At 58.2% G+C, this 228,176-nt stretch overlaps 10 protein-coding genes and 1 long non-coding RNA gene across 25 annotated transcripts; 7 read left to right on the forward strand and 4 right to left on the reverse strand.

The window, feature by feature from the left end:
• Positions 1–5,439: 5,439 nt before the first annotated feature.
• Positions 5,440–10,609, forward strand: CRABP2 (cellular retinoic acid binding protein 2). Its single transcript, XM_081025402.1, has 4 exons — positions 5,440–6,173; positions 9,282–9,460; positions 9,665–9,781; positions 10,188–10,609. Exons 1-4 carry the CDS (start codon positions 6,104–6,106, stop codon positions 10,236–10,238), a joined length of 417 nt encoding a protein of 138 aa, XP_080881528.1. The 5' UTR covers positions 5,440–6,103; the 3' UTR covers positions 10,239–10,609.
• A 13,185-nt stretch (positions 10,610–23,794) lies between these two features.
• Positions 23,795–31,881, forward strand: NES (nestin). Its single transcript, XM_081025969.1, has 4 exons — positions 23,795–24,606; positions 25,643–25,767; positions 27,467–27,540; positions 27,798–31,881. Exons 1-4 carry the CDS (start codon positions 23,824–23,826, stop codon positions 31,400–31,402), a joined length of 4,587 nt encoding a protein of 1,528 aa, XP_080882095.1. The 5' UTR covers positions 23,795–23,823; the 3' UTR covers positions 31,403–31,881.
• A 7,093-nt stretch (positions 31,882–38,974) lies between these two features.
• Positions 38,975–55,728, reverse strand: BCAN (brevican). Of its 2 annotated transcripts, none has more exons than XM_081025173.1 (14): positions 55,520–55,728; positions 51,902–52,000; positions 50,876–51,250; positions 50,393–50,567; positions 50,085–50,212; positions 49,329–49,622; positions 46,564–46,788; positions 45,410–46,054; positions 41,929–42,036; positions 41,194–41,352; positions 40,577–40,659; positions 40,186–40,330; positions 39,757–39,947; positions 38,975–39,439 (listed from the first exon to the last, which is right to left on the reverse strand). In XM_081025173.1, the coding sequence occupies exons 2-14, from the start codon at positions 51,990–51,992 to the stop codon at positions 39,332–39,334; spliced, it is 2,727 nt and encodes a 908-aa protein (XP_080881299.1). In that variant the 5' UTR covers positions 51,993–52,000; positions 55,520–55,728; the 3' UTR covers positions 38,975–39,331. The 2 variants fall into 2 exon arrangements, with proteins under 2 accessions (XP_080881299.1, XP_080881300.1); XM_081025174.1 differs by having other exon boundaries at positions 55,516–55,705.
• A 374-nt stretch (positions 55,729–56,102) lies between these two features.
• On the forward strand, positions 56,103–59,645 carry LOC308487179. The gene is made up of 3 exons (XR_013991681.1): positions 56,103–57,729; positions 57,816–57,939; positions 59,352–59,645. It is a non-coding gene; the product is annotated as an uncharacterized lncRNA (long non-coding RNA).
• A 3,904-nt stretch (positions 59,646–63,549) lies between these two features.
• HAPLN2 (hyaluronan and proteoglycan link protein 2) lies at positions 63,550–68,282 on the reverse strand. Of its 6 annotated transcripts, none has more exons than XM_081080341.1 (7): positions 68,155–68,282; positions 67,569–67,758; positions 65,729–65,839; positions 65,156–65,509; positions 64,869–64,985; positions 64,571–64,780; positions 63,550–64,187 (listed from the first exon to the last, which is right to left on the reverse strand). In XM_081080341.1, exons 3-7 carry the CDS (start codon positions 65,814–65,816, stop codon positions 63,907–63,909), a joined length of 1,050 nt encoding a protein of 349 aa, XP_080936467.1. In that variant the 5' UTR covers positions 65,817–65,839; positions 67,569–67,758; positions 68,155–68,282; the 3' UTR covers positions 63,550–63,906. The 6 variants fall into 6 exon arrangements, with proteins under 6 accessions (XP_080936467.1, XP_080936468.1, XP_080936469.1 ...); XM_081080342.1 differs by having other exon boundaries at positions 65,729–65,950; XM_081080343.1 differs by having other exon boundaries at positions 65,729–65,950; positions 67,569–67,627; positions 68,155–68,273.
• Positions 68,283–72,999: 4,717 nt separating this feature from the next.
• Positions 73,000–79,209, forward strand: GPATCH4 (G-patch domain containing 4; the record flags this gene model as incomplete). Of its 2 annotated transcripts, XM_081026430.1 has the most annotated exons (8): positions 73,000–73,078; positions 75,224–75,348; positions 75,805–75,878; positions 75,972–76,064; positions 76,147–76,233; positions 77,477–77,568; positions 77,780–77,830; positions 78,054–79,209. In XM_081026430.1, 7 exons carry the CDS (start codon positions 75,270–75,272, stop codon positions 78,865–78,867), a joined length of 1,290 nt encoding a protein of 429 aa, XP_080882556.1. In that variant the 3' UTR covers positions 78,868–79,209. The 2 variants fall into 2 exon arrangements, with proteins under 2 accessions (XP_080882556.1, XP_080882555.1); XM_081026429.1 differs by lacking the exon at positions 73,000–73,078 and having other exon boundaries at positions 75,213–75,348.
• On the reverse strand, positions 77,534–82,460 carry NAXE (NAD(P)HX epimerase). Of its 2 annotated transcripts, XM_081026432.1 has the most exons (7): positions 82,214–82,442; positions 82,023–82,131; positions 81,312–81,422; positions 81,119–81,232; positions 80,056–80,203; positions 79,609–79,791; positions 77,534–77,806 (listed from the first exon to the last, which is right to left on the reverse strand). In XM_081026432.1, the coding sequence occupies exons 1-7, from the start codon at positions 82,393–82,395 to the stop codon at positions 77,751–77,753; spliced, it is 903 nt and encodes a 300-aa protein (XP_080882558.1). In that variant the 5' UTR covers positions 82,396–82,442; the 3' UTR covers positions 77,534–77,750. The 2 variants fall into 2 exon arrangements, with proteins under 2 accessions (XP_080882558.1, XP_080882557.1); XM_081026431.1 differs by lacking the exon at positions 77,534–77,806 and having other exon boundaries at positions 79,449–79,791; positions 82,214–82,460.
• Positions 82,461–85,107: 2,647 nt separating this feature from the next.
• TTC24 (tetratricopeptide repeat domain 24) lies at positions 85,108–91,755 on the reverse strand. Its single transcript, XM_081025727.1, has 10 exons — positions 91,706–91,755; positions 90,830–90,900; positions 89,851–90,560; positions 89,447–89,650; positions 88,921–89,049; positions 88,678–88,790; positions 88,283–88,381; positions 87,202–87,296; positions 86,935–87,044; positions 85,108–85,973 (listed from the first exon to the last, which is right to left on the reverse strand). Exons 3-10 carry the CDS (start codon positions 90,554–90,556, stop codon positions 85,855–85,857), a joined length of 1,575 nt encoding a protein of 524 aa, XP_080881853.1. The 5' UTR covers positions 90,557–90,560; positions 90,830–90,900; positions 91,706–91,755; the 3' UTR covers positions 85,108–85,854.
• Positions 91,756–93,049: 1,294 nt separating this feature from the next.
• Positions 93,050–128,037, forward strand: IQGAP3 (IQ motif containing GTPase activating protein 3; the record flags this gene model as incomplete). Its single annotated transcript, XM_081025447.1, has 38 exons — positions 93,050–93,086; positions 95,960–96,047; positions 99,515–99,671; positions 100,223–100,300; positions 101,466–101,542; positions 102,239–102,306; positions 102,392–102,505; positions 102,685–102,863; positions 103,286–103,364; positions 103,896–104,059; positions 104,539–104,626; positions 106,116–106,279; positions 107,554–107,711; positions 108,920–109,041; positions 109,135–109,298; positions 110,456–110,546; positions 111,347–111,514; positions 111,601–111,740; positions 111,842–112,012; positions 114,737–114,820; positions 114,948–115,019; positions 115,121–115,190; positions 117,613–117,821; positions 118,491–118,643; positions 118,892–119,055; positions 119,397–119,621; positions 120,248–120,388; positions 121,664–121,748; positions 122,044–122,276; positions 122,509–122,641; positions 122,758–122,860; positions 123,357–123,483; positions 124,340–124,427; positions 125,059–125,271; positions 125,678–125,844; positions 126,005–126,106; positions 126,428–126,536; positions 127,102–128,037. 38 exons carry the CDS (start codon positions 93,050–93,052, stop codon positions 127,213–127,215), a joined length of 4,899 nt encoding a protein of 1,632 aa, XP_080881573.1. The 3' UTR covers positions 127,216–128,037.
• A 16,291-nt stretch (positions 128,038–144,328) lies between these two features.
• MEF2D (myocyte enhancer factor 2D) lies at positions 144,329–174,984 on the forward strand. 2 transcript variants are annotated; one of them, XM_081024618.1, is made up of 12 exons: positions 144,338–144,856; positions 159,599–159,790; positions 160,355–160,558; positions 161,757–161,894; positions 162,840–163,050; positions 163,237–163,293; positions 164,925–165,115; positions 165,570–165,590; positions 166,672–166,801; positions 170,250–170,463; positions 170,853–171,159; positions 171,458–174,984. In XM_081024618.1, exons 2-12 carry the CDS (start codon positions 159,737–159,739, stop codon positions 171,467–171,469), a joined length of 1,539 nt encoding a protein of 512 aa, XP_080880744.1. In that variant the 5' UTR covers positions 144,338–144,856; positions 159,599–159,736; the 3' UTR covers positions 171,470–174,984. The 2 variants fall into 2 exon arrangements, with proteins under 2 accessions (XP_080880745.1, XP_080880744.1); XM_081024619.1 differs by lacking the exon at positions 165,570–165,590 and having other exon boundaries at positions 144,329–144,856.
• Positions 174,985–197,426: 22,442 nt separating this feature from the next.
• On the forward strand, positions 197,427–220,174 carry LOC308487692 (uncharacterized protein). 6 transcript variants are annotated; one of them, XM_081026215.1, is made up of 7 exons: positions 197,427–197,606; positions 198,954–199,107; positions 201,311–201,380; positions 212,379–212,485; positions 212,841–213,042; positions 217,841–217,957; positions 219,874–220,174. In XM_081026215.1, the coding sequence occupies exons 1-5, from the start codon at positions 197,593–197,595 to the stop codon at positions 212,862–212,864; spliced, it is 369 nt and encodes a 122-aa protein (XP_080882341.1). In that variant the 5' UTR covers positions 197,427–197,592; the 3' UTR covers positions 212,865–213,042; positions 217,841–217,957; positions 219,874–220,174. The 6 variants fall into 6 exon arrangements, 3 of the variants coding, with proteins under 3 accessions (XP_080882341.1, XP_080882340.1, XP_080882342.1); XM_081026214.1 differs by having other exon boundaries at positions 212,841–212,983; XR_013991739.1 differs by lacking the exons at positions 197,427–197,606; positions 198,954–199,107 and adding an exon at positions 201,198–201,218 and having other exon boundaries at positions 212,841–212,983.
• The last annotated feature ends 8,002 nt before the right edge of the window (positions 220,175–228,176 follow it).

Genomic DNA, 228,176 nt, shown 5'->3' on the forward strand with positions numbered 1-228,176 from the left:
TGAGACCGTGGCCTGTAGGCTGGCAGCTGTGGAATCTAAGAGCTGCTGGCTCCTTTGATCCCCAGGGACATGTCCCTGCGGATCCCCAAGTGCCAAACCTCCCGCCTGGATGTGTTCCGCAGGCTGGTGGAGGAGATGCGGGCCAGGGGGGCTGGGGGCTGCTCAGGGCAGTGGGCGTGCCCACCTGGCTCACTGAGACAGGCCCTAGCCTGGTGCCCTCTGGGAATGACAGCAGGTTGGGGGACCCTGGCGGATGGGACGGGGTCGGGGGTGCTGGGCAGGGGGAGGCAGGGAGACTGTTCAGTCTCTTTCTTTGACAGCTAACATTTTCCAGAGCTGGCGCCTGCAGGGGAAAGGAAATCAGAGCTTCCCACCTCACACATCTTTTTCCCATTTTGTTCGGGCTGCCCAGAGAAAGCCATTAGGGCTAGGTCAGGGGGGCCTGCTGGAGGAGGGGTGGCGCAGGTCACAGGGAGGACAGGCCCTAGCCTGGTGAGGGGGCCAGACCCCCTTCTTAATGCCCTACCCACTCATGATAGGCGGCTGGGGCCTCCCACTCTGCTCAAATCCTTCTGCACCTCTCATTCTGTCTCCAGGGAGTCTGGCCGCCTCTGCCGGGGCTGCAGCAGGAAGGGCCCCAGGGTGGTGAAGCTGTTCCTGATTACCTGCGTCTTGGGGCCCCAGCTTCCTTCCCTGAGCTGCTAGCACAGCTGGTTTCTATAGGCCCCTAGGAGCCAGGCTGGAGCCAACTACTGTGTCTGGGGACAGTTGCTGCATGGGGGCCAGAGAGGAGGGGAGTGGAAGCACTCAGGAGTCCTAAAGACTTCTCCCCAAGCCAGCTGACCCCCTCCCTGAAGCTGACCCTGAGCCCCTCGTACCCTGACCCCCGGCAGAACCTCAGAGCCCACACCTGGGAACCCTCCATCTCCTCTCTGGGACCTTGCCCTTCCTCTTTCAGTGCCCACCTCTGCCGTTCGGGCTACAGGAGGAACATAGCACCCACCTCGTCTGCAGCCCTGCTGATTTATTTCCTCCTCCAGAAACTCCAGCTCATCTCAATGGGGAGGGCTTCCCTGGACCCCTGCTCTTCCTCCATTCCCCAGTTGCAAAGGGTGGGAGAGGTGGCAGCTGGAAGAGGGCTTGGGCTCCCAGGCCCAGCACCCTGGGCAACAAGACAGAGGTCAAGGCTAGACTGCCGCTCTTCACCACTGTCCCCAGTTGCCATGCAAAACTGGGTGTCCAGTCTGCCAAACTTGTCACAGCTACAGCCTTCTCCCCCCTGCCCTGGGCTGCCAGGGGTTCAGGGATTTGTGCAGGGCAAGGGGTGGGAGTGGCAGAGGCCCCAGTCACTGGATCATAAAAACCAAGGGGAGTTTAACTGCAGCTTGTGTTGCTGCTCTGGGCAGTCCTTCAGGAGGGGGAGAAAGAGCCCAGGCTGTCCAGCTTCAGGTGTTGGCAGCTTCCCCCAATAGTCCAGACACAATGGACCCCCATCTCATGCTGGAGGTTCTCCAAGAAGTAGGGAGGCTCAGAAGAAGGGGAGTCGAACTGGCGCCTTTCGCTGTAGTAGAGAGAACACTGAGTGGGGAAAGAGGTGAACCCCCCACCACCGCCTCTGTGTTCAGCTGGTGAGAAGCCCCAGTGCAGGTGGTGGGGGCAGGAGAGGGACAGAGAAGCAGAGACCCCAAGGACAGAGAACAAGGTCCCTGCGGCAGCTGCAGACCCTATGCGGGTCTCCAGGCTCTTCAATGACTACTGGTGACCCCCGCCCCCAAGAGGCCAGCAGAGCAGGGCTCTCTCAGGAGACAGATTCGGTTGCCACATGTGCTCCCTCTCCTTTGCTCCTTCCTCCGCTCAGCCTGCCTCCTCGGTGCCCGGGCCCAGCCCTAGGAGAACACTGGCAGCTGGAGCTGGGAACCAGGTGCCAGAGCCAAGAACAGAGCAGGCCCTGGCAGTCTGGGTGCTGTGCGGTCCTCTCCTGGTCCTACAGCGCCTGGCGTTGCAGCCAGCCCCTCCTCCCACGCTGTGGTTCTGACCCTACTGGTCCCCCTATGCCAGGGCTGGAACTGGCCCTTTTCCCCTGGTCACCCAGACTCTGGCCATACCTCCCCTAGTGCCCAGGGTCTCTCCCTAGTGCCTCCTTTCTGGCTCTCTGGCCCTGGTTCCCAGCTCGCACTGCGGCTTGCAGGAAACTCTCCTCTAAGGCCTACCCATCCTGCTGCAAGAGCAGAGTTATTTGGGGAGAATTGGAGCCAGGCCTTACCAGATTTGAAAAGGGCTGGGAGACGGGAATGGAACCTTCCCACTGGGTCGAGGCTGCACTCATCCACACTCTGTACGAGTGGAATACTAACAGGCGCAGGGAGGCCAGGACACACCACCGTGTGGCCCAGACATTCCCAACTCCTTTCTTCAACTCTGACTTCCCACCCCTGTCCAAGTCCTGCCTTCTTTGCTGCCCCTACACGGAGTGGCAGAGACCCAGGGTCCAGCTCCACCTGGGTTTCATTTCTCCATGACTCCCAGCCAACAAATTCTCCGACCCAGCAGATGCAATAACACAGCTCGGGGTGAGGCCTTGCCACAATGCTGAATTTGGCCAGAGCTTTTCCTTGGTCCCAGCTGGGGGTGAAGGTGAGGGGTTCACGACAGTCCCGTTCTTCCCATCCCTCCTCCCCAACCCAGCCTCAAGGGAGTGATGGACGGGGTGGAGGTGTCTCCTCTTACCAAGCCAGACCCCTCAATCAAGCACATTCTACACCCTCTCAGTCACTCCTCCAGCCACTCAGAAGCCTGCTCATCTCCGTTCCTTCTGCTGTAAACCCAGCTACTTTCCTCTCAGACACACTGCAATGGGAACAAAGCCCCAGAAAGTTCCTTTCCTAACTCTGTGGCCAGTTTCCTCTTCACCCCACCCCCATCCTGCCTCTGTTCCCCCTCCAGCCCCCGTTTTTCTCACCAACTTTGCACCCTCCCCCACTTGAGTCTCCAAATTCCTGGGGGAGCCCCAAGAGGGGTATGACCGGCTCCTAGAAAAGGGGGAATGGGTTGCCCCGAGCAGATCTGTAGCAGATTTGGTCATAATTAAATGGCCAGCGACACTGGGAAATTCCTTCTCCTTATTGATCCCGGCGGGAAATTAAAGCCAGTTGTTTTTCACTGAGCGGCTGATGCAGGCTAAGCTCCTCCCCGGGCCCTCTCCCCTACCCCCTGCTCCTGGGCTCCAGGTTCTCCCATTCTCCTCGGTCATCCCCTTTTGCCCATCCCCCCAGCCCACTCCTCCCACCTCCTCTTCCTATCCCCCAGACCGCTTCCCCAGCATCTTCCCTAAGCTCTGAGCCCCCTGCATGCTCCTGTGGGATAACAGGGCTGCTGGAGACCGAGACCCCCAGCCCAGCTGCTCAGCACCCTGCCCCAGACCCTGGGGCCACCTCCCTCAGCCGGGGTTGGGGTGTAGGGGCTGGAGTTCAGGCCCAGAGCTGCCAAACCACAAACACTCACATCTGGAAAAAATTCCCCTCCCAGCCGGACTTCCCTTTGTCTTACTTCTGTCTTTTTGGAAATTCTGGCTGGCTGGCCAGTGGGGGGAGTGCGGAAGTAAAGGGAGGAGAGTGGGCCCGGGCCTCCCTGCCCCTACCCCAGGGAGCCCCCGTCCAGCCTCCCAAGTACCCTCAGACAGACCATGTCCATCCTCATGCTCCTGTAGGTCTGGTGTCCCTCATCCTGGTGACCATCTTCTGAGTGAGGTTTGAACCTCCTTAGTCACCAGGCTTGTGGGGGCAAGGGCCTACTCTTTGCAGTAGGGTGCCTATTGAGCGGGACACTGGACTCTTCTGGCTGGGAGCTCAAGAGGGCTGGAGTGGAGACAACACAGTGACCTGGGTGGAAGAGGTAGCAGGCGTCGGGGCGGAGGAGGGGCGGCGGGAGTCTGGTTTCCGCCATGTTCCCTCCCCCAGCCTCTCCTGATCCCTTCGGCTGGGAGCGGATTTCACTGTCAGAACCTAATACCCCTCCGTTTACCTACAGCACTGCCGGAGCCGGCGGGTGGGGGAGGAGCACAGGCGGAGCCCGCACCACCAGGCCCTAAACACCACCCCTGCTTCTGTCAGTCTGGCCTCAGAGAGCTCCCTGGCCTGCTGCCCTCTTACTTCCAGAAGCCCAGGTCCCCCACCCCCAAATAAGCTCTCCCACACGAAACCTGGACCCCTCGAACCAGGCAGAAGTATCCAGCTCCCTTCAAATCTGGCTTTATGGGTTACTGCTGGGTGGGGCCCCCATCACGAAGTCCTTCCTACAGCCTAACCTGCATCCCTGCAGCTGCACTCACCCTAGGGGCTTTATTGTTCTACACATACATTATTCAGAGTTTCCTCCCTTACAGCACAAGCTCGACCCCCAGTGCGCTCTCGTCTTTGGCAAACCCTCCAGCCCCCGTCCTTTGGCTCCAGGCCTCCGGCCTCCTCCCCAGCTAAGGCCCCCAACCCCCTAGACCCGGTTCAAGACTATAAGTGACAGCTCAGAATCTCAGAGTCTGTCCTCTGCTCCACCCATGGCCACGCTGGCAGGGAGGGGCCAGGGCAGAGACCCAGGGCTGGGGCCAGATGTGGGGTTTCTCGTCCCGGCCTCGTGGGGAGCTGGGAGGATGGAGGGGCGCACCGGCAGCAGGGCCACGTGCGCGGAGTCGCCGAGGGCACCTGAGCCGTAGCGTCCCAACGCGCGGGACCCGCCGGGACGGCTCGGCCGACTCAGAGCGCCGCACCCCGGCCCGCTCCACTGCTCTGCAGTGGGCGGCCTCGGGGCTCCCGCCTGTCTCCCAGGCTCCCCGCCAGGCCTCCATTTCTACTTCTCGGGACCCCGGCCCTCTCCGCGAGGGGCTCCGCGGGAAGCAGTGCCCTGCCCCCTCCTTTGATCTCCCACTTCAAAGCCTCTCACCGAGGGGCGGCCCTCCTTCCGCCTGTTTTATGGCTGAGAAGGGTGACACCTGAGACCCTGCCCCGCCCCTTCCCCGGGCACCCAGCCTCCCTCCATCCTCCGTGGCAACGCGGCGCGCCGGGGCTCCGCGCCTGTCGCGGCCTCCCCTCCCTGCCGCTACTGAGATCCCCTCGGGGGTCTACGGAGCAGCGCGGCTGAGAAAGCGCTTTAATAAAGAGCTCGTGTCAAGTGATTGGCTGCGACCTCTGCCCTCCCCAGCCTCGCGCCCCGGGCTCCTGCTTAACCCTTCGATGCCCGCCCTGCACTTTAAGAGGACCCAGTCTCCCTGAGCCAACTTCCAGTGTCCGCAGACACTACGGGAGCCCGAGACCCGGCGGGGAGTCGGGGCTGGGGGCTGGGTGGGGGGCCGCCCCCTCCCAGCCCCTTCGAGTTGTTCCAGCAGGGGGCGCCCTTGCCTCACTTAGGTGCCAGGTCCCGAACCCCCGGGCTCCCGTGGGTCCCTGAGTTCGGAGGGGTCACACTGGATCCAGTTGAGGCTTCAGAGGAGCCGCAGTTCGGCCGCCCATTCTCTTCCCCAGCTCCGGCTTGCGGACAGGGGTTCACCCGCTGGTGGTGTCGCCGGGCGTCCGGCGCCAAGGAGTCGAGTGCACCCGGTCAGGTTGGGAAGGGGTGGACACTTGCATGACCTGACTCTGGGGTTCGGACAGCAGGACCTGAGACTCCGGCTTGTGCGCCCCGGGCCTGGCGCCCCCCCGTCCTGAGAGCCCAATCCTAGCGCTAGCGCTCTGTCCACCTCCCCATCCTCCCGCTGGCGCGGGGCAAGCTATCTGGGCGCCCAGCGAACCCCGGACCCGCCCACGGGGCCAGATCCTGAGGCCGGGGGGCGGAGGGTGGCGATGGGAATGCAGGGCCCGAGCTCGGGGCCCCCCAGGTGGGGTGGGAGGCGGGGCGGGAGGCGGGGCCACCTCTTTCTTGGGCAGGGGCGGGACCGCGCAGGGTATAAAAGCTGCCCGCGCGGGAGACCAGGCCAGCTTCGGGGTTGTCCTGGGACGTGTCCTGTTTTCTGAGCTTCACGATCGGGCGAAGGCGGCCACATCTCTTTCGACTAAAAGACTCGGCGTCCAGTGCTCCAGCCGAAGGATCTAAGGAAACCGCCACCAGCGCCGCCACCATGCCCAACTTCTCTGGCAACTGGAAGATCATTCGATCGGAAAACTTCGAGGATTTGCTCAAAGTGCTGGGTAAGATTTTCCAGCGCCGGGGAGAGGAGTGGGGACGCCGGAGTCCTCAGAGGTGGGTACGAGAAAGAAAGGGGGGCTGGAAGCAGGGCGTGGGAGGCTGGGCGCCTGCATCCTCGGGAAAAGGAACCGCACACCTAGGTCCCGGGCGCTGGGCCGGGACGCCCAAATGCTGCCTTCTCCGGCGGGGCGCCCACCGATGCCAGCTGTGACTCAGCCTGTGAATCAAGCAGAAACCAGAGCCCGAGGTCGGTACCCCTTAGGGTGGGGCTGAGGGCTCTCGGTAGTTCAGAAGCTGCAAACCCTGCATCCGGGCAGGGAGCCTGGGTCCCCACCCCCCCACACACACCCCGGGCCCCCTCGGACACATCCCAGCCTCCTTCCCCTGTCTCTGCCCGTAACCCAGTTCCCAGGGCAGGTTCATTACCTCTCTTCTCCCCTCCATCCATCAGGTGATCCGGTACCCCAGCACCGTCTTGGTCCCCTTTCTTTCCCCCTTCAGCACTTTCCACTCTGCTCCTCCCACCCCATCTGTGAGACAAATATTTTCCTACAGCGAGCAGCTCCAAAGTCCTAAAATCGCTCTGGATAATTATCACTTTCTTCAATTTCAACAAATGGCTTCGTGTGTAAACCCCCCATCCCACCCCCTTTCTGAATCCGAGTTCTCTTTTCCCTCCCTCCCTGGAGACACACTGCAGCCCAGCTGGGTGTGCTGGTTAAGGGTGGGGGAAGTTGAACCCACCCAGAAGGCCCTTCCCAACTGTGCCCTCTGGGGTCTGGGGAAGGGGCGAAAGCAGAAAAGGACTGAAGAGGGGCTCTGGGAAGAGACAGAGATTAGCTAAGCAATTGGGAGGCCCCCTGGGAGCCCTGGACTGAACAGGGAGACTCCAGGTGGGCCGTGAGGCAGGGGCGCGCTGAGTGGGCTGGGAGCTGTAGGAGTGAATCTGGACCTAGGAAGGGTCTGAAATGTTATGGGGGAAGCAGCCATTTCCATCCTTCCTTGCTGTTAGTTCTTCTTGCACTCTAACCACTGTACTTGCAATCATGGCAGTCTTTCTTGCTCCGCCCTTGAAGAAATTAAAGACTGAAAGGACAGAAATTTTCCTTTCAGAAAGCCTAGATACCATTCCCTCCCCCTTCTTCTCTGGGTTCTGGCCCCTCCCCACAGTGGATGAGGCAGTGGCCTGCCCTCCACCCGCCCCAACCCCAGCTGGAGAATAAGATGCAAAGCCCAACCCTGTTGTCTGTCTGTCTTCGTCTGTTTGTCCTCCCTGCAGGGTCTCTCAGAGCCACGTGCCCTCTTCAGGTCCTGCTGGGGGACAGATTGAAAACAGACCCGTTAGACAAACAGTCCTGAGTCAGCCAAGGTCTGCTGAGCCCGGCCCCTGCTCCACAGGCCACAGAGGCTAGCTGGAGGGGCGTCTCCTCGGAGCCCAGCAGCCTTGCCTCAACGCAAATCCTAGTCCCTTCTCACCCCTTTGCCCTAGTCACGGGTCCCTCTCCTGGTGACGAATGCACAGATATTTGGAGGGTTAGCAGCCCATCCAGTATGATGGCCATGGCACGGAGCAGCTTCTGCCTCTGCCACAGGATAGGTAGATGTTAGCAGGATGGACCTACCAGGTGGTCACAGAGAGGGATGGAGTGGCTCGTGTCTCCTCTACCAAGTCAGTCGGACCTGGAACCAGTCATTTCTACCTGGGCCTGAGCCAGAAGCGGGCTCCTGGGCCTCCCTCCCTCCCACTCCCTCTGGACCACAGTGGGTCTGCTGTGGCGGCTGAGGGGAAAGAGGATTTGTTTCTAGGAACCCAGGTCTGGAGAAGGGCCAGGAAGTCTGGGCCAGATCAGGGAGAGGACTCCCGCTCACCTGGCCCAGCCCAGCTTGCCCCCATGTCCCCACCCATTGCTTCTCTGAGGGGTTCTGCTCCAGTACAGGGCCGGAGGCTGGAACAGGCCAAGGGGTGTGGAGCTTAGATTGGGCTTTGGCCAGAGGTGCCTCCCTGCCTGCTTTTCTTCCTATAACAGGGGGGCTCCTGGTTCCCCCACCCTTCTTAGCAGAGAGAAAGGGTCCAATCTAGGAAAGGAGATGGGGGACAGGCTCAGGTACTCTGAATGAGAAGGCCCCAGCTGGGTGATCCTGGAGTCAGGGACACATCAGGGGAGGGGAGGGCCGTGTCCCTTTCTGTTCCTTGAGGGGAAAGGGGCATGGGAGCCTTTCAGGGGGGCAGGTGAGCAGGAGTCTGATGCAGGGAAATTTCAGACCAGGCTCTGGTTTTTCCTTTGCCTTCCTTCGATCAGTAAAAATAACAGCAACCGTAAACGTAAGAATAGCTACCGTTGCCTAGAAATTTAAAGGTATGCCTGGCAGTGTGCCTCAGGTCCTAAACACGCCTCATCCCGTTTGCTGGGCTTTGGAAGAAGCTTTTGTTTCCACTTGACAATTGAGGGATCTAAGGCTAAGAGAGGTTAAGCCATTGCCCAGGGTCACCCAGCCTACAAAGGAGGCAGAGCCAGGTGGAAGCCGGGCCTAGTGCATCTTCTGCAGAGCCTCTGGCTTCCCCAGGCTTTGGGCCACCTCTTCCCCTGCTGAAATTCCCTGCTCCTTCTCACTCTGGGGAAGGACAGAGATTGGGCAAATGAAGGCCCACCTAGCTAGCACCAGCCGGGGCAGGTGGATAGGGCAGAGAGGGAAGTGGCCCTTACTATCAGGACACAAATGATGAGGGCTGCCTGGGGAGGGGTGAACACAGTGGCTCTGGTGAGCGCTCCCCAGCAGAAGGGCTCAAGCAGGGTAGACCAAGGGCCAAAGGAGAGGTGGACAGAGCCATGCTGAGGGTGTCTGCTGGGCGAGGGGAAGGGGAAACACTGCTCTGGGAACTGGAGAATGGAAGCTGCGATGGGCCTGCTGACTCATCAGGTGGGATGTGGCTAGGAGCAGGTTCCTGGGGAGGGGTACAGCCTTGCTGCCCCTCATCCCTGACCCCCACCGCCTGTACCATCTGCCCTCCTTTCAGGGTGCTTTCTGGGAAACCCAGGCAGACTGTCCCCTGCCCCGGCTGTCCCACTGGGGGTGTGACAGGTGCCGGGGGCCTCTGTCGTCCCCTGCAGGGGTCAATGTCATGCTGAGGAAGATCGCTGTGGCTGCAGCCTCCAAGCCAGCAGTAGAGATCAAACAGGAGGGGGACACCTTCTACATCAAAACCTCCACCACCGTGCGGACCACAGAGATTAACTTCAAGATCGGAGAAGAATTCGAGGAGCAGACTGTGGATGGCAGACCCTGCAAGGTGAGGCCCCGCGGACATGGCGTCTGTTGTCCCTGCCTGTCAGCGTGCCACTCTGGGTCTTTTCCTGGACTCCGTCCGCTCTCCATTTCCAGGGGAGAAAGTCCCTAGGCAGTGGTGGCACATACAAAGGGGGTACCTCCCCAGCCCTTTCGCTGCATTGTCCCTGCTGTGGGCCCAGCCCACGTGGCCATCCCTCTCTTGCAGAGCCTGGTGAAATGGGAGAGTGAGAACAAAATGGTCTGTGAGCAGAGGCTTTTGAAGGGAGAGGGTCCCAAGACCTCATGGACCAGAGAGCTGACCAATGATGGGGAGCTGATCCTGGTAAGGCCCGTCTCCTCCCTGGTAAGAGACAGCCCGCGGCTCCCTGCAGAGATTTTCTGGGTGCAGGGGGTTCAAAGACAATTCTGGTGCCCCCCCCCCCCCCGCCGTGGGGCTGCCATCCCTGCCCTGTAAGGTGTCCTTCTCAGGGGAACAATGGACACACACTGAGGGGCCCCCTCGCAGTTCTCCAGGGGCTGTCCCTGGTGGGCGGAGGAGGATGTAGGATGGACCCCTGGGCTTTGTTGCCATCCTCCCTCCCAGGCATTTGGGGACCAGTTCTTACCTGTCGGTCCTGAGCCCAGAAGCAGGTTTGGGTCTGGAGACCAAGCAGAGTAGCTCTGGTCAGCTCTCTTCCTCCCCTCAAGCCCGGGGGCCTCCCAGGCTGACACCAACTCTGTCCTTCCAGACCATGACGGCGGACGATATTGTGTGTACCAGAGTGTACGTCCGAGAGTGAGTGGCAGTGGGTGCAGAGACGCCCGCACACACCCCCAGCCCACGCTCCTGCTCCGCTGCCCCATTCCTTCCTTGTAGGCTAGCATTCCCCTCACCCCATCACATCCCCAGGGTGCTGGGAGCTTCCTCAGGGGCTCTGCTCCTTCGGCCCCTCCTGCCCTCCCTGTACCAACGAAGGGATGGATTGCAAGAGCCCAGATCGCCCATTCCGGAATCACTCCCCGTCCCCCACTCCCCATCACCGTCAGCCCCAACGCAGCCCAGAGCACAGCCCCTCTCTCTGAGGGGACCTGAGGGCCCTCTGGCTTCTACACTTTGTTCCTGTAGCCTGCACCGTGTAGGATATTTATTGGATAATTTTATTAAAATGTTTTAAAAAATATAACCTGTCCTTGGCTCGTTGGCAAGTTCAACCTTGGCTCTGAACTGCAGTGTGGGAGCTGAGGTCCCAGCAGCAGGGATGAGTTCCAACCCTTCCCCTCCCCCTTCTCACCACCACCCCTTCATTTGCTGCGGAATCCATGAGCATCCTTCCTTGGTCCCCCCCTGGCTTCCAAGGTCACCAGAGCCTCCTCCCCCTGACCTCTCAGGGAGCGCTAGCCACCCCGGAGCTGAGTCCCACCTCCTCCCACATTCTCCATGATGGTGACACAGCTTCCTCCTCCAATTGTTCTCCTCTCTCCTCTGGCCTCAGTCTGGTGGCGACCCAGGCCTGGCCTCGGCCTCCCACGTGTCCCAGATGAGCTCATCCACACCCCAGCTGGCCTTGCCCCTGCCCAGGTCTCTGCCGCATCTCCCACACACCTTCTGCCTGGCTCCTCCATCTTCCAGGCCCTGGGGCCTCCTCCCACCTGTGTCCCTGAACCTCCATACACAGGTCTACACCACGTGTTCCCAGATTCCATCCTGGCCTTAAATGCCTGCCCTCCTTGCCCGGGCCCACTGCCCTCGGCCAGGTTTTGTCATTGCCCACCACGTTTTACACACCAGCAGCCTTTGACTGGTGTTCTGTCCTGTTCTTTCCTTTATGTGGCGGGATCGAGTGAAATGGACAGTGTTGGAACAAGAATTCCGAATTCTGGTTCTGCCACTTGCTATTTGTGTCACCTCAGACAAGTCACTTACCTTCTCTGAGCCTTAATTGTTTGTTGTTTGTGTGTGTGTTGTTTTTTTTAAAACACAAAATAATGTGATTTCATGGCCGATCTACTGAGAAGTTTCAGTTTAGTTGGGTGTGGCTTCGGGGTTGGTGAAGTCCAGGGCCTCGATGAAGGTTGTCAACCTCTCCCTCTGGCTCAATCCTGCTCATCTGTTTCTTCTGTGCGTTGGCCATAGCCAGTCCTGTGACACAGACGTTTCCTCTAAGTCATGGGAAATTGGCTTCAGTTGCCCCAGGCTTACATGGTACGCATAAGTTCAAAGGAAGAAGGACTCTCTCCCAGGGTCCAAAGGAACTCAGTTTGGTTCTGCTTGGAACACATGACCATCCCTTGGACTAGTTCCTCCTGGCAGGGCAAGGGTCCGAGTGACTGGCCAGGCCTGGACCTCATGCCACAGCCGTGGCCACGGCACAGAAGGGGCACTGACTGGCAGCCCAGCCAAGCCCCACCAGGGGAAAGCAGCGCTGTTCCAATGAAGAGGGCTGCCATGAGTCAGGTTTCTAATCTATAAAATAGCAGTTCTGTCTAACAACTACCTCACGAGGGTGATGTAAGTTAAACATCACTAGGTACCTGGCACTTAGCAATAGAGAACCCTCCAAAAATGACGGTCGTACTTCTCTGACGCACCCTCCACCGTGCGGCCTGTGTGTATGTGTGGGGGGGGTACTCCAAAACAAGTTTTCTGATGTCAGTGCCGCATTCAAAAGTAAAAAGTCCTTTTTGCTGCAGCCCCCCTTTGTCCAGAACAAGTCCAAACTGGCCCTAGTGGCCCCTACCCCTTCCTGCATGGCCTCACTCCGCCCCAGCCTGCTCTGCCTGCAATCCACCCTCTGGCCACTGGCACCCAGGCTTCTGCAAAGCTTAGCTCCCCTCACAGCCTGCAGCGGCCTCTCCCTGACAGGCCTCTCCCTGTCAGCTTTGGGCTGACAGTCAGTGGTCATGCTTCACAGCCTGTGTTAGCGGGTGAGCTTTCTGCCTGCAAGACGGGTGCCCGTGGGGTCAGGGCCAAAGAGTTGGGGAGACAGCGTCCAGAGTCATTGGGCAACTGAGAGCCCTCTGAGTGTGGGTGGGGGAGGTGAGGGGCCCTTTCACGTATTCGTCTCGCTATAGAAGCTGAGCACCATGCTAGGTGCTGGGAACAGAAATAAATAAAATGGACAAGATCTCTGCCCTCATGGGGCCTATGGGGGAGACAGACTTTGAATGGGGCAAGATAGACAATTAAAAAATAAGTGCACCGGGGCCGGCCCGGTGGCTGAGGTGGTTAGAGCTCCAAGCTCCTAACTCCAAAGGCTGCCGGTTCGATTCCCACATGGGCCAGTGGGCTCTCAACCACAAGGTTGTCAGTTCGGTTCCTCGAGTCGCGAGTCCCACAAGGGATGGTGGGCTGTGCCCCCTGCAACTAGCAACAGCAACTGGACCTGGAGCTGAGCTGCGCCCTCCACAACTAAGATTGAAAGGTTGAAAGGACAACAACTTGACTTGGAAAAAAGTCCTGGAAGTACACACTGTTCCCCAATAAAGTCCTGTTCCCCTTCCCCAATAAAATCTTGGAAAAAAAATAAGTGCATCAATAAATGATTGCACACTGGGTGCTGTGAGGGAGAGGGAGAACATGATAGAGGGGACCTATTTAGATTGGGGGTGGTAGGAAGAGGGGTGCCAGAGCAGGTGTTCTGGAGGAAGAAGCACTCAGGGATCCTGAAGCAGCTGGAGGGTGCAGCAGAGGGGAAGGTGCTCTGGGCAGAGGAACCCCAGGAGAGCCTGAGGAGTGCAGGGCGGCTGGTGCCACCGTCAGCAGCCAGACTGACCCGAGGCCCACAGTATTTCTTACTTTATCCTAAGCAATGAGAAACCATCGCAGGATTTTAAAAACGGGCTGGCAACCCATTGTGTTTTTAGGTCTCTGGTGGAGATGGGTGGGAGAAACGGGGGAGAGAAGAGAGAGCCAGCAGGAGGCTGGTGAGGTGCTCAGCAGAGGGGAGAAGGGCAGTGGGGGGCATGGCTGGGGGAGGAGGTGAGGAGAGTGAGAGACAGGGAGGTGCTGAGATGGCTCTCAGGCTTCTGGCCTGCCCGGGCTTTCTGGATGTGAGTTTTCTGTTCGTTTTAATCCTGAAGACCCCTCACTCCTGGGCCTGAGCCCCCACTCAGTCCTTTGTGTTTCCCTCCTCCCCTGTAGCCCTCTCCGTGACTCCAGCTCCATCTGACCTCCATCCAGGCTGCCGATCCCAGGCTCCCCCTTCCTACCTTAGCTTGACCTTCCCCTTCCAGCCAGTAGAACTTCTTCAGGCCCGCCCCTTCCCAGGCCCAGGGGGCTGCAGCTGTCTGCCAGTGTGCTCGGAGTTCCCGCTCTTGTTTGTCTGCTTAGCTTGTCTCTTTCTGGACCAAAGATGCTGAGAAGGGCAGAGACAAGAGGTGGATTGCTCTTTTCAGGGAGATCCCAGAAGGCAGGGACTGGGTCTCCCTATCAGAGTGGGGGTTACCTGAGGGCAGTGGCTGTAGGGCCCATCTGAGACGGGTTCCCTGCTTGGCTCTAGTTCTCCAGCACTTCCCCGCTCCCCAAGAAGACAGGGAAGTGACTGTCCTGGCCCAGAGATTGGATCAGGGTGGGGCCACCTCACCCTTCTGGCCCAGCCCGTGAGAAAGGCCCTCCAGCTTCCCCACCCACCCCCAAGGCCCTCTTGGACTTCTCTTCCGTTACCTGGACCTGAATTGCTCAGGGGTGCGTTTGTGAGAACACATGCAGGAAACTCCACCCCCAGCCTACACCCCCCAAATTGTGAGATCTCCGTGGGCAATCTTCTCTAAAGTCCTAACTTCTCAGAGCCCAACACCAAGAGACTGAGTCCCAGGCAGCAGGGAGGCCTGGGCACTGAGCCCAGGGAAAGGGGGCAAAGACTGGGGCATGTGTGATTCTCCCCCGGGGTTGGGGGCTCACGAACATGAGAGGGGCACGGACAGGCCCTGGGAGAGTCTGACCAACATCTTATAGAAACTGAGGTGCACGTGTGGGCACACACACCCAGGACAGGAGCACGGTGCTGAGGGAAAGGCCGAGCAATGCCACAACCAAGGGATTCAGGGCACCACTGAGACCAGACAGGAGAAAGCCTGAGGGGAGCCCCAGGCCCAGGGTGCCTCTTGATGAGACGGGATTGTAATGGTGGCACTAAGTCTTCTATTTTGATCATTCTAATTATACCAGAGATCGAAATCTCAAAATAGAGGATTTAGTGCCACCATTACATTCCTGTCTCATCATCTCTGAGGCCCCCAGAACCCAAGGACAAGTCCATGCTTATATGTGGCAGGAAAAACCAAGTTACAGGAACCCACTAGGGAGGGACTGGCAGAAGTGGGGCCAGAGACAGGGGGTGGGGAGAAAAGGAGAGACTGAAAAAGAGAGGGAGAGAGGGAGAGAGAGAGAGGGGGGAGGACAGAGAGAAACAGGGAGAGAAGGAGAGGGAGAGGGAAAGGAGGAGAGAGGGAAAGAGAGAAAGAAGGAGAGACAGGGACAGAGGGAGAGGACAGAGGGAGAGAGAAACAGGGAGGATGAGAGAGCGAGACAGGTAGAGAGACAGGGGAGAGGGGGAGAGACAGGGGAGAGGGGGAGAGACAGGGAAGGGGGAGAGAGAGGGAGGGAGAGACAGGCTGGGAGGAGAGGAAGTGAGGAGGCTGGGAGATGGGGACACAGGAGACTGCAGGGGGCAGGGAGGGGGAGGAGGTCCAGACCAGCCTGGGGGAGAGGAGGGCCCCAGGGGTGGGGTCAGAGGAGGGGGCGTACTGGTCAGGCCCTCTGACCCTAGGTCTCACAAAGGGCTGCCTCAGGCCCAAGATGGATGGGACTGGGGCCACACTGCCCTTTGTGGCGGGCGATGAAAGGGAGCAGGCTCTGAGCAGGGCCCCCCACCTCTGGATGGCTCCCCTTCCCCTCCCTGCGGTGACTTCAGGAGGCTTCAAGTGTTAGTGGGGGTGGGGGAGAGGCTGAGGGGACAGGGAGGAGCCAAGTCCAGCCAGGTATTTCTCCTGGCTGGGCCAGTCATGCCTGAGAAAGATGGGGGACAGAGTAAAGAGGGGGACCTGGAGTCCCCTCCGTCGTCCGTATAGGAAGTGAATCAGTCGTGTGCAAATAAGATGCAAACACAGTGCCTACAGAGCCCAGCAGAGGTGCCTGAGACTTCGGAGTGAGGCCCGCGTCCCCTGCTCAGGCCGTGTTACCGCTCCTTTGGGCCTGCCATTGCCCTCCTGACCTCTTGGCTGCTTCCTGCCCCTGGCCCCTTGGCGCTGCCAGTCGAGAAACCAGTTCTGTTCCTGCCCTGGATAAGGATCTCTGGGCTGGGCTGGTCCCAGGCAGCGGCAGAAACCTGGCAGGCTGACAGCGCCCCCGCCCCCCGCCAGGCTGCCAAGACTCCCCACTCCAGGCCCACCGAGGGGGCCCCCTCCCTCACCATCTCCCCCGTCCAGTACCACCTTCCTCCAGTCCCTGGGCAGACTCCCTGGGTGTCTATTCTTAGTCTGCCCTGCTTCAGGCAGAGCTTTGCAGCTCCTCCAGAAGGAGGGTACCTAGAGGAACCCCTCCTCCAGCTCTGGCTCCAGCCCCCAGGAAGTGTCCAAGCCCGTCTCCACCAGTGGCACTTGGACCCTCCAGAAAGCCTTGCCAGCCCCATTCTCACTGGAGAAGTTCTCCTCAGAGAACTTCTTGTAGGAGGTAGGGTCTTGTAGGAGGAGCCTTGTAGAAGGTAGGGTCTGTCCCCTGGCTTTTTCCCTGGGTGTCCCAGGAGCCAGGTCCCCTTCCTCCCCCCCCCACTCCCGTTTCCCTGCATAGCCTGAACCATCTCTGCCCCTCCCCCTCCCCGGGCTCCCCACAGCACCGGGACAATTGCTCACTGCCCTCTGCCCAGTCACTGGCACTGAAGCGGGTCGGGTGAGAGGGGGTTGACCCCACTTAACCCCAGCCCATGGTCTCCCCTGGAATGACCATTCATTTACCAGGACATTCTGGTCCCTTTCTCATCCCTTGGAGGTGTAGCTTCCCACTCATCCAACTAGAGGGACTCGAAAAGGTCATCTCCATTCCTCCTCATCTCACGTCTACCTGACCTCTGCCCCTACCCAGCGTCCCAGAAACTTCACTGCTCCCAGCCAGCCATAGGGTTGGCCAGCCTCTCCCAACTTCCCCCAGGGATCCAGCCACTTACAAAGGGCAGGGGGCATCCAAAAGCAGAGAGGAGGGGCGCTCTGGGGGCGGCAGGAGGAGACTGCAGCTCCCACCCCTGCCCTGGAGGTGAGCAGGTGTGTCAGGCCAGGCTGGGATTCAAGCTGGTGACTCAAGCTGGAGCAGCCTGACAGCTGCCGTCGTCCTCCGCCTCAGGCCCTCCCTTCCGGACACCGAGGTCGAACCTTAGAAGCTGGGAATTCTAGAACCAGAGAACAGAGCCCCAGAAGGAGGGGCCCTCGGGGATCATGCCTGGAGAAGAAACTGAGAACCAGAACCAGAAAAGGGTGTGGCGCACCTGGGGAAATCCCTGGTAGCCCGGGGGGAGGGGGGGTCTGCTTGGGGTCCCTACAGAGCAGCATGGACCTCCCACATCCTCACCCTCTCCTTCAGTGTGGAGAGAATGTTAGTCCCAGAGTCTGTCTTCCAGTTCTCACGCTGCACTGCCCCTCGCTGGGCCTCTCTCCTCCTTCTGGGCTGCAGATTAGAAAGCCAGGCCAGGTGTGGGGCCCTCAGGCTCAGGTGGGCGATTAGGGGCTAAGGTTTCAGCAGGAGCCTGACAGCCCGGGGATCCTGGGCCCAGCCTGGGGGAGGGACCCTGGAGGAGATTCCTCAGGGCCGGACCCAGCCCCCAACCCACCTCAGCCCACCAGAGACAGGGATTTGCCTGAGTCTAAGGAGACCCAAGGCCAGCTCGTCCACTACAGGTGTCATCACTGATTTCAGGGTCCTTCAAAGGCAGGACCCAGGCCCAGACCTGGGCTCGGGCAGGGCTCGGGCAGGCGGGCAGCATTTATTCTCCACTACCATTTATGGAGCCAGACATGCTGGTGAGCGGGGCCCACACATCCATCGCTGACACAGAGCTCGCTCCCCTCCATCCTTCCATCCATTGAGGGGGTGTTTCCTGAGCTCCTACTGGGTGCCAAGCATGTCGTCCCACACTGTCCCCAGTCTCAGAGCCAGGCTGGGAACTCCACGACAAGCTCTGTGGAACATGGAGGCCAGGAAGGCCCTCTCTTTCCATGGCCAGACTCTGCCACCCTCTGCCAGCCTCAGGCTGCTCAGGCCTTAGCCCCAGCCCCTTTCCTCACAGCTGTGTATAGAGGCTAAATCTTTCAGTGAAACTTTCCTGTGATTGTCCTTCTGTCATCACAGCCTGACTGAGCAGCCAGCCAAGGACCTGTGGAAACACAGAGGCAGAAAGGCGAGGTCACCGTGTCTGGCAGAGTCTCACGATAACCCAGCTGCATCCCACAGCTTAACAGAGAAGCCAGTCCACCCTCCACAGCCTCTCCATTGCCCCCATTCCTCCAGGGAAGTCCTTCTTGAGGGCTAACTCAAGTACCCTCTTGCTGTAGCTTCAGCTCCCTCGGGGATGGAACCCAGAAGACAGGCTCCTTTCCTCTAGGGGTTTCAGGGACGAGGAAGGGAGGCCTGTGGACGCACCCAGGTGGGGACACTTCTCCACTGCTCTTGCTCTCACCATTCTCTTTTCCTCTCCTCCACCCCCCATTCTCTCCCCTTCCCTCCTCTCCCCTCAGTCCCCACTGCAGCTCCTGGCTGGGAGCCAGCATTGTTCCTGCCTGGCTCCGGGCCCCTCCCCCGCCCCCAGCCCACGGGGTACCACCAGGCCAGGCGCTGCTGCTGTAGCCCAGGCTGGGGGTGGGGGCCTGTTTCGCCCCATCCGCTGCTTCCTCATCTCTCCGCCCTTCTAGCCCCCACTGATGGCCCCCACCCCGCCATAGATGGCTGGGGAGCTTGGATTACTCAGGGCCCCCGGTTATTTTTAATGCCACCAGCTCAGAAGATAAATATACCTCCCCTCCCCCAGCTGCCCTGCACAGACCAACCTCCCCCCCCACTCCCACAGATTCCTTCCTTCTCCCAACATTCATCCATCCTCCTCAGACCTGACTCGGCTCCAATCCTTCTCCTCACATGCCCTCCTTGTGGGTCCCCCTTTGACCCTAGACCCCCAAATCCCACAGATGAGGTGGGAGGTGTCCTGCTGTCCTGGCTCCACCTCGTGCCTTCCTGCGACTTTACATCCAGCAAAGGGCATCCCTGGGGGGCTTGGGCGGGGCAGCACTCAGCTCTGGGAGGAGGCGCTGGACAAGCTCCTCGCCTGCAGGGTGGGGTGGGGTGGGGGCTGCTGCCTCTTCCTCTCCTTTGCCCCACTCCACTTCACTTCGACCCAGGGACGCAGGCAAGTTCTTGGCGGACTGAACTGGCCAGGCCTCTTGCTCTGGCCCTCTGGCAATGGCTCCGAGCAGGACCGCAGCTCTCCAGGAAGCACAGAGAGGTACCTTGGGATCGAGACGGATTGTTCATCCTGCATTGTTGGAGTCCCTGGGATTGAAGAAGCCAGCAAGATCCACTAGGACAGCCCCTAAGATGAATCACCGAGTGGTTAGCGGGTCCGTGCTCCAGTAACAGGGCGAGTGCTCCCTCTGGTGGCAGCCTGCGCAGTGCGGCAACGAATCTGCTTTGGCTGGCACCTGGGCCGGGTACCATCCACCGCGCAGGCCTGTTCTGCTTCCTGGGTCCACATAAGAGAAGCCTGGGCCCTTTCCCCAAGGGCCGTTCAGACACTTAAGATGCCTCACGCTATGTATTTATTTTGGAACATTTCACGTTCTCTATCAATAAAGAATTATATTACACACAGGGGCTACCTCTACTACCTGCGTCTCCTTCCACCTCCCCAGACCACTGTACTCTCCTTTACTTTCATCATTATTTCGCCTTTCAGAAATGTTTTTACTACACCTGTACGTATCTCCAAACAGCACGTTCTGTTGCAGCGTTCAGGCCAACCGGCGTCTGCTGTGCCTATTTGCTGTGGCTGCCTCCCTTCTCAGCACCACTCCTCCAGCCTCATCTGATGCGTCTCCACACTTACGCTGAATAAACGCACCTCAGATCGTGAAAAATTAAAAACCCTGACAGTGCCAAGACCATGTGCAGCAGTGGGGATGCTTTCCTACCAGGTTCTCGGCGACCTGTCCTCCTCCTGCCATCATCACCTTCTTTCCCAGGCTCACTCTGAATTCTGAGTTCAAGGTCCTCGCTGTGTGATCTTGGACAGGTTACTTAACCTCTCTGAGTTGTTTCCTCAGGTAGACAACCATGGAAGCCAATGATGACAACACCTGCCTCCCTATTTTAAATCTTTTGAAGTTAAAAAAAACTCCCGTTCTCCAGGGAACGTAGCTTTTTCTTGGGGCAATAGCGACCCCTGGTGGCCATGCCCCGCTGCAGCCCCTTCTATTTACTGCAGCGTGAAAGGACCTAAACTGAGGCAGGACGAGGCAGCTTGCTACTTTGCAGGTTGCTCATCCAAACCACAGACCCAGAGGGACATCTCCTCCTTCTGAACAACCTCGTCCATGTTCAAGGTCCTCCCTTATCCACCTACGCGTGCATCATCCTTCTAAATTGTGGCTCCAGCCCTCACATCTCCCCATGCTACCCGGTTACCCTTCAATTCAGGCTAAAACCTCAACTGCCTTGCTGTGAACATGGGAGAAAGGAGAAGGCAGCAAGACCAGCCCTACCATCTCTCCAGTTGGGAAAGAGAAAATGAAGAGAGAAGTAGCACTTCGGTCCTCGAGGACCAGCTCCAAGCCTCCTTCCTGGGGATGGGGAAAAGCAGCAGGGAAAGGCAGGGTGCAGCCCCTACCCAGAGTTCTCAGGGAAAGCCGGACTTCTGGGGGGGCAAGGACTGACTTCTGTCTGCTAGGCTGACCACTCCCTCTCTGCCTCTCCACACCCCAGCTGCCTTCTCTCACCTAGAACGGGACAGAGGTAAGGCCTTCAGGGTGGGTCCGGAGACTTTGTTTGGGACATGCTGGCATCAGAAGCTGCTATGTTTAGTTTTGGTGCTTAGCTGCAATCCTGAGACTTAAATAGATTCCAAAAGTCTTCATCGAAAATCATTACAAGTTCCCTTACCATCCGGTTACCCTCCTCTGGGGTCAATTCCAACCCGCGAAGGTCTCTCTTTAAATACAGTGTCCAGAACAACATTCCAGGTGTGGCGGGCAGTGGGACTGTCACCGCCTCTGATCTGGACACCGTCCAACTATTGGTCCCTTATGTCCTTTTCACTTTTTTAAAAAGATTTTATTGGGGAAGGTGAACAGGACTTTATTGGGGAACAGTGTGTACTTCCAGGACTTTTTCCAAGTCAAGTTGTTGTCCTTTCAGTCTTAGTTGTGGAGAACGCAGCTCAGCTCCAGGTCCAGTTGCCATTGCTAGTTGCAGGGGGTGCAGCCCACGATCCCTTGCGGGACTTGAGGAATCGAACTGGCAACCTTGTGGTTGAGAGCCCACTGGCCCATGTGGGAATCGAACCAGCAGCCTTCGGAGTGAGGAGCACGGAGCTCTAACCGCTTGAGCCACCAGGCTGGCCCTCCTTTTCACTTTTTAGGCAGCCACTTCCTGTGCCAGTTCATAACAAGCTTGTGGGCTGCTAACTCCCCAGGTTTTCTTCACTAGAAAAGCTCTACTCTTTACTCTTCCTTTTTATGCTTTTTTTAAAGCCAAAAGTAAAAATTTCCATTTATCCCTATTAAATGTCATCTGGTTATTTTTTTCCTATTCTGTCAAAATCTAAGCCTCAGTTCTTGCATAATCTATGGATTTGATAAATACAGCTTCTATGTTTTCATTCCAGTCTTGAATAAAAACTCGTGACAGTCAGGACCAAGGACAGAACCTGGGGGGGGCAGTCCACAGAGCTCTCCTCGGCTGGCTCATGGACACCTCTGGGGACATCTCTGGCACCCGCCAGTGTAGTGTCACTTAGCCCAGGGACACAGGATGTGCAGTCAAACACCTCAAGAGTCCCTGTAGCCTGGTGCAAGCGTGGGGGAGCGAGGCCACCGGGGCCGCCTGTGCCTGTGGAGTGCCGCCAGCCAGCCCCCTACAAGGCCTCGTTTTCCTCATTCCTCCTCGCCTCAAATGCCCTCACAGGTTATCCACTCCGAATCTGCTAAGCACTGAGGCAGTGTTTGCTGGAACCCACCTTCTCCTGCCTCGGGACAACCAACTCTTCTCTCTCATTCTGGACAGTTGCTGCCCCCCATGGGATCCAAACCTCGCCCACAGTGGCTCACGGGAGGCGCATTTGGGTTTGCTCCAGCTTCACGGCGTTCGTGGTGATGATCCTAGAAGGCTTTGTGCAAAGACTGCCACAACTGGTCTTGTTTGATTCGCAGAACAAACTTATGGGCATGGGTAAGTAGTGACCTCCTTGACCAAGCCGGTACGCTGAGGCTCGCTTCGAGAAGTTCCGTGACTTGCCCAAGGTCATTCAGGGGGAAGGTTCAAAAGTCAGACCCACTGCTCTGTGCACGACACACAGGTGTCCCTCCTCTGCGTGAGACTGAGGAGCCCAGGAGAGAATTTCACCCCCATGTCACCCCACCTCTCCACGGGACCCCCTTGAGGACCCCAGGGATCCCAAGTATTCAGCCTCTCTCTTCCCATAGTGAGGAGCTGAAAGAGGAGGGAGGGACCCCAGTCAGCTCTCCTGGACACAACTCTTGGGGAGCCCCTAGCCCAAACATAACGGCAGGGTTTGTGAGGTGACGTGAAGCTGGAGAAGCCTCGGCCACCCCCCACTCCGCCCCCACGGGCCCTCCTGGCCTCCATTCCACATACCTGTAAAGAATTCCGAAGCCCAGCTGGCCTGGGGATGAGGCATTGACCTTGCTGTAGGCGCCCCCACCTCCCCACCCAAAAGCCGTCTCCGTTCTCTGTGCTCCCCCAGCTCGCTGACGACACCCTGGTAGCTGACTAAGTGGTACAATCATCTTATTACATCTACCCCACCCCCAGACTATGAGCGCCCATTATTGTTGCCCTCACATCACCAAAATGTGAGCTCCTCCAGGGCTGGGGCACAGAGCTGACACATAGTAGGTGCTCAATGAACACCTGTAGTGCTGTAGTGGATTTATGTGAGCAGAAATTCCTTCCCCAAGATCCCCTCGGTCTCATTATCTCTGACTCTCTCCCTCTGGCCCTGCTTCCCCTTTACATGCCCCAAACCTTACCTGTCCCTCACCATCCAGCTCAAGGACCCCTCCTTCTCCAGAAGGTCTTCCCAGGTACTTCTATCCTCAGCGAGCTGTCCGCTTCCTGAAAGTGTAGAGCCATCAAAGGGATGTTTTGAGGATGTAGTCAGATAATGTAAGTAGAATGGTACAAGGTGATGTGGTCCATCACAGAGGGTCAACGAATCTGGGCTAGTTGTGATAAAGGAAAGAGGTGCTTCTTTCTGCTTCCTCTTGTTGGCCTGCCTGCTAGCCACCAGGGGGCGTCCTCTGCCCAAAAGTCCTGGACACCCAGGACAGGATGAGGTGCCATTCCCTGAGAACTGGCGGAGGCCTTGTACTACCTGAGGTGTGTGTGTGAAGCTCAGGCAACGTGGAAGAACTGCAGGAAGGATGGAGGTGAGTAATGGGGAAAGTATCCTTTTGTCCGATCTCTAAATTTCCTGATGGAGACTGAGGCCATTGGGCGATCGTGCCGCGTCTCCCAGTATGCCTATCTGTTCTGGTTTTTTCCAGGCAGTGTCTTTTACCTCTCGCTTCAACGTTGCCTTCTGCCAGTATTTCAGGAGGGTATTTGCTATTTGCAAAACACATGGCTACATCTATCCTTTTACAGTCCGTGAGATTTCCATCATTGCTCCCATTCTGTGGATGAAGAAACTGAGTCTTAGAGGAATTCAGCAAGTGATACTCTCTTGGGTGTGCTGAGTAACTGATACTCGCGTCCTCTCCCAGCCTGAATCCCCTGGCCCCCCACCCCCACCCCGCTCAGTTCTGTGCATAATCTGCTTTTACCCGGGGTTATGACCCGTCCTCTCCGCGCCCTCACTCAGAAAGCCACCACCATCGGATCAGATTCTCCCTCAGTTCCACTCTCCATCCGGCACACCCTGTGGCAGGAACAGGCTGCCGCTGTTCCTCCAACCTCTAAGGGGTTAAGGCCTGGGTCCCGCCCCTCCCCCCCGCCAGGCTGGCGGGGGTATGAATAGCCTCGCTCCCACGCCCGACTCTGGGTCGCTAGGGCTGCTCCTTGCCCCTCCTTCTCATTGTCCCCATCGGTCCCTTTTCCCTTTCGTCCTAAAAGCTTTGAGAACCGCTGGCTTCTCCCGGTATCCCACGTCTCTCCACCTTCGGTGGGTCAGGATGGAGGGCTGCCTGGGGGAGGAATCTTTTCAGATGTGGGGGCTCAACCGGCGCCTGGAGGCCTACCTGGCCCGGGTCAAGGCGCTGGAGGAGCATTATGAGCTGCTCAGCACGGAGCTCGTCGGTCTCCGGGCACAGTCCGGGGACGCCTCCTGGCGGGCCCGTGCCGACGACGAGCTGGCCGCCCTGCGTGCTCTCGTCGACCAGCGCTGGCGGGAGAAGCACGCGGCCGAGGTGGCGCGCGACAACCTGGAGGAAGAGGTGCAGAGCGTGGCGGGCCGGTGCCAGCAGCAGCGGCTGGCGCGCGAGCGGACGGCGGAGGAGGTGGCCCGCAGCCGGCGCGCGGTCGAGGCGGAGAAGTGCGCCCAGGCCTGGCTGAGCCGCCGGGCGACGGAGCTGGAGCGCGAGCTAGAGGAGCTGCGCGCCGCGCACGAGCAGGAGCGCATCGACCTGACCGCGCCCGCCGCCGGGGCCCCCCGCTTGCCGGTGCCGCCCCGCGGGTCGCCCGCGCCGGGGCCCCACGTGGAGGAGCTGGCGCTGCGGCTGGGCGAGGCGTGGCGCGGGGCGGTGCGCGGCTACCAGGAGCGCGTCGCGCGCATGGAAACCGCGCTGGGCCAGGCCCGCCAGCGGCTGGGCCGCGTGGTGCAGGGCGCCCGCGAGGGGCGCCTGGAGCTGCAGCAGCTGCAGGCCGAGCGCGGCGGCCTCCAGGAGCGCAGGGCAGCCCTGGAGCAGCGGTTGGAGGGCCGCTGGCAGGAGCGGCTGCAGGCCACTGAGAAGTTCCAGGTGAGGAGGTGGGGGGCCGGCGAGACTAGGCTTGGAAAAGTCCCTACAGGGGCTCAGAGACCTTCTGGGGTAGAGAGTGGAGGGTGCCTGGCCATTCAGGGACCACTTCTTAGGAAACTCAGGGCCGGTGCCAGAGGCCCTAGACTTGCACAACTCCCTGTAGAGTAGGGTGGGAATGATGGGGTTCAGAGCCTTCTCCAATCACACCCCCCTGGAAGGTGCAGTAGTCTCCCACTGTCCAGACGGCCCCTTCAGACGCCCCTGGGGCCTTCCCTAGGCCCTGCTGTCACTCGCAAAGATGCCCAGATTCCGTCTCAGCTCTGAGTCTCAATCTCTGAGTTCCAAACCGGCCTCCTTCCCCTGACAGGTGGGGCTGTGGGGCCCTGCGTGAGGGGCCACCCGCTCTTGTCCATGTCATGGCTTCTGGACTCCCTGAGCACATTCCAGAAGCCTGGGACAGCTGCACACACACACACACACACACACACACACTGCGCAGATGTGACCAGCAGCTGAGAAAACAGCCCCCTGCCTGGGCCAGACAGATCTCTCCTTGGCCACCTCCCCACCCCTCCTCTCAGAAGAGACAGATTCCAGAACATGTGGGAAGTGGTGGGGGTGGGGGCCTGGTGTGAGGAGCAAAGGACAGTGATTGGGACCAGGGCAGTTTGGCTTCCAGTGCTGCCGGCTCCAAGCCTCTTGATTAATCACTTTTCCTTCTGCCTCCACTTTTTTTCCTCTCCTGCTCTCTGTAACCCATCTCCTCTCCTCCCTCACGCCCTCCCTTCCTGTGGGAGCTGAATTCTGAGAGCATGTGCAGCCACTTAATCTGCATCCTCAGAGGAGCCTGGTCGTGGGAGAGGCTGAGAGGGGCCCCTGCTCCTCTGGGAGGCTGCGAGGGGCTTCTCGAATCTGCTGGGCTGACAAATCCCTAAGGTGCAGCAGCCCCAGGGCAGGCGGGGGAGGGGAGCGCAGGTTAGTCAGCAGGCAGCCCCTCCCCCCCACCCTCACTGACTGCCTCTGGCTTGCTCTGCAGCTGGCCGTGGGGGCCCTGGAGCAGGAGAAACAGGGCCTCCAGAGTCAGATTGCCCAGATCCTGGAAGGTCGGCAGCAGCTGGCACATCTCAAGATGTCCCTCAGCCTGGAGGTGGCCACGTACAGGTACGGGCTGACCCCAACCCGCCCAGTACACAGGTGCACACACATGTGGGGCCAGAGGCTCCTTTGCGACTGGGCGCAGAGTCACAGGGGCAGCGGCTCTGCCACCACTAGGTTCTCTGACTCCAGGCTGATCCCTTCCACACCAAGACAGGTCCCACCTGAGCCCACCAGCTCCCCCATGGGGTCAGGTCCAGGGAAGTACCCTGTGCCCAGGAAATCCCCCAAGGAGAGGTGATGTTGGGCCGAGGAGGGGGGGGCACGTGTGGGCCATCCGCATCTAGACCCTTACCCCAAGGGACTGAAAAGCCCCGTGTGTGTGTGTGTGTGTGTGTGTGTGTGCTCTCGCACCAACCCGGTACCGCCTTGGGCAACCTCAGAAGGGAGGAACTGCAGGTGTGAGGCAGTGGCACTGGCTTGCACTGACAGAAGATGGGCTGGGTGACGACCTTCCATCCTGAATGTCTTGGGTCCTGACTCCTCTCGAGCCCTGTCCAGTCCCTTGGCCCTGCCCAGCTCTACTGGCCACATCCGCATTGGCTCAGGAAAGGCTACGACTGAGCAGGTGCTGCTTCTTTAGCTGTGTGGCTTTGCGCAAACTCACAGCCTCTTCTGGGAAACTGGTCTGGTTGGCTGACGTTCCAGTGAAGGAGACCGAGGAAGGGGCCTTGCCACTCTGAAGGGCTGCATGTGCCAAGCCCCCGGGGCGAGGCCTAGGCCTGGATGTGCTATGTGGAAATGCCCCCAGAATCCACTGGCAAACAAAGGCAGGCATCCTGGGATGGGGAGGCGAGGCAGGGCCCAGAGAGGAAGGTCAGTAAGGACCCAGAGAGGAGGAAGGAGCAGCTGCAGGAGCTCAGGGCAGGGTGCTACACGGAAGGAGGGAGGTGAGCCCGCAGACAATTCCAATCAGACTTGGTCATGAAGAAGAGCTGAGAGCTGCTGCTGAGTGGAACCTGCCGAATTGATTGGTTCCCCCTCTGCCTCTTGGTCCCTTCCTCCTCAGTCCCCGTGGGGCACTGAGGCAGGGGCATGGACATAAAGACCTCCATTGCGCTGGAAGGCTTGGGATCCAGAGCACTTAGAGGTCCCCAAGATGAGGGCCTTGACCCCAATCAAACCACTGAGGGGAGGGGTCTGGGCAGCTTAACCTCTGAGTTTTGAGGCATGAAAAGGATTTGGAGAGAGGGAGCTGAATTCTTTTGCTTTTGTCTGTGACTAGCTCTGGGGGCCCTGGGGAAGAGGAGGGAGCCTATCCCATGGGAACAGCTTGAGAATTCCCACTTCCCCTGGGAAGCCCCCTCCTCAGACCCTCCAGATGGCTTGTGGACAATGGCAGCCATTAGCATGAGAATGGCCCCCCCACACCGAGGATGAGGTCATTGGCCTGGGGTGGGGAGGGGGGGACAAGCCTAAGCAATATGTGGGGGTGTGTGTACACTGTGTCTGCTGTGTGGGAATCTGCTTGTGTGTCTGAGCCCAGCTGTGTGTCCCAAATATGTGTGACGCTGTGTGACCAAATGTGTGATGTCTGGGTATGTGACCCTGTGGTTTCGTGTACACAGCCCTTAGAGCCCCCTCTGTGGCTTTTGTGCGGTGGTGTGAAAATGACGGAGGCTGCCTTGCCAGGGTTTTCCCTGGTGGGCTTGCCCACAGGCCTGTCGGTAGAGAGCTGATCCAGCTTTCCCTCCCTCACCCCCAGGACCCTCCTAGAGGCTGAGAACTCCCGGCTGCAGACACCAGGTGGTAGTTCCAAGGCTTTCTTCAGCTTCCAGGGTAAGAGTTGGGGCCAGGTTCCCCCTCCCCGAAACTCTACCCTCCTTTGCTATTTACACCCCAGAGTCATGCCTTTCCTTAGAGGTATCAGTCCAAGTCTCGAGTCCTTGGCCCCCAACAACAGCTCAGGCTGACTCAGCCCAGACAGAGGGGGGCGAGGGCAGGGCCCATGGGCATTCTTGCCAGAAGTAGTCACTCATCTGTGACCCCATGCCCCCTGCCAGGACATACTGACTCTGTTTCTTCTGCCTTTCCAGACCCCAAGCTGGAGCTGCATTTCCCTGGGACCCCAGAGGGTCGGCGTCTGGGTCCTTTGCTCTCTGTCCTGAGCCCTACTCCCCTGTCCTCACCCTTACCTGATACCTTTGAGATACCTGTGCCAACCTTTCTGAAGAAGCGGGAAACCCTCCAGGCCCGTACCCCCACCTTGGCCAGCACTCCCATCCCACCCACACATCAGGCTCCCTTCCCTGCTATAGATGGAGAGATCAGAGCCCAGGATGGCCCTCCCTCTGTGTTCCACCCACAGGCTGGGGGTCAACAGGTTGCACAGGCCATGCCCGCCAGCATCCTGCCGGGACCAGAGGAGCCTGGGGGCAAGCAGCGAGAGGCCAGTACAGGCCAGTCCCCTGAGGATCATGCTTCCTTGGCCCAACCCCTTGGTCCTGACCACCCCAGTTTAGAGGCCAAAGATGGAGAACCCAGTGAGTCTAGAGTATGCAGCAGATTCCAGGAGGAAGGTGAAGGGCAAATCTGGGAGCTGGCAGAGAAAGAAACAGCCATAGAGGTCAAAGTGGTAAGCAGCTTGCAACAGGAAACACCGCAAGAGGGGGATCTGGACATAAAGGAAATCCAGGATGCCCAGGGTCTTTTGAAAAAAGAAACTCTGAAGTCTCTGGAAGAGGAGATTCAAGAACCATTGATGTCTCTGGAAAAACAGAGCCATGAGACACTGAGATCTCTAGACAAGGAGAATCAAGAATCTCTGAGGTTTTTTGAAGAAGAGAACTTAGAAACACTACGGAGTCTAGGAAAGGAGAATCAAGAGCAATTGAAGTCTTTAGAAGAAAAGGATATGGAGATAGTGAGCACTCTAGAAAAAGAGACTCTAGAACTACTTAAGCCGATAGGAAAAGAGGACACACAGACATTGCAGTCTCTAGAAAAGGAGAACCAAGAATTTAAGATGTCTCCTGAAGACAATCTAGAGACATTTTTATATCCAGGAAAGGAGAACCAAGAATTAGTGAGGTCTCTAGAAAAGGAGAACTTTGAGTCATTGACAGCTCTAGAAAAACAGAATCAAGAGCCATTGCGGTCTCTAGAAGAAGAGGACAAAGAGACAATGAGACCTCTAGAAAAAGAGAACCAGGAACCACTGAGGTCGCTAGAAGATGAGAACCAGGAGATAATGGGACCTGTAGAAAAGGAGATCCAACAGCCACCGAGGTCTCTAGGAGAAGACCAGACAACATTAAGACCTCTGGAAAAGGTGAAACCAGAGCCACTGAAGTCTCCTGGAAAAGACCAGGAGATAGTTAGACCTCTTGAAAAAGAGAATCAAGAGCTATTAAAAGAAGAGAGTGTAGAGGAAGTAAGATGTTTAGAAACAGAGAATCTAGAATCACTAAAGTCTGCAGGAGAAGATCTGGAAATATTGAAATCTATAGATGCTCAAGAGCCATTGTGGTCTCTAGAAGACGTGAATCGGGAGACAGCAAAACCTCTAGAAAAGGAAATTCAGGAACGACTGGAATCTGTGGAAGAGAGCCAAGAGTCCCTGAGGGCCCTAGAAGAGGAGAATCCAGAATCACTGAGATCTCTGGGAGAGGAAGGACAGGAGCTGCCGCTGTCTGCGAACCAGCAGAGGTGGGAAGGTGTGGTGGTGGGGGATCAAGAACTGGGCCAGGAAATGCCCCCTGGGAGGGCTGGAGTGGACAAGGAGAATGGCGCAGAGCTGGGCCTGAGGGAGCATGGTGGCTTTGCTGCAGAGGCGGCCTGTGTGGATGAGGGAGAGCTGCAGCTGACTGCTGCAGGGGGGGCATGGTGTGCAGCTGAGGAGCACCCAGGGAGCCCTGAGCCCAAGGAGAAGAGGGACCCAGCTGAGGGAGCCAGCGGGGAGGGAGACTTTGAGGGCCTCCAGGACCCTGAAGGGCAGCCAGAGCAGGTGGGGGACCCAGGTCTCCAAGCTCCCTGGGGAATGTCAGAGGTGACGGAGTCTGTGTTGGAAGGTGAGGATGAGGCCCCAGGGGGTGGCCGAGCCTCCCCAGAGGTCACCTTGGGGTTGGAGACAGCTGTGGGTGAGTCTGCTGCAGGAGCTGAGCAGGGACCTGAGCAGGAGGCGGTGGGGCTGGAGGACCCAGGCCACCTGGGCAGAGAGCAGGTGACAGAGCCACTCCTGGGGGAGGAAGGTTTGGAGGCACAGGAGGTACAGGGCTTGGAAGGGCCCAGAAAGGACCTAGCGGAGGAAGCTGCTCTGGAACCAGAACTTTCCATGCTGCCCATGCAGAGCGGATCCCCTCTGAAGTCCCCCGGGGCTGGGCAGGGGTTGGAGCCCGAAGTCCCCTGGGGAGCAGAGACGGTGTTCCCTGCTGAGACCTTGTGCCACGATGGAGGTGATGCCCCTCTACCCAGGCCCCCGGGGTCAGAGGGAACTGAGGGGGGTGCAGAACCAGTGCTGGGGCCGCCCACCCCCATCCCCAAAGATGCCCCTGGGTCCCAGCCCCCCACTGAGGGGAGCCAGGAGGCTAGCTGGGGGCTGGAGGGCAGGGCGGAAGCCCTGGGAAAGGTGGAGGACGAGCAGGAGGAGCTGGGTTCTGGGGAGTTCCCTGAGGGCCTCCAGGAGGAGGAGGAGGACGAGGACAGCAGAGAGGAGAGTGAGGCTGATGGGCTGGGGGAGACCCTTCCTGATTCAACTCCCCTGGGCCTCTACCTCCAGTCCCCTGCCTCACCCCAGTGGGACCCGGCTGGAGAGCAGAGGCCCTCCCCTCAAGGGGAGACCAGGAAGGAAGGCTGGGGTCCTGCTGTCCTGGCCTCTGAGGGCCAAGGGGCCCACCTGGAGGAGGAGGAGGGGAGGGGAGATGACGATGAGGAACGCGGCCAGGACTCCGACCTGTTGGAAGAATTTGAGGATCTGGGCACTGAGGCTTCTCTCCTTCCTGGGGTCCCCCGGGAGGTGATGGGACCTCTAGGCCAGGTGTCCCAGCTGCTACTGCAGCCTGCAGCCTGGGGTCAGGATGGGGAGTCTGATGGGTTTGCTGATGAGGAAGCCAGTGGGGAGGAGGGAGAGGAGGATGAGGGGCGGGAGCCTGGGGCTGGGCAGTGGGGGCCCAGTTCCTCTGCCCGCGGCCTCCAGGCCCTGAGCAGCCCTCAGAGAGGGAAGCTCCTGGGCTCTGAGACGGTGGATGTCAGCATCCCCTGGGACGATAGCTTGAGGGGCGCAGCGGCCTGTCCCCCCGTGACTGCCCTGGGGGCTGAGTCCCAGGACAGCACTGAACCCTCGGGCTCAGAGGAGGAGTCTGAGGCTGCTCCGTTGGAAAGGGAGGACCCAGTCCCTGGCCCTCTGGGGACCCTCAGTGGGACCATGGATACCCCTGGTGTCAATGGCCAGGGCCCCAGCTTGAAGGATGAGTTGGAGCACGTGAATGGGGGCGTGGTGAGCTGGCTAGAGCAGCCTGACGCAGCAGAGCAGGGGAAACTGGGGGCCCCTGGGGGGGACCGAGGGAGCCCTTTGGAGGAGGAGGAAGGGGGTGCCCTGAAGACCCCCTGGGCAGGGGCTCCTCTTCACCTGGGCCCTGGCCAGTTCCTGCAGTTCACCCAGAGGGAAGGAGACACAGATTCCTGGTCCTCAGGGGAGGACTAGGGACTGTGCAGATGGATGTGCATGGGGACATGTCCTCAGGCCCCCGCACCCTTGCTCGGGGCGAGCACTTCACAAATGATCTCACTTGTGGTCTCTGAAAGGCCTGGGTGGCCAGGGTGAGAGGGTGTGACAAAGGGACCCATCCCGAGAATGGAGCCTCCAGGAATAAAAGCAGCCCCTCAGCCCATGCAAACGGGGACACCTTGCCTGCAGTGTCCCATGACGTTGAAGCCAGCTGAGCCCTATAGCATGAGGCCCCTTTCCTTGCACCCCCTCTCCTCCCCATCCTTTCAGCAGGAAAAGGCCGGGGCCAGTGGCTCCTCCAAGGCAAGGGGGCTGTGATGATGTTTGGCAGGGGCTCACCAGCTCTGCCCCACCTCACCGCACCCTCATGGGGGTGCTCCTATGGCCTGAGTCCCCATATTCCTGCCCTGATGGCCCTGTCTGGCTCGGCCCTGCCTGAATAAAGTAATGCCTCCACCTGCAAAGTCTGGACTCTTCCTTTCTCAATTCAGGGGGTCCTCAGGAGAACAGGAGCTGGGGAGGCAGGAGAAGCTGGTGTCAGGGAGGGGCTGCTTCCTGAGGGGAGAGTCCCCTGGGGACTCCTGGGTGGGACAAAGGCAGACAGACTCAGGCTGCAGGCAGCGGGGCTGGGGCTCCCGGGAGGGCTCAGGCTTCCAATCCAGGTGACCTCAGGGCCTGAGATAGCCCTGCCATTATCATCATGTCTGCCACAGGCCTGATTACAGGGGGTAGGGCTTGTGCCACCCCCAGCCTGGCCCCTCAGTGCCGCCAGCATAATAAGCCCCTTTGCCCCAAACCCAAACAGTTGTCTGGGGTGTGACGTGTGCTCCGACTGGCTGGGGCCAAGCAGGCGGGGTGAAGAGGGAGGCTTGTTCTGTCTTTACCTGGCTGTGTGGCCTCAGGTCAGCCTTGAGCCTCTCTGGATCTCAGCCAGCCACACAGTGAGGGACGCTGGGCCGGGTAATGTGGGGGCCTCCCAGGGCAGGGAGAGCAGGAGGAAGGCTGGCGGACTGAGGCTTTCATCCTCAGTGGGGCTTTCCTTTCAGGCTGAAGCTGGGAAAGTGGAAGTGGGGGGGATAGACTGAAGCAGCAGGGGTGGGAGAAGAGCTGGGGGTGTGCTAGCTGTGCCGTGTGGATAACGGGTCAGATGGGGGAGGGGCCCCCAGCCACAGCTCTCCACCCCCCTCCCCAGGAGTTTTCTGGGTTCTTGGATTGGAGGGGCTGAAGGCTTTGAAGTCAGGATACCCAAATGGAAACCACTCCCCAGTTCAGCTCAGCCAGGAAGGAAGGTCTGGCGACACCTCTGAACATCCCGGGTGGGGCGGATCAGGACTGCCAAACGAATGTTCCACATTTAGGGACAATCACAAGGCTGAGAGTAGGCTCCTCCTCGCCCTCAGGCCTAAGGCTGAGAGCAGGGGGAAGATGACAGGATGAGGTCCCAGCCGCTCTGGCCCCCCTTTGTCATCTGGACAAAGAGGGGTGGACAGGAGGCCCCTGACAGAGTCTTGCTGTCTGCCTCTGGCAGTGCCTTTCTCCTTCCTTTCTCCATGGAGCACTCAGGCCCCACTTCACCCACACCCCTGCCCTGGGCGGCCAGGATCCTGTGTCTCTGAGCCTGCACTGTCCTTCCTGGGCCCGCTGCTAACAAGGCCCCGTGTCAGCCCGTCAGGCTGCCGGACTGGGGGCCAGCCCATTGGCAACCCTCCCTGGCCCTGTGTCGGACACAGGAGGCCATGGGCACCCCTGCCTGGGCAAGGGACTAAGGACAGAGGCCGAGCCAAGCAGTCCTCCCTGTGCAGTGTGCCCATCTTGTCCCCTACACTCGGGCCCCTGACCCCTACAGTTACCCAAACCAGCTGATTCTGCTACCTAGCCCCAGCGGCTGGGGTGTGAGCGGGACAGGTCTGAGGACTCTCCCGGGGGCTGGGGGTGGAGAGGGAGGTGTGTCCTCTCTGAAAATGGTCATCTGTCTACACAGCGAGAGAAATGCAGGCTGGGCAGGGACAGAAACATTCCCGGTGGTGATTACAGGAGTTACTCTCATTTTCCAGCAAATACGGACTAAGCGTCCACCACAGGCCATGGAGCGTGCACATAGGGCCCAGGGCCCCCCCCCTCGGGGAGCTTTACCTCCTGACTGAACAAGGGCCTATTGGAAACAGAGAAGTGTAGGAGGTTAGGGGAGCAAAGAGCAGAAGACCTCAGGACGGGGCTGGGGGAGGATGGGAGGAGTGGGCCAGTGGGGGAGGCAAGGCGGGAAGAAAAAGGCTTCTAGTCAGAGGAAACAGCATGTGCAGAATCCTGGGGCAAGAGGAGAGTGTGGGCATTTGAGGAACAGCAAGAAGGCTCACTCCCGTGGCCAGAGGGTGGAGAGGAGAGAAGGCTGACAGTGAGATTGGAGACACAGTGGGGTCAGGCGTCGAGGGAATAGGGACTACTTTCTGAAGGATATGAGGTGACAGGACCAGGTATGCTTTTCAAACACAACCTGGCTGCTGCGAGCTGGCCTGGGGTAGATGGGAGTGCTTCAGGCAGATTACTGCAGGGGTCCGGGCAGGGGCCGGGGGTCGGCCTGGGGGAGGCATGTTAGGGCGGCAGTGTCAGGACCTGTGATCCTCTGCGGCATGGCAGCCAGGAGACCCCAGTTCCATCTTCTGAGCTGGAGAACCCCGCAGCAAACCTTGAGCTCCAAGAGGGGCTGCCCTCGGGAGGGTGAAGCTCAGGGGACAAGAACTGGAGGCTCATTGGCTTAGATATCACCCAGACAGAGTCCCCAGGGAACTCTGGGCAGAAAGGAGACACTTGGGCTGCTGGTGAAGGAGAGGCCAGAAAGCAGGAGGACCCAGGGCTGTGGCATCTGGGAAGACCCTGTCATTGTAGAAAGCTCTGGAAAGCAAGGCCTTTGTCAGCCCAGTGCCTGGGGGCCAGAGAGTGCTCAGTAAACATGGACCGGATAAATGAATGAAGTCTGGCAACAGGAAGCACTTTGGAGGGTGGAGTCCCCCCCACCCCAGGGAATAAGGAGGCAGCACCCTCCCCCCACCAGCAGGAGCACAAGTGGGAGGTTATTCTGGGGCCTCCTCTGCATAAATATAGCCTCTGAGAGGGGTGGGGGCAGGGTGGGGGGCCGGAGGTGGCTCCCTCGTTTGTTTGGGGCACTTCCTTATAAGGCTGTCAGGCTGATGGCCGTGGATGGTGAGGTCAGGGCTGAGCTTCCATCCAGCCCAGCCTGATGCTGTCACTGCTGCCAGAGTGGCTGCGAGTCTCAGAGGAAACCAAAGGCCCAAGCTTTGGGCTCCAGCCAAGAGAGCACCGAGTGGGGCCTCTTAAAGGGCCCCAGAGCCTCATGTCCACTGTGGGAGCCCAGTCCAGGGGTGGGGAGAGGATGTCTTTCCAGAGTCCTCTTCGGAGGTGGTGTTGGGAGCACTGCTTTTCCCATCTGCCTGAGTGCCTCCCACTGCAGGCTCTGTCCCCTCGCTCTGGCCTCTTGAGAGCAAAGCCTCAGAACTCATTCATCGCTTCCACAGGCCCTGGTTCCCCGGCTGCCCTCAGCTCCCCCTTCTCAGACCCTCCTTGGGGAACCAGCTGCTGCCACTTGACCTTGGGTGTCACAGCTGCTGTCAGCAATGCCATCCTTGCCAGGCAGGGAAGGAGGAATGTGATTTAATTTCAGCTGGAATGTGCCCTCTGGGGGTGCCCGTTGAGGGGGAGGGAATGCAGACCAAGCCCACCCCAGCCCAGGAAACCCAAGAGGACTCCGCTTGGGACAGGCTCAGGGGTCACTAGTGGGCCCCACCCTCGGCCCACAGGGGAGGCTGTTCCAGCACGGGCCGTGCAGCAGGACGGAGCTTCATGGTAGGTGGGAAAAGAGAAGGCTTCTTTGAATAAAGAAAGGACCCCACGCCTGAGTCCACAGGCCCACCTTAGAAAGCTAGGAGGAGAGCCTCAAGGGACAAAAGCGGAAGGGACTGCTTGGCTCAAGGGCAGGAAAGAGGCAGGTTGGCCTCAGGTGAGGGCCGCAGAGCCTGCGACAAGGTAGAGGAAATGGGGTCCTCTGCTTCCTCTCAGGGTTCTGAGATCCAGCATCCCCCTCTCTGCTTCCGTCTACCCTGGGGGCCCATAACCCAGCACCCCCAACACCCAGCTCAGGCTTGTCTCTTCTCCCACCATTCAGGAGACCCTTCCCCAAGCCCACTATGCCAGGCTCTCCAATGTGGACTTCGCTCCTGTCACCTCACACCTGTCCGTCTTGCTCCAAAGGGAAGGACCCCACTAGCGCCCTATCCCCCCATCGCTTCTCCTCTCCCAGCCCCATTCCCTCTCCCCACCCCCATGAATCAGCTGTGACTCCAGAAATAAACGGAGGCAGGTGTGGGGGCCTCTGTCAAGGAACCACTTTCCAGCAGCTGTGGACTCAGCTGCTGATAAGGGTCCCGGGAGGGGTGGCTGGAAGATTTTGGGGGTGACTCTGGCTCCGTCCTGGGTCCTCTGGGACTCCATCCTCCCTGATAAAGGGAACACCGTCCCTGTCACCCTCTCTCTCCTCTCCCCCTCCTTCCCTATCACTCGCTTTCACCTCTCCTCTGTCTCCCACCTATTTTTCCTCTTCCTGGGCCCCTCCAACTCCTGAATCACTTGGTGTCTCCCAGATTCTTTCCTTTTCTGTTCATCCCGTTTGCCAGGAAGTTATATGTGTATGTTAGAGAGAAATTCAGCTCACCTTGATGGGGAAACTGAGGCACAATGATACTGAGTCCCTAGATGCCACTTGGGGTCCAGGGCGCTGTGGGCTGCTCCCCTGAAGAGCTCCAGTCTAAAGTGGTCAACAGCCTTCCATCTAAAGACTGAGGAAGAACCACCGGGAAAGAAACACAGAGGCCACACATGCAGCCACCAGACGACTGATTAACAAGCCAGTCAAGTCTCTCAGAGGGGGCTTCCCTCACATCCTCCCCCTTCTCCCTCTTGCCTTTTCCTCCTCCCTTTCCCAGCCCTTCCTGTGCACCTCCCTGACTCTCCCATTTCTTCCTTCGCAGGAGGAAGGCATTTGCTTTGCAGCAGGCAGGCCGGAAATTAGGTGGCAGGATGGCCCTCTATCTAGGGAACAGGAGAGAGGAATCTGATGGGGGTAAGGGGCCCTCAGGGAAAGCCTTCCCCACCACGGGGGCTGACAGGCGCCTTTGGGAGGGCTGTGGCCGCAGACAGGCCGGACAATGGGGCTCTTTCTCTCCCTGGCAGGAGCAGGCTCACAGACAGGGCCTCAGGGTTGGGACAAAGCCCTCAGTGAGGTCAGGGCAGTGTGTAGGAGTCGGAGGTGGGGAGGAGGGGTATGGGTCAGAGCAGCCTGGGGGGCAGCCGGGGCTCCCGGGGCTCTCAGGTCTCCTGCCTTTCACCCAGGCTGGCCCTCCCACCCCAATTATACCCATAGACTCTGACCTCCCTCATCTCCAGGGAATAGGAAACCCTGTGGGGGACCCCATTTTAGACTTGTGGGGAAGGTTGAGAGTTGAATCGCATATCCAGGACCTTGGCAGGGTGGGCACATGGTCACGTGTGTCCTGGGCCAAGGAGGCAGAAGTGGATATAGGTGTACCTACTCCAGCTTTCCAAAGAGACAGGCCGACCCTCCATGAGGACCATGCCCCTCCCCAGGCCAAGGTCAAGACCACACACACACACACACACACTCCCTGGATAGAGTTGGATTCTGGGCAGCGTGCTGAGTCACCCCTAGACCAGCTCCCCCTTCACCAGGAAGCCCAACAAAGCCAGAGGGCTTCCGGTTCCGGCAGTCCTGCCCAAACAGACCAGCAGGTGTCGGAGCGGGAAATGATTCTAGTTCCAGCCCTGTACCACCCTCTGGAACACTCCTCATCCCCAGACCAGAGAAGATGGTAACCCCTGCCTACCGCTGTGGGGCAGATGCAGCGAGAAAGCGTTGACTACGGGGCTGGGAAACCAAAGCACCTTCCAGGGTCTCTCTGGGAAGTCCAACCTGCTATCTAAACTCCGTCCCCATGTGGATGTTTCTCAGAGAACCGCGCTTAAGAACCCAAGGTCAGACAGTGCTTCTCCTCAGCCTTCTCTTCTTCAGGCGCTACCTTCAGAGGCCCACCTTGTCTTGACCCACTCAAATTCCAGCTAAATTCCCTGACATCCCTAAAAATGCAATTAGTGGGCAATCGCAAGGTGCTTCGGGATACAGTGGGGGTCTATCCTGGCTCCAGGATGACCCTCTTCTCTGCAGTTCCTTAAGAAACAGCCCGGCTTTCTAGCTATGTAGGCTGGATTGGTGGAGAGGGCAGAAGGTGGGGTGTGTGAGCCCTGGGGTGAGTGGAGGAGTGTGGTGGTAGGTGGTCAGGACTGGTTCTCAGAGACCAGCTGATTTGGGGTTTGCATAGAGTGGAGAAGGCTCTGGAGCTGGGCAGGGATGACCTGGGAGAGCCCCTGTCTTGCCTCGCTGTCTCTGGGTCTCTCCCTGTTGCTCTCAGCCTTTTGCTCCTCCGGATTTGTCTCTGTCTCCAAGTCTTACCAGGGTCTACCAACTCCTAGGAAAAGGAGTAAGAATCGGGCACGTGGGCATAAGCAGGAACGTGTGCACATGACAGTATGCACGCGTGTGGTGAAGTGTGAGGATATGCAGCAAGAAGATTCACCCCCATCGCGGAGACAGATGGCATCCTGACACACGCTTTGCCACAGGGCACCATAAGGCACAATGTGTGCGCTGGGATGAGATACACACATGCTCACACTCACACTCACACAGCCGGTCATTCTCTTCAGTTCTCAGAGTGACCTCATCATCTCAAGCTCCGCTGACTCACAGCCGGCTGGCCAGCTCAGCCTGGCCGGAAGTCTTACCCCCCCTCCCCAGGCCAGCTGCCCCATGTCCCCGCCTTGGGCAACTCAGAAAACAGGACCGCGGCGCCCCCTGGCGGCACCCTGGGACTCCTCCCGCCAGGCCCCACGCGCGCACACATGGCACCTTCCGGACGACGTGCCTGCAGCCGCGGCGCCCTCTGCAGACCACAGCCTATGAGACCTACAGGGCATACCCCAGAGCTCTTCCCAGAGCAGGGCGGGGACCACTCCTCTGCCCTTGTCTTGTATCCCTACTCCTGCATTTCTGCCTCCTCTGCTGGAAGTAAGCTTTCCTGCAGTCTAACCCCCAGACCCCTTCATCCTCACCCTCACCAACGCCCCGCGCAACCCCCCCCAGGAACCTCAGAACTGGGGTGCCAAGTACCCCCTCTCTGGGCCCTCAGCCCCTCCTCAGTCTGAACTGGCCTGGGTCTGGTTGACTGGGCACTCTGGGCACTCCAGCTCCTTCCAAACATCCAGGTGCTGTCCTCCAACCCCTGCGGGCTCTTCCATCCCATAAATACTTACTGGGCAGCTGTTCTGTGTCAGGCACTGTTCTATCCCCTGACATCCTGGGGACTCCTCTGACCTTCAGAAACCAATAAACCCAGGAGTGAGGCCCGGCCCAACCCCATCTCTCTCTCTCTCTCTCTCTCTCTCTCTCTCAGAAGCATCAAACTTGCTTGGGCTCAAACGCAGCTTTATTTCCTGCTGGATTTACAGGCACACCATCCGCAAACTCATTCCCTTGGAGAATTGAGAACGAGTGGGCAGAGTCCCTCAGGGAATGGAGGAAACAGGACAGCTGGCAAGGAGAGGGCAGTGGAGGCACTTAGGGATTGCTCGAGGCCCTGGGGGGAAAACCTGATGCCCAGGGCAGGGTTGAAAGGGCCGAGGCTGGGCTGGAGCTATCCAGGTATTTCCCAGAAGCCCCTCAGGCACTGTCACCTGGACTCCAGCTCCAGCCCTCTCATGTGGTCACTGCCCATGGTGGGGCATGAGGGCAGTGCTGGGGCAGCAGTATTCAAGGTCTTGCCCCTAGGGACCCGGAACAGGACTGGAAGGAGGGGTCAGCAGCGCCTTCCAGCGCCCGAGTAGCCTCGCCTGACGTCCTTCTGGGGCCTTCACTGGGCGCAGAGCTCGAGACTGGGGAAGACACAGACACTCACCCTCCACCCTGGGCTCCTCCTCTCTTCTCTGCCCTCTGGTGGTCTTGCTCCTTAATTCCTGACCTCATCAAAACCCTTGCCCTGGCTCAGCCCTTAAGGGCCCAGAGCTTGGACGAATGTTCCAACACCAGCACTGAGGGGGATCCTAGGGCACCAGGCCTGCCTCCTCCCCTTGGCCCCAGAGAGGGACAGTGATTACTCCAAGGTGACACAGCCAGTGGCTGGCCAAACTAGGATGGGAGCCCAGGGCTACTGTTGGCTAGTTTCCCCCACACGCCTCCTCCCGGCACTCACAGGCCTGCGGGGCACACAGGAGATCTGGGGGGGCTCCCAGCGGCCATTCTCCTGGCAGCGGATCAGTGGCAGGTTTCGCTGGGCCAGCCCCTCCCGGCACTGGTAACGAAGCACTGTGTCCACCTCATAGCGCAGCCGCGGGCGGCCAAACACTTGAGCCAGGGGCAGCTCCGGAGGGGACCCACAGGACACTGTAGGGGGGACACAATCAGTAACTGGGAGCCTGGCTCTATGGGTGACGGTTCCCAGAGGAGTGGCTCACAATCTGACACAGAAAAGAGCAGGGATTCCTAGTGGACCCATCTGCTCTGTTGTCCCTCCCCGCCACAGCCTGGACACAGTTCTGCCTCCTCCGTGCAGCTTTGCACCCTCCTTTTGCCCACACTCAGCGGAACCGAGCCCTGCCCCGTCTTCCTGGCCCGCCCTCACCCAGCCCCATCTTGCACGTGTAGGACAGATGGTAGTTGCAGGGCACATCGCTCCATTGTCCCTGGTCGTGCCACACCATGACCACGCAGTTCTCTCCGGACAGGAAGTAGCTGTCAGGTTGCCCAGGGTTCCAGTTCTCATAGAGCTGGGGGGTGGGGATAGAGGAGGTAGTGAGGCGCTCCAGCACAGGAGCCTGCGAGGAATGGACCTGGAGGGACTTTGGGGTGACGGATAATGGGAACCGGGGCACAAGGAAGGGGGGCAGGGAGAGGAAAAGGGCACAGGAAAAGGACGGAGCCAGAAAAAGGGGGAGAGGGAGGGTCGGGCCACTGGGGTTGGAGGCAGAAGTGCTTAGACCTAGACAGGCTGAGGGGCGGCGGGAGCCTCTCACCAGGGGGACGCCGTCTGACCACAGGAAATCGCCTTCGATGGTCCTGTCATTGAGCCCAATCCACTGGTACTCCCGGTATCTATCTGGGGAAGAACCGCAGGGGAGGCCGTATGCAGTGAGCGCCGCGGCCAGCAGATGGCGGCCCTCCCCCGGCAGCCGGCGGCCGGGGGGGGGGGGGGTGGCCGCCAGGGAAGTCTTCCCGCCACCCAAACCTCCGTGCTTCCCTCCCTCCTGCACGCGGGCCGGTGGGAGGCCGGGATGTGGTGGGTGAGGGAAGGAGAACTCTAGAAAAAGAGGGAAAACGTTCGACGAGCTCAGGCTCGGCGAAAACAGACAGGAGCCCCGGGCGGTGGGAGCGACTGCAGGTGGCCCTGAGCCACCGCCAGGCGGATGCAGGTGTATTTCCTGCGCGGACCTCGGCCTCCCCTGCCTGACGCCCCGTCGCCCACGTGTGCAGTGGGAAGGTGGGAGAGAGAAAGGGGAAGTGAACGAGGGAATGAGGTAACCCAAGTAATGAGTACCGGCATTAATGCGCAAGCGGTTAATTCCTTAACACATTCAGGCCAACTAGTGAGTGGGTGAGTGTGGGGGTCCCCTCCCGCCCGTCCCCAGCCCACTGTTGATGAAGTCCTGTTCCTCGGGGGTGCTGATGCTGGCCAGGTGCGCGCCGTACATCCGGCACTGGGTCTCCGCCTCCTCCCAGCTCCTCCGGGTAGAAAAGTGCTTGTAGCAGGCGCCCTGGAAGGCGTCCCAGCCGGGGCTGCAGAAGCGGAGGCCTGGGGCGCAGAAGGGCGGGCATCTTAGGCCGGAGGACCGCAGAAGCCCGGGGCCAGGTACCCTGCAGGGCACTTGACCCCTCCCACACGGCAGCCCGAGGGGCGGGGCTGAGGGCAGGAGGGCGGTGCCGAAGAGCTAGTGGGGAAGGGGGGGGAGAAGACCCTGGAAGGGCCCTGGGCTGGGGGGGCCTCGATGCCTTCCTCCTCGGAGCGTCGGGGACCAGGGTGAAGGCTGGAGTCCCAGCCTGGGTCTTTGCAATCCTCTGCCCTAAAGAAGAGCTCTACGCTCCTCTCTTCCCAGCAGAATGGAGACTGACATGTATTGACTCCAAATGTGGAGTGTGCTAAGCACCAAACCCCTGACACAGGCGTTTTTTGGTTCCACTTAACAGATGAGGAAATTAAGGGTAGGGCTCAGAGAGGTTATGTGATTTGCCTAAAATGGGGATTCATTAATGACAAGGCCCAAACCAGTGCCCTCTCTCCCTCCTCTGGAACCAGCCTGCTGTGGCAGGGTCCAGGCTTCAGGTCACCCCCCCACCCCCCTCCGTCCCTCCCACCCCTCAACACACTCACCGACATCGCACAGGTGTCCCCCATAGCCAGGCAAACATAGGCAGCGGACCCCTTCCTCTTCCTCCAAGCACGTCCCACCATTGTGGCAGGGGCTGGGGACACAGTCACCTGAGGGGGAGAGAAGTGAGGTGGGAGGGAGCAGGGGAGCACAGCTCTGCTGCCTGAGTCCCTCAGCCCTAACCCCTTGTCCTGGGAGCTATCACAGCACCCTAAACTTGCTCCCTGGACCCTACCTCTGGCCTGAGCCCAGCCCTCAGTTCTGGGTTTCTCCCCATCCCTGGGCCCCCTCGCCACCCCCACTTCAGCACTGGCTCAGCCCTGGGCTGGCCATTGTCATGTCCACCAGTGTGAGCCCAGTCTAACAGGGGCAGGGGTGGGGGAAGGGAGTGGCCAGGAATGCCCTCAGGACCCAACCCCACTAAGGGGAAGGCTACTGGGCTGTTGATCATGAGACCTGGACTCTGGTCTGGCTCCTAGCTCTACTGGGTGACACTGGGCAGGTCACATTACCTGTCTGGGAGTTGAGTGCCCAGCCCCGTGTCTCTGTGCCAGGTCCCAGCACAGTTCTGTAGACTCAGGGTGGGCTGTGTGGAAGTGGGGGAGAGACCCCACGGCATCAGGGGGTGTGGCTGGCCCTTTATCGCGCCTGGGACCTGATACTGGGGGGTGCAGATGGGAGCTACCCATTACTCCTGGTGTCCACTGGGCAGAGTCAGGCCCAGAAGCTGTGAGTGAAGATCCAGCATGCCTCGCTCACTCTACGCCCTATTCCTCTCGCTGTGCTCAGGAACGAAGCTGCAGGCCCCACACTCTCTCTCAAGACCATCCAACCTCTGTGCTCCCCTTCTTATCTCTGCAGACTCTTTCTCCTTACCAGGCTCCCCTTTGCCCCTCCACTTTGGGCCTTCTGCAGGTTCCTCAGCCTAGAAACCCCGCTGATCCGTCTCACTCCCTCCTCCTGGCTGGCGCCCTCCTCCAGGCAGTCTTCTTAGGCTAACACATTACCCTGAAGCTGGGTGCAATCTGCTGGGTGGATTCAGCACCATCTGGTTGGCCATCTGCCTCCTCCTCTGTACTCTCTCTAGATCAGGGTGGGAGGGGCTGGCTGCTCTTAGGCCAGGCCTGGGTGCTGGAGGGGTTCAGATTCTACTCCTTCCTGGTCCTGACCACCCAGGGGAAGAAAGCCCCACAGACTGACCGCACAGACCAGAGCTCTCAGACCTGGGCAGTGAAACCATCTTGGGGGCCATAGGGGGGGCGGGCCTTCAGACCTAGCCATCCATCCCCAGCAGCCAAGGCCAAAGCCCACAATGCTTCACTCTGGCCCAGGATCCCACTGCCTGGTGGTGATAGGAGCAGAGGTGGGGGAGGAGAAGCTGGAGTCCATTCAAAGAATTTTGCTGGGATGACCTAGCTGTTTTGGGTAAAGTGAATCAGCTGTTCCAGCACCACTCCCCCTGTCATTTCCTCTTCTGCCAATAGTTTCTTCCAACCTGGTAGAGCTTAGCCAGGGCTAAGTGGGGAGGGGAGGTGTTTTGTTTAACCCTTTAAGCACCAGGCCCCTCCAGGAGTGAGGGAGTCCTGACCCCCCAGCCATTCCTCACACTTTCCTCTTATTCCTGTTGTCCCCTCTCCAACTCTCCAACTCTCCAACCCCGGGGGACAGAAACTCTCAAACTTGGTCCCTGAGGCCCCATCCTAGCCACAGGTCCTTCCCCCTGGCTATGGGAGGCAGAGTGGGGTAGGGAAGTCCTCTTGAGATTTTCTGGTCCTTCTTCCTCCCCCTCTTCGGGTCAACTACTGCAAGCAACCAGGAAGTCCGCCCTTCCAGCCTCTGCCGTAGCAGGCCAGAGGGCTGCTCCTTGTCCTCCAGGTGGGGCAACTTAGACCCTGCGGGCCCTGGCGAGGGGCTCCTCTTCACCCCAAACCCCTCCCACCAGCGCTGCACTCCAAGGCCAGCCGGGAGGGAGCCAACAGTTGAAATGGGTGAGCCTGGATGTGGTGCAAGGGTCCCTAGCTCACGCTGGACCATCTAGGAGACGCGGTCCTGGGACTGAGGGCGTCCCAGCTTTCTCTGGTTTCTACTGGCTTCTCTGAGCAGGTAGAGCTTCTCTCAGAGCCTGGAACCCATCTCCCTGTTCCTCCTCCCTCCACACTGACTCTCTCCCTGGCCTCCTGATCTGTGTCTTCTCCTGCTTTAGGGAGATCCTTTGGGTTTAGAAAGGGTGAAACCATTCTTCCTCGGAGGTGGGGTCGTCATTAGTGCAGGGGTTAGTGGAGGAGGTGGAGGTGATGGGCAGTGGGATGAAAGTTAGATACCGCTCCCTTGCTGAGATGTGGGGTGGGCATGGGCCCTAGGGCACTGGGTGCCAGGGAACTGCCTCCATGCCAAAAGGGACTTTCTCGGCCATTCCTCTGTATGTGTGGCGCTATGTGGGAGCCATGGAGATGGACCAGAACTGAATACAAAGGCACACACACGCTAAGGAGGTTTCTCCCTCCAGGAGCGAGGGACCACACTTCCCAGCACTCGGCAGGCTGATGGAGATCTCTGGGGTGTGTATAGTCAGATTTGGGACCTCAGCAGTCAGGAAGGAAAGTGGAGACAGGCCTGAGAAGGACAGGATGAGGGGACAGCCCGGGGCTGTTAGACCGCTAGGACAGGACAGGGTGCAGGCTGAAGATGAAAAAGGAAGTGAGGCAAAGAGACAGAGAGAGAGAGAGAGGGAGAAAGAAAGTGAAGGAGAGACATAGCGCCAAAGAGAAGCATCCAAGAGCTACCCAGGACGTGAATCTGTGGAATGCAAAGGGCAGACAGCTGGGGGTGGAGACAGAGGGTGCCAGAGTTTTGGTTATAAAGCAGTTTAATAGAGACTTATTTCCAAGACTTGTTTTCCATGAAACAATAAAAAAAAAATACTTCACAGAAGTAGTCGCTTAAGGCTCTGTGGGGATAAGGGCTCTCCCGGACCCTAGAAGTTGAGGGGTTGGGATGGGGTCCCAGGCTTCCCTGATATTAGTGGGAGGCAGCTGAAGGGGATGGCACACAGGAAGGGGGAAGGGAGCAGTGGGGGACTGGCCTGGGCCCTGAAGAGGGCGACAGGCACTGAGAGCTCCCTCGTGCACGAGGCCTGAGGCTGCTCTGTCGAGTGGGTGAGGTGTGAGACACAGCTGGAGAGCCCAAGGTGGTCAGTGGTGGGGCTGGGGTCACAGGGTGGGGATTTCAGAAACAGGGAGAGGGTCACAGGGTGGGGGTCATGGAGTTGAGGCCACAGGGTGAGGAATCAGAGCTGGATGGGAGTCACATGGTGGGATATCCAAGCCTGGAAACCACAGTTGGAGGTGGTAGGAGAATGAAGGCAAAGGACAGGAGAGTCTGGGGCAAGGGTGGGTTAGAGGCCTACCGGTCAGGTGGCCCAGAGCTGCAGGGGGAGAAAAAGGGGCAGGAGAAACAGGGAGGCTGAGCCTTGGGCAAAGTTACCTGCTGAGGGGGCCACGGCCACTCCACCGCGGCTGGCGCTGTCAGTGGGCAGCGCCGGCTGGGCCCGCACTGAGGTCCCTGCTGGGACAGTTCTTCCAGAATCCTCTTCGGAGGGGGCCTCCAGCTCCCTGGTTCCCTCTGGGGCCCGTGTGGCTGGGAGCAGAGCATGGGTGTCCTCAGAGCTCCCTGTCTCCTCACTCTCTCCTCGAGGGACCCCAGATAGCTCAGGGCCCCCAGTCTCCTCCCCCACCTCTCTCGCCCCAAGTGGAGTGGAAGGTCGTGGGGACGCCAGCTTCCCCTCCCTGGGAGTGGGCAGAGTCTCAGTGGGTGGTCCCAGGACCCTTGGAGGCCTGGGAGCCTCTGGCTTTCCACTGGGAGGTGAGGATGTGCCAGGCCGTAGGGCTGCCCTCGCAGATGGGGGTGCCGGGGAGAGCGAGTCCTCTAGGCCCAGCTCAGTGGGAAGAGACGCCTCCGGGTCCAGGCTGCTGAGCTCGCTGGGCCAGGCCCACAGGGCCTCATCCTCCCCCTCCTCGTCTTCCTCCTCTTCTTCATCCTTGTATTTGTTTTCTTCTTCCAGAGCCTGGCCTTCTTCTGACGACTCCACGGGAGGTACAACGGACTGGGTTTCGGACTGGGTTTCGAGTCCTAGGCAAAGCACAGATGGTTCAGCACCAGGGACAGCGCCCTCCAGAAGAGAGAAGGGGAAAGGAGAGAAAGGGCTGGGAATGGTGAGGCCTGGGGGACAGGGAAGAGCCTGCCCTGGGCAGGGGCTGTCTGTGCTCCACGCTGGGAGAGTTTCACCTGGAGGTGCGATGTGGAGAAGGCTCTGTGAGCTGTCATTAGCCCAGGAAAATATGGTCCTTACATCTCCCTCTCCTAGTCTGTTAACATTCTCTAATCTGTTTTGGGTATGTGAGGGGAAGGAGAAACCAAAGAAAGGAGGCCCCTACTTCACAGAGGGCAGCTACTTATTCCAAGCACCTCCAGGCCCAGAGTTGGGAGTGGAATTTGCCGGAAAGGCAAAGGTAGGGAGAGAAGCCTTGGACCACTAAACTGCCAATGAAAGGACAGGGCAGTTGTGCTGCCATAACCCCACCATCGAGCTGGGCTTCTGCACCAATCTCTCAGGTGCAGACTTGAGGGATTTGAGTTACCTAGGAGGGTCCTCGGGGCCTCTGCTGGATCTTCTGGAGTGGAGCTTCCACCACCTCCATCCTCCATGATGGGGATGGAGTAGATGGCCCCTCGGGACTCACTCTCCTCCGCAGCTTCCTGAGGCAGCTGCAGCTCCTCCAGGGTCTCTGTCACTGTGACAATGGCCTCCAGTCCATCAGGGGCTGAATTGGAGTCCTCAGGGATGGCAGAGGGCCGGGCAGAGTCTGCGGCAGGAGGAAAGTGCCAGTGGGGATCAGACAGGTGGCTCTGCCCTCCCAGGTTATGGCCAGCATGTGAGGGTGCTGGGTGAGACTCGGAGACCATGGGATTCTCTCAGTTCTCTCTTGTCCTCCCTGTGGAGCACCCATAGCCCTGAGAGCACCCTGGAACTTCATCAGTCGTTCCTCAAGCATTAATCAAGTGCCCACTATGTGTCATGTCAAGCACTCTGCAGGGCACTGAGGACACCGTGGAGAGCAAAACAGCAAGCTTCTTGCCCTCCAGAGAGTTTGTATTCTAGATACAGGTAATCAACAAATAAACATATAACGCTGTTACCATATAAAGAACAATTAGGCAGAGTAAGAAGATGGGATGGAAAGTACTGCTTTGGATAGAATGGTAAGGAAAGGTTCCAGGGAGAGATCTTCCCTTGAGGAAGGACATGGAGGCAGTAGGATACACAGAATGGCCTCGGCACCTTGGGCTTGCAGAGAGGTGCCAGGTGGCTCAGTCATCCCAAGACTTTTGAAATGGAAGGAGACAGACTGCCATCACCACAGGAGAGCTGAAGGGCACACAGTCACCACCTGAGGACATCAGTGCTGAGGCAAGAGGTCCAAGGAAGTGGCCACCCTATCTTTCTGGGGTCTGCTCCCTTCAAGTGACCAGAGTTTTTGAATGGATTACCTCGTCTCTAGGGAAGTAAACCAAGAGCAGAAAAGCAATCAAGTGAAGGTGGAACTGGGCTAAGAAAAGCCCTGAGGGCCATCTGTGTTCAGCCAGATGAGACAGGACAGCCTGTCCTGCTCTCGTCACCTGCTCAGTGAGCCTTGCTAATGCCAGACAAGCAAACCTTGCCCTTGCCTGCCTCTGTCCTCTACTTGCTCCCAACCATAGTCATCCTCTCCTATCCCCTCTCCTCCTGATTCAATTCCCCTTCCATTTCTCCCCAGAACAGTGGTTGGCACATAATCATAATCAGCACATGGAAGTATTAGCTATGATGGTGATGATGGCGATAATGATGATGGTGATGATGGTGGTGATGGTGATGATGGTGGTGGTGATGGTGGTGATGATGATGGTGGTGATGATGGTGATGATGGTGATGGTGGTGATGGTGGTGATGGTGATGGTGGTGATGATGGTGATGATGATGATGATGGTGGTGGTGATGGTGGTGATGATGATGGTGGTGGTGATGGTGATGATGGTGATGGTGGTGATGGTGGTGATGGTGATGGTGGTGATGATGGTGATGATGATGATGATGGTGGTGGTGATGATGATGATGATGGTGATGGTGATGATGGTGGTGGTGATGATGATGATGATGGTGGTGGTGATGATGATGATGATGGTGGTGGTGATGATGATGGTGGTGATGATGGTGGTGGTGATGATGGTGATGATGGTGATGATGATGATGATGGTGGTGGTGATGATGATGGTGGTGATGATGGTGATGATGGTGATGGTGGTGATGGTGGTGATGGTGATGGTGGTGATGATGGTGATGATGATGATGATGGTGGTGGTGATGATGATGATGGTGATGATGATGATGATGGTGATGGTGGTAATGGTGGTGATGATGGTGATGATGGTGATGGTGATGGTGGTGATGATGATCTCTGTTCCTGGAAACCTTTACAGAGGGACCTGTCTTCCTATAATTTACTTCTCCATTCCCCCTAGTTCCAGGCCAAAGATGCCTGGAGTTCTGTCCCAGTGGAAGTAATGCTTTTCACTCAGTCTCTGCTCATGCTGGGAGCAAAGTGTCTTGTCGTCCCTCAGATTGAGCCCCGTGTCTTCCCCCTTCAGACTAAGGGCTCCCCGAGGGTAAAGGCTGATTCTTCTCCTCCCATTTCTTCCTCCAGCCCTTGTATTGGTACTACAGGCTCACAATAGGGGCACGGACCCGATACTCCATGACAATGCCTCCCTGATTGTCAGTCACCCTGGCCTGGGCCCTGTGTCTCTGGGGAGGTCTCAGGCACTGCCCCCTGCTGCAGTCCCCAATATAAGATATGGGCAGGAAGCCACCTCTATACCCAACTGTCCTTGAGGGCCTGCTCCCTGTGGGGGACTTGCATCTTTCCATCGGTATTTGGTGATTAAAAATCTGACACTTTCAAGATGAAGAGTCTGGAAAGTCCTCTGAGGGCTCTTGAGGCATTTGGTTAACCGGAGGAGATCCTCTGCTGCATTCAGAGAACATTGCTCATCTCTGCTCTGTTAATGAGCTGACCAGAAAGGGAAACATACTTGGCAGCCCAACATGGAGAGAGGCAGCTTTAAAACTGGAAGAGACGAGGCACGGAGCCCTGTTGTGGAAGCAGGTGAGGAGACGTGAGCACTCCTTGAGGCCACACAGCCAAGCCAGTGGACCTGACCAGAGCTGGAACTGTAGTGAGTGTCCCTCTCGCCTCCTAACTTCAGGCATGTGGCAATGACCTGGCAGGAACTGCTCAGAGGTAGGACCTCAGGACTGCCTTGCCTCCGTGAGGTGGGTCTCAGCCTCTGCAGGGAGGCAGCTCACCTCGGAAGCAGTAGACATTGAAGCGGCTGTGCTTGTTGGGGAAGCCGGTCTGGTTGGGGAAGAGGAAGAGAGTCTTGACACCTGGCAGGCCCCCACCACAGCGCTGGCTGGGTGTGACAATGGGATAGCGCACGCTGCCATCAGCCAGCCAGCCTGGGCTGCAGCGGTCCAATCCGCCATCCCAGGCGGCATACAGCTGGCCCGTGGTGGCAATCTCTGCACCCCGCTCCCGGCAGTACGCCTGGGCCTCCTCCAACGTCAGCTTGTCTTGGGGGGCACCCAGGAACAGCTCTCCTGGTGGGGAAGAGGACGCTGGGTTACCAGAAAGTTGGTAGCCTCTGCTACTCTGGGCTCCCACAGGGACCCTCCAAGCCACAGTGTCGTCTGTGACATGGAGACAACTACGCTGTTTCATAGGATTAAAGCCTGGATAGGACCTCAGGATGGGTAATATTGCTCAGAGGAACCTGGTCCAACTTCCTCACACTGCAAAGAAGGAAACGGAGGCCCAGAGATGTAAGAGGAGAGAGACGCCCAGGAGGACGCAGTAAGAGTCCCACCGCGAACTCAGTGTCCTACCACCTTTCTGCGGCTACGGCCATGAACTTCCCTCTATGACAGCGTTTAGAGAGACGGGCACTGGTGGTTTCCTTACACCTGGCTGCACTCTTAAACCCATGAGGGGCCCCAGGAGGACCCGTGGGCAGCAGTGTCCCCTGGAAGCTTGTCCCCTGGGAGCCCCTCACCCCCAATCACCATTCAGGTCTTCAGCATAGCAGTACACATCATAGAGGTCATCTGGGTCCACGATTCCGTAGTTTCGGACCCCAGGGAAGCCGTCCATGTCCCCATAACAGGCCTCTCGTGGTGTCTGGATGGGATACCTGGGGACGCAGCACATACACCTTCACTAGGGAGCCATCCTGGGGTGACCCTCCCGAATCACATTGCCTTTCCCTGCAGCCAGTGGTCCTCCCAGCCCTGCATGGCCAGTTCCAGGCAGCACCAGAGGCCACGGCCACCTCAGAGGCAGCTAGAAGCTCCTGTCCACAGCCTCAGCCCACCTCACGGTCTGGTCGGACAGCCAGCCAGCGTCGCACTGCTCATAGCCTCCCAGGTAGGCGGCATAGAGCTGCTCCGGGGTGGCGATGCGGGCTCCGATGCGGGCGCAGGCCTCCTGGGCCCCGGAGAAGGAGAAGGCATAGCGGGCAGAGCCCTTGCGGTAGAGGAAGACGACCCCTGAGGGGAAGGGAGGGGAAGGTAGCATGAGGCCCTGCATGCTACCCTATCCTCCCCCTCCTCGCCACTCCTCTGGCCACAAAGGGTACAGTCCAAATTGCAGTCACTCTACAGCATGAGGGGCTTCAGTTAGACTCTAGGTAGACTTCCCTCCACCCAGGGAAAGGAGGTAACAAGGCCTGTATGTCTGCCACTCCTTTCCCAACTCAGTCTGTGTGTTTGCTTTCGCCTCAGCCTGTGGGGTCCCTGAGGACTGGAGCCCTCCACGCCCCCTCTCGGGGAACTTGTCTCTTTCCCTGCCCTCTCACCTTTGACTTTGACCTCCACAGCGTCGCTGCTGTCATCTATGCCGTGCTGGACCTCGCAGCGGTAGATGCCTGAGTCATTGGGCCGTAGCTCGCTCAGCACCAGGGAGACATCGGTGAGTGACGCCGGGTAGGCGGGCAGCGCCACGCGGAACCGGTAGGCCTCGCTCACCTTGACACGGAGCCCCCGCGCAACCAGCACCTCAGCCTCCCGGCCCCCGGACAGGAAGGTCCACTTGACCCGTGGAGAGCCCAGCGCCGCCCGCCTGCTCGGTGGTGGCCGCAGGTAGTGAACGTGGCACGGGATGGTGAGGGCGCCGCCCAGCACGCCTTGCAGCGGCGCTGTGCCCGGGATGCGCACACGGAAGGCCCGGTCCTCTGTGGGCGGAGGGGGGCGCAGGAGTTTCAGTCGGGTGCGCCAGGTCCCACCCCGGGGTTCCCAGCCCTGTCCCAGGGCCCCTCCGGCCCCACCCCAGGATTCTCTGGGCCCTTGGGTTTTCCTAACCCTGTCCCAAGAACCTGGGCCCAACTCCCAGGGTCCTGCAAACCCACCTCTAGGTCCCCAGACCCGTCCCCAAAATTTCCCAGTCAATTCCATCCCCAGAGTCGCCCAGTACCACCCCAGGGTTCCTGGGCCTCAACCAGGATCTTCTAATCCCATTCTCCACGTCCTAAGCCCAGTGCTCAACATTTCTCAGGATTTCTCCCAACTCCACCTCTGTTCTGCCTCCCAGCCCCTCATCCTGTCCCCAGGGTCTCCCATCCTCCACATGAGAGGCTGGCAACGTTGCATCTCGTTTCTCCCCAGGGGACCCCAAGTTTCCACACCCTTCCAGAGGCCCACAACTCATTCCTTATTTCCAAGTGTCCCAACCCAGACACTCCCCGCAGGCCTCCCAATTCTATCTCCTCCTCTCTGGGTCCCCCAAGGCTAGGCAATAAGAGGTTGGTTAGGGCCCAACAAGAGGCCACTCCCTATGGTAAGGGAGATGCAGGAGACAGAGGAAGTGACCCTGGGGAGCTGCTTACCTGAGCTGTCCCTTTCCAGAGCATCAGCTGAGGCCTCAGGGACCTGGGCCAGGACCAGAGCTACCAGCAGAGGCAAGAACAGAGGGGCCATGCTGCTGACTGAGGGGGGACATGAGGAGGAAAGACAGGGTTAGACCTCAGGAGGGCCTTCCCGTGGCTCGTGACCACATCCACGTGGACTTACACATATCCTGGCCCCAGAAGCCCACTGCCCCACCTCACCATTAACCCTCCATTTCTGATCCCTGTCTCCCCACCAAAGGATTCTTCAGAGCCAAGCCCTTGTCAACTCGCTGTGTGACTTAAGGCAAGTTCCTTACCCTCTCTGGGCCTTTGTTTTCTTACTTGTAAAAGAGCACATGATTACCACCTCACAGGCTGTGATGAGGCTATGTGCTTTGAGAGTGCTTTAGATCCTAAAAAATCCTGTACATATGCACAGCACCCAGCACGCAGTAGGAGTTGGATAAACACTAATAACATACAGCACGAATGGTGGATTCCATTACACTGAGAGTTCCCTCTGCCCCTCCCAGAGCCTCCTCCTCCCACAGTAACCGCCCAACTTTCCCTTCTTGTCCCTTCTTCCCTGAGTACCACACCGACCTGGCCTCCTCCAGGAGGGTCTCCTAGACTGCACCTGGGCAATTCACAACTTCTCTCCAGCCCAACCCCTTCCCACCATTACTTATAAGGAAACTCTTCTCTTTACTCCCCAGCATCCTGCACCCCCTCCTTGGCTGCCTTCTCCTTTCTTCCTCCCAGCCTTTCCTTTCTGCCTGGCACGGGTTTTCCCACCGGATCTCCTGGCTCAGAAACCAGTTGGGACAAAGCCCCTGTCTCTGCCAGTCTGGCCCGCATCCAGCCTCTCCCTCCCCCAACCCCAGCCCTGTGCTGGGGGATGGGCTAAGGGGGGCTGAGAATAAATGGGAGTGACCATCTCCCTCCTACCCTCGGCTATCAGAAGCGCTGTGAGAATCCAGAATATTCCTCTGAAGATCTCAAAGCACTTATACTCTCCTAATGGAGAGATGGGGGTGTGACATCAAGAAATGGGGCCCAGAGGGCCTTCTGTGAGTCCCCAGCAAAGCCAAGTCAGGCACCAGGCCAGTATGCCCCAGGAGGGAAGGCTGCAGAGCTAGTGCCCAACATCATCTTTAAGGGTCAGGCTAGACTTAGAAGACCATAGAGACCCAAATGTGCCATGGAACAGACCAGTGGTGCAGCAGGAGAAATGAAGATTAGACTACAGGCAAGACTTCCTAGAAATCAGGCTTATTCCCACTAGCTACTCATCGCCACTTCAGGCTCATTGCGTAACCTCCATCTTCCCTGCCCTCTCAGGCTCAGCCTTCGTTCATGTCCCCCTTTTCCTGAGTCTGAGCTGATAGGAAATTCCCCTCTTCTCCCAGATCCTCCTGGGGACTCCCCCTCACATTGCGACTGCTTCCCCCGCTGTGGCTGGGATTGTTTCCTCAGGGTCAGAGTTGGGGGAGGAGTGGCAGGGACCAGATGCCCAGGGCGTCTCTCTGACCTTTGATGGGACCAGATCAGGTTCCAAGACCAACTCTGGGCATGGGGGCACCTGGGAGGGCTGTTTTCTGGGGCTGAGGGGACCATTGGCCTGAGCAGCTAGTGTTTGTGGGTGCTGGGGGGGACTTCTGCCCATTTGAGCTGTGCTAGCTCCAGGGGCAGCCCCTCCCTGGGGCCCTCCCTCCCCTCTCTCTGGGCTGGAGCTGGAGCTGCTCACAACTTGGCTCCCAGCTCTCTGACCGGTGGCCCAGAAACCCATATAGTCAGAGCCACTCTGGGACCAACACCCTGGACCCCGCTTTCACCTCTGTTCTGAAGGTGGGGGAATGAAGGCAGGAGGTGTGAGGCTGAAGACCTGGCCACCCAGGAACATGGAGGGTATGCTACCCCCACCTCCAGGAATGGGAGTCACCAACCAGGCCAACAGGGTGGCCCTGAGTGTATGGTTCTCACAGTCAGAGAGCTCTGCCAGCCCCACCCTGCCCGCCAATCACACCAGGCTTGGGCCTTAGTCACCTCCTGGTATAGGTAGGAGTCCTGAGAAGACTTAGGCATCTCTCATCTGGCCCCAGACTCAGACCCAGGGGTCCATCCCACACACACGCCCACCCCCACTCCACCTTCTCGTCCTCCATCCCTACCCTCGAGAGCTCAGCAGTCTTCCTGTCCTTTTCCCTGATGCCATTGCTCTCTCCAGCTCTCTCCTTCCTGCTCTAGAGTCTGGGTTTCTGCCCTTGTCTTGAGTTTCCTGAGCTGTTCAGGAAACTTCTCCCTTGTTCCATTGTCACTCCTGTCCGACCATGGCCGTCCATGAGCCTCTCTCACAGGCTTCATGGACCCAATCCACACAGAGACCAGGCCGTGGGTGTGGTCACCCAACATCCACCATCTCCATGCTGAATGCCCACCGGCTAGCATCCATGGTGAGCCTGGTAGGAACAAAGCTCCAGCGCTCAGCAGGGTCAGCAGGCCAGAGCGCAGGTCCCAACGGGAGGGAAGCTCTCTCAGGGACTTTCTGTCCCCGAATGGCTGTGAGGAGCAGCAAGAAGCCACACAAGGCAGCCAGGCCTTCGCAGGGCCTGCAGGAGCGACTGCAGGGGTGGTATAAATGGTCCTATTTACTGGCAGCACAACTGCTGATACTACTAGCAACATCACCAGGGAGCTATTGTAGCTGCTCTGACTATACCATCTGCAGTGGGAAGGCTGCTGCTCCCAATGGCAGTTAGCGGTGACAACGTGGGCACTGGTAATACCGTGAGGGGTCGATGGGTCTTGACATGGCTGGTATTGTCAGGAAGAGAAGGAATGCAGATATTAATGTGATAACAAAATTGATGGCAATTCTCCGGTCCTGCTAGGACCATGTGGGCAGAGCTATTCTGACAGGAAGAGGAGGGTATGGAAGTACCAGGGGGAGGGGCTTCCCAGCCCAGGGCAGTTCTAGGAAGGAAGGCAGGAGCGGTACCTGACTGAGCCAGGCTCCTTTTGGAATGCCTCCCGGCTATAACCTCAACCCTGAGAAAAATGCTGTTTCGGCGTTACACGGTCAAGGAACCCAGTGTTCAGAGAGGTCAACTAACTTGGCCAAGGTCACACAGCAGGTAAGTGGCGAGTGGGATTCCAGCTCCCGTGGGCGCCAGGACCACCCGCTCCAGTGGCTCCTACCGGCTGTCCTGTGGGCAACGCGAGGTGCCCCCAGAGGACGGGGTGCTGTCCGCACCCACCGCGCCCGGAGTCCAGGGCTGACTCGGACCGCCGCCACCCTGCCCCTGCCGAGCGCGGAGATGCAGCAGGAGGACACAAGGACCTAGGGGGGCGTTCCCATTAGCTCGGGGACTCCGAGGGGGCTGCTGGCAGCAGCGGGGTGCCGGCCGCAGAGAAGGATGTGGAGTAGGGGCCGTGGGCGCCCCGGGCTGGCCCAACGCAGACCTCACCAGGCGTCAGGGGTCGGCGGGTTGGGTGCGCCGGAGCCCGGGAGGCAGGGCTGCGGGTGGGGGGCGCGGACCACGCGGAGGCCGGGGGGCGCTCCCTTCTCGCTCCCTCCCAGGTCCCGGTGGCCGGGCTGCGGTGGCGCTCACCTACCGGCTGGCGGCCGGGGACTGGGGTGGGGGTGCCGCACCGCGAAGTTTGTCGCCTCCTCCGCGGGTCTCCGCCGGGTCCACGGCTTGGTCCTGCAGCTGTAGCCGAGACTGCGGCGGGGACTGCGCGGACGCCAGGAGAGGTTGGGCCCGCAGGACGCTCGGAAGAGGGCGCCGGCCCGGCGCCGCACAAAACCCCCTTTCTTCACCCCCGCCCCCGCCCCGCCCTTCCCCGGGGCTGCCCCCGCCCCCTGTCCCGGAACGCGGGGGGCTCGGGAAGGTCACGAGACCCGCTGCCTCCTCTGCGTCGGTTCCCGGCGGCAGTTGCGAGAGCAAGGACGAGCGAAGTAGGACATCCTTCTGGGGATGAGAAGCCGAGGGCTTGGAGTAGGAGGGAGGGCAGGAGGGGCGGGGAGGGAGAGCTCGCCAAGCTGGAGGATGGTGTTGCAGCTGGAGGGATGCAAGTTAGACAGTCGGAGGGACTTCCCGTTGGCCAAGGGGAGAGGAGGAGGCACTGAGACTTAGACAGTAGGGGAAAAGGACGCAGAGAGAATAGGAAGCTTTGCTCCTGGAAAGACACTGCACACACATAAAAATGGGGGAGGGAAACTCTTCTGGAGGCAGGATGAGGTGGAAATGACCCTACCAACCTCCCTGGAGGAAGCTCCGGTTGGCTTTTGTCCCCTGCCAGCACTGACTCTGCAGGGATGAGCTTAGACAGCAGCCTCGGGGGTTAGGCAAAGCAAGTCAGGAGCTCTGCAGACATGGTCAGGGGACGAGTGGCACTGGGAATGGACAGTACTGCTCATGCAAACCAATGTGCAAACGCAGGCGTTGCTGGGAGCCCGGAGGGCCCCTTGGCCAGGGCTGTGGAAGATGAATGTGCAGCCTGGTGCCAGGGGGTGGGCCTCGAGTACTGCCCAGCCGTTGGGGCGCCTCAGTGCCCAGAATACCAATGACACCCCCTCCCCAGCTCCAGAGTCTTGCTTCCCTCTTCTTTCCCAGGCTCTCTTTCCCCTCTCTCCTCCTCCTTCCCTCCTCCCCCCAGGACTCCAGGCAAAACCCCTGGCACAGACTGTGAACAGGCCAGCGAGACGCCTGGATTCTGTCCCCTGTATACCAGTGGTGGCATCAAGGAGAGCTCGTCCGAGGCTTGGAGCCCCATCACCTCCAGCAGCAAGCCCCAAATACCCCAAGTAAAGCGAGGTGCCTGCAATACAAATGCAGCCTCAGGAAAGGCCCCTGTCCTCCCATCTCCAGGCAGCCAAGTCCCTCCTGGATGGGAATTCTGGACTGCCCTCTGCTGGCTGCCCCAACCGCTCCCCTCCCTCTGCCTGGGCTCCCACTCCCAGTGCAGCAGACTTGGCTCCAAAGAGCTTTGAGAAGCTCACAGAAAAACTCCTCCCCCAATCTTTGAGCATCTAAAGGTGGGAGTCTGGCTCCTCCCCAGGGACCCATCTCGGTAGACACAGGCCAGGAAGAAGGGGTGGTAAGTGGGAGGTGGGGGGCGTGGAGGGTGGTATAGTCAGTCCCTCAGTAAGAGAAATGCCCAGGCAGGGATGAGAGACTGAAGGGGACAGAGCAAGGTGCCTGGGACAGTGTGGGGAAGAAGAGACCCCAGTTTATTCATCTCATTAAACAAATATTAACTGGGTTCCACTAAGGACCAGGCACTATTTCAGGTCTTGGGAATGCTGGCCCAAGTCCTCTAGTGGAGAAAAGGACCTGAGAAGGCCTTTGGGGACAGATGTCCCTTTGCTCCACTCAGACCTGGCATCCCCTGGCTGAAAGAGAAGCCCCCTCCCCCAGGACAGGTTCAGCCTGGGTCCGTGCATGCAACCTGCCCCCACACAGCTCTTCTCCATTAGGGCTCAATGGGGCCAGGCAACCAAGTGGCTGAAATTCAATCCCAGTGGGGCTCACACGTAACCACAGTTCTTGCCTCCGGAAAAGCTGGCTGTGACCTGGGAAGACAGAGCAAGTGACCTTCCTTGCCACCTTCCCCCGTGACTAGAAGTGTGGCACACATCTTGGTACCCTGGGGGAGTCCAACCTTGATCAAGGCCAGCAGCACCTGGAGCTGGACAAGGGCTGGCGGCAGACAGTCTGTTCCAAGAGGTAGACCCCTGGTGGGAAAGCAGACACGGTGACAGAACAGACGGCGGCTGCTGTGAAGATGGAGCTGAGAGCCAGGACTCAGTCATGGGCACGGAGGTCAGACTCCTGTTTTGCTGTTTGCAGTGGGAAAGCCTTGGGGAGGTCTTAGTTTCTCTGACACTATTTCTTCTTCTGTACAACAGGCTGAGGAGCAGAGGCTGATGCCCTGGGTGGCGTCTACCACACTGGGGGACATTTACTGCACTGGGTGTCATCTGCTGCCCTTGGGTAACACCTACCGCCCTGGGTGACGTCTCCTACACTTGGGTAAGGGAAGCACCTGGCCCATGGCACGGACTCAGCAAAATCTAGTTCTTTTTCTTTGACACACACACACACACACACACACACGCACACACGCGCACACACACGCACACGCACACAAACACGACCCACCAGGTCTGCTGGCTGAGGGTCAGTGGCCCACGCCCCTGGGGACGGGACGGAGGGCTTGGGTACTCCAGAGGAGCATTCCCCAGTGGAGGGATGGGTCCTTCCCAGCCGACCAGAGTGAAAACTCACCCTGACATCCAACACACTGCACAGGCAGCGGCGGCTCAGGGACTTCCCTTACTGTCTTCTTCACTGGCTTTTTGACCCGTGGTCATACGACACCCCCCCCCCATTTCTATTCACTTTCTGAGTAGAGGCGAGAAACAAGAACTTCTCTGTAGGTCTCAGAAAGGAACCCTCGGGCCGAGCTGAAAGCAGACAGGATCAATAGAAGCAGGGAAAAGAAACGTCAGATTTCAAGTAGGACCGCCTGCCCCAGTAACAGGAGGAGAATGTCTCAGGTAACCTTAGGTACCTGAGACAAAGAAACGGACCCAAAGAGGTGAAGTGACTGTCTAGGGTCACACAGTAGGTAATTGACTGGCCATGACCAACACCAAGTCTCCTGCTACCAAGGCCAGGGGCTTGCCAGGGCACCCAGCTGTCTCTCTCAGGGGACAGGATGTTGGGGAGGTAGAGAGAAGGCAGAGAGGAGGGAGAGTGGAGGTTTCGCTCCTCCCACCCCACGTGCAGCCCAGCTGGCTTGGCTCCCAGTCTCCTGGGCGCTGGGGAGTTTTCCAGTCTCTCTGGAGGAGGACAATCCATCTGCCTCTTCCCCTCGGGCTGAGGTCATGAACCAAACTGAGGAAGCAGGAGCTCCCCTTCAAGTTCTCGCCTCCCAAGTGCCCCCACCTCCAGTGTTAGTCCTGGGACTTCCTCAACTACAGTGGCCACTGGGAGAGCCTGTCCTTCCAGCCCCTGAACACCTGCCCCCACTGTCCCAGACTTGGGGGTGGGGGCTGAGGCAGCTTGGTTCCTCTCTGAGGCCCTGCACGCCCCCAAGGTCCTATGCCATGGGGACGTGCAAGCGGGGCTGCAGGGGCTGGAGGCGGTGCTGAACGCTGGCACAGCTGTGTTCAGAGAATGGGGCTTTGATAGCTTCTGAAAGGGGCCAGGAAGCAGCGCCCCCCAGCCCAGGCGGGGGAGAGGCCAGGAATGGCCGGTATAGCTCTGAGGGCTCCTGCAGCTGAGCACGGGGGTGGGTGGGAGGGGCAGTGGGGGGGCAGACAGTGGGGGGGCCTACAGGCTGAGGACATGTAGGAGAATCCCTGTTACACAAACAAGAGCCAGCGGTCCCCAAGCTGACAGACCCCTGCATTGAGGGGTGCAAACTCTTGTGTTCCTAGGAGACCACCAGTCTGTTACACAAAGAACAGCTGAAGGTACTGAGTACAACCAAACCGACTTCTTGAAAACAGAAGTCCGTCCCCTGAGGCTCCCTGCAGCCTCGTTCCTCCTCCTGATGGGGTCGACACTCGCTCGCTCTTCGGTGACGCTAGGACCAGCCACTGACCCCTGTGAGCCTGTGTCCTCACCTGTAAAATGGTCCTAACGTGGTCTATGGATTTGACCTTGGAGCCACGCGAATGTTTTAGGGAAAACACAAAATTAAATTGGAAAGAATTAAATGAATTTTAAATTAAAAAGAAGAAAAGTGCTTCGTTCCCTAAAAACCTAAAACAAATGTAAGCAAATGCACGTCACTGCATATGAAGTTGGAGACAAAGCCACACAGAAGAATTTTCTTTCAAGTGATTGTAAAATTCAGTATTTTGACTAGACATTTCTAAGAGCAAAAGATTCACGGAGAAATCTTAATGTTGGTGTTACTGTTTTGAAAGCGCTACTTATTGTGATAAAGCAAATAAATAATGATAGTAACAGTAATAGGAACTAAGATTTTCAGTGTACAGAAAGGAAAGTCAAGCAAAAACTGCTAACCTGTCATCTGACTGAGACATAGTAGCATGAACTCATGATTTGTAGCCGTATCTTCATGCCCAGTTTGCAGAACGGCTTAGAAGCGGTGACAATGCAGTAACAATGGGTACTCCTTGTGTCCCCATTGTAGTCTCTATACAGTACTTTCCCTTCAAAGGAACCAGGGTTCTGGAGAAATTCCAGGCCTGGGGCAGGATAGCTTTTCATACTTGAGAAGAAGAAAGTTATGACAATCAGGTCAAGTTCATGTCAAAAGGACCCAGCAGCCAACTTGAAAAGACTCCCACTGGCCAAACAACTTCAGCATTAAAATGAATAACGACTGTAAGGGATGGAAGCGCATCAGATATATACATAAAGTCCATGAGTTCCTAATGCTACTAAAAGATAAAGTCACTGGTGACCTTTGGACATTGACAGGGCACCCACCCACGACTGAGATAATCAATAGGCTGGAGCAGAACCGGTTGGCGCCCCCGCCCACGTCCCCTTAGCAGTCAGAAGCCGAAGGCGAAGGCGGCCGGCTGCCCTAGGAAGGATGCTTGGCCTAATGCATGGCGAGTCAGAGGGACCCGAGCGTTAGTGTCCCTGGAGCAGCCCTCAACCGGAGGGGGAGTTGGTAAACCAAAACCACAGGCCCCTCCCCTCTCAGGCGGGGGACACACAGAAGCAGGTTCTCCAATTTCCCCGAGCTCCCAGCCGCTTACAGCCCCAGCTGCTGGCAGTCGTAACCTCTCAGATCTGTATTGGATTCTTTCTCTTCCCTGTCTCACTTTCCAGATCTATTAAGATCTGGGAATTTTCAGACCCATCAAGTCACGAGCACACGTGGGTGGGCACGGAGCAATCCAAACGGCACATTTGTGACTGGGTGTGGGCACTTTCAGAGGCCGCGAGGAAGCGAGGTGAGCTGGAAGCCCCCACGCCTCTCTCAGCTCACCCTATAGCTCTGTGGGGCTTCTCTGCGATTTACCCGCAGAGGAAAAGGCCCAGGCCTGGTTCATGAGTGGGTGTCTTTCACACACTGATGGGAGCCGAGCATGGACTGCTACATGTGACAGCCCCACTCAGGGGTGGCCCCGAAGAACAGTGTGTGGGAGGAGCCTCCCAGCGGGCCACCCACTTGCCAGTGAGAGGGGACCTGAGCGAAGCGCATACAAGGACTCGTGAACAGTGGCAAATGGCTTGGTTGGTTGGTCAGGGGCCAGGCAAGGGCAAGACTGCAAGGCTGTATGTAAGGAAGTTCTGGGGAAGAGCTGAATGGCTGGAGTCACAGCCGTGGGCATTGTGTCTTGGGGACACTCACTGCAGAGGGGGCACTGAACAGCCAGGGGGACAGAAGGACTCCAGCGGGTAACAGCCAGCCTTTGTCCTCTGCCATGCCAGGCTGGCACAATGAGCCCAGGACTGGTGCAGCTGTGGCAGTAGACATGAGACCGGCAAGGGCTCCTGTCACCAAGGCTGATCTGGCTACCGCCACTGCTGGATGGTTGCCCTGTCAGCAGCAGAGACAGACACTGAGCCCTTGACATGGTCCCCATGGTCCCATGCCTCAAGGAGCCGAGCCAGCCACTGGGCTGCATGGAGATCACCATGTACCTCTTTCAGGCTGGAGGGCAGGGCAGTGTCTCCTTCGTGGGGTTTATATTCCGGATGTGGATTTACCTTCTGGCCCAAGTGCCTTGGACAGCACCAGAATCGAAGGACATGAAGGAAATGGTTTATCCTTATGCAATGCCACATAGGATCTCCTTCATCCATGGGAATGCATGTGACAGTGAGGAAATATGACAGTGGGCATATGACACAGGCTCCTCTGGCCCTACCATACACACCACCCAGAAGCTGCCAGCCTGCCAGTCTATTGGCACGGCCTCCTTACAGCACATCTAAATACCAGCTTGGAGAAACACCCTCTGGGACTGGGCTATTTGCCTTTAAAATGCAGCGTATATTTTAAACCAATGGACACTGTACAGTGCTGCATTCTGGACCACTAGAAATCATCGGTCAGGAACCAGGGTTGGAAGTGGAATACCCCTTACCATCAGTCTCCATGGCCCTTGGGGGAACATGTGCTTCCTGTCCCTATAAATTTAGGCCCTGCTGGATTAGAAGCCCTAGATCCCAGGCAGGGAGATGTGTCTACAGGAGTCCCAGTAAGGGTACCCCTAAAGCTAAGAGTACAGCATCTTCTGGGTCATTTGGGGTGCCTCATGCCAACCGGCCAGTAGACAAAGAAAACAATTACCCTGGCAAATGACATTTGACCTTGATTATCCCACGTCCAATGGGACTCATGGAAAGGCAGCTGCAGCAATGGCGGCCTGTCAAGGGCATGGCAATGAAAGGCTGAGGGCTTCAAGGATGCGGGTGTGGGTTTTTCCACTGGGAAGCCCCAGAGATCAACAGAATGCATTGCAGAGGAGGGAGGTATTGAATACTAATTACAGCCTTGGAACCAACTGCAGGAATGGTTACGGTAGTTTGTCCCACTAGCCCTCCTAGTTGTAAGACTTCTAAAGAATTAGAAATGGCCATCAGTGACCACTTTGAAGAATCAGTAATGGGACAAAGTGAACTTAGCATGGGGCCACCAATGGGTCTGAGTACTGCACAGGTGGGTGTACCTGTGACCCATATCCTTCAGCCGTCACCTCCACAAGGAGAAGGCTCTCCCTGAGAGCTTTTCCTCTGACTGTGGGAGCATGTTTGCGCTCAGGCCTAGCCAGGAGCTCTAGAGGGTTAATGCTTCCAGAAGCAGCCCTCAACCTCCCCACAGGAAGTTGACCCGTAACACCCTAGTTCCTTTGCCCCACGCCCCACGGTGGGATTCTCTGAGATGGGTTGGCTACTGTCTCGTAGAACCCCAGGCGGGACTGAGCCCAGTACTCCACCAGCTGTTACACACCTTCCCTTTCCTGTCTCACTTCTCCACCCTCTGCCTCTGAGCATGACCTTCCAAACAAACTACTTGTATTCAAGGTCAACTCAACATCTGCTCTCAGGGAACCCGTTGTCTTAGTTAGTTCGGGCTACTGTAGCTGATTCCCACAGACGGCGTGTCTTAAACAACACACATGTGCTTCTCACAGTTCTGGAGGCCGGCAGATCTGGTGTCTGGAGAGCAGTCTTCTCATTGTGTGCTCACCTGGTGGGGAGCAGACAGGAAGCAAGCCCCCCCGAGCCTCTTTTTTCTTTAAAGGTAGTCTTGCAAAGCCTTCTGGGAGACTGGCAGGGTACAAACACGTTTTGAAATATGTTTAGGCTCCTTTTACGTTTGCTCTGTGGCGCCCAGGGTACCGTAGGCCTGCGGGTTGCAGCGCTTGGGCTTAGGCGAGTGTGTGGCGCCCCCGCGTGGTGGCCGGCGCAACACCCTGGGTTCTCCGCTCTGTCCGCGTCCCGGCCGCGCACGGTGCCTCCAACTCTCCTCCGCCCTTTTGGTGCCTTCTGCTCGCCACCCCCCTCTCCTGCAGGCTCACCCCTCCGCGGCAGTGGCCCCTCCTCTATTCTGTCTTCCCAGGCGCGCGTTCCGCACGCTGAGTCCGAGGTCAACCCCCTCCCCTCCCACGCCTCGTCGCGCTTCCAGTTTCGCCCAACACAAACACTCCCCCAGTTATTTTATTGCTGTATACAGAAGTCAGTTAATGCCCCCTGAGCGCCCTCCCACCCCCTAGCAGTGGCTGAGGCGCCTGCTGGGGGCACCGGCGCAGGGCCTTGATCCGCGGGTGTGAGGGTAGTCGTCGCACCCCGCCATCGGGGGCCCAACTACCTCCAGTGCCGACGCCCGGCCAGCGGGTATCCGCGCCCGCAGCCCCACGCTCTGGGCACCGGGAAGTGGGCCAGAAGCGGCTGCTCCTCATTTGGTGGGAGGCGAGGCTCGCGGGCACAGGGCGGCGAGACCCCCGCCACGCCTCCCAGGCTTCGTCGCGCGCCCTGCAGGGGTGCTGCGCTGGGCCCCTACTCCGAGTAGCAGTAGGTCCCGTAGGCCGCCTGCTGGGGCTGCGGGAAGCCGAAGCTGCGCACTCCGGGATCGGGGAGGCCCCCGCAGCGCGGCCGCGGCGACGTGATGGGGAAGCGCACGCTGCCGTCTGCCAGCCAGCCGCCGTCGCATTGGTCCAACCCCGAGAACTTCCAGGCGGCGTAGAGGTGCCCGACCTTGGCCACCAGGGCCCCGCGCCGCCGGCACGCCGCGTGGGCTTCAGACAGCGTCAGCCGCCCGGGCACGAAGAACACTCGGCCTGGGGACCGGAGGAGTCACTGACTGGCCGAGGGCAGGGCGGGTGTGGCGAGGATTCGGGCTCCCGCGGAGCCGAGCGGACGGCCAGGCGGAGGAGCGGGGCGCCGGGCTGGCTGGGAGGAGGGGAAGTCCCCAGGCGGGGGTGCAGGTCGGGTTGCGGGAGGTGGGAGGCAGCGGGTAGGCGGAGGGGTGCAGGCCCCGGGCTCCAAGAGACTGCAGAGCCGGCGGTGATCTCAAGCCTCCCGCCTTCCATTTCCCCGCCCCGTTCTCCAGCCCCCGCCCCGAATCCCGGGCTCAGCCGCGGTCGCCCGGCCCCGCCCCCTCCGCCGCCCGTCAGGCCCCGCCCCTCGGCCCCGGGCGCTCGCCCCGCCTCCCCCTGCTCACCTGCCAGCGCCGAGGTGAAGCAGAAGGCGTCGTAGCGGTCGCGCTTCCGGTCGCGGGGCCCGTAGCTACGGATACCAGGCCGACCGTGACCGCCGCACGGAGCGCGCGCGGTGAGCACCGGGTAGCGCACGGAGCCCTCGAGCAGCCAGCCCGCGTTACACCAGTCCAGTCCCTCGGTCCACGCTGGCGGGAGATGGGGGTTAGAGGCGTCTGCAGGAAGGAGCCAGGCCCGGAGGTCGCCTCGGCCCCTGCGACAGCCTGGAGGGGACCTCGGCGGTGCCGGGGCTCGGCGGCTCACCCTCGTACAGCTGGGCGTAGGTGGCCAGGCGTCCGTCCTGCTCCTCGCACGCCTGCTTCGCCTCGTAGTAATTAAACTGGTACCGGCCGCGGCTGGGCTGGTACGGAAACACCACACCTGGGAGGGGGAAGGGCGGACAGCCTGGGGACGGCCGGCAGACCAGGGAGGGGGAAGGGAAGGCGGCACGACCATGGAGGGGGGACCCCAGGGAGATGCTGGGGGAGGAGCCCTGGGAGACCCTAACACCCCGGCAAGAGAGGAACGCGGTGGGAACCGAGGGGCCTCACCCTCCAGGCGCAGCGTCAGCGCCACGCTCTCGTCCTCCAAGCCGTTGATAAGCTCACAGCGGTACCGGCCCTCGTCCTCCAGGCGGACGCCCGCAATGACCAGGGAGGCGTCTAACCGATGCCCCTTCCGCATCCTGGCTCGCCCCCCCAGGGCCCCGTAGCCCCGGGCGTGCAGTCCGTTGGTGATAAGGATCGGCGTTTCCCGGAGCTCCCCTGGTTCCACTTTGCTCCAGCGTACCTTGTAGCTGGGCGGCGGGGTACCCAGGACGCAGGGCAGCGTGGTCGTGGCCCCACGACGAGAGTGAATGACCTCGTGGATGGGGGGCAGGAGGTAGTGGGGGCCCCGGTAGGGTGCTGAGCAGAGGGGGCCACAGTGGCAGGATCCCCCCGACCCCCACTGCCCCAAGTGCCCATCCAGTCCCTGTTCCCCAGGCTCCCCCATCCTCCCCTCCGTTTCCCACTCAGCAATAACTCACTCCCTGCGTACCTCCAACAATTGCCCTTTCCAACTTTCCCCACAGCTGGAGCCTCTTCCCCCAGGTATCTAGATTCTGGACGGAGCCAAGGTCTTACCTAGGTCCCCCAGGGCTTTGTGGAAGATGGTGAAGGCCCAAGGAAGAAGGAAGTGGCAGAGTGTGGGGAGATTGAGCCAGCCTGGCATGATGGGGAGTCAGCCCGCTCAGTCTGCAGGGCACAAAGGGTGGCCATTCTTTAGGACTAAGGGAATGGACGCAGGGCAGGGAGGCAGGTTGGAGGTGAAATTTCATCAGGGACTCCTCTGAGGGGAGTGTCCAGCTGGAAGCCATGGGGACAGAAAAAGGGGCTTATATTGGTGACAAAAGGAAGGTGATGGGGGAGAGGCTCTTCTTCCTCTCTCCCATCCCTTCTGTCTGCAAGTCCTGATTTAGCACCTCCTCTCCCTAGCCCCTTCCCATCACAGGTGCCATTTCCCAAGTCTTGCCATCTGGATTACCAGCTCCAGTCTCCACCCTCCCAACACCCATTCCCATCCAAAGTCAGAGTAAATATGATCTGGTCACTCTTCTGCTTAAAACAGTGGCTCCCATTTCCCTGGGGGTAAAGCCCAGTCTCCTCACCACTGCTTCCAGGGCTCTCTGGGATCCAGCCTCTCCCTGCACCTCACCACCTGTGCCCTCTGCCCTGCGCTCCAGACATGTTGTACTTGCAGCTCCCGAAAAGCCCAAGTTCACTCTCAGCTCCTTCTCACAGGCCTGGTTGGCTGGGCCTCACCTCCTCTGGGAAGCCCTCCCCCTCCACACTGGTGCAGTGTGGTCTGCTTCCCCTATTGCACTGGACTGGGGCCTTTTTTCCTTAGAAGTAACTTTTATTAGCAAATTGCCAGTGTGAATTTGAAAGCAATACATATGCATTTGTAGACTATGACAGGCAGGTTTCCAGTAATTATAAAGTTATAAAAAAAAATTTCAAACAATTGTCTATTTCAGTAGTTGATTTTTCCCTTTCTTTATTGTTTCTCTTCATCACCTTGACCATTTTTGAAAAACTGAGGACCCCTTGGTTCTATTCATTTTTAAAATCTGGTTCCTCCACTTCCTAGCTGCATGACTTTGAACGAGTTGCTTAACCTCTGTCTGCCTCAACATCCTCAGCAGTCACATGCAGATTATAATACACACCTCCTTCCCTGAGTAGCCATGAGGATTTGATGAAAATAATACATCTAAATTATTTAAAATAGTGCCTGATGCGTAGTAAGTGCCCAGCATGGTTTCTGGCATACAGTCGGCGCTAAATACATGTGTGTGTGTCAGTGCATGAGCTCACATTCAGGACATCTGGGGGGTCTAGCTGGGATATGGGGAGAGGGAGGAAACACCAAGGAGGAGAAAGCTAGGGAGCTGAGTTCCACCTTCTTGCAAACGAAGGCCAAAGATGACCTCGCTGTAGAAGTGGGGGTTGGGCACAGAAAGGACTTCCAGTGGTTAAAAGGGAAAGGAGGTATCTGGGGCAGGGACATGAGCGAGAGAACCATTCTCCTGCACCGAGAACCTGGAAAGCAGGGTGATGGGGCACCGAGACTGACGGAGGGAGCAATGGTAGTGAGAGCTGGCACTAACCAGTTCAACGTTGAAAGTGCCTGAAACGGCTCTAAGTAGTGACACGTGTACTTTTACATTCACTCCCCTCAGTAAGCCCAGGAACGGTTGTGAATTCTATTTCATGTGCTCAAACAAAGGTGCACATGTTTTAGGAAAAGCAGTGTAGAGGTCAAACTGCCTGTAAGAGGAGGGGCTTGCTGGGGTCTGAATCTGAATCTGACAGTGAGGGGAAGCCCCTAACCACTGATCTATACGTCCATATTTCTGAGGCAGGTGCGCACACACCTGCATACCCCTTAAAAGAATGAGAGGCCAACAGCTCCAGTGCCTACCTGTTAGAAGCTGCTGTCTTCACGGAGGTGGAGGGAGCGGTGATTGGCAGCTTTCTGTCCTGCTGGAGGGACAGGTTCCCCGTGAAGGAGTTGCCTGGGCCCCTGGAGGTCGAGGGACCTTAGAATCCAGGACTTGGGCACCTGGTCAGTGCAGCTGCTCCTTTTGCACCTTTGAGGAAAGGCTTCTGCCCTAAGCTCACAGAAGAAACCAGGGTGACAAGAACTCTGCTAGCCGTCAGTCCACTAAGCTAAGCTAAGTGACCGGTGTCCAGCCCTCTGACCAGGCACTATTTCTGTGGGGCTTGGGATGAGGGCTGGGGACCCACGAAGGCGCGGGGAGTAAAGGAGGCAACCAAGAAGGGTCACCTAGAAGAGTGTGGAAATTGGGGTGCAGCTTCTAGATGCTCACTGACCAGGGAAGTGTGGATTGGTTGGTGGGTATGAGGATGTTGGGCCAAGGGGCAGGGGGATGAACTGCAGGTGAGGCTCGAAGACCCATAGCTGTCCAGCTCCAGCTGCCTCCGTTTTTCCACATGGGCCCCATCTAAGGAGCACCCCTTCCCTCCTGCCCCCACGAAGTGCTCACCTCTGCCCTCGGGTGCCTGGCTGTGCATTGCCTATGGGAAGAGGCGCTCAAGGTGGGAACCAGGCTTGTAGGACCTCCAGCTGCTTCAGGAAACCGGAGCCCTCTGTCCAGTCCCCCTGTCTGTCCATCTGTTTGTCCCTTCCTTCTCTGTCTCCACCCCATCGGAAGCACAATTTCCCATTGTCTCTGTCTTTCCCCCTATTGTTGAACAACAGGGGCCCTTTCTTTATCCTGTGGGTAATGACAACGAAATGTCAACAGCTGGGGATGTGGGGTGCAGGACCGGCGGGCACACACCACCGGAAAAAGGACCTGGGTGGGGGTGGGCTTAGCACAGGAACTGACATCCCCCAGGAGCACAGAATGGGGGAGAAGGTTGAAATTGGGTCCCCCTCAATACTCCATGCTTCGAGGCTCTAAAGAAATTTGGGGTGAGGCCAGGGGGAGGGCGGGCTCCATAGAGGGTGGAGTGAGCAGTTGGAATTGCAAAGAGGAGATGGAAATTAGGGAGGGCGACGTTTCTGTTCCTGGGAAGGGACATGGGAATTTCTGAGGCTGGAAGCAAGGTCTCCGAGAGAGAGGTCATCATATTTGTCCCCTAGCTCCCCACCTCCTCCTTCAGCTCAGGTGGATAATCTTCAAGCTCTCCAGAGAAGGGAGCTCCTTCCTCCACGTGCCTGGGTGGGGAGCACTTTTCTCACGCCCTTCTGGTTGGGAACTTCTTTCTGAAGTCTAAGCTCATTGTTGAAACCTCTCTCCTGAGGTATAATTTACAGGTGACAAAGTACACACACCATGTAACTACCCCCCATCAAGATATAGAAACTTGCTACCACCCAGAATAAGCACACTCGTTTTTGTTCACTCTCAATGCAGAGGGAGGACTCCCTCCATAAATAGCCATCTAGAAACGCTCTGAGCGTCCAGTCGCGTCTCTGCCTTTTCTCTCCACCGAGCAACCCCACACCGGGAGGTAGTTTTGTTTTTAGAACCATACAAGTTCAGACCCAGAGGGGCTCAGGATGCCGCCTCAGTTATCAGACCAAGAGGAGATGGGAGGGGAAGGGCCCCGCTGGGTCTGCAGTCAAATCTAGAACTGGCTGGTTTTTTCCCATGACCCCCCCCTTCTGCTCCTCTCCTCGACTCTCCAAGTCAGAAGTGGCAGGCTTTTCTCTGGGACCAGATGGAGCGGGTGCCCACCCCACAGTACTCCTTACGGCCCCAGTCACTGTCTTTTCCCTTGTCCACCCCATCCTTTCCCTCCTCCTCCCAGAGAGGACAAACAGAAGACAAATACCCGCCTGTCTCCTGGGCCAGGACACTGTGATCCACGGCCTCCGACTGGCCTCTGCCCAGCTCAAACAGCCTCCCGCGGTGGGGGGGGGCATAATGGCTCCACAGCAGTCACTGCCACCATTCCCACGCTCACGCAGCACCCTCCAGCACCCGCCACTCCTTTCCCCGAGATCACTCCTGAATTGTGGCTTGGAAGTCTCTGGTATATAAGTCCAGAAAAGGCTGAGTTGGGCATCCAGGGAACCCTAGAACCATTTGATAGATGCAGAAAGAACCCCTGAGGATGGAAGAGAAGGGAAAAGACCAGGAATAAAATACAGTGAATAGCCAAGCTGTGTTTAGTTTGCTCAAGGTCACTTTCATTCTCAGTTTTCCCCAAGATGCTTTGAAATAGGAATGGGGTAAACTGGCTCAGGCTTGAGTTTGGCACCTTTTCACTGAACTAGCATCTTCTGAAGAGAGGCCTCTGCCACTCTTGTCGACCGGGGTGAGGTGGGTTCCTCTAGGACAAGCACGGAGTCCTGCCACCTCTTTCCCTACCACCATAGTCTCAGCTTACAACCCCCGGGGTGCATTTGGCTGATCAATTTTCTGGGCCCCTGGTGAAGGCAACCATGATCCCAGTCTCCTACTGGGACTGTCACGGGAAGGCCTGGAAGAGTTGGCACGACACTTTGGGGGCAGGTGGGGGGGGAGGAGCAGGGAGGGAGAGACTAGGTGTGCACAGTCTGGAGGTCTTGCAGGCAGCTCCAGCTCCTCCTCTGCTGGCTGTCACCTTTATCCTCCTCCCTGGGAGCCCCAAGTCACCTTGTCCTTCAGGGCCAGGCTCAGGCGTCATGGGGCTGGGTCCTGGCTGCCCTGCAGGGCCACAAGGGGGATGGGGCCCAGGGAGTCAGCCTTGACAAAGACACACTTTCAACCCAGGAGGCCCCACTGCACCCTTTGTTCTGTGCATAGAGCTGAGGGTGCAAGGAAGGAAGGGATGGGGTGCTGCCAACCCAAGGCATGGGCATGAGGCCACATGGGTTCTGGGAGGAACACTGGACCATGGTCAGGAATCCCATTCCTGCCAGACGCTAACCCTCTGATTATCAAGCGGGCACCACTTCTGCCCAATGGGACTGGCTGGTGTGGGGGGAGGAAACGGCATTCTGCCAAGTGAAAAGCACACGATGGATTGTTCTGTGGTTGGTTCAAATTGAAGGAAGGCTAGAGTGGGGGAGAACAGGTGGCAAAAGGATGAGACCCACTGGACCCACTCATCCTCACACTAGCCACAACCTCTAAGAACAGGCGTCCCAGAAAGTCAGGCAGCCATAGAGGAGAAGAGGGAAGAAGGAAAGAAAAGGGGATGGAGAAAGGGAGGAAGGGGAGGCCAAAGAGATTTGTCCCTCTCCCTCTTCGAAGTTCCATCTCTAGTGAGAGCAGGAGGGTGTCACCGCTGTGCTTCACATGCCCTTGCAGCCCTGGCAGGAGACTGAGCTTCTCCTGGAGCTGCCCTGCCCAGCCCGGAAGTCCCGGACACAGCTCGGTCCTGTTCATCCTTCCGGCCCCACATCAGGCTGCAGCAGGCGCCCTGCGGCGCCCTGCGGTGTGCGGGGCTCTGCTCCCAGCTCTCCCGCTGTGCACGGTGGGGGCATCACCACGTGTCTGGGGCGAAGGATGTTCCAAGATGAAAATGCAGCAGAAATCCTGCAGCTCCGGGGTGTCCTTCAAACTCTTCTTGCTTCTCGTGCTTAGCTAAGCTCTAGTTCAGAGGTAGGGAGCCCCAGTTTCTCAAAGCATTTTTCTTCCTGTCTGTGGCAGTGCCAAGAGAAAGCACGAGGCTGGGATTCCTAGCTGTTTTTAGCTCCAACGTTGCCCTCTTTCCCACCCCTACTCCCACTAGTAGAGGTGCCTTTTGTGCGGCTCCTTTCGGGACATTTTCCACAGCATTTTAACTCATATACCTGGAATATGCGTATCTCATTAAAAAAAATAATTTAGGGGTGGCTGGTTAGCTCAGTTGGTTAGAGCCAGGTTAGAGAGCTCTTAACAACAGGGTTACCGGTTCGATCCCCAAATGGGCCACTGTGAGCTGCGCCCTCCACGACTAGATTGAAACAACTACTTGCCTTGGAGCTGATGGGTCCTGGAAAAACACACTTAAAAAAATAACTTAAAAAAAGCAACCCAAATGGATATGTTGGCTACCTAGAAGTGGCAGCAAGCACCACAAAGGAAAGGGGGCCACTGTTGTGCCCTGCCGGCGTCCCCCATCCCTTCTCCCCCAGCACAAACAGCATTTACACACACTGGGGTGTTCAAGCCCCTTCAAAGAAGGAAGACAGGAGAACTGAAGGGGCTGTGACACAGGGCTCTGGAGAGAAGGATGGTACCAAGGGTGGCAATGGTGCTTCAAAGAGAAATAAATGTCTGTCAAGCAGAACCCACACTAGACTGCGTCAAAGAACGGCGCCTCGTGGCTGAGATGACAGTTTTCTCGTTCCACTGCCGTTTTCTGTGTCGTCTCGCCCTGGGGTTACTTAGATACTCGTAGGGACAATGACATACAACACGGGATTATGGTGAGAATCAAATATAATATTTGTGAAAGTGTTTTAAACTATAAACCACTGTTTTAAAGAAACCTGTTCTTTTAAAATAGTAAAGCGCTGTGCACAAGGGATTGTAGTATTTTTATTATCATGAACTAAAACGGTTAAGGAAATAGGAAAATTAGCAAGTGCTTAGGTGGAGGGTCGGGAAATAATATCAGAGAAACACCCTGTGAGACACAGGTGCACCTTTTTTTTTCCTCAACAGAAAGAAAAATAAATAACGTTCTATTGGGTAAACATGTGCCAGTATTTGTTATACAGACTTTTAAAAATCCCACATTGTGGCTGCAGCCACGCGCTCGTCTCTTCCCCCAGACTCAGATTTCACTAACAGAAAAAAAAGGACTGAGAAGTGGAGGAAGTGACTTAACATGGATTTAACAGCCCAGAAAAATAACCCCACGCCTTCGTTTTTAGGATTTAATTTTGCTCCAGCAACTTGGAAAGGAATTCAAGGTTTGGCGCCATCAGGGTCGCCCTCCCGCGTTTGTCGTCATCTCTGCGCCAAGGCCCTTCGCACCGAGGACCTCTGGTTGGTGTCCATTTGCTGTTTTAAGATTATTTTTTCCTGATGAAATGTGCTAATTGTAGAAAAACTGAAAAGCAGAGAAAAGCTGTAAAGCAGGGGAACCCCTCATAATCCTTCTACCTAGGCATGAGTGCCTGTGACACGTCGAGTGTTCTTCCCTTGTTATTTTAGCTGTGCCTAGGGATTGTTGGTTTATTTTTTGAGACAGAATTCACATACCACAAAATTCACCCTTCCCCCCTCCCCTTTTTCTTAAGTGCAACACCTCCGGAGCCTCCGGAAATGGGCACGCTCTGGGGCTGTTTCTATGGCAACCAAACCTGCAAGTGGGCCCACCCCCACGCTGTACGTCCTCGGAGGACCGGAACTGTGGTTCCTCCTCACGTCTCTATGGTTTCGACAGCCTAGAAGGACCTAATCGGCACTTCCGGTAAGATGGCGGCGCACGTGGCGACTCTGACTCGTGTTTCCGCGGAGAGGACCCTGCTGTGATACGAAGGTGAGGGGGTACTAGGTCTGGAGTGGTGGCAGTCGGAGCCCAGGCTCAAAAGAGTAGTTTATCCCAAGTAAAACTGCGGCAGGAAGGCTGGAATTTGGATCTCAAGAAGAGGGAGGTCTAGGGAATGGGGAGCCGGCTCTTGGAAGCGCTGTAAGAAGCGTGCTCCTGGGCCACCTCTTCCCGAGAAAACTCAGGTTGAAGGGAGAGGAGACAGTTTCTGAAAGTGTCCCCACAGCCTGCGACCTTGCCGCTGCTGTCCACGGGCCCCCGTTGTAAGTCCGTGACGGCGCTGAGTGCGCGGGGGTCGGGGTGGAGCGCGTCCCGGCGTCGCGGGGCGTGTTGTTTCCAACTACTGCGACCTGGGCTAGGCTGTGCTAGGACTTCCGCGCAAAGCACGGAGACACTGAGGGAAGGACAGGGAAAACCCTGGGAGGTCAGTGTAGTGCTGAGGACGCCCCTCCGGGACTGCCTGAGGCCCTGGACCCACTGCTCTCCAGTTGTTTCTCTGGGGCAAGTGACTAAACCTCTCGGTGCCATTGCTTCGTTGTAAAGTGCAGCACTCTCACCTTCTAACAGGGCTGTTGGGAAGATGAAATGAGGTCATCTGTATGAATCAGTTAACAGGCTGGCAGTGAGTAAATGCGTAAATGTTACTATTGTTGAAATCGGGGGGCTGATAGATCCGAGACTACTTCTGAGAAGAGTTTTGAGGTGGCCTTAAAGGCCTCAGTGTTTGATTTTTACTTCCCTTTAACAGTGTGAAGAAGCAAGGGAGGGCCATTTTCACTCATTGGTTTTCTGTTGGAACTCTCAGGGTATCAGTTAGGTTTTCAGATAATCATCTTTCACGGTGGAAATGCGAATAGAAAGTCGTTCTGAATTTGCTTTCTTCATACCTAACCAGACTGGTCATCATTCTTAAGCCTCATACGTATTGTTTAGGAGAGGTGACAACGCCTTGTCTGACTTTTGTAAAACATACTTACTAGACCTTCTTAAACTCACGTGAAAGTTTCACCCTTCAGAGCTGTCACTTGGGGAGGCTTCAGGATTGTTCCAGTAGTGCCACTAGCCAGCTTTAAATCAGGTCTGCTATGTCTGAAATAGATGATCTTAACACAAGTTGAGTTTAGTGAGGCAAGTCACCACTGGTAATCTCAGTTTTGTTTGAATGTCTTCTGTCACGAGCCATCTGAACCATTTCAGAGGCAAATTTGGTATATAAGTTTGATAATGCCATTTTGGGGTCCAAAAGGAGGGACACTGGAGTGACTATAGAAACATAGCGAGCTGGGATGTGATAGAGGGCCACTTTGGATTCAGGCAGCCTGGGCTCATATGCCAGCTCGCTCTCTTACTAGCTGTGTAACCCCAGGCAAGAAACCCGGGCTCTCTTTTCCTGGCTTGTAAAGTCAGGATAAGTCCTACCTCACAGGACTGGAGGGATAAATGAGATAATATATGTGCAATTCCCCTGTGATGCATTACATTTTCAATAAGCGTGCCCTTCCGAAGTTGGACAGTTTCAAGACGGGCACTCAACAAGATTGAGAGACAGCGCCGTTGGGAAGAGGTGTATAGCCCCCACAGCGAGAGCACAGTGGAAATGCCAGGGCGTGGGTGTAGGACGTGGGCTCCGTTAAGTCCAGTTACACCTCCAGTTAACAGGCATTTCCTCCTTGCTTTGTTTTTTCGTGGTGCTGAGCCATGGGAGGTGTTCTCATAGTCAAGATGAGGCTTCTGCAGATAAGCTGCCCGGGCTTGAGTTCTGTACACGTGAGCTGCGTGACCTTGAGCAAGTCACCTAAGCTCCTCTGGCCTTTGTTTCCTCATTTGGAAAATAGGGCTACTAACACGTTCCTGAATGCCAAGTTCAGGAACTCTTCCTGGACTGGGAAGATTAAATGAAATCCACGGAAAGCCTTACCCAGACTGGCATGTGGTGATCTGTCCATCAGTGTAGGTACATTAATAACTGGGCAGGTTGACGTTGACCTCTCGGTGGTCAGATGGAGCGCTCCGCAAGGACCCGCCTCCTTCCTCTGTCTCTGCCTCAGGTTCAGGAGAGAATTCTTAAGAGAGCAGTCAGGAAGGATTCGATGGGTGATTTGGGCACTTTCTGCTTTCCTCTTAAATGGATGATAGGAACCTCCTCTCTGGCGAGGACCTGAGAACAGTGACTTCTCTCACCATGAGTGTCACCCCGGAGGTCAAGAGCCGGGGGATGAAGTTTGCTGAGGAGCAGCTGCTCAAGCATGGATGGACTCAAGGTGACCCCCATAGGGCCCCCACACCTCCCAATTCCCTGCCTACCCTGTGTCTAGGGGAGAGGCAAGGTGCACGATTACTCCTGTGCAGTCCATTCAGCTGGAGAAGGAAACGCTAGTTTAAAGGGAAATTTGCTGAAGAAAATGTCTGACTTTTCCAGAAAAGGGAAGGAGGAGGAAGAAATTTGACAAGGGATAGTAGGAAGTGTTGGGAGGACGGCGAGAGGGAGGAAGAAGTGTGACCTCTGTTCTGAAAGGATTATGAAGGAAAGATAGCTCGGGCTCAGACACGGGGGGGAGTGCATGGGCAGGTGCTAGAAAGAATGGAACTGGAGGGCGCTTCCAGAGCAATGGACTCTGCCCAATGGTGGGTGTGCGACGGCAGGAGTGGCCTGTGTTGGGGGCAGAGTGAGGGTTCGGGCCAGGCCGAATAAGCCCAGTCATTCACTGTCTCTGCAGGCAAGGGCCTGGGCCGGAAGGAGGACGGCATCACCCAGGCCCTCAGGGTGACGCTAAAGCAGGACACGCGTGGGGTAAGCCTGGGTGGGCTGAGGGGCGTGTGGATGGGAGAGGGGCCCCTTGAGGACAGGGAGGCAGGTCCTCAGAGTTCATACTTCTTGTGGCAGGTGGGACATGACCCTGCCAAGGAGTTCACCAACCACTGGTGGAGTGAGCTCTTCAACCAGACTGCGGCCAGCTTGGTGGTGGAAACTAGCAAGGTATGAACTCTCAGGGAGGGGCACCTGGGATGTGAGGGCCTGGGACGTGGCCTGTCACCCACTCCCTGACACGTGCCCACAGGATGGAGTACAGGTGCGGCGCCTGTCTAAGGGGACCACCCGTCAGAGTCAGCCCAAGCCCAACCTGCTGTATCAGAAGTTTGTGAAGGTATTAGACACTGCGGGCGGGAGGGTCCATCCTTCCTCCCTTCCCTGGTCTCCCCTGCGGCCTGAACCATTGCCTGGGAAGCCCTCCCTGTTCTCAGGATGTCCTAATGGGGATCCTGGGACCAGCCTTGCTGTTGCTTAATCAGACTGCCCAGACCTTTGGCAGGAATTAGGACCTCAAGGTTGCATGGTCCCTGCCATCAGCTGAGGGGGCAGTGACAGGAAGTGGGATTATCCGACCCATCCTCATTATCTAGAAGTGGCCAAAAGGGGGGCAGAGGGACTTCTGGAGAGCCCACAGCTGGCTAGGAGGGGCAGACAGCAAGAGCAGACGGGTAGAAGGGAGCCGACATTTCACGGCCTCCTCGTACGTGCTAAGGGCTCTGCGTGGTACCTAAGGAACTGCCCGTTTCCCATCACCTGCTGCCCAGTCCCAGCTCCCGCCCGGCAGTTTGTCCTGCGTGGAGCACCCAGTGTCCTAGCAGATTGCATCGTGTCACTGACTCCTTGACTTACGGTGACACGATCCAGATGTATCAGACTGGCTCATATGCCCTTCGTGCCTGTCCCTGCGACTTCTCTCGGGAGCTCTGCACTTTAGCCAGATGGAATCGGATTCTTTTCAAGGTACCGTGTTCTTTCACGGTCACGTGGGACACTCTGCTCCCTTTCTTCCTTTACCTGCTGATTTTTTCTTGTCTTCCAGAGCTCAGCTACCTTTAGCAACTTTGCCAAACCCTGCCTTCTGAGCGGGGACTCCTCCCCTACACAGGAAACACTTCATTATAACTGTGTGTTCCGCCATCTTGTCCGTCACCACGTAGATTCCATCTGAGTGGGGCCCCTCTCATTCCACTCTGTCCCCCACCCCTCGGCCCATAGCTATTGGAGGGGGAGAGGTGCCATCCTTACTGGCAGTTACTGGCATCATGGCATGACCGCCAGGGGCAGTTGTCCCCCCTTGAAGACCTGATGGCCCAGAGCACTTCTTCCTCCCTTGTTCTGCCCACTAGCCAGCTGCGAGCAGGGAGCCCAGGACGACTGCCCCTCCTCGCCCTCCCAGCCCACCTCTTGCCAAGTTCAAGTATGCAGCTGGTGGCACCCCTAGATCTGCCAGGAGTGATGTGGGGCTGGCAGATTTGTGCCTAGGGCTGTGAATTCTGGGGCGGGGTGCGTTCCAGGCAGGAAGAAGGGTGGCAGTGGTGTTGAGCCGGCCTTGTCCAGCCCATGGTCCCTCCTTCTAGAAGGCCACCCTGACTGCAGGTGGGGAGAAGCCAAACAAGGACGCGGAAAGCTGCAGTGATGACGACAGCCAGGGGCCCCAGCCTCCAAAGATGTGAGACTTCGTTTTAATGCTGGGGATGGTGGGAGAAGATGCTTCAGATCAAAGGACCGAGTCTAGTGTGTGACTGGCTTCGGGGTGGAACTGTCGCACTAACCCTTGTCCCGCACCTAGAAAAGTGCCAGGTCCTCCCAGGACAGTGTAGAGGGGAGGTCAGGTTTTCCAGCAGGCCTGTCCTAATGCCTTGTCTCTCCACTCCCCACAGCCTGACTGACGAGATGCTGCTCCAAGCCTGTGAGGGGCGCACAGGACACAAGTGAGTGGCGTTCACTCCTGGGCCTCCCTTCTCTTCTGCTGTCACAAGCCCACCCGTGACGGTGGCCTGTGCCACTTGACTCCTTTCCACCCGAGGGAGAGGATTTCTACTGTCTGCCCTTCTCTGTAGCTGCCTGAGGACAGGGCCCCTACCCCCACCTCTCAGTCTTGAGGACCAGGCCTGTTTTTTCCGACCCTCTTGATTTGGGCCCCGTGTATTTTAGGGCTGCCCGTCTTGGGATCACGATGAAGGCTAAGCTGGCTCGGTTAGAGGCCCAGGAGCAGGCCTTCCTGGCTCAGCTCAAAGGCCAGGCCCCTGGGACCCCTCAACGGCCGTCTGAGAACAAGCCACTCAAAACAAAGAAAAAGAAAAGGAAGCAGAAAGAGGAGCAAGAGGCTACAGCAATGGAAAAGAATTCAGACAAGGAGTCCTCAGGACACGCTGCCCAGAGCATCAGGAAAGGCAAGAAGAAAAGCCAACGTCAAGAAAAGGTCACAGAGGAGAGAGATGGAATGGCCGTAGGGAGTGAGGAAGAGGCGGGCAGAGGACAAACTGCTCCGTCGCCCAGGAAAAGGAAGAAAAAGAGACAGCAGCACCGCGAGGCGCTGGGGGTCGCAGAGGAAGGGGCTGAGGTGGCTGGAGGCGACCTGGGGACAGAGGCGGCGGGGAGCCGGGCACACACTGAGCCGTGTGGCAGACGCAGAAGGCAGCATGAGGACATGCACACAGGGCGGGACGTCGAGGCCACTGTAGGTGGTGGGACCCCAGGAGCAGCAGGCGGAGCGTGCCGTGAGGGGGGCGGCAGAGGTAAGATGAGGCGGTGGCATCCGGAGGGCATCGTGGGTGTAAGAGACGGAGCAGGGGACAGCAGGCCTAGGGACGGCTCAGGGAGCGGAGGGAAGAAGAGGCAGCGACAAGCAGAGGAGGAAGGAGCGGAAGTCAGCACCCACCAGAGGGCAAAGAAGAAGAAACAGAAGAGACTGGCGGTGGGGGTGGGGCGGGGCTCCATGGATTTCTTTTCGGGAGTCAAAGCCTGAGACCTGAGTTGAGGCAGGTCTCCTGCACCTTGGGGAGAGGGGTCCCCCCAGGAGGGACCTGCTCCGGAGCGGTAGTGCCATGCCTTACCTGGCTGCGCATCGTCCCCTTTGCAGCTTCTGGCCCCAGGATCATGAACTCAGGAGCCAGGCAGCCAAGGGACAAGGCGTGCCGGGGCTGTGGGCCGCAGTGCAGACCCCGAGGGGCAGCCTTGCTAAAAGGCTGAAAAGGCCGACTCTGAAACGCCCTGACTTTTCATTGCTGTGCAGGCCCAGGGAAACGAACTTAGGTCTGTGGGCCGGAACATATGATCCAAGTGCTTAAATAAACAGCTTGGGCTCTGAGCTTCTGTGTTCTGACTGCAGCCCCATCCCAGCCCGGGAAGGTCCTAGATACAAATCAAGTTTCCTTGGACGGACGTCCTTGAAGAAACTCCTGTGGTCTTGGCGCAATGTTAAGTGGCAGGGGAAGCAGGAAGCTTGGAAAACCACACCTAGCTCCATGTGTGTCCCTAAAGGGCCAGTGCACCCCCTCGCAGCATCTGAAAAGTCAACCTGCACTGCCAAGGGCCGCAGCTAGTGGCCCCCAGAGATGAGACTGTCTCCAGTGTCATCCCCTGGCACCTGTCACCCATGAACCTCTGCCAGAAGAGCTCCCAGGACTCCACGGTTCTGGGAGAGGGGGCATCAAGGCTTTATTGGGAAAAACACCCACTGCCTCCCCTCACTGCAGACGGTACACACACTCAGTGTCCGGGTACGGTGGCAGGTTCAGCTGGTACTTCTTCTCCAGAGCAGGTGGCACGAAACGACCCCCCAGGTAGTGGTAGCGGCCGGTAAAGTGGGTGGCAGCCTTTTTGGGTGCAGTCAGGGAGATGAGCAAGTCTGGCTGGATCCCTGCAGGGTTTCCCTTCTCCACATCCCATCCTGGAGAGAGAGTTGTATTCAGGAAGAAAGGAATGGGAGCCCCTGCATCCCACCGAGAAACTCGCATCCTTGGAGCTTCCTGGGCTTTGGCGCCAGCATGGAAGGAACACTGCTGAGCTCTTTGCTCCCCAGCCCTGTTGTGGGGCCTGTAAAGCCATGTTCTGCACCTCTAGACTCAGGAGCCGTGGGTCAAGAGTCGGGACTCCCAGGTCCCCACCTCAAGGGGGCAGGACTCCAGGCCCCCACCCCCTCTGGACCCAGTACCTGAGGGAATGTCAATGCTGGCGATGGGCACAGTGAGTCCACTCAGGACGTCTAGGATGCTACGGAACGGCTCCCGAACGTCCCCCTTGAAGCTGAAGCCAAAGATGGCATCCACCACCAGCTCATACAGCTCATCAATCAGCACGGGCTGTGGTGGGCGGGAGAAGGAAAGGATGTCAGTCCGCAGCTGCAGCGCCCTTTGCAGGACAAGGCTGTTCCCTGCACCCAGACCAGTCACAGCCACACGCCATTTTCTCATTAAAATGGCAGTCTGAGGCCATGAGTCAGGCCAAGCTGAGTCCAGACAGCTAGCAGCTCTCTGCCTGTCACTGGGGAGGCCACTGTGTCGGGGAGCCTGAGACGGGGTCACGAGTGCCAGGTTCTGGTCTGTGACTTTGGATAAACCATTTCCCTCCATTGCACCTCAGTCTCTTTACCTGTAAAATGGGTTAATTAAAACAACACCCAGGTTCTCAAGTTCCCCACCCGTAAGTCCATGCATCTGCAGAAAGGGTTTAGACCAGGGGTGTCCAAAGTTTTTTCAACATTTTTTACCAAGGACCATGTGTGGTGGAATACGAATAGCTAGGCCACTTACTCGAGGTGGAGTACTATTGCCTAACCTGGTTTGTTTAAGTAAACTAAATATATTTTTGGAATTTGCTGGGGGCCAATTAAAAATGGATTGTGGGCTGCAGTTTGGACACCCCTGGTTTAGGCTTTTGCTTCAGCTCCTCAGAGGGGCGGATGATGTTTACTGGCTGCTTGGGGGGGGAGGAATGGCCAGAGTGAAAGGAGGGACCAGGGCAGGAGTGGACATAACTTCAGGGAAGGTGGTGCTGGGAACTCGGAGGACACCTGAGGGGGAGGCGGCTCCAACACGCGCCTGCGCCAATAGCACTCAGGCGCCCCTGCCCGGCCCCGCCCCCTGCCAGCGGCCCCGCCCCCTGCCCACGGCCCCGCCCCCCGAGTCTGTCCCGCGGACCAGGAGCAGCAGGAGCTCCCCGGGCCGCGGGCCGCACAGGACACAGGGCACTGGGCGCGCTGCGCGGCGGCCGCCTACCTCCGCGGGCATTTCCCCGAGGAAAGGGATGTCCATTTTCTGACACTGGGTCACCAGAGCAGTGAAGAGGGGCTTGGCAGGCCTTTTGGGGTAGTAGACGGTTGGCTGGTAGCCCTGGGAGGAGAGCGGAGGGGGCTCAGGCCCAGCTCCGAGGGCCGCCCCCGCCCGCCCGCCCGCCGCCCCGCGCGCTCACAAAGAGCTTGAGGTGGCGCGCGCAGACCAGGCCGTCGCCTCCGTTGTTCCCGGGGCCGCAGATGACCAGGACAGTCGGGGGGCTCCTGGACAGGGCCGCGGGCGGGTACGCCTGAAGGCAGAGCGGGGCTCAGCGGGCGGGGGCGCTCCCGCCCGTCCTCCCGCCCCGGTCCTCCCGGCCGTCCTCCCGCCGATCCCCCCGCCGGTCCTCCCGCCGGTCCTCCCATCCGTCCTCCCGTCGGTCCTCCCATCCGTCCTCCCATCCGTCCCCCCGCCGGTCCTCCCATCCGTCCCCCCGCAGGTCCTCCCGCCGATCCCCCCGCCGGTCCTCCCGCCGGTCCTCCCATCCGTCCTCCCGTCGGTCCTCCCATCCGTCCTCCCATCCGTCCCCCCGCCGGTCCTCCCATCCGTCCCCCCGCAGGTCCTCCCGCCGATCCCCCCGCCGGTCCTCCCATCCGTCCTCCCGTCGGTCCTCCCATCCATCCTCCCATCCGTCCCCCCGCCGGTCCTCCCATCCGTCCCCCCGCCGGTCCTCCCGCCCGTCCTCCCGCCGGTCCTCCCATCCATCCTCCCATCCGTCCCCCCGCCCGTCCTCCCATCCGTCCCCCCCGTCGGTCCTCCCGCCCGTCCTCCCGCCGGTCCTCCCGCCCGTCCTCCCGCCGATCCCCCCGCCGGTCCTCCCGCGGCGCGAGCGCAGGCCGGGCCCGCTGACCTTGGCCACGGCGGCGGCGCAGCTGAGCCCCGCCAGCTCCATGAGCTGGTCCACGCTGAACCGGTACTCGTTGAACAGCTCCTCGTCCACGGCCTGGGCCTCCTCCTGGCTGAGCAGAGCCGTCGCCTGAGCGCCGCCGCTCCGACCCGGCCCCGCCGCGGGAGCCCCGCGCCCGCCGGAGCCCCGCCTACCTCAGGTGCCTCACCGCCGCGCTCGCCATGACCGCGGGGTCCCCGCCGCCGCCCGACCTCAGCCGCGGGGGTCCCCACCACGTGGGGCCTGCGCGACAGGCGTCAGCCTGGGCTCTGACGCGCGGCAGGCGCGAGCCCGCCACCAGCAGCCCGAGCCCCAGTAGCGACCGCAGCCGGGACATCCACCTCTCGCGGAACGCGCGCCCGGCCGCCCGGCCGCCCCGGCGCATGCGCGGCACTTCGCCCCGCCCCCGAGAGGCCGGCCGGGTGCCCCGCCGGAAGCGCCGTGCGGCTCCTGCCCATTGCTCTTGCGGGGTTCCGCCTCCGTCGGTGCGCCTTCCTGGACAGCCCGGGTCCCAGCCCTTCCCGGAGCATTTCCCTGCTGCGATAGTTCACGTGTCCAGCTGGGCCGACGTGCTTTGCTCCCCACTGCCCCTTAGGGATAGTTCTTCAGGGTTAGCTTAGCAGTGAGCCCGGGTTCCTGCCCTGCTACTAACTAGCTGGGTGAACCTGGGCACTCCTGTCTGGAAAGTGGGACGAGGGGACGTTCCATAGGGTGGTGGCGCGTGCAAGGCGTCCACAGGGCCTGGTCCGTGGGGCTCAATGCATTAAGCCGGTGTTCTCACGCACGCCTGAACTAAGCGTTTGGTGTAACTTAGGACCCCTGTCACTACACCAGCCTGTTTACCAGGATAGTATGCTGTACTTCCCTAATCATACAGTACTTAACCCTTAATCAAGATACTAGTTATGGGAATAGAAAAATTGTAAACGTTACTAGGCTGAGTATGCCATGGTCAAAAATGTAGTTGAAACCATAGACTCCAGGTCACGATAGTATTTCAAGAAAAAGCTGGAGAGGAAAACTACATTTTTTTACCCAAGAGCTTTTAAGAATGCAAACGCACTCTTGCACGGTTAAGGGAGACGCTTGTTGAATAACAAGCCAGTTAGGGCACTAAGAGAATTATTCAGGTGGAATGAAGTTCCTGTGTTTAAGCTAGATTTCTTCTTTTCTGTGTCATGAATGCCTTTCTGGCTAGTTCTCTGCAGAAGGCGAGAGCCCCTCCAGCTTTAACTACTCGTCTGATAGTCTCCGTTTTAGTTGTGAGGTTTGTCACACCTGTGGGGTGTGCCCTTGGCCTCCAGCGCGCTCGTTTCATGTTTGTTGTGGGAAATTGGACTTACCAGACTGTGACTGTGGTGGAAAACTTTTTGTTAGACTGTGTTTACGGTTGGAAATTGGATTTACCCATAATCTTATCCAAGACCTCATTAAATTGATAACTTACTCAGTATATAAATAGCTTTACTTTTACATATTGTCATGTCAAGACCCCTACAGGCATGTTCTAGACATTAATTTGGTAATTCTTGAGATTCATTTCTAAAACACAATGTGCGGCATGTTTCTTTGACAGAGATAACATTTTGCATACTTACATGTGCCAAGTGATAATAGGAATCATCCTATGTCATCTTCACAGCAACCCTGTTATCCCCATTTTACAGATGAAAAAACTGAGGCTCAAAGATGTTGAATGACATCTGATGGTACAGTGATAGCTGTCAGTAGAGCTAGGATCCCAGCAGCTCGTCCTAGAGTCTGCAGTCTTAAGCACCATTCTATACTGGACTGTTCCCCTAAATGCAGATATATATATATATATATATATATATATATAATGAAAGGCTTGTCACTGCTGACTTCATTCTGATGAGATGACTATAAAATCATGACACAAAATACATCCCACCACACACACCCAGAATTTAGAAAACAACCAAATGAGGGCTGTCCCCAGGGAGGCGGTGCCCAAGACCTGGTCCACCATGTTGCTGTCCTTTCAGAGTTTTCTTTGGGAAATGCCTTCAAAACCAATTTAGGAAAGGTCTTGGATTGAGCACCTGCTTTGCATATATTATCTAATATAATCTTGTCAATCCTATGATATACTTTTATCCTCATGTTATCGATGAGGAAATTGAATGGCAGAGAGAAGTAATTTTCCTAAGATGATACAGTTACTAAATGGTAGAGCGTGACAGTTGACACTGAGTTGGCAACACGTGTGCCTGGCAGACACTGCTACTTGTCCCTCAAAATCCATGCTCTTTTTTTCTGTTGGTAACAGAACCCCTGCGTTTCACCTGGCCATGTGGTTGCCCATCTAACATCCACATTTCCCAGTGTCCCTTGCAGCACCTAGGCATGCACATGCCACAGCCCACTCTCTCAGCCCTCCACTGCTTGTAGGAGACAGGAATGAAGTTCTGTCTGGCTAACAGCTCTGTCATAGAGGCCTTTGTTACCTTGGTGACCTGCATCCTAATAAAGACAAGAATGCCTGGCAAGATACCACAGTCCATGAACATAAGGAAGATGAACGGCTGTGTCTCGAGCACTTATTTTCATGCCTAGCACATAGTAGGTCCTCTACAAATATTTTAATGAATTCTCAAAATCTCATTGCGAAGTAGTTCTCAGTACAGTAGAAGCCCTTTTATAGGACATGATCAAGAGGGGATTATCTTATTTCAACTTAAAAAAGACATCTACTTGCCATCTGTCAAAGTGTGGCCAGGCTCTTTTCTTTGAGGATGGGGCCCAGGATTGTAGTTCCCCATCTTCGTTCTTCCATAAACCTCACCAGTTTTTGTATCACCTGCAATTTGCTGTCTGCTTCTTTGAGATGGAAGAAAAACTAGATGGCACATTTGAAGCAATCTGCAAAATTTATCTAGATTTTTTTATGATTTTTCTCCCGATCTGTAATAACCTCCCTGCTCACCTCTAATGCAGGAACAGTTTTTAAAGTGACTCGCCAAGTCTTGTGTCACCAAGTCTTCTAAGTTAGTTTTCACAGAAACAGTGCTTGTTTTCACACTCCTGGCTCATCAGTTCATAGATTTAATTAAATTACAAGTGACAGTAACACGTACACCAGCAGAAACACATTTGGTGTCACGGGTCGCAGAGCTGCACAATGCTGAGGAAGGGTTAGGATCACGGCTTCACCTCTCACCAGCTGCGTGCCCCGGGAGGACAAACTGCCCAACTTTTGTGCCTTCTTTTCCTTCTCTGTGAAAGGGGACTCATCTGCTGTGAGGATTAACCACTGGGAAGCACTTAGAATGTATGTGGCACGTGCTAAGTGTGCAGGAAGCGTTAGGTGATGTGTGTCGCTGCTGGAAGTGACAGCACCAGGGGCCTGCACGCAGCCTCTGCTGTCTCACAGAGGAAGTGGGGTGCATGGGTTGGTTACTACGTTTAGTATTAATATCCCGTTTCCCATATGAGAAGATGGAGGGCTGGGGAGAGTCACTGACGCCAAAGCCTCTTGCCAAGAAGTCATGGTGTTTAGAACTGGCAAGGGCCTTCGTCGTGAAGTTGGATCCAGAGAGAAAGGGGGAAGATTCACCACGCATTCTCCTTTTCTCTCCTGTTGAGTCCAGAAATCCCAGCAGGGAGCAAACAGCCTCAGTGCGGAGGCTGCACATCCCTCGTCCAGCCTGCTTGGAGCCCACCTGCTGTGTTGTCATCGGTGTCTGCACAGCGCAGAGCAACCGGGAAGAGGCTCGGTCCCAGAAACCCCTCGCGTGTGTATGTGGGGGAAGCCAGGGCGGGGCCAGCAGAGCGGTCACATGATCCTGCAGAAGCCCGACGTGGGGGGTCTCCTCTGTGGGCCCCGGCCTGGGGCTGCCTTGGGCTGCGCGGATGACCGGAAGGACGCAGGGCACCGCTTGCCAGTGGGAGTGTCTGTGGAGAGAGCAGAGGCCCCCTCTCTGGCCCTTACCTCTGCAGGTGGGCTCCAGGGCAGCAGGGAGGAGGCGTCAGCGACATGTGCTCCCATGCAGCGGGGACCCTCCCTTTCTCTGAGGCCGACAGGCAGGCAGTGCAGGAGGCAGAGGCCACGCCAGGCCTGCAGAGCTGGCTGAGGGTGCAGATTGCTAAAGGGCTGGGACAGAGGCTCAGAGCACCACATGCCCCCCAGCAGCAGACAGCGCCCCCGGCTCTAACAGTGACCAGGCTCCATCAAAACTGTCGGGAGCTACATCCTCTCCCGCTCCCTTTATCCATTCTCCAGGCCTCCTTCCCTCCCCCAGGGACCCACCTATTGGCTGGGGCCACTGGGTACCAGAAAGCCAGGGTACTCCATTCTGGGGGGGCCTTGGCCTCCACATGGGAGATGGGCCCTGGGTCCTGGGCCTGGACGTACGTACTCATCCAGGCCTCTCTGAACCAAGAACCATCATGGCGGGAGAGAGAACAAGGAGGGTGGGTATCAGAGGGTGCCCCAAGGACAGCGCCCTGTGTGGGGCGGTGCGTGGCATGCCTGGGCCATCGGTGGCTAGATGGGGGAATGGTTTGCCGGTGCCTGGAAGGAAACACTGAAGAGAAGTCAGTGAATTCAAGTCAACCAGCAGCAAGGTGCTCTGCTCCCCGAGTCGGAGGCCTTGGGGGGAAGAGACTCGTCCACTGCCAGCTCCCTGGCGTGTATAGGCTTCCCACCAGCCCTGCTGCTCTGAGACACACAGCTCTGGAAGTGAGGAAGCTTTGGAAGCGAGGACAGGGTGATTCTGGAAAGGCTTTGGGAAAACGGGCCAGGGTCTGGCGAAGAGTAGAAATGGGGCAGCAGACCCGCGGTGGGGAAGGGGGGCAGTAAGGGAAATGCCGGGGAAGAGTGTTCCCTTCAGCCTGACAGCCGGCATCTACTCACACTTCAGTTTCGGTGTAAGCCAGCCCGCCACAGGGATTTTCTCGGAGCCCTCTTCCCCTTCCTCTTCACAGCGCACCTCTAACTCTTCATCTTCCCACCCACCTGAAGATCTGTGGGGGCAGGGACAGGGGCAGAGCCTCACCGGCCAGGTCCCCTCCCCAGTGGGGTTACCTATGAGGTCCCACGCCTGCCACACTGCCCTAACACTACCTCCCAACACCCTCCAGAGGCCACACCCCTCCCCGAAGCTCCGCCCCCGCCCCTCACCTGTGCTGCAGTTGGGCTGGGCCCCTTCCCACCCTGGCTGGGGTCCCTGCTGGGCAGGCTCCACCTGGAACCTGGGGCCTCCTTCGAGCTGAGGTCTGGGGATGAAGGGGAGTAAAGGGACTTGAGAAGAATGGCTGTGGATGTGTGCGTGAGTGTATGTTCCTTCCAGACGCAGGGGCCCCAGAGACAGAGAAGTGCCAGAGACAAACGACTGTGCCACGTGCCTGGGAATGAAATTCCGGGGTGAGGCCCTTTGTTCCGTTAAGGCCCCACTGGTAACTGTCATGTTAGAGCTCAGGCTCACCGCTGTGAGGCGCGGCCAGAGTCTGACCACCACCCCATCCTGCCTGGGACTTCAGGAGCAGCCACAGAAAGTCGGTGGCCAACTTTAGATGGAACCGAGGTCCTCTGACTCCCAATCCAGCCCTCTTCCTGCACCAGGCTAATTTCACTTTGTATGCAAATTGTCAATAGGGTGTCCTAGTCTTTCAAATAAGAGAAGACATAGAACCTATTGAATAAATACTGTAAACACTGAAATATCTCAGCTCCTGGGGTGGGAGGTTTCCTGAGGGTATCTCAAAGGGTGAGGGAGGGAGGGTGGAGAGACGCCAACTTGTAGAGAGAGGCTGGGAACCTGAGAAGGAGGGGCACGGTGGAGAGCCCCAGAGAAGTGTCCCCCAGAAGAGGACACAGGAGAGAGGGACTTCCTTGGAGCACTGCCCCCCTCCTGTGGCCCTTTTGGGAACTGCAGCCAGGGACTTAAAGCACCACCTCCTCCCTGGTGGGGCTCAGGGCCCTGGATTCCACCTGTTGGCCTTCACCCGCTGAGCCGGTCACCACTCAGCCAAGGCCTGGCACAGCCCTAGTGTTGGGCACGTGCCACGACCCCCAGCCCTCCGCCCAGCCCCTAGTGGCCTCAGGAAAGTGATGTGTGTCCCATATGCTGGCCCTGGGGCAGATAAGCTCAGGGGAGCAGTCAGGCGCAGTGTCCCTGACCTGAGAACAGCAGCTCTGCTTACCTCCCCCTCCCCCCCATAGCCTCCCCACCCCCAGCTCCCTGTCTCGGGTGTTTTCTCACCAGGGTGTGAGTTGGGACCAGCCCCCCTTGCGCCAGGTGGGTCCTCATGGCATCCGCCAGCTTGGCCACCAGCCGCTCTCTCACAGAATCTGGCTCCTTCTGGGGAGAGGGAGGGTAATGGGGCCATGGGGAAGGCCTGGGAATCGGAAGAAAGGAACAGGACAGGGAGGAGGGAAGGGGACTTTGTCTTTCTTCTCCTTCATCCCCGTGCCTCTGTCAGGGTCCTGCCCAGACCTGGACAGAGATGGATTCTTCCCCACAACAGTGTCCTGGGACCTAGCACACAAAGTGCCCAGGGCATGTTTGATGAGTGAATGAATGGGGGAGAAGGCACAGCATCGAGGCAGGAGTGTCAGCGGGCTGGCAGGAAGTTGGGCCCTGATGGAGGGTCTCACCTGACACCGGGCCAACGCTGCCTTATAGTACCTCAGGGCCTGCTCATGCTGCCCCAGTCTGGCTGCGGCTGCCCCCAGGCCCTCGCAGGCTTGCCACTGACCCTTCACGTCACCTGGGGAAGACAGCCTGACAGGTCCTTTCATGGCTCCTTACCCCAATGACCCTCCCTCCAGAGGTACTCCCCACCCCCACCCCCACCAGCCCCAAGGACTCTCTGCAACCTGCTACCCCCTGGCCCTCACCTGCATCCTGGGCAGCCTGCAGAGCGTGCAAGTAGTTGTCCCTGGCGGCCTTGTGGTCCCCCAGCTGGCTCAGCGCAAATGCCAGGCTGCCGAAGCTCCGGCCCTGTTCCCACCGCTGCCCCACAGAGCCTGGTGACACAGCCCCCACCATCCCCAGAGGGCCTGGCTGCTGGGGTGTCCACACCGTGCCCCCAGCAACCAAGGGACGGGGGTGGGTGCACACACCCAGCCTCTCCCCAGTCTGAGTTTTGGCCTGAGTGCCTCCCTGGCTAGTCTGAGCCAGGCGGCAGGCCAGGCTGGTGTGAATAGCTGTTCCATCTCCCAGCCCCAGGCTTCTCCGCTGGGCCCACAGCCCTGTGTCCTGCCTGGCTGTCCCACTCCTGCATCCAGCCCTCAGCGCTGGTTCTGGGCTTCCCGGCCCCACGGCTAGTCCTAAAGGTCCACCCACGCTTCAGCCTTGGGGCCCCTGCCGGCACCCCCCCTTAGTCCCTTGGCCCCAATCCCATCCCCCAGCCTAGGTGCTCACCGTGCAGGTCGGCAGCCTTCTGGTGGAATTCCCGGGCCTCCCGATAGCTGCCCAGGGCATTGTGGGCCATCCCCAGGTTTCTCAGCACTGTGGCCTCCTCTCCTGGCCCGGGGCACAGGGGCAGGGCCTGCAGGAAGGCCTCTGCTGCTAGTGGGAACAGCTGGAGCTGGCAGTAGCTCAGGCCTAGGTCGTTATAGAGTTGCCCTAGAGGGCGAGGCCAGGGTCACCGGTGGCCAGGTCAGAGGCAGCTGAGGATGTACTGGTGTAGCCCCTGTCCCACTCTCCCAGGGTCCCCCCGGCCCCTTCCCCAGCCCTCGGAATTGCCTCTGCTTCCACCCCACCTCCCACAGCACCCCAGGTCTGACTGGCCCCAGGTCCCATGCCTCGCTGCCCGAAGGCCTCACCCAGCAGTCCCCGCTCAGCGCTCTTCTCAGCGAGCCGCCGGCTCTCCTCCAGCACCCGCACCACTTCTCCCACACGGTGCTGCCCGCTCTTCAGCAGGCACCCCGCTGCAGCCCCCAGGGCCAGGGCTGCGGCCCGGGGCTGCCCTGCTTGGGCGTAGGCCCGGCTCGCCTCCTGTAGGTAGTGGGCGGCTAGCTCAGGCCGTCCCAGAGCCTGGTAGCAGGCTCCCATTTTGGCCTGGGCTTGCCCCTGGTCACCGAGTGGCTGGTAGTGGCCCAGGGCCCTGTGGTACCAGGCCAACGCTTGAGGCAGGTCCCCCAGGGCATGGTATGCCAAAGCCACGTTGAAACACTGGTCACCATGACACCTGCCCTGTGCCTTCTCAGGCTGGGCTCGCAGGAGCAACTCAAGGCCTCTGGCTGGGTCCCCAGTCTCCACGTAGGCAGCCCCCAGGTTGAAGGCACAGGCCCGGAGAACAGGGGTGTCCCTTTTCCGTGGGGCCTTGGAGGCGAGGAGGAAGGCCCTCTGGAAGTTGGTCAAAGCCTCATGGTTCCGGCCGGCCAGTAGGGCCCCGTGGCCGGCCCTGGTGAGGGCTTGGATGCTGGCCTCATGTGGCCACTTTCTTCTCTTCTCTTTCTTCTTTGAGCTTGAGAGTTCAGGCTCAGGCTCTTGCGGGGTACCGTCAGGGTTGGGGGACGTTCCTGACATGGTGCTGCCAATGACAACAGACAGCACAGGGCCCAGCACGTCACCCTTGGCTTCCTCCAAAGCAGGATCCCCGTGTCCCTGCCCTGCTGGGACCCCAGGGCTTCAGGAATGTCTCTGTGGCACCTACTCCAACTGTCCCACTGGGTACCATGCCAACTCACTCTACTGTCCTGATTAATTCTTAGTCCTCCTTCAAGACTCAGTTCTAGCTGTCCCCCGCACCCCAGCCGGGTCCTTCTGTACGCCCACCCCACCCTCTGTCTTTCATGGCACCTGTCACACGGGAGCAGAGTTGGTAACGTCCTGTCTCTCTCCCCATTCAGATCTGGAGCAACTCGAAGGGCCTGGCACATAGTAGATTCTCAATAAATGTTCATCAAACGAGGAAGGGTTCTGGGGATGGGTGGTCGTATGGTAGCACAACACCGCGAGTACGCTATATGCCACCTAACATGGCTTAAAATGCCCTATTTTATGTTACCTCTGTTTTACCGCAATACGCTGTTTGCTGAATGAATAAATGAATGGACGGATGAACAGAGCAGACCCAGGCCCTCTCCTCCATCATCTCCTCCGTCCTGTGCCTCCACACACACCCATCCACTCATAAGCTAGGTGCTCCTGCTGTCTAACCCCAAGACATTGTTGGGCGTCACTTCAACAAATACTCAGGGAGCTCCTGCCATGTGTTGGAGCCATACAAAGCCCTGGGGGCACAAAGCGGAAAAAGCTATCGAGTTGGCAAGGAGCCAAGGTCCAGGAGTGAGGACATGTCTATTTACTGCCAGCTCTCATCCTCAGGGGGGAACTTTTCCTCCCCTATCCCCTTGGCTTTCTGTCTGCTGGCTAATTTCAGTCCCCCAACACCCTGTCTCCAGGCTACTCTTAAACCCAAGTACACTTCTTGGGTTTAAGCCTTTTCCTGAACTCTCCTCCCAAGAGACAGAAAAAGGGGTGGAGAAGACCCAGGCACTGAGTCCTCAGCCCCACCCATTTTCTTCTCTCCCTCCCCCTCTTTTTAGGAGGAGCAGGCTGAAGTGATACATTTTCCTTTTAAAGAAATTCCCACTGCTCCTAAGAACACCCAGGACTCCTGCTTCTTCAAAGGCCCTCACTCAGTCTTGGGGCTGCAGCCATGAGATGCCTTACCTCCTTCCTTCCTTCCTTCGATCTTCTCCACGGAGGGCTTTCTGGAATGGTCCCTCAGGCTTGGGTTACCTCCCCCAGCTCTCAGCTCGGAGCTGGAGGGTTACCAGACAACCAGGTACCGCCCTCCTGTCCTGGTGAAGTCTTTGATTGACAGAACAGGTGCCCTATCTTAGACATGGATACCTGGATTCCACCGCCCTTCCTGTCCCATCACTCCCCACTCCTGCAGACACACCCCTCAAGTACCTCATCAGGGGCTTGTTGCTAGTTAGAACCTCTAAGCTCATCTATGCAGTACCCCTATTTCACAGAGTGGCGGGGGAGGTTGGGTGGAGGGGGTCCCAGGCTCAGAGAGCAGGTGTGCCTTGCCTGAGGTCACAGAGCAGCCAGGCAGCTGGGATTAGACCCCAGGTTTTCTGATTCGGAGCCGAGGAGCTTAGCAGTACTCTTCACTCACTGTGACTGCAAAGTGTAACGAGGCTTGAGCTGGCGGGGAAGTGAGCCCTTACACGCACACACACGTGAGCACCCACACACACTCACGCGCTTGCACACTGTGCTTTTGTGTGGTGGTCTCACAGTTGGGAACAAGGTGAAAGGCTAATGGTCAGGAGAGGCCTGGGGATCAGAAGAGCCTCCCTGCCCCATTTCCCCAGCTCCACTGCTCTGCAGCCCCCAAGCGGTGCTGCGAACCGCAGGCGCCAGGACAACCAGCGCCTACGGCCCCAACTCACCAAGCCGGCCTTGCACCAAAGCAGATGCCTTCGCTCAGCTGGGGGAGGCCTCTTTAAGTTGACAGGCCTTTGCCCGAGACAGTAAGGCAACAGCGGGGTCAGCGATGGCCTTCTCCCTCTGTGTTTCACTGATCTCTGACTTATTTGACCGTGTGTTTATCACTCATTTCAGAACAGCAAGCTTCTTTCGGGCCCTCACTGTGCTTATTCATCTGTGCACCGCCCTACCACCTAGTTTAGGTAGGACACAGCCCCCAGCAGGCCCTCAAGTCAGCGGGACCAAGGAATACTATAGGAAGAGGGGCGGGCTTAATGGGAATAGTGGGGGAAATGACAGGGGCAACGGCAGGGGCAGGGGCTCCTCGAAATAAGACGGTTTAGCAGCGAAGGAGCCCGGGAGGGACAGCAAGCCAAGGTGCCGCGAGGAGGGCGCGCCCTTCTCCCGCTCGGGCGGTCCTCTCGTGCTCGCCACCTGGCGGCGCGCCTTTGCAGCCTGGAACTACAAATCCCAGGGCCCCCTGCGCGCAGACCGGAAGTGTCCTGTCCGACCTTGGCGACGGTGAGGGGCGGTGGCCGGCGGCGGGAGATTCAAACTTGGAGCAGCAGGAACATGGAGGGGAGAGGAGCGGGCCCCGGCCGGGCTGCCGGTGAGTGTCAGAAGGGGCGGAGGAGGGTCCGGCGGTGGTGCCAGCGGTCGGGGGCGCGGCGGTCGGGGCCTGGGGAGAGGTTGGGGCGCGGGGGCTGGGAGAATGTGGGTGGTCCGCACGGCCCCTTGGCAGGGAGCGGTTACCGACGGCTGCCACGCTTGCCAAGCGCGGCCAGGGGGCAGGACGCCCGGGGCGCCGGCCTGGAGATGGCGGGGAAGCAGAGTTCTGCCACCCCAACGTGTGCCTTTGGGGACATTGACCTGACGCTGGCGGTGACGAGACAAAAGACTCCGAAGGAAGCTGCGACCCTCCCCCTCCCTGCCTGAAGGAAATCGGGTGGAAAGGCCGCCCCAGGAAGGCAGCGCCCCTCGGCCCGGTGCTGTGCACCCGACGTGGCGGGCAGGGAGGGGCCCCGAGGGCTGTTCGCGGAGCCCCCTGCGCGCCGCGCGTGTGCGCGGCCCGGCCAGAAGCCTTCGCCACGTGTGTGCTCCTCCCCGGGCGCCCGGGACCTACCTGCTTCCCTGGGAATCCCAGCGCCCCGCCGGCCTCGCCTTTGTGCAGGAGGGCACGTTAGCCTCAGCTGCCCAGTGCTTTTTGGGGTCTCAGATTCTCAGGGCCCCCCCCACCTCCGTCATCACCTTTGGACCTTTGCGTCTGTTCACCTGTCTCCTGTTAATTTGATTATCGGCCCAGCCAGAAGCACTTAGAAAGGCGAAACTTATTTTTTCGACCCCCCCCCCGGGGCTCCTGGACTTTCGGATGCCTCTTGGAGCCAATGTCTGTTAAACGTCAGGGCGCCAGAATTACCGGGGGGCGTGTTTAAAATGCAGATTCACAGCCCGCCCCCCGCGCGTCAGGTCCCTGGGTCCGGGTGGGGGCCCATCATCGCACGCACGTGTTCCAGCGCTGCTGGGCTCTGTCCTCACCTCAGGTGGTGGGGAGGCAGGGAGTTCCTGGCCCACACTTTCCAAAGCACTGCTCTAGAAAGGGCGAGGAGTCCGAAGGATGGGGCCGCAGAAAGGCTCCCATCCGACCTTTTTGGAAAGAAAGGCAAAATCTCCTCTCCCACCCTTTTCCCTTCCTCTCCATCAGATTTCAGAAAACAAAGTTCACGTTCGGCAAGGTGGTGAAGGAAAGCTAGTTCCAGACCTGAGAAGAGCAGGAAGACTGATTTTTTTTTTTTTTTAGACTGTGTGTGTCTGTCCCAAGCCCCGCCCGGCTCTCAGAGTCCTGAATTCATAACTCTGAGGTGATGTCATTCACTTACTGGTTTATTTTCCATGCTTAGCAACCAGCAACCAGCACTTGTTCCTTGAACACCCCCTCGGAGGAACTGCTGGATTTCCTGCGGTTGGCCAGTACTTTCAAATCTGAGCATGGAGAGCGTGTGTGCATGTGTGTGTGTGTGTGTGAACTGCCAATTCAAACAAGCCCTGCCCCTCCCCCCAAACACTGAAGGATATGTAATAAAAAGAAATAAGATAAAGAGTGGGAATGACATTAAGTGCTGAGGCAAAGACAGATTGGCTACGGTCTGTCTCTTTTCAAGCCCTCCGAGTTTATTTTCTTGGTGTGTGTGTGTGCGTGTGTGTGTATAGGCTTCTCTCATCCTGATTCTGTGTTTGTCTAGAGAGATGGGGGAGAGGAGAAAGAAGGAGAAGGGGAGGCTGTGGCCGAGGCAGGACGTGAATCCCCTCTCGTTTCAGGGGTTCTCTGTTCTTGAGTTTGGGGGTCAGAAGATCGTCTGCATTTTATTTAGCCTGGAGATTATTTTCCTTCTCCGGTGACCAATACCAAAATGGAGAGTAAGATACCAGCTTTGTGATCTTTGAAAGTTCTTTGTCCTTCCGTTTAATCCCAAGTGACTGGCCTTTTTCACGCAGGGCTCTCTGTTGAACTGCCTTTTTCCCCTTTCCACCTGTTCATTCTTTAAGATTCTTTAAGGTTCATTTCATCGGCAGAATCCTTTGCTTTCCCTGCTGCTGGTATGGGCATGGACTGTTCATGGGCAGTAATCACCGCACATGAGGTTGGAGTTTTTACCTACATGCTGTCCTATTCTAATAATTACCTCTGTATTTGTCGAGAGCAGGGGTCCACCTGTCGTGTGGAGGTACTGGGTGAACGGACGGCTGTTGAATGATGAGTCCTAGTCGGTTCTGCTCACCTAGCCCCTGGGACAGTACCTGAGGACACAAGCCCTGTTCTTGGAGAACTCAGTCTAATTAGGGATAAAATAAGGGGTGAAGTTCCCAGCCAAGGAGCTATGTGGACATCCCTGCTGGGAGGCACTCGGGGAGGGTCCGTGACGTAGATTTGGGAAGGAGGAGGAAGGAGGTCAGGAAGATGGCTGGGGACGATGGGGAGGGATGCGTCTGAGACAGAAGGGTCCCCTGTTCATGGGTGGAGAGCCCCCTCGCACAGGGTGCTGACTAGGGCAGCTTTACTGGAGGGGGCAGAAGAGCAGAGCCAGGCTGTCCTGGGAGGAGGGAGGGAGATTTGGGAGATGCGTCCGGTCTTCGAGCAGTTGCCAAGGACTGTCTGTTAAGAAGAAGCTTCAGGGAGGAGTGGCCAAATGGCTCAGGTGGTTAGAGCGCAAGCTCTTAATGATAGGGTTGCTGGTTTGATTCCCGCACGGGATGGTGGGCTGTGCCCCCTGCAACTAAGATTGAAAACGACATCTGGACCTGGAGCTGAGCTGCGCCCTCCACAACTAGATTGAAGGACGACTTGACTTGGAGCTGATGGGCCCTGGAGAAGCACAGTGTTCCCCAATATTCTCCAATAAAAAAATTAAAAAAAAAAAAGCTTCAGTGCTATGACCGAGCCTCTGCTGAACGCACCTTCTTGGGCCTTACCCCCTCGCTCCTCAGGTGACCGCCTCACAGCTGAGGAGATGGACGAGCAGCGGCGGCAGAACGTGGCCTACCAGTACCTGTGCCGGCTGGAGGAAGCCAAGCGGTGAGCGGAAGCACTGCCTCCTGTGGGCTCCCCTCCCACGCTGCCCACCCCAGGCACCTGCCCCCAGGGCAGATGCCGGAGCACAGGCGTCCATTCTGTGGGAAAGGGAGACTGGCTATAGCATCTTTCTTTTTTTCAAGGCTTTCGTTTTTTTAGAGCAGTTTTAAGTTCCCAGCAAAATTCAGAGGAAGATACAGAGATTTTCCCCCAGGCCCCTTGCTGCCCCCCACACACACACACATCCTCCCCCATTATAAACATCCCCAGCAGAGGGGACATTTGTTATGATGGATGGACCAACACTGATACATCACTGTCACCCAGAGTCCGTAGTTGACATTAGGGTGACTTGGTGTTGTACGTTCTGTGGATTTGGACACATGTGCAGTGACATGTCCACCCTATAGGCTCACACAGAATTCTTTCACTGCCCTAAATTCCTCTGAGCTCTGTTCATCCCTCCCTCCCCTCAGGCCCCTGGCAACCCCTGATCCTTGTACTGTCTCCATAGTTTTGCCTTTTCCAGAGTGTCCTGTAGTTGGAATCATACAGCAGCCTCTTCAGGTGGGCTTCTTTGACTTAGTAATGTGTATTTAAGGTTTCCTCCATGTCTTTTCATGACTTAATAGTACATTTCTTTTTTGCTGAGTAATATTCCATGGTCTGGACGGACCACAGTTTACTAGTTCAGTCACCAAGGACATCTTGGCGGCCATCCAGGTTTTGACAATTACGAACAAAGCTGCTGTAAATATCTGTGTGCAGGCTTCTGCGTGGATATAAGTTTTCAGCTCCTTTGGGTAAATACCAAGGAGCACGACTGCTGGATTGTAAGGTGAGAGCGCGCTGGTTTTATAAGAAACCTCCAAACTGCCTGCCAAAGTGGCTGCACCATTTGCGTCCCCACCACAGTGACTGAGAGTTCCTGGGGCTCCATGTCCTTGCTATCATTTGGTGTCGTCAGCATTCCAGATTTTGGCTCTTCTAATGGCCGTGTATTGGGATCTCATCGCTGTTTTAATTTGCAGTCTCCTGATATAAAAGGGGGAAGTATCTTCTTGTGCTTATTTGTCATCTGCGTGTCTTTGGTGAGGTGTCTGTTAAGGTATTTGGCTCATTTTTAATCGAGTTGTTTGTTTTCTTACGGTTGAGTTTTGACAATTGCTTGTATGTCTTGGATAACAATCCTTTATCAGATTTGTCTTTTGCAAATATTTTCTCCCGGTCTGGATTATCTTCTCATTCTCTTGACACTGTCTTTCGTAGAAGTTTTTAATTTTAGTGAAGTCCAGCTTATCAATTCTTTCTTTCAAGAATGGTGCCTTTGTTGTGTCTAAAAAGTCACTGCCATACCCGAGCTCATCTAGGTTTTCTCCTATGTCTTCGTCTAGGAGTTTAATAGTTTGCGTTTTACTTGTAGGTTGATGCTCCATTTTGAGTTGATTTTTGTGAAGGGTGTAAGGTCTGTGTTTAGATTCAGGTTTTGCCTGTGGATGTCCTGTTGTGCCAGCTCCATTTTTTTGAAGAGACTTACTTTTCTCCATTGTGTTGCCTTTGCTCCTTCGTTACAGATCGGTTGCCTATGTGTATGTGGGTCTATTTCTGGGCTCTCTGTTCTGTTCCATTGGTCTACTTGTCTTCTCTTTCACCAGCCCCACCGTGTCTTGATTATTGTGGCTAAGTCGGGTAGTATCAGTCGTCTAGCTTGGTTCTACACCTTCACTATTGGGTTGGCTATTCTGGGCTGGTTGCCTCTCCACATAAACTCTAGAATCGGTTTGTCAATACCCACAAAGTAACTACCTGGGATTCTGGTTGGGACTGCATTGAATCTATAGGTCAAGTTGGGAAGAACTGATATCTTGAAGTATTGAGTCTTCCTATCCATGAGCGGGAATATCTCTCTGTTTATCCAGTTCTCTGATTTCGTTCATCAGAGTTCTACAGTTTTCCTTGTATAGGTCTTGTACGTATTTTCTTAGATGTATCCTAAGTATGTGATTTTCGGGGTGCTGAGGTGAATGGTACTGTGTGTAATTTCAAATCCCACTTGTTTGTCACTGGTGGACAGGAAAGCCACTGACTTTTGTCTATTAACCTTGTGTCCTGCAGTCTTGCTGTGATCGTTTTTTGATCCCAGGAGTTTTTTGGTCAGTTCTTGCAGATTTCCTACGTAGACCGTCTTGCCATCTGTGAACAAAGACATAATCACATCCATTTGCTGCCCACACACCTCAGTGCGTGTCTCTCAAATAGATGGACAGCTGCTTACCTAACCACAAGCCATTCTTCTCCAACGAAGTTATCTGCTAATCCTTGGGAGATCAATACCCAGGCCATTTTCAAATTTTCCTGATTGTCTTAAGAAAAAAAAAAATCAATTTTTACAATTGACTTATTCAAATAAGGGTCTCAAGAAGTTCACATATTACATTTGGTCGTGATGCCTCTTAAGTCCCCTCTAATGTAGAACAGCCCACCTTGTCGTGCTTTGTGTCACCGGCTTGTGGAAACCGGGTCATTGCTGTGGAACATACCGCTTTCTGGCTGTGTCTCTTCACTTTCCTGGCTCCCTCCACTTGTCCCTCCCTCTCCACATTTCCTGTAAATGGATGTTGGCTCCAGAGGCAGGATAAGAGCTTCATTCTTTCCTTGTAGTCAATAGTGTATTTTTAACGTTCTTCAAAAAAGTAGGTAGGGTGGCTGGACAGGAAATCAGGTGTCTGCGACAGGGATGGCGTGAGGTGACTTAGGACTGGCTGTCTTTCCCATCGACCCTGACCTGCCGAGAAGTTCGCAGGGCCCCTCTGAGGAGCCCTTTGTCTCCCTCAGACAACTGTCAGCATTTATACTCAGTGTTTTCACGTCCGTGAGCTCATGAGCCCTGCCTGGCAGCTGCCCCTGACGCAGGCAGTGAGGTGCTGAGCTTTCATTGTGCGGACTCTGCACTGAGGTTCAGGTGAGGTGGGGGGATGGGTGGAGAGCAGGTCTCCTGGTCCTCAGGCCGCCCCCTCCCGTCCACCGGGGCTCCCACACCCCCGCCCTCACCACCATCAGAGCTGGTTTAGGGGCTGACGAGGCCATTCAGCCCGGCGTGATCTTTCTGCACCTGGGCTCTCCGAGCGCGTGACAGTGACAAGTGAGCACCCTCCCTTTGGTCCAGCAGTCAGTGCATAGCAGACTGCGTGAGGGGTTGTGTCGTGTAGCGGATGAGCCTGTGTAATCCCCCTGAACGTGGGCCGTTCAGGAGCTGCGGGGGAGGACTTCCGGGGGTGCGGGCTGACAACTGGCCATCCAGGTGTCTGGGGCAGCTCGGGAGAAGGTAGCAGGAGCCAGGCAGGTAGGGGAGCTGGGAGTGGGCTGCCGAGGGGGTGAGGGGCGGGGCGGGCCTGTTGTTAGGGCGAGCTGAGCTGTGGTGGCCTGGTGGCCAGAGCGGTGACAGGGCGCCCCTGTGTCCGTGCTCACAGCTGGATGGAGGCCTGCCTGAAGGAGGAGCTTCCGCCCCCAGTGGAGCTGGAGGAGAGCCTCCGGAACGGAGTGCTGCTGGCCAAGCTGGGTCACTGTTTTGCGCCTTCTGTGGTTCCCCTGAAGAAGATCTATGACATGGGGCAGCTGCGGTACCAGGTGGGAGCACAGGTCCCCTTCTCCCTCTTCCTCTCACACCGCGCCTCTCGCGGCTGTGAGTAGGGTGGCCGTATCGTCACTGCGAGCCTGGGTACTTGGGAGGACGGCCAGTATCGTTGGGTGTCTCCCAGCCAGGCGTCGGCGTTAGCCTTAGCGAGGGACGCCCATGAAGGGGCTTTGAGACCTGCTGTGAGGCCCCCAGCAGATTTGTCTGCCCCAGCCTACACTCAGGCTTGAGGGCTTCGCCACCCTGAAGGTGCCCTGGGCACCCAGCCTGTCCCTGTGTCCCTTATAGCCCAAGCTCCGCACCTGGCTCTGTGCTCCCCTTTTTGTAGGAGCCTTACCAGCTTGCTAACCCATCCCTGTGCCACCCTCCCCACACATCCCGCTGGGTCGTCCGTTCCCTCTGGTTTCTGTCCTGGGGGGTGGGAAGTCCACGGGGCAGGGTCCTCTGGCCCCCCAGCTCCTTGGATCTCCAAGCTGTGGTCTGGGCTGCGCTTGCAGGGAACCCTGGGAACGATGGGAATGGAGTCTCTTTCTTTCCCGTTCAGGCAACCGGCTTGCATTTCCGCCACACAGACAACATCAACTTCTGGCTGTCCGCGATTGCCCACGTCGGTCTGCCTGCGGTAATGCCGGCTCGGGTGGGCTTCGTCTCGCTCCTCCCCTCCCCCAGTCCTTACCACACACTCGATCTGCCTGGCGCCCGGTAGCCCTCACCTCCATGTGTCTTCTAAACTAACTTAGTCAGAGGGTTTAAGTCCCTTGGGGCCGTGTCCTCGACCCCGGCTACTGGGTCCCCGCCTCCACTTTCTTCTGGGTGAAAGGAGGTGAAGGCTCCCTGGCCCACGCGGCTCCGTTCCCACTCGGCAGTGGGCCCCTGTGTGAGGCAGGGGGTGGAGTTCATGCTGGGCAGCCGTCTTCCCACCGGACTTTCATAGCGGGAAGCCGGCCGCACCACGCCCGGGTGAGGCACCCCCGCCACCTGGCTGCAGGCTGCGTGTCTGTCCCGCGGGAGCTCACCTGGCTCCTCGACTGCAAAACAAGTGTCAAAACCCTGGCCCTGTGCACCTCACAGGCTGTCAGGAGGCTGACACGGGAGCACGTTCCCTTTGTGAGTCTACGCTCAGGCACGAGCGGATTCTACCCTGGTTTCTTTCTGCTTTGTCTCTCTTCACTGCAGAAGAGAATTATAAGACAAGGGAGTAGAAAGAAAGGAAGACGCTGTAGGCAGAGGCAGGAGTGGTCGAGGCCATGTGTCCTCAGTGGGTGGTAGCACTCGTCTCTGGGTTTGCTCCTTATGACTCTAATGTACCAACAGGTACTGAGGTTAGACCTCACTGCAGTCGCCAGGCGGCCTGGCAAGCTGTGCCCGCAATGACTCAGTTCCTGAGCAGAGGCCTCTGGTTGCAGGCGGGTGACATGGCCCGACCCCTCTGGGGTCCTTGACAGAGTATCCCCCACGGGGCCCTCTAAGAGCGTGGTCAGCCCCCCCGTAGGCCACCTTTCTGACGAGTCCCAGGAGGGGGCACAGGCTGGCTGTGTGTGCTGGAGGCCAGGCCTGCTTCCTGTCGCCCTGACGGCCTTGCCTGCTGTTTGGTTAACCTGGGGCTGAGGCTAGGCTGGGTCCCAGCCTATTATGTGTCCCCACTGCCCTTCTTTCACCTGTGCCGTCTGTAAGCGGTTGGAGGAACTGACTAGAAGCCCCAGGCCACAGAGGAGGGCCCATGGCTCAGCGTCCTGTCCAGACCTGGCACAGTCTCCAGTGGCAGTAACCGGCTGCTTTCCCCGCAGACCTTCTTCCCGGAGACCACGGACATCTATGACAAGAAGAACATGCCCCGCGTGGTCTACTGCATCCACGCACTCAGGTGACGACCCCAAGCTTCTGTCATCCTGGCTCCTGTGGGTGGACGCAGTCAACAGTTGTCAGCGAGAAACGCGGCAGCGGGAGGGCAGAGGGCAGACCCACCCTGGGGCACACATCTCAGGGGGGGTGCCAGGGTTGTGCGGTTATGGCCACACTACGTGCATGTTTGTGGGACCTCTGTGCGTGCCTGTGGGTGCAGGACAAGAGCAGAGGGAGGCGGCTGCGCCACACAGGACCCATCGAGAGCGCCACATGCCCGTCACGTAGTGTGAGTGGCGAGGGCTGTTGGGTTTTCCCAGCCAGCCATCGGCCCCCACGTGGCTGAACCACAGAGAGTGGTGGAGCAGCTCCTGTGTCCTCCACGCCATGTCTTCCTGACCTGGTTTCCCGTGTCCTTTCAAGCCTCTGTGCCGTGGCTCAGTGGGTCCCTCCCTGCCCTCCGTGCCCATTGGTGACCTGCTGGTGCCCCGTGCCCTTCTCTGAGGCTTTGCTGACCCCCCTGCCTCCCACAGCAGCCTGTCTTCTGTAGCACTTGCCCAGCAGTGCCTTCCAATCACTTCTCTCCCTGTGGCTTGGGGGTGACTGAGGGTGGGAGCTGCTGAGTGGGTCCCTCTGCAGGTCCCCACAGTATTTCCTACAAACCCGTATGGGCAGCGTGTCCAAACGAATAGGCCCCACTGCCTCCTTCCTTCCCCAGCCTCTTCCTCTTCCGACTGGGACTGGCTCCTCAGATCCATGACCTGTACGGGAAGGTGAAATTCACAGGTAAGCCTGGCACCCTCCCTCCCACCGCCGTTCTGGGCAGGCCCCTGGGCTCTGGCTGACGAAGGGTACCTGGGTGTCATTGCAGCTGAGGAGCTCAGCAACATGGCCTCGGAACTGGCCAAGTATGGCCTCCAGCTGCCTACCTTCAGCAAAATCGGGGGCATCCTGGCCAGCGAGCTCTCGGTGGATGAGGCTGCAGGTAGGCATTGGGTGAGCAGGCCTCGGTGGCTTCTGCACGCCTCTCATCCTCAGGCAGGGCCGTCAGGCTACCTGGTTTGCCCGGCCCCTGTGGGTGGAAAAGGGGCTGGTGTCCGAGGGGCCTGCAGCTGGTGTGGGCTGTGCCCCAGTGTCCTGACCTTGTCTCCTTGACCCCTCCAGTCCACGCAGCTGTCCTTGCCATCAATGAGGCGGTGGAGGCTGGGGTGGTCGAGGACACCCTGGCTGCCCTGCAGAACCCCAGCGCTCTGCTGGAGAACCTTCGAGAGCCTCTGGCAGCCATCTACCAGGAGCTGCTGTCCCAAGCCAAGATGGAGAAGGCCGCCAGTGCTAGGAGCCGCGTAAGGAGTCTTGGGACTTGGGCTGAAAGCTGGGGGCTGGGAAACGCGTGAGGGCAGGACTGTGCTCCGTCTCGAGGTTCCAAAGTTGCTTAGAGAAACTAGCTGGTCAGTTATCCAAAGAAATGGGGGAGGAGCTCGGGAGAATACTGGGAATTCGGAAGAGAAGGTGGGAGAAGAGGATCGGGGTGGGGGTCTTTGGTGAGGGCTGTACACCCACATGACATCGGACTGCAGGTTCCAGAGGTTGGTTTGGCTTAACGGTGGCAGTGCCAGGGGGTTGGACCCACTGCTTCCCCAGGCTCCTTCCGACCAGACTGGCCTTTGGCCTTGACAAGGCCCCTAGAGGAAGAAATAGGTATAGATGCGGGCTGAGGGGATTGAGTTGGTTTTCCAGGGTTCCCCTCTCAATGCGGTATTTGCAGGGTGATGGAGAAAGCCAGGACGTCTATGACCGCTACCTGACTCAGGCTGAAATCCAAGGCCACATCAACCAGGTCAATGGTAAGGGAGACACCAGGAGGGCTGGCGGGGACTCTCAGGGTGAGCTCCTGTCTTGCGAGGTTTGGGGATGTCTCTCAGACCTCACTAGGCCAACCCTTATCACGGGGAAAGGTCCGAGTCAAGGCAGTGTGTGCTCTGCCTTTTGGCCAGCAGTGTCTGGAGAAGTCCCTGTGGAGGGGGCTTCTGTTTGGATGGAGGTCCATGGAGAGGACGTGGGGTCCTTCCAGAAGGGGGCGTGGAGAATGGATGAGGGAGGGGGAGGTCAGGGTGGGAGGGGCCGCTCGAAGCCTCAGGACAGAGTGGCTTCTGCCTGTTTGGGCCAGGATGTGCTCAGGGTGTGCAGAGGTGAGATGGGAAGGCTGTGTGGATCAGGCTGAAGAATTTGGGCTGCGGCAGGCGGGCCCCAGAGGCCCAGGGGGCAGGGGTGGGCGTGACTCTGGTCAGCAGGATGAGGGCAGGCTTCTGGGGCTGAGCTGGGGATGTGGTGGGCGGCCCCCCACACTGCCCGTTGTGGGGCCTTGTCTTTTCCAGTCCTTGGGGCTCTAGAGGCTGTGGACGACGCCCTGGAGAGACAGAGCCCCAAGGTCTTGCTGGAGGCCCTTGGGGACCCCGCCCTGGCCCTGCGAGGAGTGAGGAGAGACTTTGCAGACTGGTACCTGGAACAGCTGAGCTCCGACAGAGAGCAGAAAGCGCAGGTCAGGCTCTGAATCATCTGCTCCCTCTGTCTGACCAGGATGGGGGCACCTCTTCCTTAGTCATCGCCTGTTAGTAAGTGCTGACTACGCATTTCAGTGGTTCAATGAACCCAAGGTGTGATGGGCTGGGCCCGTCAGCTTCTTCCCTCCGAGTCAGACGGGCTGGGGCCCAGGGCCAGGGGGCAGGGGGACGTAGGCTCCCCCATTGCTGAACTGGGCCTCATCTTACTGTTCTCATTGCAGTGCTGTTGACGTTCTCCCTGACACTGTCTTTGTTTGTGTTGCCTGTTGTTATTTCAGAGGCTTGCTGGGCAGGAGAGCCAGAGCTTAGACATGGGTTAAGGGGAGGGGCCAGCCCGCCGAGAGGGAACAGTGGGACTGAGGGTGGCTGCCTGGGGGGGCTGGGAGCTCGTGCTGGCAGCTCCTGGCATGTGTGCATGGCCCAGGAGGACTCCTGCTGCTCCTCTTCCCTCTCCCAGGAGCTGGGCCTGGTGGAGCTTCTGGAAAAGGACGAGGTCCAGGCTGCGGTGGCTGTTGCCAACCTGAAGGGTGATCGGGAACAAGCCAGTAAGTCGTCCCCAGGCTGAGCTGGGTGTATCGCTGGCTCTTGGGACAGCATCCAGCCCTTTCCCGGAGTCTGTAGTGCTGTGTGAGCTGCTGCCCGAGAGCCAGCCCGGCAGGGGCCTTCTCCCCCTGCATGTAGTGTAAAAGAGGGACTGCCTGGAGGGACACTGCAGATGGGCCCCTGTGGCCTCGGGCACAATGGCAGTGCTGCACCAGCTCGACTCCTGGGCAGGCAGTTTCCTTCTAGGCACGTCCCCTGCTAGCTAGAGTTCCTCTGCCTTCTGAAGTGTCGTGACCTCTCAGGTGAGAGAGAAACTCATGATCCAACTCCGTTTCCCCTAGAAACCTTATGCACAAGTGTAGTTCTTTCTTAAAAGAGTGAGAGCTGGCGATGTCTCCGTCCAAGGGGATGGGTCTGGGTCATGAATGAAGAGACGGCGGCAGACGAAGCCCACTGCACCTGTGGCGCAGTGCGGTCACGAGCTGCAGTGCTCCCCGCCTGGCTGCTGTCGGGCTCTGAGGTCACTCCATAGCCAGGCACCCCTGTCTGACGCTCGTAGGAGCTGCACAGCCCTGGCCACTCGGCTGCGGCTGGCCTCAGGGCGTGCCTGCTGCCAGGGCGACCTCGCGGGCAGGCATCTGGCCTGGCCCTTGGACCTTCACGAGTCCCCCCATTATCTATCCAGCCTCCAGTTCTGTCTGCTCAGCCTGGCAGATAAGACCTCTCGAGTTCTCCCTCCCCCTTCTCCTCCCATTTCTCCCCGCCAGCGACTAGCTGTTCCCCCTTGACTGTCCCCAGCCTGTCCCAGCGCCAGGCCTCTGGGCCTCTGGATGACATTTCTCCCCTTTTCCCTGCGAAAGCATGTGGAGACATCCTCCAGCTCTGCTTCCACGCTTCGTCCTCTGTGACGTCTTCCTGTGGTCCCACCAGCCTCCTGCGTACCCTGCACAGTACAGCGTCTGGGCAGCAGGGGGGAGAGACACCTCTAACAGTGATGACAGCACTGCTCGGTGGCTGTTTGTGTTCTTACCCCCACAGCTGTGGGCTCCTCCGTGCCATTGCCATGTCCACTGGCCAGTTCATAAGCCTGGTGTTTGGGGCTAAAACTGCATTGATGCCCCAGGTCCTTTGCTTGCTCCCACACTTTTCAGCCCAAAGGGCTGCACCTCAGAGCTGGTCCCTCATTCTGTGCTGTCATCACCATTGGGCCAGCCTGGAACCCTCCTAACCGCACCATGTGCTCACTGCCCCTGCCCCGTGTGCCCACACTATTCAGCCACGCGCCCTCTGGGCCCAACAGACGCCTTCTCTAGGGCCTCTTCCCGGAGTGTCCCAGCCTCTCGTCCTCACCAGTTTCTGAGCCTGGCAGACTAGTCTTCACGAGTAGTGATAGGCCGCTCGGCTCTGAGGTCCCAGCACCTCCCAGGTGGCCAGCAGAGGGAACTGGCTCAGAATGGTCAGCCCATGCAGCCCTCTCCGTCCTCCCTACAGTGCTCCAGGCTGTGGCGAGGATCAACAGAGCCATCCAGAGGGGCGTGGCCGCTGACACCGTGAAGGAGCTGATGAGCTCCGAGGCCCAGCTGCCCCCCGTGCACCCCGAGGCCTCGGCTGTGTACCAGCAGGAGCTGGCTGTGCTCCAGAGGCAGCGACAGGGGGTAAGGCCCAGCACCGCGGGGTCTTGCTCTGGGTTCCCAGTCAGCGGGAGGGGCCAGGCAGTCTGCCCAGGGGACCTGCTGAGGGTCCACTTAGGTGCTGGCAGAGATTAGGGGCCAGGACAGGCACCATCTTTGCCCCCGTGCATAGTGTAATGCCCTGAGCAGAGAGTGCTTTACACTGTCATTTACTCCTTAAAAGAACCCTGTCAGGTAAGTGGTGCTTCCGTTTTAGAGAGGAGCAGACTGAGGCGCAGGGCTGAGTACCCGCCCGATGGGTGTGGCTGGCAGTGCAGAGCATGTGATGCTGAGTGTGCCTGCAGCCCGTGCTCTGAACAGCTCTGCGGCCCACTTCACCCCAGTCCATATGGCCTCTGATGGAGGCGATAGGGACTTCTGGGCTGTTAGCCGACTTAGAATACCCCCAAGGATCCAGGCAGAGACAGGAGGGCAGAGTGATGTAAGTGGAATCCAACTGCAGATCGGGGAATGGAGGGAGCAGAGCTGGGGTCAGTCTGGGAAGGCTTCCTGGAGGAGAGGACGCCCACGCAGGCGTGTATAGAGCGTGGACTCCAGGCTGGCCCCTCAGAAGCGGCGCAGAGCAGTGACCGAGGTTGTGAACTCTGAAGCCACACGCCTGCGTTCAGTCCTGTGCTGCTACTTCCCAGCCAAGTGACCTTGGGCAAATTATGTGCCTCCTCTGCCCCCTAGTTCATATATAAAGTGGGAACAGCAATGCATTTACCTCCTGGGATTGTTGTAAGGCTTAGACGAGTTAACGTACGTGCTTAGAAGAGAGGCAAGTAGGTTCTAGCCATTACTATTATTAATCACTATCATTCACAATGTTCTGTTGGTGGGGGACAGGCAGGGTGCCCCAGACAGGGAGCAGCATACGCAGGTGTCTGAAAGGAGGGGGACGGCCTCTGGGTGTGATGCAGGGGGGCGCGCCCATTTCATCTTTCTGCCGTGGGCCGGGGCCTAGCGCAGTTCTTGGTGCGTGGAAGGTGCCAGAAGGGAGCTGGCAGAGCTCACTGGTTGGATGCGGGCTCTGGACTCAGGCAGCTGGGCTTATCTGGGACATGGGACTCCTAATGGCACTTACCTCACTGGCTTGTTACGAAATTTCAATGACAACGTGTGTGAAATATACATTCTCAAACGTTGAGTGTGATTGTTACTGAATGAATCGGGCTGTTGGGGCTTTGGGACAGATGCTGGGGTACAGGAGCGTGGGGGGCAGGGGGCCCCAGGCCCTTCACCAGCCCCCTTTGCAGGAGCTGGACCAGGAAGAGCTCTTCGTGGCCGTGGAAATGCTCTCAGCTGTGGTCCTGATCAACCGTGCGCTGGAGGCTGGGGATGCCGGCGGCTTCTGGAACAGTCTGGCGAACCCTGCCACAGGCTTGGCCGGGGTGGAAGGCGACCGTGCTCAGCGGTGAGGAGGGTGGAGCCCCATGTCAAGGGGTAGAGGTGGTGGGCATGCAGCCGGCAGAGTTCTGTGCAGAGGTGCGCCTTCTGCTCGCTGCCCCATTCCCAGCCCACTTCTGTTCACCATCCCATGGCCTGCCCTTCCCGGCCATGGGTAAGGTCACTGTCATTCCCTCCCTCCCGTATGCAAAGACTGGAGCACCCGCTCAGGGGCCAGGTACTGTCCTAGGGGCAGAGCGAGCGAGTAAACAAAGCTCTCCTCCAACTCACATGCTTGTGGGGGAGGCAGACCAAAGCCAGCATGTCAGGTGACCAGAAGAGAAGAACTGTGGCCCAAAGTGAAATGGGGCACTGGGGACAGAGGTGGGACGGGGAGGGACAGGTGGTTTGTTGGTTTCGCTCAGTGTGGCTGCAGCAGGCCCCTTGGGTAAGGGGGTCGTTCCAAGAGGGACCTAGTGGGCCTTAGTGGTTGCCACCAGGCTCTCGGGCACAGGCCCTGGGAGGCATGCGGGTGTTCAGAGCTTAGCGGGAAGCCATCTGGTCGAGTGGACGAGGGCGGGAGGTGACGGTGAGGCCCTGGCTTCCACTCCGAATGCGGGAGGGCGAACAGCTGACCTACTTTAGCGGAATCGCTGTGCCACCGTGCTGGGAGCTGGCTGCAGGTTAGAGGGGAGCCAGGGAGGCCTGGCAGGCATCTGGGAGTTGACCGGGCAGAGGTGCTGGCGCTCGGCCCAGGCGCTCAGAGGAGGTGGCAGAAGGAGCCGGGCTGGAGGTCTGCTCTGAAAGCTGCACTGATGGATCTGCTCATGTGCGGGGTGTGGGGTGAGAGGATAGTGCAAGCACGACTTCCGGACCTGGGCTCGGAGCTGGGAGTGAACGTTTACTGGGACGGGAGACGCAGGGTGAGCAGGTAGCCAGGAGGCCTGGTGTGGTGTGAGCTGCAGCTCTGAGGGGCTTATGTACGGTGTCACCCAGACGCTGAGGGGGACGCTGGGCTGGACGTGTGCTGGGGGTTCATTAGCACTGGAGTTTGAGGCCATGAATGTGGGGAGAGAGGGCCTAGGCTGAGCCTAGCGACACCCCGCGTTCCAAGCCAGGGAGGAGCCAGCAGTGGGGCCCAGAGCACAGCCTGGGGGGACAGAGGAGAACCCGAAGGGAGGTGGCTCGGAAGTCCCTGACCTCTGGCTGACGCGTGCGTTGCCCACCTGCCCCCAGTTACTTTGACGCGCTGGTCCGGCTGCGACAGGCATGCGGCCTGGACGGGGCCTTCCTGAGCTGGACCGACCTGCAGGCCACCGTGAGCCAGGTCAACGCGCAGGTCCAGGAAGAGACCGACCGTGAGTGGAGTCTGGGGGCAGGACAGCCCCCCGTGGGCAGCCCTGTGTCGTAGCCATAAGCCTGGGCCCTCTGCCACTCTCTGTCTTTCCCAGAGGTCCTTGCGGTCAGCCTCATCAACGAGGCCTTGGATCAGGGCAGCCCTGAGAAGACCCTGTCCGCCCTGCTGCTGCCTGCAGCTCGCCTGGACGACATTAGCCTCCCCGTCGCCCCTCGCTACCACCACCTCCTGGGGGCAGCCAGAAGGCAGAAGGCCCAGGTGAGGTTTGGGCTGGCTGCGTCGGTCACCAGGGCAAGAACACCCCCTGTGGGTAGAGCTGTGCCCACTGCACCCTGGCAGAGCCCCAACTTCACGGACACCGTCCCTTTGGGGTGGGGGCAGGCGGGGTTCTGAAGTGGCCCTGGGGCTGGACATGGGGCAGAGCTGCACTTCCCATCACCGAGGGTGGGGCCTTGTGTGTGGCAAGACGAGCCTAGGAGCCACAGAGGGCTAGACATGTATTGCTGTCACATTAGTGACATGTGACCTCCAGCCAAGCCCTAATGCCTCTGAGCTCAGCTCGCTCGCCTGTAAAGTACCACAGGCCCTGCCCCTCCCTGACTCCTGGGGTGGGGGTAGAACACACATAAGCCGAAGAACGTGGCAGGGTTTGGGACCTGTGACACCTGGGCATGGGCCGTGCAGAGCGCAGTCGAGGGCCGGGGTCCCAGAGCCAGACAACCTGAGCCTGCATCCTGGCGAGCTGACCCTGCACGTTACTTACCCTCTCTGTGCCTCGGTTTTCTCGCCTACAAACTGTGACAATAGTGAGCTGCCTCGGAGGTGGGGGTGTGAGTGAGATGATGCAGTGTGATACTCGCGTTGGGGTGTGCGCTCTGCCAAGGTTGTCCCCGTGCTGTGTGATGTCAGCTCCTGGGAAAGTTCTTGGGAGCACTGGCTGGCACCTAGGGCAGTCTGTGAGGAGGGGGTTGGCAGGGGGGAGAGTCCGGCTGGGGGAGGGTGAAGCAAGGGGCAAAGCAGCCGCCGGTGAGAGGCACCGGTTCCCCTGGCCTGTAGAGCAGTCTGGAGCAGGACTGGGAAGGAGATGGCCGTGGCCAGGGGCAGGGGCAGGGCTGGCCTGAGGAGCTGGGACGTGAGGCCAAGGGCTTGGGGTGTAGGGCAGAGATGGCGCCCCCGTGTGGGCTCTCCGGACATGGCTGTGGCACAAAGGCGGGGAAGTCAGTCGTTGAGTACTGGGGGGTGTAAGAGCATTCTGGGGGTGCTGTGGCCAAGCCGAGTTGATGCTGGGCCTGAAAGCAGGGCAGGAAGGAGCCTTCTGAGCCCGGCAGCAGTCCCAGCAGGCCACAGGCCATGGCAGGGCTGGGGTGGGGGACAGCGGAAACCAGGGACCCTTCTCCCATCTCTCAATTTTCCAGGGGACGGGCGATCCTGGAGCCATGCTGTGGCTGGAGGAGATCCGCCGGGAAGTGGCTAGAGCCAACCAGGACACGGACACCGCTCAGAGAAGTAAAGGGCCTGGGGACACCGGTGGGGGCAGTCAAGGAGCCCGGGCAGGCCCGTAGCGTCCCCCGCCGCCTCCCTCTGCCCGCCGCCTCGGGGAGGTGGGCAGGAATCAGAACAGCAGGGCTGCTGCTGGACCATGGCGGGTTCCCAGCAGTCACTGGGCAGGGCATCGTCCGCAGCAGGGAGCCCATCATACGTCCACTGCCTCCTAGGAGGCAGTCCTGGGGAAAGTCCTAGGAGGGCACTTTCCCCACCGTGTGTGCGTGTGACAGCACGTGGGGGCCACACGCCCACCCCAGCTGCTGCTGGTGCTTGTTCAGGTTTCACCCGTCAGCCCTAGCTAGAGAATGTGGTCTTAAGGGTGGACAAAAGGGGTTGGTTTTGAGAAGTGGGCAGGGTCCGTGCCAATGGACACAGCGTGGAGTGCTCGGTGCCTGGAGGCCCTGCGTCCACTGTCTGTCTGTGGGCGACTGGAAGGCAGGTGCTGCGTCAGCCACCCCCCTCCTCGGGCTCTTGTCCTACGAAACTGCCCCGAGCTCCGCGCAAACGTCCTGCCTTGAGCTGCACGCGCTGATGTTCCTCTACCCCCGCCCCTCGCCACAACCTCCAGGACACCTTCCTCAGCTGCTGCCTTTTCCTCCCAGCACAGTGCGTGCTGCTGCTTTTCCTGCGTCTGCACCCATCTGGGATGCTCCCTGTTCCCTCCTGCAGATGAGACGCCCTGCACCCCTGCCCCTGGCACAGGGCGGGGCCTGTGGGAGGGGCTCGGGAGGACTGACCACGCCCTCTGATGTCCCTGCCAGTGGCTCTTGGTGTGGCCGCCATCAATCAGGCCATCAAGGAGCGCAAGGCAGCCCAGACGGCACGAGTGCTGAGGAACCCCGCCGTGGGCATCCGAGGGGTGCTGCCTGACTGTGCCCATGGCTACCAGCGAGTTCTGGAAGGTGCCATGGCCAAGAAGCGGTGCTCAGGTAGGGGCCCTGGCCTGGCCACGTCTCCGCCTGCCCCGCTGCCTGGCCGCTGCTGAGCCATCTCTGCTCACTTGGCTTCTGTTTAGGAGACACCGCGCTCTGGGCTCAGCAGGACATGAAGGATGGCACCGCCTACTACTTCCATCTGCAGACCTTCGAGGGCACCTGGGAGCGACCCCCTGGCTTCCGCCTCAACACCTCCCACCTGACTCGGGAGGAGATCCAGGTTGGCACGGCCCTCCCATGGAGGGGTCATGGATGGGGGAACCCCTGAGGGACAGGCTCCCACCCCCAGGGCACCACAGCCTTTCCCTCCTGCCTCCACAGTCAGCCGTCACCAAGGTCACTGCTGCCCACGACCGCCAACAGCTCTGGAAGGCCAACGTGGGCTTCGTCATCCAGTTCCAGGCCCGCCTCCGCGGCTTCCTGGTCCGGCGGGAGTTTGCTGAGCGTTCCCTCTTTCTGAGGACCTGGCTCCCAGCAGTCACCAAGATCCAGGTGGCGCGCTCCGGCTGTCAGTCCTGGGGGCCTGGCCCCCTGAACTGCAGGGCAATTGCAGCCTCTGAACGCTGCAGTTAAGAGTGTGGTTCTGGGCCCGCCCGCCTGGGTTTGCACCCCGGCTCCATCATGTGTCACAGGCCACTCACTGTGCCCATTTCCTGTGCACATTGTGGCACCCACCTTACAGGGTGGTGAAGACCCCACGAGGGGATGTCATTTCTGCACGGTACCCAGCAGACAGGCAAGGGCGTGGCCTCACTGCTGGTGACTGTCTCCACTGTCACTGTCCCGAGGGTCTGAGGGCTGCTCCTTAGCTTCCCCACAAGGAGAGGGGGACAGTTAGTCAGACATAGGGTTCCGACGCCCGGGGGTCTTCCCACCGGAATGGCGGGGCTTAAACACAGAAGGGATGCGGGACACCTTAGGGGAAGGACTTCCACCCTTATTCCTCAGCCAGCCCTGTCCAGTTTTATGCTTGCAACCTGTGGGTGGTCGTGTGGCCTCTGAGACTTCTGCTCACAGGGAACTGGGACATGAGGCCAATGGGAAGGTGGCCCTGAGGCCTGAACACTTTATAAGCCAGAAACGGTGGGAGGAGGGCAAATAGACCTCCCCATGTCGATGTGAGCTGGAGGGCCTCACGGAGGTGGCGGTGGTGTAAAGGTACTTTATTTACAAACATGTCTGAATGCCTGGTGTCTGCAAAGACTGACACTTGGCACGGGTATGAGACACACATGTCCCCTCGCCAGAACTAGAATACAGCCAATGTTAGATGTTGTGACAGGAGAGACACAGAGCCCACCCGGGCACACTGCAGGGAGACACATGCGCAGCTGAGACTGGCCGGTGGCCCTCAGTGACGATAGTGACCAGGGCGTGTGGGTGGTAATGAAGAGCGCAGGCTTTGGAGCAGGCTGGAGTGGGCCTCTGGGTCCTACCGCGTCCGGGTGCTCTGGCCGCGGGCCCCCACCAAGCCCTCTCCAATACAGCCTCCTCGTTCCTCCGACGATGAAGTGGGGAAACTGCAGGTAGCTCTCAGTGCAGCAGGCGCCCCGTTGTTGGCTGCCAGTAGGAGATGGTACGTGTCAGGGCATAGTACAGAGCCCAGTAAGCAGCACTTACTGGTCTGAATCGGGGACCCCTCCATCCTGAGCCCAGGCTGGAAGTGCACGCCCAGTCTAAGGAGTGGAAAAGCCACACCCACAGCGGGAAGACGATGGAGCTGGAGGTGGGTTTGCCACAGGGCCTGGTGCCCTGCGGGGCCTGACCTGGGCCCTGGGAGACAAAGGCCACCTGCTCTCCAGCTGGGGAAGTGAGAGTCAGAAATGCGGCCGCTTGGGTTGCTGAGACTGTGATCTCCTGACAGCTTGGACCTTGGCTGGGACCCCAGCCCATCCAGACTGGGGGGCGCCCTCCTGAAGGAGGAGCCACGTAGGGGTGGGTAGGAGCAAGAGCAGAGAGGAGACCCTGTCTTCTGCTGCAGCAGCTGCCCAGCTGCACAGCGGGCAGTACCTGGAGGAGAGGGAGGCGTGGGAATGGGGCTCTGAGGGGACAGTGTGTCATGGGCCCAAGCTGTCTCTTTTACATCCTGTTCCAACAGAGGGACAGTGTAAGCCTCAGGCCAGGGAAAGCCTGGCCAGGAGAGCTGGCTGTAAGAAGGGCTGGGAGGACCAGTGGCTGAAAGGGGTGCTCTTAACGCACCAAACTGACATGTCAGTGGTGGCGTGTTTTCCAGGGGGGAGCCCCGGGACAGATTTGACGCAGGCCCTAAGAGACAGGAAGCGTTTCAGTGGGAAGACCAGGCTGGGGGGCGAGGGCGGGCATAGGCAAAGACCAGGGCCAGAAAATCCTAAGGCGTGTGTACAAGAGAGTGGACTGTCTGGTGTGGCCAGACTCCTCACGTAGGCAGGACCAGTGGAAAGTCCGACAGGGTGTAGGTCAGGTGGCCGAGAGCTTCAGGAAGTTTGGGGCTGAGAGGGACGGTGCCAGTGATACTTTAGGACAACACATCTCACACAGGGAAGAGGCCCCCGCGAAGGAGGACAACAGAAGGGAACGGGAGGCTGGCAGCTTACAGACCAAAGGGGGTGAGGCTTAGGGAGGAGCTGGTCACTGGCACCCTTTGCAGCAGACCAGTGGGGGGGTGGGGAGAGGCCATCAGACTGACAGCTGAATTCTGGGGACCTTGGAGAGAAGATTTGCTTAGAGCCGGGGTGGGGAGCTGGATGGTGTCGTAAAGAGAAGTGTGAGTTGTGAGAGGTTTCGTGACCCACTGCCCATTGGTAGAGATGATGGACACGCAGCCAGGGCCTGTGCCGTGTGACGGGGTGCGGGTGTCCCTGAGTGTATTTTGGGGGATATGCTGCGTGCTTTGGTGAAGTTGGTGAGTAGGTGAGATGCCTCATTTCTTCTAAGCTTGTATCTTACAGTTGAGTTCTGGGAGGGGGTGTTGGTTAGCGTGGGTGTGTGTGTTTGTGTGGTGCATGTATGTACGTGCGTGTGCTGGGACCAGGGCATGTGGTAGAGGGTATGCTTAGCTCTGTAGGTGTTTGTGCCCCTCATGAAGTTGGGAGTCTTTTGGGATCAGAGCCTGTTTCCCGTCCCCCTCTGCTTGCCTGTCCCCTCCGTTCCCTGGGGAGCCCAGGACGACTCTTCCACAAGGCGCTCAGGCCAGCAGGGACCAGCCAGGCTTCCCACCCTTTCTCTCCTGACGTGCAGGCTCATTGGCGGGGCCACAGACAGCGGAGGATTTACCTGGAACGGTTGCAGTACTTGAAAGCAAACACAGGTGCCATTATCAAGGTAGCCATCCCAGTCTGGGCGGGTCCTGTCTCGTGAAGGAGCCCCTGAGAACAGTCCCCTCACCAGCCTGTGGCCTCTGGAGCTGGCTGACTTGTCCCACGTCCAAGGCCACTGTGTCTTTCCGCAGATTCAGGCGTGGGCTCGGATGTGGGCGGCTCGGAGACGGTACCGAAGGCGTCTGGGCTACTTCCAGAAGAACGTGAGTGTCGCCTGCTCCCGGTCCTCATCCCCGACCTTGCCCCGTGAAACCTGGCCAAGGGCAGCCAGCCACCCTCCTCCTCCCACCCGTGTACATGGCAGGTGAACTCCATTGTGAAGATCCAGGCGTTTTTCCGAGCCAGGAAAGCCCGGGGTGACTACAGGACATTGGGTAAGCTGCCTGGTCCTCCTGCACTGAGTGAACCCCTGGTTTCGCTCCCCTGGCGGAGTGGCTGCTGTGCCGTCTGATGGTTTTCAGCCATTAGCGAGGGAGGAAGTCACACCGCCCCTCAGCTTACAAAGCGGGGCCTTTCGCTCATCCACAGCTGGTGTCCCAACTTCATGTGGACTGGAGTGGGCTGGGCGGTGAGATGTGCCCCTGCCTTTGGGCTCCCCCAGTTTGATGGGAGAGATATGGATCCCCCAAAGCCAGGCGGGTCTGAGATCCCTCCTGGGGTTGCAGAGCAGTGAGGGGGGGAACAAGTTGTCTGTGCAGGAATGTCGAACAGGAGTGGTGACAAAAGCTACCCGGCCCCCCCCAACAGAAAGCCTGGTCACAGGGGTGGTGCCTCTAACCAGGCTTGTTCTGGACCAGGCTTCAATTCTCTTCCTGCCCCCACCACCAAAGCAAAAAAAAGGGGGGTCTTTCCCCTCCGCCTAGAGTTCTAACCCCCTCCCCGCCACCTCCCCACCCATGACTCCTCCGCCTCCCGCCCTCTGGCCCAGCACGCAGGAAGCAAGGCGGCTTGTGGCAGCCCTTCTGAGCGCTGGGACCTTGGGGAGCTCCATCATCCTGCCCCAGGCCCAGTAGCAGGCGTGCATTCACACCCTAAAGAGGGCCTCCAGGCTCCTGGTCTTGGGGTCCGCTCCTGGTGGGGTGGACTGATGGATGGGCCGTCGCCAGGTGGCCCTTGGCCCTTGGGCTCCTGAAGTGGGCATCCCTTTCCTTCCTGGGCCTGAGGCTACTCTCCTGGGCGCCACCTCCGCAGGCCCCTCCCACCCCGTCCTGCTGCAGGGGTGCCGCCCACCCCCCAGGCCTGGTGCCCCCCGTCCCTCGCTGCAGCCTGGCCCTTCCTGTGCTCACATACTGCCCCGACCCTCTTTATCTTCCTTTCCTTCTCTGTGGTTTACGGTTTTTCTGGAAGAACTTGCTTTCCCCACTTCTGTCTCCCTGGTTCATTAGCCCAGGCTCCTCTCAGCACTGTACTTACTGGCCACGTGGCCCTCGGCAAGTGACGGAACCTGTTTATTACCTCAGTTTCTCACGTATAAAACGGAGGTGGTGATAGCACGTGTCCCATGGGGTTGTTCTGCAACTAAAGGGCTTGGTGTACGTATTTCATCGAAGCCAAGATACCGTCCATGGTCTTCAGGCCTCGAACGTCCAGCCTCCTTCGTGCAGGGACCAGACCAACCCACGAACCAGGCCACGTGCTCCGGTCACTCCGCTTAAATCCTGTCAGTGGCCCCCGTTGCCCTAGGGGTAAAGCCCAGTCTCCTGACCACGGCTGCCAGGGCATCCAGCCTCTGCGTGACCTCTGGCCTGGCTGACCCAGCCCTGCCCTCACCGCCTGTGCCCTCTGCCCTGTGTTCAGATGACACAGACTTCCGGCACTTCCTAAAGCAGCCATGTTCACTCGCTCTCACCTTTTCGCAGACATTGGTGGGTCCTCACCTCCTCCGGGAAGCCTTTCTTCACTCCCCACTGGGCTTGGGTGGCCTGTTTTGTTTTCCCAAAGGTCCCCATGTGCGCCCCCCCCACCCCAAAGCACTGACTACACTCGTGAATTGTAGTTTCTTTGTCTGGTCCCTTACGGGGCTGCCTTTAAGGACACGGCCTAGTTTTATCGGTCTTCACTTAGTACTAGCAGTGTAGCCTAGGGCAACCCTCTCTGCTGCAGTGATCGCGTCCATTCCTTACAGCACACCGACGTCACAGGGCTGTTGTAAGTACGTAGAGCAGTGTCTGTCCCATAGTGAATATTACACGTAGTCGTTTTGTTGTTATTCCCTGTAGCTGAGCTCAGAAGTTTCTCTTTGCTCAAATACCTGCTCCCAAAGAGATTCCAGGAGAATGGGCATCGAGCTGTGACCTCCCTTTGTTGTAAAACCCACTGGACATCCCTCCTAGCCGTGCCCTGCACCCCCGCCCTGTGCAGACACTGACAGGCGGGGAGTGTGAGGGGAGGAGGGCTGGGTGGAGGCTGATGGGTGGACATGACCTTGGGATGAAGGCCGGGATGAGTTGGCTCAGCAGCAGGGGTTAGGGAATCCGGAGTGGAGGGCCCGGGCTCAGAGCTGGGGCCCTGACTGGTGTGGAGGTCACTGCAACGGCCCAGGGTGGGCGTGACCCCAGAGCAGGGGAAGGACAGTGGTTACGGCAGGCCTGGTTATAAGTCAGGGGCTCGGGACAGGGCTGGCTGGGGGGCTGCCACCCCCCCCAGCATCAGTCAGCAGCAGCTAGAGCAGGGCTGGGCTTTGGGGTGTGCTGGCCACAGGCAGAATGGGGGCTGAGGGTGTGGCTAGGGTGGGCTAGGCGAGGAAGCCACTGGGGGGCACGTCATCCTGACGCTCCCCCCCCCACCGTCCCCCAGTCCATGCGCCCCACCCCCCTCTCAGCGTGGTCCGCAGGTTTGTCCACCTCTTGAATCAGAGCCAGCAGGACTTCCTGGCTGAGGCAGAGCTGCTAAGGCTCCAGGAAGAAGTGGTCAGGAAGATCCGGTCCAACCAGCGGCTGGAGCAGGACCTCAATCTCATGGACATCAAGATTGGCCTGCTGGTGAAGAGCCAGATCACGCTGCAGGTGGGGCCCCCAGCCCTCCAGCCCCTGCCTGCTGCTTCTGGGGGCTGCCATGGACATCCTCCCTCCGGCCGCTGAGCCGGGCGTTGCAGCGTCTGATCAGCCGGTTCAGTGCCAGCTCCGGTGACCCTGTCCTTCCAGCAACTCGCTGGACACACATCAGCAGCAGCAAGGGTTCCAGACAGAACCCTGGAATGTCACCTCCTCTGACCGTAGTGATGGGACTGCGGGACGGTCTCCTGGGCTACTCTCCTGGGCTCCACTCGCCTCCAAGTCTGCTTTCTCATTAGTAAAGTGGGGTCGCGGGAGGAGCCACCTCACCAGGCCAGGAGTAGAGAGAGATATGAAGCCCCTCAACCTGCCAGTCACTATGCAGAGGTGCAGGGGCGGGCGGAAGTGATGTGTGTCCACCTACGCTGGGACAGCCGTCTAGTGAGAACAGCAAGCCAGGAGGCCGGTGCCTCAGGCTGGACCCCCACTTCTCTCTGGGGACTCACCCTGCGAGTGCAGGGGTGCCCGGTGGGGCCTCGGGGCAGTAGGAGGGGCCCCTCCTGTCCCTTGGCTCATGCCGAGAGCACCGTGAGCAGCCAAAGCCTGGCTCTTCTGGGCACTGATTCTAAGCCGTATGTTCTGTGCTCTGGGCCGCTCATGCCATCCGCTGCCCCCCTGCAGGAGGTGGTCTCCCATTGCAAGAAGCTGACCAGGAAAAACAAGGAGCAGCTGTCGGAGATGATGGCTCTGGACAAGCAGAAGGGATTAAAGTCGCTGAGCAAAGAGAAACGGCAAAAGCTGGAAGCATACCAGCACCTCTTCTACCTGCTGCAGGTGAGCGGACGGTTCTGGACAGCATGTCCGCCTCCTGGGCCTTGCGGCCGTCGTGCCTGCGCCTCCAGTAAGCTGTCCTTTCCCGTTGCGCTAATGCCGGGCCCCCCAAGGGAGACCTTTCCTCCCGTTGGTCTGGAGTGTTCCTGGAACCCCTGAGAAAGTGTGCCGGTGCCCTCTGCATCCCAAGTGCCTCTCTGGCCACCAGTCCCAGGTGCGTGAGCCACGCCCATCGTCCCCCTTGCTCACAGACTCAGCCCATCTACCTGGCCAAGCTGATCTTCCAGATGCCGCAGAACAAAACCACCAAGTTCGTGGAGTCGGTGATTTTCAGCCTGTACAACTACGCCTCCAAGCCCCGCGAGGCATATCTACTCCTGCAGCTGTTCAGGACGGCACTGCAGGAGGAAGTCAGGTAGGTGTTCCCGCTGCCAAGGAGCGGGAGGAGAGCGGGATGCGAGGTGCCGCGGTGGGCTCCTCCACAAGGGGGCGGCTTGCTGAGGTTGAAGGCGACAAGTGGAATCAAAGACCTTTTCTCTGGCTTCGGTGGAAGGACCGTGAGACCTCTCCTAGGACAGCATGGGGGGGCACATGGGCTGACATGGCAGCGCAGAGGGGGGCGTAGGGACTACAGGACTTTCCTTAGGAGAGGGGACCCCAGAGCAGGCTTTGAGGAGCCAAAACCTCAAAAAGGAGAAACACTTGTTAGTCCTGCGAAGAGGCTGGAGGCTGCCTCAGTGCTTTGCTAAACCACAGGTCAAGGGTGGAGCGGCCCCAGGATGTGGTGACCGGTAGCCCCACGGTGGTGAGGCTGGTGGTGCGATTCTACCGCAACGGGCGGGGCCAGAGTGCCCTGCGGGAGATCCTGGGCGAGGTGACCCGGGACGTGCTGGAGGACAAGACGCTCAGCCTCCACACAGACCCTGTCCACGTCTACAAGAGCTGGGTCAACCAGACCGAGGCCCAGACAGGCCAGCGCAGGTGAGCGGGAGGCGGGGCTGGGCTCTGACGCGCGTGTCCGTGAGCAGGCTGACGTGCCAACCTGACAGCCGCCCTGCAGGGTGAAATGAGGTGGCCTTCCAGACCCCTCTGGTAGTTCCCGTGGAGCTGATCACAGAGCGAGCAGCACGACGCGTATGCAAATGTGGTGAACGGCTGTGTGGGTGCTCGGTGCTCGCAGACGCTGTCAGAGAGGCCCGGAGTTGGGGTGTGGATGAAGGTTCAGGTGTTCCGATGAACAGGCAGATGAGACACTGGCAGGTCACTCAGGTGCTTAGGGACTAGGGATGGGGCCGCTGAGGAGAGCGGCAGTGCCGGGGCTTCTCGGGGCCGGAGGCCTGTAGGTGGGGGCCGGCAAGGCTCTGGCCCAGCCTTCACTGGCGCCCCAGGGCACTTCGCACAGGCCCCAGCTTCTCCGTGGGCACCCAGCTCTGTCCCTTCACCTTCCGCCCACCTGGCTCCAGCCCTGAGTCCTCACTCATTCTGGCCTGAGCACGTGTGTGTACGAGGTCCTGTCGTTAGATGAAGAGTTTCAGAACTAGAGCCTCGGAGAGGGGAGGCTGCGGCAGGGGGCTCTGGCTGACACCTTGTTCCCTCTCTGCCCACAGCCACCTCCCCTACAGTGTCACCCCAGAGCAGGCCCTGAGCCACCCTGAGGTCCAGAGACGACTGGACATCTCCCTTCGAAACCTCCTTGCCGTGACCGATAAGTTCCTCGTAGCCATCATCTCGTCTGTGGACCAAATTCCGTACGTGCAGCAGCCCTACCCAGCCTAGGCCAGGCCGTGCTGGGGAGAGCAGAGTGGCCCTGGGGCGTGGGGGCGGAGTGCTCAGGGCTTCCAGGAGGTGGTGCAGGGTGCTCGAAGCGCCTGCTGGGTACTGAGCGGGAATACAGCATGCGGTTCTCTGTGTGGTCTGTCAGGACGTCACTGCAGCCAGAGAGGGGAACCTCACGTGATTGTGGGGACGGATTATCATCAGAGAGCAAATGGGGACAAAATAGGGCTCCTCAGTCCCAAAGTCAGAAGTAAATACTTCAAACCAGTGAGCGCTTTATAGCTCTCTCCTGCCTTAAAATGTGCTCAGGAAGGGTTTTTCTGAAGAGCAAGTAATTGAGGGCGTTGGCAGGTGGGGTTCCCCTGGACCATCACTCAGCCCCCATCCTTTCTGGTGCCCAGTGCTACACAGGGCAAGATAGAGTGCAGGTGAGGGGTCCCCGCAGAGTTCAGAGCTCTGCTCCCCGACATAGAGAACTGGGCTAAGGGTTTACAACTGGGATTCAGGAAAGAATGTCCCAGAGCCAATAAAGACAAGTACACTTCTGTCTCTGCTACCCCAGCAGACAAATGGCTTTGAAACACATGCAAAGAGCTCTGTGGCTGGCGTACCGGTAACAGGAATAATAGAAATGACAACAGTGGGCTCTGGCCCGTTTGAGTGGCACCGTGCCACCGCCCATTACCTTCAGACTGCATCTCACTGAGCCTCCAAACCCTGGAGACAGGGGGGCCAGCCCAGGGAGTACGTCCCAAGGGGCCTGCAGCCTAGGTGTGTGTCTATGGTCAGTGGCGGGGTCAGGCCTGGAGCAGTTTCTCCCGGACACTGTCCCCTGGGACTCTGCCTCGCCAGGCCAGGCCCTCCCAGGTGCTCTGCAAGGTCGTCACCTCATTGCCCCCTGGGCTGTTCTGAGGCCGGGCTCTGACTGTGAGAGTCAGACACTCAGGGTACAGGCTAACGGGGGCAGCGGGGTGGGCACTGGGATCTGGGGTGCACCCAGGGGAGGTGAGAGGGGCCAAAGAAGAGGCTCTCAGGCCAGGCTGGAGATGGTGTGAGAGCCCTGGCCTGGGGACTGACCCGGGGCTGGAGGGCGGGGCGAGGCCCAGGGACCTGGGAGGAGGGCAGCAGGGAGCTAGCCCGGTGCCAGCGCTGTGCTCCCGGGCGGCTGGGCGTGGGGGACAGGGTAGGCGGTCGTACCCGGGTCTCGGCAGACACGGGCAGGACCCTGGTGCACCGACTGTCCCCAGGTACGGGATGCGGTACATGGCCAAGGCACTGAAGACGGCTCTGGCGGAGAAGTTCCCCAGGGCTCCGGAGGACGAAGTCTACAAGGCAAGGGCCCCGCCTCACCCCCGAGCTCTCCTCCGCCCCGTGGTGCCTGTGAGCCCCCGGCCCTGTACTGTGACCCCAGAAGTACAGCACGGCTTCGGGAGAAGCCCCTGGGGCACGAGCAGGGCCCGTCAGGAGGTGTGGGGTCTAGTCCCCGCTCTTGCCCAAGTCTGCAGCGTGACCTGGAGCACGTGGGCCCTGCTCTGGGTCTTGTTTCCTCGCTGGCCCAGGGAACTGGGGTGGACGGGGCTGTGGAGGCCCACCAGGGCCCTTCTGGAAGGCTCTCCTCTGCCCTCAGGTGGTCGGGAACCTGCTGTACTACCGCTTCCTGAACCCGGCTGTTGTGGCCCCCGATGCCTTTGACGTCGTGGCCCTGGCGGCGGGCGGTGTCCTGGCTGCCCCCCAGCGCCACACGCTGGGGGCCGTGGCTCAGCTCCTGCAGCACGCCGCGGCCGGCAAGGCCTTCTCTGGGGAGAGCCCGCACCTGCGCGTCTTGAACGACTATGTGGAGGAGACGTACCCCAAGTTCAGGTGTAGGGTCCTGCCGTCCCCTCTTCTCTCATCTTTCATGCCCCACTTCCCCTCCCTGGAGCCGACGAGGAAAAGAGGCACAGGTGTGAGGAGAAGAGTTAGGGGGCTGGAGGAGAGGCTGGTGGACAGGGGAGGGGGCTGCGGGCGGAGCGCAGGCTGAGTCAGGTGGATTGCACGGGGCCGCAGAGGGCCAGAGCAGGGGCTGATGGCACGGCTCTCACCTTGGGCACAGGAGGTTCGTCTGCCGCGCCTGCCAGGTGCCAGAGCCAGAAGAGCGTTTCGCAGTGGACGAGTACTCGGACATGGTGGCTGTGGCCAAGCCCGTGGTGTACGTCACCGTGGGGGAGCTGGTCAACACGCACAAGGTGAGGGGCCGCAGCCAGGGACTGCCTGGTCACAGGGCTGCCTGGCGGGTGGGCTTGGGGGGTCCCGGGTGGAGGGCTGGCCAGCCTGCAAGCTGCCCCCATCCTGTGCCCTGCAGCTCTTGCTGGAGCACCAGGACCACATTGCCCCCGACCCCCGCGACCCCCTGCATGAGCTCCTGGAGGACCTTGGGGAGCTGCCCGGCGTCCCCGACCTCGTCGGTGCGTGTTGCCCCTGAGCGTCCAGTCTGGGCTGGGTGCCAGGAAGCTGGTTCCCCACTCAGCCTCCCTCTCCCTCTGGTCTGGACATGGACACATGGACAGACTGATGTGGAGGGTGGATAGACAGACAATGTGAGACAGATGGATACGGGCCTGTCTGGGGTCTCCAGGGTGTCCCTCATGAGGGAGGAGTTTGGGACCCATGGGATGGGAGGAAGTGAGTTACAGGACACACATCAGGAAGGAGGTGGTGACAGGTGTGACAGAACCAGGGGCTCCAGGAGACCCGCCCCGCCCTCTGGGTGCCAGGGCTGAGGCTGTAGGGGAGACACGTCCCAGGGTGACAGCCCTTCCATCGGCGCTCAAGGCTGAGAGCACAGGGTAGCGCCACCGAGCAGGGAGCTTCCTGGAAGGGCGCGTGCTGCAGCGTGTGCACCTCGGCCCCACCATGCGTGTCCACGCGTCCATTTGTCCCTCACTGGTGACTCTGCCTCAGGGGAGAATGGCGCGGAGGACGGCAGCATGGATCTGAGCAAGCTGGAAGTGTCCCTGACACTCACCAACAAGTTTGAAGGGCTAGAGACAGACGCTGAGGACACCAGCGCCCAGAGCCTGCTCCTGAGGTGAATGACAGTGGCCTCGGCCCCTGCTCTGAAGTGGCCGTTGCGCTTTCCTCCTGGGCTCTCCTGTCCTTTAGAAAGTTCTCCCAGAAGCCAACTGGCGGTCCCCTTGCTGCCGTCAGCCTCGGAGCTGTGCTGTAGCCGAAGGCAGAGCAGGCGTTAGCGTATTGGCATCAATGGATGTTTGCGTCCTGTTGTGCTGTTTACCGAACACTTTTGTATGTGTTGTCGTGTAACCTTCGTAACAAACACCTTGCCATTGAGGACAGGCTCGGGGTTAGGTGACTGGCCAGGCCACAGCCCGGCGGGGGGCTCGTGTCTAATCCCATTGCTGTGCCATGATGGTTGGGTGGGCATGGGCTGGGTTCCCCAGTTCTGCAGAAGTGACGGCAGCTGGCTGCTCATGGGGCAGAGAGCGGCCACGTGGCCACCTCCTGCTCCTGCCAGCAGGGCAGCCGTCCGATCCCCCTGTAAACAAGCCAGTGGGCCCTCAGCTTTGCCCGCCATCGGAGGCCACAGTGGGTGGGGCAAGGGGGGCACACAGAGCTGCCCAGAGGGGGTGCTGTCGGAGCGGGGAGGCCTGAGGGGAAGGGACACCTTGGCCGGGAACAGTCTCGCAGGGGACGTGTGCACTTCAGCCCAAGGACTGAACAGAAGGCACCGGGGAGGGCCATGCGGGCCCAGGATGTGGCATGTGGTCAGCCTGCGTCACGGGGGTCCCCCCACCCCCTCGCTCCCCTCCTCCCTGTGGCCCTGGCAGCCATGTGCTGCGCGCAGTGCATTTGCTCTGGCTCCCGGCCAGCCCCTGTGCAGACCCTTCCCCTGCCCGTCACCTCCCGTCACGGTCCTCCTCCCGCAGCACCAAGCAGCTGCTGGCCGACATCCTGCCCTTCCAACCCGGGGCCTCCCTCCAGGACACGCTGTCCCTCTTGGCCTCCAGGGAGCAGGTGAGTAGCCAGGCTAGCCCACAGGTGCTGCTGGCCCCTCCCCGGGCGCCTCCCCTGGCCCTTGACCCCAGAGACCCCCAGGCGGAGAAGGGCGGCCCTAGCTGTGGCCACTCGGGCTGTGCCTCCCTCCCTGCCTACCTCATCACCAGCCCTGATGCCAGGCGATGTGTTGTGGGGCACAGGCTGGGCAGGAAAGGCGTCGTGGGGCACAGGCTGGCGCTGCCTTGAGCACCCAGGGCTGGCGCTCAGAGAATGGGTGCTTGAAGGCCGGGAGGCAGGAGAAAGTGGTAAGTGAGTGGGGGACCAGGAGCAAGTCAGGCCAGCTGGCATGAAGACTAAGCCAGGGGCTTCCCAGAGACGGTGGGCAAGGCCCACAGAGGCAGATCCCAACGCAGGACAGATGGGAAATGTCCCCAAGGACCCTGGAGCCCTTGCGGAGCCAAGGTGTTGGGAGTCCTTTGTTCTGGTCTCCCTCTGCCACGGTGCCCTGTGGCGATGCAGGGGCCCCCAATGGCCTTCACACCCCGTCCCTGGGCCCAGAAGCTGGGCCCTGGAGACACAGTCCTGCCGACACCCGGGCGTGTCCGGGGCTCGCCTGGCAGGCCCCTCGAGCCAGCGTCTCTGCCCCCAGGAAGCAGCCCACAAGAGGCTCATGTGCCGGCGCCAGGCTCGGGAGGCCCAGACCCCGCAGCCTCTGCGAAGACACCGCTCGCTGGCGGCTCAGTGCCTCCTGCCGCTGGCCGAGAAGCAGCGCCGTGTCCTGAGGAACCTGCGGCGGCTGGAGAGCCTGGGCGTGCTCAGCGCCCGCGACGGCTACCAGGGGCTGGTGGACGAGCTGGCCAAGGTGACAGCCTGGGCCCGGGCCCGTGTGTGCATGTGGGTGTCTGTACATGCGGGCACCTCAAGGGTGGGCCTCTCCCTGCCAAGTGCCCACCCAAACTTGTCACCAAGAGACCTCCAAAGCGTCCTTTGGGAGAGAAAGGTCTTCAAATTAGCAAGGGAAGCCGGTGTTCCTGTGACGGTCTTTTACTGAAACAGGCGGAGCCTTGGAACTACCGGTGTCCTTGGTGGGGGTGGTCTGAGGACGTCCTTTGGAGGCTGGGAATGGCGTCCTTGAGGTGGTCCTCCTAGGAAAAGGAGCCGGAGGGCTCTGTCTTCCTGCTTCCTGGGCCCCTGCAGGGGGTGTGCCTGGGCCTGCCAGGAAGGCCAGCTCCCCCTCCCTGCCCCCTGTCCCCTGCCCGTGGCCCCAGGACATCCGCAGCCAGCACAGGTACCGGCAGCGGCGGAAGGCAGAGCTGCTGAGGCTGCAGGCCACGCTGCAGGGCCTGGACGCCAAGGCCACCTTCTACGAGGAGCAGGGCGACTACTACAGCCTGTACCTCCGGGCCTGCCTGGGCCACCTGGCCCCCGGCTCCAGGTCAGTGCTGCCTGCCGCCTGCCCCCACCCCCCTGACTCAGTCTGGGGCTTCGTCTCCTGCCCTCGGGGTCGCGCTTCCTCCCCAGCAGCGCCAGACAGAACAGTGTCCTGGGAGTTGAAAGGTTTAGTGGATGAATTCTCTGGGGCCTTTTTTAATCAGGAATTCTGGGAAAGGGAAGAAGCAGCCCAGTCTTCATTACACTGCTGCCCAGCTCGTGGAGAAGGGCGTCTTGGTGGAAATTGAAGATCTCCCCAGCAATCAGTATGTGTCTCTGGAGGGCAGAGGGTCATCCTTCCTGTCCCATTACCTGCGGGTAGAGCACAGTCCTGCCTTGAAGAGGCTGTTAGAATGGGGAGAACAGAACGTTCTGGGCAGTGGGCGTGTCTGGCACAGCTCCAGACACCCCAAGGCAGAGGAACTGGAGGTGAGGTCTGCTGATTAGGAACGGGCCAAAGGGAGGCTGGCGGAAGGCAGAGCTGGGCTCTGGGAGTGACCAAGGGGACTCAAGGCTCTGGGTGACACGTGGGGCTGTGTCCCTGGGAAGGGGTGATGGGTCCCCATTCTGAGTCCTGTTCCTGACAGCTTCAGAAATGTGATCTTTGACATCACTCCTGGAGATGAGGCAGGAAAATTCGAAGTCAGCGCCAAGTTCCTGGGTGTGGACATGGAGCGATTTCAGCTTCACTATCAGGTAAGGGGACTGTCGCCAGCCCTCGGGACACCTGTGGGCTTCCGGTGTGCTGCCTAATGACCGCAGGCTGCCCTCGATGACCGCAGCTCTGCTCCCCACCCGGTCAGTGGTGTCTGTTCCTGAGAGAAGGGTGCGTCAGCCCCAGGCGCTCTGTCCCCAGGCCCTGCCGCAGCTCCCAGTTCCAAGCATCAAGCGGGATTAGTATCTGAAGCCCTATCGCGTGTCAGGGACTACCTGTCACCTTGTGTAAGCCTCGCCCCAGCTCTGAAGCAGGTTGCCCGTTTTACAGGCTCTGTAGCTAAAGGGTTAGAAGCCACGCGCGTCAGGCCGGCACTCAGGGAGGTGATGATTTTAAACCCACCACTTTCCACTCTGCTCTTGGGCCTTTTGAATGAGAGAATGTTTGGGCCCTGGCTCTGCTTGAATCAGCACTGGTCGAGTCCCTATCCCTGTCCCTTGGACTTGGTTTCCCACCTGGGACGTGGGGTTTCAGTGCCCACTGCAGTGGCCCCTGCCGGGCATGGTGAAGAGGCCTCCAGCTCCCTTGCCCTGCGCTCCCTCCTAGGACCTCCTGCAGCTCCAGTATGAGGGTGTGGCTGTCATGAAACTCTTCAGCAAGGCCAAGGTCAACGTCAACCTGCTCATCTTTCTTCTCAACAAGAAATTCTTTCAGAAATGACAGGCAGTGGGTGCTGCCCGCCTGCCTTCCCTGGCTGGATGCTTTCCCGGCACTCACTGCTCCGCTTCCTGCAGACCCAGGGCTCGCACTGGGCCAGTCTCGGGGCCACGGGCAGGGGCTCCAAGTGGCTAAGTCGGCCTTGCCCCAGAGTCTGGCTGTGCGGCTTGGAGGTCCTGGAACCCCACTGTTTCTGAGCGAGATGGCAGGGCGTGAACCTAAGTGGGCAGAACCCTGCCCTCCAGCCTGGGGAGGCCCCTGCACCGGGTCTGCTGCTGCCCCCCGTGGTCACCTCAGTATTGCATGCACTGCTCCTGACGTCCCTCAGGCTCCCTCGCCCCGCTCCCACAGCAGCAGTGGGGGTCCCTGCCCTGCTGAGGCCCAGGAGGAGGCAGAGGCAGCTGACCCTCGTCCCCTCAGGTCCCATCCCTTTGTTTACGGTGTGTCTTCTATTGGGGGTCACTTTTATGGGGGTCCCTAGGGTATTTATTCTCCCTCGACCAGCCCTACACTTGGCAGCACTGCAGCCTGAATCATGGTGTGAATTCTTTCACCTCTTTCGGCTCCGAGTTCTCATGTCCTTGTTCACACTAATACCCTGCCAACCTCAGACCTTGCATTTGAGGTCACCTTAGGCCAGGGCTTCGGCCTTGTTCTGTCAGCTCCAGACGCACAGAGAGCTGCCTTCCCTTTTCTCTTCCACCCGCGGGACACGCACAGAGCAGTTTCCACAGATCTGCAGTCTTGCCTCTGGCCCCACATCTACCAAGTCCTGTCCCTGTTGCCTTTCTGATTCCATTTTAATAAAAGCAGCTGTTACCCCACATCTGTTTTTAACCCCTTCATTTGCTCCAGGGCAGGCCTCCACATCTGGGATAAGGCGTCCCTGAGAGCTGGGGCGTCCTTCCTGCACCTCCCACAGCCCCCCGCCTCCTGTGCGGGGGTGGGGACCACTCTGCCCGCCCAAGCTCGTAAAAGCTTAATGAGATGTGGCGTTTATGCCTCTCTTCCCTCCCCAGGGGACCGAAGGGGGAGGAATTCTTAGGTTCCTATTCTGTTTTATCAGCCATCTGAAGGCTGAAGCCAAGAGGAAGAGGACACAGTCCAGGGTCCACCCGCCCTCGCACGTTTCCAGCAGGTTCTGTGCCTGAGCCCCCAAGGGGCTGAGCACCCAAGGGGCTTGAGCCCAGCTCCTTAGGCCCTTACTGCAGGTTCTATGCGCTAATCCAAGTCCTCTTCCCATGAGGACGCCCCTTCCGTCGCTCCCTGTCCGGGGGGACAGGGCACAGCCCTGCCCTAGCATCTGAGCTCCGCAGGCAGCCCCGCTGGGCCCCACAGGTTTGCCCGGTGCAGCTCGCCTCTGCACTGCCTTCCATTCTGTCACTCAGGATTTGTCTTGCTGTCACATTCAATCTCAGTCACAGCCTTTCCCCCTTCACATGCCACAGCAAAGACTTCAAGTACCGCCTGCTCTGGGTGACAGTGACACATACCAGTGGATCCAAGTTTCTACACATGATCAGTCATCATTAAAAATCTCACACTCACAAAGGACTCCAGCACTGTCCCCCTGTGACGCCCCCACCAGCACATGACCTCGGCCGCATGCAGTACACAGGAATGTCACCACAGCCAGTTGCTGAGGGCCTGTCGGGTGGAATGTTGACGCCTCACAACTCTGCAAAGGTATGTCACCCTCTGCTTAACATGATGACACAGGCACGTGGGGTGGGTAACTGCCCACGGCTACACAGCTGTGTAGTCAGGCCCCCCCACTCAGAATTCATAGCACTTTTCTCTGAAAGGAACATTTCCACTTCCTTCACCCCACTTTCAAGTCTACGCCCCCTCCTACACCCTAAGTGATGGTCCCTGAGCTTCAGTTTATTGATGTCCTTTCCTAACCTTCAATGCTCCGAGGTACAGGCATGGGTGGGGCACACAGTGCTACCTCTGGAGGACAATTTGGCAACATAAAAATGGAAGTGCAGGGCGCCAGGACAATTCAATGGGGAAAGAGTCGTCAGCAAATGGTGCTTGGACAACTGGATAGCCACATAGGAAAGAAGTTGGATCCCTATCTCACACCATGTACAAACTTATATAGATCATAGACCTAATTAAAGTAAATTAATTAAACGTATCATAGACCTAAATGTAAGAGCTAAAATTATCAAACTCTTAAAAGAAAACAGATACAAATTTTCATGACTTTGGATAAGGCGAAGGTTTCTTAGGACAACAAGAAGCACAAGCAACAGGAGACAAAACGAGTAAATCAGTCTTGATCAAAGTTATAACCTTGTGCTTCAAAGGAACCTTCCAGAAAATGAAAAGACAGCAGACAAAATGGGAGAAAATATTTGTATCTGATAAGGTCATGAGAAAAGTCATGTATCTGACAAGGGACTTGTATCCAAGATGTATAAAGAACTCTTCTTACAACTCAAAAATATGACAACCCAATTAAATGGGCAAAGAATTTGGGTTCCCATTTCTCCAAAGTGGAGGTCTGAATGGCTAATAAGCACATGAAAAAAATGCTTCAGAATCACTGGATATTAGCAAGTGCAAATCAACATCATGAAATCCCACTTCACCCCACTAGGATGTCTAAAAGCAAAACGTGACAACAGATGTTGGTGAGGATGCGGAGAAATTACAACTCAGACTGCTAGGTGATTGTGAGATGGTGCGGCCACTTGGGAAAACAGTCTGGCTGTTCCTCAAACTGTTAAACATAGAGTCACCATATGACCCAGCGATTCTGCTCCTAGGTATAAACCTGAGAAAATTGAAAGCATCGTTATTTATAATAGGCAAACAGTGGAAACAACCCAAATGTCCATCACTGGGAATAGATAAAAAGTGGTCCATCCACAGAATGGAATATTACTCAGCCATCAAAAGGAACCAAGTACTGACACCTGCTACCACATGGCAGAACTTTGAAAATATTGTGCTAAGTGAAAGGCAGATACTGAAGGCCACACGCTGTGTGATTCCTTTAATACGAAATGTCCAGAATAGGTAAATCTGTAGGAACAGAAAGTAGATTCATAGTTACCAGGGCCTGGGGAAGGGAGACAGTGGAGGGTCATTGCTAATGGGTGTGTCTCTTCTTTTGGGGTGATGAAAATGTCCTGTAACACAGTGATGGCTGCACAGCTCTGCAAATACAGGGAAAACCACTCATTTGTGTACTTCGAAAGGGTGCATTTTATGGTAAGTGAATAATATTTTAATAAAGCTGTTATTTCTTTTAATGTAAGTGGACATACTAAGCAAGGAAGTTTTCCTCTGGATACACCTGGATAAGGGGTCGGAGAGCTCTGGAGTATTTGTGGCAGGATTGTTTGTAAAGGCAGTGATTTCAGTAGGCCAACCACCCACGAAACGTTACGTAGCCAATAGCAGTGATGAGCTACCTCTTGTCCCGATGCGAAAAGCTGTCGATGGTATATGTCGTTTGGAAGAAACCTGGCAGAGGTCACCTTTGGGGAGTAGCAATGAGGGGGTATCTTTCTGTCCTCTTCTTACAATGGGCTTCTATTAATCTCACGGAAAGGAACACCAACACACACTTTGGCCCCAGAACTGAGGTGTGAACCACAGCGAGGGGTGGCGTGTCCCTCGAGTGGCAGCAGTGCTGCCTGGAGGGGGACCCACAAGTCGTTCCTTAGAAACTTCCAGCCAGCTACCAGTCATTTTACCCCTGAATCGAATATGAAAAAAATGGAGTTTACATTTTCTAGGTCTTTTCCATCTTATTTTTCTAGCAACTACTTGTTACTGTATTTTATGAAAATATCAGTCCCTAACAGAGAAATTTTTAAAAAGTCACCCTTTACTATAGACAGTTTGAAAAGAACCATTCTAGAGGGCATGCTTTTAGCAAAGTGACCTAAGAATTCACACTGTTGAATTAAATAGACTGGTTGAGTAGCTGCGGTCACACAGTATACACAATGTTAGATTCTGCTTTATTCATTTAGCTATGAAAAAAATTTTCCATGTCTTTAAAATTCCTTCCAAACATTAATGTCTATAATAAAGCTCATATATTTAATGTAGTTAACTTTCCTACACGGTAGAAGTGGTTTTCCATTTTCACTATTATAAATAATTCTGTAACAGATATCTCTGTGTACAAAAGCTTTATTTTCACTTTTACTTATCTCTTTCAAATGCAGTGCTAAAACAGAAATGACTAGCTCAGAAAGCATTAGCTTTAAAAAGTGTTTTTTCCTGTTTATGATACATATTCATTGTAGAAAATTCAGAAAATATTTTAAAAGCAAAAAAAAAGCGAAAATAATTCATGACACCATCACAAAAGGATAACCAGTTGTAGCTTTTCGATGTATTTTCTTCCAATCATGTGTCAGAATGACCCTATGCATTTTATTTTGTAACCAGCTTTCTCCATTTACCATTGCAGACATTTTCCCACCTTAAGAGGATGTACCACAATTTACTTAATCCATCTGCTATAAAATAAACCATGTAGATGGCTTAAGCCATCTATGTTGCAAATCATCTGTGGAGCTTTTTCCCTGGGTCTGTTCCTCGGGGGAAGCGACCTTCCCTCCCTCATGTGACTGCAGAGAGGTGTGAGTGGCCTGTGGAGTCACCCGCCACCCCCCACTGACCTTGGGATCAGGTGCCATAGCAGACACTATGGACTGCCTTCCACTCTGCCGTGGGAATCTGGATTTGCGCAGCACCCAGGAAGGGAAGCCAACTGGAGACAGCCCTCAATTTTCGGCACTGGGACCCCCTGGAGGGGTCAGCATATCACCTTTCCCAGATCAAGTCATCTCCCTCCTAACAACCCTGAGTGCTTCTTGGCATCTCTGACAAATCCTCCTCTGAAGTTCCTCGGTAGGCACCGTGCTTTGTCCTTTACAAGGAAGCTGTGGGGACAGAGTCCCAGAGAGCAGTTTCCAGGCTCTCCGTCTCACGTGGAAAGGTGCTGGCTCAGGTAGTAGACGGCCATCAGCTGTGGCTAGTTGGCCATCAGCTGTAACCAGTGAGCCATTAGCCACTGATAGAACTGCCGTGGCTACGCTAGGGGTTGGTTGGTTGGCAGAGAAGCGGACGGCGGGTTGCAGATCGTGAGGCTCCTGCTTCCTGTGTCTCCAGCCCAGCCGCCAGCGAGAGTATAGTGGTGTGACTCCCCTACCTATGGCTCCGTGGGTGTTCCTTTTTGGCCTCACCATGTCCTGCGTTCTTGTGAGGGGAGCGGGAGCTGAGACAGTGCATGACAGATGCCTTCCTGACGTGTCCTTGTACCTAAGTCTGCGTTTCCTTGGACTATTTCTAGAAGGGACATTGCTGTGGCAAAGGGTAAGCACTTCATACAGGAGCTTTTAAAATGTGACCTGGTGTCCTCCAGAGTCTGTACTGATGGCAGAGAGACAGGGCCCGGCAGGGGGCAGAGAAGTGTGTGCCCAGTGGGCCAGGAAGGTGCCCAGCAGAACGGTCGGGAATCAATGCAAACCTGCCCTTGGGGGGCCTGGGGAGCCCCTCAGATGCCTTTCCGCCATTGAAGTGTAAGAGGGCCGCTTTCTCCAAAAGGAAACCACGGATTGCCAAACAGTGTGGTACCCAGGACCGGATCCTGGGCCAGAAAACAGGGCTTTCATGGGAAAACTGGTGAAATGGAACAAAGCCTGGGGTTGAATAAACAGTATCATGTTAATATTTGTTTCTTAGTTTTAACAAATGCAATGTGAGATGTTAACCTAAGGAGACCGAGCGAGGGGCACACAGGAGCTTTCTGTACTCTTTTGCCACTTTTGTGTAAATTTAAAACTTCCAAAATTACAAGTTTATTTAAAACTGTATTGCACCAATTGACAGTCCCGCTCAAAGGGCCCAGAAGTGGCAGTGTTACTGTGACCTTACCAGCAGCAAGTATTTTTAAAACGTCAGTCCTTTGACAAATATTTATGAAGTGCCCTCTCAGACGTGCCCGGCACTACCTGAGGTCCTTGGGCTCCGTCACTAAACAAGGCAGACACACAGCGATGCCCTCGCAGGGCTGACAGCCTGGCGGGAAAGACAGACACCCCAGTGTGTCGGCAGTTATAAATAAACGCTTTGGCAAAAAGGAAGAGCAGACGCTGAAGGAGCGGAATGAGCGGTGGGCTGCAGCCTGAAATAGGGTGTCAGGAGAGGTTTCGTGCAGGAGACCGCTCAGTGATGACTGAGGAGGTGAAGAGGTAACCAAGTGGACATCTGCACGGAAGGTTTGAGAAGCAAGGTGGAAAGACACAGCACGTGTAGCCTCGCAGCGGCCATACTAGGTGTGGCAGGGACCCTCCCCCAACCCCCCTGTACTCCGACGCATTTTCCAGAACCCCTTGCAGGTAGGCGGGACTCTATGACTAGTTTGAGCCAATGAAATGTGAGTGGAAGTGTAGTGTGTCAGTTCCAGGTTTGGCAAAACATGCCAACGTGACTCTCTGGCCTCCCTTTCCCTGGTGTGGCACGTGGCAGCCGCACGATGGTAGTGCCTCCATCAGCCTGGGTCCCTGGGTGACTGTGGAGCAGAGCCTTCCCTACTAACACATGGGTGACACGTGTCATGAGCTGGGTTGCCAGCTGGTGGCGCCCTGGAGAGCCACTGTCTGGCACTGAGACCCTTACTGTGTTAAGCTACAGAGACTTGGGGACACAACTTAGCCCACCTGGCTGGATACAGAAGCACGTGGCTCCTGCTCTGTATTAACGGAGCCAGTTGTTAATGGGAAGAAAGCTAGAGCATGGTTGTTTAAATCTCTTTGATAATTAGGAAATGCAGCGGACTGTTTCCTAAGACGGCCATCACAAAACCTCTCATCCGCTGTGCTCTTCCTATCATGGCATTGCCACCGCCACAACTTGTCCCACTGGAAGGGCTCCAGGGCAATCACACGCACAGAGCTGTCACCTCCTATGACAACACTGCCTTCTTCTGCAACACCTCCTGAAGGGCCTGCCTGGGGCGCTTGTTGAGGAGATGTCACTCTTGCCATAAACACGTCCGTGGTGGTTTGCTTGGTTTGCTCCTTTGCTTCATGGAAGGTTTGCTTGTGAGCAGACAAAGCACCATGAACATTCTACTCTGTTAACGAGGACCTTTCAGGGTTGGGGTCCAGGTTCCCAGACGTTTTAGGAGCTTGTTGAGGTCAGCAAATGTGTCTGTTCATCCCTTCGCTGTGCATTTTCTTGGGCCTCCTTCTCCTCCTGCGGTTTCCTTTTCTCCTGCCTCCTTCTCGGCTGTGTGCTGCTGCTCCAGGTCCGTCATCTCCCCACCGTCACTTCCTCAAAACCCCTCGAAGAGTCCCCCAGCGCCGTCCTCACTCACGCTCAGCCTTGGCGATTTTGGCGCCCTTTGTGCTACAATATTGCGGTGGCTTCGAGATGGCGTCGATGTCCCTAGTGATAGAACTGTGTTGGCTCCATCATCCTCTTATGGAACCAGCACGTAGGCTATCCGTCATCCACTGAAACGTCCTTATGTGACGCGGGGCTGCATCTTACGGTATTTGATATTTGTGCACATGGCGAAACGCTACCACGGTCAGTCTAGGTAATGTCCATCACCACCCAGCGCTCCGAATGGTTTCCTTTGTGATGCGAAGTGCTTCTCAATCTGGAATGTATACATTCAATCACCTCTGAATCTCGTTAGGACACACGTCGTGATTAGCAGGTCTGGAGCGGGCTGAGTTCTCAGCTGTTCTGCAGTCTCGCAGGAGATGCCCACACTCACCCCAGTAGTCGGGCTCGGTGACCCCTGCTTTCTTCTGTAACCTTCCCAAATGTTTGCGGGCAGCTCAAGTCTGCAGTTTGGAAAACGGCTCTTTCCCTCCTCTTCCTATTTCCACCTCCAGTCTTCTGGCTCCTCTTCTCTTCTCCAGAATTCCTCCCAGACGGGGCCCAGGTCCCCACGCCAAGTGCACACACACTCCCTCAGTGCAGCCTCTGAACTTGACAGGGTGGAGACAGGAAGTCACGGAAATGGGCGGTGCGTTCCAGTCTCACCTTTCTACACTTCGGTTCTCTTATTGCCACCGTAAATATCTGTCTTAGGAAAGAAAAGAGGACTTGGGAACTGTGTTCCCTCTGTCATTTGTCACTAGCACTCCATCTGCTTCAGCCCAAGATTATTTTTTGGCCCTTCTGTGATACTTTTGTTTCAAATATGACCTCCCCTGGCCCCTGCCATGAGAGAGAAAACTCCGAGATGGTCCCCCTGTGCCAGGCCTCGGGCCTCCTGGTACCAACAGGTCTGCACCTCCTCGCACTGGCCTGTGGTTACGTGGTCCTGCCCCCCAGAAGAAGAGGGGCTCTGTTGCTAGGAACCAGACACACATCGTCACATTCTCTATTGTCATCTTCGTAGCACCTTATGGGTAGCGCCCTCACATTGTCACTGAGGAAACCAAGGCTCAGAGAGGGTCAGTGACGCACCTGAGGTCACACAGCTGGAAATGACTGGGCTGAGACTGAAGCTCAGCTCTGCCTGACCACCCTTCTTATCTGGCTTTGTCTACAGCTGAGCAATGCCAAGGTCCCCGTGGGACCACACAGGACCTCTGGGCGCCCTTTCCTTCCTCATGAGCACTTCCGACACTGAATTCAGGAAGTATTGTCCTAACTGTGCCCTGAGTCTCACTCCCCTCCAGTGTCCCTGCGACAACCCTGTCAGGGCTCTCTTCCTGGGCAGCAGTGGAACCACTTTCTCCCTGGCCCCGGACTGGGCACAGACAGGCCCTTCCTGCTGTCTGCTGGCGACCACGGTCCTTAACCCCTCTGAGCTTTGCGTTTGTCACCTGTAACGTGCCTGACGGGCTATCTATCGTGTGATGAGGAAAACTGTGTATCTTGCCTTTCAGAGCACTCGCATAAAGCTGGGGGTGGAACGGAACAAACTTGAACCCTGTTGCTCCCTGATTTCTTCTCTTTCTCACGGGCCAGGTCTAAGGCATCCTCTCACTGCCTCCCTTCCCCTCTCCCCCCCGCGGGGCTGGGGTGTGTGAGATGAGGGCTTGCAACTTCGCAGCCCTTCCAAGAGGAAGAGGGGGCTGAAGCACACCCCGTTCCCTGTGGACTCTGGGGGCCTGACCAGCGTGTGCAGCAAATGCGAGTGGAGATCTGGGGGGAGAACCGGTGTCTGCAAGACGCCAGCAGGCAGCCGGACCCTCCAAGGCAGGGCTCAGTGTGGACCAGCACAGCGCCCACCCACCTCTGTCACCCCCCAGCAAGCCCCTGTCATGGTGCCCAGGAGCACTTGTGGCATGAAAGTGCTCGTTCTGAAGGGCTGAGCCCATGGGAGAAGCGACAGAAGGCAGGCTGCTTCCTAGGATCTCAGGTCCACAGACCTGCTGGCCACAAGGTCGGGTGGGTGACAGGCCTCAGAGGAGAAAAGGTGGACCTTCCAATTGAAGGAAACCTCTGTCAAACCCCAGGCAACCTAAAAATAAATGTAAAACCATCGAATAGAAATCATGAAATACAGTGGAGCACTTGAGCTTTGAGAGTGCAGAAGTCCAGGATGGGCGAGGGGCTGCCAGGCTGCCCCTCCGCTGGGGTCCTCCATCTGGCTGGGGGGGTGCAGCTCTGCCCACCAGCTTCTCCCCACCCCACCCCTCCCCCCGGCCCCATCCTGGGTGTTGCCTTTCCGCAGAGGCTCTTGGCAGATGGGCAGGTCCTCGTCCCCTCCTGCCACCCCGTGAAAGATGCTTAACCTGGCCTTTTGTCCCCCCCAGCCCCTGTCTGGCCCCCGCCAGGCCTCAAAGACAGTCTGATGCATGGCATACAGGCGTGTGACCAGCTCACTTACACCCTCGCTAACAGGCTTGCTGAGCCGTGGAGGCGCCCCGCCTCTGTACCTGTCACAAGCAGGGTGGCAGAGGGAGCCTTGAGCTTTGTCACCCTGCTCCTTTACTGTCTCCCCGCCTCCCCTGGTATCAGTGGTGCCGGGGCCCTTCCTGTGCCCTCCAGGTACCCAGCCTCTGGTTGCTTAGCAATGGCCTGCCTCATCCCGACCTCGGCCTTAGCGCGTCCCTTGTAGCTGTAGTAGCAGCCACAGCAGAGAGAGCCAGGCTGGACCTATAGGAGCTGCTGCTGACAGGGAACGAGCCCCAGAACAGGCCCGTGTGTGAAGCCCACGGCTCCTTGTTCACACTCAGGTCCCACACTGACTCTTGGAAGGCCCTGCCGTGCTCCCCTGTTCCCCGCTCCTGCCTGCGTGCTGGCTCCCCCACCAGCTTGGGCTTCTCACCCTACTTGTCTGCCTTTCTGTCTGCCCATCTGTCCCTGGCGTCTCTCCCTCTCTTGGGGCTCAGGCCCTTGCCCTTTCGTCCATCCTGTAACTCCACATCCATGCGTCGGCCGCTGGGGTCTCTGCAGTGGCCCAGGCTCTCTTTGGGCCCCTCCTGTTCACACTGTGTAACTTCCAGTCTCCCCTTCACTGACACAATCCCCTTACTCACCAGCTCCAAGGGCTGGCCCCCACATTGCCAGCAACCACGATCACACCGCTTGTTACCACCTCTCTAGGAAAGGCCTGTGGGGGGAGGGGTCACAGAAGAGCACCGCACCCCCCACTCCTGCTTTCCTCACTTAGCCTGCCCTGGATGTTAGCGCCAGTGGAAACTGACCTTCAACTTCTGGCAAATGAGAGGAGGCCTAGGCCCAGAAAAGGAAGCAAGTCTTTCCAGCCCCTCAGCTACAAGGTCAGGGGCCCCAGGAGAAGCCCCTGACCGAGGTTCAGTCCTGTGATGTCAGGAACCTGCCCCCGCACACCGGAACAGCGCTCCCAGCCCCCAGCTGACAGCACCCCCAGTCTCCCTGTGTCCCCTGACTTGACCTCTTTACCTGCATTCCCTGCCACCCTACTCCTTCAGTCTGACAGTATTGTCTGGGGGATAAGAACCAGGATGAGGGCGCAGTGGGCAGAGACAGCTGAGAGGAAAGACTTGCAGAGCACGGGGAAGCGGGGTGGTGCCCAGCTCCCAGGAAGGCTGGTTGGAGGGATGCTGAAATGAGGGCATGAGGGAGGCTGAGGGAGGGGCCTGCATTCTGCCTTCGGAGCCGAGGGAGCAGGCAAACGGCAGATGGAACAGAGGAGGCAGGAGGCGGGACGAGTGACCTCACCCAAACCCTGTAGTCTGCTGCTATTGCAACCTGGCGAGGCTCCCAGCTCTCCTGGGTCCCCAAGTAGGAGAGCTTTTTATAGTTCACTCCCCAACTTGGGTTTGAATAATTAAACAAGATGGACAGAAATAGCAGCGGGACAGCGAGGGAGGTTATTTTGGGGTTTTCTGGAACACAGAGGGCTCCTGGGCTGCACCTCACCCTTGCAGGGGGAGGAGCCAGCACGAACCCATGGGAGATTCCTGTGGAAGGGAAACCCACCCGCACCCCCCTTTTCTCCGGTTGACAGGGTTGCTGTCAGCCAGAGGAGGGTCTCGGCCGCTTCCTGGTCTTCAAGGAAGGGGAGGGCTCTCTGCCTTCGGCTCATAGCTCCTCCCCCGACAGGAAGTCCCTTCTGTTGTCTGTCAGCCCTCCTGCTTCAGAGATGGGGACAGATGTTGACAATGAGATCAATAAGCAGCTGCAAGAAAGGCTGAACAGGACGGGGTGGCTACTGCTCCGCTGGCCAGGGCACTGGAATCAGGTTCTAGGAGGTCTTGAGCCCCTGCCCCCGCTGTGACTACAGGGAAGTGGGGAGGGAATGAGGGGTGGGGTGGGGGGAGAGCTGGGGAAAGGAATTGGTGGGGGACAGACAAGGCTCCAGAGAAGAGAAGGCCAGAGACCATTCGTGTCTGACTGAAGGACTGAAGCGTCAAGAAGCCCCCTGTTCCTGCTCCGTTAGTCGAGCATCCCTGCCAGAAGCCCAGCTGGGTTTCCTGGGCCAAGTCTTAGCAGCTGAGCTGGGGATGGGGAGAGGTGGGGAGGCCCTCTCAGGTCTCCACTGCAGACCACTCGCTTGCTTGCGTTTCTTTGCATAGTACTTTCGGTTTGACTGCAGAGATCAGGGCCTCACCCCAGCTCCACCTGAGGCTCTACCACAGAGCTTAAAACCCACCTAGGCACAGAGGACACATTTTTGGTGTTTTCTCCCTTCCGGGAACAACTGCAGGGGTGAGTGTGGAGGTCAGATTTCAGGAAATACTGGAATCATTCCTTCAACACACATCTTGAAAGCACCAACTGTAAGTCTCGCCTGGTGTTGGTACTGGGAATAAATTAGTGCAGCAAGATCGTTGAGTCGAGAGGCTCACAGTTCAGTGGGCGAGATGGCCATCCTAAGTCCTGCTCCCCACGGTCACTGAATGCAGCCCAGTGTACAGGAGCCTCCCAGAAGCTGTCCCACTTAATCCTCGCAGCATGTCTACGGTGTAAGTAGCATTAATTCCATTGGAGAGTTATTGGAACTAAGACAAAGAGAGTTGATTCCAACTTCTGTGCCTTTTAACCATTGCCCTGTGGTCACTAACGCAGGGAAGGAAGACGCAGGTTCTCTAGCTGTGGTGGGGGTTCGAAAGTCAATGAGATAGTCTGTGCTTTGCCTGCTTAGTGGGCAATCAGGGAAAGCCTCCTGAAAGAGGTGGCTTTGTGCTGGACTCCATCCATCCTACAAAAACCGGAGTTGACTAGCCACTAAGCGCTTTGTTCTTAGTGTGGGGATGCAGAGTCCTTGCCCGGCTGGGCAGGGATGGAGGAGAGACTCAAGTTATCACTGGGTGAGTCTTCAATGCCAAGCCCCCCTCACTGCCGGAGTTGTCCTGCTTCTCCTGGGTTTCCCTCCCAGGCGCAAAGACCCAAAGTTCTGGAGAATCTGGAGGAAAGGCCTGGCCTTCCTACGCTGGGAAGTCGTCCCTAATGTCTATCCTGCACTTTTTCCTGTTCCAATACATTTCCTCACTTCCCATTTCATCCCTCTTTTTTCAAGGCCAAAATCTCACAGCAGTAACCGGGCAGCTCGACAGCGGCTGGCCCTTTAAGGCCACCTTCTTCCCCCCACGTGCCGTCTGGTTGGGTTGGCGACGCTGACGCACGCGTGACGTCAATGGCAGCTGGTGGAGTCTGGGCACGAGGAGCGAAGTCGCGATGGGGGTGGGGGAGAGAGCGAGAAGGCGGTCATTTGCACTTAAAGGGGCCGTTCCCGGGTTAGTGGTCAGGACTTTAAAGAAATGTGTATCTGGCAAACTTTGCGTCCTGAACTGCGGGGCAGTAAAAAGGCGTGGTACAGCTGAAGTCGCTGGTGACTCAAGTTTGCCCTGTCAATCATGTCCTTCCGCGGAAAGGGGGAAATAGTCCGCCGGTGCCCGGGTGGGAAGCACGTGATCCGTAGGGGCGGATGGGGGTGGGGGGAGAGGGAAGGAGGGAGGAGCTGGGGAGACGACTGTCAGGCTGCGTTTCAGCTGCCCCCACCCCCACATCCTGCCCACCCTCCAGCAGCTGCCACCACATCCTGCCCAGCCGGGGGCAGGGAACTTGTGTGTGTGAGGGGGTAGGCACTGACCTGGGACCCGGCTTTGGCACCCCTTCCCGGCCCCTTCAGTTCCAGGGTGGGGCCTCTGCCCTTTGCCCTGGGCCTGGCCCCGGCACCCTGGCCCCGAGCTCGGGGCACAGCTCCCGGCCTGACTCCGCCCCGCCCCCCGGCCAGCGGGACTTGTCCAGAATCCCAAATCAGAGCTGTACCCCTGGCCTAGCATAGTTACCAATTGGCAAAAACGTTCGATGACGTTTTTACACTCTTAGCCCAGGCCCACACGTTCACGGAACAGACATTTGCTGGGCATACTCCATGCCAGGCCCTGCAAAGCCCTTGCAGACCCAGAGTTGAGTTAAACTGCGGCCTTCAAGGAGCTCAGGAGCTGGTGATGAAGAGTAAATCAGAAACCAAAAATGTCAGTGTAGGGCGCGTACTGATGGGGTGGAGACACAGAACAGAGCGGCATGGACAAGGAGACACACAGGAAGGAGGACACACAGGTCCACGCGGAGAGTGTGTACCCAGCAGGACCACCGGCTCCGGTGCTGACAGCCGGTTCCCTCACAAGCAAGATGGGCATGCAGGGAGACATTGGGGCTTTTGCTGGGATCACTGGAAAACTGCAAGAATGATGATCCCAACGGAAGGGATGAGATGGAGGGGGTGCAGGAGGTCCAGTGACTGTGGCTCAGACAGGCTGGAACAGCAGGAGGGGCTCCCCAGAGTTACAGAACCAAGGCCAGGAAGAGAAACAGCCTTTGGGGATGAGGAAGACCTTTCCAAATTAGGTTGCATTAGGGATGCTTGGGGAGCGTGAATAAAGGGAGCTGCTGAAGTTGCTTTGCCATGTAGAGTTATGAAGATGACACTGTACAGAGGCGTTTAAACAAACTTTGTAGGACTTTGGTGGGCGACTTTCTGACTCCGGGGGGATTTCATAGCAACTTTGAGCAGTTAGATGACTTTTCTCTGGGAAAGATGGGTTGGTAGCCAGAAGGGGAGAAGGAAAAAGGAGACATAAGCGTCTGAGCCTCCTCAGGCATTTTCCACCTAGAGGACTGTGGGATGGGTAGTCCAGGGGCAGGAAGAAAAAGATATAGTGAGGCACTTTCAGAAAGGATTATAATCTAATTTCCAGCAACATTACACTAGATCCTTTCTGAGTCCTCCATGGAAATCAAGACCTCATGTTTGCTACTTTTCCTTTCCCATGAAGTTCTCTCTCCCTCTCTCTTGAGATAGATACATACAGATATAGATATATCGATATACAGATTTTTTTTCTATCCCACTTGTAATATCTATCAGTTTCTCCTACTCTGTTCTTCAGTGAATTATCATTTCAGCATCTTAGGGTTCAAGACACTCCATCTCCCCCATTGGTCTCTTCCCTCCCCTCCTTTCTCCCTCTGCTCCCAGCCCTTTAACACCCTCCCAGGTGACTCACCTTCCTTCCTCATTCCTTTGTTAAGGACCCAACATTCCAAGGCAGGGAGGACCAACTGGCCAATCACAGCCCTGGCAAGCCTGCGTCTGGCTTGAGATTGGCTGGAGCTGTGGTTGGCGGGAGCTCACCACACAGCTCTATAGGAGGTTGGGGAGGGGGTTTCTGAGAATCAGCCCTGGGCAAGAAAATGCTCAAGGGCTGCTTTTGTGTTTGAGAGAATCCTCCTACTAGAGCTAGGGCCAGAGAGGTCTCTAGCTTGGAGAACCTTAAAACTGGAGGCTGGCCGAGACCCCGCAGCTCTCTTGGTCCCCTGGGGCTTGGCTGTCCCCTGCCCACTTTGGGTTTTTTCTGTGATCTGGGACTCAGTGGTCTGAAGGCTGAGTTCCCAAGTCTGTTCCTAAGAAGCCTTTTCCAGCAGCCCTGGATCCCTCCAGTCTCAACATTCTGCTTTCCCGACGTCGGAAACAGCCGGAAAATAAACACCCTGATGACTAAACGGTTTCTCCAGCTAGAGCCTAGGGAAGCACTAAAAATAGAGGCCACAAGTGAGGGGAGGTTCCCCACTTGAGGGAGGGGGCACTTTCCCGTCCTGCTACTGCCACAACCGCGGCCTGGCACAAGCCTCTGTTCTCAGAGCCCTTGGGGACAGGGCAGATGGCCTTCCCTTGTCTATCCTGGAGGGCCTGGCAGGGGAGACTGACACCTCCTGGTGCAGGGGTCCCATCTCCCGATCTGATGGGGCCCTGAGCAGCTACATTTGGGGACAAAGGGGGACACTGTCCAATCAGGTTTCCTGAAGGAGGGGTCAGGTGGAAGGACTGGAAACGGAGGCCAAGGACACAGGAGCCTGGCTCCCAGTCTTAGGACATGGTAGGACCAGCCTCCCACCTATTTGCAGAGCAATTCCACTGAGCTTGCCTCTTCTGAGGGTTGTATGTGATCACCGGCCTAAGGGGGCTTGCAGTCGGCCCTTGAGTTATAATGCAGCATGAGTGTTCTAAGCAATCGACTCAGGAACTAATTTAATCCTGACGCCACATTGATGAGTGAGGTACCATTATCACCACCTCCATTTTACCCATGAGGTTCGTGGGTAAATAATGGGAAGTTAAACAGTGTGTGTTCAGTTAATGAATGGTGGAATAAGGGACTACTCCAAAGGTGATGCTTCCAATCGCCGGGACGTTCGGCCTCTCTTGGTATATACTAGTCTCTTCAGCACCTAACCCAGAATCAAGTCTTTGTCCAGTGAATCAGAGCCAGCCTGATAGAAGTCAGCGTGTAGGAAGAACTGAGCACCCTTCTGTTCTGCAAGGTTCTTTGAGATCTAAGCCAGATTCCATCATTTCCTCAAGCTCCAGGTAGAAAACAGCAGAACCTAGAGGTAACAGAGATGCTGGAGAGGAAGTCTGACAGGTCAGTTGTCCAGTAGGCGTGGCACCCACACTCGTGTTGTAGAGCGTGTAAAGATTCGGCACACCCTGGAGCAACCAGGAATTCATTTTTTTTTTTTTTAAAAAGGGTTACTACTGCTTCTTTAATAAGACGCTTTTGGGCGTTTCCTTTGCTTGGGGAAATTAGGGTCCCGCCCCTTTAAATTGCCCCCCTTGGCTGTAAGTGCTCTGGGGCCTCAGGCACTGGGGATTAGGTCACCCAAGAACTATGAGCTGTCGCTTTAAATTGCTGGGCGTCTGCCGAGCCAGGCCCTGGTAGGGAAGGGGGACTGTCACAGGTAGAGGGAGCAAACGAGCTCCCCAGGTAACCCCCAGAGATGAAAGTGGGGCTTCGGCACACACTGAGTGGGGGAGATGGAATCTTTTCACCACTTGGCGTCTACCCTTAATTTATCTATTTAGACTTCCACCTCTCAACTCTCCTGGGGCTCGGGAGGGGGGGAAGCTGTCGGAGAGCGTGTGTGTGTGTGTGTGTGTGTGTGTGTGTGTGTGTGTGGCCGCGCGCGCGCCCCCAGGAGCGCGCGCTCTCGCAGAACCTCCCCGGAAAGGACCTCCTTAAGCGCGTGGTGGCAGCTGTGCTAGGCGGCCGTCCCGCGAGCTCCGAGGGGCACCATGGGCGCGGGCCGATCCCTTTAAAGGCCTCTGGGTCTCGCCGCCCCACTTTGCCTCGCTCTGTCCCTCCCTCCCTCCCTCCCGGCCGGCGGAGGGATCTGCCGTTCCCGGCGCTGCAGCCTAGCTTGGGCGGGCGGCCGGGTGGGGGCCGACCCGGCCCGGCCCGGCCGGCCCAGGGAAGCGAGGGGCGGGGCTGCGTCCCCGGGCCCGCCCCTGCTCCGGCCCCGCCCCGCCCCCCCGCGGATCCTCCCATTGGCCCCCCGGCTGTCCATCACCCCCTGCCTCCACCCCTCAAGCTAGGCTGAGCTGTGCCTACGTCGGCCTCGACTCCCGGGGGCTGGAGGAGTTACCTTTGGAGCCCGAAAGGAGGAAGGAAGCAAAATATCAACACAGCCGAGGCGGCTTGGGCGCTCGGCCCCGGTCCCCCGCCTGCCCGCCGCCTGCCTGCCCGCCCCCGCGCCCACGACGGGGGCCCAGGCCCCCCGGCGCCGCCCAGGGCCCGCGCGGACGCCGGCCTCATTTATTATTCCCCCGCCCAGAACTGCGGCTTCCCGGTGTTGAAGATCCCCCGGACTAGGGGCGAGGGCTGCCGCTTCCCTGCCGTGACACCCTCTCCTTGCCCCCGCGGGGCCGGTGAGTAGAGAAAAATAATGCGCCTGCCGCTTTAAGAGGCCCCCTCCCCCACCCCGTCCTGGGGCTGGGGTGGAGGGTGGTCTAGACCGTCCCCCGGAGGGGTGGGATGGGGTGGCCTTCTGGGCCGAGAGGAAGTCGCGGAGCTGGCTGTGTTTTCGTGTGGCGTCGGGGGGAGATTACACGGGGGACTGTTTGTGTCAGGGAGTCGGCTGTGGGGTCGGGGTGGGGATGGGCGGCTTGGGGGCGCGCCGGTCTGTCGGTGTCCGGGGGTTACCACGGCCTCCGAGTGGTCTGGGAAGGGGCGCCATCCTTACAGGGGTCTCCGGTGACAGCCGGGACCGACTGACATTTTAACAGCCGGCCCTCCCTCCCTCTCCCTCCTCGCGCCGCCTGTTCCCTCCTCCTTGGCCCGAAATGGTGCAGAAGGGGGCCTGGGAGGGCGGCGGGAGGGTGGGGGCGGGGGGAGCCGCAGCTGTTTGGGAAGCGGGGGAGGGAGGGGGGATGTTGTTCAGATGACACCGAGGTGGTGGGTTGGGGTGTGTGAGTGTGTGTGCGCCTGGGACTCCTGTTTGGCGGGTGCCTGTGGAGTTGGGACGCGGAGTCACCACGGAGGTGGGCACACAGGACCCTTCCTTGGGACCTCCTAGCCCTCTTCCGAGACCCCTGATCTGGTTTGTCAGCAGCCCCAGCTGGAGAACCCCCGGCCAGAAGTTTGCAGCTGTTCAACATCTGGGCAAGAGTTCTCCAATCCCTCTCTTCACCTATGGCAGGCTGAACCGGGCTTGGAGTGGGGGCCCGGGGAGTGGGGTGGGGGGCTTTTGGAGAGCGAGAGCCGAGGAGCCTGAGAGGCATCTAGTCTCTCTGCCCAGTGCCAGCCCCATCCTACCAGGTTTGGGTCTTACAGAGATGCGGGAAAGGGCCCCCCTCCCCCAGTGATTCAAACTGACCTCCCCACAGCCACCTGAGGTCTAGCGTGAAAGGAGGGCTCGTGGGGGTGGGCAGGCTCCCGGCCACTGGCTCGGTTATCCCAGGTTTGTCCTTCCGAATGGGAGGCCCTGAGTCCCCTTAAGCAGAGCATTGTTGAAGGGTTGGGGGAGGGTACTGTGGGTGGGTCCTGTGTCCCCTTCCTTGTGCTGAGCCCCCCCTTTGAGGTGTCCTTGTAGGCCTGGTGTCTTGGTTGGGGGGGTGGCCCTCCCCCATCCCCTCAAATGGGTCGCCTAGGCAATTCAGGGGCCAGCCTGTACTATGGGAAGTTTGCCGTCTGGGGCAGTGACCTTGGGCTGCTCTGGCCTGGAGATAGGAGGGGAGCACAAGATTAGGTGTTTTCAAGTTAGGGAGCTGTCCGCCTCCCACTCCCCTCCCAGCCCCCAGGAGGGCCGTCTCAGTAGCTGAGGAGAGCATCAGAAAGGCACATGTCAGTGTTCACAGATGTCCACCCGCTCCAGGTCTCAGCCTGGCCGTCCCAGCTCCCACGGCCTGCCTGGGAATGAATTTCCTTCCTGTGGTTTCCCAGTGTTGGGAGGAGGTGGGGGTGGGGTGGGATCCATGTGGCGGTGGCTGAGGACGTGTTTCTGTGAGGTGATGGGGACCTGGACTTACGCTTTGCTCTTTCCCCACTTGCCCCAGCACAGGCATTTGCACCCTTGAATCTCAGTGGTCATGTTCTCTTTGTTGTAACTCTCCTGCCCCCAACACACCTGGGGTGTGTGTGTATGTACATGTACAGTTCAAGGGGAGGGGTCCCTGGTTTCCCTGGGGAAAGGAGGAGCTTTCACACACACTCCTTGAGAGACCAGAGAGGTTCCGCTTTTTGCCTAAGACCACACAGCAAATCTGTGTCAAAACTTCTAGCTGCCACTTTTTCAGGCACAGCGTCATGCAAGGGAGAGACCCTAGGAAGGAAGACACAGTCCTTGCTCTTGGAGGCCCTGATCAAAGGGGAGAAGCAGGGCCCAGTCAGAGAGCATTATAACCCTAGTGTTGGGGGATGGGCGTGGGAGGCTGGGCTGGAGATTGTCTGCTGCACTCAGTGACTGGGACAGTGGTGGAAGGGTGGTGCGTGCTGCCCATTGTCCACCCCAACTCTGTGCCTGCCGCCCCTGGGCTGGAGGGGCCTGGGCTTTCCAGCTCTGCCCTGCTTGGCTACTGGCTCTTTTCGTAGGCTGGGAGATATGATAGTCTTTCTGGCTGCTGTTATATAATCTGTCTCCAGCAGTTTTTTCTTTTTTTTGAAATCTTCCCTGGGTCTTTCTTGGGAGGTGTGATGGGGGAGGAAGCGGAGAGTAGACTACCCAGGTGGGGGCTGGAGAACCAGTAGCATGGAGGCTAGGGGAGGCCCCCTGACCCCTGAGGGGACGGGGGAAAGAGGCCTGTGTGTGGTGACCTCGCCCCTGTCAGCCTCCCCCTCCGACCCAGCCCGGGGATGGTCTCTGCTGTGGGCGTCCCTCACCCTCTGCGTGTCCTGCCAGCCCCCTCCTGGCCAGCTGGGCCCCGGCCCTCCCTGGTTGGCACTGGGTCCGGAATCTCGGTGCTTACCTTGACGCAGGCCTGGTGTGGGTGGGCCCTGTGTCAAACAAGGTGACACCCACTTCTGCATCTCTGTGGGGGCAAGGGGAGTCAGGGACAAATGGGGGGGGGGTCCAGCATTTCGCTAGTTGTGTTTGGAGCCAGGCTCCTGCTCCTCTGCCAGAGGGTGGTGGTCTTTACTGCAGAAGAGGCGTGGATGGATGGGGTGGGTGAGGGGGCTCGACCTCCTGGGCACAAGTCCGAGCTGGTGTTCACCTGGGTTCTGCCGGTGGCTATGAGGCTCAGACGGGCCTAGAACCTGTCATCGGGTCAGGTTCTGGGTGTGTGGCGCTGTGGTGGCGGGTGCTCCCCAGCTCCTGGGACCGTGGCTGGGACTCGCCAGGCTCTCTGAGGCCAACTGCTTGGAGGCAATTATCTCCCTTTTACGGGGAAGCAGGAGATGGTAGCAGGCGGCATAGCCTCAGCATCACTGCAATCGCTGGTGGCTTTTATGAGCCAGTCATGGGTTCGGAGTCCGGCCAACTGTCTGTCCTTCTGTCCCAGTTGGGTGACTTACTCGTGGGGGGAGGGGGAGGGGCTAGGTGCCACGAGCTCTGTTCTGGAAGCTTGCTGTGTCGTGGTTGCCCTGTCTGGGCACAACTGCAGCAGGCGGGATGGGGCTCAGACCTCAGGAAGGACTTCCCAGAGGAGTAGACGGGGAGAGACAGGACTCTGACTTGGCCCGGGGAAGAAGGGGCTCTCAAAGCGTTTTCTTCTTCAGTGGCTCTTGGTGGCTCTGCTGAAAGGCCTTGAACTTTAGCCTAGTGGGGATGGTGCAGTTTGGCTCCCGGAATATTTGTTTTCTCTCCCCCTGCCTGGGGCTGAAAGTATTCTGAGGAGAGTTTGTCCTGGAGCTGTGGGATGGCTCGCCTTGGGCTCCTTTCCCCAGCCGAGGGCTGCGGGCGCTGGGTGGGCGGCCCGGCTGGGCAGACTGGCACGCCCAGGTGCACCTGGCCGGCCCCCAGCACTGAACAGCACCGTGCTCACAGGTGTGCAGAGCTCACACGCGTGTGCAGACACCCACGGAGCAGCTGCCGCCCTGTGGGGGCAGGGGCAGTGAGTGGCAAAGATGATTAAAGGATTGGAGATGGGGGATACGGTGGGGGGCGGGGGGCTGAAGCAGGCGGGATGGAGGTCAGACTGCAGACGGGCTGTGCCCGGAGGGGCCTGGCTGACCGCCATCCTGCCCCTACGTCCTCTCCCTCCCTCGCAGACCCTCCGTGTGGCCCTGGCTTGGCCTGCCTCTGCGCCTCACGCTGGCAGGCACGTCCTTGGATAAGTCTGCTTCCCAGATGTGCGGGGGTGTCACCTGGCCTGTGGTGAGCAGAGCATCTGGGTGTTTGGGGGTTTGTCACTGCTCTCTTGCCCTCCCCGATCACCCTGACGAGCGCGGCCACTCTGAGGTGCCAGGGTTACATCAGAGCCCCCAGGCTTTTGGGGGCAGATGCCTGGCTGGGCGGTCCCTGAAGCCCTTTTTGTTAATTTTTGCTTTCTTCTGATTTTTCCTTTTCCTGAGGCTGTGGCCACAACCTCTTCTTCTGGGAGCCTAGCCATGCACTCACTGACTGCCTGGACCCTGGCAGCCTGGAAGGGACAGTTGTCCCCACTCGCTGATCTTCCCTCCCTCCTGCCTTCGGCTGGGAGGGGAAGGACTTGTCCGCCGGGCCTGCCGCTGGCCACACCCAGGCGGGACCATATTTACTCATTTAAACTCACCCTCCCAGGAGGCTCTGGGCTCTAGGCCTGGTCACTGACCTGGCTCAGTGCCTCTGGCGGGGCGCTCCGGCCACTCCCCTGGGGAGCATATAGAGAAGGAGCTTTTTTTTGCACCTGGTGGAGGGAGCTTTACGCCACTCACCCTATTTTCTAGTGTACCTGGGAGACCAACAGCTAAAACGTTTGAGCCCCTTGTGGGCTAGATGAAAGATGCTTCTGACTTGTGTGTCCCTGTGTGCCCAGCTCTGTGCTGGCAACGTACGAAGACTCCTTTAATTCTGTCCCCACTGTTTTTATAGTTGAGGAGAATGGGCAGAAGTTGCAGTGACTTACTCAAGCTTTCCCAGTGAGGCGGTGTTAAGGAAGGGACCTGCCCTGCAGGGGGCAGTGGGACAGGAGGCCCTGGGAGGCCCCGCAGCGGCGGGAAGAGCGGCTGGTAGGATTCCCTGGCACAGGCAGAGGGTTACAGTTTGGTGGCAGGTGGAGGGGAGGTGCTTGGTTTCCCTGAGAAGGTGTTGTCCTCTGATTGAGTGCCGTGGACAGAGTCCCCTGTGAAGCAGGAATGCCTGACCCTCAACAGACCCTTCCTGGGGCCCCGTTACTTCCCCCTGGAACAGCCACATGAAATGGATGAGCAGACAGATTGGACTCCTGGCTGCCTGGACCACGCCCCCCAGGCCCGAGGCCGGAATTGCCCGAGCCCAGGGGGGACCGGCCTGTTCCTGGCCCAGGGTGAGCAGGATGCACTGTGCTCAGCAGTCAGCCCACCTCTGCCACTGATTCCTGCCTGGTGACCTTGGGCAAGTCCCTGCCCAGCTCTGAGTTGGTTTTCATTTCTAGGAAAGAGACGCCTCACCTGGGGAAGAGGCGGTGCAGCGGGGAAATGTGTGGTGCTCAACAGAGTGGGTGCTTGGAAAGTGGGTGCCTCCTTTCTCAGGACTTACCTGCTGAGGCAGCTGCCCAGCCAGAAGGGGGGCGGGGGCGGGCAGGGTCCTGGGTAGGGACCCGCTGGTGTCTGTGTTGGGGGAGGGATCTCCAGGCCTAGGGCGCAGTCTGTCCCCCCCCCCCCCGCACCCCGCACCCCCCTCCGTCCTGGTGGGCTTGGGAGGCTGTGTGCAGCCCTGCCTTCCCCAGCCAGCCGTCTCCCCATCTCAGAAACCCTCCACACCAATCCCTGTGGCTGCATGCTCACTCTGCCAGCAAATACTTGGGCTTGAGGGTTGGGGGAACCAGAAATAAGAGAGAGCTCATCCCCAAACCTCAAGGGAGCAGGTGTGGGGGGAGGAGGGGCCTGTCTCTTTCCTGGGTCCTTCCAGTCCAGGTGGATGGGGTAGCATGGAGGCTAGGGGACGAGCAGATGACCTCGAACCAGCAGCTTTTCCCCTGGAGGCATGGGCGCTGTGTTTGCTGAGGGGTGATGGCTGGGGGTTGACCGAGGAAGGCCTGCTTCAGGCCTCCCCGGACACGACCGGCCTGCCCTCCAGCCCCCACAGCTGCCTGCCTCCCTGCTGACTCCCCTGTGCAGCCCGCCCGCCCGTGGCAGCCCTGGGGCCCCAGCTGACTGGGTGGGGACAGGTGTCCAGGACCAGCTGCTCCCTCTTGTCTTGTCCACCTGTCAGCCTGGGGGTGGGGAGCTGATGGGGAAGGGGAAGGGGAGGGGAGCGGAGGAACGTCTTGGCCCCCTCACCTGCTCCCTGGGGTGCGGCCTGGGTATGGAGCAGCAGGAGGATTGAGCAGCCCCAGGCAGGGCTTTGCCCTCAGAGGGAGGACAGCTCCAGACCATAGCCATGGCAGAGAAGGCTTGGTAGGCAGGGGTCCTAGCTGGCAGAAATCAGAGGGGTCTACATAGTGTCTTCAGGAAAGGGTGGGAAGCTGGGTAAGGGGCACGAGTCGGATCTGGGGCAAGTGTTTGCCTAGCCCTGTGCAGGTACCCCCCCACTGCCTGCCTGGCTCCCCTCCATCTGGCTGGGCATCTTAGCCTCACCTGGCACCTTTCCTGAAAGCAGCAAGCTAATCCTGTAAGAGCTGCCTGGCTGGCCGCCTCACAGGCCCACGCAGCTCCGCTGCCCGCCCTCGCCTGCCAGGGGCTTAGAGGACTGTCCTTCCAGGCAGAAGAGGACCAGCCACCGCCCTGCCCTGAGCCGCCCCTTTAAGTCCTCGCTGGGTGGCTTCCCGGGGTCATGAAGTCTCTAGGAGGATTTGCTTTCCCTGATTGGATTGGCCTCTTTCGGGCCCCTGTCTGTAACCGTAGGGGGGACACCTCCCGCTCTGACCCTCCACCTTCCCTTTGCTGTGGAGTCTGAGGGCCCAGGGTCAGGCCCCTCCCCTCTCACTGTCCCAACAAGCGGGGCCTGACCTGCTTCCTCTGCGTCAGCTAGAGCTCCCTGCCCCTGCTCTGTGGGTGAGAAGAAAGGGTCTTGCTGCTGTAAACAGGGACAGACCACCGCCCTGGGAGAGAGTGCCCCTCTGAGACTGTCTTCCTGCCTGCTTCTCTCCCTGTTTTCCTCTTCAGCCTGCTCTTCCTTTGGCCAGGGGCCCATAGTCCGTAGTTACCCCTGCCCTCATTTCCACCGGAAGTCCCTCCCCTGATCTAACCATTAGACCCCCGGCTACAATGGGAGGCAGCCCAGATCCAGCACCGGTGTCATTGTGCTAACCCCAACGGATCACGGGCTGACCCGCCCCCAGGGCCCCAGCTGCCACTTTCACTTCTGTCTCCTGAGACCCCAGAGGGAAGTTAGATGGGGAGGTGGAAGGTGACACAGTAACCGTCCCAACTGCCCCCACCCCTCCTCAGCCCCCTTGTCCACGGGAAGGCAGTGCCGTGGTCGGCTCCTGGGAGGGGTGGCGGTTCACTAGCCCGGAGGACTTCCCAGGAGTGGACGGCACTGCTGGGCTTCACTGTCTCAGATGGCACGGTTGCCAGTGCCATGCGGTAACTGACAAGCAGAGGTCACTTTGACCTCGCCAGGGTGGGCAGGGGACGGGTGGTCTTCCGGTTCCTATTGGTTGGAGTGGAATGCTGGGGCCTGTGTGTCCTCCAGACGTCCCCAGCTACCCGTGCTTAGTTGGGTGTCTTCTGACAAAGCTACTGGAGCCCGGGACCACTTGGAGGCCCAGAACTGCGGCCTGGGGAGTCCTCTGTAGTCTGGCACGTCTCTTGCCTGTGTACTGGGCCGGTTCCTCTCATTGGGCACTCTTGGGTGTGGACTTTGGGAATAGGGGTAGAAGTAGAAGGACCCCCCCACCCCATCCTCCTGCTGCCCAGCCTCCACACCAAGGAGGGGATGGGGCTTTTCCGCTGGGGAGCCCCCAGGCCGTGTGGAGCCAGCACTCCTCACCCTCTGAATCCCATCCGGTTGCTCAGGCCACACTGCTTAGTAACTTCTCACTACGGCACCTCCCCCGCCCCCATCCTGCCTCACATGAGTGGAGGACCCCATGGGATGAGAGCTGACAGAGGCCTGGCGGGGGGATGGGGACAATTCAGGAATGCTTTCCGGAGGCCTGAGGTTCCAACAGCTCCATTTGGGGTCCCTAAGTACCTCGGTTTGCCGGGTGGCCCAGGTTCTGGAATGGGAAGTGGAGCCTGATGGAATAAGGTCAGACTCTATGCAAATCCCCATGCAAATGGGCAGTCGTGAGTCATTACTGATGGGCCTGCTGGGGTGGAGCGTGAAGCCGGGCTCAGGCCCCACTGGCGACCATGACAGTGCCCTTGGGTCAGTCCCGACTGAGGAACCCCAAGGAGGATCCAAGCCCTGAGGCTGACAGGCGTCCCTGTGTGAGGGGACAGGCACGACTGAATCTGCCCCAGGCCCTTGTGAGCCCACCTGGCACCAACCCTGAGCCCTATCTGTTGTGGGGGTTCAGGAAATACCCCCCTTCCTCTCCCTCCTGGGGTCTGCCTTCTGGTCTCCACACTGCCCTCTCTCCTTAAGCGGGAAGACAGTGGACCCAGCCAGGCCGAGTCTGCTCTTTCCTCCCCATGGAGTCACCATCGGACCTTCCATTTGGGCCTCTGAAGAGCATGGAACCAAGTGTCCAGGCTGGAATGGCACTTGTGTGCCTCCTGCACTCTACGGACCCATTGCACTGGCCAGTGGGTGACGCCTGGAGGGCTCAGTGACTTAGCTAAGGCCACACAGTGACTTAGGGGCCAAAGCAGGGGCTAGAATGCAGGTATCCAGCATCCCCGCCCAGAGCCCCCATGTTTCCCTGGGACCCCACCCACTCCGTTTCTACTAGGATTCAATCTCCCGTTGCCCCAAATTCTTCCTCAGACGGGGCTGGGTGGCTCCAGGAACTTGCAGGGCTTGGCGGGGAGGTTCCTAGGAGCCAGCCCAGAGGCCACCGGGGGTGGGGGCTGGCCACTGTCTCTGTAGGGAGACAAACACCTCGCAGCTGCTACAGGAAGGATAAGCTGGGCTGGGAAGCAGCAGAGAAGGCTCAGGAGACAGACCCTCACTGGAGAGGCATCTCCTGGGCAGAGAGCAGGGTGACCCCATCCCAGGAGGTGTGCCAAGGAGGAGAGGGCGGGAGCCCGAGGGTGGGGCGCGGGAGAGGGGAGAGTTGTCCAGCGGAAGCGGAGGGAGGGGAGGGCTCCCATACCGGGCGCTCCTCTTGGCAAGTCCATTCCTGCCCCTTAAGCCGAGGCCGTAGTGCCGCCCGCACTTGCATTCCTAGGGCGCCTGGGACCTGAGACCACCCCTGTGGCAGGTCCAGCTTTCCTGGACTGGTCCTCCCCTCCCCCTGCCCGACAGCCCGCCCCCAGGTCCCTTGTGGGTGAGTTAAAATTAGCCCAGTGCCCAGGCTAAAAATAGCCCCTGCCCAACCCTGAGGCTGCTGGGCTGGGGGAGGGGAGTCCCCAGGGAGGGGAGGATGGTGGGAACAGGGGTTTGGGTAGTGCGCCTGCCAAACTGGGAGGAGGATGGCGTGGGGGCCCGGCCTGTGCCTTTGAGAGCCGACCTAGGAGAACTCTGCCTCTGTCGTGGGGGTAGGGGGACAACACGGAGCCAGGGGAGCACTGGGTGGGGAACTGGCTGGGTAGGGGCTGGTGAGGGTCCCGGACTGCCCTTGCTCAGATTTGGGGGGATGCCCCCCACTTCAGGACCAGTACGGTGTTTGTGAAGGAAAGGTTCTCTATCTACCCCAGGACCTGTGCACCCTGGACCCTCTTCCTGGGCCCCATCTCTTGGCGTTTGGGGCGGTCACTGGGTTTACCTTCCTGCCCTGTTCAGACCTCACATGTGTCTGCTTAGAGGGAACGGGTCCCAGGGCTGCAGGTCAGTGAGGGACTGGAAGGCTGGGAGCTTGGGTTGGTCTGGGAATGGAAGCGGTACCCCGGGGACTGAGAGGGCCCTCGCGCCTTGGGCTCACCTCTGCCCACTCTCAGGACCTGCCTGTCCTTAAGGTCAGGCAGAGCCCAGAGCCTCAAGGGCCGAAGTGCTCCTGGGTGGGGGGCGGGGCTGGGTCCAGCGCACCCCCGGGGCCCCCTGGCCTCTCTGCCCTTGCCCAAGGGGGACCTGCCCTTCTCTTGTCTGTCTCTTGGCTGGACTGCAAGTTTTCAGGGCGGGGATGGCGTCCTGTGGAGTTATGCCACGCGCCCTGGCTTCAGGGCCGGCTCTCCTTCTCTGTCACTTCTCTGTGAAACTCCCTCTCTCCTCCGGCCCTCTCCTGGCTGCCCGTGCCCCACACGCGGCCTTGCTTTGGGCCTTGCTACCTTCCCTGTCTCCTTTCCTGCGTCTGTATGTCTGTCCCCCTCTGCCACCCCCTCTGCATCTGCCTCACCCACGCCTCCTCCCTCATTAGTGAGCAGGCTGCTTGAGGCCGCCTGACTGTGGGGGTGACAGGTGGATTGGATTGTCACCCCTCCCCCAGTGCCTGCTGCTTATTTCATGCCCTGCAGCCCAGCCACAGGGATGGGGCGGGAGGAGGGATGACAGCTGTCTGCAGTGCCTCCTGCCTTCCCCGCCAGTCCACAGCCTGCGCCCCGAGCAGCCTGGCAGGGAGGGATGAAGGGCCCGCTTAATGAGAGAGCTGCTCGCTCAGTGCTCGCTCGCCGTGTGGAAGAGCAGGGCTGGAGCCAGTGCCCTGTGACGGAGGCTGCTCGCTCAGCCTCTCTGGGCACCTGCCCCACTGGGACTAGCGCTGCTGTGGGTGGAGTGGAGCCCTCAGGGCCTCAGGATGGACACGGTGGGGGCTGTGGGGACCAGGGGACACAGGTACTCCCCTGACGCTTGGCACTGGGAGGCACTTCTCTGCTGCTCCCCAGGAAGGGCAGCCCTGTCACAACTGCTGCTCGCTTTGCTTGGGGAGACAGCCCGGCCGCTGCCCCCGCCCCTGCTGGCCCCAGGCCACCCTCACACAGGAACTGAGATAGCATCATTCTGAAACCCGAGAATGGTTTGAATATTGCTCAGGTACCCAGAGGTGTTACATTGGGGGAGGCAGAGGCCTGCTGCTGGTCCCCTGCCCCCCCAAACCGAGACCCCCCTTGGGGCGCGTTTGCATACTGTTTGCACTTCATTTGCATGTTAATACCACCCATGTGTTCCTATTGGTCTGGAGAGTGGCTTGGAGAAATGGCCGTCCGTGGGGTCTGATGGGTCTCCCGTCCCCTCGGCCGCTGCTCCTTGTCCAGGCTGTTGTCACGTGAATCTGCTACCCTGCGTCCTCTGCTCTCCATTTGCAATGGCTGCTGTGTGACCCCCTTCACCCCCTTCACTCAGCCCAGCTGCTGTCCTCTGCTCCTTCAGTCTCCAGGGGGAGGGCCCTATGTCTACTTGCCCCCACGCCCCACCCCAGGAGGTCCGCCCTGCCTCATCCTGCCCAGAGAGCATGGCCCCAGTGAATGAATCAGAATCGGAAGCAGCCAGAGACTTTGAGGGGGGACTTTCGGTGACACAGATGGTGCCAGCCCAAAGAGTTACAGGTGTAGGCTGGAGTCATCCAAGCATGAAGACCACCCTGGACACGTCCCTGTCTCCATGGCAGCCCTAAGCCCTCCCAAGCCTTGGGCTCCAGGAGAAGTAGCCCAAAGCCAGGTCATCCTAGAGGAGGAGCAGGTGGGAAAGGAAAGGAGGAGAACAGTGGGGCCAGGGCAGGCCAGGGAGATAAGTCTCACATCTGGAGACCAGATGCTGAGGCCGCTGGCTGCTGGCAGTTGATTAGGTAGGTGATCAGGCGGAGGGCTAATTAGGGCGGCCCAGGTGTTCACCAGTCTCCCTAATTGGGTGGGAGGGACGCTTGGACACCCGCGGCCTCCACACCGTGGATAGACCAGTTTAGGGTATGCTCTGCGCACGCAGGCTCCAGCACCCCTCCTACCAGTCAGGGTTGAGTTCATGTTCTCGCCTCAGGGCTTTCTGGGACTGCACAGTGGACTGGGGAGCAGACTAGGGCAGACTGAGCCGCTTTGCGGGGGGCTCCTGCTGGGAGAGCTGGGAGGACTGCCAAGGCAGGGCCTTCTCCTCGTCTGGCAGTGCTGGCACACAGACGGGGGCAGTGGGGAACGGGCCTGGCAACATGGAATTGGAACAAGTGCTTTGGGCCACCTTGGCGGGGAGTAGGGAAACATGGTGCCCTGAGCCCGTCAGGGCGCTCCGTGGGTCCCTGTGGCTTCCGTGTTCTCGGTCCTGATACCTCGCGCATCCCAGCTCCCCCAGCCTCATGAGGCGGGGGTGGGGGGCGGTGGAGGAGATCAGCCAGGGAGCTGGTTGCCAGGCGACAGTTGCCTAAGCAACCCCATCCTCTCTATCTCCATGTGCTCAGGGCTGCTCCTTAGAAGACTTTAGAGTCTCCCCCTCTGTACCAGCCCACCCGGGAGTGGGAGGGTTGAGGACTAGAGTGGCAGGGCTGGTTGGAGGGTAGATGGTGTCCAAATGGACAAGCTTCAGGCGCAGCTGGGAAAGGAAGGGTTCTGTCTCCATGGAGGACAGAGGGAGCTGGTCCTGCAGCAGGAGTGGTGGAAGTCAGACCACCAGAGGGCTTCTCCCGGGGTCACACAGATGAAACGGTCCTTTCCTTCAGCAGACATTTCCTGAGCTGCTCCTCACAGGGCTGGAGTGGTGGAACAGGCAGCTGTGCTTCCTGCCCTCACCAAGCTTCAGTTTCACAGGGGGGTCAGGCATTAAATAGGAGCACAGAACTGCAATAACTTGCGATGGTGATAAGTGTTGGAAAGAAAAGAACAAGATACCCTGAAAGCAAATAATTGGGGGAGCCAAAGGAGTGAAGTGGGCTTGCAGGAATGGCTTTCTGAAGGCCGTGAGCGCCAGCTAAGAGCCTTCTCTCCCCACCTGGAGGAAGACCTGCTATTGGCCTTGGCCTTGAAGACAGGGGTTACATAGTAGCAAGAATCTGCCTCTGAACAAAAGGTGGTGAGAAGGGGATAGTGAACGGAGAGGGAGGGCAGGAGACTCCGTGACGGCATTTACAGTCTGGAATCGTCTTCCCCCCAACCCCTTGCCCCTGCCCCGCAGCCTCACTGTGCCCAGCTCGCTGCAGCTCTAGAAAAGACAGCCTTTGGATTGCACTGGGGGGCGGGGGGCAGGGGAGCTGAAATCCTTGGGCTGCAGCCTTTGCATGGGGGTTTGGCAGAGACTGGGGTCACAGGCAAGGAATGGGGGGCTGGAGCCGGTTCTGGGCCCAGGTGTGCTGGGCGATTCAGGGCTGGCTGGGCTTGTGTTGCTATTGTCCTAGGACCCTTGTAGGGGGACAGGAGGAAGCACATGGAGCACCGGGCATGTACCTGGGCACAGAGTGGGTGGAGGTCCTTCTAGGAGTGGGCAGGGAGCTCCCGTGCCTTCTAAAGACATCTGGACAGAGTGGAGGCTCTCCAGCTGGGTTCGGGGAGGCCCAAGTGACAGTCCTGGTAATAGGAAAGGTGGGGAGGGGCATTCCTGCTTCCTGCCAAGTGCACAGACTCCCTGCCTTCCCTCCCCCATGGCCAAGATGTGGAGGCTGAACATGGGACCTGCTGTGGACCCTTGGGGGCCACGTTTGAGTGGAAGAAGTCAGCCATTGGGAACGGGGTTCCTAATTACAGGCGTCTGTCATCAAACAGCCCAGTGACACCTCTGCCCAGGTTGGGTGGGAGGACTCTGCAGTGGGATCTTTGGAGGGAGCCCTGGAATTGCATGGCTCTGGCTCCTCCCAGGACCCAGCCCACAGGCTTTAGAAAGCACGGGCCCCAAACCCTCCACCACCTCCCAGGAGGCCCCACCTCTCAGGCACACACTCCAGGAATTGAAGGGCTGGAGGAACTCGGGGTCATGTTGGGCCTCCATCCCACCCTGGGCCTCCCCAGCCCCTGAGGACTCACCCAGCCTGTTGGGGCACTGCCCACATCTGGCAGCATGCACCTTTCCTTGCTCCGGCGGGGCTCTCGTCCCCGCGCCCCTCCCATGCCCGCGTTGTACGGCGCTGTCCTGGCTCTGATGGGAGATGGTGGGCCGTGCCTGGTTTATAGGCGGACTGCCTGGTGCCCATGTGCCTGGCTGCCAGCGGGCTCCTTTGCGTACACAGCAGCTCTGTATGTTCTCTCGGTGCTACAAGGTGATGGAGATTGGGAAGCGTTGTCAGACTGAGCTTGGGTTCTAGACTTGGCCCCTTCCCCTAGAGCAGGGATCAGTGAGCTGTGCCCATGTCTGTTCTTATAAGTCTAGTTCTGTTAGGGCACTGCCACGCTGGAGTGTGTGTGTGTGTGTGTGTGTGTGTGTCTACAGCTGCTTTCATGCCGCAAGGCAGAGTTGAGTAGTCACAACAGAGTCCGTATGGCCTGCAACATCTGAAATGTTTATTATTTGTCCCTTTGTAGAAAACAGTGGCCAAGCTCTGGTCTAGAGCGGTGGTTTATGTATTTGTTTATGGCAGCAGAACCCTTTCTTCAAATAAACTTGTAGGCTGAGGCCAACGGACTGGTTGGTGAGCTCGCAGTTGTGCAGCCCCAGCCCCGCTCTGGGACGCCGGGCTCCTGGGCTCCGTGAGCTGGTGTGATGGCCCCTGCTCCAGACCCGCGTTGAGGGTGTAGAGCAGGGGCCCAGACACAGCATCGTGGCACCAGGCTCCTGAACAAGAACCACTGTTTTAGGCCTGAGGGCAGCGGACAAGCCCAGGTGTCCCTACCCTGGGTGGGCTCTGGGGAGGAGAAAGGGGTGGGGTGTTCTCTAAGACCCAGACCTCAGAAGCCAGGCAATGCCACATCCTCTGTCTGACCTGGAACCTGAGGGCAGCAGTGATGGTGTGGAAAGGGCCTGACCAGAGTCCTGGGCCCTGAGTGTGAGGTCCAACTGTGCCTGGTGCTGCATGCCGTCCCCTCGGGTTGCTACCGTGTCCTCGTTTTGAGGCTGGAGCTGACACTGCCTGCGTATCTCAGGGTGCTGTGGGCCCGGCCTGTGTACCCAAGGAGCGGGGCTGAGGGCTGCCATGGCTGACAGTCCTCTCGTGACCCCCCACCAGGTGGCTGTGCAGAAGGTGTCCTGCAGACCATGAACTGAGCCCTGGTCCCAGGCCGTTCATGAGCACAGTGTGAGGCGAGCCGCCACCCACCACCCAGCGATCCCCTCCCCTCCCTGGCACTGAGAATCCGCGGAGAAGATGGGGAGGAAAAAGATTCAGATCCAGCGGATCACTGATGAGCGGAACCGACAGGTGAGGAGGTCCTGGGGCCCGCAGTGCAGGTGAGGTAGAGCGCTGACCGCTGCCTCCATTCCTTGCAGCCACTCTGAGAGGGCTTCCTGGAGGAAGCGGGTCTGGAGGCTGTCATGGAAGGGGAGCGCCCACCTGCCTGCAGTTCTTAGAACCCTGCTGTCACCGGGCTGTCCCGTACCCCTGCCCATGAGCCAAGGGCAGGCCTCCAGCCACCTCGGGACTCCCCTTTTCCACGCCCGAATCCTTCCGTCTTCTGACCCCAGGATTAGAGCGGGAAGCCCTTCTGTCCTCCCTCCCTGACCTGTCATAATCCCCAGCACAGGGATGTGGAGGTGCTTCCATTGGAATCTGAGTCCTCTGCCTTCAGCGAGTGGGCTGTGGGCTGTGTCCTGGCCATGGGGTGCTGGCCTGCTTCTTCCCGAGACCAGGGGCTCCTGGGGACAGAGCTGTGTCACCCTGACATGGGGGCTCCCGAGGCAGGGGCTGCGTCCAGCGGCCTGCAGGTGGGGACTCCTGGGCAGGCCTTGACTGAGCCACACCTGGCCGCCCATGGCCCACCTGCAGGTGACGTTCACTAAGCGGAAGTTCGGGCTGATGAAGAAGGCGTACGAGCTGAGTGTGCTGTGCGACTGCGAGATCGCGCTCATCATCTTCAATCACTCCAACAAGCTGTTCCAGTACGCCAGCACCGACATGGACAAGGTGCTGCTCAAGTACACGGAGTACAACGAGCCGCACGAAAGCCGCACCAACGCCGACATCATCGAGGTGGGCCCGCGCGCATGCGCCCTCCCCTGCCTGCCCACAGGCCCCCACCTGTGTACACAGCCCCGCGCCCTCTCACAGACCCGGGCGTGTAGGAAGGGGCAGTGCACCCTCTTCACATCCCTCGGGCGTGATGTGACAGCTCTCTGTCCATCTTCCCCCTCCCTCCATCTTTTGGTCTGCTCCTGCGTCTGACTCTTCCTTCGTCTCACTCTCTGTTTGCATATCTCCTGCTATTCCTGTGCCTTTCTGGGTCCCTAGGGCTCAGTGTTTCAGAGAGAGCTCCCATTGTGAACTGTGGAGGCATGCGGGCTTTGGCACCCAGCTCTGGCCTTTCCTGACCACGTGGCCTGGGCACATGGGTTAGCCTCCTCGAACCTGGGTGCCCACCCACCTCCATGAAATGGGGCCAGCGCCTGCTTAGAAGGGTGCTGTGGGATTGAACGAGATGGCCCCATTCTCGCTCCTCACATGAGGCACGCGTGCCCTGGGCTGTGAGCTTGTGCTGGTGGAGAGGGTCCCGGGAGCCTTCCTGAGCGAGACGGACTCAGAGATTTGGAGGGAATTCCCTTCTTTTTATATTAGAGGAAACATTTACTGTGGGCTGCAGTGTAAAATTTGCATTCATTTTAATGTCAGCACAAGTGTCTGAATATGTTTTGAGCATGCAGAGGGCAGCTTTGGGGTCTTCCCCAGACCCACGAGCTGTGTCCCTACGCCGTGTGGCCACATAGGAGAAGCTCTGGCCTTGGGCTGGGACAGCATATGGGGTGGTACATGGCAGGAACTCAATAAGTCTAGTCCCCGTGTGCTTTTTCCTCTTGCCCCTGTCCCTCTGTCTCGTGTCTGTTTCTCTCCGTCCTCCACATCTTCTGAGCAGAGCCGAGGAATTGAGCTGGGCAGAGCCAGCCCTGACCACCTTCCCCTGGGGACGCCCAGGCACCAGCCCCTCAGCCCGTCACCCAGAGCCCTCCCCACGTCTCGCCCAGTGCATTCCCTGAGCTGTGCCCACCTTTCACCCCTCATCACACAGTGCCCTCGGAAGGGGTGACACTGAGGGAGAGGGCTGGGGAGATGCGGGGACCCCTGCAGGAGGAGGTTGGGGAGCAGTAGGGGGTCTTCTGGAGGAATGGCAGTGCTCCCGAGAGGCAGGAGAGGCGGGCGGGAGGACCCTCCCCCTCTGACTGCCCTGCGGTTCCAGACGCTGAGGAAGAAGGGCTTCAACGGCTGCGACAGCCCGGAGCCCGACGGGGAGGACTCCCTGGAACAGAGCCCCCTGCTGGAGGACAAGTACCGGCGCGCCAGCGAGGAGCTGGACGGGCTCTTCCGGCGCTACGGGGTGAGCCCCACTCACGCCCCTCCCGCCCCCCCAGGCGCTGCACAAGAAGCACAGGGAGTGTGAGAGCCCCGAGGTGGACGAGGTGTTTGCCCTGACCCCCCAGACGGAGGAGAAATATAAAAAGATAGACGAGGAGTTTGATAAAATGATGCAGAGTTATAGGCTGGCCGTGAGTAGCAGCATGGAGGACGCCCCCCGTGGTGCATGGTGTGGCTTTGCCCTCGCTGCCCGGGCCGGACGGGGTGTGTGCTGCACAGCGCTGGGGCTGCTGGCGACTCCCGAGGCGCCTCGGACCTTGGCCTGACGAGCCTGTGCCGCTCGCTCGCTGAGACGCACTTGGATGGAGCACAAGCCAGGACAGGCCTCAGTGTCCCCCTCACCAGCGAGATGTGTAGGTGATGTGCCATCTGGACAAGACAGGAACGACGGCATGTGCTCTGTGTCGGGACGTTTTTGGGGCAAGGCCCCCAGGCCTGCTCCGACCCCCAGGCTCAGACCCTCAGCAGCGTTGTGTAGGAGAGGCAGCGAGGTGGGGTGAAGCCCCGAGGGGGGGGGGGGGCGGATGGACTGGCAGCTACGCGTGAAGGAGACGCAGGCCTTCAGCAGCCACGTGCGTTTCCTCGTCCTCAGGGCCTCTAACCTGCTCCCCGTGTGTCCTGCCTGGCTGAGGACTAACCCGTCGCCACTAGGGGGCCCGGTCCCCCCTGCAGTGGGCAGAGCTCCGCCCTCGCCGTCGGGGCCAGAGCGGGACCCCACAGCACCCCCAGCAGCGTGTTTCCTTGGCGGGAGTGGCAGGCAGGGCTCTGGAGGGCCGGGCAGAGACGGGGCTGCTGGCCTGGGGTGCACCGCCCAGCCCCGGAACAACTTTCACCTGCCTTCCCAGGAGAGATGGGTCCCAGGTAGGGGTCACCCTGGCCTGACCCAGACTCTCCATTTTCTGTCTAGTCAGCTGTCCCGGCCCCCAACTTTGCCATGCCCGTGACAGTGCCCGTGTCCAGTCAGAGCTCACTGCAGTTCAGCAACCCCAGCGGCTCCCTGGTCACCCCCTCCCTGGTGACGTCATCCCTCACGGACCCACGGCTCCTGTCCCCCCAGCAGCCAGCACTACAGAGGAACAGTGTGTCCCCCGGCCTGCCCCAGCGGCCCGCCAGTGCAGGTGAGAGGGCTGTAAGCGGACAGCTGAGGTGGACGGGAGATGGTATGGGGACCTGGGCTTCTGCTTTCAACCGAGTGTCCTGGCACCTGCACGGCGTCTCCCGGCTACGTGGCTCTGCCCGATCAGTCCCCAAACCCCACTCTGGAGGGAGTGTCCTGTCAGCTCACGGTTCTGCTTGTCTTCCAGGGGCCATGCTGGGGGGAGACCTCAACAGTGCGAATGGAGCCTGCCCCAGCCCCGTGGGTGAGTGTGGCAGCCCTTCCGGGGTGGGGGACGGTCCGCCTGCTCCGCAAGCCAGGGTCCAGGGACCAGGAAGGACCTAGGTACAGGCGAGGAAGACCCTGGGGCCCGAACTGGAGGTCCAGTCTGGGGTTTCCAAAGCTCTGGGAATTTTTTGTCTCTAGCAGTAATTGGTGAGCTGTCAGCTCAGGAAATTCTGGGCAAACTGAGAGAATGGACCAACAGTTCTAGTTGGAGGAAAAGATCCAAGTTTTCCCACCTGAGAGGGAGAGTCTGCTTGGGATCTGGGGGTGCAGACACATCTGGCGTTGGCTGATAGCCAGTAGGCACAGACTCACACGTACATGTACACACTCGTGCTCACACTCTCACTCACTCTCACCCGTGCAAACATTGCACACGATGCGCACTTGTGAGCACACAGCAGTAAGCCACAGGAAAGGCTGCCCCCCCCACACCCCCACCCCGGCAGCTGACAGCCCCTCCTGCCCTGTGCCGGTGTCCGGCCGGTGACTGACTTCGAATGTCACCATTGACGTCACCCTGGCATTCCTGCCATTCCCAGAGTGATCCAGGAATTGGGATGGAGGCAGGCACACACTTCCAGGGCAGCAGTATGCTCTCAGGCGACAGAGCAAGGTGACACCTCTGACTGGGGTCACCCCACATCTCTGGGCCCCCGAGTCCCCCAGCTTAGCACCAGTCACCAGGCAATGGCTCTCTGGCAGTGATTGTGTCAGGCTCGGGAAATGGGAGAGGTGGGGGGATACGCTCCCTCTGCAAGGAGAGGGACCTCGGACCTCAGGGAAACAGCGGCGCACACGGGCCCTCACGCCTGGCACGTGGGAAGCGGTGAGGGCCCTCGCTTGGCCTCCAGCTATGTGCCCTGACAAGTCATGACACCTCTGCCACCCTCACATTTCCTCTTGTAAATAGGGCTGAAGATATGTGCCGTGTCCTCCTCGAGGGGTAGTGTGAGCATTAAATGAGAGAACATGTGTGTGGAAGCCCCACGTAGCTTATGTGGAGCAGATGTGAAGATGGTTACTACGCTTACTGTCCCAGTCTAACTATGGGGGTGGCTGGCTTATCAGCCCCCAGGGAATGGCTCACCTTCCCCAGGTGCTCATCCCCCAGGTGTCACGTGCTCATCCGAATCACAGCGTCCCCAGCTCATGGCAAAGGGACCAGCTCGAGTGGTTGATCTGCTCTGGTGACCAGGATCCACTGAGACCCCAGTTCCAGGCTGGCCCCCCTTTTCCCAACCTGGGCCATGGTGTGCCCAGTCGGGGCAGGTTGTGGGGTCTGAAGGTGCTTCTTGTCCATGGAGACTTGGGAGACTGGGGGGAGGCTTGGCTGCCAGAGGACCTAGTGGTCATTGTGATTCTTTTTCATCCTTCCCATCAACCTTGGAGCTCCTACCACCCAGCCCCTCACACGTAGCTTAGAGGCAGGGGGACGAACCCAGTGATTTGGGTGGAAGAGATTCAGGGGAAATCAGAGAGCTCCATACCCACTCAGAGCCCGAATGTGGCTCTGTCCAGTGCTGGGGGACAGTACTGGCATGGGGACACTTGGCAGGGCTGAGGCGGGTCTGTGCGTTTCCTCTCAGCCTCATCTCTTCTCTCCTCCAGGGAACGGCTACGTCAGTGCTCGGGCCTCTCCTGGCCTCCTCCCCGTGGCCAATGGCAACAGCTTAAACAAGGTCATCCCTGCCAAGTCTCCGCCCCCACCCACCCACAGCGCCCAGCTTGGAGCCCCCAGCCGCAAGCCAGACCTGAGGGTGATCACGTCCCAGGGAGGAAAGGGGTTAATGCACCACTTGGTGAGTGGGTCTGGGCCGAGCGGGCGAGGGGCAGGGGCTGGGAGTGGAGAGTGGACAGAGGAAAGAGCCAACCTCCAGCAGGAGAGACGGTTACCCAGCAGTTAGGACTTCCCAGGAGAGCTCAGGGAAGCATGATGGGGGAGACACCCCGAGGGCCTCACACAGGGTGGCAACGCAGAGGTCCCAGCCTTGGGGGCAGTCGGAAGGGACCGAGATGGGCGAGAAGGTTCTGTGACGGAGGCCAGGGGAGGTGTGCCATTACCGCAGCACGGTGGGATGAGATGACGTGGGGCCCCAGCAGCTCCTGGAAGTCGGCAGGACAGTGGGGGGCTGTGCTTGCCTGCGGGGTCATCCTGCTCCCACACAGCGAGGTGCATGGGCTGGCGGTGGGCCGGGGGCGTGAGGGGGCGGAGGCCGGAGACTGAACATCCCTTGGTTTTATTTCTGCTCCCAGACTGAGGACCATTTAGACCTGGTAAGTGAGACTGGGAGGTGTTTGCTGTGGCTTTGAATTCTGGGTCAGCCCGTTGCTCTGCGGCGCCAGCATGGAGTACATGTGTGCCCTGTCCTTTCGCCTGTGTGTGTAGCGTGTGTCGTTTATTTGGTTATTTGCCGGGGGCTGTGCTCAGGACCAAGTGGGACACCGAGGTAAATGAGGCGGGGGTGAGGGCTCAGACATGCATGTGTGTGTACATGGGTGCATATGGGTGTCGTGTGCGATGCTGTGTTCATGCAGGCACACGTGTGTGTGTGTGTGTATGCGCAGAGGAGTGGGCCAGCCCCAGGCTGTGTCCCAGGATGCCCGGATTAGATAGACCCTTGGACCAGGGGCTGCACTGCTCTTTACCTGTCCTTCCCTCTCCTTCCCTCTCCTTGCCTCTCTCTCTCTCTCTCTCTCTCTCTCTCCCCCCTCCTTCTCCCTCTCTCTGTTTCTCTCTCTCTCTCTCTCTGTCACACACACACACACACACACACACACACACACACACACTTATATACTCACACTCGGCCAGGCGTGGGGCGGGGGCTCCTCCCCCCAGCTCCCTGATGGGAGGCCAGAGAGGCTGGAAAAGGCAGGCAGGCTTTGGCGGCCAACACGGCGGCAGTCTCGGCCCCAGCGTGGAGTTGGAATAAACAAGTGAGTCAGCGGCAGATGGAGCTGACATCCCCACGCACGTGTGTGCATACACGCAGGCACACGCGTTCCGCTCCCAGATGCCAGCGTGCCTTCCCCGGCGTGTGCTTAGTGAGATGGGTGGAGAGCAGACTCCAGAGGGACCGGCTGGGAGTTCTTTCCCCTCTGTCACTCTACCTGAGGAGACGGCGTGGGGCCAGCATGCGTGCCTTCCTCTCTGCGTGTGTGTCGGTGTGAGTGGGTGCGTGTGGATGTTCCTCTCCGTGGACCTCAGTGTCTCCGTGTCTGGACTGCGGGGCCTCCGTGCTCCAGCATGCCACCTGGGCCGGGATTCAGGGACGCCAGCTTGGCCTTGAGTGGAGGGCGAGGCCTGAGCAGCTTCCCCACCTGCCACCTCCTGACCAACAGCTTTTCCCTGCAGAACAATGCCCAGCGCCTTGGGGTCTCCCAGTCTACCCACTCGCTCACCACCCCCGTGGTTTCCGTGGCAACGCCAAGTTTACTCAGCCAGGGCCTCCCCTTCTCCTCCATGCCTACCGCCTACAACACAGGTGAGTGTCCCTGGGCTGTGAGCTGTGTGACGTGGCCTTGGGGTCGGGGAGGGACCAGACAGGGAATGGAGAGGTTCTCTGAGGGACACCCCAATCTGAGGAAGGCTGTTGATTTGGGGGAGCCCCCACCTGGTTAAGGTTGGCAGATTTAGCCAATAGAAACATAGACTGTCCAGTTCGATCTGAATTTCAGATGAAAAAATGAAAAATAAATAATGGTTTCAGCTGAAATTCAGATTGAACTGGGGATCCCTTATTTTTAATATAGGACCTAGTGGAGAAGGCAGGCCCTGGCCTTAGGGAGCCTCCCGTCGGAGGAGCCAGGCCAGGGGTGTGCTGGCAGGTGCTTCGGGCCACCAGGGTTGGGGCGTGGGGAGGGGACATGGCCAGTGCAGCGAGGCTTCCTAGAGGAGGATGAGGGAACAGAGAGAGAAGAGACAGGGAGGCTGGGCGGGCCACAGAGAGGATTTGTCCAGGTTCCAGGGAAGGCCGTGGGACTCCAGAGTGGGGGTCTCTCACCCCGAGGCTGGCCTGTGGTGCTTGGTGGACTGATGGGGGACAGGAGAACGAAGGTTGCAGGGAGGGAGCTGAAGGCGAAGAGTCACTGGGACACAGGGGAGGTGTCTCTAGGTAGAAGGATTCAGGCAGGACACTCAGTGCCTAGCCGTTCTGGGTCCCCAGGGCTGTCCTGGCCTGTGTCACCCACTCACACTGTCCCAGGAACAGTCTGTGACACTCTCAGCCATCCTTGCCTGCGTTCCAAGCTGCTGTGTCAGGAAGGGCTGCCCAAGGGGAAAGTGCCCGGTCATCCTGTTTCAAAGCACGTATGGGGCTGGGGAGCCTGGTCTGTTTCCTGCCGAGGAGCCCTCTGCCGTCCCCAGGTCCTTGCACCTGCAGGGAGCTTGTGTTAGGGCTGTTTTGTGATGACCTCAAACTAGACCGAGAGATCCCCCTCCTTCTCCCCGCCCCCAAAGCCGCATTCCAGAACTGAACCACAGTGGGTCCCGGACCCCAATGCAGGTACCCCCAGAACCCAGACCTGTGTGTAGCAAGGCCGCTTGGGGCAGGAAGGAGAGCTGCCTCAGGTGGAGGGGCCGGGCTCTGGCATGTGCGTCTGTGCCCGACTTCATCATCCGGCATCTGCACGATCCTTTGTCCACACGTGCACCACTCCCAGGTCGTTACGTCCTCGGGCAGCTTCAGATGGCCGCGTGCCTGGGCCCAGTCTGCTCATCTGTGAGAGCTGTGGGTGGACAGGCGGCCTCAGGCTCGTCCAGCCCTGCCACTGGGGCTCAGGGCCCCCCTGGAAAAGCCGGCTCCCTGAGGGCAGGCGGGGTGGTTGCAGAGGGTGCACAGACCACTTTTCAGAAGCTGTTGTTTTGGGGGAATCAGTGCCGTGGTGGTGGTTTTCTGCCATCTTCTCGCACCCCCTGCCACTTTGTGAGTGAGGAGGGAGGTTCATGGGTGTCCGGAGCACAGCAGGCCAGACTTTGGTGTCTGTGGTGTGAAAGCCGGTGGGGACGCTGGGCCTGCCCCTGGGGCCTCCCCGGAAGTGTGTGGCCTTCCTCACATCCTCTCAGAAGCCAGGGGCTCCAGTCCCTCTTGCTGCGGGACGTTTAAACAGCAGGTGTTTTCAGGTGACTCCTGGTATGTAAACAAAAGCCCAGCAAACATCTTGCTGATTAGCTGTTCACTGGTTCTAGCCCTTGGCCCTAGTTCCTGCTCTGGCTGGGGGTGATCTGGCTTTGGCAGTGTCTCGGGTAAGGGACAGGCCTGGCCCCTTGTTGAGACTGGCTGCAGAAGTCTGGCTCTGGTCACTCTAGGAGGGGCCGAGCCGGCTGCCAGGTGGCCTGCAGGCCGACTTCCTCTTGTCTCGGAGGAAACGAGCATCCAGGTGGATGGAGTGGGAGTGTCCTGGGCAGGTGGGGGCCTGGGAGGTGAGTGTCAGCCATTCACTCGTGAGGAAGGGACAGGCGGAGGCACTCTCTGGGGCCGCCTTCCTTCTCTGTCACACGAGTGTTGGGAATAGTCAGCTCCAGGGGCCCTTGCTCTGCTTTTTAAATACAAGCACCTTAAAGCCAGAGGCCCGCGGGGACTGGCCATCGCTGGAGTGAGATAGGAAGGTGATAGGGAGCACGAGGATCGTCCCAGCCCTGCCACTGGCTCTCGTGACCTGGGCAAGCTCCTCACACTGGAGGCTGCAGTTGCCTCATTCATGAATTAGTAACAAGTAGATCCTGGACTACTTGTTGTGTCCCCGACACTGCTGTGTGTGCTTCCTGTGGGTAGTGAGCTCACTTGGTCCTCACAGCTGCCGGGCCGTGACACAGGCAGGACCGCTGTCTGCAGTTTAGACAGAGTAGCCTGCCCACGGTCACATGACCTGCGAGGGGGCATGGCCAGGGACTTGGCCCGCATCTTATTGCTGCCGGGTTCTTCCTGTCCTCCCGGGGCAGCCAGGGCCACGGCTGCAGGGCTGCTGTGACAGGCGTGCCTGTGCCCTCCCACTGCCACCATGCCACACCTGTGTTTGCTAAAAGAAACCTTCTAAACGGTCCCAAATGGTGCAGCACCAAACGTGACAGTGCTGCGTGAATTCTGAAACGTCTTGCGGTTCTGTGTGCTCTGGGATGGTGCACACAGCCCGGTTTCTTCACCAAGACAGAAATTTTAGGAAATAATGTGTCACCTCCTGGGGACCGGGCTGCATCCTGCTGCACCAGCAGTGCTCTGGGGTTTGGCCCAGCGGCTCACCCCCGGCTGCTCCGGGTCCTGTGTGGACAGTCCTGGGTCCTGGGAGACTGGGGACTTCGCAGAAGTGCGGTGGCAGTTTGATGGCAGTTTGCTTGGGACTAGGGTTTCCAGACGGGAATTCCGTCCAATTCTCAGGGATGTTTTTCACTTTCCCCTTCCCGAATCCCGAGATATAAACTGTTCTCTGTTCTCCACGATGAATCGTTTCGACGCAGTGATGGCCGAGACTACCAACCACCTGGGTTCAAGGAGCCGATCTTCCCGATTTCCCCACCAACTTTTCTCGGGATTCGCGAACGGGAAAGCGAAAAACTTCCTGAGAACGAGCAGGAATTCCCGCCTGGAAACCCTACAGGGGCCGCGTCCTTCACCGGGGCCTCCTCTGTCTTGGAAAGGCGCTCGGATGTCCTAGCCCCTCCCTGCTTTCCTTTAAATTGAGGTTCTAAAAGTGGTGCTTCCACTTGGGCAAAAACAACAACAGAGCAACACTGCTTGCTGTGAAGACCGCCTGTCTTCATCCTGTTGAAAGGGTCGCTCACGGCTTAGATTTGCAGCTCGGACCTGGGAGCGCCACCTTGCAGATGATCGCGTCTGTCATCAGCAGCTCCCCGGTCTCCTAGGCCTCCCGGAGCCGCCGCGCACCCCCCCCCCCCAGGCGCACCCTCACTTTGTCCCCCTCCCCCGACCCCGGCAGATTACCAGCTGACCAGCGCGGAGCTCTCCTCCTTACCAGCCTTCAGTTCGCCTGGGGGACTGTCACTAGGCAACGTCACCGCTGTCACTGCCTGGCCGCAGCCACCACAGCCCCAGCAGCCACCCCAGCAGCCACCCCAGCAGCCGCCCCAGCAGCCGCCCCAGCCACCGCCCCAGCAGCCTCACCTGGTCCCCGTGTCTCTCAGCAACTTACTGTGAGTCCCCGGGACCCGCAGTCTGCACGTGTTCGGGGAGGGAGAGCCGAGGGACCAGAAGAGTGGGTCCTCCTGAGAGCTGGGATTTTGTTAGGGTGTCTGTCATCAGTGGACAGCACGGGAGGCACAGTGACAGCCCTGGTGTCCTCTGTACAGGCCTGGGAGACCCAGCCAGCCGCGGGTGGGGGCGGGGTGGCTGGTGGCAGACGACGACATGGCAGAGAAAGAACTAATGTGACTTGTCCCCTTTCTGCCCTTCACTTGGCCTCTGTCCCCATCCACTTGTCTCTCCCTCCCCCTCATGCCCCCACCCCCGTGTTCTCACCCTCTGCCTGTCTCCCCCTCTCCTGTTTCTGCCCCCTGTGCCCCATCCCTGTCGCCTTCTGCAGCCCTGGCAGCCCCTTGCCCCACGTGGGTGCTGCCCTCACGGTCACCACCCACCCCCATATCAGCATCAAGTCGGAACCGGTGTCCCCCAGCCGAGAGCGCAGCCCTGCGCCTCCCCCTCAGGCTGTGTTCCCAGCTACCCGCCCTGAGCCCGGCGACGGTCTCAGCAGCCCGGCTGGGGGCTCCTATGAGACGGGGGACCGCGATGACGGCCGGGGGGACTTCGGGCCCACGCTGGGCCTGCTGCGCCCGGCCCCGGAGCCTGAGGCCGAGGGCTCGGCTGTGAAGCGGATGCGGCTGGATACTTGGGTACTGTAACACCACCCTCCTGCCTGCCAGTGTCGCCTCGCGGGCTGCCCCGTGCGCGCCCAGCTGTCTTAGGTCCCGCCCTCATCCCTTCGGGGGCAGGACTGACGCCCTGTTCTCCCACCAAAGGCCCGTCTCCTACCCTTCCTCCAGCATCAGCCCTTCTGCTCGATGATGTCCCCCCTCAGAGCTGACCCTGCCACCAGAGTCCTGCCCCTCCAGGGAGAGGGAAATGGGGGGCACGAACTCTGTAGCCTGGGCCACCCCCTCACATCCCATTCTCCATCTCCTCTCTTCACAGACATTAAAGTGACGGTCCCCACCCCCCTCAGCCTCCCTGATGAAGAGTTGACAATCTCACCGCCCACCCCCTGTCCTGGGCTCCTCCCGCTCGACCCCCACTTCCTCTCTTGTGCTCCGTGTCCTGTCAACGGTTACATTTGTGTATAATTATTATTATATTATTATTAATATTATATTTTTTTTAATTTGGATTCTGGCTTTGGAGGGGCATGCTCCCATCCCCTCTTTCTGCACCCCTGCCATTTTCACTGGCCGGGGGAGCTCTTTTTTGCGGGCAGGGGGGATACTTTGCACGTTGTACACATATGCTGCAGGAGGGGTGGGGGCCCGAGAGGCGTCTGAGAAAGGACAGGTGCCGAGTCCTGCATGCGGAGCCCTCCCACCCCGTCCCCCAGACAGAGGGAAATAACCAAAAAAACTACCAAACAACAAAACCCTTACAATAGACTGAAACCCCAAAGTCGGCTGGCGTGACGGTGGGTTTGTTTCAGGGCAAAGCGAGGCAGGGGCTCTGGAAAGGGTCTCTGCGTCTGGGCTGTCCCGTGGCCGCAGGCACATGGGGCAGAAAACCCACGCCTGGCCTCCACATGCCTCTGCACATGCACGATGCGTCCTCACTGCGTCTTGTGTGAGCTGCACCCCCAAGGTGTGGGGGTGCTGGCTGAGCTTTGGGGCTGGGAAGGCTGCCTGGGAATCTGAGGCCGGGGGAGGTCAGAGGTGGGGGCCCCTCTGAAGCCCCTTTCTGGAGAGAAAGAGCCATGATGAGAGAGCTGAGAAGGGACAGAGGACGAGCCAGGAGTGAGTGGGGTCCCCTCCCTTTCCCAGCGTTTTCTCTAAGATACATAGTGCAATAGCTCCCTTTCCCTCAGTGACACCAGCCCTGTGAAGCTGGCCACAAGCAGGGGGGAATGGGGACAGGAGCTGGAGTGAGGTGGCTCAGTGGGAGCCGGCCTCGCCTGGGCAGGTGTGAGCGAGGGCACTGGCCCTCCCCTGCACGTACACGTCCCTGAGGAGTGCACATGGGGTGGGGTGAGCGTAGGAGGGGGCCTGGAGGTCCGCAGGCCTGCCTCCCCTGTCTCCTCCTGGGCCGTCTCCCAGCCCGCCAGCTCCTTCGCTGCCACCTTCACCTCCCTGCTCGTGCGCCCTCATTGTCTCGCTACCTCCTGTCCCAGCACCCAGGCCCAGCGCACCTTCCCTCTTGGCTACTGTAACTGTAAATAGCAACCTTTGGAAACCGTTAGCAGTGTAACAGTCCAGGAAACTGTTTTTTTGTTGTTGTTGTATTGATATGAAATGAGATTCTATTTTTGTCAAAGTATATTGTAATAATAATGACTCAAACGGCCGTACTGTACAGATGAGGTTCTTCTGCTGTTGTCCTTGCTCCCCTCCCCCCCTCCAGTCTGCCCCTCTCTGCCGCCTCCCCAGGTCTTGAGACCTCGGGCTGGATGACAGCAAAGTGGAGGGGGCTGGCCCCCAGCCTGTGACCCACACCACCCTCCCCCAGGGGCCTGGCGTCTGCCCCTCCTTTACGGAAACCCAGCTCCTCTGCCCAAGGGCCGCAGGGCTCCCTTGGGGTTTCACCCTGGTGGGAAAGCAGAGTGGACTAGGCCCGTTTGGGGGCAGGTGACTGCCTGCCTCTCTGACCCAGCCGCTGGCAGTATTCTGACACGACGCAGGGGGACCAGAAGCAGGGGGCATGGGGCCGCACGGGGGCCTGCGTGTTCCTAAGGGCGCCTGCTGTTGTATGTCTGAGTGTCCCTGAGCATGTGCGCGTGTGTGCACGCGTGTTTGCATGGGTCTCTGAGCCCCTCGGGCCATGTGCATGAACCCTCGTGTGACTCGAGCTCTGAGGGCGTCTGCGTGCGTGTGCTGCCCGGGTGTGTTTGCACAGGGCCAGGTGGCTGCTGCCGCCTGGCTTCCAGCCCCATAACCCTCCTCCCTGAGCCCCCGTCCCTTCTGCCCCCCTCCTTCACCTGTTGTCACCCTCAGCTCCGATATTTTTGTCATGCAGTCAGGAGGGAGCTGGCAGTGGGGCCTCTGCTGCTCCCCGCAGCCCTGCCCCCCCAGGCTCGATGCAAATGTCCCCCCAGTGCCCCGACCTTTACACACTGCTCCCTCCCGGAGCGCCCTCTCTCGCAGCCCCATCCTGCTTTCAGGGTGACACTCAGTTCCTCTTCCTCCCTGGTCAGTGAGCCATCCTTCTCACGGCTTAACCCCCACTTGCTGAAGGCCACAAGGCATGGCTGGTCTTCCTGCAGGTCCCCAGAGGGAATTTCAAGGGTCGGTGAGACTTGATCAGGGCCTTGAAAGAAGACAGGATGTCGTCTGGTGTACGTGTGTGTCCCAGAGCCTGCCCAGTAATGGTGAATGGCTGGATGGGTGAATGACAGGCGCTCAATAAATGCGGAATGACTGGCCTTCCCTTCTCAGGCTATGCCTGCCACCAGCCTGTCCGCCTTTCTAGGCTGGGCTCGGCCACCATAGCACAGGGTGTGGTGAGGCCCCTGCAGCTCACGGTGCAATATTAACCAGTTTTGCCCTCTGCCTGGCAGCGGCAACCCTGGCTTTTGATTACCATGTATGGGTGTGTGTGTCCCTTCTTCTCTATCCCTGGGGGCAGGGGGTGGTCTGCGAATGAACATGTGACATTTGTGCAATTCACTATCCCAAGATTTCTGCTGGCCGGCCAGATGAGGGTCCCTGGGAACCCAGACCTCAAGCGGGGGCTGCATTTCTTCTTCCTCTCACAAGCCAAATTTGCCTCCACCCACTCCTTCCTCCAAGACCGTGCCCGTGGCGGAGTCCTCACGGTGCCCCGGCCCTCCCCAGGCTCAGGCTTCCCACAGCTTTCGGGGACAGTGGGCACAGAGCCCCCCCCCCCCGCAGTGATCCCTGGCCCTCACCCATCCCCCCACCGTGGACAGGAAGGACGTGATGCACCTTCTCTTGCTGATTATTTATTTGTTTGGAGAGACAGAAATGATGTAAAAGTGTATCTAGAAATATCTCTATCTATATATTTTTAACTGACTCTGGAATCCCCTGGGGTGGGATGGGGGGTGGATTTAGGCTTTCATAGAAGGGAGGGGACCTGGAGCCTGGGAACTCCTCTCCTCCCCTCGGCCACCTCTCCACCCCTAAACACTTGGTAGAAGGAATGGGATTTGTATTGGGGCGGGGGGCTGGAATGTTCCGGGAGAATCTGGATTCTCTCTGTCTTCCCCGTTCAAGTCCCAGAGGGAGGGGGGGACAGGCCACAGCGGTGCCCCACCCCCAAGCCCGACAATCACCCACACTCCTGCGGCTCCCCCTGTGTGCTGCGCAGGGCGGGTCCACGTGTGTGGCGGTCAATTTGTTTTCAATATTTCTTTTCGTGCTGTATGGTGATGCTTTCTTAGTATTCTACACAATAAGAAAAGACAAAGTCCTTGAGATTCTTATGAGTTTTGTTTGAAAACTCTTTCACTATATTTGTTGTGAAGAGGTTTACTATTAAAAGGAAAAGAATACACGTTTCTGATACTTTGGCTCGGGGTCTGGTTTCTTCGGTGCGGTCAGTCGGCGGAGGGCAGGTGGGACAGTGTCACCTACCAAGTGACAGGCTTGGCAGTGGCCTGCGGCCAGGCACTTCCAGGTACCTGAGGTGGGGTTTCAGGTGAGAACTTTGGGGCTCTGTCAGAAGCAGAGGCAGTCCCAGGACTAGGGAAGGGTGTCCCGTAGGAGGGATTCTGGGACGAGAAAGACAAACACCTCAGGGCCAGGTCAGAACAGGGCGCTGTGTGTTGGCACCCACAGCTCACTCCCCCAGGGGCATCAGCCCTCCCCTCCTCTCACATCCCACAGGGCCCCCCAGCTGGTGTTCTGAGGGCAGGTGGCTCTTACCCTCCTCCCACACCCTGCACAGCTGTGCTGTGGGCAGGTGCAGGGCTCACTGCTAACAGGTTTGGCCACCCAGATGCCGCAGAGGCAGACGGAGTGTAAGGGGCCCAAAGACAGGCCTACAGATGCTGGAGATGCACATGGTTGACTCTGGTCGCTGCAAACGCAGCTGGCTACACGAGTGCGTGGGGCAGTCACCTCCACACTGTGCCTTGGGTTTCCTCACCTGCAGCATGTGGCCATCGGCTTCGCTCCCAGGTCCCTGCAGACCTCACCTGCTGCTCCCTCAGCTGGAGCAGAGACGGAAGGTGAGCTGAGCAGGAAGGGCTTGGGAAGACACTCTCTCCTACCGGCTGCCTGTGGTGGCAGCTCCTGGGTGGCACACAGTTACCCAGTCCGGTTCTCACGCCCTTGTGTGGTCCCCACCTCAAATCATGGCTGGTAAGTATGGCAACAAAACACGGCAGAAGTGATGGTGTGTGATTTCTGAGGCTAAGTCATGGCTTTCTCTGGCTCTGTCTGTCTCTCTGTCTGTCTCTCTCTCTCACGCGCGCCAGCAGGACACTTAGGCCGCTCCGTGGGGGGACCCATGTGACAACTGAGGCCTCCCAACAACAGCCATCTGAGTGAGGTCCTCCTATCCTGTCCTTAGTTTCCCAGCTCCCCAGATGTTGTGACGGAGGGAACCACTGTGTGACCCACGAGCAGCTCACCCACGAGGTGACAGAACAGCCCTGACCTAGCACCAAATCCTGAGGCAGACCTGTCTCCTTTGCCCAGCTTGTGGCTGCTCCTCACACCTTGTGGCGTGCCCCTCTGCGGGCATCGCCCGGGTCCTGGCTGAGCATGGCGATTGCCCACAGGTACTCTCAGCTCTCTTCCCTTCCTGGATGCATGGGAGACTCTTTCCGGTCTCTGCAGTCAGTCAAGCAGGATCACTGGACTAGTTCTGGCCAGTGGGTGCGAGTGGGAAGTGATGTGTGTCACCTCCGAAACAGAGCTGGTACCTGGTTCTCCAAGTTGTGGGAACCGTGGAAGTGGCCTGGGTCACGCAGCGGCCTACGGTGCCGTCTGGCACCACAGTGGACCTTGTGACTAGAAAATGAGTGTGTGCTGAGCCAGGGACTTGGGTCCAGTGTCTGCAGTAGAAGTATCCAGTCCTGAGCGCTGACGCGTCCACTCACGCTTGGACAGCCTCGAAGCCCCGTCTGCTGTGTGCCCCTGTGGTGAGCTCCAGGTCTCTGTGCTTGACATAGCACGCCGCTGGTTCAGCTCCTCTGTCTGCCACTTACCAGCCGTGTGGCCTCGGCCAGTCGTGATCTCCCCGAACCGCTGTTTCATTGACTATCGAACTAGGAATTGCCTGTTTCCTCTAACGCCTGCCTCCTTCTCTAGTCCATCCTCCCATTTTGGGGCAGCTCTGATCAGTCATCTAAGACCTCAGGGCTCTCCACGCCCACCGTATAGAGTCCACGCTCCTCGGCCTGACTCCCAGGCCCTTCAAAGAAGCAACACGTCTTCTCCAGACAGTCCGTTGTCTCTCTGGCTGCACATCCCTTGGGCTCCAGGCTGGTCAGGCAGCCCGCTCCATTCCTGGACAGGCCCTTTGTATCTCTGCTCATGCCATCCTGTTTGACATGCAGCAAACGTGCAGTAAGCCCCTACTCTATGTAAAACCCTTTGTTAGGCACTGGGGCTGCAGAGAGGGGCTCTGGCAACTCAAGTCTAGTTGGGGACAGAGCCAAGGGAACCAGCCATTACCATTTGAGTCAGCAGTCTGTGTTGTGTCACATTGGACAGATAGGATTGGGCTGTGGGACCAGCGACGAGGCACACCCAAATCCAAGCGGTTGCAGGTCAGGGAGGCTTCTTAGAGGAGATGTTCGAGCTTGGAGTTTCCTGTGCACAGGAGGGCAAGGAAGGCATTCCTGACAGCCGGAAGGGCATGAGGTCTGGAGAAGGAACTGCACTCACTCAGGAGGCCCAGTACTGTGGTGGAGATCAAAGGCACAGCAGAGGAAGCTGCAGAGGCAGGCGGCGGCCTCCTCAGGAAGGGCCTTGACTGTCATAATTTAGACTTCATTGTGCAGATGTCTGGTCAGCACAGGATTTAGGTGGAGGACGGACTTGATCAGATTTGCATTTCAGAAAGCCGCCCGTACAAGCTCCCTCCGACAGTGCTGCTGAGAACAGTGGAAGGAACGGAAAATTGAGGCTGGGTCAGGATCCTTTACAAGTGAGAGGGTGAATTTTGTCCACGTGTAGAGGAAGACTAACAGAACTTGGCAACTGCCTGGGGAAGGAAAGGGAGGAGGGCCCGTGGCTCCCAAACTCGTGCTTGGACTACTGACTGGATGGGGTGCTGTGGCTGCAGGCAGGGCCCCCAGGTATCTTGTGAGATGTCAGCCCAGAGAGAACCGTGACCTCTCCATGCCTCAGCTGCTTCCTGTGTGACAAGGGTTGCTGTGAGATTTAAATACATGGTACACAGCAATGACTTCAAACCATTCCTGACCCATCATAAGTGCGCGGTAAGAGTTATTATTTTTGCTACTGCTACTTATCAAAGACATGAAAATAGACCAGCTTACTTAGGTAAGAAGAGGTCTATGGGCAATAAAACTGCACTCTCCTGTTTCTATCTTTTGAGGCCTTTCCTAACATTTAAGGTCTCGCTCTGTCAAACTTCTTATTTCCCCGTCCTACCCGGCGGGCGGTGCTCTCTACTGAGGTGTTAGCCGTCTGCCCTTCTTTCCAGCACCTGCATCGTTCTGCCTGAAAATGTGGGTACTAGTTTCTATCTTCTCTCTACGACTGGACTGAAAGCTCCTTTAAAAAAACACCCTGCCTCCTCCCTTCTTGTGCCTCGCTCAGTGCCTGGGACACAGTAAATGTTCAGTCGGACCAGAAGGAGACAATGCATGCGAACGTGCACTTGCTCAAGTATGGAGTGCTACCAACCCGGAGGATTTGTTTGTGTGTTTTTTTTTCTTCAAGGGCGTGGTGACTTTCTGCAGCTTCTCTTCTCCTTTCCAGCTCCTGGGGCTGAGAGGGAGCGTGGGTTCCATTTCCCTGGGCTTAGCTATCAGTCCACTGAAGAAGTCGCACCCACTGGGCTCCGTCCCCCCGCCCCCAGGTGGCTCTTGGGAGGCAGGAAGGGTGGCACGTGACTGTTCCAGCTAAGGAGGCCAGGCCAGTTCCCTGTACCTCACGTTCTTCTGACTCACCCCTCCGTCCCATGGGCTAAGTTTTCCAGCCTTGTGATGGTGGAAACTTGTTTCAGGAACAGCTAGCGGATATGAAAGGGACAGAAGGTGACCCCACCCCAGGCTCCAAAGTGGCTCCTACTGGAGCCCACACAGGCTGCTTGTTTCTCTTCACAGACTCAGGGCACTGTGTTCCTGCCAGGCTAAGGGGTACACCTGGTTCTTAAGGCCAGACACCGCGTGTGTTTCACAGTTGGTCAGCTGGAGGCCCCAGAGGAAGAGGCGGCTGTCGGGGTCTTGCCCCAGCGCGTCCCGCAGCCCTGGCCGGTTCTGTTCTGGTTCAGGTCAGCCTGGGGGCCCAGGACTCACTGCTTCCAGTTGCACTGACCTGCATTTAACCGCCCCCCCCCCCCGCCCCAAAGCCCCCCTTTGCTTTGTGCTCCTTTCCACGTGTTTACAGCTCCCGGGCCTCGCTCGGGCAGTTCGGTCTCTCGTAAAAGCGCGGTCTCCGCCCTGGCGGCGCGGGGACCCACAGCCACTCCTGTTTGCTGCGCCTCAGCCTCCACGTGCCCAGTGAGAGAGGTGACGACACCCTGGGCCCGAAGGAGGGGAAGGGCCCCGCCTCCCGGGAAGCCCACGCCCGCCAAGCCCCGCCCTCACGTGACCGCGGCGCCCGTCCTCGCGCGTCACTGGCCTCCGCTGGGAGCGGAGGCTGCCGCCCAATCCGTGCGCTGCCAGCCAGGGCCGGGCGGGGACCGCGGAGCCGGTCAGGGTCCGGGAAGAGAAAGATCTCCATCTAAGGAGAAGTAGGGAGGCGGAAGACAACAAAGGCACTCGTCGAACCTGTCCCTCTCGACCGTAAGCCCCCGCGCAAGCAGAGAGCGCCATTCCCACGGCCGCGGCAGTGCCCGGCACACAGTAGGTGCCCGGCACACAGTAGGTGCCCGGCACACAGTAGGTGCCCGGCACACAGTAGGTGCTCGGCACACAGTAGGTGACTGGCGACCACCCCTCGGACACTGCCAGACGCAGAGTCGGCCCCGCGTCCTCTCCACCAGCCCCTTTCCTCCCCATTCGCCCTGTTCCCAAGTCATGGAAAAGGTCGGTCGTTCTGCAGCTGGTGAGCCGACGCTTGCAAGCCTGCGGCCCGCCCCCGGCCACACTCCGCAACCGCTCCGTCCGCACCTGCGGGGAGCGGACAAAGACCCACACCCACTCCCAGCGCCCCCCGCCGCCGCCGGGCAGGAAGTGGATCTTGCGGCTCATTCCATTGGCTCCTGTAATGACGGATGGGGGCGTCAGCCAACGGCGGCCGGGGCGACACGCATGCGTACACGAGAGATTGAGGCCCTCCATGGGGGAAATCAGCCCTGCGAACCGAGTCTGGCTGGGTGTCCGCGGGGCCCGCAGGCGGCGCGCGTGCGTGGCTCTCACCCTCCCTCCCGGCCCGACGTGAGGGCCAGACAGCGCCCTCTGGCCTCTTGGCCCTGTTCCCAGACGTCTAGCCTCGTCGGCACTACGTACATCTGACCCGGCGCTGTCTGGACGGTCCCGAGGGATGGACGCATCTCGGTCCCTGCCCTCAGCCCTCAGCGGGGACACGACCGTCCCCAAACACAGCCAGAGAGCCATTAGCCCCCTGGGAGCCGTGGGCCAACAGTCACGTGCATATCAAGTTGAGGACGGTGCTTCCCGGTTTACCAAGCGCTATGTCCATGATCGCGGGGGGGTCCTCGCAAAACCCTTACGGTAAAGAAGCGGGGACTCGCCGAGGACCCTGCCTGGGAGGGGGTGGCCCCGGCCGCCCCGACCAGCTCCCGCCTGCGCTCCGAGGAGCCCGTGTCTGACCGAGGTGATGGTACTTCCCACGCAGGAAAAGCGAAGGGGCAGTTCCAGGCCCCCCCTTTCAAGTGGACAGTGAGTGCTAAGGGTTCAGAGCAGGAAAGACCTTCGGGCTCTTGGGAGCTGAAAAGGCGGCGTGAAGAAGCTGAAGATTCAAAGTATATACTCGGATTGGATACATCTGAGGCACGTGACGCTGAACGGAAAAAAAAAAAATGCCAGAACACCCCACACGTCTGAAATGTGTGTACATTTCAAAAACAAGCAAAATTTAAACCCACATCGTTTACACGTGTCTGATAAAACGTTTTGAAAAGCAGAGGAGTGATACATGCAACATTGACGAGTAGTTACCTTGCAGAGAGAGTGGGGTTGGGATGGGGAAGAACAGGTGGGGGCCGTTGGTAAGCAGTTACTGGGTTAAAAGGCAATTGATGGGTATTTCATGATATTTTATATCCCACAGAACAATTATTCTTTTGTACGTATAAAATATAATTTAAAAGATGATAGTACAATCACCTCCCCGCTGCCAAAAATAAATATGTATCACATAGTTGGAGAGAAGGGAGAAAGGCTTACTTATGCTTGGTTTCTAGAGCATTTCTACACATATTTTATCACTTGATCCCCAGAACAACCCTTCAAGATGTGGTCTCCATGTTAGAGATGAGGAGATGCAGCTGGAAGTTATTTAAGGCCAGTGAACGAAGACAGAAAAGGCTGAAATGCAGGCCGGTGGGGCACCCTCTGCAGCGAAACCTCCAGTGTCCCGAGCACTGCTTCTGAAACAGGGACAGTAGACAGTTGTTGAGTGGTGAGCGACGACCTACTATCACGTGGGTGTCTCCTAGTGGAACAGGCCCCCCGTGGGACTAGCTGAGCCCCCTGCACGGCAACTGGGCATCGTGGGAACGGAAGTACAAAGAAGTGATTCTCTCTCTGGGTGAAGGTACGATATAGATCACCTCTAAGGTTCTTTTCAACCTTAAGGCTCTATGAGCTTTTTCAGACTGAAGACAAAACCAGTATTAAGATACTAAGGCTCTCCACCGGGGTGGTGGAAGAGGTCACCAAAGAAAGGCAGGCCTTTGCAAATGTCTCATCATTTGGAGGTTCATAGGACCTGTTGCCAGAATAGGAATGAGGTGTGTTGAATGTCGTCGTGTGTGACTACAGGATACTGACCCATCCAGCTGGGAGAATGGTTGTGCTGCTGACTAGGTGGAACCAGGTAGCAGGCGGGCATTCGTTTAGAAATGCCTGGCAGGTAGATGACAATGCAGACCAGTGCTCGGGAGAAATAAGGGCTGAAGGCGCACTGAGGCGTAAGAGAAAGAACACTGGAGTTGGAGTTGGAGCTCGGAGACCTGGTTTCTAGACCTGGCCTTGACTTGAACAGTCACTTTGGATAAGTCACTGAACCCGTGTGAGACTCTTTCCTCATAAGTTAAAGATCATATACACACAACAAGAACGAAAAAGGAGAATGTGCCCTACCCCCATCTCAAGATCCAGTGAAATCTACTCATATGGTTAAATATACAGATTTCCGCACCTGGAACTTTGTTTTCCTCTGTTGTCCCATAATATTATGTCCTTTCTCCAGGATAGGACTCACCCCGTTTTCCTCTGTGTGCTTGTGCTGCATGGAAGCGAGTCCCTGAGAGAAGGAACTTTGTCTTACTCAAGTTCATGTCTCCCAGTGACGCGCACCGAGTAGGAGCTCAGTATGTCTTAGAATTGCACCGGATTGTGTGGTGAGCCAGAAACAGCTCTGTTTGATCTCTCTGAGACCTACCGGTCCTTATTTGTAGATTAAGCCAGTTAATCTCTGAAGTGCTTTTGAGTTATAGAATTCTGTTATCCAGCCATGTTCTAAGAGGGTTGAACGAGCTGATCTCCAAATTTCTTTCCAACTTCCCTGTTCGGTGATCTTACAACATTGAGTTGCACGTGATCTCATAGAAGTGATAGTTAAACAAGTTCTCAAAAGGAAAATGTGTAGAAGATTGAGAACAGAAGCAACACCCCGTTCTCCAGTACAAGAAAGAGAAGCCATTGAAAGTGACAGAGGGGTCAGTCTGAGAAGCAGGAGAAATGATAGTGGCACGGGTGACACGTTCAGATGCTGGAGGAGCCAGGCAGGTACAGCACATGAGTGAGGAGGCCCGGTAGGCAGCGTCTGGACTGGTGGAGGCCAGAGAGGCCACGGCCCGTCTAAAGAAGTCAGACCACACATTGGGCAAGTTTGGCAGCGCAGGGAAGAAAAATCAAGCAGGAGGTACTGGAGACGATAGTGCCAATTACCATCCTTAAGTCTGAGAAAATCCTGGCATGTGTGTAAGTGAAGGGGCCTGAACCAGCGGCATTGGAGGTGCTGAGAATGCCCGAGAAAGAGAACTCAGAGAGTACATAGTCGGAGATGATGGTAGAGGTGAGAAACCAGCCAGGGGAAGGGACTGGCTGGCCTTTCCAGGCAAGTGACCAGTCTCCTCCTCTGAAGCAGGCAGAAGGTGTAAAGGCGTGACTCATAATTATATACAGACCCTCAAGGCGGGGAAGGTGCCCTGTGCGTTTTCTCAGGGACATGGCACAGTCACATGTCCGGGAACGGGTGGTACAGCAGAGCTCCGGAACTAGATGGTGCGCGATCTCAGAGGCACTGTTCTTCACCGGCTTCCGGTCTGCATGCCGTCCCCTGTGCAACACATCCCTGGGCATTTCCAGGTTCAGTTGAACAAGAACTCAGTGTCCTCAGGACTGAAACTGTTCATGACTCCGATGTTCCTGATCCTAGCTAGTGGTGACCGTATTTTCCCAGTTGCACAAACACATCTCTCTGTCTCTCTCTCTCATTCTCTCTCCCTCTTTCTTCCCCCACCTCTGATTCTCTCCTTCTCCAAATGTGTGTGTGTGTGTGTGTATGTGTGTGTGTGGGAAGGTATTTAAAAGGACAGGAACATACTTATATTTTATGTATTAGGTTTTCTTTTTCATTTACTAAATCATGATCATTTTATCACGTTAGTAAATACTTTTCTGCATTTTTAGTGGCTGCATAGTATTGTCTCCTACACATGTACTCTGTTCTACTGTCTTGTTAAAAATCGTGTTTCCTTTTTGCATCACAAATAGCACTGAACATATCTGTACATTTCTTTGATTTCCTGAGATTGAATACTGAGAACTGAGCATGGAGGGCCAAGGGGTACGCACATTTGAAAAGCTTTTACTGCATTCTGCCTAATTGGCCTTCCAGAAACATTCTACCAGCATTCATTTGCCTGTACCTTTGCCAACATTGAATCTTATTCATTTTCATTGTTGCTGATTTAATAAATTATAGCTGACCCTCTAATTCTCAGCCCCTAACTTCCCCATAAACCCTCCATCCTTCCCTCTGACTCCCCCGGAACCCTGGGAATGCTGAGAGGCAGAGGGGGAGCAATGCTGAGTTTCTCACAGGGATGGTTCTCGGTCTTCTGCACTTTCTAGCCCCACTTTTGATGCTCTTGTGCACAGTTGTTTGTCTCGTATGACTTCACTACCCTCCCTGCCTCCCTCTGTCCCTAAATTCCTGTCTCTGAGAGGGAGTTTTCCTCCCTGGTTGAGGCCGCCCTCCACGTGGCCCCCGCCCTTCCTGCATCCCCGACAGCGTTTGTCTCCTGCCAGCACCTTGTCCCATTAATAGAGTATTGGCATCTTCCCTTTGGCAACAAATGTCCTTAAATCTCTCTTCCACCAGAGGAAAATGGAGTTCCATCACCCCTTTTATCCTCTCAAACTACTACCTTCTTTTCTCCTTCCTTCTCCATCAAACTTCTCTAAAGAGAAGTCGAGAGGTGTCTGTCAACTCTCATTACCTCTGTTCCAGCCCAAGTCCCCAGCGGCCACTAAGCCACATTGAAAGCTTTGGTCTCTGTCCTCTGTCTCACTTCCCCCCAGCCCGTGACGCAGGCCCGCGCCCTCCATCTGTCCTGTTCTGATGCTGTGTCCTTCCGGGGCTGTGTGATTCCCCCCTGGCCTGGTTCTCCCCGCTCAGCCCCCCATCTGTGAGCTTGCACCCCTCTAATTGTGTGCCCTGGCCTCCTCTCTTCCCGTCCCCTCTCCCTTTGGGTTTCCTCACCTACTTCTGTGGCCTCGGTGATCCGTGCATTGACGGTTCGCAGCCTCTTGAATTCCAGACCGAAATGACCTAGTTGCCCGCTAGACAGCTCTAGCGGGACGGGACGTGAGTCCTGAGACCCAACACGTCCCAAACTGAGTCTGTTAACTGAGAGCTCTGCCCCTCCCTCCACGTTTCCCACATCAGTGACGGCGCTCGCGTCCTTCCCGTCGTCGTGTTCAAAACCCACAAGCTAGCAGCTGCCATGTACTGGGTACCTGCCGTGTGCCAGGTGCTTTTCACGCACAGTCAAATCCTGTCCCCCCACAAAAGTGTCAGGCAGGTTTGCTCTTGTCATTATGAGGAAACTACTAGAAAGCGGTGGTGTTCACGGAGTCTAGTTAGTGCTAAAGCCTGTGCGGTATTTCGCGCCGTGATCTCTTCCTTCCTGCTCCTCTGTACATATCCAGCAGGTCCCCAGGTCCCAGCACGTGTCCCTCCTCTCTGCGTGCCCACACCAACTCCTGAGGACAGGCTCCACTCTTGGTGCCTGCAAATTAGCAAAGCTTCTTCAACCGTAATGGCCAGATTTCATCATGAAGCATGATCATGAAGCATGGTTTGAACCATGCCACGTCTTGCAGGTAGAAACCCGGAGTGGTTCTTGGTGCTGAATGGACTGGTAGCCCTTCAGCTTGGCTTGCAAGGCCGGGCCTCTGATGCCAGCCTCCATCCGGCCAGCGCCCTTTGGCAACCTGAGCTCCACGGAGCCGGGACGAGCCTCCCACGGGCCCTGCACCCCTCATCTTTGTTCTTACTTCCCTCTGTACCTCCCTTTCTTCCTTACCCCCGATGTGGGGCTGCTGAAACCCTACCCACATGTAAAGCCCAGGTCACAAGCCACGTCCTCCGTAAACCCTCCAGCTCCTCTGAGGACGCGTTCGCCTGTACCTTCCACCCCAGCCTTAGCCGTCTTTGCCTTTCCTTTTCATTCTTTTCCTTGTCTCAGAGACAGTGTTGTAAATGTGTGTCCCCACTCCTCTCTTATGTTCTCAGAGGATCTGGACTAGCCATCTTTGCTTCTCCCGTATGACCCCCCACCAGACAGTGTCTGCAGTGGGCCCGTGCTGTGAATAAACTTTAGTTTGACTGATTTGAACCAACCAACCACTTGGTCCATTCCTGTTGCTCCTGCGACGGCTGCACCCCAGGCTCTACTGTGCTGTTTCTGAATGAAGTTGCCAGAAGAGACGTGGTTTTTCCCATTGCATTCTGACATGACTGACCTTCTCCTCCTTTGCCCAGTCAGTCTGTTCCGAGTGGGTGGCAGGAGGCCGTGTCCGGGCTTGGGACTCAGCAACACTGGGGCGAGGCCCCCCATGCACCACTCCCGTGACTCAGTGGGGCGGGCCGGCTGCCGTACCTGGCAGTGTCTGTGGCACTTACCTCACAGAGTTTGCAGGAGTCGATATTATGCAACTGAAGCCCCCAGAACAGTGCCTGGCAAAGACTGGCGCTTAATAAATGTTGGGTATTGTCGTCAGTGAAGGAATCCGTGAAATGCTCTCCAGATGGGTTGTATCTGTTGACACTTAGTGGATGTGCCGCCCTTATGGACACTCGCCTCGGTGCAGACGAGGTGACGCTGTAAGAGTGTGGCCTCTGCCCCCAGCCCAGCCAGCCCCTCCCTCCTACCGGTCCTCCCTCCCCCTCGCTCTCTGCGTGCCCGGACACACTGCCATAGCCTGGCACAGCCACCAGGAGGAGCATTTGCGCCACACACGGCCGCCACACCGTGGGACAACAGGCCCAACTGAGTCCCCTGGCCGCGTGTGTCCCCTCTGGGGGGCCTTGCTCTGCAGTGTGCTGTTCCCCGATGCCACCATGGCCATCTCCCGGTGGCCTCCTCCCAGTACAGACGCCTGCACTAAAGGGATGGAGCCAAGTGGGAGCCAGGAGGCCTGTGGCTCAGCCAGCCTCCCCTCCCCACTAACTCACTCGACTTCCTTTACCTCAGTTTCTTCACCTGTGACATGGGGGCGCTGATATCTGCCCTGGGAGCCTCACCAGGCCGCTGTAAAAAGTAACTGTCCTGCCTTATTGGTGACATTTTCCAGAACTGTAAAGCCCCACACGCGATGGCTCTAGTACTGTGTCTTTTGTCCCTCCCACTGTCTAGGCAGTGGACACTCACGGCCGTCAGCCTGTGCCCAGGCGGGGACGCATTGTTAGGCGCGGCTGGTGGGCAGCTCATCTCCACGTCTGCTAACAAAAGGAGTGACAGGGACTGGACGTGGAGTTACCTGGAATATTTTGAGGAGAGAGGCTGCGGCGTCTTTTAACTGGGAGAAGAGGGCAGAGAGCAGCAGGAAAGCGAAGATACCTGGAAACAAGGGGGGCGACATGACTTGCTCCATCATTGGCCAGAGGGAAGGCTTAGGATGTTTCCACCAGATTAAGTGAATCCGTGGGTAAAAAAATGAATGTATTCTATATATGATTCTGAGTGCGTGCCTGAGAAATGTGGTCCCTCTCCAGGGTTAGGGATTTTAAGCACTGGGGACACTAGATGGCAGCACAAGGCCACAAACCAAGAGAGAAACGCCTCTTCGGGCTGCTCTGAAAAAAGGGGCACCTCATCTGTACCCCACCACGCCCTGACTTTGAGCAGCTTGTCCCTTTCATATTTGAAAGCATATGTCCTTTCAAATGCTGACAGTCTCTCTAATGGTGACGACAGGCAGGGAAGGGAAACCGGGGAGCCCAAACACCTATCACCAAGGGCTGCGTGGGGGTAGCCCCTGACAGCAGCAGCTTCCCAATGTCGAAGGGGTCTAAGAAAGGGAAAACTGGGAACACTGCAGCATAAATCTGGATTAGGTTAAGGAAGCATTTAGATGGGACCGCCTCGCCCCCAATCTAAACTGGGTGGGGAAAGAACTGGTGACAGGAATCTTTATATATGTGATCAGTGGTACCCTGAGAAAACCGCTCATCATCCCTCAGACATCTCTCCTCCAATTTCTCCAGAGACAGAGACCCCACAGCAGGAATCGGGCCAGGTAGTTACATGGAAACAGTTCATTTTATTCTTCTAGCAAGTATTGATTCTTTGCTAGAGGAAAGAAGTATCTGCCCAAAGCCGGGGGCCACTGAGTAGACCCCCCATCTCAGCCAGGAGACCCTGAAAAGCTCCTGTGGATCCAGGCAGGGGGGCCATCACGGCACCTTTACCAGCATAATGCAGGCTGTCCCTCAGCTCACTCTGCTTGGCTTTGTGACTCTGTGACGAAATCCCCAGTGTGTACCCTTTCCGTTCATCCTGCTGCTGTCCCGCGCCCTACTGTCGCAGCCTTCCCTGGGTGTGCAGCCCACGACGCCCCTGCCCCTGCCCCTGCCTGTCACCCAGCTCGTCTGTCTGGGGCTGGGGCTTGCTGTCCTCCCTGACTTCTCCCCATGCTCTGCCTTTCACTGGACGCCTGCACTCTTACTGTCTATCAAGTTGTGCATATACAGCCCTTGAAACAACACGGCAAGTATCAGTGATTGTCATTGCCACTCCTCGCTGTCGCTACTATTTTACAGTTTATAAGAGATTCCGCAAGTCTGTCCTCTCACTCATTCGTTCATTCACCATCTATTTACCAAATGCCTGTTATACGCCCAGCACAACTCGGGGCGCTTGCCAGAGGAATTAAGCAAGTGGACATGATCCCTGCCTTCAAGGAACTTTTGAGGAAGCTTATGGTTTTTCATTTAAGCTGACGCCTCCCCTGCTTTGTATTAGACTCTGGGCGTTGCGAATGTTAGATATTGGTTCTAACTGGTTCAGGCGTTGACCTGAAACCGAAATTCCTTCTCCTCCACCTTTGATGGCGGCCATGTCATGCCGACATCCTCGTGTTTGGTCTGTTCCAGCTATTTGCACATTCTTCTTCACGCCAGCCGGAATCTGCTTGCTTTCATTCCCTGAGTGTCCTCCTGCAACATTAAGTAAGACTGCCCCTTTTCTCAGGATGATGGCCCATTCATTAGCAAAAGACAGGAGACAGACACCAGGTCTCGGGGCTCATAGCTTTTTCACAGTGCTTCATTTTTGAAGAGTCCCTGTTTTTCAGATCATTTTAAGTGTTTCCCACGTGCCAGGCACGTCCGTAGGTGTTTTCATATGGCACATTGAACCCTGACTACCAACCCTGGGCAATACATAGCATTGTCACTTCACTGATTAGGACAACGCAGAGAAGGCAGGTGAGGTGACCCACCCGTGGTCCCGCCCCTTGGATGTGGCCGGGCCCCTCACTGTCATGGCGAACCCTCATCTCAGTGCTCTGTCATATGTCGGTATCTCACTTCCGGTTTACAGAGGTGAAACAATCTTCAGCTTTCTTTATCTGGGTGATTCTTCCCCTCGGAGAGCCAAAGTCACGTTCGCTGCGAGCATTTCCGTCAGGGTGTTGGCTCCCAGGGAGTGGTGGTTACCTGCCTGTCCAGGTCTCTGTGCTGGGCATTCTCCGGGGCGTGGTCCCCCACATGCTCTGCTTCCCCCACAGTCTGCAGGTCCTACGGGCCCTCCGAGGGCCGCCCAGCTCCTGCCACCTCCTGAATGAAACCTTTCCTGATTCCTCATTTCCCCAGTTGAACGTTATCTCTTTCTCCACAGAATTTCCATCTCTTTCTCTGAGCACATACCACGTCCTGCTCTGCACGCAGTAATTTGTGTCTTTGTTTGCACTCTCCCTGGACATCGCCTCATCCACTGTGTGTCCCTCAGTGCCTCGTACACAGAGGTACCCAGCAAGCTTGTCACCTAGACCAACCTTGTGACTGGGAAGGTCACATTCGAAACAAGAGACCTTGCTGAGCCTGTGACTGTGTTGTCCTGTCCCCCAGTTGCTTTTCTAAGCTGGTGTCCCTACGGAAGACCGCAGTCAGCCCACGCACACAGAGTTGGGGGCCCAACCTCGGCAGACTGTCCTGCCGGGAGACCCTTTAGGTTCTTGAGCAGATTAGGAAAGAGCTCAACGTGATGGTTGAGGGACAGAGTGGAACAGCAGTGACCATGACAGAAGGAAACTGAGGACACATGGCTATGCTTTGTGTGTGGAATGCTCTGATTTCCTCCTGAATAATTCTCACCTCCTGTGAGTCTTTGCCCACATGCCACTGCTTTATATTGCACTTGTTTTCTGCAGCAGTTACCACCTTTTAGTGTATAGCGTGCGTGGTCTCGGTCCTGAGCCTGGTCTTGCCTGCGGTTCTCCTGCCTCCAGCCCTGCGGTCCCCCAGAGGCTCCTCCTAAGCCTTGCCCTCCCCCATTTACCAAGCCCCTCTTGGGGACAGAGTATAACAAATAGGACAATAAGTGTGAAAAGCCTATAAAGTAAATGACTTTTAGATGGACTCATGTTAGTGTTCATGTGGATTTTCCTGTCCTTTTCCCCACGGTTCTGCCAAGGGAGGGAAGAAAGATTTCCATAATTATTTCCTAACAGTCACAGGTGGGAGACAAGAGAGAAAGACCAAAAATGAGCTGGGGCTAAGGTGGCCTCAGAGCTGAGGCAGCAGGAAGGTGGGGGCCGGCACAGCCTGCCCCACAGGGGGCCTGCCCCACAGGGGGCCTGGTCCTCAGAGACCCCCACAGTCCCCGCCCGCCCCTCTCCCCATTCCCAGCGTCGCAGGCTTCTGAGAAGAATGCAGGTCAGGAGCATAAGTGACCTTTCACACCTCAGACAAGCTAAGTTTGTTTTCTCCTTTTCTGTCCAGTCCGCAGCAGGAGGGAGGGGGAAATGGGACAGGCCTTGTCGAACTTTCTCGGCTACAATACCCCAGAGGAGCTGAAGTGGAGGGAGTAAAGGATCTATTTATTTTGGCTCAGGAGGGACAATGTAAGCAGATGGTCTTTGATGGGATTAGTGCGTAATCTCTAAGACCCTGGTAAATTGGAAAATGATCCATTATATTCAGGGAACCTTTGGGGCGGCTTCAGCTCCTGGGGAGGGAGGGGCAGGCCTGGGGGGCACCTTGTTAGAAAGGACCCCCCTCTGGGAGCAGCCAAATCCCCCACAGAGACTTTGGGAAGAAGTTCGTTAGCTGTGCGAGGCAAACCCCTCACCTCTTGAGAGAGCGCAGAAGTACGAGCTCTCCCTGGGCCAAGGCAGGGCCTCCTTTCTCTCCTTTCCTCCCTCTAGCTTGGGTCTGTGTCGGTGTCTGAACCCCCAGCCCTTGGCCCAACCCTTCCCGTTCCCAGGGGTTCAGGAGACTCTCTCTGAGAACAAACGGTATTGGGTCTCCTGCCGTGGAGGGTCAGAACATTCTTCTTAGAACCCAAATTATATCCGTCCACTGTAACTCCATCCGTTGCTCACTGCAACACCCAGCTTCAGGAGGACACCCTCTCCTCTCCCTGCTCAGAAAAGCCAGGATGAGGGGGATGGGCAGACCCTCTGGGGGGGTGGAGGAGGAGGAGGGAGGAATACGAAGGGGGAGCGCCTCTCCAACCCTCCATCCTCTGAACTCACCTGCACCCCCCAGAGCCCAGGCGCCTCCAGGCCCAGGGTCCCCTCCATCTGGAGAATCTGGGCTGAGTTGGGGGCAGTTGGGAGAGCATTTCTACGAGAGACCGTGCAGTAGGAGGGCACTGGGGCTATGTCATGCGGGAACGTGTGGTATCTTGCAGCCACACAGCACCGGCAGTTCGTAAAGAAACTGAGATGCAGGGATTTTGTCACAACGAGTGAGGAGTGCGGTTGAGACAGTGGCCAGCAGGTTTAGAGGGTAAGTGATTTGCCTAAGGTCACCCAGTTTAGTTGGGGCCAGAGCCAGGAGTGAAAGTTAGCACGGAGATCCGCTGAGCTCCGCGTTCGCAGGCACGAGTCTCCGCTTTCCTTCTGACTACTCACATCTTGTGTATTCACTTCAGCATGTAAGTTGTTTCCAAGACTTGACTGTTGCCACCATCTTGAACAAGAATCTGATTGGGGTTGTATCAAATGTATAGAGTTAACTTGGGGGATTAAAAAGCAAAGCATGTATTCCCCGTACATAGTGTCACCACAGGGCTCTGAAAATAAGTACAGAAATAAGGACAATGGGGGAGGGGTGGGCAGCCAGAAAGCAGAGATCACTCCGTTCCAAACAGGGATTCCAGCGTGAGCTGTAAGAGGTGTAGCAGGTGGCGGGTGGCGGTTCCAAGAGGAACTTGACGTGTACAGTGTTTTATTTCAGGCTATCTCAGTGAACCGAGGGACGTTTTATTCTATTTCAGTATTATTTTTAAAAAGAGTGACACTTTATGTCATAAACTTGTTTATTTGAGAGAATTTGAGGCTGACACAGGGATTGGAGGCCAGAAAATAGGAAGGCAGAGTAGAGAGGCAGCAAGCTACAGCCATTCCCTGCTCCCGCCATCCCCCTACTTCAACCCCCCCCACCAATACAAAAATCAAAAGGTTGACATGACAGTTCTGAGTTGGCAAAAAGCCACTATTTCTTGAGTATGAAGCGCCAGGCAGGCAGGCACTGGGCACATTCGTTCCCTGAGCTCACAACCCAGGGAAGCACTTTCCTCTCCTCCATTTCACCTGCTCAGAGAGCTTAAGTAACAGATGTAGAGTCACACAGCCAGTCAGGTGGCGGGGCTGCCACTGCAGACTGCGCTCTGCCCGGCCCAAGTCAGGGCAGGGCCCCCCTGGGAGGCCCTGTGGCGCCCGGTTCTCCTGGGTTTCTCCCCTAGAAGCAGCGCTCCTCACCTCTCACCTCCACAGCTGATGACTTCCTCTCAGGTCGGCTCACGTCCTGCCCCCAAATAATAGTGTTTTCTGGTGACATTCAAACTGCTCTGGGATGAGCTGGCTCCCCCACCAAAGCTGAACTGGTCTCATTCCTTCCTGCTCTGACGTCTTTCCACTGGAAGGACCTTGGTGACCCCAGCCCGAGCTGGGGTTTGCTCTGGGCCTGCCCGCCTCTCCGAGGCTGGGATTGCAGCATCCCAGGAAATGTCTGTGCCCGACATCTGGGGGAGTTGGGCTCGCAGTGTCCCTCTCTTAGGCACCTCTTCTGTGCGCTGACGGTGACAGCTTCCCATCACCCGCTGCACCTGAGAGCCTCAGGCCCAGAACCCCAGGGCTACAGTTACCTAATTCTTTGGAGCCTGTCACAGGCTACGGTGTTCCAGTGTCCCACCCGCCCCTGGAAACCTGGGCTCTAGGGGCGGCTCTGGGCAGCTTTGGGAGAGAGGGAAGGGCTCCCAGCAGCGGCTTGAAGGGGCAGCGGTATCAAGGCCTGTGGCCAAACTCCCTGAGGGGCAGGCACCCGTCGTCGCCCGCCTGTCCCAGTCTCTCTCTTCCCTTTATTTTTCTCTCCGGCCTCTCTCCTCTCTTGTCCGCCTGTCCTTGGCCCCCTCTTCTCTGCTCTGTCTCATCTTCCTTCTCCTGGGCTTGCCATGCCCCCCTGTCGGCCCAGTGCTTCCTGGTTACTAATTCCCAGCCCCCCGGGCAGGTAGGGCCGCCGCCCGCCCCGGTCCCCAGGCTCTGCTCGGGCCGGGGCTTTCCGAGGCCCCGCCGGGCGTCTGCCAGGGCCCCGCCGCCAAGCCCCTGACCCCACGAGGTGGCGGGTCCAGGATCTGCTGGGTTTTACTTCCCCGGGACGGGGTCAGCGGAGGCGGGGCGGGGGGGCCTCGGAGCCTGCGCCGCCAGCGTGGGGCGTGGGACCTGGGGACCTTCCCGCGGGACTGTTCGCCCCAGCCGGGTGCGGAGCAGGCGAAGCGGCCCGGGGGCCCCAAGCGCCTGCCCCTCGCGGGCGGGCCCTGCCCCTCCTGCGCCTCCAGCTTTTCTTCTGCACTTGCCTCGTCTACATTTACTGTAACATCTTTAATGTCTTTTTAATGTCCTTTTTAAATCTTATTTAGCGTTATTTTATCGTTTTTTTTTAACGTTTATTTCTTTTCAGATGCATTTTGTTTTCCCCTTTTCTCTGTTTCCGATTCCATCTGTTCCTTTTTGCTCGGTCGGCGCCTGGCTCCGCCCGGCCTTCGCTTCCCGTCCTGGGCGCCCGCGGTCGTGCGTGCGGCCCGCACACCCCGCCGCCGCCGGGGCACTTGGTGGGAAGCGGGAGCCGAGCAGTCGCTGCCCGGGAGAGTCCAGAGGGTCGGGCGGGCGGGCCACGCGTGATTTCGGCCTGGCCCAGGGCCAGACACAGGGCCAGACCTGCAGTCCACACATAGGAGCCACAGGGCCACAGACCACGTCCACGAATCCCACGAACACACAGCCAGCCTCACAGCCAAGGCAATCGCACCCACAGCTCGCAGGGACAAACACCACAGGCACAAACGTCACACAACAGTCACAGAGCGAGGACGGGGGGCACCTGTGCGACCACAGCACACACACCAACCCCCACACGTGATTGCACACCCCAAACACGACAGACACAAAACCTACTTGCACAAGCTCAGCCGCTCAGGGCGTCTCAGCGCTCTGCTTGTGAGCCCAGTACAAGGTGACCCTCCGGGGAGCGCGGCGCATGGGAAGGGACGGGCCTGCTCTCTCCCCAGCAGGCACAGCCCGGCCCATGTACACAGCCTCCCCGAGTTCAGTGTCTGCCTGGACCAGGCTTGTAGGGGCGCCAGAGGCGGGGGACACGACCACCGGAGGGATCCAGCCCAGGTCCGAGAGCCAGGCCCCGAGAAATGAGCCTCAGACCTAGAGAGCCCTCTGCGAAGCAGCCGGAACCGGCGCTGCAGCCAGAAAATGGCACCACGTTCGAGTATGAAGGAGACATGCGACGTGTGTGCCAGGGTGTGTTCCTGCCACATGCCACACAGAGCTGGTGCCTGGCCAGATGCCCACCGAGAGGCCATTACTGTTGTGAAAACGAGCAGAGGGGGTGTATGTGGTGCCAGGAATAAGGAACACGAGCGTCCAGATGTAGGGACCAATACACACCTAGGGAAATGCAACCCCCAGCTCGTGGGGTCGTCCTTCAGCTGGCACGCCAGCCAGGCCTCTGTGGCCAGGGCCGGTCTCCTTTCCAGGACACACAGGACTGTTCGGCATCACAGGCGCTCTGTGGGGGGGCGAAGGCCGGTTTGTGAGAGAACCATGTGTATCTGGGAGACTTGGGCCACTTTGCGGGGGACCCCGGGGTAAAAGACTAACTGGATTGCACCCCTGAAGTCCTGGGGCGGGACTGTGCCCTTGGCGTGGCAGTGTGGGCGGTGACGAGCCTGGCTGATGGTGGAGCCTGACTGCAGGCGGCTGTCAGTTACTACACAGACCGTGCTGGATGAAACCGGACCCGCTCCCGTCACGCACACACGCACGCACTCCCCACGTACACACACAGCTCCCCACAACCGCTCGGGGAAGAGGCAGCCAGTGTGGTTACAGGTGTCCACGAGGACACTGGGGGATTCGTTCTGTAGGAGAGATGAGATGAGAGGTATTTATTTGCATACACACAGCTCCATGGGTCTGGAGCTCAGTTCTTTGTACAGGGGGCCACAGAGGTAGGAGAGTGTATAGCTCAAAAGAGAAATGCCAGTGAGCACCCCTCGGACAGACAGGACAGTGCCAGGCTGCGTGCAGGCGGGGCTGCCCGGGGAGGGCTTGACCGGTTGTCCCAAGACTCCAGCTGCGTGCAGAGATGTGCTGGACGAAGTTGCCAGTCCACTCACCAGTTCCAGGCTGAGCCTGGGGGAGAACCCAGCAGAAGTGAGGGCCACATCCCAGGGGTCTGACCGGGGCTAGAGCAGGGAGAGCTGGGCCTCTGGAGCTGGCTGGCTGTCAGTCTCTGGGTCTGCCCTGTCCTTGACTGGGTTTCTGGCACCTGTCCGCACCTTTCTCTTTCATGTCTGTGGGTCTCGGCCACTGGTGACCTCTCTCACTGCCTCTGTGCTCTTTTCCTATTCTGTATTCGGCCACCAAGAAACCCAGCCAGACCCAGGAGCCGGTGTCAGTTCCAAAGCATGCCATTGGTGATACAGCTCATCCTTCTTGCTGGTCCGTATATTGATGTGACAGGACATTTTCACTTCTGTGTAAAAATCGAGGTGCAGCCTTGAAATGTGGTTTCCTTTCTGTCTCTTGGCTGCTGTCTCTGTGTCTGTTTCGCTCAGGGACCCCAGCCTTTCTTCATTATACCACACACGAGCAGGCATTTGGCCCTCGGACCTTGCCACAGTGTGGGCAATCCGCCTGCCCCCAGTGTTGCCCTCTTTGAAGTTGGCCTCAGGTGGGCAAAGGCTCTTTCTGAGACAGAGATAGCTGGTTAGGCACATTGCATACGGAACCTGGAGAAAGACATTTGAAATTTGACGGAGTTACAAGTATCTTTAGGGACGTAAAAAGGGCTTTGGGGACAAACGGAGATTCTTTCTTGGGCCACCTGGGGTTGGAGGCCTCTCTCTGAGTGGAGTGGAGGGGAGCGTATAGGTGAGTCGCTGGTCTGTGACCACCAAGGGCCACCAGAATGCCACCCGGCCAGACAGGGGAAGAGGTACCCAACCAACTCAGTTGGGCAAGTCCTGGGAAGCTTAGGAAGGCAAAGCAGTAAAGTGTCAGGTCCTTCTCCTCATGCCTCTGGTGTAAGACTCCTACGTAAGAGCAGGCTGAGGCTGAGAAGATGTGCTGTGAGGGAGTCCTCGGAGCCCAGGCGCCCCGGGAGCTGGAGCCCCTGTGTGCCGGACCCACCCACCGCCAGGACTCTGTGTCTGTCTCTGCGTGAGTTTGTCTGGGAGTCCTCCGCTCCCCTGAACTGTGTGTCTGTCTGTACCCATCTCCATCCCGCTCCGCTTCGCAGCATTTCTGGCTTCCTCGGTCTCTGTTCTCAGGTCTCTGTCTCTCCACCCCCCCCCCCCCCCCCGCCCCTTTGTTAATTCAGAGGCTCCTTACTGAGCCCCTTCCCACTCTTCCCAGAGTAACGGGGAGTAAAATGAGAATAAACCCTCCGAGAGGGTCTTCCTGTGCTCCTCCCCTCAGCCCCCTCTGCCAGGGGACAGGCCCCTCTTCTAATGTCAGATAATTGCTGGTGTGGAGGAGCCAGAGCTGTTAGCAGGGAGGGAGGGGAGAGAAATAAGTAAGAATCTGCTTCCATTCAGCGGATATAGGTTACCTGATTTGCATATATGCTAATGATGCTATAATTACCCCGCGGTTCTGGCCTATGATGAAGTTCTATAAATACATAGGGTAGCAGAGCTGGGCCTAGCAACAGCACCCCCAAATTGTAAAGTGCCCGTAAGTATAGTGTGGCTTCTGTGCCCTCAAAATCCAGAGCGTCTCTGGTTAGAACACACCTGCTCCAGATCCCGCTGTCGGGGAGCCCCCCTGCGATGGCTCGAGGCAACCCGAGGGAGGACGAAGGAGATGCCTGAATGAGAAAATGCGTTAGATTACGGTGAATCCTTAGTATTAGTATCATTATGAGTAAGTTATAACTATTTTTAGGCAAATCAAAGATTTCCCCGAATTAGCAAATTAGTTATCACCTGAACACCTCACCTCCTACAGGCCCAGCTTTGGGGTGCCCGCCTGGGGTGGTGGGAAGAGGACACCTACGTCTCCTAGGCCTGCTGTTTCTGATGTGTTTAAGAACATGCTGTCCTGCTGTCTCCAGGAGAGGAAGTGGCCTCCCCTTCTCCAGACACCGCCATGCTTTAGTCACACTCCCCATTCTCAGGAGACCAGGTGGAATTGTGCAGATTTTGGGGTGACAGTGGCAGAAGTGGGGAGGAAGCCTGGAGGAACATAAAAGACGCAATCCACAGCTGTCTGCTTTTAATTATAATTATCCCCTTTCGCTTCCTTTCTGGCTAATGAGGGGGGATTTAATTTTTTCCTCCCTTTGCTCCCCCTCCTTTCCCTGGAATTGAGGGGTGGAGTGAGTTGGGATTCTCCTCCCCTTCCTCCCCTGTCCCCTGGTTACTGGGAGAAAGGCAGACTCTAGAGGGTGGTGACAGTATGAAGAGATTTGTAGGAACAAAAGAAGGACAGGTTTGGATTGCTGGACACGTCCCAGAGTTGGAGAGACCCCCCCTCCATTCCACTGGCACCCCCTCCCATCACCCCACGGCTTCCCTAGACAAGGAGCTCAATGTCTTCCAGCCGGTGAGAAAGGAGCTAAAGGGAGCCCTGGTCTAGAGGGAAGGAGGAGGGAAGGGGTGGCAAGCTGGGGGTGCAAAATTAGTCTCAAAGGATCTTTATTTCTGAGCTAGTGAAGCAGATGTAATGAAGGGAGAGCAAACTCATCGTGAGGGGAGGGGGGAGGGGAGGGGGGAGGCGAGGCTGGAATTGGGGGGCTGGGGGCCCGGAGCGGGGCGGTCTGTTTCCTTCACCCACCACCACCCCGACTCTTCCTGCTCTGGGGTGGGGAGAGAAGGACCAGGTCTGTATACTCTGACCTCTGAGCGTGTAGGGATGGCCAGGCCAGAAGGTGGCAGGGAAGGCCCCAGGCAGCAGCCAACCCCCACCCCAGCTGAGGGAGGTGGTACGGAGAGGGGAGACTGAAAGCAGGGGGGAGGGTGAGAGAGGGGAGCCGGCCGAGACTCAAGTGGCCTCAGGTCTGTGGGACAAAAGTTGGAAGGAGATTTGTGTATGAGAGAGGAGAGGAGGGGGCCTTGGAGAAGGGGGGGCTTTGACAATGAACTTGAGACAAACTTCATTAGCATGCAGGCCTGCTGTCTGTCACGTCGAGCGCAGACTGAGTTCCCATGCAGGCCAGGAAGAGTGGGTGGGAGAAAAAGGGAGGGGCTGAGAGTAGGGGTGAGAGAGAGAAAAGAGACCCGACCATTGTACCATTCTGGGCCCCAGCTTCCACCAAATATCGGGACCCCAGCCCTGGAAACCAACCCCCAAATCACTCCCCTCCTCTAAGAACAAGATAATTTATCTCGTTCTTTGAACCTGTGGCCCCACCCTCGTCTTCTCTCGTGGACACTCAAGCGCTGGCCTCACCGGCCCTACCTTGCTCCCCCCTCCAGCTCTCAGCCTTCATCTTCCAGTTGTCACCCTCTCCTTCACAGCTAAGATCTGGATTTGGGACTGTCTGGGCTGACAGGACGGGCAGCGAGGGGAGGGTTGGGAAGGACGCCCGGGAGCACCCTCAACGGGTCCTCTTCCGTCCGTCACTCAGCTCCACACGCTGCCACACACAGCATGTAACCCTGCTCTTAAGTTCCAGGGGAATTATAACTGCAAGGAGAAGGAGACTGGGGTCTCTGTGGCCCCCTTTCTCTTGCTTCCTCTGGACAGAAGGTGGCCTGAGGAACAATAGCTTCCCTTAGCCCCTCTCCCTGCCTCTGGTTAGAAAAGGCGCCGGGACACGGTGGAGATGACAAAGAGCCCTCCCCACGCAGGCACAGGAAGGAAGGAGAGGGCTCAGCAGAGGGGAATGTGATTTTGCTGGTGGTGGTGTCTCCAGACAGCGGTAGCACCCCCTTTTTGCTGCCTTTCCAGGGAGAGCAGCAAAAGAAAGAGAGAGGTGAGCGAAATTCCTGAATGGAGAGACAGGTGCTACGTCATCGCCATGGGAGCTGCGTCCTCCCTCCACAGGAGGCAGAAGCCAAGCGAGGCAGCCCAGCGGCCCGAGCCGTCTCTTCACAGAAGCCCGGTAAGCGGCCACATGGGCTGGGGCGGGAAGAGACCCCCAATCAGGCAGGTGCCCTAAGCTTCCTACCTCACCTGCTGACTAATGGAGGCGGGTGCAATACCCCCAAGAAGGAAAGGCTCTCAAAGGTTTAGGGGGTGACCAAAAGGAAGGAGGCCTGTGTGTGGAGGGGGAGTTGGCAGCCGGGGTTTCAGCTCGAGCCTCACAGCACCTAGGGGCACCTCTGGCCCCCCCATCCCTGCGTGAGCCGCCAACCCGGAGTCAGCTCACTAAGTTTGTCAGTGGGGTTCGGGGGGGGGTTCGGGGGGCTTCAGGGTCATGGGCTACAGATCCTATTAATCCGCACCCCCTCCCCACCAGACACACCAACATCTTAATTCTGCTGCTAGCAGAGGACTGGCCGGGAGGCAGGTTGGAGGAGGTGGGGAGAGGAAATGGCTCTGTCCTGGACCCCGGCCCCCTTCCTCGTGGGCCCAGGACCTCGGTTTGGGGAGGGGGGAGCAAGGCTGAGGAACAGGGCTATGGGAGGAAAGGAGCCGTGTTTCCTAGAAGGTGGAGACCAGAATTAGGGGGGAAATCCAACATTTTATAGGCTTTAGATTAATTTCATTTTCTTCTTCCCTGCTTTTCCCATGAGCTGGCAGGTGGGAAAGGGGCTGAGGGATTAGCTTAAAGACAAGCGAGGCACCGGGAGCTAATGCTTAGGTTCTAGAAGGGGAGAGAACCCTGCTATAGCCCTCGCCAGACCCATCAGATGGTGGGTTTTCTGTTTTCAGTTTCTTGTTCTTTAAGAAGAGCCGGAGGAAATAGAAAGAAGGCACTATTCTTACCCCTACCCCATCCCCATGGTGCTTTCTGGGCGACTGGCTAGGAGCATAGTGGTTCAGTGGAGGCTGGAGGCCAGCAGACTGTTTCTGGAACCCCAGAGTTCAGAGCTGTGGGCGAGGCTGAGGCTGCCAGCCACCAAAGTGCACACACACAGGTTCCATGCCCCCTGGGCTGTGGTCCTTGTCACCATGATCAGTGAGGAGATGTACAACCTCCAGGGACCCCAGGACTCTGATCTGGGTGACAGAAGGAGCCTGAGCCTCTCCCATCCCCCGGTGTACCTGAGCCTACTTTCTAGCCAGTCTGCAAGTTGGGGGTGGGGTCGCTCCCTCTTTGGTAGGAGCTTTATGCGAGATGGATGGGCTGGCAGAACTGAGACTGGGGGTCCAGTGGGTGTTAGAAGTGGGGAGGGGGCATTCGAAACACCCCTCCTAGAAATCAGGGTTGGATTTAAGGCTTCTCTCTGCTCCCAGTCCCCTTTTCTCTGATTTCCTGTGAATTCAGGCAAGTTATCTTCTTAACTTTAAAAAAAGGAGAATTAGTTGTGGAACTGAGCTTGAGATGGAAGGATTCACCAACTTACTGTAACACACACACTCCTCTTAGCATTTTAGGAGCTGGGTCGCCTATGGAGTACATGTTATTTCCAAATAATAATTTAGCCTGAAAGAAAAATACTGGGAGGATGAGACTATAAAATATTGAGACTGGGTTCCATACCCAACATCAAAAATTTTTTTAAAAAACTGCTTTGTATTCATACCTTTTGTGTATGTGAAAAAGAGGAGAGGAAGAGGGAGAAAAATCCGAGAGCTACAGGACATGTCTTTATAGGTCCTTAGTGATATGCATGGATAGTTGATAGATAGGAGGTAACAACCGAGATGGGGGAGGGGAGCTGGAGACAACACGACTGACCATATCTTAAGTGCCCGGCACTTTACAGTTTACAAGACAGTCAGATTGAAACAAATAAAAACCTGCCGGGACGCCAGACCCTTCCTTCTGTCCTGAGCATGCTTTCGGGTCAGGTAGGCCAGGAGCAGCAGGGGTCTGAGGAGCGGGCATCCACTGGGCAGGGGGTTACTCCTGCAGGTTTAGGCCCTAAGCTTTCGGACCCGGGTGGAGGGAGGTTGGGAGGAGGCCTGGAAGATGGAGCTGGAGAGGCTGTGCCTGTGCCCGGCCTGCCCTCCTCGCATGTCCGCTGTCGGGGCTTTTCTCCCCGGGCCAGCGCCCTGAGCTGTGCTGACTGAGGAGGGGAGCTACACTGTCTCCGTCCTGACACCGTGAGACAGGAGGACGGGAGGCTGGGCATCTTGGGCAACCACCGCTGGTGCCATTCACAGGCCTTTAACCTTTGTTTTCTCCTCCTTGACAGGAGCTGGGCTTCCCGAAGAGGCAGCTGTTTGTTTCTGGCATCACCGTAGTGGCCACCTTTGGCTTTTGGGGTATTTATTTTCTTGTTTGTTTCTGATGGGTGTGGGTGTGGCCCAGCGTCAAATCACCTGTGTTTGTTCCTGTTCTCCACGCCCCTGTCCCGCTCCCTGTGGCTTCCAGCTTCCAGCTTCCAGCCCCTGGTTCGGGTCTCTGCCCACTGTGGGGAGACCTGTGCAGTCACTGATAACAGGGTGCAGCAAGGCGGGGGTGGCTTAGGAATGAAAGGTCACGCTGCACCCAGCCCTATGGCGGCGAGGACAAGCAGTGGGGTTCAGGGACTTGTTCCCCTTCTCTCATGGCTCCTGAGGGCAGAGATGCAGGTCTGCTAACTGGGGGGAGGTGGCTGGCTGTGCAGCAGAGATATGTTCATGGCTGACGGAGGCAAGAAAGGAGAGCAGTGTGGGGAGCGGTGAGTGGGGACCTGGGGACCTGACCCCACTGCGAGCGAGCGGGGTGTGCCAGGACGTGTCCCTGTAAGCGTGGGACATGGTGCTACTGGAGTGTCTGTGGAGGTGTCACCGCGTCTGCCTCAGTCGCTAGTCTGTGTGTGCGCATGCGTGTGTGCAGGCCCGGCCTCACACTCGTCTTTGCCCCTCAAGGAGACCATTCGTGATGGCCGATGGCCGCTCCTCTACCATCCCTATCACCTTGTTGTCACCTCCCCGATTCCACAGGGCTCTCAGGCAAGTGAGCAGTGTGTGGGTACCCCGGGCAGCGCTGGCAGCGGGCCTGAGGCGCCCCCAGGCTGCCTCCCAATAGGAGGAGACACTGGTGGGGAGTGGGGCTGGTGTCCCCAGGGAGAGAATCTTCCAGATTGTGGCTCCATGCTGTCTAACCTCACCTGCCCATATGGAGGTTTACATATATACATTTTTTCACAGCTTCAGCATCTTCAACGCCAGTTCTTACTTGTATTTGTCACTATCCCGTAGACAATGCAAATGCTCTGTAGCCAAAGAACAATGTGTGCGATGTGTGTACAGTGCACCCATAAGACAGAATAAATACCTGAACCCACCCTCCTGCAAACGCAGCTTTCGTCTGTATCTTCAAGGCAAGTTAGCCTGAGCACCAAAACAAAGACAAAATGGGCTTTTTATGTCATTACCTGAATATTTCAAGAGCGTGGCTTAATGCCAAAGTATATTTGGAGGCCCTAGATTCTAAAGATCTGTCCATAAGCTGCACGAGAGTGTGATTCGGGCCCGGTTCCATCCGTGGGCCTCTTCAGGCCCACAGACAATGGGAGGGCATGAGGACCGGCGGGGGGTGGGGTGGGGACGGCCCCTGGCAGAGAAGGCAGCGCCTGGGCTGGCAGACACAGACAGACAGACGCAGATCACCCCCAGGACTCACGTGCTCTCCCACAGCCCCCCACTGTCTCCCTGGGAGGAGTTGGGGTGGGGTCTGCAGCCCCCGGCTCTGTGGGTCACTGCAGGGGACTGTGCTAAGCTGGAAGCAGCGGGCTCTGCTCCAGCGGATGCCTTGCCTGATGTGGGGGGGTGCCAAGCACAAGGGGAACCAACGCAGCCATTTGCCGCAGCTGTTACCCTCCGACAGGCCCGCCGTAACCGTTCTAGACAGTGGATGGGTCCCCTCGGCTCAAAGGGGCGTCCCAGCAGTCACGGGCACACTGCACACAATAGACCCGCTCCTCTGCCCTCCCACGCACCCAGCACGGATCCCACGGCCACACCTTTTGTCCCTGATGGCAGCTCAGACCCGCGACACGCACAGGTGCACACACAGCTTTGTCAATGCGGTGATCACTGAGCACCCCGCGTTTTAGGAGAGTGCGAGATCCCTACCGGGGACTCAAACGTGTATGAAATTGCCTCTGTCCTGTAGGGCTGTCCCATTTGCTCCCTGACGTAGTTTGTTTCTTGAAACCGGAGCAATGTGGCTTAGTTATCCTAACCGACCCCATGGAGGTGGTGGTGGGCACCCTTCTGCTTCTTTCATGCCCTCCATCTCCATTGGAATAAACACACATGCCCCGCTCCCCTTTATCCCTGAGCAGGAGTGGGGAAGAACGGTGCTCAAGTCCATTGGACAAAACCATCAGGAGCCTGGACAGAGAGCGGGAGTCTATGCACATAGTACCAGGGCTACTTAGGCTAGTCTCCATTTTATTTTGGGGGGCCTCCTTCAGTTGGGACACTGTTTGGGCTGAGGTACCTCTGTAGAGCCCAGAGCCACAGTAAGAGGCGGGGATGTAGCTCTTTACTGAGCTAGCTGGAAAATTTAGATATGTACCCATTTCTCTCTTGACCTTGGTTTTGAGGAAGTCCATTTGAGTCTGAATTTGGCCACTGGGGGGTGGGGTGAGACTCTGCTCTGGGCAAAGAAACATTTCTGTCCTCCCACCTCCCCCCCAAAAATATAGCAGTGGCTAAAAGACAAGGGAGTTCATGCTGGCCCCAGCTGCCTCTTGCTCCGCTGTGTGGATGGCCCAGTCCAGGGTAAGGGGTTGTGGAGACCAGCTTGGGCCCCACAGAGGGCAGGAGACTTGGTTGGAAATTGGTGACAGAGAAGAAAGGGACCAATGTTGACTAGCAGGGCAGCAGCTCTTTCCCACAAGCTGGCCCCAGCCTTCCAGGCCCTGGGGCAGGGGAGGGAGAAGGGGGAGAACGGTTTGCTCAAGGTGCGTTGAAGAGATCTTGTGGGAGGGCAAATGGGGAACTCTTTGGTGGGGAAGTTGGTGGTATGTCTGCAGAAGTGTGGGCCCTATTTAGGGTTTCTGGAATGTCTGGAGGACACTGGGTGTCCTATAAAGGGGTGTGAGTGGTGTACTGAGAAATATTTGAGGTTTGTAAGCACAAAGAGAAAAGGCAGAGGGGGCCTGTAGTTCTTCCGGGGCCCTGGTGTGTGGGATACACTTGGGGAATGCATTTAGCAGCACCCCAGTGGGGTACATTTACCTATGGGAGTGTTTGGGGAGGGTTCTGCTTTCCTGCAACTGGACTGGAGCAACAGGGAGCTCACTATTCCATTCTGAGCTGTAGGGTCACCTGGGAGCGGGCAGGAGGAAACAAAGTCTCTTTCCTTCCCTCCCCAACATTGGCTGGTGTGCTCCCAGTTCTGGGAGGGAGAAGAATTGACACTGTGGAAGCTTCTAGAAAGCCTTTTCCTTGAGTAAGGGCCCTGAGACCCAGTGGAGGCTGACAGGGAAAAAGCTATGCCAAGCCCAGGCCTGAGAACGTCCTAGACTGGGGCACTCAGGCAGCGGGGCTTCAGCTCCATACTGCTGTATTGGAAGGGACACAGGGCCCCTGGAGTTTATCCTGTTTCAGGATAAACCTATCCCACCTCACCGCCATGCAGTGATTGTTCAGATGTCCTCCAGCCTTTGAGGGGAACACCAGCTGAAACCCGCTGGCCATCAGCTTGCATCTAACCAAGGCTGAAAGCGTTCAGGCTCTGTTTTGTCCTAGCCGGGGCCGAGGCGGGATCCAGGGCGGATGAAACAATCTGGCCAGGCCTGATGACCAAACCGGGGGTACCCTGCAGTGCCCCCCTGTTGGCATAGTGTTCAAGGATCCCTGGTGGTAGGAGCAGCCCATATTAAGCAGAGGGACAGGCTCTAGATTTTTAAGTCCTAGGATTTCTTAGAAAAGGAGCCAAGAGTCGGGGCCGGGAAACTTAGGTTAGTTTGGGATCGGGCATTCCGACTGCTGGGTGGCAGGCACAGCGCTCAGTGAGGCCCGAGAGGCTTGCTTGCTCGGCCAGGCTTGGAGAACCCCCGATCCTGCCTGTGGGTGGCCGTGGGTTTGGGACGCAGCATTATTCGGCCCTCATTCTCCAGGCCCGATGGGGAGCCAGGTCGGGAAAGCCCGGAACCTGAAAGGTGGCTGGAGAGTGATCCTTCTCCGCGTTACCGCAGCTCTGCAGACACCCGGAGGCAGAACGGGGGTGAGGGTGCAGGACTCGCGGATGGAGGCGCACCGGTGGGGGAAGGAAGGGAAGGAGCTAGTGAGAGCCGCCGCGGCCGAGCCAAAATCTGCGGGTGTTGCCCGGGCGAATGCCAGCTGGGATCCCCCGGCCTCCCCCACCTGGAACTTAGGTGCAGCGAGCAAGTTCCAGACGTAGTCCCGTGTCTGCCGACGAAAAAGGAGGCTCAGCCTCGCTCAGAACTCGCCCCACCCCCCGCCGGCTCTCAGTAGGAGTTCCAAACTCCCAAAATCTTTCCCTCGCTGTTTTGGGTTGAAAGCCAACAAGAAAGGTTCGCGCCCGCCCTAAAAGATCAGGGTCACAGTCTGGGAGGAATCAGAGCCCGAGAAGCACAAAGAAGATCCCCCTGAGAGGAGGCGGGCGGCAGTCAGGGCCAGAGTCCCCGGTCATCTGGTTGTCTTTTCCATCTGTGCGCCCCGGTCCCGGTGCGCTGTACCTACCCAGGGCCAAAATGGAAACGAGCGGACCTACGAAAAGGGTGAGGTTAGGGATCAAAGCCCCACATGGCAATGGATTGGAGATGGCAGGCGGGTGTCTGGAGAGGGCGAGGCAGCAAGAGGTTGGGATTCAGCACACAGATGTAGTACTTCCTCCCTGCCTCCCCATTCTCGGGGGGAGGGGCGCCCCAATTGCGAGCTCCAGCTCAACCTGGGAAGGGGGAGGGGCGGGGCCGGCGGGGCCACGAGGTGTTGACGTCAGGCCTGGCGGAGCCAATCAGAGGCTGCCCTGCGGAGGGAGCGTGAAAGGATGAATGAAAAGTCCGGAGCCGGAGCGCGCCGGGGCCAGAGCGGCGGCAGAGCCGGAGGAGAGAGCTGGGAGGTGAGGCCCTCTCGGTCCTGGTCGGCTCGGCGGAGGCTGAGATCCGGGCGGCGCCTCCGCCCCGGCGCCTGCTGAGCCCTGGCACCCGGGACCCAGGGCCGTGGCTCTCGGTGGGCGGGAAGGGGCCGGGAGGACCGCGCCGGAGAGCACGGATGAGCCCCCTGGGCTGGATGTAAGTGGCCTGGCCGGCTCGGGGCCGAGGTGGGCGAGCGCCTCGGAGCCCAGCGTGCCTGCGCGTGCGCCCCGAGGGGCCGGCCGAGCCCCACACCCTCCTCGGGGCTCCCGGGACCTCCTGGGCGATTCTCGTTCTTGATCGGAGCCCCCGCCAACCCCTCGGGCTCCTCTCGACTAGGACCCCCGGCCATTTTCACCGCCCTGGGTGATTTCTGGAGCCCTTGGTACAAAGCCGTTTCTCTGGGGAGTCCTGCAGGGCCTGGGACTAGGTTCACTTGCCTGGCTCCGCTTTCCATCCCGCACCCCATCTCTCGGGCGCTTTCCCGGCTCCCTCCCCAGGCGGGGGTGTCCTTGCCTTCTCCCTGGGGAGTCTCTGGGTCGCCTCCCACCCCACCCCCATCAGCTTCCCACTCTCTGGGTTGCCGGGATTTCCCTGTTTCCTACCAGGGCGCCTGCGGGGTTTTACCACCCCGGCTTCGCTGCCCGCTCCCCCTTTAGTCGGCGTCTGGATCTAGCCCTTTCCCCGCACGAGCTCCGCTCCGCCTCCCCCGCCTTCGCGAGTTGGGAGTCGTGGTGGGGCCGACCCGCGCCTCCCCCTACGGCCCCCGCGTGCGGAGGCCCGGACTCTCGGGCGAGCTCCGGGTCTTCCAGGGGAGGGCAGTGCAGACCCGGCGAGGTGGGGAGGCCTCGCCTCGGCGCCTGTGGTCTTCCCGGGTGGCACGAAAGGCCCGCGAGCCCCTCCTCCCTGGGACCCGCGGAACTCCCGCTCCCGGCTCGAATGGGGAGCAGGACACGCGGCGTGGAAGCTCTGGGGCCCGGGCCCGGGTCCGAGGGCGATGTCTGGACTTCGACGCCCCCGGCGGTCGCGTCTCTGTCCCTGTCACTGAGTCTTACGGTCTCGGACTCTGTGTCTCTCTCCGCCGCTCACCTCCACCCGTGTTCCCTGCCCCAGCCCTCACCGGCGGGCGACGTGGAGGCGCGGCGGGCTGGCGGCGGCGCCGGGAGGCTGCGTGGAAGAGGCGGCGGCGGCCAGGAGGCGGGGTTGGTTGTTATCTTTGGTTATCTAGCTGTATGAGTGGTGTGGAGTCTTCATAAAGCTAGATAACCGAAAGTAAAAATAACCCCATACACTGCGCACAGGGGCCCCGGGAGAGCGGCCGCGCGGGCGGGCGGGCGGGCAGGCGAGACCTGCGCGGGAGCCCAGAGCCGCTCGGGCCGTGGGAAGCGAGAGTGGGACCGGCGGCGCCTCCCCACTCCCCACCCGGCCCGCGCAGCCGGAGTCGCTGTCCTGTTCCACTTCGGCCGGCGCAGTATCTTCCCCCGCCGAGTTGAGGGGAAGCAAGAAAGGGGCCTGTGGCTCCGTCTCGGCAGGGGCCTTTCGGGGCAGCCTGTGGACCAGGTCACTTCTGGGGAGGCTGCTCCAGGCAGGGCTGTTGACACCTCGCTGCAGGGTGCTGGGGGCCGGCGTGCGGGGCTCCCGCCCAGGCCTCTCCCGGGGGCGCTGGGCTGGCGCAGTTTCCTGCAGGCTGTCCACAGCGATTGCAGGGCTGGGAGCTCAGAACGCTGGTCTTTGCTTTGATGCTCCCTGCAGCCATGTAGGTCTGTCCAGCTTGCTCGGGAGCTGAGAGTGGCAAAGTGGGGACATAAGTGGAGGGAGGGCTGGAGGTACTGGGTGGGGGGTGCTCATAAGAGGACGGGGTGGCTGGGAAAGATTTGGGCCCCGCCTGGGCTCTGGGGCAATGAGCACAGACTGTCTATCTCTGCTCTCTTGTCCTGTGTTTGTCCTTACAAGCCAGGACCTGAGCCGGATGCCTTGAAAAGCTTCTCGTGCCAGCTTTGTCTTCACTGACCCCAAGGGTTGTGTTGGGGTCTTTCTAGACTCCCTGCCTTCCCACCCCATCCTCACCCTCTCAGCAATCATCTCCAGAGCAAATGGCCTCGAGGAGCTCAAACACTAAGGAATTTGTAGCTTAGTATTTATGCTGCCCAAAGAAAGCAAAGAATCGGAGATTAATCAGGGCCATTTCTAAAAGAATCCGTTTATCTGGCCTGACCTAAATACTTCAAGCAAAAGAGTGTTTCGGTGCCGTTGAGAGGAGCATGGCTTCCAGTCACTTAGTAGAAAAAAGTAACTGTGGCCCCAGCTAGAAGTAGCCCCCTCGTATTTACTACCTCTCTCCATCCTGCCCCACACCTCCTGGTGTTCCAGAACACAGGGCAGGGGAGGGGCTGAAAAGAGGGCAGGGGAACTGTGCAAAGTGACTTTGTACCAACTCCAGTTTCCAGTGTAAATCTAAATTTTCCTCCCAGGAACTGATCTTATAGCTAGAAGATTATGATTCAATTATATTATATGTGGGAGAAATATTGGGGAACCCAAATTAAGATACTTGGGCTTCAGAGGAGCCTGGAGTACATGTTTCCTTCCTTCAGAGTTTGGAGAAAGGAGAGGTTAAGGGCCTCTTGTCTTTTCAGCTGTTTGGAACTTTGGGGGGGGGCATTTGGAGGGAGGCAGTTGGAGATGGATTTAGGGAGAAAGGGAGCAGGTTTGGGGCCCGCACTAAATCCCTAACACCACACCTACTGTCAGGTAACAACGCTCCACCTACCTGCCTTTCTTTGACCCTCCAACACAGTGAGGCAGCCGTTTTTAACCCCATTTTATAGACTCAAATGAGTTGCTAATGTCATTTCTTGGTTTCAAACCCATTGCTTCTTTCACTGCTCTCCACTTGCTTGCCACAGGGTCTGGAGAAGGTGAGGTGATGAGCCGGAGGGAGGGAGGGAAGGAAGCGGGGGTGGAGCAGTGCAGGAGGAAAGGGGAGGCCTGGTGGTGACCACAGGCTGAGGGGACTTAGCATCTGAGGAAGACGCCCTGAGAAAGATAAGCCTTTTGGGCACTTGGCTCACTGGTTGGAAATGTGTACTTGGGATCATCCGAGTGAGACTTAGAACTGACATTATAAGCACAATGGATTCATGTTGCTTGCCGTGTCCATTAGTACATTGGAGCTTAGAATCTCCAAAGGAGAAGAGAGGGCCTGAGGGAACTGGTGGTGGGTTGAGGGTTTACATTCTACAAAACACGTGTTGCAGTGGGAAGGGGGAACAGAGGCCAGGAGGGATGTGGGGGTGAGGGTGTGTCTGCCTGTGCGCCTGTGGGTGCGTGGGTGGGCTTGTCAGGGGAATGATGGGTGAGTGTGCTTGTCAGCTGCGTGTCTGGAGGAGGGTGAGACAGAGTGGTGTATAGCCTTCTGTGAGTTTGGATGTGTGTAATCCATGGAGCAGGAAGCTCGGCCCTTAGGGCTACCCGGCTACCAACAGGTGTAAATCCACCTGAGGAACAGCCACTCTGGGATTTGGGGTTTTGACCAAATGCGGACATCACAGTGAGCCAGTGCTGCCTGCTCCCTCCCTCAACCTTTAAGTAGCACCCTCTCCAGCTAAACCCAAGAGGAGAACTGACAGAATGGGGGTGCAGAGGAAGCTGGGTTGAAAGGGGCCGGAAACGGCCCCACCACTTACCAGTTAGGAAATTTCTTCCTTTATATCACCACGCTGTGCCTGCATCCAAGAATTTTTAGTTCTGTTCTTCAGATCTTGCCAATATCCACCTATCCCTACTGGAAACCAAATTGTAAGCTGGTTTCTTTATCTATTTCTGTCCTCAGCCTTTCCCCCCAATACCCTCCTGTTGAATTCTGAATCCAGGAGTTCCAAGGCAATTTCCCCCTATCTGACTCAGGTTTCGCGTTATCGCCGCATAGGAAGGGTCTTGTTGAAATGTCCTTCCAGCAGTAACAGTCTCCCCAGTCAGCAAACCCGGGATGAACACCAGCAGAGCGGATGTGACAAAACCACGGTTTGTGTTCAGGGGCCATAATCTCCGAGCCTCAGCTTAGGTCGTTGTGTAATGGGGATAAGACCATGTATCCTCGGGGTTGTTACATGGAGCACATGAAGAATTCCCTATGGAAGGTCCGGTATGCTGTGAGGCCCATGGGCAGAGTAATGCTCAGCCTGCAGAAGGGCGAAAGGCTCCGGTTTGGAATGACTTTGAAGCCATTGATCTCAGAATGCAGAAAGCTGTTCTCCACAGAGGCGCTCAAGACATTTAAACTTGAGGCAGTTCCTCCTGCTTTTCCGCTTTGGGACCTGGGTAGACAGTGTCTGAAGCCAGGGGAGAGGAGGGAACATCCTTGGGAAGCCTGTTCAGGGAAGAGGCTGGAGTCCACATGGCAGAATGGCCATTGTCTCTTTCTCCTTAATGGATCTTAACACTTGTTGGTCAGAGTACTTAGGACTGGTAAGCGGACTTATGTAGATAGAGAGCTACGGCTCGTGGAAGTGATAATTCCAAGTTTATTCCATTGAGCATCTAGAGTTACTAAAAACAGTTTATTCCATTAAAGGACGAGGTAGGCAGTGGGTATAATTAACAAACCAAATAGAGACCTGCCTATCCGTGTGCAGACTTTTCTTCATCGATGAGTGACTTTGAGAAGGGGTGTTTTCTCTCCTCTTGCCTCCCCAACCCCCAACTGGGTCCCAAGATTGCTCACCCAACAGAAAAGCACCAGCCCCTCTGCATTTTTCTATGTCTGGAAGTCCGCACTTCCCCAGGTCTGGGAGTCGGACTACGGATACAAGCCCATGTTCTGGGGACAGGCTGATCTCCCTTCCCTTGCAGTTGAGACCTCAGACATCCTGGGGTCATGGCACTGTCTCATCCAAAATCAGAGAGAAGTGAGTTTAGGTTTAATGCTTTAAAATCACTGGAGTGAACAAGGAGACAAAACTATAAAAATGTTCTCGGAGCTTTGGGGAGAATGAGGAGTAGGGCTGTGGAAGGTAAGGCGTGTGGGGCATACTAAGACAGGCGAGAGGTGAGAGAGAAAGGGAGCCCTTCCTCCCTACCGGGCTCTCTCAGGGCTGGGAGTGACACCCCTCCTCCTGCCCTAATCCCCCATTAAGGCCGCTCGGAGTTTGTTATGACAGCGGCTGAAGGCGGCTGAATTGCTGTTTGCTGTGTCTACTAATTGGGCTGAAGGGTTGGAAGCTGGACACTGAAAGAGACCATTGTTGCTGTTTACCTTCCACAACTGCCTCCCTGGGGACCTTGTGGGTGAAGGGGAGCCGCACGCCCTCAGGTCATTGCACCCATCACTGCACGAGGCATTGAGCTGGGGAGGCAGCTCATCTCGTGCCTTGGGGTGGTTCAAGCTTTCACAGCACAAAAAAGAAAAGCCCACCACCCGAGTGGGTCTCCAGGCCAGTCCCGAGCCGTGGGGAGCTGGAGGAGACGGGTCACATGCTGTCCCCTTCCCTGTGCACCCCCTTCTTCAGGGGCCCCAGCTTTGTGTCTTCCTCCACCTGGTCAGGCGTGACCCCTGCAATTTTTATATCTGCTCCCTTCCAGGCCAATGATTCTCAACTTGATTACGTACTGAAATCACCTGGGGAGCTTTTAAAAAAAAATACTGATGTGTGGGCCCAATGAAATCAGAGTATCTGGGAATGAGGCCGAGGCTCAGGAGCATTTAAAATCTCCCTCGGTGTTTCTAATGTGCAGCGAGGGTTAAGAGCCACTGAGGAGGCTTATCTCTCTCTGCCTGGGACACACACATGCACGCACACCTGGGCACGTGCACGCAGGTGCACACACACACACCTTTCCTACCTTTCCTCCCAAGCTCTTGATATCTGTCATTGTGTGTTTTCACCTGTGTAGTCCTTGTGGGAGCCTGACAATTTAGAGGTCTGTACCTGTGAACGTGGCGCCCTGACCTCTTCCCCCAGGGCAGGAGTTCTGACTCCATCTCCCTGTGGATTTCTAAACAGGGTCCGGGCGAGGGCTGAGCTAATCCGGGACACTGGAGTCATTAGGATGAGGGGGCGGGAGGGTCAGAACTCGGGGGGACATTTTTGCTCTTCCCCCAAAGTATGATAGTATCGGCCATTTGCAGATCTTCAGAGAGGAAAAACTTTCTTCAGGAACACAGCCGCACATACCAGCCCCTTTGCTTACTGTTTCCAAACGTTTCTGCTTCTTCTCTTCCCTTTAGCTCTCATCCCGGGGTGGGTGGGCGGGTGGCTGCGTCACCACCCTCCCGCCCTCCTTCCTCCACACGTGCGTCCGAGCTGCAGCCAGCACCACGGACAGCTCCCAGCGGTGAGTGAGGGCGGTGCTGACGCCCTTGGGGACGGTAGGAGGGGGTTCTCCGGTCTGCACGGGCAGATATCAAAGACTCTAGATTTTTACATCTGTGGGCATTGTTTGCACGCAGCTGGGGAGTCTCAGGGAGAGGGAAAGGCTGAGGGCAGTTGGCACTCCATCTTCAGGAAATTGGGTTTGTCCACATCGGGGAGTCTGAGTGAGAGGGGCTGCTCCGGCAGTCAAGTCAGCAGGGTGAGGGTTGATTGCAGGAAGGATTTCACCCGAGTTCATGTAAGATACAGAGTAAATGGATCAGGTAGAGCTAAAATGAGCCTTACATGTCATCAGCCCTGTATCCCTCATTTTACAGATCCCAAGAATGGAAGAGGTATGACCAGTGTCTCTCAGCTGGTTAGTGGAAATGACAACCCTGCCGATCCACGCTCCTGAATTCCAGCCTGGCCACCTTTAAGCATCTCCCTGCCAGCGCTGGGCAGAGCAGGCCGGAAGCTGGTAGGAGAGTTCACTGGCTGCCCCTTCCCTACGAAACGAGGACAGGATGCATGCTGCATGTGAGGGCCACACAAGCCAGGAAGGGGTGGGACTGGCTGTCCTCTCTGTCTGAGGGGTTGGAGGGGAGGCCTTCGGGAGAAGCACGTGGAAAGGCATACCTAGCAGTAGCTGGCAAACCCCTGGGAGAAAAGGCAAGGAGGCAACCATCTGCCAGGGCACAGCGGCCAGTGGATGGCCACAAGAAGTCTCCAGAGGCTAGCAAGAGTCACACAAACTGGAACAGGGCCTGGGAAAGGCCCTTCTGTGCCCCGGCCTGCTTCCCCATCACCGTGAGCCTAGAAACAAAGGGGCCATTCTCTCTAGGATTGGATGCCGCCATCTCCGGCTGGCAGTGCCAGGTGGTGGGGGCATCAGGGGGTGTCAATCTATTATCCCCCCAACTCTTAGGTCTTCTGGGGCTAGATGTTGGGGAGGTGGGTGTTCCATGCTATGTTGCCATGGTAACCACCCCAACCCCCACCTTCCAAAGCACAAAGAGAGACAGCTTTTCATCCCCCCCCTCCCAGGAAGAACCTGGGTCTGGTTGGGAATCTTCCCTTGGGAATCCTCTTTCTGATGCACAAGCCATGGCTGCAGAAGCTTCACCCTCTTTTCAGCCCCCGGAGGAGGAGGGTGGTGCAGCCAGAGGCTCTGGCCAAGGCCTTGCATGTAAGCTGAGTCCTTGTACTTAACCCTCTCTCCCCTCACCCTCTCCTGTCCCTCACCTACAGCCAAGGCCATCCCAGGCCTTCTCCACTGAAGCAATGAGGCCTTGACCTAGTCTTTCCCAGAAGTGAGGGAAACCCCAGTACTCCCCTCCAGCCTGCAGGCTGTGGGAATGGAGAGGCGGGGGTCATTCCTGCCCCCTCCATCTGCACCCCTCCACCATTACTCATTAAGCATTCTGCCCCTCCTTCCGCTCGTTAAGCCTTATTTGCATATATTTGCATAATACAACTCATTTGCATTCCAGGAGGCTCGTGGTAGGAGCCAGGAATAAAGGGGAGGGGGGGTTGAAGAAGACAGAAAAGGGGAGAGATTTTGTTTTCATCAAAGTGTGTGTGTGGTGGGGGGAGGTGGCAGGAAGAGGACAGAAATAAAAACTCACACTACTTCCTTTCTTCCCTCCTGCCCTCCCTCCCTGAGCTGGGCTCAGATGCCAAAGAGAGGTGCCAAGGGGCCAGCTTTTCTGTCCTTTTTTTGTCTTGCTTCCTCCGGCCTTGGCTCCCCAGCTTGGCCCCCCACTTTGTTGGGCTTAGGCTTCAGAAAGAAAGAGGCAGGGTAGGAGGCAAGGCTGTGGGAACGGAAGCTGAGGGAGAGGGAGGCGCCATCTTAGGTAGCTGGCGCCTGTAAAATGGCGCCAGTGGCAGGTCTGGGCCGAGAGCCAGCCCTGCTTGGTGGACATGGAGGGAGAAGGACTTTCTGGCTGATGGGGAACTCTGTTGAGTCTTGCCACGGGTGCAACTGGGAAGAGAAGATGGGGAGAGAAGGAAGGAGGAGAGTAAGGATGGCAGCCCCATGGAAAGGGGCGGGGTGGTGGGCGAGGCCTCCGCTGGTTAGTTCCAGACCTTGCATGGAAGCTGAGCTCCAGCGGTCAGGGGTCTTGGAGGGCTGTGGTAAAAACTGCTGGAGGAACCCGAACTGGGAGCATCAGCAGGAAGGGGAAACATTGGCAGGAAGAGGAAGTAGCGGGAAGAGGAAGTATCAGCAGGAAGGTGGGTAGGCAGGGTCACCTGCCAGTTTGAGGGTCTCGGGCCTGTGTAGGGCCGCTGTGTACTTGAAGTGAAGCTTCAAGTCGTCTGGCTTCCATCTGCATAACTGGTGAAATTGCGCCCTCTCGGGCCACTCACCCTCCTTAAGTGGACCCAACAGCCCTTGTTCAGTCCCGGTGACGTCTGGGACATTTCCTACTGATAGCAATCCTGTGTCCTCCTTTGGCCCTTGGCTCTTCTGTTATATCCCTGATTGTTCCTTCTGGGTTCTGTTCACCCAGTTCTCCAGGCAGAAGTTCTCCCCAAGGGTCACCTATGAGCTCCCCCGCTTTCTTCTCACTCTCATTCACTTCTGTCACTTCAGCCACCTTTGCCGAAGGCCTCCTGGAGGGAAAAAGAGAAGTGATGAAAGATAAAGGGGCTGGACGTGATCACCGGTCGGTCAGTCAGGCTGAGGAGTTAGAGGCAGTGGGTGGTGGAGAGTGGAGAGTGGACGTGAACTCCCAGGCCAGCAGGTAGGGAAGGGCCTGGTGTGAGGGCACCAGAGCGTCCAGCAGGGGGGCCTGGCTCAGGAGGTACAAGCCTGCTCATGAACGCCTGTGTGCTCTTCCGTGGGCTGGATTCCACGGGGTCCCTGGAAGTTGGCTGACAGCGTCGAGGACGCAGGGTGCGGGGTGCAGTTGGGGAGCAGCACGTAAGCACCCCCGGGAGACACGAGGACACCACATCTAGCTGCCCATGGAACCCAGCACCCAACCAGACCAGACACTTTACTGGCGCTTGGCTAGTTGTGAACAGATGAAGGAACCCAAGAGCCCGAGGCCGTCTGGGGAAGGGCCTCTGCTGCTCCCCCTCTGGGATCGCCCCCATCTCCTCTCCCTGCCCCACACGGTGGGGAGAGGTGTGGAGAAGCCAGGCTGGGTTCCCAGCACAGCGAGTGCCCTGAGGTTAGGAGAGACGGTCCACTGGAGGGAAGAGCAGAGAAACAGCTTCAGTCCTAGGAACTTGTGGAAGAGGGGGTGACGGGAGCAGTAAGGGGGTGGCCAGGGGTGGCCCAAGGCTCTGAGGGGAGTCTTCCTAGAGGAGGGTAAGAGGCTGGAGAGACTGGCCACTGGGTTGGAAAGTAAGTGGGGGGTGTCAGCTGCTGACTGCCCCGGCCCCAGCTCCTGCACAAAGACCTCTCTGTGAGAGGCCATGGTTTGGTCCTGTCAGGTGAGGGGACTTAGCTCCCCATGGCCCATGGGGGTGGGGTTGGAGGAGGGCAGACTGAGGGGTGGCCTCAGGCTTTAACCAGGTCCAGGAAGGGCGGAAGCTGCCCCTTGGCCAGGGTCTCACTGGAAGGCTGTGTTGGAGCAATTCCCAGGACAGGCTCCCCTCTGATCCAGTCAGAACCCAGGTCGCCAGTACAAGGCTCCCCCACCCCCGCCCTGTTTCTTCCCAGCTGCATCTCCCAGTCCCGCCAGCCCACCCCTACTTCTGGGGCTGTCTCCACCGAGCCTCACCTCTCCTCTCCCCGAGTTCCCATCCATCTCCTGCACAGCTCCCCCGCCCACCGCCGCCATGGAGGGCTGTGTTGGGAGACAAGACTGGACAGAGCTAGGAAGGGGTCCCCTGGCCCCCTCAGTTTCTACAGCCAGTCTCGCCCTCCTGGGGGACGGTCTGCCCTGGCCTGGCCTCCGTGTCACGGATCGCTAATCAGCGGTATGGACAGGCCTTCTCCCCCGTTAGTGTTTGCGTTGGGGGCCGTGGGAGCCCCAGTATGACAGGGGACACGAGTGCAGCTTGCAGGGGCCTCTGTCCACAGGAAGGACAACCAAACAAGGAGGTATGGGTTTTGGAGTCGAATCAGACAGGCTGGTCCGGAGGCACATTCTGGCTCCTCTCCCTTAGTAGCAAGTGACCTTAGGCAAGTCACCTAATGTCATAACTTCCTTCCACGGTTCTGAGGGTCAAATGCACTGGTGTGAATGTAAGTGTGTAAGGCCTTGTGCAGATGTCCAGTGACATTCTAGATGCTGGGTGACCCAGTCACACGGGCCACTTCAGGGAGGTGGACACTATCGAGGAAGATGTCGGGGACTGGGGAGGTGAGTGAAGGGACCCTGTGCAGTTCCTGCTGCAGAGCTGGGCCCGCCAATGGCTGGAGCTGCCGTGGGCTCAGGGCGACCACCCTCCTGACACTGTTTGGGAGGCGTGTTTCCAGCTGGCTGGCTCCATGACCACAGCTTCTTCCGTCTTCCTCAGGAATAACTCCCTGCCGGGCTTGCATGAATACTGGCCAGCACTCCCGGACAGACGGACAGACGGATGGGGCAGGGACAGCAAAGCTCAGTTCCCCATGCCCCAGCCGCTCTGCTCCCCCCTTCCCACGGCCACATCTCAGGTTTCCCCAGGGACATTAGCCAGGCCTGGTGGCGTCTGCTGAACATGGGCAAGGTGGTGCTGGAGCCCCCAACCTCATGGTTCCCCGTGGTGTTGTCAGCAGTGAGCTAAATGCACTCATTTAGGGGCCTCAGCCCGTGGTCCAGGGAGGCTGCCCAGGACCGTCTCGGGCCTCTGCGGTCATTCCTTGTACAAGTAGGAGTCGGAGGCGGGATGCTTTTGGCTTCGTGCCCCACAGATAGCAGTGCAGCCTTCAGGTCTGCAGGGAAGAGGTGGGTGGAGGCTGGCATATGGAGGGAGAGCCCTGGGCACAGGGGGCATGAGCTTCGCCCGGCTGGGGCTCCCTTCTGCTGGGTTCGTCCATCTGGCACCAGCTGGCTTCCCCGCACTGCCCTGCAACCAACCAGACTCCTCCTGCTGTTGCCATGGCAATTGGCTGCCATCTTGTACTCAGGGCACTACCTCGTATCTGGATTTTCCCGGGGGGTTTCTGGAGGACGGGAGGCACGTCTCCAGCGATTCATCCCTTCCTCCTGATCTCCAGCCATTAACGATCACTATTAATATATGATTTTTAAAAGTAGCCCAAGTGGAGTCTTCCTGTAGGTCAAGTTCCATGTAAACACTCTCCACGTGTTAGGTAAGAAAGCATCAATGAGGCAACATTTAAGAGGCCCCCACCTGTGTCCTGTTTCTGTGACAGACTTTTCCTCTCTCCACCCAGGAACTTCCACAGTCTTGCTTCTTCCTGCCTGGGGAAGTCCTTCCCGATGTTGGATTGACATCTGTACCGCCGAAGTGTCCCGTCCTTGACCTTGGCCTGACATGGCTGACCTGAGAGGTGAGGATGGAACTGCCACAGCTTTCGTCACTTGTTTGGGCCTCCTGGACTGTAGCTGTTGGGTTCGGGAAACAGATGTGGCTGGCTTGGCAGGATGCCCCAATGTCCCTTAAAGACTTGGGGGGCCCAAGCCTAAAGCCTTTCGTTTAGCGAAGGGGAGTCATTGTCACCAAATGCTCAGACGGACGTTCCCCCTCCTTATCCCCATCTCAGCCAAAGAAAGAGGCAGGAGCCAGAGACCCTTGGAGAGGGCGTCTCCGGGCTCTCGGGGGCCGTGGAAGGCAGACTCCCACTCGCGCCATTGGGGAATCCTGGGATGGTAGGAATTCTGTCCCTGGGGACTCAGCAGGCATAGAATGGTCACCTTGACCTAGAGGGCATCTACAAGGGGCAGTGAGCAGGGGCCAGCTCTGCTGGGGGAATCCAGAATGAGGAGCAGGTGGGGACAGAAAGGCCATTCTTAACTGAGGAAGCGTGGGCTGGCAGGGAGGGGCTGGCGATAATTTATGATGTCATTGTTCCCCGCCCCCCTTTCCCAGCCCCCTGCTACTGTGTACTGTTGCTAGGAGATGCTGGCTCCTTCGTGCTGGGTGGGTGGAACAGGGAGACTGTTCCATCTGGCCGCCTCCTTCCCCACCCAGGGGAGGCCTGACAGACAGTCTGCTTCTTCTCTGAGCCCAGCCAGCCTGGGCTAGGAGGGCTCCCAGGCAGGCTGAGGACTGGAGCGAGGGACCCCCGAAGGGGCGGTGGAGGGCCGGGCATGGGGTGCTGAGGAGCAGTGGCTCAGCTCGAAGCCTCAGCCTTGGGAGCCAGCCCAGGGGGGGAGGAGGGCCGGAGGGGAGCCCAGGCTTGAGGGAGACCGAGTCCTTATGTTTGGGGAGCTTCCAGTAGGATGGGTGAGGCAGACCTCCCATCCCCATCTCTCCATAGCACCTTCAGAGTCAAGGTTGGAACCTGGCAGAGGTGGCGGTGAGGGCGACGTAGGGGAAGGCAGAGGTGAGGCAGGTAAATCTGGAAAGTGAGGACAGTCACGGTAAGAGGGAGGTGACGATCCCAGCAGAGCTGTGCCTTGCGGGCGGGCGGGCTCACCTCTCTCTGGGTTTCACGTTTTAAAGCTCTTGGAGACGTCAGCTCAGGTGAACTTGAGGGGCTTCCAGAACTGCTGGCTCCCAGCCCCACACGGGGCAGGAACCACAGCTGTGCTTGGACGCGGTTACTGTGCAGACCCTGATCTGCCCCCGCTCTGCTGGGCACAACGCTCCCACCCCAGGAGGGAAGGACCAACCACAAGCCTTGTGGGGGAAGTCCTTATTTCGGTTAATCTTCCGACAGTCCCGAAAACTGGGCGGGGCTGTCCCCACTTTACAAAGCTGGAGTCAGCCCCAAGAAAGACATGTTGTCAGAATCACAGGACTCATAAGTTGGGCTGAGCTTCAAATGGGGTTCTGGGATCCCTGAGCACGTGCTCCCTCCCTCCCCTACGCTGACTTCCGGCGGGAGAGGCTGAGCGGAGGAACAGGCCCTGCTTCTCAGGTGCAGGGGCGAAGTCTGAGGGATGCTGAAACAGGCCTTGCAGGCTGAAGACAGGGCTGGGAAGTCCCCCGAATCCTCCCAGGCTGGTCCCTGGCCCAGGGAAGCGTGCTTCCTGCCTTCCTGAAGCTTGTCCTTCAGGCCACCATGTCTCTCACCTGCATGGCATCTGAGTCTATACCCCAGGCGTGTCCCCACCCCATGGCCCTGGGTACAATGCCCAGAGGAGGTACCAAGACTCAGCCCCTGTCATGGTGGCCCCGTTGGCATGGGCTGTCCTCAAACCCTCTGCCGGATGCTCTCCTTGGAAGTCTCCTCTGCCTCCTACTGAGGGTTCCATCCGGAGAACTTTTTCACTCGAGACACCTCAACATTTTTCTTTTCAGACCAAAAAGAAGAATCTGCTTCACACAGTTGTCCTGGGTTTCCTCTGAGAAGCTTTCCGGGATCGACTAAAGGGTGAGGCTAACGTCCAGCAAGCTGACACCTCCTCCAAGAAGCCTGTGTGCAGGATAGGAGCAGCCCTGACGCCAGGAGCCACCTGGGATAAGACGAGGTCTCACCATTGCTCCTGGGGCCACAAGCTGCCCAGCTTGGCCCAGCCTGGTCCCCCACTGTCATCTGAGCTGAGATTCCTCTGAGATGGAAGTGCCATCTCCTGTCTAATAAAGACTGTTGTCCACTGAACAGCAGTGCTGGTGGTAGTGGGTGTGGCTGTGCAGGGTTGGGAGGGGAAGGGCTGAATGAGTGGAGGGTGACCTGGGCTCCCTCTGAGAGACCGAAGCTAGAAGCCACCATAGCCACAGAGGGGGCCAAGGAAACCTTCGTGAGGACAGAACTCTCATGGGGTGGGGGGCGGGGGAAAGAGCTCCCTGGTTCCCTCCATCCCTCAGCCACCCCAAGGCTCCTGGAGTCACTGTCACGATCTGGTCAGTCCCCTCAGAGCGATGGCTGGTGCTCCCAGCCCGGGAGGCCACTCGGTACCATCCCAAGGACCAAGAGAACGGGAGGGGGCAGGTTGCTCCCCATGCTGCAGGGAGGTCCCTGGGTGGCCTTCTGTCTCATCCACGAAGGGACCGTCCTCAGAAATGCCCTCCTGGGTTTGAACAGACCCCAAAGAGAGCACCCCTGCCCCACAGGGGCACCCACTCCTGCTTCCTCCCTCAGTGGAGATGTGGGAATGAATATGCCTAGCAAGAGGAATTCAGGTTAGAGAGCAGGGAGGACTTCCCAATGAGCCTTGGGAACCAGGGCAAGAAGGAGCTGGGGCTGTTCTGACCCCGTTGCCCTGTAACACATCTGTTATCCCACATGCCCCCCCCAGAGACAGGCCCCTCCCTCTGGAGAGCGCTGCTGGAAGGTTCGCAGAGTCCAGGCTTTGAAACTCTGCCCCCTCCTCTAAGAGTCCTTCTTCATGTAACCATAATCCCGCCATGGAATTCTAGTCTGAATCCCGCAATTTTTCTAAACAAAAAGGTTTATGGTAATCCGTTTGGTACAATTTTAACAGCACAAAAGGGAAGGTGTGTCTCCTCACCACTGTCCCCAGCCACCCGCCTCCTGTCCCACGAGGCCACCACTGGTACCTGTGTCCTCCAAGCACCTGCGTCTGTACCCGCTTCCATTTAAATACTGACCACAGCATTTTTACCTCCTCTAGACCAGGACTCCTCGCTTGAGGTCAAGTTGCGCCCCAGGAGCCCTTGCACCTGCTGAGAGTGCACACAGAATGCTGGCTCGGCACCTGGGCCCTGCCCCCAGGCAGGAGGGGCACATTGGGAGCACCTGGTGAAGCCCAGCTCCTCGCTTTACAGAGGAAATGAGGCCAGAGGGGGAGAGCTATGTGCAGGGCCCCCCACAAGGACGGGGTCTCCGAGGGCTGACCCGGAAGAGGCAGCACCATGTGCATGACAGCCCGGCACACCTACGGGGTGAGCCCAGCCAGGCAGCAGTCAAAGGGAGGTTCTGCTACCTGACCTTGCAGGGACCCAGGGGCCACAGTTCCCTGGGGAGGAGGGGCAACTGGAGACAAGGTCTGGCCTGAGGTCAGCTGAAGGAAGTTGCCCAGGTCCGCCTGCTTGTATTTGGATCCCAGCAGCAATTTTGGGGGTCTCCTAACGATCTGGGTGTTGGGGTCCTGTGCATGGGAGAAGCAGAGTGATGGGCCAGCCCTCGGCCTCCTCTGGAGGCCTCCTGGCTGGAAGGGGGCTCCCGGTGAAGGAGTTTGACAGGCCCGAGGAGGTGGGAGGAAGAACTCCTCAGAGCAGGAAAGGAAAGCAAGGCACCAACCACCGCAGGTGACAGAGGAGCCACAGAGCTTGGGCTGCCTTTGGGAAACAGAAAGCCCCAGACCCAGACGGGCAGCAGGGGCAGGGGCCCCTCCCTCGGCAGGCATGCTGGGACTGGGGTAGGAGGGTCCAGGACGGACACCTCGGAATGTGCTGAGAGTCCCACTGAGCATATGCAGATGAGGCCTGTCTGTATGTAAATGAGACCGTCTGTATGCAGATGAGGAGAGAGGGCATTCTCTTCTCAGGGTTACCATAGAACCCACATCCACCCCCTTCCTTCAGGGCCCCAGCAGCAGGGCAGCCTGGGAGGAGGAGGCCAGGCCTGGGGCAGGGAAGCAGGCAATAGGTTAGACTTCAGAAGGACTTTCTAAAGGAAAATGGCCAGTTGTGGGAAGGAAATGGGGGATAGAGGGCCTGCTGGGAGAGTCAGGCAAAAATGATGGCGGTGGACCGTGAAAGGACGTCTCAGTCACCTGGACACAGAGGCAGACTGACCGAAGCTTCGCGAGGGAGGCAGGAAGAGAAAGACTTGGACTGGGCATCCGCTCTGTGCCAAGCCCCACATAGAGTGCCTTCCACACAGCGTCCCCTGGACCCTGGTGATAACCCGTGAGGCCTTTCGCAGGTGAGGCCCCGACAGACCAGGTCACACCATGTGCAATGGCAGGGCCTGGCCTGATGACTCCATGGCAGGCAGCCACAGCTGAGGTCCTCCTTACGCCTTCCTGGCACGCGGAGAAACTGGACCGGCTCCTCCTGACCCAAGGGGAGGGGAGGGTGTCAGGGGTTGGGGGGCTGCCGGCGTGGGGGCACTGATGCACCCAGATGGGCCTTCAGAGGGCCGAGGACTGGTGGTGGCCCGTGTGGTGGGGCTATTGGGGGCAGCTGAGTGGGCAGAAATCAGGGCTGGGATGCGTGCCAGGGATAGGACAGTGGGGGAAACTGAGGCCCAAGGAGATCGCTCAGTAGGTCCAAGTCCAAGCTGGGCCTGAACCCAAGGCACTGGGCCCCTTCCTGGGAGCACAGAGCCTGGGAGTGGGGGTGTCTTTGAGAATGGCCTCTCCTCTTCCTCCAGTGGCCCCCGGCCCCCCACGTCCAGTGGTGCAGCCAAGACCTTTGTGGGGAAGCCGTGGGGAAGACAGGCCCCTTGTTGGCCCATTCATCGCGCGGGAGGCTCAGCGATGCCAGCCCGGTACCGGCGGGGCTCTCCTTCCTGGGGGTGCCAGCGGCCCCACTGCTGCCACTGCCCGCTCCCCGGCACTGTCATTTCCTGGAGCCTCAGGGCTTTGGCCCTGGTCCCGGCTGAAGGATGGCGCCTTTCACAGCCTGGCACCAGAGTCGTGGGAACGCTGGACGGCAGCTGGGCACCGATGCCCGGCGCTGCCCACCCCCAGCCCGGCCGACCTCAGAGAGGGGAGAGGAATCGGCTGTCCCCCAAAAGCCCCTCCAGGATGGGGCCCTAGAAATCCTTAGCACTAATTATGAATCTGGGGACAAACAAGGCATTTGCAAGTCAATTAGTGACAGAACTTTCCCAGGAAAGAGCTTCATCCAGGCTTGGCTTCAGACAGGGCTGCATGCTGGGTCATCTTGTCCCTCCCCCTGCCTCTGCCCAGGGACAGAGGCCGGAGTCCGGCTCCATGTTCTGCCAGCCCCTATGTGCCTGACAGTGCCAGAGGCCTGAGTGGGGACGAAAAGTGGAGGGCAAGACTGCGCTCTGGTGGGGTCAGCTGGAGGTCACTACCAGGCTGCCACCAGGAGACAGCCATCAAGAGCCCTGCCTCAGTTCCACCTGTAAGAGAACCTGGCAGCTCCTGGCTGGAAGTGCTGAGGAGACAGCTGGCCTGGATAGGGTGGCATGCGTGGGTGGACTGAAAACTAGAAGTCACTGTGAAAGGGCCAGGGGGACATGCTTCCCAGAGAACACAGATAAACCAGGAAAAGAGGGGACCAAGAAGAGAGACAAGTGTCCCAGGCACCTCAGCTCAAGTCTGGGCGGCAGGTGGGCGGGAGGCACACAGCCCGAGGGGTTTCAGCTACACCTGTGGGAACTTCAGGTGGGCTGGTTGTCATCTGTACTTGAGCTTGTTTCTGCAGGGCGGGGAGGCCCTTATCTGGGAACCAGCTCGCTGCTGAGAGGACCCCTTAATTGGGGAAGGAGAGGGAGGGAAGGGACTGTTTGGGGGCAAAAGCCCAGGAGCTAGCCTGCCATCTGAGGGAGATTAAGGGATTATAATTAAAACGTGTTTGAGGGACCAAGCAGGTGGGCTGGTGCTAACGATCTAATTGGGGCCTTAGGCAGGGCTTCCCTCGGGGCCTGGCTGCTAGGCTCCTAATGGTGGGGAGGGGGCTTTATTAAAGGAGGCGGAGTTGAGGGGCTGGAGGGGAAGTCTCTTTCACTTTGAACACCCCAGCTCACAGGGTCACCTGCTGGGAGAGGCTCCCCTACTACCCTCCCCAGAGGTCAAGATGTAGACTGCTGCATAATGGAGTTCCGGGGCCTGGAGAAGAATTTGGGGGGCTAGGAATGAGAAGGCTTAGGAGCCCCCAGAGAGGAGACATTGAGACGGAGTGCTCAGGGTGTCCTTGGAATAATTATAACAGCCATCATTCGTCAAAAGTATACTGCGTCAAGCGTTGTACAAACCACCTGACACGCTTGTTTAACCCTCACAAGACACTGTAAAGGAACCCCCCCCCTCCCCCCGTCAGGACTAGGCTGAGGGGGAGTTACCTGTCTCCAGAGGGCCCAGCCCCCTCGTTGAGCAGATGCCAGGGGTCCCACTGACTAGGGGTGGCTCCTTTCAGACACTTCCTTCTTTCGAGGAAGGGACAGGTGGACAAACCCTGTCTAGACTCTGAGAGACCTCAGGCTCAGGGTCAAAGGCCGCCAGCTGTGGAAGTCCAGTCTCACCTGGGTGGTGCAGCCCCCTCTCCTGCCTCTCAGGCAGAAAGCACACAAGGAACAGAGACACGTTGGGGTCACACATCTGCACACGCTGGTCCCTCTCCTTGGAAAGCCATCCCTCCCTCATTTTCTGCTCTCTGAGAGGACTTTTGCTCCCCTGTGTCCCCGGGGCTCCCCTGAGAGTTGAGGGTTCTGTCTGGCCACCCAGAGCCTGGCTGAGAGGGTGCTTTCCCCACATTTGGGAGCTCTGGTTGTGTCTGCGATGGGAACTACGCATGCAGACCCAGGCAGGGGGGGAGCTAGTCACTAGGGCTGTGGCAGACCCTGTATGCCTTTGGAGTGAAGGCATTACTCTGAAAGAAATTTAATTAAATAGTAATTATTACACCTCTTTAAAGGCTGGGGAACGACAGTGTTTAACCCCAAAGACCCCTCCTGTGGGAGGAAACTGAAATTTCAGTCCCTTCCCCCTGTCCACCAGTCCTTCATCTGCTCCTGCCTCCTCCCAGGCCCCCGGGCTGGGAACTGAGCCCCACTCTCCTCCCAGGTGCAAAATGCCTGGCGTGTGGGATTGGCAGACTGGCCCAAGAGGGAAGCGCCCCTCCCTATCCAGCTGGTGTTGTGAGCAGAGTCCCTGGATTCTGGGATTCTCGCTAGCCCTGTGCAGGTGAACGAGTCTGTGGTGCTCCTCGAGCCAGCATCTGCCCTGGGAGGGTGATAGTGATGGTCCGGCCGCTCCCCTACTATAGCTGAGGCCGTTGTGAGTGCTGCCAGGAGAGCTTGGGGACCGCTGCTTGCCCCGCTTGCCTGGCCGGTCCCTGATCACCTGCTGCGTGTTCTCCCGCAGGCCACGCCCCTCTCTGCCCCTCAGGGTCCCATCTGGGTCATGGCTGCCTCTTGCCCTTCCTATGCCCACGGCCAAGCTGAAGATAAAGGAGCTCTGCTCATTCGGTGGTAGCGTTCTCATCTGAGAAATGGGGGCACAGCTGTTAGCTATGTGCCAGAGCTGTTGGGGGAATCACATGAGCTAATGTACGTGAAGTGCTTGGCGCACACGGGTGTGAAGCGGGGCTAGTAAATGGTGGCTGTTATTATAGTTATTAAATGGGAGGGACCCTGCAGATTGCACTAGCCTGGGGCCTGCTCCTCATTATGGCTCCGGCTGGGACTAATGAGGCCTTGTGGTAATAGCTGCTCCCACTCACAGGCCCTCTGACAAAAGGACTGCGCCTGTGGATGGGCCCGACAAAATGAGAAGTGAATGGTGCATAATGGGACACTTAGGGGCTTAGCCCTGCCTGGGGGGCGCTGGGAAGGCTGTGGCTCCAGGTGTTGAGGGGCCCATAGGCCAGAGCCCCAGGCAGACAGGCCACCCTTTCCCTGCTTCAACGTGGTGCCACCAAGAGCCTTTAGATGCAAACCCAGGTCACCCCGGCCTTCAGCCTTCACTAACAGGTACTAAGCGTCTCTGAGTGCCTGGTGTTGGTCTGCGTGTGGGGCACCGGCCTGCACCCACAGACCCTGGGACCAAGGGCTTCAGGAGGCTAGTGCAGGAGATGGACGAGAATCCAAGCAAATAAGTGCAATCCACCGAGTGTCATGTGATGGTGAAGACCTGGCGAAACACCAGGTGGGGAGAGGCACCTGGAGGGCTAGGGGCGTGGGCGGCACTGCATTTTAAAGTAAGGTGCTTAGGAAGGACCAGATCTGTTCAACTTCTCTCATGGAAAATTTGAAAGACACAAAAACGAGCAGACTAGTATAATGAAGCCCCATCTCGCCGCCATCGGGCTCCAACACTGCCAGTCTTGTTTCACGCACACTTCCATGGACTCTCCCACCTCCGTGGCCACTGGGGAGGCCAGCATTCCAGGCAGAGGCACAGAAAATGCAAAAGCCTCATGCTGCGGTCTGGAGGAGCAGGCTGTCACCTCAGCTCGGTCCCTCCTGGCTGTGCAACCTTCCACGGGCCTCTTAACTGCTCTGGCAATTTTGTCTTCTGTGTGATGTGGCGTTTTCAGGGGTGGAGAGAGATCCCCTGGGAGAGTTTCATAAAGAGAGGGCAACGGGCAGGGTGGGTGTCTCCTCACAGGCAGGTCTGGTCCCAGAGAAACTCAGTGACTTGGCAAGGCCCTTCGAAACAGAGACTAGGTGGGGGTTAGAAAGGAGGTCTGGGGGTGGTTTCCTGAACTCAGTCTAGCAGGCCCCAGTGATGGGGAGGGGGCCTGAGCCCAGAGCCTAGCCATGTTTGCTGGCCCACCCTCACCCCCACCCCCATGGGTGGCCCACATGGCCCAGGCTGCTGAAGACAAGTGCAGGGCCAGAGGCCTGAATGGCCGAGTGTTCTCTGAGGGGGCTTGGCCCCTATAAAGGTTCTTATCACCACCTCCCAGGCTGATTATCACCCAGAGGGGCCTTTCCTGGGGGCACAAAGAGACCCTCAGCTCCCGTCCTCTCAGCAGGATAATGGGCCATTCACGCGGAGGGACCCCAGCCCTACACCTGGCCCTCTCAGGCAGCCGCCGCCTCCCATTGGCCCAGGCCCGCCTTGCAGAGGGGTGTTGGTGGCCGGAAGGCTGGCCCCAGCTGGAGCTCTCCTGGTACTTCCCCCTCCTCTCCAAAGGTCTGAACGCAGGGCTCCCAGTGGGGGGAGCTGGGTCGCCATTCATCCCACCCCCACTCACTCTCCGAATTTCACTCCTCTCCAAGTCCTTACAGAGCGATGGGAAAATGGGAGGGAATAATTAGGAAAATCATTAGCGTCTCAAGGCCCATCTGAGAGGGATTAAGGGATTAAAGCCTTCCATGCACTTTCTCCTACTTTAAGGTTCTAGTAGGGTTTGTTTTCAGGACTTTTTTTCTCTTCTTTTTCCCTAGGTTGGTGGATCCTTCCTTCAAAAGCTGCAGAAAAAAGTCAAGCCATTGAAGTCGGGATGGAGAAAACTGGGGGGAAAGCAGGTGTGTGGGGGAACGTCCCTTTCCAAGCTCTCCTGGGCCACCTTGGACCACTTCAGGGGCAGAGTGGGCAGGGGTGGATGGGGGAGGGGTGCAGAGGCCAGGCTGGGCCGGAGGGGAGGGCCAGACGGTCCTGCTGAGAGTGGGGCTCCCTTGGAAGGCCCCTCAGGGCCCAGCCCTGCCTGCCAGGCCACCTACCACCTCCTGAGTCTGCAGTCTCTCCTGTCCCTGACTGGGTCCAACTGAGGCAAGCTGGGCCAAAAGGCACCTTGTCACTCAGTGCCCTGAGGGTGGCGGTCAGGGAGGGGACAGCGAGACAGGAAAGGCCACACCCATGAAGCCCGACCTGCTCTCTATTTGCAGCCAGCGAGGAGAGGACACACAGCCAGCCGCTGGCCTGGAGCAGTGCACAGTCTGGTTGGGTGAGCGGATAACAACATCTTACCACGCCCTGTGAGGTAGGCTGGAATGTGAAAGGGATAAGGGGGTCTGCAGAGGAGGGAGACCTCTAGTGTGGAGGGATTAGTCCCCTGGA

Source organism: Rhinolophus hipposideros (genome assembly GCF_964194185.1).
Source record: "Rhinolophus hipposideros genome assembly, chromosome: 19".
Taxonomy (NCBI): domain Eukaryota; kingdom Metazoa; phylum Chordata; class Mammalia; order Chiroptera; family Rhinolophidae; genus Rhinolophus; species Rhinolophus hipposideros.

What these genes read in the sequence shown, in the direction of transcription:
- MEF2D (XM_081024618.1), top strand. Translation starts at nt 159,737, where the DNA reads ATGGGGAGGAAAAAGATTCAGATCCAGCGGATCACTGATGAGCGGAAC. An exon ending in CCAGCGGCCCGCCAGTGCAG is followed by an intron (nt 163,051 to 163,236) that starts GTGAGAGGGCTG and finishes CTTGTCTTCCAG; the next exon opens with GGGCCATGCTGGGGGGAGAC. An exon ending in GTGTCTCTCAGCAACTTACT is followed by an intron (nt 170,464 to 170,852) that starts GTGAGTCCCCGG and finishes CGCCTTCTGCAG; the next exon opens with CCCTGGCAGCCCCTTGCCCC.
- LOC308487692 (XM_081026215.1), top strand. An exon ending in CGTCTCTTCACAGAAGCCCG is followed by an intron (nt 199,108 to 201,310) that starts GTAAGCGGCCAC and finishes CCTCCTTGACAG; the next exon opens with GAGCTGGGCTTCCCGAAGAG. An exon ending in GGCCACCTTTGGCTTTTGGG is followed by an intron (nt 201,381 to 212,378) that starts GTATTTATTTTC and finishes TCTTCCCTTTAG; the next exon opens with CTCTCATCCCGGGGTGGGTG.
- BCAN (XM_081025173.1), bottom strand. Translation starts at nt 51,992, where the DNA reads ATGGCCCCTCTGTTCTTGCCTCTGCTGGTAGCTCTGGTCCTGGCCCAG. An exon ending in GGAACAGGACTTCATCAACA is followed by an intron (nt 40,660 to 41,193) that starts GTGGGCTGGGGA and finishes GTTCTTCCCCAG; the next exon opens with ATAGATACCGGGAGTACCAG. An exon ending in CACGTGCAAGATGGGGCTGG is followed by an intron (nt 39,948 to 40,185) that starts GTGAGGGCGGGC and finishes TCCCCCCTACAG; the next exon opens with TGTCCTGTGGGTCCCCTCCG.
- CRABP2 (XM_081025402.1), top strand. Translation starts at nt 6,104, where the DNA reads ATGCCCAACTTCTCTGGCAACTGGAAGATCATTCGATCGGAAAACTTC. An exon ending in GGATTTGCTCAAAGTGCTGG is followed by an intron (nt 6,174 to 9,281) that starts GTAAGATTTTCC and finishes CGTCCCCTGCAG; the next exon opens with GGGTCAATGTCATGCTGAGG. An exon ending in ATGATGGGGAGCTGATCCTG is followed by an intron (nt 9,782 to 10,187) that starts GTAAGGCCCGTC and finishes CTGTCCTTCCAG; the next exon opens with ACCATGACGGCGGACGATAT.
- TTC24 (XM_081025727.1), bottom strand. Translation starts at nt 90,556, where the DNA reads ATGTCAGGAACGTCCCCCAACCCTGACGGTACCCCGCAAGAGCCTGAG. An exon ending in CGCTGAGCGGGGACTGCTGG is followed by an intron (nt 89,651 to 89,850) that starts GTGAGGCCTTCG and finishes CTCGCCCTCTAG; the next exon opens with GGCAACTCTATAACGACCTA. An exon ending in GCAGGCTGCCCAGGATGCAG is followed by an intron (nt 88,791 to 88,920) that starts GTGAGGGCCAGG and finishes TGTCTTCCCCAG; the next exon opens with GTGACGTGAAGGGTCAGTGG.
- NAXE (XM_081026431.1), bottom strand. Translation starts at nt 82,443, where the DNA reads ATGCGCCGGGGCGGCCGGGCGGCCGGGCGCGCGTTCCGCGAGAGGTGG. An exon ending in GCGGCGGTGAGGCACCTGAG is followed by an intron (nt 82,132 to 82,213) that starts GTAGGCGGGGCT and finishes GGCTCTGCTCAG; the next exon opens with CCAGGAGGAGGCCCAGGCCG. An exon ending in CGCGCCACCTCAAGCTCTTT is followed by an intron (nt 81,233 to 81,311) that starts GTGAGCGCGCGG and finishes CTCTCCTCCCAG; the next exon opens with GGCTACCAGCCAACCGTCTA.
- HAPLN2 (XM_081080341.1), bottom strand. Translation starts at nt 65,816, where the DNA reads ATGCCAGGCTGGCTCAATCTCCCCACACTCTGCCACTTCCTTCTTCCT. An exon ending in CAAAGCCCTGGGGGACCTAG is followed by an intron (nt 65,510 to 65,728) that starts GTAAGACCTTGG and finishes CCCTCTGCTCAG; the next exon opens with CACCCTACCGGGGCCCCCAC. An exon ending in GCTGACGCTGCGCCTGGAGG is followed by an intron (nt 64,986 to 65,155) that starts GTGAGGCCCCTC and finishes TCCCCCTCCCAG; the next exon opens with GTGTGGTGTTTCCGTACCAG.
- NES (XM_081025969.1), top strand. Translation starts at nt 23,824, where the DNA reads ATGGAGGGCTGCCTGGGGGAGGAATCTTTTCAGATGTGGGGGCTCAAC. An exon ending in AGGCCACTGAGAAGTTCCAG is followed by an intron (nt 24,607 to 25,642) that starts GTGAGGAGGTGG and finishes CTTGCTCTGCAG; the next exon opens with CTGGCCGTGGGGGCCCTGGA. An exon ending in CTGGAGGTGGCCACGTACAG is followed by an intron (nt 25,768 to 27,466) that starts GTACGGGCTGAC and finishes CCTCACCCCCAG; the next exon opens with GACCCTCCTAGAGGCTGAGA.